Source organism: Sus scrofa, chromosome 8 (genome assembly GCF_000003025.6).
Source record: "Sus scrofa isolate TJ Tabasco breed Duroc chromosome 8, Sscrofa11.1, whole genome shotgun sequence".
Lineage (NCBI taxonomy): Eukaryota > Metazoa > Chordata > Mammalia > Artiodactyla > Suidae > Sus > Sus scrofa.
In genome coordinates, this window is record NC_010450.4 from 91,121,561 (window position 1) to 91,409,918 (window position 288,358).

The 288,358-nt window shown below is 33.9% G+C and overlaps 1 long non-coding RNA gene across 1 annotated transcript; it reads right to left on the reverse strand.

The window, feature by feature from the left end:
- LOC110262157 lies at nucleotides 33,918-153,338 on the reverse strand. The gene is made up of 3 exons (XR_002346789.1): nucleotides 153,215-153,338; nucleotides 150,225-150,309; nucleotides 33,918-34,242 (listed from the first exon to the last, which is right to left on the reverse strand). It is a non-coding gene; the product is annotated as an uncharacterized LOC110262157 (long non-coding RNA).

Genomic DNA, 288,358 nt, shown 5'->3' on the forward strand with positions numbered 1-288,358 from the left:
ATGCAAATAAAAATATAAGTTCAGGAGTTCCCGTCGTGGCACAGTGGTTAAGGAATCCAACTAGGAACCATGAGGTTGAGAGTTCGGTCCCTGCCCTTGCTCGGTGGGTTGATGATCCGGCGTTGCCATGAGCTGTGGTGTAGGTTGCAGACGCGGCTCGGATCCCGCGTTGCTGTGGCTCTGGCGTAGGCCAGTGGCTACAGCTCTGATTCGACCCCTAGCCTGGGAACCTCCATATGCCACGAGAGCGGCCCAAAGAAATGGCAAAAAGACCAAAAAATATATATATATATATATATAAAAAAGTTCATGATTGTTTACAAGGCTAACAAATGCATGACCCTATTTAATCTTAGACATCACTACTTAATGATCATATTCTCTTCTGCTAAACCTGAAAGAAGCTGTGTGCCCACAACTTTTCTTGTTGCAATTTTGTTGGCAACTATTATTGGAGGGGAGTTGGTGAGGATGGAGTTTGTCTTCTGAACCTCAAAGAAGGTTGAGAAAATTTCAAGTACTGCATAAATTTCATCTTTGCTCAATTCTTAGAATTTTAATTAATTTGTTTTGATTTGAATGATTAAGGGCAATTTAATGAGATTTAGATGAATCTTTCATTTTTTTTCCATTTTATTTAACAGAAAGAAGAACACCAAACTGATAAAGATCCTGATCTCATCTAACATTATGCAGTGTTGCAGCAGCAAAGGTAAGACTTGCACTCAGTTCTATTTGACATAGGAATGATTCTGTAATTTGCTTCTTACTTCAGCTACAGGAGGAGCAGAAGAGTAAGAGAACAACCACAGCAGTTCTGCAGTATGTCTTTTGGATGGTTCTTTACACCTAGTAACATTGCTTCATACCAGAAGTGTGTAGACCATGGACTTGGCAATATTCACCATAGTTCATCCCAAATAATGCAGAACTGATGCTAAGGGTAGTATATTCAAACAAAAACAGAAAGTTTGCTATGTTCTAATAAGACAAAGAATACCTATACTTCTCAGTTACAAATAATATGATTTCCCTTGCTTGCATTTTATTTAGAGTAATGGGCAGGTTAACTTTACTGCAAATTTTAATAGAATATAAGATAAATGAAATCTTAAACATTTAATGCCACTAAACTGCTCTTCAGTACTGCTTTTTTCATTTACTACTCTGTGAATATATTTCAGGTTAAAAAGAAATAGTTATTTTTCAGTTCACTTTTTTGTTAGTAATACCTTTCAGGGCTTGGCTTAGTTCCAAGAATCAAAATTAATTCTAAGAATCTTTAAATGTTTTCTACAACTAGATCAAGTTTATAGAGGTATCCATGACTAGTGCCTCATGTATGTTTAGTGAAACACAAGAGATTGTGTTTCCTTGTGTACCATTTACAAAAAAAATGAGTGTGAGACAGTAGGCCAATTGAAGATCAAAAAATTATTTCATAATGCTAGAATTATAAATCAATACTTAAAAAATTCTATTTCAGCACTCATAATCTAAATTTGCTTGTCTTCTTTCCCTTTCCCAAATGATTTTTAATTGCTGGTAAAAGGAAATTTGAGAGTTGCCACATTGCACTTCCTTTCATGTCTTTAAAATTGTGTTGTATATAGTTGCATTGTTGTTACCATTATTAGCATTATTACTCATGCATTGCAATAACTTGTTTGATGCAAGCACATACGCAATGACCAGTGACTTTTAATCTAGGAGAATAAGAAATACAAATGCAAATACTCAAAGCAATATAGTTCATATTTTGTATTCAAAAATAGTACTGCTGATGATGTTAGTGTGCATGTCCACATCAGTAAAATTAGGGGTAAAATTACATTGTGTGAACTATTCGCCTTTCCAAAGAACACTGTCCTTTATGAGAAAAAAAAAAAAAGAAGTCAGTATCAATAAAGAATGGCTGAGTGGGCAGTATTGAACAACAGAGGGGCTGTTTTCAGAGAGGGAATCTACCATGCGCAGAGAAACTCATTGATGAGACTGTATCAAAGATGAAAAAGTAATCAACTGCAGAGTATCACTACCTGGCCAGAATTGTCAACTGGAAAATTGTAGACCATTCTCTTTGTGTAAGTGGCAGGGGCAGAAGTGGAAAATGTGCTGGTTACCACAAGATTAAATGACTCCTATTCTCTTACTATAGTCCAAGAGGGTTTGAAATCCACTGGGAGACTGAGTTAACCAAAAAGGGACTAGTGGAGCTGAAAACTCAGAGAATCCAAATTCTTATATAGTTTAGTATTTTAAAGAAATAACTGATTGTCTCCCCACCTCATGTCACCATTAATTTTTAATTTTAATTAATTTTTTAATTTTATTAATTTTAATAATAATTAATAATAATTAATTAATTTTAATTAATTTTTAATTTTAATTAATTTGATGTGGCCTGTACTATTTCATATTATGTAACTCTGGGGGTAAAATTCATGGGCACAATAGAAATATAGAATGTACTGTTTTATCTTCGTCATCATTAATTCTTATAGGACTGGCCACCATTTTTCAAAGTTCACTCCCAACCCCATTTCTAATCTATACTCAGTGGTGTTGTAATGACATTCACAATCAGCCTTCTTAGACACTGAATGATAGTCACTCTTTTCCTTCTCTTCTGCTCTTGTAGCTTGAGGGGACCTAATGCCAAGGTCCACAGTGCTCACATAGATGGGTCTTATATGCTACAGCTGCTGCTGCTCCTAAAGAGAGGCTGTATAGCCAAATACTGACTTGAAGTTGAGCTAATTTGTTAAAACCAATCCCCAAATCTATGTCACTGTTAAACTGAGCTCTCTGTTAATAAACTCATACAGTATTGTGTACTTCTTCATACACCCAGCTTCTCAATGAAAGAATTGTAATCATTATGTTTCACTCACTCCTTTCACATCATTAGAATAAAATAAAAATACTTTAGCAATTCATAGAGTTCTTCAAGAATTTCTGCCTAGCTCTTCAGTCTAAGTTCTGGCTAATTGTATTTAACAGGATAAACATACTAAACAGCTTTTAAGTTCCCTTATATACCATTTTCTTTAAGTTTTTAAAGGCGGTTATTTTACTAAAAACATCTTCTCAACTGTTTTTGTGCTGTATCTTTCAACATATTTTATTTTTAGCATTGTTTTAGGTATATAGAAAAATTGGGAATATAGAGAGTTCCCATTATCCAATAGCATTTTTTTAAAAAATTAAAATGCTAAAAATACAAAAATGAAAGCCATAATCTTGTGAATCTTCACCATTCAGGATTAACCCATATTGATATTTTATTTTTTTCTTCAGACTTTTTAAAAAGAAAAGTAATTCTAGTTTCTGCTTTTTTCGTTAAGTAGGATACAACATCAACAATTATTTAAGCAATTTAGAAAATACAAATTCAAAAGTAAAACATAAAATAATACCCAAAATTGTAGTAAAAGTGACCAGCCTTAACATTAATTGGACTTCACTCTATGTTTTTACTTCCAATGTAGTAGATACTAGCCATGTATGACTATTGAGTACTTGAGTTGTGGCTAGATAAAGTGAAAAATTGAATATCTAATTTTATTTAATGTCAATTTTTTTTGAAGTGCAGTTGATAGTTGATTTACAATACTGTGTTAGTTTCAGGTGTACAGCAAAGTGATTCAGTTACACACACACACACACACACCACACACACACGTTCTTTTTCAGAGTCTTTTCACTTATAGGTTATTACAAAATATTGTGTATTACTCCCTGAGCTATACAGTAAGACCTTTTTGGTTATCTACTTTTATACTAGTATGTATATGTTGATTCTAAACTTCTGATTTTTTCTTCCTTCCTTCCTTTCCACTTTGATAACCAGAAGTTTTTGGGTTTTGTTTTTTGTTTTTTCTTTCAGGTCTGTGAATCTCTTTCTGTGTGAATAAGTTCATTTGTATCTTTTTTTTAAGATTCTATATATAAGTAATATACGATATTTGTCTTTCTAACTTACTTCACATAGTATGATAATCTCTAGATCTATCCATGTTGCTCCAAATAGCATTATTTCATTCTTTTTATGGTGAACGATTATATATTATCATACACACACACACACACACACACACACCTACACACCACCACATGTTCTTAATCCATTCATCTGTCAATGGGCATTTAGGTTCCTTTGATGTCTTGGCTATTGTAAATAGCGCTGCAATGAATATTGGAGTGCATGGATCTTTTCAAATTATAAGTTTCTCTGAATAAGCCCAGGAATGAGATTGCTGGCTCATATGGTAGTTCTATTTTTCAGTCTTTTAAGGAAACTCCACATTGTTCTCCATATTTGCTATATTTATATTCTAATTTATATTCCCACCAATAGTGTAGGAGGGTTCCCTGTTCTCCACAACCTCTTCAGAATTTATTGTAGAATTTTTGATGATGGCCATTCTGACTAAAGTGAGGTGATAAATCATTGTAGCTTTGATTTGCATTTCTTTAGTAATTAGCAAAGATGAACATTTTTTTCATATGCCTGTTGACCATCTGCATGTCTTCTTTGGAGAAATTTCTATTTACATATTCTTCTCACTTTTTGATTGGGTTGTTTGTTTTTGTTTTGTTTTTTGATATTGAGCTATATGAATTTTTTATATGTTTTGGAAATTAATTCCTTGTCCATAGCATTTTATATTTTGCAAAAATTTTCTCCCATTCTGCAGGTTTTTTATGTTTATGGTTTCCTTTGCTATGGAAAAAATTTTACATTTAATTAGGTCCCATTTGTTTATTTTTGTTTTTATTTTCATTGCTCTTAAAGACAGATTAAAAAAATATATTGCTATGATTTATATCAGAGAGTGTTCTGCCTGTGTTTTCCTTTAGGAATTTTATAATATCGGCTCTTACACCTAGGTTTTAGTCCATTTTGAGTTTATTTTTGTATATGGTGTTAGAGAATGTTTTATTTTCATTAATTGTAATTTTAATTTAATAGCTAAATGTGGCTATCCCTACAGACATAGACATTATTCAGTGTATAAACTCAGATGAAAGCAAGGAAACACTTCTAAAAAATGTTGTCAATGTTATTTCGAATATTATAGCATAAACTTTGTTTGATAAAATGAAAAGTAGAAAATTATTGGTATTAAAATAATGTTTGCTAAATAAAGAATACCGCTTTCTGACAGATCTCACTAAGGTTACTGACATTTGAAAGGCATTAAGGTGTTATAGTCATTACAGTTCTTGTAAGCATTGTGGTTTAATTGACTCTTTACTAAGAAAAATGATGATAAATAGCAATTGCCTAATTCCCCAACCTCCTCTGTCCTCACTATCCATTTTGCTTAGTTATGTTATTATTGTGACATTAACCAAGTTCATATAATTTAAATTCCATTTTATATCAGAAGTAAATTTTCAGTAGCATCATTATTTCTGAATAAATGTAATGCTTATAACTAGTAATTTTTATCACCATTTTTCTAAGTGTTTTAATTCAATCTTGATTGGATAATAGTTTTACCAAGAATGATTAACAGGTATTATGTTCCTTCATTTAAAAGACAATAGCTGAGAATGTCTGTTTGTCGCTCTCATTTTTAAATAACATTTAAGTAAACAGTTCTAAAGATCCATTACTTTATAAACAGCCCTAAAACTTAGTGGCTAAACAACCCTAAAACTTAGGGGCTGAAAACAGTAAACATTCTTTCCTTACCATTCTGCGGACCTGCAATATCTGGGGTTTCACTGAGATGATGGTAACTCCTGAGGCTGGAATACCTAAAATGATTATTCATTCACATATCTCTTGATTCACATATCACTTGATCTCTTTCTCTCTGAGGTAGCCTATACTCCTTCATTTCAGCAGAACACTTGAAGAGAGAACAAGTAGTAATGTCAACACTTCTTTAGGCTAAGTTTAAATCTGATACAGCATCACTTGCCTTCTTGCTCAAAAGAGTGATGGTAGACTCCACCTAGAGGAACTAGCATTTGTACACAGGGAAGGGATTGAGATATACTAATTTTACAGATGCTCTCATGTATACTCCTAATCTCCTGTCACATTTTTCTTCAAATGTCTAGGCCTTCTCATGTATTATTTCATTGTATGAGGTTACGAAAGTGTAAGTCAAACTGAATCCTTCTATCATTCCATGCCCCTCATACACATCCATTGCATTTCTTTTATTTTTTTTTTAGTATATGTATTTGACGAATTAGTCTTTGATCCTTAAAAATCAATAGGTCAATTAGTATAGCTAATTCTACTTATTCTGGAACTCTGAGTACTTCTGCTGTCTGCAAATTTGTTATTTCCTTACATATTGGAAAGTTTCCTGCATTATATCTTTGAATAGATTTCTATTCCATTCATTGATTCCCTAACTCAGGGCATCAACTATTAGTAAGACGATATCTCTAAATTCTTTATACTTTTTGTCTTTTTCATATGTATGTTATTATTATCTTAATCTGGTCCTATATGATTCAATTATAGGAATATTTTCTTTTTTTATTACTCAATGGATTTACTACATTTATAGTTGTACAATGATCATCACAATCCAGTTTTATAGGATTTCCATCCCACAACCCCAGCTCACGCCCCCACCCCTAGAACTGTCTTCTTTGGAAACCATAAGTTTTTCAAAGTCTGTGAGTCAGTATCTGTTCTGCAAAGAAGTTCATTCTGTCCTTTTTTCAGATTCCACATGTCAGTGAAAGTATTTGATGTTGGTGTCTCATTGTATGACTGACTTCACTTAGCATGATAATTTCTAGGTCCATTCAGGTCGCTAAAAATGCCAGTATTTCATTCCTTTTAATGGCTGAGTAATATCCCATTGTGGTGGTATTTTCAATTTATTCATTAATAGCACAATCATGCTCTTTTGGCCCTCTATTCTATTTGCAATCCCCTCCTTATTTCACTCTGCTGTTTTATCATTTCCTCTTATTGCTCTTCATATTAAGATTGTGTTCTAATTATGTCATTCTTTGTATCATGCATTGATGTAGAATTATCTTCTCTATATTGAAATGTATTTTCATCTAGTTTTCATTATTTATTTATTGTAGGCAGGGTAGTTTACTTTATTGCTGTGGAATGTGTGCATTACTGCCAAACTATTTATATTCATCACATTCAGGTTTACCTCTTCCCTTAAATATTTGAGAACATCTCTATTGTTTCTCAAGGTGTTATTTAAGAACACTTATTTCTATTCTATCAATTTTCTGTTGCCTGAAGGAATAGCAGAGGAGAAATTTGGGTCAAGTAGTGTGCTCTATTCTTCAGTTCTGCTTTCCCTTCTGATATTTTTGTTAAGGTTTTTATATAAGTGGTCATACTAATTATTTGGTAGATAGGTGAATAATTTCTTGCGGGAGAGTCTGGGCTTAAAATCATTGCATCATTTCATTCTGCAACTATGGAATCTCCTCCATTGTCCACATTCTCTGTTGTCTTCTTTCACTAGGTCTCCTTTGAGATTTTTCTACTTTTCCTATGTAAAGATAATATGAACACACTTTACTCCTTAGACTTTAGATTTATCAGCTATATAAGTAAGAATTCTGAGTGTTGTGTTGACTTACTAGTACAGGTTCTGATGTATGGAAACAGACTAGAGTTCTTCCTCTCTTCTGTATTCTCAGCTATACAATCTTCTATTTCTTTACTTGTTAAGCTGGAATAATATCCATTTTCTTGTACAGCTGCTATTAATTAGCTATTGGGGGAAGAGAAAGGCAATCCTATAGGAAATTTTAATTCATTATTTTAATCCAGAAAAATTTCTCCCTCTATTAGCTAAGGAACTTTGGACTAACTTTAAAAAATAGTGTTACATCAGATTCTGCTTAATCTGGATTGCAGAGCCCCTTTATCTTCCCACAGTACAGCCAACCACTGATTTCATATTTGTTTATCTATCTCACTCTGAATATCGTGTGGCCTATGTCCTATTTGTCTTTGCCAATGCCGACTATGTAATTAAAATTTAGAGTATGATAGTTTTTTTTTTCTCTCTCTCTCTCTCTTTCATTTGATCTCTTCCTACCTATCAAGGGGGTGAAAAAAAAAATGGGATGACTGATGGTATGGCGGTGTTTGACTCTGTCCCACCACTCTGCTTCTGAGGTCTTCCCTTGGAATTAAGTCATGTGCCTTACATTTTTGTTTTCCAAAGATGGTGGGACATTCCCATATGACTAATAAGCTTTCCTCACAAAAGCCTGGAGACATACCCTTTATACAAATTTTGGAGTTTATAAAAAATATTCAAATCTTAAATAAATATAGTTAACTTTCAAGCTGAGATCATTATATTATATACATATACATATCTTTTTCTGAATAAAGAATTTAAATTGAAGAGTCTTTATAAAGTAAGCTTCAAAGCATTGCTAGGAATTATAATAATCACCCATTATAATTACTTGTCATTATAATATTAAAATTATATTATATTATAATTAATCACCCATTAATATGGTTTTCATTGCCTCTAGTGCAAAGACCCTAGTGGTAGCAAACAGAAAGAAAGAGGTAACAAATAACATCAACTTCTCTATTCTTTTTTTTTGCCTTTTTGTCTTTTTAGGGCTGCACCTGCAGCATATGGAGGTTCCCAGGCTAGGGGTCTAATCAGAGCTGTAGCTGCCAACCACCTAGCCAGAGCCACAGCAATGCCAGATCCCAGCCGCGTCTGTGACCTACAACACAGCTCATGGCAACACTGGATCCTTAACCCACTGAGCGAGGCCAGGGATTGAACCCTGCAACATCATGGTTCCTAGTGGGATTCCTTACTGATGCACCACGATGGAAACTTCAACTTCTCTATTCTTTAAATTGGATTCCAAGTTTCCTGTCTGTGTACCAGTCCTGATATGAATCATGCCTCTGTTTGATTATTTTGACCTACTTTTTTCAGCATCACACCCTCAACTCCAGGCTAGATTCTCCCTTCCCCATGTGAAAACCACTCTAGATTTTTTTCACTCTTTCTACCTATCACATATATCTAAGCAAAAATCTATCAGCTGCAGCTGTTTCCAATCAGAATAGTTGCACATTTATTAAGAGAGAGGTTGCTTTCACACACGTAAATGTGTAGCAGTTAGATATAATCTTTGCTCTGCTGACTGGGGAAAAAAAAGACAAAAAGCTTTTTGCACAGTTTTAGTGCTTTGGCTATAACTATGCACATATAAGATGTCAGACAAAATCACCCTTGTAAGTAACAATAAATGGGTCTGAATCATTTTATTAACCTTTTTTTTCTCTTGCCGTTTATTGGAAAAGTGACCTTTCCAAAGCTGTTTAATTCATTTAAGTTATTATAACTTGGAACAATACTTGGGAAAGAGAGGCATTTTATTACTATTTATTACTATAAGATTTTCCTGTTAACAATCAAAGCACTTCTCAGGAGAAATTGTATATGGAAAAATGCTGTAACTGACAGTCTTCTTATTTCCTATCTCTGTTATACTAGTAAATAATACTTATATATTCCATGATCCTAATATCCTAATCTTTCAAAATCATAAAATCAGAAGTGACCTTAGAAATAATCTAATCTAAATGCCTTATTCTTTAATTAAATGAATTGATATCCAAATAATTAACTAGATCAAGTGATTTGGTCTTATAAGATCACAAAGCTGCTTAATAAAGTATTAAGACTAGAACATGAATTATCCAATTTTCCACTCCTGTTTTCTCTCCACTAAGTTAAGTCACCTTCTAAAACCCTCAGGTTAGAAAATGCTTAACTTTATTCCTATGGAATAATCATAAAGAACATAGACTCTGGCCTCTTACTTGGTGTGTGACTTTGGAGGAGGAGTTTGTCAACCACCCTGTGACATAATTTCCTCATTAGTGAAGGGGACAGAAATTAATCTTTTAACTTAAAAGATAAGAAAAATCAATTGTAGTGACAGTGTATTTTAATATGCTTTAATGAAACTTTTCCATATATCTCTAGATATATCAACCTCTTACTTAATTTTAGCCAATTTTAGCCATGATTTTATTTCACAATTAAAATATCAGTTAAACAACGAAAGCACTCTCATTCAGTTGTCATAAGACCTATAAAGTTATATTCACCTGGAATAATTTTATTTCATCTGTCCCTTTTCTTACATCCATCCATTTATTTATTTATTTATTTTGCTTTTTAGTGCCACACCCATGGCATATGGAGGTTCCCAGACTAGGGGTCTAATTGGAGCTATAGCTGCCGGCCTACGCCAGAGCCACAGCAACACCAGATCGGAGCTGTGTCTTCGACCCACACCACAGCTCATGGCAATGCCAGATCCTTAACCCACTGAGTGGAGCCAGGGATCGAACCCTCAGCCTCATGGTTCCTAGTTGGATTTGTTCCCGCTGCACCACAACAGTAATTCCCATTTATTATTTATTGAATTTACAGCCACATCTGTGGCATAGAAGTTCCCTGATGAAGGGTGGAATGAGAGCTGCACCTGAGGCCTACACTACAGCAACACCAGATCCAAGCTGAATCTGTGATCTATTATCACAGCTTGTGGCAATGCTGGATCCTTAACACATTATGCAAGGCAAGAGATAGAACCCATATTCTCACTCTCTCTCTCTTTTTTTTTTTTTTTTTTTTTTGTCTTTTTGTCTTTTTAGGGCCATGCCCATGACATAGGGAGGTTCCTGGGCTAAGGGTCTAATCAGAGCTGTAGCTGCTGGCCTATGCCACAGCCTCAGCAATGCCAGATCCAAGCCAGGTCTGTGAACTACACCACAGCTCAGGGCAACGTCAGATCCTTGACACACTGAGGGAGGCCAGGGATCAAACCCGAAACCCATGGTTCCTAGTCAGATTCATTTCTGCTGCATCATGATGGGAACTCCAGAACCCATATTCTCATAGAGATATCAATCAGGTCTTTAATCCAGTGAGCCACAATAGGTACTCCCCTTATCTTACACTTATTTATTTATTTTATGATTTTTATTTTTTTCCATTATAGTTGATTTCAGTTAATTTTCCATTATAGTTGAGTTCTGTTAATTTCTACCATACAGCAAAGTGACCCAGTCATATCATATATATATACACACTCACATTATCCTCCATCACGTTCCATCACAGGTGACTGGATAACATTGCCCATGCTATACAGAATGATCTTATTTCTTATCCATTCCAAATGCAATAGTTTGCATCTATTAACCTCAGACTCCCAGTACATCCCGCTCCTTCCCCTCCCCCTTGGCAACCACAAGTCTATTCTCCAAGTTCATGAATTTCTTTTCTGTGGAAAGTTTCATGTGTGCCATATATTAGATTCAAAAGCAATATCATATGGGATTTTTCTTTGTCTTTATGACTCACTTCACTTAGTATGAGAGTCTCTAGTTCATCCATGTTGCTGCAACATGGATTATTGTTATTTTATTTTATTTTTTTGTCATTTTGCCGTTTTCTGGGGCTGCTCCAATGGCATATTGAGGTTCCCAGACTAGGGGTCTAATCGGAGCTGTAGCTGCCAGCCTACTCCAGAGCCAGAGCAACACGGGATCCAAGCCACGTCTGCAACCTACACCACACTCACGGCAATGCCGGATCGTTAACCCACTGAGCAAGGCCAGGGATCGAACCCGCAATCTCATGGTTCCTAGTTGGATTCGTTAACCATTGTGCCATGACGGGAACTCCTATTTTGTTCTTTTTTATGACTGAATGGTATTCCCTTGTGTGTATATACCACATCTTCTTAATTCATTCATCTGTCAGTGGACATTTAGGTTGCTTCCATGTCTTGGCTATTGTGAATAGTGCTGCAATGAACATGTGGATGCATGTATTTTTTTCAAGGAATGTTTTATCTGGGTATATGCCCAAGAATGGGATTGCTGGGTCATATGATAGTTCTATATTTAGTTTTCTGAGGTACCTCCATAATGTTTTCCATAGTGGTTGTACCAATTTACATTCCCACCAGCAGTGTAGGAGTGATCCTTTTTCTCCACACCCTCTCCAGCATTTTTTATTTGTTGACTTGTTAATGATGGCCATTCTAACAGGTGTGAGGGTGAGGTGGTATCTCATAGTAGTTTTGATTTGCATTTCTCTAATTATAAGTGATGTTGAGCATTTTTTCATGTGTTTGTTGGCCATCTTCTTTGGATAAATGTCTATTCAGGTCTTTTGCCCATTTTTCCATTAGGTTGTTGGCTTTTTGCTGTTGAGTTGTATGAGTTGTTTACACATTTTAGAGAATAAGCCCTTGTCAGTGCATTGTTTGAAACATCTTGTCTGATTCTGTTGGTTTCTTTCTTTCTTTTTATTTATTTTTTTTTTTGTTTTGTGGTTTCATTTTTTGTGCAAAAGCTTGTCAGTTCGATTAGGACTCATTGGTTTATTTTTGCTTTTATTTTTATTGCCTTTGGAGACTGGCCTGAGAAAACATTTGTAAAGTTGATGTCAAAGAATATTTTGCCTATATTCTCTTATAGGAGTTAGATGGTGTCTTCTCTTATGTTTAAGTCTTTAAGGCACTTTGGGTTGATTTTTGTTCATGGTGTGAGGGTGTGTTCCAGTTTCGTTGATTTACATGTAGCTATCCAGTTTTCCCAGCACCACTTAATGAAAAGACCATCTTTTCCTCATTCTATATTCTTGCTTCCTTTGTTGAAGATTAATTGACCCTAGGTGTCTGAATTTATTTCTGGATTCTTTATTCTGTTGCATTTGGTTTTTGTATGTCTATTTTGGTACAAGTAGCACACTGTCGTGATTACCATAGCTTTGTAATACTGCCTGAAGTCTGGAAGTGTTTTGCCTCTGGCTTGTTTTTTGTTCCTCAGGATTGCTTTGACAATTCTGGATCTTGTATGGTTACATATACATTTTTGGATTGTTTGTTTTCGTTCTGTGGAAAATGTCATGAGTGATTTGATAGGGATTGCATTGAATCTGTAGATTGCGTTGGGTAGTCTGGTCATTTTTAAGATACTAAGTCTTCAAACAAGGAGTATGGAATGTATTTCCATTTCTTTGAATCCTCCTTAATTTCCTTAATTAATGTTTGATAGTTCTCAGCATATGTGTCTTTCATCTCCTTGGTCAGGTTTATTCCTAGGTATTTAATTTTGGGGGGTGCAATTTTAAAAGGTATTTTTGTATTGCTTTTCTAATATTTCATTGTTAGTGTGAATATATGCAACTGATTTCTTAAAGTGTCATGTATACTTCTGCTTTGCTGAATTCATTGATCAGTTTGAGTAATTTTCCTGTGGAGTCCTTAGGGTTTTCTATACATAGTATCATGTCATCTGCATAGAGTACCAGTTTTACCTCTTCTCTTCCAAATTTGGATACATTTTATTTCTTTTGTTTGTTGGTTTGCTGTAGCTAGTTGGAATATAATGTTGGATTTTAGTGGAATGGCTTTCAGCTTCTCTTCATTGAGTATTACATTTGCTGTTGGTTTGTCATAAATAGCTTTTATTATGTTCCTCTATACCCACTTTGGTAAGAGTTTTTATCATGAATGGATGTTGGACATTGTCAAATGCTTTTTCTGCATCTCTCGAGGTGATTATGTGGTTTTTTTCGACTTTTTTTTGTTAATGTGGGGTATGATGTTGATTAATTTGCATATGTGCACCATCCTTATGAACCTGGGATGAATCACACTTGGTCATAATGTATGATCTTTTTTATACATTGTTGGATTTAGTTGGATAAATTTTTTTGAGGATTTTTGAATTTATATTCATCAAAGATATTGGCCTATAATTTTCTTTTCTGGTAGTATCTTTGTCTGGTTTTGGTATTAGGGTAATGGTGGCTTCATAGAATGTCTTTGTGAGTGTTCCTTCTTCAATCTTTTGGAAAATTTTAAGAATGATAGGTATAAATTCTTCTGTGTATGTTTGGCAGAATTCATCTGTGAAGCCATCTTTTCCTGGACTTTTTTTTTTGTAGGGAGTTTTTTTTTTAATTATATATTCAATTTCATTTCTAGTGATTGGTCTGTTCAGCTGATCTATTTCTTGATTCAGTTTTGGTAGGCAGTAAGTCTCTAGAAAGTTGTCCATTTCTTGTAGATTGTCAAATTTGTTTACATATAATTGTTCATAATATTCTCTTTTATTTGTTTTATTTTGTATTTCTGCAGTATTCATTGAGATTTCCCCTTTTTCATTTCTTATTTGTTTACTTGGTTTTTTTCTCTCCTCTTCTTGGTGAGTCTGGCTAGAGGTTGTCTACCTTTTCAAAGAACCAGCTCTTGGTTTTATTGATTTTTTTCCTATTGTGTTTTTAATCTCTATTTTATTGATTTCCTCTCTGATCTTTATGATTCCCTTCCTTCTGTGACCTGAGGATTTGTTTTGTTCTTTTTTCCTTTCATTAAGGTGATGGGTTAAGTTGCCGATTTGTGATTTTTTTTCTTCTCTTTTGAGGAAGGCCTGTATCACATTGAATTTCCCTCTAAGCACTGCTTTTGAAGCATCCCATAGATTTTGAATGGTTGTGTTTTCATTACCATTTGTCTTGAGGTATTTTTTAATTTCCCTTTTGGTTTCTTCATTGACCTATTGGTTTTTTAGTAGCATGTTATTTAGTCTCCATGTAGTCATTTTTTTCTCATTTCTTTTCCTATGGTTGATTTCTGGTTTTGTGCCATGGTGGTCAGAGAAGAAACTTGAAATAACTTCTCTACTCTTAAATTTCTTCAGGTTAGTTTTGTGCCCCAGTATGTGGTCAATCCTTGAGAATGTTCCATGTGCACCTGAAAAGAATGTATATTCTAACTTTGGGAGATGTAATGTCTTGAAAATTCAATTAAGTATAACCTTTCTATTGTGTCATTCAGGATCTCTGTGGCCTTCTTAATTTCCTGTCTACAGGACCTATCCAGGGATGTGAGTGGAATGTTAAAATCTCCTCCTATTATTGTATTCCCATAAATTTTTCCTTTTATGTCTGTTACTATTTGTTATATGTATCTGGGTGCACCTATATTAAGGGCATATATATTGATGATTGTAATATCCTCTTCTTGAATGGATCCTTTTATCATTAAGTAATGTCCTTCTTTGTCTTTCTTTATGGCCTTCATTCTATAGTCTGTTTTGTCTGATATGAGCATTGCAATCTCTGCTTTCCTATCTTGCTCATTGGCATGAAATATCTTTTCCATTCCCTCACTTTCAATCTATTTTTCCTTTGCCCTAAGGTGAGTCTCTTGGAGACAGCATACTGTAAGCTCTTACTTTTTTATCCAATCTGCCACTCTATGTCTTTTGAATGGAGCATTCAGTCCATTGACATTTAAGGTAATTATTGATAAATATGTATTGACATTTTAAACCTTGTTTTCCAGTTGATTCTATGCTTCTCCTTTGTTCCTTTCATTTTTTGGTTGGATGATTTCCTTTTATTATATTCTTGTGCCCTTTTCTTTTTAGTTTTTGTGATTGTGATAGTTGGTTTTGATTTGTGGTCTCCCTGTTTTCCAGGTATTTTAACCCCTTCCTATATATTCTTGCTTTGGCCTGATAGACATGAAGACTCAAAAACATCTAAAAAAAATGAGTCTAGATTTTCTTACTTTCCTTTCCCACATTTTTTTTTTGAAGTCCTTTTTTTAACATCATCATGTTTGTCCTTTTGATGTTCCTTGTGTTTATCATCACTTTCACAATAGTTTTCTTTCTTTTTTTCCCTTTAGATCTGTATACTTGCTTATTTAAATAATTGCTTTCTAATTGTGATTTCCCCATCCTATTTCTTTTTATTTTTTATTTAGAGAATCATTTTCAGTACTTCCTATTGAATGGGTTTAGTATGGCTGTACTCTTTCAGCTTTTGTTTATTAGAGAAATTCTTTATTTCTCCTTCTATTTTAAATAATGTTCTTGCCAGGTGGGGTATTCTAGTCTGCAAATTTTTCCCTTTTAGAACTTTGGATATATCCTGCAGCTCTCTTTGGCCTGTAGTGTTTCTGTAGAGAAATCAACTGATAGCCTTATGGGGGTTCCCTTATAATTGATGATTTGTGTTTCTCTTGCTGCCTTTAGAATCCTCTCTTTATCATTAACTTTTGCCATTTTTATTACAATATGTCTTGGTATAGGCCTGTTTGGGTTTGGCTTGTTTGGGGCCCTCTGTGCTTCCTATATCTTGATATCTGTTTCCTTTAGATTTGGAAGTTTTCAGACATAATTTCTTCAAATATATTTTCAATCCTCCTTTCTTTTTCTTCTCCTTCTGGAATTCTTATTATGTATAGATTGGACCATTTTATATTGTCCCATAGATCTCTTATTTTGCTTTCATGTTTTTTTTTTTTTTAATTTGGTCTTCTGTCTGCTGTCCTGAATGGGTAATTTCCATTATTCTGTATTCCAAGTCATTAATTTGCTCTTCTGCATTATTCATTCTGCCCTTTATTGCCTTTTACTTGGTTTGTTTCTCTGCAAATGAATTTTATAATTTTTCTTGGTTCCTCCTTATATTTTATATTTCCTTTCTAAAGTAATCTGCATTTATATTTATATATGCTCTTAATTCCTTCAGTTGTTTCACTATCTCCCTCTTGAATTCAGTTGCCATTAGATTACAAAGGTCTGTGTCATTGTTTGTTGCTTCAGGTAAATTCTCCTGTTATTTAACTGGGAATGGTTCCTGAGCTTTATTTTGTTTATATTTTTCTTATTCTATGAGTTTAGGGAAACTAACTGCTATAGTTTTGGAGGGCAATTTCTATGCAAGAGTGGCCTTTCTTATTTTGTGGGGGGTACTGTTTAGTTTTGGTGTAGGAGTTTGGTTATTTGCTGCCTCTTTTTTTTTTTTTTTTTAGCGTGAGCAGGCTGCCATCCACTGAATATGTCTCCAGAGAGAAGGAGGCATTGGCCAGGGTTTGTAATCTTGGCCTGGTTGCTGGGCTCTTGAAAGTAGCAAGGACCTGCCAAAAGGTTGCAGGGCCCTGGAAAGTGGTGCTGAGCCTCAGGAAGATTTAGGCTGTGCTCAGAATATTTGGCAGTGGCAGTGGCAGGGTGTGTGAGTTCCCAAGGAAGTGAGAGCAACAATGGGTGGTGTTTGGTCACAATGCCCTTTTCTGTGATAACTTCTGAAGTGATTGTGGCCACAAATAGTGCCTGTTCATGGTCCCCTAGTGGTGGCGGGCCATGCACACATCTGGAGTCAAAGATAACTGTGGTGGATTGCCCCTACCACCTATACACCATGCAGAGGGCATCCTGTCCCACTTCACCTATGCAAGAGGTGCTACACAGACTACTCCTAATTGCAGGGTTCTGGAAAGTGACAGTGATCAGGCGTGTGTGGGAGCTCCCTAGAACATTTATCATTGGCACCAGCAGGGCGGGTATGTTCCCAAGGGAGTGAGAACTACAGCAGGTAGTGCTCATTTGCAGTGTCCTCTATTTTGCTGATTTCTGAGGTGACTGTGACTGCAGGTGGTGCCTGTCACAGATCCCTGGTGGTGGCAGGCCATGCCCCCCTCTAGTTTCTGAGATGACTGCTGTGGTTTGCCCCTGCTGCCAGTGGATTATGCAAAAGGCACTGTGTCATGCTTAGCCGCTCCCAACCCCTGCCCTTGGCTCACACAAGAGGTTCCTGGCCACACTTAGCCTGCACAAGATGTGCCCAGTCTCCCATAGCCTGAGTGATTGGCCTCTTGCCACCTGTAGCCTGTGCCAGAGGTGCCTCACCCCTGAGATTTTGAACATGCTCAGGGAAAGAGATTCCTATGGTGATCATCCTCTCTTCTTCTTGTCCTCCCCAACAATGGCACCTTACTTCTCCTGCAGGACCAGACCTCCTCCTGTGTTCCTTCAGCTGTGGTGTTCTCCTCCCCAGCCCATGGCACCACTCCCTAACCCCTCAGGCTGTCTCCACACACCCAACCCTAGTCCTCTCCCTGGAGCTTACCTCCAGAGCCTGAGTATAAGCACCCAGCCACCATCTGAACATCTCAGGCTGTGGTGTCCATGGCTGTGGTGCACATAATCTGTGGTGCACATAATCCTTAGTCCAGCTGCTGCACTTTTCTTGGCAATTTTGAGGTCCCTCTGTCTCAGCTGATCTCTCCATCTGTTAGGTGGCTTCCCTGGGTGTGGGTTCCTTTTCTATTTTACAGCTCCTTCTCAGGAGTGATAGTCCTGTCCTGATTCCTTTTCTCTCTTTCTCTCTTTTTTTTTTCTTCTTCTTTTGTTCTACCCGGCTATGTGGAGGGTTTCTTGCCCTTTTCGGACGTTTAAGTTCTTCCAGTGTTCGGATGATTCTGTATGAATTTTTCTACATGTACTTGCATTTTTTTTTTAATGTGTCTGTGGGAGAAGATGAGCACAGCATCTTACTCCACCATCTTGATCCTTCCCCTTCTCTTTTGCATAGTCTTGGCTCCTTTGTCAAATATTGATAGGCTGCAGGTATTTGGTTTTATTTCTGGACCCTATTCTGTTCCATTTGTCCATATGTCTATTTTTGTGCCAGTATCATGCCATTTTGATTACTGTAGCTCTGAAGAACTGTCTGAAGTCTGTTTGATTTAGTCCTCCTTCTTCATGTTTTATCAGGATAGCTTTGGCAATTCTGTTTTGTTTTGTTTTTAAGATCCCATAGAAACTTTAGGATTATTTGTTCTAGTTTCATGAAAAATATCACGGGAATTTTGATAGAGATTTCATTATATCTATAGATTGCTTTGGGTAGTATGGCCATTTTAACATATTAATTCTTCTAATCCAGGAGCATAGATATCGTTCATTTATTTGAATCATCTTTAGTTTTTTGACTATGTTTTATAGTTCTCTGCATATAAGTCTTTCACCTCCTTGGTCAGGTATATTCCTATATATATACATATATATATATATATATATATATATATATATATGTGTGTGTGTGTGTGTGTGTGATTTTCAAAGGCCTTTTTTACATTCTATTATTTCTATTATTTCTGATAGTTCATTGTTATTACAGAGAAATGCAATCAATTCCTGTGTTTTAAACTTGTATCCTGCTACCTTGCTGAGTTCATTTGGTAATTCTAGCAGTTTTGGGGTTGAGTCCTTAGAGTTTTCTAAATATAGTATCACGTTATCTTTATATGATGACAATTTTACCTCGTCCCTTCCAATTTGGATACGTTTATTTCTTTTTCTTGTCTAATAGCTGTAACTAAAACTTCCAGTACTGTGTTAAATAAAAGTGGTAAGAGTGGGCATCCTTGTCTTGTTCCAAATTTTAGCAGGAAGGCTTTAACTTTTCACTGTGGAGTATTATACTGACTGTGGGTTTGTCATAAATAGCTTTTATCATGTCAATAAATGTTCTCTCTATGCCCACTTTGTTAAGAGTTTTTATCATGTGGATGTTGAATTTTATCATGTGCTTATTCTGTATCTATTGAGGTAGTCATGTGGTTTTTTTACTTTACTTTTTTAATGTAGTGTGTGAAGATGATTGATTTGCATATGTTGAATCATCCTTGTAAACTTGGAGTGAATACCATTTGTTCATGGTTTAAGATTTCTTTCATATGCTGTTGGATTCTGTTCACTAATTTTTTTGTGAATTTTTGCATTGACATTTATCAAAACTATATAATCGTATTGGCTCAAACACATTTTGAAAAAAAAATCTATACTTTCTTATTCTCTTACCCCACATTTTTTGATTATAATGTCCTCTCTTTACATCTTCATGTTTATCCTTTTGCTGTTCATTGCTGTTATCATTTTCACATAATTTTTAAAAATTTACTTATTTATTTTTAATGTGTACCAGCTTATTTAAATGAGTTATTTTCCAATTGTGATTTTTCTCTTTTCTGTGTATTTTGCTTCTTTTCTATTCAGAAATAATCTTTCAACCTTTCAATATTTCCTTTAGAGTACATTTAATATTTCTGTATTCTTTTAGTTTTAGCTTTTCTGAGAAGTTTTTTTTTTTTTTCCTTAACCTCTCCTATTCTAAATGATAGTCTTGCTGGATAGATTATCATAGGTTGCAGATTTTTCCTTTTCTGGACTTCCAATATATTTTGCCACTCCCTTATGTCCTGCAATGTTTCTGTAGAGAAATCAGCAGATTAGCCTTATGGGGATTTCCTGTAATTAAGTTGTTTTTTTTTTTTTTTTCCTATTATTGCCTTTAGAATTTTCTCTGTCTTTTACTTTGCCATTTTAATTATAATATATCTTGGTGTAGGTTTGTTTGGGTTCATCTTGTTTGTTAATCTGTGTCCTTCCTGTCATATATACCTATTTCCTTCTTTAGGTTTGGGAAGTTTTCAGCCATAATTTCTTCAAATATATATTTGATGCCCTTTTCTTTTTCTTCTCCTTATGGAATCCCTATTATCATAGATTGGAATGTTTTATATTATCCCATAATTCTCTTATGTTTCTTTCTTTCTTCCTTTTTTAATTTGGCTTTCTTGTAGCTGTTCTGATATGTGATTTACATTATTTTACCTGCTGGATCATTTATTCATTCTTCTGCATTATTCATAATGCTATTCATTGCCTTTAGCTCAGCTTTCCTCTCAGCAAATGAGTTACCTGATTTTTTTTGTCTCTTCCTTATAGTTTCTATTTCCTTTTTAGTAATTTGCATTTCTGTGAATATCATTTCTTAATTCCTTCAGTATTTTCATTATCTCTTTTTGAACTTGGTGTCTATTAGAGTGAAGAGGTCAGTTTATTGTTTATTCTTCCAGTGGAATTCTCTTATTCTTTAACTGGGAATGGTTCTTCTGCTTCTTTCATTTTATTTTATTTATATCTCTCACTCTGTGAGTTGAGGAGAAATGATTATCTACTGTGGTCTTGGAGTGCCTAGACCAGCTCAGCAGGATGGGGCTGAAGAAAGGGTGCTATGGAACTTAAGGAAAGAAAGTTAACATAAAACAAGACACAGAGACATTTATCTTAAGTAAAGGTGGGAACTGGGGGGGACTCAAGGTCTCAGGGACCAAGAGCCCTGCCTCAAGAAACCACACTGCTGTTATTGTGCTCTTGAGGATTACGTCAAGTGAAAAAAGGGGTTGTAGGTGCAGGATATAGGTTTTTTTGTAATTATTTTATAAGTTTTTTTATTATTTTAAAAGTCACTTAGCTGGTAGATGGTTAAACTTTTTACTCTAAACTATAGGCATTTAAGAATCACTGGCATTTGAGTTAGCTATCTATGCATAGCATTTCAGAGAATCCTCAAGTCATTTACCGTCATGTGACCATTTCTCAAGCAGGAAGATGGGACAAAGTAAGGAAGGCCAAGATGGAGTTTTCAGCAGAGAGGCTAAGAAAATATTATAAAAACATGTCTCACAACATTGGAGGACTTTTTATGTGGGAGCATCTCTGTAGCTTGTATGGGATTAATATTTTTGGTTTGAGGACTGTTTTTAGTATACATGCTTGCTGCATCTTTCTCAGCCTGTATTGGCCTTTATCCTTTAGGGGGTTTGCAGACAGTGTCTGTTTTCTATTGCTCAAGCCTACGGTAGAGATGGGGATCTTGTTTTATTTTTTTGTTTGTTTGTTTGTTTTTTCCATCCATTCAGCCTCTCTACATCTTTTGAGTGGTGAATTCATTCAATTTGCATTCAAAATAATTACTGATAGGAATGGAGTTATTGTTGCCATTTTGTTAATTGTTTTCTGTCTTGTAGTTCTTTTGTTTCTCATTTCGTCTTTTAGATTTTTTTGTCTTTTGTTAGGTTTTTTTTAATGTATATTGACACATTTTGATTCTTTTCTCATTTTCTTTTGTGGATATTTTATAAATATTTTCTTTATGTTCACCATGAGGCTTACATAAAATGTTATAATAAAAGCAATATATTTTAAGATAATAACTTCATGTATAATTATATACAAAAACACCACACTATTACTTATCCCTCTCCATACTTAGTTATACATATCCCAAATTACATCATTTTATATGTGTATTCACTAACATATAATTATAGATTGTTTTCATTTTTGTCAATTAACATATCTGTATTAAAAGTGATTTGTGCAGTAACATTACAGTATTACAATATTTTATTTGTGTGTGTTTACTTTTTCATTGAGATTTATACTTTGAAATGTTTTCATATTGGTATTTAACTACACTTTCTTTCAACTTGCTTGACTTCTTTTAGCATTTCTTGTAAAAAATATCTAGTGGCAATAAACTCTCCCAATTTATATGTAACTGAAAAGTGATATCTCATATTCATTTTTGAAGAACAGTTTTCCTAGTTAAAGTATTCGTGCTTCACAGAGGCTTTTTGTTTGTTTAATTGTTTGTTTTTTTTGCTGTTATTTCCTTTCAGCACATTGAATTTCCCATTCTATTTACCTCTGGCCTGGTAGATTTTGTTCAGAAATTTGCTGATAGTCTTATAGGATGTCTTTATCTGCTTGATCTTTTGCATAGATTGAGTAGAGTATAAACAACAAAAATGCATTTTTCACATTGAGAGGTTGGAAAGACAGATAAAGGCAGAAGAAATGAAGGATGTCCCTGGGGTCTTTTTTATAAGGGCTCACATACCATCTGTGAGTGCTTTACCATCATTATCAACCACCTCCCAAAGGCATCACCTCTGAATATCATCACTTAGAGAATTAGGATTTCAACATATAAATTATGGGGTGACAAATAGTTAATTTAACACATGGGGGTTCCCTTATAACTGATAATGCTTTTTTACTACTTTCAAAATTCATTGTCTTTGATTTTTGAAAATTTGCCTATAATATGTACTGGTGGGGATTTCATTAGTATAATATTTTGATGTTATTACACAACTATCAATTTCCTTTGGTGATTGTTTTATTCTATTTTTTTAATTTAAATTTTTAATTTATTTTATTTTTTAAATTAAGCATAGTTGATTTACAATGTCATGTTAGTTTCAGTTGTGCAGCATAGAAATTAAGTTATAAATAAATTTGTATATTTATATATACATTTTATGTATTTTTTATGTAGGTCATTACAAGATATAGATATAATACCTTGTGCTCTACAGTAGATTTTTCTTGGTTATCCATAATATGTATGGTAGTATTTATATGTAAATCCCAATCTCCTAATTTATCTCCCTCTTCTCCTTCCCCTTTGGTAACCATAAATTTGTTTTCTATATCTGTGTGTCTCCTTCTTTTGGAAATGAATACATTTGTATCATTTTTTGAACCCACATTAAAGCAGTATTACACAATATTTATCTTTATTTTACTTCACTTAGTATGGTAATCTCTAGATCCATCCATGTTGCTACAAATGTCATGATTTCATTCTTTTATAAGGTTAAGTAATATACCATTGTATATATACCCCACCTTCTTTATACATTCTTCTGTCAATGGACATTTAGGTTGCTTCCATGCCTTGCTTATTGGAAATAGTCCTGCCATTAACTCTGGGGTGTATGTAGCTTTTTTAATTGTGGGTTGCCCTAGATATATGCCCAGGAGTGGGATTGCTTACTTATATATTAGTTCTATTATTAGTTTTTTAAGGAAACTCCATACTCTTTTCTGTATTGGCTGTACCAATTCACCTTCCCAGCAACAGTGTAAGAGGATTCCTTTTCTTCCAAATTCTCTTCAGAGTGTATTATTTGTAGATTTCTTTGATGATGGCTATTCTGATCAATGTGAGGTGATAGCTCATGGTAGATTTGATTTACATTTCACTAATAATTTATAATGTTGAGGATTTTTTTTTCATGTGCTTTTTGGCCACTTGTCTGTCTTCTTTGGAGAAATGTCTACTTAGCTCTTCTGACCATTTTTAAAAGTTTTTTAAAAGTTTTATTGAAGTACAGTTGATTTATAATGTTGTGATAATTTCTACTCTATAACAAATTGATTCAATTACACATATGCATGTGTATTCTTCTTCATATTCTTTTCCCACATGGATTATCACAGATTATTGGGTAGAGTTCCCTGTGCTATATGGCAGGTCTCCATTGGCCAATCATTCTATATACCACAGTGTACATATGCCAATCTCAAATCCCCAATCCATCTCTTCCACCTACCATTTCTCTAATAATTAGTGATGATGAATTTTTTTCTTGCTTTTTGGCTATCTATATGTTTTCTTTGGAGAAATGTCTATTTAAATCTTCTACACATTTTTTGATGGGTTGTTTGTTTTTTTGACTTTGAGCTTCACGAACTGTTTATTTATTTTGGAAGATTAATCCATTTTTGGTTGTTTAATTTGCAAATATTTTCTGTCATTCTGTTGGTTGTCTTTTCATTTTGTTTATGGCTTCCACTGCTGTGCAAAAACTTGTAAGTTTAATTAGGTCCCTTTTGTTTATTTTTGTTTTTATTTCCATTAATCTAGGAGGTGGATCTGAAAAGATAATTACTGAGGTTTATATCACAGAGTGTTCTGCCTATGTTTTCCTCTAAAAATGTTATAGTATCTGGTCTTATATTTAGGCCTTTAAACCATTTTGAGTTTATTTTTGTGTTTGGTGCTAGAGAGTGTTCTAATTTCATTTTTTACATGTAACTATCCAGTTTTACAAATGCCAGTTACTGAAGAGACTCTTTTCTCTATTGTATATTCTTGCAACCTTTGTCATAGATTACTTGAACATAGGTGTGTGTATTTATTTCTAGGATTTATATCCTATTATATTGATCCATATTTCAGCTTTTGAGCCAGTACCATACTGTTTTAATGACCGTAGCTTTGTAGTATGATCTGATGTGAGGAAATCTGATTTTTCCAGCTTTGTTTTTTTGTTTTGTTTTGTTTTGTTTTTTTTCTCAGGATGCTTTTGGCTCTTTGTTATCTTCTGTGTTTCCATGAAAATTAAAAAAAAAATTTTATAGTTGTGTGAAAAATGCCATTGATAATTTCATAAGAATTGAATTAAATCTGTAGATTGCCTTGGAAAGTATAGTTATTTTGACCATGTTGATTCTTCCAAACCAAGAGACTAGTATATCTTTCCATCTGTGTCATCTTCAATTTCTTTCAATGGCATCTTGTTTTCTGAGTATAAGTCTTTTGCTTCCTTAAGTAGGTTTATTTCTAGATATTTTATTCTTTTTTAATTCTTTTTGTCTTTTTATGTCTGCAACTGTGGCATATGGAATTTCCTGGGATAGGGGCCACAGCCACACTGGATCTCAGCCACATCTGCAACCTACTCCACAGATTGCAGCAATGCTACATCCTTAACCCATTAAGTGAGGCCAGGGATTGAACCCACATCCTCACAGAGACAGCATCAGGTCCTTAACCCACTGAGCTACAATGGGAACTCCAAAATTTTATTCTTTTGGGTGAGGTGGTAAATGGGCTTTCCCCCCTTAATTTCTATTTCTGATCTTTTGTTATTAGTGTATAGAAATGTAAGTGATTTCGGTATTAATTTTGTGTCCTGCAACACTACTGAATCCATTGATGAGCCCTGGTAGTTTTCTGGTAGTATCTTTAAGATCTTCTATGTATAGTATTATGTCATTTGCAACTAGAGACACTTTTACTTCTTTTCCAATTTGAATTCCTTTTATTTATTTTTCTTCTCTGATTGCCATAGCTAAGACTTAAAAAATATATTGAATAAAAGCAGTGAGAGTGGACATCCTTGTCTTGTTCCTGATCTTAGTGGAATTTCTTTAAGCTTTTCACCACTGTGATGTTAGCTGTGTGTTTGTCATATACGGCCTTTACTATGTTGAAATATGTTCCCTCTATGCCCACCTTCTGCAGTTTTTATGTTAGATGGGTATTGAATCTTATCAAGCACTTTTTATGCATCTACTGAGATGATCATATGTTTTTCTTCAGTTTGTTAATGTGGTATATTACATTGATTGAGGATATAAAAAATCCTTTTCATAACTGGGATAAATCCTACTTCATCATGACATATTCTTTTAATGTACTGTTGGTTTTGGTTTGCTGGTTTTTGTTAAGGATTTTTGCATCTATGTTTATCAGCGATATTGGCTTGTGATTTTATTTTTTGTGATATATTTTTAGGTTTTCATATCAGGGTTGTGGTGGCCTCAAAGAATAAATTTGAAAGTGTTCCTTCCTCCACAATTTTTGAAATAGTTTAAGGAGATAGCTGTTAATTCTTATCTAAATGTTTGATAGAATTTTTTGTGAAGACATCTTGTCTTGGATTTTTTTCTTGGGAATATTTAAATCACAGATTGAATTTCAGTAGTTGTAATTAGTCTGCTCATATTTTTTATTTCTTTCTGATTGAGTTTGAGAAATTGTTCCTTTATAAGAATTTGCACATTTCTTCTAGGACATCTATTTTATTGGCATATAATTGATTGCAATATTCAATTTTGGTCCTTTGTATTTCTGTGATATCAACTGTAACTTCCTTTCATTTCTAATTTTATTGATTTAAGAGCTCTCCTCTTTTTCTTGATGAGTCTGGCTAAAGATTTACCAATTTTGTTCACATTTTTAGAGAATGAGATTTTAGTTTCTTTGATCTTTTATTTTGTTTTCTTCATCTCAATTTCATTTATTTCTGCTCTAATTTCTTTCCTTTTATTGACTTTGGGTTTTGTTTTCTTTTCCTAGTTACTCTATATATAAAGTTAGGTTGCTTATTTGCTATTTTTCTTATTTGCTGAGGTAAGATTGTATTACTATAAACTTCCCTCTTAGAACTGCTATTGCTGCATCCCATGAGTTTTAGATTTTTGCCTTTCATTTTCATTTGTCTCTAGGGTTTTTTTTAAAAACTCCTCTTCAATTGCTCAGTTACTATTTGTTTAGTTGCATATTGTGTAGGCTCCATATTTTTGTTTTTGTTTGTTTTTATTGTGGTTGATTTCTAATCTCATAGCATTGTGGTCACAAACAGTACTTGATATGCTTTGAGTTTTCTTAAATTTAGGCTTGCTTTGTGGCCCAGCATCTGGTATATCCTAGAGAATGTTCCCTGTGTGCTTGAATAGAATGTGTATTTTGATGTTTTGGGATGGGATGCTTTATAAATATCAATTAAGCCCATCCGGCCTTCAGCATCATTTAGGTCCTGTGTTTCCTTATTGGTCTTCTGTTTGGATGATCTGTACATCGATGTAAGTGAAGTTTTAATGTGCCCCACAATTATTACTTTACTGTCAATTACTCCTTCTATGAATATCATCATTTGTCTTATATATTGAGTTGCTCCTATGTTGGGGGCATATATATTTATAATCATTATATTCTTCTTGGAGTCATCCCTTGATCTTATGCATTGTCCTTGTTTGTCTCTTTTAACAGTCTTTATTTTAAAATCTACATTGTCTGATATGAGTATTGCTAGGCCAGCTTTCTTTTGATTCCTATTTGCATGGAATCCTTTTTTTGTCCATCCCCATATTTTCAGTCTGTACATGTCCCTAGATTTGAAGTAGTTCTCTGGTTTATACCATATATAGGTCTTTTTTTTATTCTTTCAGCCAGTCTATGTCTTTTTGATAGAGTATTTAATCTGTTGATATTTAAGGTACTTATCAATATGTGGTTCCTACTACAATTTTATTAATTGTTGTAGATTTATTTCTGCAGGTCTTTTTTTCTTCCTTTCCTCTTCTCTTCTGTTGTGAGTGGATATCTTTAGTGAAGCATTTGGATTCCTTTTCCCTTTTTTTGGTAATATATATATAGGTTTTTATGCCCACATCCACAGCACATGGAGGTTCTCAGGCTAGTGGTCAAATTGGAGCTGTAGCTGCTGGCCTACACCACAGCCACAGCAACATCAGATCTGAGCCACATCTGCAACCTATACCACAGCCCACAACAATGGTGGAACCTTAATCCACTTAGAAAGGCCAGGGATTAAACCTGTGTCCTCATGGATACTAGTCAGGTTCATTAACTTCTGAGCCACAACAGTAACTCCTGTTCATATATTTATTATAGATTTTTCATTTACAGCTACCATGAGGGTTTGATATAGCAGTCTATATATGTACATGATTGTTTTAAGTTGCTGGTTTCTTAATTTCCATTGCATTTCAAATATCCTGCATTTGTATTCTCATGATAACTGGCTTTCATAAGATATTTTGTGTGAATAATTTCCTATCTATACTGTATTTTTGCCTTTACAGTTGTGTTTTCCTATTTTTTAAATTGTTTTTCTAGTTGTTGCCTTTTCTTTTCCACTTAGAGAATTTCCATTAGAATTTGCGTATAGCTAGTTTTGTGATTCTGAATTTTACCCTTTGCTTGCCTGCAAAACTTTTGATTTCTCTGTCAAATCTGAAGAGAGTCTTGCTGGGTGGAGTATTCTTTGTTGTAGATTTTCCCTTTTCATTACCATAAATATGTTGTAGCACTTCCTTCTGGCCTGCAGAGTTTCTGATGAAAAATCAGCTGATAAACTTATGGGGAATCTCTTGTACATTATTTGTTTCTTTTCACTTTTTGCTTTTAATAGTTTATTTTTGTCTTTAGACTTATCAATTTGAGTAATATGTGTCTCTGTGTGATCTTCCTTGGTATTATACTGTAAGGAAATCTCTGCTCTTCATGTTCTTGGATGAATGTTTCCTATTCCACGGTAGGTAAGTTTTCAGCTATAATCTCTTCAAATATTTTTCTCAGGCCTTCTCTCTCTCTTCCTCTTTCTGAAACCCCTATAATAAGAATGTTGATATGTTTAATGTTGTCCCAGGTGTTTCTTAAACAGTCATCATTTCTTTTCATTCTTTCTTATTCTTCTCTATGGAAATTCCACCACTATGTTTTCCTGCTCACAAATTTATTCTTCTGCCTCATTTCTTCTGCTATTAATTCCTTCTAGTTTATTTTTATTTTCAGTTCTGTAGTCTTCAACTCTGGGTGTTTTTTTATGTTTTCTGACTCCTTGTAACTTCTCACACCATACATCCATTCTTTTCCTGAGTTCTTGAATCATATTTATGATCATTACTCTGAACACTTTTTTGGGTAGATTGCCTGTCTTCACTTCACATAATTGTTCTTTTCTGGTTTTGTCTTGTTCCTTCATCTGGAACGTATTCCTTTGCCATGTCATTTTGTTTAAATTTCTCTTTGTATTTTTTTTTTGTAAATAGTAGCTTAATTACATTTCTCAACCTTGGAGAGGTTGCTCTATGTAGGGGATATTGTATATGTTCCGAGGTACACTACTCTCTCATCACCCAAAGGCTAAGGACCAGCTGGTCTCAAGGTAGGTTTTGAACTTGTTTGCAGACTGACTTCCACAGGTGGCATGATTGGAGTTTTCTTGCTTCTAATGTATTGCTCCTGGTGGGTGAGACTGGTCTAGAGGCTATTGCAGGCTTCCTAACAAGAGGGAACCAGTTCCACCCTATGGTAAGTGGAGCTGGGTCTTGGCCCTCTGATGGGCAAGTCCATGTCAAGGGGCATGTTTAGAGTTGGTTGTGAGACCAGAAAGTCTCTATCAAGCATGTCTGCTTATGGATGGGGCTGTGTTCCCATCCTGTTGGTTGTTTGGCCTGAGCCATCCCAACATTGTAGCCTACACAGTGTTGGTTGGGACCAGGACTTGGTATTAAGAACCTGAGATGTCTGCTTCCAGCCAGAGTTCATGTAGGTCACTTCTATTTCCACCATCAGGTTTTATTATCCCAGATAGAACCACAGCCATCCCTGTATCCTCAGGATACCCTTCAAGATGAGCAGATAGGTCTGGCCCAGGTTCCTATGGAGTCACTGCTTTCACCCTGGATCCCAGTGCATGTGAAAAATAGAAACTCCGTTTCCCCCAATCCTATGGAGCTCTTCTAATCAAACCCACTGGCCTTCAAATCCAGGTGCTCTGGAGGATTCTCCTGATGCCAGACCCCTAGGGTAGGAAGCCCATGGTGGGGCTCAGTGCTCTTACTTCTGTGGAAGAACTTCTATGAAATAATTATTCTCCAGTTTGTGGGTTTCTCATCCAGGTGGTATGGGATTTGATTTTATCAGGAGGGTATCCCCTTGTATTATCTCACGTTTTTTTTTTTTTTTTTTTATGTCTTTTGGATGTAGATTATCTTCTACTTTTTTGGTAGATTTCAGTCTTTTTTTAAAAAATTTATGGGTTTTTAGTGGTTAGTTGTAATTTCTGTGTGTTAGGGAAAGGAAGTGAGCACAAGGTCCTTCTGCTGTACACTTTTTCTTGATCCTTGTTTTCTAAATAGTCTTTTAAATAACCAGAAAAAGCGATGTATCTTAGACATACTCTGATTGAGGAATGAACATTGAGAGTTAAATATGTCTGGGCCTAGATCTTTCATAGAAGGTCTAATTATGCATATAAAATCCATTGCTAATAAAGGAATAATAATGATGAATATGGTTCTACTGTATAACTCCGCGAATTAGTATCCTCCTGCCAGCTGTTTGTTTCTAATTGATTTAGATAATTCTTATTTAGTCATAAAATAAAGGATCTATCCATCATTTACTTATCTACCACTTGGGAGAGTTACTTATTTTTTTCAAATTATCCAAGTTAGGAGATTCTGTTGTGGCTCAGCAGTTAATGAACCCAATTAGTATCCATAAGGACACAGGTTTGATCCCTGGCCTTACTAAGCGGTTTAAGGATCCTGAGTTGCCATGAGCTGTGGTGTAGGTCGCAGATGTGGCTTGGATCCAACGTTGCTGTGGCTGTGGCATAGGCCAGTGGATACAGCTCTGATTTGACCCCTAGCCTAGGAACTTCCATAAAAAGACAGACAAAAAAAAGAAAGTGTCCAAGTTATATTTGATCATAACCCTCTTAGTCCAAAGGCTTAGTCCAAACTACTGTCATGTATAAACTTAGTTAAAATGTAACATCTATCACGGAATTCACTGATTGAAATGTTTAGAGCACTAAGCCCAGGGAAAAATTCTTAGAATATACTCTGACTCCATGTTTAATTTTGAACCAATTACTATAAATGAAATGACCTTCACCTTTTTTTAAACACCACACCATGGAAACATGATTGAATTAGATTTTTATTAATGAGTGAACATATTTAGGACAAGTCTGGCTTTTTCTGATCATGGTTCCTTCTTAAAATTATCAGCTACTCTCAATGAAGTAAATATATTATCAAATTATGAAATGTTTGAAGGGCTTTTTTCTTTTCATGGTATCTATATAGCACTGGCTAATGGAAGTTTAAGAAATTGACTTTATACATGTTCAAGGAGCTGGCTGAAATTGCCTTTTCCTGGTTTAGGTCAGACTACTTCTCAAAATCTTTGCTTTTCTTGTTTTTCTCTATAAAAACAAGATTGTCCTTGGCTGGTAATACCATATGGTAAACAGAGAGCCTATTTAGAAATGTAATTTCTTTCTCAGAGGGAGAGTACAAACACAATGCCGTACACTTCCTTTTCACAAAATTGAGCACATTAAATTATTTTCCAGGAAGCCTAACATGTGAAAACATATATTCTGTAATTATTTTTCTCCCTACAATCGGGAAAAATATGTATAAAATAATCATTATAAACAAGATTTGGAATAGCTCTGAAGATAGATATTAATTTTAGCTATACATGTTGAAGTTTAATGAAATCTTACACAGAGTAACAGTTTTTGAAGCTCTTTAAAGAACACATGAAATCCTCTTAAAAACCTTTAACAGATTTGAATTTATTTATATCTAGTAAACTTTTATTTTCTTAATTTCCCTGCAATGTTTTTTTTCTTTTATTAGTACTGAATTTGTTTCCTTTTCTCCAATTTTCATTGAAAATATATAGAATTTTAGCCACTTTTTTGATAAATTGCCAAACTGGAAAAACTAGAAATCATATAATCTTGCTTCAATGTCAAAATGCATCTTGATATTCAATTACCCAATTTATGAGTACAGTTCAAAACATAAATCATGCTTTAATCATATGGTAAGATTTTTATTTCTCCATGACTTTATGTAAATTGAAATTAGTTTCCCTAGTCTACAGATGAAGAAATTGGACTTATAATTTTAGGTGCAATGTAATTGGTTGAGACCAAAACATTGTTCAGTCATGGCTTATTAAAACTGTGTGCTAATCGTATTCCTTAAATGGCCAGAACTTTGACCTCATAGATAAAATCAAAGATGACTACTAAGACACTTGAAGCCAGAGAAAGTAAACTCATTAAAATTAAATGGTAAATAAAATAAAGCTAGAAGTTTGCATGTATTTGAAATTGAGACAATATATCCACATAGCATAGCTTTCTCCATAAAAATATCAAGATAATTTTTCTGAAATTATGGTTCGTATAACAAATATTTTATGTTCTAATATATGGAAATGTTTCTCCAGTTGTTAACCTCAATTCTGCCTTTCAAAATATTAAATAATATTCTTCCTAAAGTTACTCTAAAATTTCCAGAAATGCTTGAACCCACTATCTTTTTGTCTGTGTAGTGTTTGAGAAAAAGATTTTCAAATTCCTAATAATGTTCAATTATCTGCAGAGACAACTCTAAATTAGTAGGTAAATGGAATCAATTGTAATCTGAGTTTCATAGATAGCCTTGCTATTTCTGGTTTTCTCTACCATGGACTGTTCCTGAGTATTATTTCTGAGTTTTTTTCATGAAACAGAGCATTTTCCAGACAGTTCTACCAATGCTCAGGTAGAGGAACATTCTTCCTTTCCACTTAAAGCAATGTAGAGACATTTACATATAATATGATTTTCCTCCCCATCTAGAGGAAGAAGCAAGCTTTTAGAATAAGAATAAACTTATACACTATACACATCAAAATTAAGCTCTGGGCAATATATCATTAATATAAAACATTAAGAAATATTTGTTTTGCCTCTGATGTGTTTTTTCTTTCTCAGAATCTTTGAAACAGACAGGAAAAAGTTATAATTAAAACTGCATTTATTGAACACCAACATATGCTAATTCTGAATTTATTCCCATTGCATCCTAATTAAAATACCTCTTTTATCTTCAAAGGGAGATGAAATCAGAGAAAAGGAAAGAGTAATAAAATATTGAATACATCATATTGGCATTCTATTGAATTATTTTTAATGCAAAGAGGAATAGTTAATGGTAATGAATGTTTAAGAAGGAAACATTAGGTCTTTCTGAATTTTTTCTTTAGGTTTTAGTTTCTGCCCTGTGAAATTCATTACTAGTTTATATTTTTTTGGATTATATCCTAGAAGGGTCTGGTGTAGGCTTATGTAATATTTTCAGCTGTCAGCCTTAACACAAGACATAATTTGTTACTGGCAGGAAATCTACAACCAGAATTTTAACTATATTCACAAAAGCATCAATGACAGCAGTCAAATGTTTCAGTAAAACTTCGCTAATAGCAGTTAATTTTCAGCAGTATTTAATTAAGCTGATAATAAGAAAGAAGCACAGAAGTTTACTGTAGGGTGAAGAATTTTAGTTTCAGAAGCAAAAGTGCTATGATACTGACTTCAACACTAGATTGATCGATAAACATCAGTGAAAAATTTAATATACATAAAATTCTTTTAATTTTCCTTTAGTCCAAAGTGAGTTTAGGCTAAATTCAAATGATATTTTTTTTCTTTTGCCAATTATTTTTCAATGTATAATATCAAGAGCAAGACAATTTTAAAATAGTGAAAACCAGGTTGTGATGAAGAGGCATGTGTAGCCAGTGCAGACATATTGCTGGGTTCTTGCCTTCACTGGGGTTTGTTCGTTTTTTTCAGTGACCACGTTCAAATTAAGAACTCACCTGATTTACTGAAGGTTTGGCATCATTTAATTGTGCCTTCCCCTATTCAGAAGATGTTCTCTACTAATCTCACTTTGCATAACACCCCCATTGACACTTTCTTTCTCATTATAACATCAACTAACTGATAATGTTCTTTATAGTCCCCCCCATCATTTATGCAGGCAGTACTATTCAACATTTACTCCATGATTTTAAATTTAATGAGTGTTAGTGAGAGATCTCATTATCAAAGAAAATTACACTGCAATGTCATGATACTTTATTAGTCCACATCTATTTCTCTTTCTTCATTTCCTTATCAAAGAGGGATCTGATGTCATTTTTCAATACAGATCATCTCTGAATGGCTAGGTGATTACATAATGGACTTGCTTTGGTTGTTTTTTCTTCTCAGTTAATTCCTTTGAAATATTGCTAATGTATTCTGCTTTTTCCTCACTCACAAATATATTCCATCAACAGGATTTAATGATTATGTATTCTGCAGAGCTTGTCCCTGTTGCTGTGGAAAAAAGGATGAGCAAAATCATTAAAACAAATACTCTCAGTTAGGAATCTAGTTTTCTTTTTTCTGATATGTAAAATTTTAGATGTTTTAATCTGATAATGTAAAACTTATGTAGGTTGATATGTTTAAAGTAGATTTTTTAAAATAAATATAGGCAATAGTAGGAGTTATAGAACAATTAGAATTTTTGGATATTTCATTTAATTATAGATAATGCTATATCTCAGAGACTAGGAGGACATATGTTATATCCTGGAAAAAAATCAACCCCCCTCCTTTTGATATTTCTTCTGGGAGACTTTTCTGCAACATATATGACAATAAAGCTCTATCTTTTTGAGTTAACTTGAGGTGTTTAATACATGCTTTTATATTTTCTATTACTTTATGAAATAAATAAAAGCACCAAAGGTATTGCAAAACACATTTTTACTTATCTCAGTTACATTTATTGTAAATGCTCAGAGATATTTTTTGAGAGTTGGGGTACTAGTCATGTGGCTAATATAATGTGTTCTATAAAAATCCCAGTGACAACTGGATAATGTTTAGCAATGTTGTACATCATTTCATGTGTCTGTAGGCCATCTGTATGTCTTCTTTAGGAAAATGTCTATTCCAGTTATTCTGCCTATTTTTAAACAGTTTTATAATATATTTTTTATATTAGAGTGTACTTGATTGACTATGCTGTGTTGGTTTCAGGTGTACCTCAAAGTGATTCAGTCATACATATACATCTATCTATTCTTTTTCAGATTCTTTTCCCATAAGTTATACACAATATTAAGTAGAGTTCCCTGCGCTATACAGTAGGTCCTTGGTGATTATTTTATATATAGTAGTGTGTGTAGGTTAATCCCAAACTTCTAATTTATCTCTTCCCCCTTGCCTTTGGTAGCTATAAATTTGTTTTTGAAGTCTGTGTGTCAGTTTCTGTTTCTTAAATAAGTTAATTTGATATCATTTTTATTAGATCCCACATAAAAGTGATAACATATGATGCTTGTATTTCTCTGTCTAATTTCATTTAGTATGATTATCTCTAAGTCTACCCATGTTGCTGCAAAGGCATTATTTCATTCTTTTTTATGGCTAAGTAATATTGCATTGTATATATACCACATCTTCTTTATCCATTTCTCTGTTGATGGACATTTGAGTTGCTTCCATGTCTTGGCTATTGTAAATAGTACTGTAATGAACATTGGAGTGCATATATATTTTCAAATTATGGTTTTATCCGGATAGACACCCAAAAGTGGGATTGTTGGATCTTATGGTAGTTCTATATTTAGTTTTTTGAGGAAGCTTCATACTGTTCTCCATAGTGGTTGTACTAATTTACATTCCCATTGACAGGGTAGGAAAGTTCCCTTTTTTTACACCCTCTCCAACTTTTATTGTTTGTAGATATTTTTGATGATGGTGATTCTGACTGGTGTGAGGTGGTACCTCATTGTAGTTTTGATTTGAATTTCTTTAATAATCAGTGATGTTAAGCATCTTTTCACATGCTTTTTGGTCATATGTTTTCTTTGGAGAAATTTCTATTTAGATATTCTACAATTTTTTGATGGGTAAGTTTTTCGATATAGAGCTGCAAGAGTTGTTTGCATATTTTGGCAATTAATCCCTTGTTTGTTTCTTTGTTTGCAAATATTTTCTCTCATTCTATGGATTGTCTTTGCATTTTGTTTACAGTTTCCTTTACTGTAAAAAAGATTTAAAGTTTAATTAGATCCTGGATTTTTTGTTTGCTTGTTTTTGTTTTGCTTTTACGTTTATTACTCTAGGAGGTGAACCAAACAAGATAGTGCTGTGATTTACATCACAGCATGTTCTGATTTACATCAAAGTGTGTTCTGCCTGTTTTCCTTTAGGGGTTTTATAGTATCTGGCCTTAAATTTAGCTTTTTAATCCATATTGAGTTTATTTTTGTGTATGATATTTAGAGAATGTTCTAATTTCATTCTTTTGCATGTAGCCATCCAGTTTTCCTAGCACCACATATTGAAGTGACAGTCTTTTCTCGATGTACATTCTTGCAACATTTGTCATTGATTAATTGATCATAGATGTGTGGGTTTATGTCTAGGCTTTTTATCTATCTGTTCCACTGTTCTATATTTCTTTTGTGTCAGTACCATTCTCTTTAGATGACTGTAGTTTTGTAGTATAGTCTGAAGTCAGGGAACCAAATCCTCCAGCTTTGTTTTTCTTTCTCAGAATTGCTTTGGCTATTAGGGGTCTTTTGTGTTTCCATACAAACTAAATTTTTTTTCTTTTAAGTCTGTGAACAATTGGTTATTTTTTGATATTAGTAATTTGATAGGGATTGCATTGAATCTGTAAATTACCTTGGGTAAAATAGTCATTTTGAGAATATTGATATTTCCAAATCAAGAACATGGTCTATTTTTCCATCTGTGTCATCTTCAATTCCTTTTATTAGTGTCATAATTTGTAGAGTATAGGTCTTTTGCTTCTTTAGGTAGGTTTATTTTTAGGTATTTTATTCTCTTTGATGTGATGGTAAATGGGATTAATTTCCCTAATTCCTCTTTCTGAACTTTCATTTTTAGTGTATAGAAATGAAGATATTTCTATGTATTCATTTTTATATTCCGCAACTTTACTAAATTCATTGATGAGCTCTAGTAGTTTTCTGGTAGCTGTTTTAGGATTTTACATGTATAATATATCACCTGTAAACTTTTTTTTTATACTGAGTTGTATGTGGTATTTATAGCTTTTAGATATTAACCCTATCAGTCATATCATTAAATTTTTTTTCTCCCATTCAGTAGGTTGCCTTTTCCACTTTTTCAGTGGTTTATTGTACTATGCAAAAGCTTTATATTTTAATTAGGTCTAATTTTCTTTATTTTTTGCTTTTATTATTTTACCTTAGGAGAGGTATCTCCCCCCCAACAACAAAAAAAATTGCCATGATGTGTCAAAGAGTCTTCTGCCTAATTTTTTCTGTAGGAGTTTTATGATTTCAAGTTATCACTAAGGCCTTTAATCCATTTTGGGTTTATTTTTATATATGGTGTGAGAAAATTTTCTAATCTCATTCTTTTGTGTGTAGCTATTCATCAGAGAAATGTAAATCAAACCACAGTGATGTATCACCTCATCCTGTTAGAATAGCTATCATGAAAAAATCTACATATAATAAATATTGGTGAGGATGTGGAGAAAAAGGAATCCTTGCACTCTTGGTGGGAAAGTAAATTAGTACAGCCACTATGAAAAAGAATATGTTGCTTCCTCAAGAAGCTAAAAATAGATGTAACATGTGAGTCAGCAGTTTTACACTGTATATATCCAGAAAAAATAAAATAATAATTTGTAAAGATACATGCACCCCAATATTCACAGCAGCCTTATTTATACCAGCCAATATGTGGATGCAACCTAAATGTTCATCCACAGACAAATGGATAAAGAACATGGCATATATAGGCATGTATACAACAGAATATTAATCATAAAAAGAATGAAATTCTACCATTGGAAGCAATGCAGAGTATTATGTTTTGTGAAATAAGTTATATAGAGAAAGATGAATACTCTGTTAATACTTGTATGTTGAATTCAAAATCTAATACAATGAAATATGTAACAATGAAAAATAGACTCGCAGATGTAGAAAACAAATTAATCATTACCAGGGGGTTACAAGTGGCAAGGGGTTAAAATAGGGGTATGGGTTTATTAGATACAAACTATTTATAAAATAGATAAGCAACAAGGATGTGTTATACAAAAGAGGGAAGAATAGCCTTTGTTTTTTAATACCTTTCAATGGAATATAATCTATAAAAATATTGAAATGCTGTTGTACACCTGAAACTAATATTTGTAAATCAACTATACTTGACATCTTTAAAAAAAAAGCCAAAAAATTATGTAATGATTGGAATTGAAAGTCTTGATATATTTCTAAAATACATTGAAATGTTTTTTATATTTATCCTATTTATATTATGGAGTTATTTATTAACATAATAAACAGGTACTGGAGTTCTTGTTGTGGTTCAGCAGGTTAAGAACCTAACATACTGTCCATGAGATATGGGTTCAATCCCTGGCCTCCCTCAGGGGGTTAAGGATTTGGCATTGCCTTAAGCTGTGGCACAGGTCACAGATGTGTCTTAGAACCCTTGTTGTTGCGGCTGTTGCACAGGCTGGTAGCTGCACTCCAATTCAGTCCCTAGCCCAGGAACTTGCATATGCTGCAGGTGTGGCCCTAAAAAGAAAAAGATAAAATAAACAGGTACTAAATAGGTAATATATCCTCACCTTGTACTGTATATCTTGGGCTAAATTTCTCTTCCCTTGGACATCTGAACTTATGTTTCTATTTATTAGCAATCAATGTCATAGAAAATAACTATTATAAAATACTGATTTTATTTTCATTGCAGGCAAAAGTTCTAACATATTTCATTTCTCTTCCCATTGTGAATATCTGTGTGTTTTATTTACCTAATAAATTTGAGGTTCAGAAAAATTTTCAATAGTACTAAGATCAGGTCTTTCTTTTCATTAGCACTGATTGGCACCCACCCTGACCTTTCACTATATTAAAGAAAGAAGTTTTTCTTCAAGAAAAAAAAAATATTTTTTTTTGGAATGCCAATTCAGATATTCTGGTAGGTGTTTTCTCTTAGCTCATTGTGATATAAGTAAGACTTATTTCTTCACTAAGTAATAGTAATAGTATATTTTATGGGCTTATATATCCATTTAGTTTCCCACAGAATTTTGTTGTAGACTAGCTCCTTTCCTTATTCTACATCCTTTTCCTGTGGTATTGTCATCATTGTTTCCAACATATCCTTTAAAGAAAATATTTTGTTTCCCATTTTGGGCACCTGCACATCAGTACAATACCTGGCACAGGGCCAGTTACATACAAAATTTAAATAACTGTATGTTGAGTTGAGCTTCCAAAATATGAAATGCATTAAAGGTATTGAGGTAGGTCACTTATTTAATCACTTTGGCAAAGAAAATTAGTGTGCTAATTATGAGATAAATAATAGTCAAGTAAATTTTTTAAGACAGAGAACACCTATGTTAAGAAATGAATTTAGCAGGCATTATTATTAAAGGAAATCAAATCCACTTAAAACCTAAGAAATCTAATCAATGCCATCCAAACTATTATGTCCAGGCTAATTGTTATTTGCCAGTTGGTGATTTTATTCACTACACAATATCTGAAATTTTATTAGGGCTTTAATATGTATTTACAAGTCCACATGATATCATGAAGTTTATTAAGATATTATTGATACTGTACCTTAAGTACAATTCTGAGTCCAATATTTTTTAAAAATAGTATGTCCAGTAAAGTAAGTCAAAGTAGAAAAATAAACATTATTTTTGATTAGAAACACAAAGGGGGAACAATGGGAAATTAAAATTGATACCATCTTCACACACAAAAAATCATTTTCTTAATGATTAATTTTCCCAGTGAATTATTGTAGTATTTATGTATCTAAATTATCTGCCTGCTATTCTCACTTCTGTCTCCCACTAATCAGCTATTGTGGTCATGCATAACAGTTGTGGGAAGTATAAACACTCACGCAAACAATTCTATAAATTTATCATTAATGAACACATATGTATTACTAATGACTGTTAATACTAAAATTACTTTATATATAATAATGAAGTGTGTAATAGTGTATATGTATATTTATTTATATATTTATTGTACATAATAGTATATTTTATTTGTATATAATATATATTAATGTATACAAATAGGAGTTCCCGTCATGGCTCAGTGGTTAACGAATCCTACTAGGAACCATGAGGTTGCAGGTTCAGTCCCTGGCCTTGCTCAGTGGGTTAAGGATCCAGCGTTGCCGTGAGCTGTGGTGTAGGTTGCAGACGCAGCTCGGATCCTGCGTTGCTGTGGCCCTGGTGTAGGCTGGTGGCTGCACCTCTGATTAGATCCCTAGCCTGCGAACTTCCATATACTGCTGGTGCAGCCCTAGAAAAAGACAAAAAAAAAAAGTATACAAATACCCATGTGCATACATATGCATAATTATATATGAAATACATAATCAACAAATACATGTATTTCAAAACAAGGAAGACTATAAGCAGTTCTCATTTCTTTGTCATGAATTTATCAAAATTTGGTATTATTTCTGTGTTCCATCACAGTTTCAGTTTCCCTTTGTACTCAGCCTGCCCTCAATCACTTTAAAATTATTTGACTTATCACATAAACAAAATGTTTACTGCTGAAGTATCTATGCATTAGTGGTCCTGTTTTGAGTTGTCATTTTCCACAACCTTTAATTACTGGCAATGGAAGTACTAAGAAGCAACTCACAGCATCTCCCTGCATTTCATACTTACTAATACTTAGTAAGAAGAACCATTTTATATATTGCCCTTTAATTTCTAGATCTGTGGCTGAATGGCATATATTATATGCACTATGTATGTATAAAATATCAGAATATAAAACATACTTCATAAAAGAGCCCACAAATTTCATACAGTATCATCACAGGAGGGCTGGCTTTGTAATTGATTCTTCCGCGGGCTATTCCAATGGTAAATGAAGCCAGCTGCTTCAGGATGACTGGAGTGTGGCAAGAGCAGTGAATTTCATGGGCATGAGAACACTGACATACTTTTTCTTTGTGAAATTAGTTACTTGGTCATAAATGATTCTATGTGATATCCTAGAAGATAAATGTCCCTTAAACTACAGATGCTATTGCTAGTAGAAGCATTTTAGGCAAGAAATGCTAACCAAACTAAAAATTTACTATTTATTCCAGTCAGGGCCAACTGCTGTTCCTTCCATGACGGAAGGGATGAAATATTTGGTGGCTGGCTTGTTCCTAAGTATAGCAATCATGTCAGGAGATCCGTGTTAATCTTTCTTTTTGGTACCTAAAAGCTCTTTTCATTCACTAACTTCATCCCTTACTTCTTAGGCTCATTGAAGAAGGGATAGAGAGAATAGTAAAAGAGGGTATACTAAATTATATAAGAGTGAATAGTAAAGAGGGTATTCATAATCAAAATGGGTTATCCTCTGCAGTGGTTGCCTTAGAGGAAACCGTGTGAACATTCACACATTCAGAAATATCCTCAATTTCCTAGCTTATTTTCAGAGATCTAAACATATATCATCCCCAGATCTCTTTATCAAATTTTTTTACATTATTTCTTCTTTGAACTCCTAGACAAACTTTTGGCTACTTTTATAAGTCCATTGTAGATCTTTACTTCTAGCCATCTTGCCATTTAGGAAAGGGGTACCGCTGAGGGAACTTTAAGAAAGTCTGTCAACTGATTAGGACTTCTTTTTGCTAAGGCTTTCTGAGCCATTCTTGAGTGAAGCTGTAATGCCACACAATTCACATTAAATTCATGACAACATAGTATTTTAAGTCACAGGTAAACTAAGCCTTCACTTTTTCTTCTTTCATCAATGAGTCCTAATAACCTCAAATTAAGGTTATAGGTGTGAGTTATAAAGGAAGTCAATTGTAGCTGGAGTTGTGTTATGAGATTATAAGAAGTGTCTCTTCGAACTTATTTGTGCGTTCAGAAACTGCTCAGTACCGATCTGATATATACTAATTTTATGTGATTTTTGTGTGTAGTGTACACAAAAGTTATGATTTGATTCATGAGACTTGTGTTTACAATACATAGGAAATTTTTTCTCACATACAAATCAAGTAAAGTTTAAGAATGTTGCCAATTTATTTCACTTTCAGGATCAGTTGGTAACTGCCAAAGATCTGTTTGTTTCAAATCATTCTGATTACTTCTTCAGGCTGCTTTCCATCATGGTAACCACTCATGTGTCTGGTGGTTATTTGCTATGTTATGACCCACGTTGCTCCAGAATCTCACCCTTGCCCACTTAATTCAGAAAACCTGTTTCAATAGCTGTGTCAGAGACATTTTAGATAGATGGTATGCCTACATAAAATATTAAGGCAAGAGATAATGTATTTAAGGAAGTAAAACTTTTCTACTTATACGTTAAATCATTATGTTAAAAGTACATAGAAAGAGTGAAGGGACATGATGCTAGACAGCAGACATGAACATATCTTGAAGAGCCTCATGTGCTAGATTGAATCCTGTTTCAGAGTTCTCAAATTTTAGAAACATATGTGTGCCCTTGATGCCAGATCCAGTAAGAAAAACTACGTTCTTGTTTTTCAGCACAGAATTAAAGGAATCTCATGAAATATATATTGCGGGGAAGAAACAAAATACTTTGTGAAATAATTTATGCTAATTTACATAAGAACAGTTATTTACCTAGGTCCAAGAATAGGAATATATACATTTCAATATTTTTGTGGTTTTTATTTGTTGGAGCAAAATGCATATTTCTTAGAATTTTAATAAATTTGTAGCTCTCCAAGGAAACAAAATCATAAACAAATATTGGCAGTATCAAGTATTTGATAAGTGGATATCTCAACATATTCAGTTCAAAACACTTTGTAAATTACTTCACTATTCATTGACTATACTTCAGTAACAAGAAAATTGAGCTTTTATTTTAACATTCCTGGCATATAGGGATTACATTTTACACATGTATCAAGAACAGCAATTATGCAACTGTCTCCATGCAAACAGTAATGGAAAAAAACAATAGTCAAATTCGCTAAACCATTGTTTATTTTGAAAATAGCCATTTGCTATTGCTTGACTGACAGCCATTTTCATGTAATTAGCTGCTCAATTAAGCACAATGTGTTTTTATTCAAATTGGTTCCAAGTAAAAGAACAGTAAAAACAATACATTTCAGGAAGACAGAAGACATAGTCTCTAACAGAACATAAGAACTATAATATAGGTTAATATTTAGTATTCATAATTTATACTGATGTAAGTGCCTTGTCTTATGATATTCTATATCCATAATGTTTTGTATATTAGAGAAATATTGAATAGTTTACTATCTCCTACGTTACTGCATTTTATGCATCTAGAAGCATATTTCAAGGAGTATTTTTACTAAAAGTCATTGATGATACCATTTGCCTCAGATTTATGTTTTGGTTAAATTCACTTTTGACCTAATATTTCCAACACTATTTGCTCAACTTTACTGACAAAAATGTTTAAATGCACTGCATTTTTTTGAAATACTACCATTTAAACAAAATTCTTATTTGATTAGTGGCTCCTAATATTTTTGAGATTATACTGGTGTGTATGTGCAAGCATCAGTGGTTTACTCCCTTCTTGATTACAAGTGCAACTATAAAATGGAATGAAATAAGTATGGAAGATTACCAATTGCTGTTGGCATCCAACTCTATGCTTAAAGATGTTTTCATTTATTATCAAATTATTACATCCTGCTAACATTTAAAATGAGAGGCAATGACAAATGAAATGGGAGAATTTATTACTAAGAAGTGGCAGGCTGCCCCTACTGGTTAGAAATCATGCTTGTACTTATTGGAAGTCCAAGATGATTATTGCACTTAATTTGCTACAAGTGGAAAAATTCGCATGCTATCATTGCTTCCACCCATGCTTCTTGATGGTGATTTTAAATCATAAAACAAGGTTTTCAAGTAATAGAACAGTTATAATAATTTGCTTGAATTTTTTTCAAGCTTGTGCACTGTGATTTGGTTTACCTTTACTGGGCAAGTTGTCCTTGTTTTTAGGTTTTGCAGCTATTGATACCATAGTCAACAAGTCAATTGTATATAATGTTATCTTGATTTTAGTGGAATATTCCATAAGTAAATATTTTTACCAAGAAAATTGTCCAATTTTCTCTTCATAATTCAAAATGTATTCTTTACACAAAACAACATTTACTAGAATTGTTTCAGTTAATGTTTGGCCAACAGGGACTTGCTGTATTGCACAGAGAACTCTACCCAATATTCTGTGATAATCTATGTGGGAAAAGATTCTGAAAGAGAAAGGATGTGTATACATGTATAACTGAATCACTTTGTTGAATAGCAGAAATTATCACAACATTGTAAATCAACTATACTTTAATAAAACTTCAAATACTACAAATAAATACTTCAAAACTGTCAAAATTTAAAAAGTGAATTAACGAGATTAATTCTAAAAAATTCTAGTTGAAGTTTGAGGTAGTTTTTTATAATAAGGGGTATTATCTGATTGTATATATTTTACCTCATGGATAGATTTTTATACAGAAGTTTCTATGCTTATATTTTCTTGCTTATACATAACTTTAGGAATAGTTTTTTTAATAATTTAATTTCCCATTAATTCTATTCATTGTTCTGGAATTATTTATCTAACAAATATGTATCTATCTCTTTATATGTACCAGTAACTGTTAAGTGCTTTACAAATATTAACAGATTTAATATTCCACCCATTTTCATTATCCTGCAAAATTTGGTCCCATTGATTATTTTCTAATTTGCAAATGTTTATTTATTTTCCTTCTATTTGGAATCTTTTTCTATTTTCATATCAAAAAACAAACAGTTGGTATATTCCACAGCTCAATTGTCTTGCACTGACCACTACTTCATGTGTTTTTTCACTTGAATATTTACAAAGATTTATGCTTAAAGAGTTGAGAATCCTAATAATTAGAATAATTTGTTTTATATGCCTAGAAAATTGCTGCTCTGGTTTAGTCAAGAAAATAAAACACTTTTATCTTTTTTAATTTTTATTGAAATATATTTGATTTATAAAGTTGTGTTAGTTTTAGGTATACAACAAAGTGATTCAGTTATACACACACACATATATTCTTTCTTGAATATTCTTTACTATAGGTTATTGTAAGATATTAGGTATAGTTCCTTGTGCTGTACAGTAGATCCTTCCTGATTATCGTTTTCTATATAGTAGTGTGTATAGGTTAATCCCATACTCCTAATTTATCCATCCCCATCTCCCCTTTGGTAATGACAAATTTGTTTTTGAAGTTTGTGAGTCTGTTTCTAATTTGGGATAAGTTCATTTGTATCATTTAGTTAGATTCCAAATATAAGTAATATCATATGATGTTTGTCTTTCTCTGGCTTACTTTAGTTAGCATGATAATCTCTAGGTCTGTCCGTGTTGCTGCAAATGACATTTTTTCATTCTATTTATGGCTGAGTAATATTCCATTGTGTATATATACATATTTCTTTTTTGTTGTTGTTGTTTTGAGAGTGCTAGTAAAATAAACTGATAACTAGGGAGTTCCCGTCAATGGTGCAGTGGAAATAAATCCAACTAGGAACCGTGAGGTTGCAGGTTGGATCCCTGGCCTCACTCTTTGGGCTGGGGATCTGGCATTGATGTTGGCTGTGGTTTAGGTTTCAGATCTGGCTCTGATCTGGCTTTGCTGTGGCTGTGGTGCAGGCTAGAGGCTGTAGCTCTGATTCAACCCCTCGCCTGATGTGGGTGAGGCCCCAAAAAGACAAATAAAATAAAATAAACTGATTACTAGAAAAATTAGTTAATAACAATTTAATTTCAAAAATAGCTAACCAGTCATAATTTGAATTTTTTCTTTACATGCAAGTATGCATATGTGCATATGCATACATGTACATATATGGATAATACATGTATGTTTTTTAAAGTTAGTGGATAATATATCAAAAATGTACATATTAAAATTACATATTTATACAGGATTAAGTTGTATTAGGCTAACCAACTCCACATCAAATAATTAAATATTATAATCATATATTACATGTATATTATTTTGTATTATAAGTATCTCACACACACACACACATACACACACACATGCACACACACACACAAAACAGGATTATAAATATAAGGCAAGTGTTACAGCATGTTTAAATAAGATTCCCTTCCATTTTTATTTTTTCTATAGGGAAACAAATTGTTTCTCTTAAGGGAGAATAAACAGATGTACCACCTAGTAAGATTACAGAAAGCACATTAGATGTTAGCTCATTAGTAAGACTTAATTAACTAAATGTATACAGGATGTTTATTATTACTAAGAAGTTCTTCTTATATACTAATTTCCAAACACAATGATAGATATCATTTTAATAATTTGAGTAATTTTAAAATAGTGTTCTATATTTTAGTCAATTTACTGGAAAAATACAAATTTCAACACTGTTCTGAAACAGCTTCATTCTGGTACATATGATAAGCAGTTTTTTGAAAAAAAGCTTTGCCAATCAGAGGTGGTATCCAAAAACACACACATGATATTCCAAGCTATTAGTAAATACATACTCTAAATATAACTTTAGTTATAAAATTATTTTAAAAGTTTCAAGATTTTAATTATTTAAAGTTTTTCTAACCAATGTCAAATGAGTAAAGAATGGGAATAAGACATAGGGGCAGTCTTTACTGATTTAAATGATTAAATGATGAAATGATCAATGATTTTTGATTCCTCAATATTCTTTGTCTTATTCCTAGGAATCAGTTATTTATAATATTTTTTTCTTTTAATATTTGAGTAAATTATTTTGACATAATTCAAACTAAACTGATATTGAATATTAGCACAATCTAAAGTAAAATAGTCCAAAATTCATTAGAACTAGTATATAACATATAATTTTAACAGCTTAGCAGCCTAAAGTACTGAGAATACTTAAAAATTTTTATCTAAAGAAGATTCCTCTACAATTTCCAGAAATAATACTAGTTTGTCACAAAAATATTTAATATTTTAAAGTGACATATATGTATACATATATAGATATACTTTCTTCTCTATCATTTTTAAACTCCCACATGCTTATTTTGATCAAAGCAAAACCATTAGATGCAGATGTTTAATAATCTCGTATACTGGGTTACCATAGAAGTTAAGGTGGAATAAAATATCTCACCTTCATTAACTCCATTGATCACTCTGAAGTACTTATTTCTAATAAATAAATACATACAAAAAAGTAGAAATATAAGATGGAATTCAAGATTGTCTCTATTGAAATCATGCCTAGATTTCTTTGCTATTTTATTAAAATTCTTAATTTTATCAAAAATGATTATTTTTGGCTATCAATAGCTGCTAACAAACCATCCCAAATTTTGAACTTTTAAATGATTTATTATTTCTCATGATTCTGGGGTTGGTGGGTAGTTTCTTTTTTGCTTTCAGCTAGGCTGGGGGCAACCTCAGCTGGAAGGATAGCCAATGTGATTGGGTCTCTTTATCCCTGTCTATTAGACCTTTTTCATCCTTGGTTCTTCATGGTAAGATGGACATAGGGTGGTGTTGCAAATGGGTACAAAGTGAAATTTTGAAACTTCTTGAGACCTAGGCTCTTAAACTCATGCAATGTCACATTATTGGCCAAAGCAAGTTACAATGATAGCTCAGATTCAAGGGACAGGGAAATAGATTTCACTTACTGTGGGTAGGTCTGCAAAGAAATTGTGGCCATATTTAATGTACTCCTGTAAAACTAGGTTTTATTGTGGTAATACTACCTCTTCACTTTTACTTCTCTTTATGTCTGAAGGTTGAAATCTGAGAGAGAGGCCCACTGCTGCCAAAATAACTGTGTGATATTGGTGAGTTAATAACCTTCTCCAATTCAATTTTCATATCTGCAGCACTATAGATATTAGCTATATACATCTCCTTGAGTTATTTTGTAAATGAATGAAGATAATGCACAGAGTGCCTATCTCAGCACCTAGCATACCTGCGCTAGATAATGGTCCTTAGCTATTTCTAATAGCCTTTCTTTCAGTTCTCAAGAAATTGTACTCATAAAACAAACATGTTATGAACTATATGTTTGTCTTTACCTGGCATGTAGAAGGCCTTCTAATAGAAGGAAAATATTTATAAATTAATGTTAATGTTTAAACATTAAGTGCGCTTTTCCAATTTGCTTAATAAAATCAACTAATATTTACTAAGTACAAATGCATTGTTTACTTACACATTTTAAATATGAACCTGCTTGAGTCTTACCCTCCATCAATATAATCTTCAGAGTAATGAACTCATCACCTGTAGGCTCATCTCTACCCTGTGCTGTATCTTTACCCCAAACCGTGTGATCAAGAATGTTGTGGCATTAAATTTAGGACCATCAAACCATTGCCTCTCTGGTTCTACTACTTAATGATTAATTCCATTACTGTGGATAAGTCTGACTAAATTCTATCATGTTCTTATAGACCCAACTCCCAAAGATTAAGCCTCTAGATTATTCAGATTGTCAGTAATTATATACTAGTATACTTTCTCATCTAAACCTACTTTAATTTTTTTTTTTTAAAAAGGACCACGAAGGTGTTCCCATCATGGCTCAGCTGTAATGAATCTGACCAGTATCCATCCGTGGCCTCATTCAGTGGGTTAAGGATCTGGCATTGCCATGAGCTATGGTGTGTAGGTCACAGAGGCAGCTTGGATCTCATGTTGCTGTGGTTATGGCATAGGCCAACAGCTACAGCTCCAATTTGACCCCTAGCCTGGGAAGATCCATATGTCATGGGTGCAAAGCTTAGGAAAAAAAGGAAAAAAAAAGGGATCACCAAATCTGCACGCCTACATACAGGTATAGTCTTTGACTGTCTGGTAAACTTCTATTTTTATTTTTTAAGAAAAAGCTTAGATATTAAGTTTTGGGATGCCTTCTTCAGATTTTTTTAGTTTCCCACTCCTAACACTTTCAACAAATACCACACAAGGAACTTGAGTATTTCAGAATCAATGCTATAGTAGTTGTTTTTCAACTGCCTATTTAGAGACTATATAACACCATTTAATAAATCTGCTTTCTTCACTGTGATAATTTGTTTATAGAAATATAATTTTATTTACCTTAAATCAACATTTCTTGGTCTAAAACTTTTTGCAAACTATAAGCTTAATGAAGGATTAAAGAAATAATGGTTCTATTAGCATTTCATTTATCATTTTAAATGTTGTTAGGTAAAACTTCTAGTTTAATCAATATCTACTAGAAATTAGACTTTTTTTGAGTAGGAAATACTTTATCATTCCCCAATTCCAATAATGGAATATTTGAGAAAACAAAATGAGAGTTAAACTAATTTGACTATCCTAAAGGAATCCAATTGCTTTGTTCTAACCATTGCTGAGTAATTAAGACATATTTATTGTTGCTAAGTAGTGAACTAAAGGTGCATTTTTATTTCAAAAATGTATTTTGAAATTTATAATATAAGCCATCAGTTCCAATTTAAAGTAAAACTATTGTATATATGCAAAAGTATAACTTTTGTGGTAGAAATCAGGAATTATTCATTCCCCCCCAAAATATATTAATTCATCTCCACTCACTCTGATGTGCTAGGAAATTGTTTTTTACAGAAGTATGAAATTCTAAATCACATGATACAGATAATGTGGTAGTGAATTAGAGTGCACAAAATAAAATACTCACATGTTTAATATTTCAGAATAAACAATCTAAATATGCTCATTATACTCAAGGATATTCAAATGTCCTAACTAGCATAAAACTAATCTATGCGAAGACTAAATGAAAAATAAAAAAATAAATCATATGCAAAATTGGAAGGGATTAATAATACTTAATTTTAACCATTTGGGTTCATTAATACATATATTTTTAACAAAATAAATTTGAAAAACAATGTTACATGCAACAATTTGGATAGATTTCACAAACATTATGCTGAGGGAAAGTAGTTGGACGTAAAAAGTACAGAATACATAATTCCATTACATGAATTTATATAGATGAAACTAATCAGTGATTAAAATTTAAAAAATTTTTTTTCTTTTTCTTATTTTTTGGGGTGGGGCACACCTAGAACATATGGAATTTGCCATGCTAAGGGTCTAGTTGGAGCTGCCATCCTATACCACAGCCACAGCAATGCCCAGATTCAAACCACATCTGCAACCTATGCTGCAGTTTGCAGCTACACTGGATCCTTAACCCAATAAGCCAACCCACATCCTCATGGATACCAGTTGGGTTCTTAACCCGCTGAGCCACAACAGGAACTCCATGAAAAAAATTTTAAACTATTTCACAGCCAAGAGGTATGAGGCATAAAGAAATGGCATGTAGGGGTGAATGAATTCACTGGTTAGAGGGAATATTATGGTTTAGCGCAAGAAAAATTATATATTAATAGGGATAGTATTCACATAAGTGAATCCATTTGTATAATTAAACAGATATGCATATTTTATCATACAGATATGTATATAAACAAAAAGCATATAAAATAACTTATGAAGGGTTAGAAGTAAGGTAAAATTATAGGAGGTACAAGAATGGAAAATACTGATAATTATAGATGGTTGATGGGTATGTGTGGGTTTTATTAAGTTATTTTTATATGTCCAAGTTTTTATATAAACTTGAAAATGTTTTTAAAATTAAATATTTAATTAAATATACACATGTTGACTTTTACTCCCCACTCTGAGACACTGCCCAAGCTTCGAGAAATGGTGTTGTCCCTCTTTGAGGTAGGTAATAGACTTTGTCTTATCAAAAGTTTGTGTTAGTAATGTTTGGGAGGCCAGTACTGACATGATGCATCATAGGTACATAGTGAGTACTGTTTTCTTCCCTGCAGGCAAATAATTATAATCTGACTGGGAATATGGTTTTAATTTTTTTTAATTGTTATAAATTAAAACCCAGTAACAGCCTTTAAGACTATTCACAAAATCCAGGATTTGAGTAAAAGGTATGTTGTTGGGAAATTAAAGCATTTTAAGTATCCCATCCTGAAGCACTGGAGGAAATGACATATTTAAAAAAAAAGTATATAAAATCTGAAAGTAAAATACTGGAATTGAACATTTAATTTTGTAAAAATAAACATCAAGAAGGAAAAATAATCTAAAAATTTACTATCCTCATAAAGGGAAGTTTTCCCAAAGATAACAATTATATAATTGTGATAATGTAATTATGCTATATAGTTATTGATAAAATAATTAGGAAATATGACAGTTTGAAAATACAAGCAGAAAATTAATAAATATAAGTCAATTATTATCAGAATAAAGAACAAGGAAAACAAAAACAGTAATGAACATGGTAGATTTTAATCTGATTATGACCATGATTGCAGTGAATATTGGTGGCCTAAATATACTAATTAAAAGACAAAGGTTGTCAGAGTATACATCACAAGGTATTGCCTAACTATATGTTGTCTACAGGAAACCTACTTTAAGTATAATGATACATATAGATTAAAAGTAAATAGAGAAAAATATACCAAGACCACACTAATCATAAGAAAGCAGGAATAACTCTATTACTTTCAAAAAGAGCAGATTTCAAATAAAGGTAATCAGGGGTGAGGAAGAATATTACATAATAATAAAGTGGCCAATTATCCAAGAAGATGTAATACTTTTTAAAAAAAATCAGTTTATGATTTTCATCTAGGTAAAAATTGATAGGCACTGACATACACAAATTTAAAATTTTCCTTTCAATGAGTTTTGAAAAGTGTATACACCCTTGTAATGCCAATCACATGGAGGTAACTGATAACTCTGTTTTTTCTTAACAAGACGTAATTATTAATGTGCATATGCCTAAAACAGAGTGCCATACTACATGAGGCAAAAACTAATAGACTACAAGGAGAAATTGATGAATCCACTATCACAATTGGAACGTCAGTACCCCTCTAGCAGACATGGACAGATCCAAGAGGCAGAAACTCAGCAATGATGTAGTTCAACTCAACAATCTCATCAATCAGTTGGATGGAATTGAATCTATAGACTACTTCACCCAATGACAGCAGAACACTTATTCTTCTCAACCTCATCCAAAACATTCACCAAGATAGACTATATAATATACCATAAAACACAGTAATCCTTTGAAAAGATTAGCAACATAGGCTATCTATGCTCAGACCACAATGTAAGCTAAAAATCAGAAAGATAACTGAAAGATTCTAGAATATGTGGGTAATAAACAACACACTATTAAAATGACACATGTATCCAAAAAATTTAAAGGGAAATTAAAAAAATATTTTAATTAAATGAAAATAAAAATATAAATTTATTAAAACTTGTGGGGTTCAATGAACAATTAAGCCAAGACTAATTAGACTCAAGAGTTAATAAATGTTTAGTACTATATACCACTTAGATTTTACAGTCCTTTACCATGCAGCTTTATTACAGTAGCAGATATCAGATACATACAGCACATTGCTAAGTCCTGCATTTAAGTGTTAAAAATCCTGGAAATCTCTAAAATCATGTATAAATAAATTGTCTTTAACACACTGCTTCTAAAGGACCACTTTTATCTGTCAGGCATATTTTTCTTCAGTCTGAAATCTCTCCATTTATTTTTATGTCTGCCTAACTTTCTTTCTACCCAATTTTTTATCTCTCTTACATACAAGAAGCCAATGCAGAATTTAAATCATTATTTTCTCTACAACTTGACTTTTCTTGCACTTTCTCTTTAAGAAATTTATGTGGAGATTTAGACATTTGAAAGTTTCTCTAAGAAAGTAAAACTATATATAAATATACATTTAGTGAAAGCTTTATGTTCTTTTCATTTCACAATACTATAAATAAAGAAAAAAACATATTTTACCCAGTTCTAAAATGAGTAAGATTTAGTATGGCAGAAGGCATTCTATTGCTTGTGGAGGTTATCTAAGCATTCGATATACTAGCTGTAACAGCTACAGCTTGATAATTGTGTATATAATACCTGTGTTTGCCCTAAACATTATTGTATATCATTCATTCTATCTGAAAATAGTTTTATAATATATTAAATTTTCATAATATATCTTCTCAGAAGTGTAATTAAGTAGTTTTAATTTGTGAAAATTAGGCCATAAACCTGCTATAATAAATATATTTAATAAAATTTAATACATACACTTTGTAGGGATAAGTATCATTTTCATTAATTTTAAATAACCTATCTAGTCTTATATCTAAAATGGCCTGGTGTTCTACCAGTTTAGGATCTTCATTGCCACTATAAATGTGTGACTGTATGGTATGTTAAGTATTACATTTCAGTAAAGCTGTTAAAAACATCTTGGGGTAGGGGGAACTGCTGTAGCTCTTGTCATTGCCATGGCACGGGTTCATTCCCTGGTCTAGGAACTTCTGCATGTGGCAGGTGTGGCCAAAAATAAAAATTAAATGCCCTTTATTATTTATCTTTTTGCTTTGTTATAGAAACAAATCCCTTCTCCTGCCTTAGTTTCTGTATATTGAAGGAAAAGAGTCACTTTTATAGCAAAATAATAGTGATTGTAATAGCATTCATTTATACCATTATGGACCATTGTGTTGGAGATCTGCACCTATTACATAACATTTTTATTGTACTTCATCTTATTTTGAATCAACAATTAAGATTCTGTATTAACTCTAAATAATTTCTATATAGCTTTTGAAGTGAATATAGTTTAAATATATTATGTAATGTATTATTTTAATCAATTTAAAACAAACGAAAAAGGTTAGTTTTAATATTCATTCAGAGCACTAACTCCTAAATCTTCAACTATAAGGATATAAAGAATTTCTGTAACTGCAATATTTCTATTTAACATTGAAGAATTAACCTTGTAAAAAAAAACTGTCAATTTTGCATCTTACATTTCCATATAGCCTCATATTTATTTTAAACAGAGAAATTGGCATGTAAAGAACATAAGTTGATAGTAGCATGCACCATGAAATAAATGCAATTGGAGAATACAATTTGCCTTTGGATTCTCTTGCCTAAGCTTTTCTAGTTATAGTGTTTCCACAACATCTGAATTTACTCTGATCTGCCCAATTGCATCTCTTACCTGTTGTAGGAAATTTTTGGATCTCAGCAAGTTCTCATCTATTGCAATGGAATTCAAAATATTGTGAAACATATTAAGAAAGATAAATGGTTTCAATAGGCCTTCTGTGCCAAAACCTGTACCATTTTGCTAATTTTCAGGACCAGAACTATGTATTTTGTATATTTTGACCATAAATGAGATAACTATTTATAGGTTATATATGCTATACAGAGATTCAATATACTTCTGATGTTTAGAAGAGAGATCCAGACTCACTTTTGGAACATGTGGAGAGTTTGTTATTTGCTATCACCTCTCACCCCAAAGATTTACCAGCTTTTTTTCTGATGTTCTTTTTACTCTGTCTTTTATTAAAATAACATATTTAACAAGAGATCAGATCTTTTAAAACAAAATTTACAGTAATTCAAATACTCTTAAAAGATACTTGCAAATATTTCCTAATTGTCCTGTTTTTCATGTTTTTCATGGGTTGGGACATATATCTAAGAAAATAAATTCATTGGTTGAAGCCATAACTCCTCTTACCTCAGAAAGTGATTGTATTTAGGAATAGGGACTTTAATAGTGATTCAGTTAAAAAGCACTTAAGTTAAATTAGGTCATTAGGGTGGACCGTATTTCAGTTTGACTGGTGCCTTTATAAGAAGAAGAAATTTAAACACAGATTCCAGGGGTACCCTTGCACAGAAGTGTGGCCAAGTCAGGACACAGCAAGTCAATAGGAGAGGGCTTAGGAAAAACCCCAAACTGCTAATACCCTGAATTTGGACTTCTAGTCTACAGAACTATGAGAAAACAAATTTCTATTTAAGCCACCCAGTCTGTGGTACTTTGTTATGGCAATCCTAGCACACTCAGACAGATATATATTTCTCCTTTAAATAAAACAACTTTGACTGCAACTTCATGGTAACTTATAATTCTAAGATTCTTCCACCTCTAAGAGGCTTTTATTAGAATTTTAACATGTAGGATTATATTTAATTAATTCTTGCACTCTCAAGATAATCAATTCTTCCATAGAGTGGGGGAATATTAGATCAGGTCCTAAAGATGAATATTTCTTTAGCATTGGTGAATATCCTATCCTTTTTATTAATACTTTTTTATATCTCACAAGAACATCACCGTTGTCATTGTTCCAGATATCATATTCAGGATATTGTATTTTTAAGCAAAATGATAAGGAATATTGCCAAACACAATAAAATATAAAGAGTACTTGAACTACATTATTAGTGATAAGATTAAAAACATGGCAAATATTTAGTTATAGGTGACCAACACTTAAAAAGGTAATTCAAATCCTAAATCCTTCATGTTATTCCCAGTAAGAATGCAAGATCTAAAAATTTGTTTCAGGTAAAATATAATTACATATTTCAAATCATTTATTTTAAGAAATACTGTCCCATATTAGTATTAAAATTTCAGAATAATATTAGTGGAGATTGTAATAATATTCTTTAGCAACTTCCATGACTTCTACAGAGTTTTGAAAAAACTCAGAAGGGTAAAGTAAGTGAAGCAGCATTATTCATCACTTCTGCTTAATCAGGACAAATTCGACACATTTTATTTCACATTTCTGTCTATTCCTAACAGCACAGGAATTGTGGTTATAAATTTTCTCACTTGATTGACAGTTTTAGTAGTTTTCATCTATGTAGTAAGTTGTCTGTCTTTTGTTGGAATTGATTCTGTGCAGAAAAAGAACCTTATTCATCTAGATTTGCAATGGTGGTAAATGACAAAACTATCATTTAGATTAATGCACTTTTAAATATTCTAACTTGAATTATAAAACACTTTACTCTAGAAGGTATTTTAGAAGTAGGCAGTTAAATTATTTATCCTCTGAATAATAGACCCTTTATTTATCCTCCAAATAATACACCCTATATGTTAGAAGCAGATGGATTTCTAACCTGTATTTATTTTTTCAATTTGTTTAACTTCTCCTTGAAATTAAACCAAAACAATTTACAATTTTAGATACTCAAATTTTTCCAGTCAAGGGTCATTCTTAGGTTTAACCTTTCCTAATGGACAAAAATTTCTTTTCATTTAGTTATATTTACTTGATGACAATTCTAATTTCAAATCGTAATCTGGACAAATCAATTTTTTTGCTTACATATCTTTGCTCAGTTTCTGCATCAAGTCTTCTTATAGGTCAGTCAATCAAACAATATCCAGATACTTACATAGGTTAGAATAATATGTTACTGCCAAACTTAAGACCATTGCTTGGCATCTAAACTGTGAAATATTTTGATGGCATCAAGGAGACTTGGTTTTTGTATGCTCTTGACGACCTAGATAGTGATTTCCATCTGAATGGCAAATTAGTTAGAGGTTTTAAATATAGAACAATTATTCTGTTGCACTATATTCAATAGTACAATATTCTATTTCAGCCAATTAGGATAGTCAGAAGAACAAAGCTCCCCTCTGGAGACAAAATTTAAATTATTTTTGCTATTCTCTTGTTGAGTAAAGCAGAGTTGCTCACACAAGAAAGTATTATGTTTAAAATAATTATATAGAGGAATATTTGCAGTAATATTTAGTAAATACAGATTAAGATTATAAATTCTCACTTGCTTCTAAGAAATTGTCAAAAAGAAAATGTTACAAAAATACAATCAATTTTAAATAGGTAATATTTTTAAATTAAAAATGAAATTTAGAAGAAAATATACTTTCTGAAAAAATAAGAGCCATGGCGTTAGTTAATGCTATGTTGCTAATAGTGTTACTATGTTTATAATATTCTCACTTATGAAAATCAATATTTACACACCTAAACTTTTATTTTCCTCCCCATAGAAACCTATTTTTTCTTTGAATATATCATTTAAAAGTCCCAATTCTATAAGCATAACTGAGCAATTTCAAACTTAATGTTTTTGTTTTATTTCAAATATGTGGCTGCAAACAAACTTTAGAATCTGAATGACCTTTCTCTTAAATAAATACCAACATATGACTATCTCTTTTACTACATTTGATTACTTTTAGAGGTAGTTCCCAAAACTCTTATACAAAACTGCCTAAAACAAATTAAAAATCTATATAGTTCTGCCACATTGCAAAAGATTAAATAAGACAAAATTATGTTGTGATACTGAGATTGTTTTAAAGGCAGCAATTTTAGTTACAACCTTGAATAAATGAATTCACCAGATGTACTGTGTGAGTGTGTAGTGAAAATGGATGATATTATAAAACAGTCTAGTCAGGTCAGTTTCTTGGTATATTTTTCATCTCTTTTAGACTCCCTCAGTTGCTAATCTGATTATGTAGCCTCTGAAATTGACAGATATGAATGTAGCGCAATTCAAACTTCATGTGCTCTTTCTTGTTAAGTGACATTGATGGATAAGTAAACAATAATACTTTTACTCACTACTTCATTTAAGCACCCTACATATACTTAAGTATCTTAGCCACTGGTTTTCCTTAATATATTCTGAACTCTTGGTGACTAAATATTTCAATTAACTTCTTTCACTGAGGAATATATTCTACCTCATATACTGTTATATTAGAATATTCTGACAAAACTAGTTTACTTTTTATTTTCACATGAACAAAATATCCATGTATTGTGGAATTTCAAGTTGAGATTTATGATGGCAAAGGAGTAGGACATGGAAATCTCCTCCCAAAAATAATAAAAAAAACTACATATAAAACAGTTTTCACAAAACATCTACTGAACACTGACAGACGACCTCAGACTTCTTCATAACTAGGTAGGAAGAAAGGAAAAAAAAAATGAAGATATAAAAAGTGAGTAGGACACCCTGGGAGGCTCCCTGACTGCGAGGCAGATCAGCTGGAGCACAGGGACCTTCAAAGCCTCTGTGAAAAGCATAGCACCCAGTCTAAGGAGAGCAAAGTAGAGAGAGAGCCACACAGATGATCAGTCCTTCTGTCCAGAAAACCCCAGGCTAAATCACTGCTCTGCTGGTGCTGAGGCTTAGGCTCTGGAGGTCAGGCCCAGGGAGAAAACTAGGATTGGCTTTGTGGAAACAGCCTCAGTAGGCCACGGTGTGGTGCACCAGAGCCAATGGAATGCTGGAGGAAGCCTGGGCCTGCCAGAGATACAAGGTACTATTGTTGGGAAGTGCAAGAGGAGGAATGCCTTAGGAACTTTTTTCTGTGCATGTAGGCTCTCAGTCAGCTGGATTCCACTTGCACAGGCTATGGGGGTGGGTGAAAGCCATAGCAGCCATCTCAGACTACAGAGGTAGATGTGGCCCTTGCCACCAAACATCCCATGAACAGGCACCACTGGTCTTCACCACCTCCCTGGTATTTGCCACTTCTGCCAAGAGTCCTGCAACTGGGTGCTACCTACTTCCCTCCAGGGACTGCCACCACCACCACCCCTGAAAAGGGTCTTGTGACTAGGTCCATTCCCCACCCTTACTTCTCTAAGGGTTGCTGCCACTACCAAGGGCCCTTCACCTGGGTGCTAACTGCCAACCCAACTTCCTTGGGAGCACACACAGACCTTTACCTGCACACCCTCATCAAGGGGATAACAGCCCATGTATACTGAGGTAAGAGACAGCAAGCAACCAAACCAAAAGCAGCCCTCACACTAAAAAAAAGAAAACCCACACAAGCTACTCCAGGATGCTCCTGCTTATAAATAGCCCTCCAAGGCTACAAGTAGATATTTTTTTTCCCCATAAACTCAAAGAGTAAGAGAAATATAAGTAAAACTAAGAAGTAAAGGACTCATTCCCAGTTAAAAGAATAGGAGAAATCCCCTGAAGGAGTAAACAATGAAACAGACCAATTTGATCTAATAGACACTGAGTTAGAAAAGAAGGTAAAGAAAATACTGAAGGAATTAAGAAATGCTAGACAAAAATGCAGATGACTGTGAAAGGAACTAGAAACTATAAGGGGAGCCAAGAAAAATTAGAAAACTCATTTGCTAATATGAAATCAGAGCTAAAGTCAATGAACAGCACAAGAATAATGCAGGGGAACAAATAAGTGACTTGGACTATAGGGTAATTAAAATCACCCAATCAGGACAGCAGATAGAAAGCCAAATGAAAAAAAAAATAATAAAAGCCATATAATAGATATATGGTATAATATAAAGCATGTCAATATATGCATAATAGGGATTTCAAAAGGAGAATAGAAAAGGGGATTGAAAATGTATTTGAAGAAATTATGGCTGAAAAATTCCCAAATCTAAAGAAAGAAACAGATATCCAGGCACAGGAAGCACAGATGATCCCAAACAAGATGAACCTAAACAGACCTACACTAAGACATATTAAAATAAAAATGGCAAATGCTAAAGGTAAAGATAGGATTCTAAAGGCAACAAGAGAAAAACAAAGATTAATTACAAGTGAAACACATAAGACTATCTGCTGATTTCTCTATAGAGACATTGCAGGCCAGAGGGTACAGCAAGATCTATTCAAATTTCTGAAAGTTAAAAATATGTAGCTTGGAATACTGTACCCAGAAAAATTATCTTTTTGAATAGGAGGAAAAATAATGAATTTCTTAAAGAATCAAAAACTAAAAAAATACAGCAATACTAAACCTATCCTAAAAGAAATATTGAAAGGTCTCCTCTAAAGAGAAAAGCAGCAAGAAGACATAGGAAAGAGGAAATCACATTTGGAAAGTATTCACTTAAATAAGCCAGTATACAGAGCAAAAAAGAAAAAAAAAAAACCTATTTGTGAAAGCAATGATAAACACAAGGAACAGAAAAAGGAAAAACATGAAGTTGTAAAAACATGACTTAAGTGTGGAGAAATATAGTAAGAAAATGTAAATAGATGCAGAATGTTGTCTTTGGGATGGATTAGCTGTGGGATCCTGCTGTGTAGCACTGGGAACTCTGTCTAGTCACTTAAAGTGTAACATGTAATGTGAGAAAAAAGAATGTACACATGTAAGTGTAACTGGGTCACCATACTGTACAGTAGAAAAAAAATGTATATATATATATATATAAATAAATGATAAAAAAAAGAAAATGTAGACTTTTTTAGAATGTTTTTGAGCCTATATGACTGTGAGTCTAAAAAAAGCAGATGTATGAAGGCATTAGCATACTTGAAAAACAGGGCAACCACATATCAAAAACATACAACAAATTCACAAAAAAACAAAAATAAGAACACATAAGGTGACATTTAGATACATCACTCCCATGAGTAGAATTTTCATACTGCAATGAATTATAACCTATGCCTTATTCCTGTAATAATAGCAATATTTCACATATATTTTATTATGGTTTTATTTGTATAATATATCTCTGTATTAGCAACTGAAGTGTGGAATCCTTTATCCTGATCACTCAGTAAATAATTTCATTTAGCTATAATCTGACAATTCCTAGCTATTAAGTAAAATACTATTCTTAGACATTAAATAAAATAGTATAATTAAGTACTTGAACACCAAGGAGCAGATTGCTAAACTATCAGTTTGCCCTGTTGAATATTATTCTTTGTATGCTATGTTCACATTTCAAAGGTGAGTAAATTGTAAAATATTCATAATATCTAATACTGATTTGACTACTGCTTTCACTGCTACAAAATATAGCAGGGTCCCCTCTGTCAGAAATCTGGTTAATTTTGACCAGAGACAGTTCTGATTCTTTTTTGGGTCCCAGCACAAAGCATACAAGAGCACCCACAACAAACAAGATCTTACAATGAGGATAGAATATCACTAACTTTTTTACTCTGTTCGTGTTTATGTCATTTATATAAAATTCCTTAATTTATCAAGGCCACTCTGATTCCTATCTGCCCCCCTCCTTCAGTTTTGAAGTTTACATTTGAATCTTTTAACATCATCCAGCTTACATTTTTGAATTTCCTCTGTTGCATATAAGGAATCCCATGACACTGGTTCTTTAATTAAATGTACTATCAATAAGGAAAGGGCATTTTCTCACCAGCCCCATTTTAAAACTTCTAGGGAGGAATTTGTATTAATATGGCTTAGATTATCTTTATATCCTTGGCCTAAAATATTGCAGAGACTGTACTAAACTGTGGATAGATTCTCTCACCCCTCGTGAGGGTGCTGTAATAAGCAGCTCCACCTGAAACTTCTGTAAGGAGTGGAGAAAGAAAAGTTGTTCAAAGAAAGGAAGCTATATTTAAGAAATGTAAGTTAAATGGAGTTGAATAGACCAAAACATATTTCTTTGCTACAGTATTCATCTATAATTTTATGTTAAAAAGTTATTAGAGATGATAAATGCCTTACTTTAAAGATGAGTGTCATTCTTAAATATATGTAATTCACATAATTTCTAAAATGTGGATTTAATTAAGGGAAGAAGCTACTATGCATTTGGTGATATTATTAGATGGTACTTTTTAAATATCATGTTTTCTTCTAAAATTGTATATAGTTTAGTTTCGTTTTTCTTTTTCTTTTTTTTTTTGGCTTTTTAGGGTGGAACCTGTGACATATGGAAGTTCCCAGGCTAGGGATTGAATTGGAGCTACAGCTACCATCCTACACTGCAGCCACAGCAGTGAGGGATCCTTAACCCACTGAGTGAGGCCAGGGATTGAACCCGTGTCCTCATGGATATTAGTCGATTTTGTTAACCGCTGAGCCACGACAGGAACTACCTAGTTTACTTTTTCATCAACTAAAATTTATATAGTTTAATCTTTTGCAGATGTTAATACCTCCTAAGATCCATGCTGTTCACTTTATATGTATTATATTATGTAACCATAACAGAAAATTATGAGCACATGAAATAGACGCTGACATTGATTTTTTAAATACATACAGTGAAATATAAACACCATATCAATTTGATGCCAATTATCATTCACTTAAAAATAATAAAATTTTTCATTAATAGTTGATTATTTTCATTTTCCCCTTAAATCATGTTTTTATTTTTCTCCACAGAATTTAATTCTACTCTTTGATATTTGATTGAAAGTCCTATCAACCACTATGTTGTAATTCTCTGAAACACACAAAAACATACCTAAGTTGCAATTCATGTTTAATTTTGCTACCAGATTTAACTTTATAGTAACTATGAATGTAATTATTCAAATATGTATGCATATACTGCCAATTTGTATAAATGATTATTTAATACAAGTATAAATGTTATTCTAAATGCATCTCTTAATGAGAATAAATGGTGACAGATATGGTACCTAAATTAAAAGAGGCATCAGTATTTACCACTCTGTCATTTAATGACCTGAAGTTTTTGCACCCAAGTTCAATACAAGGAAGTAAGATTTCTTCCTTATTAGTAAGGAATAGTAGTAAGAAGTTTGAATTTATCTTTTAAGGTGTAAGAAAGGTTATTGTAAAACAGAAGATAAGAAAGGAAAATAAATAGGTGAACTTAATCACAGGAACCCATTTTCTCAGCCAGACCAGTTTTCAGAAAGAGTACATCAAGGGATCAGCATTGGAAACTGCTTTCTTTGCAAAAATTCCTGGTTGAATTTCCCTTCAAATGACTTCATGTTTCCCTAGGGTTACCTGGCATGAGGACTGCTATTATAATCATCTCAATTTGTCAGATGAGGAAATAGGTAAAATTTAAGAAAATTTCCCAAAGATATTCGTTTGAGCATTTGAACATTTTAATTCAACATTTAAATTAGCATATCTGACCCTTATCCATTCATGTACCTAACCACTTAAATACATTAACTCCCACACAACTACTTGTAAAACTATTAATGTTTCTATAACACAGAATCATTATTAAGAGTTAAAGGAGGAGGAGGCAAGATGGCAGAAGAGTAGGGGGACACGCTCACCCTCTCCCACAAACACAACAACAAAAAAACACATCCATAGGATAAACGACTCGCACAGAACAGCAACCAATCGCTGGCAGAAGAACCTAAGCTCTGATAAGGGCAAGAATTCTGTGACATTACTAGGTAAAACAAGAGAAAAGAGGAGAGTGAGAGAAGGTGAATCCAAGCTGGATGGACACTCCTGAAAGGGAACTGCGGAGGAGAAAGGATCCCACACCCTGGAAAGTCACCTAGATCAACAGAAAGATCAACCCAACTGGAGGAATCTCCAGATGCAGAGAAGAGTGCAGCAGTAAGTTGGAGTTCTGAAAAGCAGAGCGAGAACCAAACAGATCATCTGAACTACAGGCACAGTCACCAAAAATTGAGACGCCTGGGTGGGGGCTGGGCACTGAGACCTTGGCTCCAGAGGTTAGTCCCCAGGAAAGGCCTGGGGGGCGGGGTGGAACGGAGACTGCTTGAGAGGTCTAGAAACTGGTTTGTCAAGTTTGAAGGGGCAGAGACTGCCTGGGAGACTAGAAAGCGGAGTGTTGCAGGGGGAGGGAGAAATACGCTAAGGGCAGGGAAGTGGAAAGTCACATCAGAGGGAACCTGGGAGAAGAGCTGGGTCTGTGACAGTGTTGCAGAGGGGAGAGAAGAAGGGGTGGGACCCCATAAAATTCTCCCCATGCCACAGCGAGCTTACCAGCCTGCTAGCTATCAGAAAGTTGTGCTTCCCAGTGCATTCTGCCCCCACCCCTGCCACCCCCACCCATTACGTACACGCCAGACCTGGGGCTGCCTGCCATCTGGGAGGGCTGGCCTCAACAATTGCCAGAAGCCTACCACTGCAGGGGCTGTACCTGCCCTGGCCTGCTTGCCCTTTGGAGGGGCCACACCCCCGCAGAGCAGCACCAAACACCAACAGCCCCCAGGAAAAGGCCTGCAGCCCAGAAAAGCTAGAACAAGCTTGGCCAGGCCGTGAAAAGATCTGCCAAATTCTTGGAAAGGCATTGAGTCTGGCTGCCCTGGGGAAGAGCCTCTGGGGTTTGCAGCGGCCCAGCTAGCTGCTCCCTCCCTTGGGGGGTGCTGCACTCCCGAGGAATAGCTGCTCAGCACCCCAGCCCACTGGAGGAGCCCCTGCAGCCCAGAAAAAGCTAGAACAAGCTTGGCCAGGCAGTGAAAAGATCTGCCAAATTCTTGGAAAGGCCTTGAGTCCAGTTGCCCTGGGGAAGAGCCTCTGGGGTTTGCAGTGGCCCAGCTAGCTTCTCCCTCCCTCAGGGGGTGCAGCACTCCTGCGGAACAGCTCCCCAGGATCGGCAGCACCCTGCAAGAGCCCCTGCAGCCCAGAAAAGCTAGAACAAGCTTGGCCAGGCTGTATGTAAAGATCTGCCTACATTCTCAGAGAGTACTTCTGAGTCAGGCTGCCCTGGGGAAGAGCCTCTTGGGTTCTCACTGACCCAGATAGCTGCTCCAACCCTGGCGGGGGCACTGCACTCCTGAAGAACAGCTGCCTGGCACTGCCAGCCCCCTGAAAGAGCCCCACAGGCAAAAAAACCAGAGCAAGCACTGCCTGGCCAAGTGAAAACTGCTTCCATCACAGTGGGGACCTCCCAGTCCTGTCTGCTCTCAGGAAGACCTCCTTTGCTTCAGAGAGACCCTGTTAACCCTGCCAACACTCCAGAAAAGCCACACTGCCTCAAAAAAAGACTGACCAACACCACCAGCCCTCAGGAAACATTCCACGGCAGTGACAAGGCAAACACTGCCTGGCCACGGAGAGTACAACTCCACTGGGAAAAAGAAAACAACAAGCAAGATGAAGAAGCTGAGAAACCACCCCCAGTTAAACCAACAGGAAAACTCACCTAAAGCTGTTAACAATGAAACAGATCTCTGTGGTCTGACAGACCTGGAGTTCAAAAGAGAAATAGTGAAAATACTGAAGGAATTAAGAGAAGATATGAACAGTAATGCAGATACCCTCAGAAAGGAAATAGAAAATATAAGGAGGAGCCAAGAAAAACTAGAACATTCATTTGCAGAGATACAAACTGAACTAAGGGTGGTAAAAACCAGAATGAATCATGCAGAAGAATGAATCAGTGATGTGGAAGATAGAATAATGGAAATCACCCAATCAGGTCAGCAGACAGAAAACCAAATGAAAAAACATGAAAGCAATATAAGAGACCTATGGCATAATATAAAGTGGGCCAATCTATGCATAATAGGAATTCCAGAAGGAGTAGAAAAAGATAAGGGGACGGAAAATATATCTGAAGAAATTATCACTGGAAACTTCCCAAATCTAAAGGATACTGAGTTCAAGATACAGGAAGCACAGAGGGCCCCAAACAAGTTGAACCCAAATAGACCCACACCAAGACACATTATAGTAAAAATGGCAAAAGTTAGTGATAAAGAGAGGATCCTAAAGGTAGCAAGAGAAAAGCAGAATGATACCTACAAGGGAACCCCCATAAGATTATCAGCTGATTTCTCTACAGAAACACTACAGGCCAGGAGGGAATGGCAAGAGATATTTAAAGTGCTAAAAGGAAAAAAATATGCAACCTAGAATACTCTATCCAGCAAGAATGTCATTGAAAATAAAAGGGGAAAAATTTTTTTTTCAACAAACAAAAGCTAAAAGAATATAATAATACAAAACCCAGGCTAAAAGAAATAATGAAAGGGATTCTCTAAACCAAAAAGAAAGGAAGGAAAGAAAGGGAGGAAAAAGGAAAAAAAAAAAAAGAAGAGGAAGAACTAGGATTGAGGAAACCACATCAGAGAGCAGTCACTCACATAAGCCAGAAACATATTTAATCATGAACATGTTTCAAACAAAATAAAATTAAAAAGAAAAAAAAAAGAGTCATCAAAATCATAAAATGTGGGCAAGGGATTTTTGGAAATAAATAGACACTTTTTTTTTGTTTCTCTTCTTAATTTTAATATAGTAATGAAGTGTTTGAACCTACAGGACCATCAGGCTAAAACACACAATTATAGGAAGGGGTTAGCATAATTAAGGGGTTAAAAACATACAGCCAAAAACAAACACTGAATTTACATAAAATGGAAAAAAAAAACACTAAAAAAAAGAAAACAGATAATAACTGGAGACCATCCAACCAAAAACAGAGAGGAAGAATGGAGAACCATAGAAACAACTGGAACATGAAGTTCAAAATGGAAATAAATAATCATCTATCAATTATCACCTTAAATGTCAATGGACTGAATTCTCCAATCAAAAGACACAGACTGGCTGAGTGGATAAAAAGGCAAAAACCTTCAATATGCTGCCTACAAGAAACTCACCTTAGGACAAAAGATACATATAGATTGAAAGTGAAAGGGTGGGGAAAAATACTTCATGCCAATAGACATGACAGGAAAGCAGGAGTTGCAATACTCAGACAAAACAGACTTTAACACAAAAGACATAAAGAAAGACAAAGAAGGACACTATTTAATGATTAAGGTATCCATCCAAGGAGAGGATGCTACTATCGTCAACATATATGCCCCAAATACAGGAGCACCCAGATACATACAACAAATATTAACAGACATAAAGGGAGAAATCAATGGGAATACAATCATAGTTGGAGACATTAATACCCCACTCACACCAATGGACAGATCCTCTAGACAGAAACTAATACAGCAACAGAGATCCTAAAGGAAACAATAGAAAAGTTAGACTTAATTGATATCTTCAGGACACTACATCCAAAAAAAGCGGAATACACATTCATCTAAAATGCACATGGAACATTCTCAACAATCAACCACATATTGGGACCCAAAGCTAACCTCAATAAATTTAGGAGCATAGAAATTATCTCAAGTATCTTCTCTGACCAAATGCCATGAAATTAGAAATCAACCATGGGAAAAGAAATGTGAAAAAACCTACTACATGGAGACTAAACAACATGCTACTAAAAAACCATGGGTCAATGAGGAAATCAAGAAGGAAATTTAAAAATACCTTGAAACAAATGATAATGAAGACACAACCTCTCAAAATCTATGGAATGCTGCGAAAGCAGTGCTCAGAGGGAAATTTATAGCAATACAGGCCTTTCTCAAAAAAGAAGAAAGATCCCAAATGGACAACTTAACCCTCCACCTAAACAAATTAGAAAAAGAAGAACAAAAAAGACCTAAAGTCAGCAGAAGGAAGGAAATTATAAAGATCAAAGAAGAAATCAATAAAATAGAGATTCAAAAAACAATAGAGAAAATTAATAAAACTCAGAGCTGGCTCTTTGAAAAGGTGAACAAAATTGACAAACCCCTGGCCAGACTCACTAAAAAGAGGAGAGAAAGAACTCAAATAACCAAAATTAGAAATGAAAATGGAGAAATCACAACGGATACAGCAGAAATACAAAAAACCCTAAGAGAATACTATGAACACCTATATGCCAACAAATTTGACAATCTGGAAGAAATGGACAATTTTCTAGATCTTACAGCCTGCCAAAACTGAATCAAGAAGAAACAGACCAAGTGAATGGACCGATCACTAGAAATGAAATTGAAGAGGTCATAAAATCACTCCCTACAAATAAACGTCCAGGACCAGATGGCTTCACAGGTGAATTTTATCAAACATATAAAGAGGAATTGGTGCCCATTCTCCTTAAACTCTTTCAAAAGTTTGAGGAAGAAGGAATACTCCCAAAGACATTCTATGATGCCACCATCACCCTTATTCCAAAACCAGACAAGATACACCAAAAAAGAAAACTATCGGCCAATGTCTTTGATGAATATAGACACAAAAATTCTCAACAAAATCTTAGCCAACCGAATCCAACAACACATCAAAAATATTATACACCATGACCAGGTAGGGTTCATCCCAGGTTCACAAGGATGGCTCAACATACGCAAATCAATCATACACCACATTAACAAAAAAAAAAAGTCAAAAATCATATGATCATCTCAATAGGCGCAGAAAAAGCATTTGACAAAGTCCAACATCCATTCATGATCAAGACCCTCGCCAAAGTGGGTACAGAGGGAACAATTGTGAACAAAATCAAAGCCATTTATGATAAACCCACAGCAAATATAATACTCAATGGAGAAAAACTGAAAGCCTTCTCACTCAAATTGGATCAAGACACGGATGCCTACTCTCACCAATGCTATTCAACAAAGTTTTGGAAGCCTAGCCACAGCAATTAGGCAAACAAAAGAAATAAAAGGCATCCATATAGGAAGAGAAGAGATACAACTGTCACTGTACACAGATGACATGATAGTAAACATAGAAAACCCTAAGGACTCAACCCCAAAACTACTTGAACTGATTAATAAATTCAGCAAAGTAGCAGGATATAAGAATAACATTCAGAAGTCAGTTGCATTTCTGTATGCTAGCAATGAAATATTAGAAAAGGAATACAAAAATACAATACCTTTTAAAATTGCACCTCAAAAAATTAAATACCTCGGAATACACCTAACCAAGGAGGAAAAAGATTTTATATGCCAAGAACTATAAAACTTTAACCAAAGAAATCAAAGAAGATGTAAAGAAATGGAAAGATATTCCATGTTCCTGGATTGGGAAAATCAATATTGTAAAAATGGCCATACTACCCAAAGCAATCTACAGATTCAATGCAATCCCTATCAAAGCACCCATGACATTTTTCACAGAACTACAACAAACAATCCAAACATTTATATGGAACAACAAAAGACCCAGAATTGCCAGAGCAATCCTGAGAAACAAAAACCAAGCAGGAGGCATAACTCTCCCAGACTTCAAGAAATATTACAAAGCAAAAGCCATCAAAACAGTGTGGTACTGGTATCAAAACAGACAGACAGACCAATGGAACAGAATAGAGAACCCAGAAATAAACCCTGACACCTATGGTCAATTAATCTTTGACAAGGGAGGCAAGAACATAAAATGGGAAAAAGAAAGTCTATTCAGCAGCATTGCTGGGAAACCTGGACAGCTGTATGCAAAGCAATGAAAGTAGAACACACCCTCACACCATGCACCAAAATAAACTCAAGTTCGCTGAAAGACAAATATAAGACAGGACACCATCAAACTCCTAGAAGAGAACATAAGCAAAACACTCTCTGACATCAACATCATGAATATTTTCTCAGGTCAGTCTCCCAAAGCAATAGAAATAAGAGCAAAAATAAACCCATAGGACCTAATCAAACTGAAAAGCTTTTGCACAGCAAAGGAAACCCAAAAGAACACAAAAAGACAACTTAAAGAATGGGCAAAATAGTTTCAAATGATGCAACGGACAAGGGCTTAATCTCTAGAATATATAAGCAACTTATACAACTCAACAGCAAAAAAGCCAATCAACCAATGGAAAATGGGCAAAAGACCTGAATAGACTGTTCTCCAAGGAAGATATACAGATGGCCAGCAAACACATGAAAAAATGCTCAACATCGCTGAATGTAAGAGAAATGCAAATCAAAACTACCATGAGATATCACCTCACACCAGTCAGAATGGCCATCATTAATAAGTCCACAAATAACAAGTGCTGGATGGGGTTGTGAAGAAAAGGGAACCCTCCTGCACTGTTGGTGGAATGTAAACTGGTATAGCCACTGTGGAGAACAGTTTGGAGATACCTTAGAAATCTATACATAGAACTTCCATATGACCCGCAATCCCACTCTTGGGCATATATCTGGACAAAGCTCTACTTAAAACAGACACATGCACCCGCATGTTCATTGCAGCACTATTCACAATAGCCAGGACATGGAAACAACCCAAATAAATGTCCATCAACAGATAACTGGCTTTGGAAGAGTGGTATATATACACAATGGAATACTACTCAGCCATGAAAAAAGAATGACATAATGCCATTTGCAGCAACATGGATGGAACTAGAGACTCTCATACTGAGTGAAATGAGTCAGAAAGACAAAGGCAAATACCATATGATATCACTTATAACTGGAATTGAATATGCAACACAAATGAACATCTCCTCAGAAAAGAAAATCATGGACTTGGAAAATAGACTTGTGGCTGCCCGATGGGAGAGGGAGGGAGTGGGAGGGATCAGGAGCTTGGGCTTATCAGACACAACTTAGAATAGATTTACAAGGAGATCCTGCTGAGTAGCATTGAGAACTATGTTTAGATACTCATTTTGCAACAGAACAAATGGTGGGGGGAGGAAAAATGTATACATGTAAGGATAAGTTGATCCCCTGCTGTACAGTGTGAAAAAAATTAATTAAAAATAAATAAATAAATAAAAAAGAGTTAAAGGACTTTTATTGCTACTATTATTCATCAATAATTTGATAAATAACACTTCACACCTTGCTCATAACAGAGAATAGTGGAATAATGGGAACTAAATTTCAGAGAGGTGAGAGGTGTGCCAATCAAAATGAGTCCTCACTCTTCATCAAGAATATTTCCTTTTGTCATTAAACAATAACAATGAAAAATGCACATGCACAAACACACATAACACTTGCATTCTTTATCCAAAATGCCATATAGGAAAGGGAGTGTGCCTATGTGTGTGAACATGCATAAGGTCCCGTATCTAAGGAGAAAGACGACAGGAAGATTTAGATGAGGAACTGTCTTTAAATGTTCACTTTAAGACTTTTTGCCTCAATATTTTTCTATAACAGAAACTATAGTATTCACAGTAGCCATTTTGATTTCTGGTCTGGGTAGCCAAGTTGTTTCATAAATCTGCATGAGTATACTAACTGAAAAGTGCAAGACCTTGTAGCTCTGTGGTCATTGAACACTCCCTGGAAGACCATTAATGTGAAGAGTGAGGTAATTAAAGCTGTGGTTCCATGGCCAAAGGTTAAATTCCCCAAAGCCCTGAGGATTATTAATGAGTAGCTGGGCAAAGTAAAAGTGTAACACTGAAACTGAGACAAGAGGCAAAGAGAACCAGAAATATGCCAGATTAATATTTCAGCATTACTATAGCCAGGAGATTTATCAAATGGTTGGAAAATGCAGGCTTTAGGCATGTGAGGTAACAAGGAACATGACAAAGACTGCAAGAACCTACAACATGAATACAGATATAAATGAATAGTAAGAATAGCACAATAGATGTATTTATTCAACAGAAACTTATTGAAGATTACTGTGGACAAAGCACCAAGGAGAGGCTCATACTGCAAAATCAGTCAAGATATTCAGTCATTCTAAGAGTGAATGAATCAGAGTGAAAAACGATCAGGCAGCTCCAGGACACTGGACAATATGGTTTAGCTAGGATTAAAATAAACTAACAACAACAACAACAAATTATGCACCTTTTGTGGGAAAAAAAACTAACAACAACAACAAATTATGCACCTTTTGTGGGAAGTATGTTTATTTTTGGTGACATTTCAGGAGTTTTAGGATGAGTTAAATTAGATATAAGAGAGCCAAATGGTCTTTCTCTGTGAGATCTGCATGCAAAACTCATTCATGACATGAATGAGAAATTTCAAGTAGTCTGATATGACTGGAGTAAAAATGCATTGTGTTGAAATGGTGGACTGGGTTAATTAAATTAGTTACTCAAATGGTAGATTTTATTATTCTATTAACCTATTATTGAGGATTAGACATCTGTTTTAGATGTGGGTCAATGATTAATACAGTTTTGTACACCATATCCAAAGTGTTAAGTTGTTTCTCCAATCACTCCTCATCCCCATAAAACTTACAGCTGTATACTGAACCAACATACTTCTTTTTTGTTTCCAAAATCCATATTTAAAATACGTGTGTGTGTGTGTGTTTGTGTGTGTGTGTGTGTGTGTGTAGTGATTACCTGGACTTGTGTCAATTACAGTAGATTTAATTCATTCATCTCTTATTTACCTGCTCTTTTTTTTTTTCCCTTTATCTAGTTAAGAAGACAAAATAGAAGAAAGCCAAATTCAGATTGCAAGTATAAATATTTTTCACATTCATTCTTTTGGACAAGAAAAAAAGTAGATAAAGAGAATAGTCGTGAAAGATAGCCTTGCAGTTCTTGCTTTGGGATGAGACAGAATAAAGCTGCCACGTCCAACCCCATGGTCTCTTTGAAATGGCAATAGAGATTTGCAAAGGGAATGCTTTCATAATAGCCAAGAATCTGAAAAAAGACCTAAGGTGAACAAAGCTCTTCCTGGGTCTCTGAAGTACTCAGCATTCCAGATCAGGACGAAAGATATGTATGGATATGAATGAATGTATGCATTTATATTTATATTCAAGAATAAGTCTAAGGAAGGCTACAGAACATGTAGAAGTTGGTCTTTCAGGCTGAGCCTATAGACTACTGTATGAAATACCTACATCAATTCTAAAAGAAAATGAAAGTGTATCATGGAATAAAATTGAAGGAATGTCTATGAAACAGCTGGACTGGTTACCTCCTCCCTTTTTGTCCTTTTCTGCCCTCCTTTATCTATAAAAGGAATATTTATCAGTGTGTATTCTTTTCTCCATGGTAAGCAGAACTGCTCAGACTCTGCAGAGGATTAGGCTTTCTGCAATGGATATTGTTTTCTTGGTGTAAAGCCCTTCTTATTTTTTACATGACTGCAAGCAGAGGCCATTACTTTTTCACTGTAAAATGATGCTTGCTAATCCACATACTCTGTGAACATACACAAATTATCACCTACTTTGACTACTCCATGGGAAAAATAGGCCTGCCCAACTGAGGAGGAAACTCACCACCTACTGTACAAAGATTTGAATACAAAAAAAAAAAAAAAAAAAATCAAGATTCATCAGCCTTTTGGGGGAAACTAATAGCTCAAAAAGTGACCAGAAAGAAGTGTTCCCTTTGTGGCTCAGCAGTTAACAAACCTGACTAGGATCCATAAGGACACAGGTTTGATCCCTGACCTCGCTCAGTGGGTCAAGGTTCTGGTGTTGCCATGAGAGCTGTGGTGTAGGTCCCAGATGTGGCTCAGATCCTGCATTGCTATGGCTGTGGTGTAGGCCAGCAGCTGTAGCTCTGATTTGACCCCTAGCTTGGGAATTTCCATATGTCGCAGATGAGGCAATAAAAAGGTAAAGGAAAAAAAAAAAGAGCAGAAGGAGAAAAAAAATCTAAGGAAAAGAACATTTAAATACAATTACATTTGATACCTCTGGTGAGATTAGACATTTTTCCCTGGGGGGGGGAGATTACCTCTATACTACATCAAAAAGAAAAACCATCTTTCAAAATAAAAATCTGATTATGGAAAAAAATAGAATAATCCTATTTCTCTGTCTTTATACTTGTGTCCATAAAATTCTCCAAAGTTACATAAATGGAGAATATTTTTAAAAACTCAAAACATATTCTAGTAAGTTTTGAAATTCATAAATTATTTTATATACTTCTAATTACTGTGAAAATAAATTATTATTCAATAAATTGTGCTATCAAAAAACTGTTTGGTATTTATCCCATACTATATATTTAAATAAATCTATATTATAATAATAATGATAATACATAAGTTAAAAGGAACGTAAAAATGAGGATAAACTATACTTTAATATTTATGTGATAGTGGAAGGAGAATTTCTTTTAAACTACAAATGTAGCCAGAATTGTAGAGTAATGAATAAAAATTTTTAAGTAAAAGTTTAAAATTTTCTTTAAAGTAATAAGGGAAGAAGCCAAATTTAGCTTAGAAAAACACTGCAATATTTTATGAAAAAATAGACATTTATAACAAGAAAATGATTAATATCATGATACATGGATTTTTTAAAATAAAATATCAATAAGAAAAAGGCTAATACTATAAAAGAAAAAATTTAAAAAGAAAAAGTCAGTCACCCCCCAGATCCCATGCCAATCTTACTTTACTAGCTAGCATATATTGCACTTTTTCTGGTAATGAAATATATTTTTCCTTGGGTACTTTCCCCTTGTCCTATTATCCTCTCATATGTTTTTAATCTTACTTATGATTCAGAAAAAAAGCTGTAATTATATACATCAGTTAGATGAAACCCTTTTCGAATGGTTATTTTCTATTGAAGAATATCAATCCAACAATGTAATTAAAAAGAAGTTTGACGTAATTTTTTTCTTATTTTTTCCCTTAAAGCTTTTCAAATTCCAAAATATGTTAGCCTTAAAAAAATTCTAAACTAACATCTCAGGTATTCAATTTTCATAAGTTTTTTTCCCCTTTCAACTTCCTTTTGGCAACTTTTATTTTTAGTCTTTTAAATCACCCTGCACATTTTAAAACGTGTAAGCAAAAGGATTTAGAGCTGTCATTCGGAAATGTCATGTCTGTTGTCAGTGGTTCATGAATAATTGACACTGAGATTACCTAGGGAAATTTACAATTAGCCTCCTCATTAACATAAGAACGAACACTAGGCTGCTCAGAGGATGCTAGATTTTAACTTAGGTATTTACTCAAGAGATAAAAAAGTTTATAATAGGATCTCTAATGAAAAATTCATTAGTTCAATTTGATATCCCAAGGGTTTCCAAGTTACTTCATGAATCAGTCATTGAGAAAACCAAGAGTACATATTCAGTTATTAATTTATATTTAACTAACTGTAAAAGTCCAAATAACAAGAGATCAATCTACAGGTAACTTATGAGAAAATGATTTCAACAGCAGTGATGCAAAATAAATACCATATAGATCATTGCTAATCTTGTTGATTACTCAGAGTTGAAAATTAAGTTCTAAGAAATGTACATAATATTAATAATATGATATCTAAATATTTATTTGTAATTGTTCTGGAATGAATTTTAAATATATAAAACTCATTCAGATAATAATAAACAGCTTTATGACTCTGTTCTCTTTAAGGCTGATGTTTAAATCTCAGAAGTTATCAACTATACTTCAATAAAAAGTTAAACAATTATTACAAGAGCATTAATAAAATTAAAAAAACACTGATTTTTGTCCAAATACAGTAATGAGAGGGAAAAAAAAACAAAACAAAATGGGTAATGTTCAATAATATGCACATAAAAGTACAAAAGTCTCTTCCCACTCATTTGTACATAGATATATTCATTAGGTAGACCACTTTGGAGGTGTCTTTAAAGATGCACACATTTTAGGTTCAGTTACAAGCAGCAAGGATTTTAAAGTATTATTTTTTAGTTCAATTTTGGAATTGAAATTATGGAGAGTGAAATAAGACACTAAAGATGTTAGAAAATATTACAATACAATTTTTAAAATTCTAAAGAAATGTCTGTATAGAGTATAGGGGGAGGCATTTCTGGAGACGTCCTACTCTATGTAACATGTGTTGTGGCAATATGTCATTCAGACAAAATCACACATACACATGAAGAAATTATCAAGAGGAAAAAAAAATTCATTTCACTTGAAGTGTTTTGTTTTAAAATTACAAGAAGTACTAGGAATCAAGAGATCCTTTTGGGACTGAATAAAGTGGCCAAAAAAAAAGGAAAAAAAAAAGCCAAAACAACAGGGATCAAGTAACTAAGTTTTAACCTGTCCATTGTTATCCATTTCTAACATTGTTTCACATGATATGTCATTTCCTGATTCCAAGAGAATATGGAGTAAAATTAATAAAAGTTCTCTAGAGAAACAGAACCAATAGTGTATGTGTATATCCATGTACTGTACATATATATGTAATACAAAAAAACATATTATAGAAGTTCTGTTGTGGGACAGTGGGTTAAGATTCTGCAGCCACTAGTGTTGCTGTGAAGGCATGGGTTTGATCCCTGGGTTAAAGGATCCAGTGACATAGCAGCTGTGTCACAGTTTGCAGCTATGGCTCAGATTCATCCTGGCCTAGGAAACTCCATTCGCTGTGGGTGTTGGCATGAAAAAATATTATATATGTACATATACTTATGTATATTTATATATACTTTTTTATTTTTTAGGGTGGCACCTGTGGTATAAAGAAGTTCCTAGGCTAGGGGTCAAATTGGAGCTATAGCTGCTGGCCTACACCACAGCCACAGCAACACCAGATCTGAGCATCATGTGCAACCTATACCACAGCTCACAGCAATGCCAGATCCTTAACCCACTGATCAGGGCCAGTAATCAAAACCTGCATCCTCACGGGTTGAGGATGGGTTCATTTCTGCTGAACCACAACGGGAACTCCAAAAATATATGTTTTAATGAGACTTCTTAGAAGTCTTATTAGGATGCACTATAAAACACAAATATTTTGTAAATTAGTTTTGTGAAAGGTAAAATATTGTCTTTTGTTAAAGGTAAAATGTTATATAATTTAGAAATTTCAAGAGTCCTGTATTTGAACTCTGTTCATAGCTTTTTTTTTTAACAGTTTATACAAACTGCTAGAAATTGGAACAACTTCCTACATTAAGCTGAGATAAGTATGACTATAGCCCTTTCCCTTCCATTTATGTGTATTTATGACAGTAGGTATAAATAGCCTGGAAGTACATATATACCATAACAGCCAGATTATGGACATTCAATAACTATTATATGGAATGTAGATAAAAATTAAAAGGGATTAATTTCCTAGAAAAAAAATTAAAACAGGTATTCAAAAAATACCCCCCCACAAGATGGCAGAGGAGTTGGAAATAAAATACACTTTCTCCAACTAATACATCAAAAAATATCTACATGTGGAACAATTCTCACAAAACAGCTACTGAACACTGTCAGAAGATCTCAGATTTCCAAAAGGCAGGAAAACCTCCACTAACTGGGTAGGACAAAAGAAAAAACAAAAAAAAAAAAGAGAGAGAGAAAGGAATTAGGACCTGTGCCCCCAGGAGGGAGCTGTGAAAGTGGAAATGTTTCTACACACTGGGAAGGCACTTCACTGGCAGGGAGACCTGCCTGGACAGAAGGGAAGTTTCAGAGCCTCAGAGGAGATTGCAGCACCAGTTTGCAGAGGCAAAACCAGAGAAAGATCTGCACAGTCAGTTGGTGGCACTACCCAGCACACCCGAGACTGAGTCACTTGTCCACTGAAGCAGGCAGGGGTTGGATGTTGAGGCTAAGGTTTCAGAGGTAAAACCAGAAAAGGGATGGGGGGTTGGCTGCCTGGTGACAGCCTAATGGGCTAGGGTGTGGTACACCATAACCAAGGAAATGCAGGAAGAAGCCTGGGCGCACCAGACAGGCAGGGCACCATTACTTGGGGGCACAAGTGGGGAGGGGTGGGACCACCAGAGGTGCTTCTTCCTCCAAGTTTGTGTTCTCAGGCTGCAAGACACTACTTGCATATACTCCTGGTGGGGGTGCAAGCCGTCTCTGTTATCTCAGACTCCAACTGCCTCCACCTAGGGTCTAATAAGCATGTGACAGTCATGGCCCTACCTTCCCAGGAATCCACTGACAGTCATGGCTGAGCACCTCTGCACCTCTGGGAACATACTTGAGGCCTGCTGCCACTGCTGTCACCAGTGAGGTTCCCATTAATGGGCACTGATCTCTGCCTTCACTTTCCCTGGAGCATGCATAGCTAACAGCTACCCCCAAAGGCCCTGTGACTGGTATCGGCTGCTGGCCTCTATTAGGGTCCAGAAGAAGTTACACAAGCCATTGCCACCTCTCTTGTGGACTACATTCCTATCCTCTGCCCAGCTCTGGGTACATGCATGAGCTGCTACCAATACCAAGAACTCTAAGACTGGACAGTAGTTGCCGCATCTGGATACCTACTATCATGGAGATAGCATCCAGCATAGGTTGAGGAAAGAGATCACAGGCACCCATGCTAAAAACAGTCCTGGAACTAAGGAGGAAGAGCTGAAATTTCTCCTCCTAGCTGTGGTAACTGTAGATTTACACTTCTACTGCCAGCCTTATAAATTCAGAGCTGGTGGAATATCCAAATGGATGAGTGCTTCCACACCTGAGATGAATCTGGTTTTTGCTGCTGTGGGCTTTATGGGCACATACATGTTTGGGTTGGGCCAGAAGAGAGTCTGAACTGCCTCCATATTTCCCACAGTGGGTCCAGGAGCACAAAACTGTCTCTCAGCTTTATCCAGTAGTGTACCATAAGAGAATACTGTAATTCATAATTCAGCATCATCAGCTGGAAATCTCACTTAGGTGGCAGAGTATATGCTATATGTCTATCACTCTATCTATATCTACCTTTTCTCAATTCTCCTTTTACTTCTTTACTAATCCATTATTCCTAAATTAAAGCACTGAGGCCTTTCTAGACTCTTTGCCCTCAAAAAGACATAAAGCAGAGAAAAAAAAATGTACTCTGAGATTTTATTTCTATAAGCTTTGATTCTCAATGTAAACTGAGAAGACATGAGGTTTAAAAATTGGGGCATTTTCAGCTATTATAGCTTCTATCATCCCTGGCACTGTAATGACCTCAAAACTATAATGGCTTCAAAGATCAAGTTCAATCTATTTCTTTTTTGTTGTTGTTATTGTCTTTTTAAAGCCACACCCACAGCATATGGAAATGCTCAGGCTAAGGGTCAAATCAGAGCTGCAGCTGCCAGACTACACCACAGCCAGATCCAAGCTGCTTCTTCAAACTTCACCATAGCTCACAGCAATGCTGGATTCTTAACCTGCTGAGTGAGGTCAGGAATTGAACCTGCATCCTCATGTATACTAGTTGAGTTCATTACTGCTGAGCCACAGTAGAAACTCCAAGCAAAACCTTCACAAATATGGCAAAGGAAACACTTGCTTAAGTCAAGGAAGCTTAGAATCCCATACACAAGGAGAAGCACACCAATGTAAATATGAATTAAGCGAACAAAAATTAAATGCAAAAAAAATATTAAAAAGAAACAAGGGAAAAGCAAAAAACATACATAGGAACCCCCATAAGGTTGTCAGCTGATTTTTCAAAAGAAACTCTGCAAGCTAGAAGGGAGTGGCATTATATAATTAAAGTGATGAAAGGGAAAATTCTGCAATACTCTACCAGCAAGGCTCTTATCGAGATTTCATGGAGAAATCAAAACTTCATATCCAAGAAAAAACTAAAAGAATTCAGCACCACCAAACCAGCTTTATGACAAATTCTAAAGAAACCTCTCTAGTCTGAAAAAAAGTAGGAAATCATCCACAGATAAATATGGTATCACAACTAGCAATTATGAGGAGAGTACAAATGAAGAATATTGGAAAGGCATTTGAAATTAAGTAACCAGCAACTTAGAACAATTTTTTATAAATATAGAATGCTATATCAAAACCTTATAGAAATAACAAACCAAAGAACTACAATAGACACACTTATAAAAAAGAAAAATCAGCTTAAATACAACACTAAAAATAGTCATCAAATCACAAGAGAAGAGAACAAAAGAGGAAGGGAAGAAAAGTCCAACAAAAACAATACCAAAACAGTTAAGAAAATGGCAATAGGAGTTTTTCTGTCATGGCTCAGTGGTTAGGGAACCTGACTAGCATCCACGAGGATGTGGGTTCAATCCCTGGCCTTGCTCAGTGGATTAAGGACTTGGCATTGCCATGAGCAGTTATATAGGTTGCAGACAGGGCTTGGATTCCACGTTGCTGTGGCTGTGGTGAAGGCCAGCAGCTGCAGCTCCTTTTCGACCCCTAGCCTGGGAACATCCATATGCCATGGCTGCAGTCCTACAAGAGACAATATATATATATAGAAAAAATAAAAGGCAATAGATGCATACCTAATTATAATTACCTTGAATGAAAAGGGATTAAATGCTCCAACAAAAAGATATAGACTAGTTGATGGATACAAAAACAAGACCTTTATATATGCTATCTATAAGAGACCCACTTCAGACTTAGGGGGGAACTACAGACTGAAAGTGAGAGGATGGAAGAAGGTATTGCGTGCAAATGGAAATCAAAACAAAGCTGGAGTAGTGATACTCCTATCAGACAAAATAGACTTAAAAATAGTCACAAGAGAAAAGAAGGACACTACATAATGATCGTGGGAAAAATCAAAGAAGAAGATATAACAATTACAAATATATATGTACCCAACATAGGAGCACAACAATATAAAAGGCAAATACTAACAGCCATAAAAGGAGAACTCAACTATAACACAATAATAGTGTGTGAACTTTAACCCTTTTGGTAGCAGACAGATAAACAAACAGAAAGTCAATTAAAAAAAAAAAACCCACAGGCCTTAAATGACATATTAGATCAGGTTGACTTAATTAGTATTTATAGAACATTTCATCTGAAAGCAAAATATACTTTCTTCTCAAGTACACATGGAACATTCTCCATGATAGATCACATCTTGGGCCACAAAAATCCTCATAAATTTAAGAAAATTCAACTCACATCAAGCATTTTTTCTGGCCACAATGTCACCACTGTAAGACTGGAAATCAACCACAATAAAAAACTGCAAAAAATACAAACACATGGAGACTAAACAATATGCTACTAAGCAACCAATGGATCACTGAGGAAATCAAAGAAGAAATAAGAAAATACATAGAGACAAATGACAGCGATGATACAATGATCTAAAACCTATGGGATGCAGCAAAAGCAATTCTGAACTTCAAACTTATAGCAATAAAATCTCACCTCAGGAAACAAGAAAATTCTCATATAAAAACCCAACTTTATACTTAAAGCAAGTAGAGAAGAAGAACAAACAAAACCCAAAGTTAGTAGAATGAAAGAAATCATAGAGATCAGAACAGAAATACATGAGATAGAGACAGAACAATAGAAAAGATCAATGAAATTAAAGTTGGTTTTTCTAAAAGATAAATACTTATTAAAAAATAGGGCACAAATCAATAAAATTAGAAATGAAAAAGGATGAATTACAATGGACAACAGAGTAATCCTAATCATAAGAGACTACTCCAAGCAACTATATGCCAGTAATATATACCATATAGAAAGATACAGTGTTATAAGTCTGAACCAGAAAGAAATAGAAAATATAAATAGAACAATCACAAGTTCTTAAATTGAAACCGTGATTTTAAAACTTTCAGCAAACAAAAGTCCAAGACTAGACAGCTTTACAGGTGAATTCCATCAAACATTAAAAGAAGAGTTAACACCTGTTCTTCTGAAACTCTTCCAAAAATTGCAGAGGAAGGATCACTCCCAAACTCATTTTATGAGGCCACCATATCCCTGACACCAAAACTAAAGACACGGAGTTCCCGTCGTGGCGCAGTGGTTAACGAATCCGACTAGGAACCATGAGGTTGCGGGTTCGGTCCCTGCCCTTGCTCAGTGGGTTAACAATCCGGCGTTGCCTTGAGCTGTGGTGTAGGTTGCAGACGCGGCTCGGATCCCGCGTTGCTGTGGCTCTGGCATAGGCCGGTGGCTACAGCTCTGATTCAACCCCTAGCCTGGGAACCTCCATATGCGGGGGAGTGGCCCAAGAAATAGCAACAACAACAACAACAACAAAAGACAAAAAAAAACCAAAAAACTAAAGACACCACACACACACACAAAACTACATACCAGTATCATTGATGAATACACACGCAAAAATCCTCAACAAAATATTAGCCAATCAAATACAACAATACATTAAAAGGATCACACACCCTAAGTAGGATTTATCCCAGGGATGCAAAGATTCTTAAATATGCAAATCGATCAATGTGCTATACCACATTAACAAACTGAAGAACAGAAACCCTATGTTCCTCTTAATAGATTCAGAAAAAAATCTTTTAACAAAATTCAACATAAATTTTTGATAAAAACCTCTCTAGAAAGTGGGCATAGAGGAAGCCTACCTCAACATAATAAAGGCCATATATCACAAACTCACTGCCAGCATCATTCTTAATGGTGAAAAACTGAAAGCATTTCTGCTAAGATCAGGAACAAGACAAGGGTGTCTACTTTCACAAATTTTATTCAACATAATATTGGAAGTCCTAGGCATAGCAATCAGAGCACTTTCTTAAAAAAAAAAAAAGCAACCCAAATTGATTGGAAAATAAGTAAAACTGTCAAGCTGTCATTGTTTGCAGACAACATGATACTGTAAACAGAAAAACCTAAGAATACTACCAGAGAACTACTAGGTCTCATCAATGAATTTGGTAAAGTTGCCGGATACAAAACCAAAACACATAAATCTCTTGTATTCTTATACACTAACAATGTAGGACTGGGCAGAAAAATAAAGGAAACAATCCCATTTACTAGTGCATCAAAGAAATTAAAAAAACCTAGAAATAAAGATATCTAATGAATAAAAGATCTGTACTCCCAAAACTATAAGACACAGTTGAAAGAAAGTGAAGATAACACAAACAAATGGAAAGATGTACCATGCTCTTGGATTGGAAGAATCAACACTGTCAAAATGGCTATACTACCCAAGGCCATCTACAGATTCAGTACAATCCCTATCAAACTACCAATGGCATTGTTCACTGAACTAAAAAGAAGAAAATAAAATTTGTGTGGAAACACAAAAGACCCTGAATCTTGGGAAAGAAAAACAGCTGGAGAAATCAGCCTCCCTAACTTGAGACCACAAAGCTACAGTCATCAAAATAATATGGTAATAGCACAAAAACTACAATATAGATCAGTGAAACAGCATATAAAGCCGACAAATAAACCCATGCATCTCTGGTCAATTAATCTGCAACAAAGGAGGCAAGATTTACAAGGGGGAAAAGATGGCTTCTTCAATAAATGGATTTTGGGAAAACTGGGCAGCTACAGGTAAAGCATGAAATTAGAACATTCTCTTACACTATGAACAAAATAAACACAAAGTGGATTAAAAACCTAAATATAAGGCCATATATTATAAAATTCTTAGAGGAAAATATAGGCAGAACACTCTTTGACATAATTTGCAGCAATGCTTTTTGGATCCACCTCCCACTACAATGAAAATAAAATCAAAATAAACAAATGGGACCTAACTAAAATGCTTTTTCAATGCAAAGGAAACCACAAATAAAATGAAAAGAAAATTCACAGAATGGAAGAAAATCTTTGTAAACAAAGGAAACAAGGGGTTAAAAGATCTAAATAGACATATTTTTCTAGGATGACAGAGAAATGAGTGAAGAACACATGAAAAAATGCTCAACATCACAAATTATTATAGAAATGCAAATCAAAACGACAGTAAGATATCACCTCACAGAGATCAGAATGGCCATCATCAAAAATTCTACAAACAATAAATGCTGGAGATGGTGTAGAAAAAAGAGACCCCTCCTACACTACTGGTGGGAAGTAGGTTGGTGCAGCCACTGCGGAGAGCAGTGTTGAGGTTCCTTAATAAACTAAAGATAGAACCATATGATCCAGTGCATATACTTGGAGAAAACCCTAATTAAAAATGATACATGCAGTCAATGTTCATTGCCACATTATTTACAGTGGCCAAAACATCAAAGCAACCTAAATGTCCATCAACAAAAGAATGGATAAAGAAGATGTCAGACTTAGATACAATGAAATATTACCTGGCCATAAAAATGAAATAATGCCATTTGAAGCAACAGAGATGGATCTGGAAATTATCATACTAAATGAAGTATGTCAGACAGAGAAAGACAAATATCATACGAGATCATTAATGTATTAATTCTAACAAAAATGATAAAAAAATAACTAATTCAAAAAAATATAAACAGACACAAAAGATTTTGAAACCAAGCTTATGGTTACCAAAGGGGAAGCATGGGGTGAGGAATGGATTGGGAGGTTGGGCATAGCATACGCATACTACTATGTACAAAATTGATCAGTGACAAGTAACTACCATACAGCTTGGGGAAATTTACCCAATACTCTGTGATAGCCTACTGGGGGAAAGAATCTGAAAAAGAATGGTATATATGTATATGTATGGCTGACACACTTTGCTATGCACCTGAAACTAATACAGCATTGTATATTGCCTATACGCCAATACAATTTATTAAAAAATTATTACGGACACAGATTTTTAAAAAACATTATTAGATCACAAAAGTGTATATATATATATATATACACATATAAAATATATACACATTATATAAAATATGTTGTCTATATATTTTAGATACATATGCATACATGTGTATCTAGAGAGCCAAGCAGTCATATAAAATTAACAATCACATTTAATATAGAAATATCTGTAGACCTCTTTTCAGTTTATTCCTCACCTCCTTATCTAATTCTGCATTTCATTTTATATGGCACCATAAGTTGACAAACTTCAAAAGGAATTTTAGTTGGTATTTAATATTATTGTTGTCCTTTAAGACTGGAAATAAAATCTTAAGTTCAGTCACAGAAAGGAAATTTCCATAGATGAAGACATTGCTAGTTACTATTAAGAGCCATCATGGATCTTTCTATTCAAAGTTCTCACAAGATGTATTTTTCCAAATAAAAAATGTATTTTAAAAATTAAAAGTACTGAAATTTGAAGAAATAACTGTAAACTTCAAATTAGGCACAACTGTGTTGAGACAACAACACTGTATTCACCCAGTTGTCAAAATTTGTAATTTTTTCTAAGCAAATCATGCCACTTATGATACCTCACTTATTCCTTGGTTATAAATTTGTTCAGTGTGATTGTTGGAGCATTTAAATGTGGTGACATGGGGGCTATGTATTTGAACACTTTCTTTCAATCTTGAGAATGTGATAGATTTAAAATCCTCCTGTTCTTACCCTTTATTAGACAAAAGCTGTGTTTTAGGTTACTCAAGTAACAAGTCACATCATTTTTTCCCTATATGAGATAATTTGTATCTGAAATACAAATCATACAAATTCTGCTTTGAGAGCCCCACTCCTCTACTAGAGCTTCTCAATTGAGAATGTAAACACTTGCTTTATAATTTGGAACTAATTAAATCAGCCTAAACCAGAAAGTCTGATTATTTACCATAATTTTGTTCTATTAACTAAATAGGAGCTATAGTCACCATAATTTTGTTCTGTTAACTAAATAGGAGCTATAGATCAACACATTTACTTTCAACCAGTATTTATCTCTTTAGGTCTAAATCCAGAGGCAAAAATATCCCTTAAGATCTGCATTATAAATGTACCCTTAAGTGGTGTTACTTTTACTCTTTATTTTTTCCTTTGGATAGATAAAGAAGCTTAAAAAACATACCAGTAACTTTATTTAAAATTTTTTTTAAGTATAGATGTTCCTGTATTTATCCAACTACATTTTGCCAGTAATTCTTGAATAAATTGAAGTTTTATTTGGAGTTTCCTGATACAGATAAAATCCAAGGGATTACATTTAGCAGCATTATTCTGTTGATTACTACCACCTTCCAATATTAATTATCAGTTGTATATTAAGTGTCATATTCATTAACTTGAGGTTTATTAACTAAAATTTCCTGATAATTGTTTTGGACTTCACTGAATAAGTTTTTGCATTATTATCATTTTTTTAAGTTGGCTGGGGTTATTTTAAAATACATATGCAGAATTAATTACCATAAACTATTTTAAAACTTTAACTTTAGATTAAAATAAATATGTAATTTAGTAGTTTTATTTAGTGTTATTTATACTATTACTTACTCTAGGTTACATTTTATGATCTAAAATTTTCTTCTGCCATCAACATTGTTCAAACTGTCACCAGTCCTCACCTGGGTGATTGCAGAAGTTTCTTACTCTGAGCCAATAATTTTCCCCCATAATAGATAATTATATTAAGAAACCATAAATAGATCATGTAATGTCCTTAAATTTCGTTAATGCTTTTTATGCATTTAGTGGAACTATACTTATAATTAAACCGTAATCCTTAGCAGGGCTTACATGCCTCAACCCCTGTTTATTTTTCTAACCCTACATCAAACAATAGTCCCTTGATTAATACACAAGTGTATAGGTCTCCTTTTTGTTACTGGAGCAATCCATGGTTATTTTTAGCTTAAATATTTCTTGTTGTTACTTCTGCTTCAGAAGTATAAACTCTTTGCCAAGTCCTTCTTTTCCCTTTACCCAAGTTTACCACCTTCTGCCCTATTATGATTCCCATATCTATTCCAGACACTCACATTTTCTAGCAGGTTCATTCTTTGAAAATATCACATAATCAGGAGTTTCCATCATGGCTCAGGAGAAATGAGTCTGACTAGCATCCGTGAGGACACAGATTTGATCCCTGGCCTAACTCAGTGGGTTAAGTATTCAGTGTTGCCATGAGCTCTTGTGTAGTTTGCAGACATGGCTCAGATCTAACATTGCTGTAGCTGTGGCATAGGACAGAGGCTACAGCTTCAATTCGACCCCTAGCCTGAGAGCCTCCATATGCTGCAGGTGCAGCCCTAAAAAGACAGACAGAAAGAAAGAAAGGAAGGAAGAAAGAAATACCACATTATCATTTAATTGCATACAAGATTATTTTTCATTCTGCCTTAAAGACAGTAAGTTCTATGACTTTGCTACCCTCATTTCTGTATATTTAGAGCCTAGCACAGTGCTTCAGATACAGTGTAAGTCCTTAGAAGTATTTCTTAGAAAAATAAAATTAAATTGCTGAAATGATATTTCATAAATTTCAATAATTCTAGATTTTGATTTATTTCTAAGTATATTTGGTAGAACAATTTATTTCATGTAGTTAAAAGAAATGATGGTAATTAAAATAATGCTTTTTATGCATTTAGTGGAACTTGAGTTACCATTATTGAGCATTAAATTGGACTCATATTTGTGGAAGCCAAAACAAACTAGAGAAATGTTATGTTTTTTGTCTCTTATTAGTGGACAAAAGCATGCCAATTCATCATAAGAAGTACTTGTCTTACTTCAAGTAAAATTTGATAGAAATTGCCATGTCAGTGATTACCAAAGTAGCACAATAAACAAAATGTTCAACAATGTTTTCCAGAAAAAGCAGACAGCTTTCATATCACTAATACAGATAATAAAAGCATGGCATGGAAGATTAAAAATAACTTACTAAACAATTCTAGGGGGATAGGAAACTAAGAAGGTTGAAAAATAATTCAATAAATACTTATGTTTATTAAATGCTTAAGTACTGCAGTAAACAAAAGTTGACAGGAGTTCCCGTCCTGGCGCAGTGGTTAACGAATCCAACTAGGAACCATGAGTTGCGGGTTCGATCCCTGCCCTTGCTCAGTGGGTTAACGATCCGGCGTTGCCATGAGCTGTGGTGTAGGTTGCAGACGCGGCTCGGATCCCGTGTTGCTGTGGCTCTGGCGTAGGCCGGTGGCTATAGCTCTGATTTGACCCCTAGCCTGGGAACCTCCATATGCCGCTGGAGCGGCCCAAGAAATGGCAAAAAGACCAAAAAAAAAAAAAAAAAAAAAGTTGACAAAGTTATTCTTCTCCCGACACCTCAGTGGAAAATCAAGATCAAATTATTGGGGCAGAGGGTATTAATTCACTTACCGCTTTTCCACCTTCAGTGAAAAATCAGTGTCATCATCATTTTGTTAAGTTTATTTTTTAACCCTATGAAGTTTGGGGCTAATAGAAAATAAAGCTTTAATAAGCATGGAAAAAAATAAAGAATACCAAGATCTGTACTTACATTATCAGTTTCAACTCGAAAACGCAGATATTTGATAATTATGAGTTATGGTATAAGCTTCTATACCACAATTCTGTTTTACCTAGGCCATAATCTCAGTAAGAGTATCTTGAAATCTATTCTCATTAATTATTTGCTCTGTATTAGTCAACTCTAGCCACAATAAGCCTACATAGAAAACCTCTCTAAAAGAAGTGGCATGCAAATCAAGCTTTGATTTCTCACTCTCGTGCATGTGGTTTGGCTGGAGTTAAGGTCATCTAAGGCTATGATTAATTCTTGACCATGAGTTTGGTTCAGGTCTGTTCCTTTTATTTCTCATTCTTCTGGGAGCAGTAGGTTTCCTGGGGCATGGTCTCTCACAGCAAAGGCGGAAATTGAACAGGGCAAGCCCAAACACATATATACACTTCAAGCCTCGCCTTCCATTTCTTCTATCAATCCATTTGACAAAGCAAGTCATGTGGCCAAAGTTCATTAAGGCAAGAGTAAGGGAAAAAACATTTGTGGCAAAATGATCTAATTTACCACAAAACCTAATAGCCCAGCTAATGGACTGTTGCAAATATTTCATGTACCTTACAATCTATATTGCCCTGTTCATATAGTTCCTATTACTTCAATAAGCTAACAAGTTTATGAGTATCTGGGCAGCCTAAAATGTGTAACATTTCCTAAGTCATAAATAAGCCTTCAGAGAATTCATTTTTGCTTCTAATACATCTTTAAGATGTATTATTTAAAAATTTTATTTTGAGATGTTCAGATAAACACACAGTTTAATATTGTAAAAATGGCCTACTACCCAAAGCGATCTACAGATTCAATGCAATCCCTATCAAATTACCCATGACATTTTTCACAGAACTACAACAAATAATCCAAAAATTTATGTGGAACCACAAAACACCCAGAATTGCCAAAGCAATTCTGAGGAACAAAAACCAAGCAGGAGGCATAACTCTCCCAGACTTCAAGAAATATTACAAAGCCACAGTCATCAAGACAGTGTAGTACTGGTACCAAAACAGACATACAGACCAATGGAACATAATAGAGAACCCAGAAATAAACCCAGACACCTATGGTCAATTAATCTTTGACAAAGGGGGCAAGAACATACAATGGGAACAAGACAGTCTATTCAGCAAGAATTGCTGAGAAACCTGGGCAGCTGCCTGCAAATCAATGAAACTAGAACACACCCTCACACCATGCACAAAAATAAACTCAAAATGGCTGAAAAATGTAAATATAAGACAAGACACCATCAAACTCCTGGAAGAGAACATAGGCAAAACATTTTCTGACATCAACCTATGAATATTTTCTCAGTTCAGTCTCCCAAAGCAACAGAAATAAAAAGCAAAAATAAACCAATGGGACCTAATCAAATTGACAAGCTTTTTCAAGCAAAGGAAACCAAAAAGACAACTTAACAGAATGGGAGAAAATAGTTTCAAATGTTGCAAGTGACAAGGGCTTAATCTCTAAAATATACAAACAATTTATTCAACTCAACAGCAAAAAGGCCAACAACCTAATGGAAAGATGGGCAAAAGACCTGAATAGACATTTCTCTGAGAAAGAGATACAGATGGCCAACAAGTACTTGAAACAATGCTCAACATCCCTGATTATTAGAGAAATGCAAATCAAAATGACCATGAGATACTACCTCACACCAGTCAAAATGGCCATCATTAATAAGTCCACAAATGTCAAATGCTGGAAGGGGTGTGGAGAAAAGGGAACCCTCCTGCACTGTTGGTGGGAGTGTAAGTTGGTACAACCACTATGGAGAACAGTATGGAGGTACCTTAGTAAACTACATAGAACTACCATGTGACCCAGCAATCCCACTCTTTGGCATATATCCAGACAAAACATTTTTTCAAAAAGACACATGCACCCTCATGTTCATCGCAACACTATTCAAAATAGCCAAGACATGGAAACAACCCAAATGTCCATCAACAGATGATTGGATTAGGAAGATGTGGTTTATATACACAGTGGAATACTACTCAGCCATAAAAATGAACAAAATAATGCCATTTGCAGCAACATGGATGGAACTAGAGACTCTCATACTGAGTAAAGTAAGTCAGAAAGAGAAAGACAAATACCATGTGATATCACTTATATCTGGAATCTAATATACATCACAAATGATCCTTTCCACAGAAAAGAAAATCATGGACTTGGAGAATAGACTTGTGGTTGCCAAGGGGAGGGGGAGGAGTGGGATGGATGGGGTGCTTGAGGTTAATAGATGCAGACTATTGCCTTTGGAATGGATTAGCAATGAGATTCTGCTGTGTAGCACTGGGAACTATGTCTGGTCACTTATGATGGATCATGATAATGTGAGAAAAAAGTAGGTATACATGTATGTGTAACTGGGTCACCTTGCTGTACAGTAGAAAACTGACAGAACACTGTAAACCAGCTATATTGGGAAAAAATAAAAATCATTATATAAAAAGAAACAATCAAAAAGATATTCTTAAAAATTTCAATATAACATTGTAATGCAAAACAATGGAAATAAATGCAATGTTTGTTAGTAGGGAATTGTTTACATGTAAGTCATAAGCTAAATAATGAAATATAGTGCAACAAATGTAAAGCTATATTATGGAACAGATATGCAACATATTATTAAGCTAAAAATAAAAATCTGCTTGTAAAATAGAAAAAAAATAAAAAATAAAAAATAATCTAAAAATTTTAAAGAAAACCAAAGTTGTAGGAAACAATAAAGATTTCACATAACTTCACCTATTTTCTCCCAATGGTATCATCTTGCAAAACTACAGCACAATATCACAAATGACACTGATACTACCCAACATTATTCAGATTCCACTAGTTTTATGTGCATTCATGTGTATTATGTGTCTATGTGTGTTCATGCAATTTTATGTGTAGATTCATATAAACACACAGCAAGATACAGAATAGTTTCATCACAGCAATCTATTGTGATACATTTGTATAGTCACAGCCAACTTGTTCCTTACCAACTCCTGGCAACTATTAATTGGATCTCCATTTCTATAATTTTATTTAAGAATGCTTTATATATTTATAAATGGACTTATGTAGTATACAGCCTTTATAATTGGCATTTTTCCACTTGGAATAATTCCCTTGAGATCTATCCAAGTTGTTATATGTATCAATAATTTGTTCCTTTTTATTGCTGGATAGCATTCCATGGATTATATGTCAGTCTGTTTAACCATTCACCTGTAAAAGGACAAAAGTGTCTACAGTTTTGACTATTGTAAATCTACTATTAACATCAATTATACAGGTTTTATGTTAACATACTTTTTTGTTTCTCTAGGATAAATGCTCAATAGAACAACTCCTGGGTCAAATGGAAAACACTTATTTAGTTTTGTCAGAAATTTCCAGATTATTTTTCCAGAATAGCTATACCATTTCATATTATTATCAGGAATGTGTGAGTGATCCAGATTCTTTAACAACCCAATATTTTAAAATGTGCTGAGATCATGAGCCATTATTATCCAAAATATGGGTAAAGTTTCAGTTTAACACTCATTTTATAGAAATTGAAATATTATGCCTTTTTTTGGAAAATATCTCAAACAGGGCTTTAACAGTGTTCAGGTAGTAGGAAATTTCGCACAAAACTCAAGAACACTGCACTTTAATTCTATCCTCTTAAAACTATAATGTTGCCTTTTAATGTAAGGAATTATATGTTTAATTATATGTTTCATTGCATAAAATAATGAGATTAAGTGGTTTCACATGGTTATACACACAGAACCTGATAATTTGAGGTAACTGGGATATAATAGGTTTAACTAATCCATGTGCATTTTGAGAAACTATATCTCCAAAAGGCATGGCTCTATAGTTGATATTAAGTAAAGAAAACACAAACTAGGCTATATATTTAATGTTAAAACCCTTAAATCAATCTGTTCTCTCAGTTGAATGATTGTTGTAGTATGGGCATCTAGCTTTGATATAACAATCAAAGAATCATGTTTTGTCACTTCTCTCATATAGCAAAATACAAGTTTGTATAGTCTTCATGTATTGGATAGAAAAGTAACATAATTGCTTTTAAAAAGTATAGAATACACCATTGCCTCAGGCTGAGCAAAACCTATTTCTCATCTTCAGACCTTAATTTTGTTCAGCAAACCAAATCTTGACTCCTGGATTTGTTTTCTAACACCAGTTTACCTCATTTGGTTTTTATCTGATGGCAACCTATAGTCTCTATGATGCAGTCTAAATTTCTAGCCAATTCTGTTTTCAAAAATTTTTTATTCTGTATTAAGATAGCTAGAATACCTCATTTTTCTTTTGCCCTTCATGTATTAACGAAGTCCTCACAGGGAACAATATTCAATATCCTGTAAACCATAATGGAAAAGAATATGAAAAGTAATGTGTGTGTGTGTGTGTGTGTGTGTGTGTGTGTATGTGTATGTGTACAGACACAAATATATATATATACACACACACATTTATTTATTTATGTATAATCTGAATCACTTTGCTGTACAGCAGAAGCTAACACAACATTGTAAATCAATTATATTCAATAAAACTTAAAAAAAAAAAACACAAAAAGTCCTCAAATCTCAATTCCATTAAAAAGGGATTTTAGAATCTATAGTAAGGAAGTTTAATTCCTCCCTAAATTTAGTTGTGACCTAGGATTGGGTACAGTATGCTTACAGAAGTGAGCTTTTTACATGTAATTGACTAATTGTCAATTCATTGCTTAGTTCATCATTTTATCAGTGTAAGGTTTTATTGAATGTTTCACCACTTTCAAGTGAAAAATGCAGATTGGCAGATCAGAAGACTTTTGGACATTTTCCTATTCTGAACCAATGGTTCAGGCTACAGTCTCCTAAATTATTCATAAGGGAGATTAGAAGATATGACTTTTAGTAGCCATTAATCAACAGCCTTCCTGGAGTAACTTGCCAGCAGTAGCATTATAATGTTTACTATCAGATATATTCCTAGGTTGGTAACCTGGGCCTTATCAAAGGAAATGAAAAATTCCAAGGAACAGTAAATTTGACCTTTAAAGCAGAATGTTTTCCTCAAGAGAATTACACAAACTAATCAACCAATATTACCCTTACTTTTTTAAAAAGAGGCTTTTTTTCCATATGTATGTTTCTCCTTCCTTGGCCCTGTCCCTGGGTCAGTGGCACACTTTCAGTTGCCTTAAAACAATAACGAGGCAAACACACAAGGATCTTTTAGTTTAGCAAAAATAAGCTCATAATAAAAATTAAATGTGACAGTAAAATATATGGCTTAGAAAAATAAGCATCCAAGTCCCCTTTTTACTACCGAAATTCTGATAATGACATTTTGGCTGTGCCATTAATAGCTTCAGCATAGCTAAAAGAATAATATTATTAATATGTAAACATAACTGTAACATAATTAGAGGTAAGGATTGTTACATCAGACCATGATTATAAAGAAATTGACATAATTCTAGTATTTGTACATCATGTTTATCTGAACAGCATACATATATGCCAAGAAAAAGAAAATCTATTTATAAGAATGCTTTAGCAAATTGCAAATTTGGCAAACTATGGAAGAGGTAGATTTATTCTCCTTTATTTTAGTAATTTTCTGTATGTGTGTGTAATTCATTATGTCACATCCCCTTCCATCTTTTACTAGTTTTTTTCTCTGAATATTACTTGTCTGGGGCTAGGTTAAAGGTTAATCTGAAGACATAGTCTAGTCCCTGAAATCTTTCCAAGACATAGTTATCTGCTCCCATCATCATGTATCCTTTGTTCATTGTTGAAACTGAAGATATGCCTTCAGAATCAAATTCAAAAGACGAAAATGGCTTTACACAGCAGGTATACTAGTAAAGTTGTTTAAAAATTGTTCCTTAAGAGGATAATGGAGATAAGGTGAGTGAAACTGTTAACCTAGCAATCAGAAGAAGGTATAATTCCCACTTTATAGTTTGTAAAAGGAAAATAACTTTTTAAAAAACCTGATTTTTAAAGTGATGTTTTTAGAAGACTAATCAACATTCTCATACTGACCTCAATCTGTAAGAAGGTGACAGGTTTTTATTGGGAAAGGAGATTTCTCCCACTATTAAAAAAAAAAGGTGCCAATGATATTAACTAATTGTTATATAGAGGAACTTAGATGGCAAGGGATGAAGAAAGAAATTCATCACAAGCATTGGGATAAGGGCCTAGGGAAAATTGGTGTTATCTAGAATTAAAATATCTAATCCACAAAGATAATTTGTATTGGTCATTTAAATTGACCCAAAGTTATAACAACACTTTTTGAATGGGTCCAATCTATCCAGACAGGAGGTCTTGTAAAACGTCTTGTACAAATCCTTGACCTGCCCCTGTATTATGTTATCCTTGAATGCAAAAAAAAAGAGGGAGGGGAGAAGTAAGCCTGTATTCACTTGATACTATTAACTTAGGATAAATTTCTAAAAAGAGATGTGCCAAAGGGAATTAATACATCTAAGGATTTTGCCAACAGTATTCTCAAAAAAGTACCTTAATTTGTGATCCCCTTTCAATATAGAAACATTACTGGGGAGAGTTTCCTGCTCCACTGAGTAAGTTAAGTTCTAAGGTAATTAGTCATCAAAGAACGATAAAAGATAGTTTTGATTTGCTTATCATAAGAATCTTGGTAGTGCTCCAGGATAGACAATTGCCAACTGTTTATGTCTCTGCTACTCCACTTTTTTTTTTTTTTTAGGAGAACAGATAGCATTTCTCACTTCTGTTTATAAAGCTGGGTGAATGGCAAAAGCTGAACCAATCAGAATATCCAATTTTTCAAAATTTATGAACAAGGAAAATACAACCCAGTCCGATCATACACCTTCACCAGATTCCTTCACCCTTTCACCAAAGCTAGAAGAAATACTTATTCCTCTCCCATTATGAAAGACTGAAAGAGATTCAACCACAGAACTGCTCGTAGTCTCATTTTTCAGTAAAATATAGAAATCTCAGTTTCAGCAGAACAGATGGAAGCTATGAAGTAGACATATGCCAACATGAAATACAGAGATGGAAAGTGAGAACAAGAACAAGAGCAAAAGGGAGGGAGAGGGAAACATGGTTTCAGTGAATGGATGCAGTCATTTCAAGGCCAACATGTTTCCTAATTTTTCCAGTCTGGTAGCAGGAAAGGGTGCGTACCAGTGTTTTTTGTTTTTGTTTTTATTTTAAACTTTCTGTATTGGTCTGTTGATGGGTTCCTCCAAAAATAATTCTAAAAATCATTCTTTTCTTTAATGAGTATGATTTCCTACATAATTATTACTTGCTATTTAGGTTTGGAAAATACACATATACATGTTAGGAGTTTAGGTTTGTAGCACCAATTTTATATTTTAATGTAAGTTTTCTCCTTTCTTTTTGAAATAATGCAAAAGTTCTGTTTTCAAGTTTTATTTCTTAGCATAAACAAAATTCTAGATTAATTCACATTTTCTTCAACATTTTAAATCATGGTACATTTTAATAAAAATCTTGGAAACGCTATCAATGAAGTATGTGCATTATGTCACTAAAATATGAAAAATATAAAAGTGTTTTTGTTTTGTCGTATTGCATTTTTGGTTTGAAGCAGGTTGGCTATCTGGAGCACCAGAAATGGGTTTCACCTGGAAAACATGTAGGAACTTCAATGTCATCTCAATGAAATCAGGACATCCATGAAGCTTGAGAAACAGTGACACTACACCATATTGTTAACTAGATATTACACTTGATCTTTAGATGTTCATTATAGAATTATATCAGATTTAACTATAAGAATATGTCTTGGCTTCCAAAAATTTCCCCATGACAAAATTTAGATATACAGATCTGAACTGGTGTTATATGGCAGAGTAAACAATATATTTCCTTTGAAGCATAATTTTTTAAAGGGATAGGAATAATTTTGAACTTATGTGAACTTAAAAGATTCTATTTTTGACTCAGATATATGAGTCTTGATGGTTTGGCTGAAAGTCTACAGGGACTATTTTGATAATTATGTCTTTTTATTGAATATCTTCAGTTTATATAACTTTTGATTTTGCAAATGTCTATTAGTTTATATACATGTGATTATGCATTGCTGCCTTCCCATTCCAGTAAATTTTTTGTTAACATATGATTTTTGGAGAAAAACTGGCTTTGTTATTATTTTTAATTTATATTTTGATGTATATTTAAATTAAATTTTTTAAGGTAAAATATACTTAAGAATATTTGAAATATTAAAATATACTTAAAAGAAGAAGTTTCAATGTATATCAACAATAAAGTGTTTAAGGAAAATGTAAAATATCCTGAAATATTTGTGAGGTTTGACAGACATACTCTGTTTTCCATACCACCCTGACAATGAAGATTATTATTGTATGACTTCAATTACAGTTATTAAATGAGCAGTAAGTAATAAACACTATAATAGTATAAAAGGTTTTCGCATTCTTTCGAATGATTTTTTTTTTTAATTGGCAGACACAAATGATCTAATCTTGGTATGTGTTCCGAGTAAGAGACAGCTTAGAAAAAGAAAGTTCTGAAAATATTATTCTTACAGTAATATTTTACAGTGATTGCTAGCATTTCCTTTCAACTGAAGGGAGGACAGTGAGTTAAGCAACACAGGAACATCAAAATCACCGGATCCAACAAAAATTGTTTAAAGCTTCCTTGAAGATTAATCTAACTGCCTTGAATAGTGAGTCTAAGATCATGACACTTTTGATGGAATTTTCTATGCAGAGATGTCAGATCTTTGGGTCAGTACAGTAACCAAGTCAATATCAAGAAACATCATTAAAATATGTAACTAAAGGCAATAAAATCTATTTTATTAATTCTTGGGTAAAGTGAAAACAGTGTTATTTTTAAAACAGAAGGCTCAGATAAGTATTTAGCCATATTACTTTTTGCTGTATACTTTGAAGAAGATATTTCTGAAGGATACATCTAAAAATCATGTTAATTTTTCAAGTGCTAATAATCAAAACTTATAAGTAATTTTTATTTTAATGAATTCAGCAGAACTCTTTTGTCTCTTTGCTATTTCATCTTTCTGGGATCCCTTTATCATCTATTTGCTGTTTTATCTTTCTAGGACCCCCTTTCATCTGTTTTTGTAGTCCCTGAATTCCTTTTGGGAAATACCTTTCTTCTCTTCCAGGGTATGTAGAAAGTTTTTCCAATGAGGATGTCTTACAACTTCCTGGCTTAAATAAGCTATTCAGATATATTCTCCTGTAAACTTAAGTAAAATTCTGTTTGTTTCCTGTGGAAGTGGTACCAAATTAGAACAAACTGGTGGCTTAAAACAACAACTAATTCTCTCAAAGTTATGGGTCATCAGTCCAAAATCAAGGTGTCACCGGAGTTGTACTCTCTTCAAAAGCTCTTAAAAAAAAATCAAATTCTACTAAACCTATGTGCTACAGGTTATAGAGTACAAAGAACAATAAAGTTGCAGCAAATGCAGCAATTTAAATTTTCTAAGCCAAGCAATGACAAAAACAAAAATTGACCCTGTTTGGGCTGACTGTGACAGGAAAGTACTCAGAGTGAAAATAATGGCACATTTTTCACCAGAATAGGGTTGGTTGGATATTGACAGTGTAGAAGGGAGTGGAGTTATACACCAGTTGTTCTATCCTTCCAGGTGTGCTTGGGAGGCAAGGAGATGAATGAAATCTTAAATTAGCGCACCCAGAGTGCCAGTGCTCTTTTTTTTTTTTTTTTTTGATATAGACAGAAGTATTCCTGCTGCTAATATAGACTTCCCCACTAAACATCATAATTCTTTTTCAGCCCGTACTATTTCCTTTGCATAGAAAAAATTACCTATACACGAAGGTAACTTAGGCATTATACTGTCATGATTTAACTTTTTATCAATCACACATGTGCTAATTAGACACACAAGTATTGTAGTAAGTGTATAAAAATCTATATAAAAAAAAAAACCTTCATTTTTTTCCTTCCCCATGTCTAATTGTTTAGCTTTTTGTTAGAAATTCTCCATATATTTCTAATATTTATGCAATTTTGCTTTCCTCCTTGGAACCAAAGAACACTAGCTTAAACTAAAAATAAATATATATATATGAGAGAAAGGAGGAGGGAAGGAAAGGATTGTTCTCAATGCTCCACCAGATCTCTGAGCATGTTTTGCACCAAAATTTTCTCTATTGATTCTTGTTTGCTTGTTCAAAAGGGTAATGAATGTGAATAATGCATTTATTAAAATTAAGTACATATATTTTTAATCAACAATTCCCTTTATAGAATATAACCATTAAATAATATGAATGTTCATTAATAGGGAACACTTTAACAAGTTGTATTATATTAACTATGGAATGGTGAACAGGAATAAAAAGAATGAATCATATTTTATGCACTGAATAATTTGCATAAGCATGGAGAAAGGATGTTTAAAGATACATAGACTGTTCATAGTGTTTAGCTTTGAAGTGAAATGACAAGATGTAGGTTTGGAAATGACTTAAAAACCATCAACCATAAGTAGTGTACATTTTTAATTGGTTACAGTAAGACACATTTTGATAAAATTAAAACAATCCATTATAAAGCATCTAAAAGGCGAATATTTGTAGTAGATCTATTTTATGTGAATGCCTTCCAGATTTATATTAGAAATTTATTGAGAATACTAAAAATATATATCCAATTAATAACAAGTTTTGATTGTATGTTTGTCATTCATTTATAAGATTATCTGGAGGAAATGACTTTTTGAATTGGTAACAATTTTCATATTTGTATGTCAATAAAGAGAGGAGGCTACATAATTATGTAGGCAGAATAATGGTTTCCAAAGATGTCTGAATCCCAATCCCAAGAAGCTATGAGTACAGTTGCCCTTATAAGGCAAAAGGGGCTTTAAAAATTTGAGTAAGCCAAGTATCTCAAGATGGGAGATTATTCTAGATTACCAAAATGGGGCCAATATAATCACATGAGTTATTAAAATTGTAGCCTAAGAGCCAAGGGGTGCAGTCTATAGAAACTGAAATAGGCAGAGAAATGAGTTCTCTCCTACAGTCTCCAAAAAGAAACCGTGACCTTCGAAAGTCTTGATTTTCAGCCTGAGACCTACGCCAGACTCCTAACATACAGAACTCCAACACAGTATATTTGTGCTGCCTTTTTTTTTTTTTTGTATAATGATTTTTATTTTTTTCCATTATAGCTGGTTTACAGTGTTCTCTGTCATTTTTCTACTGTATAGCATGGTGACCCAGTTTACACATACATGTATACATTATTTTTTCTCACATTATCATGCTCCATCATAGGTGACCAGACACAATTCCCAGTGCTTTAAATCATTCAATTTATGATAATTCATTGTGGTAGCTATAGAAAACAAATGCAATTTCTAAATCGCTTTCAAAAATATTTTAGTAGAAAAATCCTTGCCTTTTTCCAGCTTAAAATTGTCTTTTCTGGAGGAGAGGACAAGATGGCGGAGGAGTAGGGGGACACGCTCGCCCTCTCCCACAAACACAACAAAAAAAGCACATCTACAGAATAAATGACTCACACAGAACAGCAACCAATTGCTGGCAGAGGAACCTAAACTCCAATAATGGCAAGACGTTCGTGACATTACTGGGCAGAACGGGAGAAAAGAGGAGAGTGAGAGAAGGTGAATCCGAGCGGGACAGGCGCTCCCGAAAGGGAACTGCGGAGGAGAAAGGGATCCCGCACCCTGCAAAGTCACCTACACAGGGGAAAGATCAAACGAACAGGAGGAATCTCCAGATGCAGAGAAGAGTGTAGCAGTAAGTTGGAGTACGGAAAAGCCGTTCAAGAACTGAACGGACCATCTGAACTACGGGCACAGTCACCAAAAATTGAGATGCCTGGGTGGGGGCTGGGCACCGAATCCTCGGCTCCAGAGGTTAGTCCCTGAGAAAGGGCTGGGGGACGCCTGGGTGGGGGCTGGGCACCAAGACCTCAGCTCCAGAGGTTAGTCCCCGGGCTGGGGGGGGCGGGACGGAGCGGAAACTGCTTTGGAGGTCTAGAAACCATTTGACGGGGCAGAGACTGCCTGGGAGACTAGAAAACAAAGCTGTCGCAGAGGAAGGGAGCAATACTCTAGGGGCGGGGAAGTGGAAAGCTGCATCAGAGGGAACCTGGGAGAAGAGCCTGGTCTGCACCCATGCTGGGGAGGGGAGAGAAGAAGGGGTGGGTCCCCATAGAATACCCCCCACGCCACAGCAAGCTTACAGGCCCGCTAGCTAGCTAAAAGCTGTGCTTCCCAGTGCATCCACTCCCCCCACCCCCACAACCCCCTACACTCTCGCTGAACCTGGGGCTGCCTGCCATCCAGGAGGGCTGGCCTCAACAATTGCCTGAAGCCTACCACCGCAGGGGCTGTCCCTGCACAAGCCAGCTTGCCCTTTGGAGGGGCTACACTTCCGCAGAGCAGCACCAAACACCACCAGCCCCCGAGAAAAGGCCTGCAGCCCAGAAAAGCTAGAACAAGACTAGCCAGGCCGTGAATAGACCTGCCTAATTCTCGGATGGTTTTTCTGAGTCGGGCTGCCCTGGGGAGGAGCTCTTGGATTTCCAGCGGCCCTGCTACCCGCCCAAGCCCCCAGGGGGTGCCCCACTCCCACAGAATAGCTGCTCAGCAACACCAGCCCCCTGGAAGAGCCCCTGCAGCCCAGAAAAGCTGCAACAAGCTCGGCCAGACTGTGAAAAGATCTGCCTACATTCTCAGGCCGTCCTTCTGAGTTGGGCTGCCTAGGGAAGAGCCTCTTAGGTTCTCAGTGACCCAGATAGCTTCTCCAGCCCCCAGGGGGTGCTGCACTCCTGAGGAACAGCTGCCCAACACCGCCAACCCCCTGCAAGAACCCCACAGCCTAAAAACACCAGAGCAAGCTCTGCATGACCAAGTGAAATCTGCTACCATCGTGGTGCGGACCTCCCAGTCCTGTCTGCCCTCAGGAAGCCCTCCTTTGCTTCAAAGAAACACTGTTAGCCCCATCAACACTCCAGAAAAGCCACACTGCCTCAAAAAAGACTGACCAACAACACCAGCCCTCAGAAAATATTCCACGGCAGTGACAAGGCAAACACTGCCCGATAATGGAGAGTATAACATACTCAGAAGAAAGAAAACAACAAGCAAGATGAAGAAGCTGAGAAACCACCCCCAGTCAAACCAACGGGAGAACTCACCTAAAACAGTCAACAATGAAACAGATCTTGGCAGTCAGACAGATCTGGAGTTCAAAAGAGAAATAGTGAAAATACTGAAGGAATTAAGAGAAGATATGAACAGTAATGCAGATACCCTCAGAAAGGAAATAGAAAATATAAGGAGGAGCCAAGAAAAACTAGAACATTCATTTGCAGAGATGCAAACTGAACTAGGGCAGTAAAAACCAGAATGAATAATGCAGAAGAACGAATCAGTGATATGGAAGATAGAATAATGGAAATCACTCAATCTGGTCACAGACAGAAAACCGAATCAAAAACTGAAAGCAATATAAGAGACCTATGGATAATATAAAGCAGGCCAATCTACGCATAATAGGAATTCCAGAAGGAGTAGAAAAAGATAAGGGAATGGAAAATATATTTGAAGAAATTGTCGATGGAAACTTCCCAAATCTAAAGGATACTGGGTTCAAGATACAAGAAACACAGAGGGCCCCAAACAAACTGAACCCAAACAGACCCACACCAAGACACATCATAATAAAAATGGCAAAAGTTAGTGATAAAGAGAGGATCCTAAAGGCAGCAAGGGAAAAGCAGAATGATACCTACAAGGGAACCCCCATAAGGTTATCAGCTAATTTCTCTACAAAAAACACTGCAGGCCAGGAGGGAATGGCAAGAGATATTTAAAGTGCTCAAAGGAAAAAATATGCAACCTAGAATACTCTATCCAGCAAGAATATCATTTAAAATAGAAGGGGAAATAAAAATTTTTTCCAACAAACAAAAACTTAAAGAATACAGCAACACAAAACCCAGGTTAAAGGAAATATTTAAACCAATAAGAAAGGAAGGAAAGGGAAGAAAAAAGAAAAGGAAAAAAAAAGAAGAAGAGGAAGAACTAGGACTGAGGAAACCGCAATCAGAGAGCAGTCAATCAAATAAGCCTTATAACAAATTTAATAATGAACATGCTTCAAACAAAATAAAATTAAAAAGAAAAAAATAAAAAAGAGTCATCAAAACCATAAAATGTGGGCAAGGGATGTTAGGAAGTAAATAATCCTTTTTGTTTGTTTGTATATTTCTCTTCTTAATTTTAATATAGTAATGAAGTGTTTGAACTTAAAGGACCATCAGGCTAAAACACACAATTATAGGAAGGGGTTAGCATACTTAAAAAACAGGGCAACCACAAGCCAAAACCAAACACTGCATTTGCAAAAAATGGAAAAAAAAATACACTCAAGCAGATAATAACAGGAGACCATCCAACCAAAAAAAAAAAAAAAAAAAAAAAAGAAAGGAAGAATGGAGAACCATAGAATCAACTGGAACACGAGGTTCAAATGGCAATAAATAACCATCTATCAATTATCACCTTAAATATCAATGGACTGAACGCCCCAATCAAAAGACACAGAGTGGCTGAGTGGATAAAAAGGCAAAAACCTTCAATATGCTGCCTACAAGAAACTCACCTCAGACAAAGATACATATAGATTGAAAGTGAAAGGGTGGGGAAAAATATTTCACGCCAATAGACATGACAGAAAGCAGGAATCGCAATGCTCATATCAGACAAAATAGATTTTAAAACAAAAGACATAAAGAAAGACAAAGAAGGACACAACTTAATGATTAAGGTATCCATCCAAGGAGAGGATGCTACTATCATCAACATATATGCCCCAAATACAGGAGCACCCAGATACATACAACAAATATTAACAGACATAAAGGGAGATATTGATGAGAATACAATCATAGTTGGAGACATTAATACCCCACTCACACCAATGGACAGATCCTCTAGACAGAAAACCAATACAGCAACAGAGATCCTAAAGGAAACAATAGAAAAGTTAGACTTAATTGATATCTTCAGGACACTACATCCAAAAAAAGCAGAATACACATTCTTCTCAAATGCTCATGGAACATTCTCAAGAATCGACCACATATTGGGACACAAAGCGAATCTCAATAAATTTAGGAGCATAGAAATTATCTCAAGTATCTTCTCTGACCACAATGCCATGAAATTAGAAATCAACCATGGGAAAAGGAAAGAGAAAAAACCTACTACATGGAGACTAAACAACATGCTACTAAAAAACCAATGGGTCAATGAGGAAATCAAGAAGGAAATTTAAAAATACCTTGAAACAAATGATAATGAAGACACAACCTCTCAAAATCTATGGATGCTGCGAAAGCAGTGCTCAGAGGGGAATTCATAGCAATACAGGCCTTTCTCAAAAAAGAAGAAAGATCCCAAATGGACAACTTCACCCTCCACCTAAACGAATTAGAAAAAGAAGAACAAAAAAGACCTAAAGTCAGCAGAAGGAAGGAAATTATAAAGGTCAAAGAAGAAATCAGTAAAATAGAGATTCAAAAAACAATAGAGAAAATTAATAAAACTCAGAGCTGGCTCTTTGAAAAGGTGAACAAAATTGACAAACCCCTGGCCAGACTCACTAAAAAGAGGAGAGAAAGAACCAAATAACCAAAATTAGAAATGAAAAAGGAGAAATCACAACGGATACAGCAGAAATACAAAAAACCCTAAGAGAATACTATGAACACCTATATGGCAACAAGTTTGACAATCTGGAAGAAATGGACAATTTTCTAGAATCTTACAGCCTGCCAAAACTGAACCAAGTAGAAACAGACCAACTGAACAGACCGATCACTAGAAATGAAATTGAAGAGGTCATAAAATCACTCCCTACAAATAAAAGTCCAGGACCAGATGGCTTCACAGGTGAATTTTATCAAACATATAAAGAGGAATTGGTGCCCATCCTCCTTAAACTCTTTCAAAAGGTTGAAGAAGAAGGAATACTCCCAAAGACATTCTATGATGCCAACATTACCCTCATTCCAAACCAGACAAAGATACCACCAAAAAAGAAAACTATCGGCCAATGTCTTTGATGAATATAGATTTAAAAATTCTAAACAAAATCTTAGCCAACCGAATCCAACAACATACCAAAAAAATTATACACCATGACCAGGTTTGGTTCATCCCAGGTTCACAAGGATGGTTCAACATACGCAAATCAATCAGCATCATACACCACATTAACAAAAAAAAAGGTCAAAAATCATATGATCATCTCAATAGACGCAGAAAAAGCATTTGACAAAGTCCAACATCCATTCATGATCAAGACCCTCGCCAAAGTGGGTATAGAGGGAACAATTGTGAACAAAATCAAAGCCATTTATGACAAACCCACAGCAAATATAATACTCAATGGGGAAGAACTGAAAGCCTTCTCACTCAAATCTGGAGCAAGACAGGATGCCTACTCTCACCAACGCTATTCAACATAGTTTTGGAAGTCCTAGCCACAGCAATTAGGCAAACAAAAGAAATAAAAGGCATCCATATAGGAAGAGAAGAGATAAAACTGTCACTGTACACAGATGACATGATAGTAAACATAGAAAACCTAAGGACTCAACCCCAAAACAACTTGAACTGATTAATAAATTCAGCAAAGTAGCAGGATATAAGAATAACATTCAGAAGTCAGTTGCATTTCTGTATACCAGCAATGAAATATTAGAAAAGGAATACAAAAATACAATACCTTTTAAAATTGTACCTCACAAAATCAAATACCTCGGAATACACCTGACCAAGGAGGTAAAGGACCTATATGCCGAGAACTATAAAACTTTAATCAAAGAAATCAAAGAAGATGTAAAGAAATGGAAAGATATTCCATGTTCCTGAATTGGGAAAATGAATATTGTAAAAATGGCCATACCACCCAAAGCAATCTACAGATTCAATGCAATCCCTATCAAATTACCCATGACATTGTTCACAGAACTAGAACAAACAATCCAAACATTTATATGGAACACAAAAGACCCAGAATGCCAAGCAATCCTGAGAAACAAAAACCAAGCAGGAGGCATAACTCTCCCAGACTTCAGAAATACTACAAAGCCACAGTCATCAAAACAGTGTGGTACTGGTACAAAACAGACAGACAGACCAATGGAACAGAATAGAGAATCTGGAAATAAACCCTGACACCTATGGTCAATTAATCTTTGATAAGGGAGGCAAGAACATAAAATGGGAAAAAGAAAGTCTATTCAGCAAGCATTGCTGGGAAACCTGGACAGCAACATGCAAATCAATGAAACTAGAACACACCCTCACACCATGCACAAAAATAAACTCCAAATGGCTGAAAGACTTAAATATACGACAGGACACCATCAAACTCCTAGAAGAAAACATAGGCAAAACACTCTCTGACATCAACATCATGAATATTTTCTCAGGTCAGTCTCCCAAAGCAATAGAAACTAGAGCACAAATAAACCCATGGGACCTCATCAAACTGAAAAGCTTTTGCACAGCAAAGGAAACCAAAAGAAAACAAAAAGACAACTTACAGAATGGGAGAAAATAGTGTCAAATGATGCAACTGACAAGGGCTTAATCTCTAGAATATATAAACAACTTATACAACTCAACAGCAAAAAAACCAACCAATCAATGGAAAAATGGGCAAAAGACCTGAATAGACATTTCTCCAAAGAAGATATACAGATGGCCAACAAACAATGAAAAAATGCTCAACATCTCTGATTATAAAAGAGAAATGTAAATCAAAACTACCATGAGATATCACCTCACACCAGTCAGAATGGCCATCATTAATAAATCCACAAATAGCAAATGCTGGAGGGGCTGTGGAGAAAAGGGAACCCTCCTGCACTGTTGGTGGGAATGTCAACTGGTACAGCCACTGTGGAGAACAGTTTGGAGATACCTTAGAAATCTATACATGGAACTTCCATATGACCCTGCAATCCCACTCTTGGGCATCTATCCGGACAAAGCTCTACTTAAAAGAGACACATGCACCCGCATGTTCATTGCAGCACTATTCACAATAGCCAGGACATGGAAACAACCCAAATGTCCATTGTGACAGATGATTGGATTCGGAAGAGGTGGTATATATACACAATGGAATACTACTCAGCCATAAAAAAGAATGACATAATGCCATTTTAGCAACATGGATGGAACTAGAGACTCTCATCCTGAGTGAAATGAGCCAGAAAGACAAAGACAAATACCATATGATATCACTTATAACTGGAATCTAATATCCAGCACTGTTGCAAGACATGTTTCCTTGAAAACTCCATCTTGTCCTTCTTTACTTTATCCCATCTTCTTGTCTTACTTTATCCCATCTTCCTTCTTGGAGAAACAGTCACAGTGCTGGTAAATGACTTAAGCTTAAGAGCAAAGACCTAAAGGCATAAGTGACTTAAGCTTAAGAACTGTTATGTGCCTAGAGGTCAGAGTAAGAGCTTAACCCTTTACCACCTAAGTGGCTTTTTAAATAGTAAAAGACCTTATATAATAGTAAACAAACCCTGTATCATCCACCCATAGCCACTCCTCACTTGATCTTACAATAAAAGCAGTGTGGTTTCTTGAGGCAGGGCGCTCTTGGTCCCTGAGACCAAGAGCTCCCACCTTTACTTAAGATAAATGTCTCTGTGTCTTGTTTTATGTTAACTATTTTTCCTTAAGTTCCACAGCACCCGTTCTTCAGCCCCATCCTGCTGAGCTGGCCCCGGCACAGCAGAAATGAACATCTCCTCAGAAAAGAAAATCATGGACTTGGAGAAGAGACTTGTGGCTGCCTGATGGGAGGGGGAGGGACTGGGAGGGATCGGGAGCTTGGGCTTATCAGACACAACTTAGAATAGATTTACAAGGAGATCCTGCTGAATAGCACTGAGAACTTTGTCTAGATACTCCTGTTGCAACAGAAGAAAGGGTGGGGGAAAAAATGTAATTGTAATGTATACATGTAAGGATAACCTGACCCCCTTGCTATACAGTGGGAAAATAAAAAAAATTATTAAAAAAAATTGTCTTTTCTACTTTCTTTCTACTTCTATTTGCAGCAAACTTTATGGGATATAACATGTATATTTTTCTTTACTGACCTCAAATTGTACAAATAAAATGCAAATACAATGTATCTTTAAGAATACTGATTCAGACTATTGCCTTTGGAATGGATCACCAATGAGATCCTGCTATGTAGCACTGGAAACTGTGTCTGGTCACTTATGATGGAGCATGATAATGTGAGAAAAAAGGATGTATACATGTATGTGTAACTGGGTCACCATGCCATATAGTAGAAAATTGACAGAGAACACTGTAAACCAGCTATAATGGAAAAAAATAAAAGTCATTATAGAAAAGTATTGATTAACCCATTTATAAGCAAAGCTAATTTTTTAAATTTGTGTAAACATAAATTCCTGTATGGAGAGTTTTAAATCTTGGATTCTTTTATAACAAGGTAAATTATCCTGAGAAGTTAATATACCACTCCAGTGTCCTCATTAACATATAAAATGAACAGTACATTTTGCCAGCTTTGTTGTATACTGCGGACAGTGAATTTGACTTTTAAGTAGTTTGTATTTTTGATATAGTTTAAGCACATGAATGCAAACTTCAAAAATGCAGGTAGTTCATTTATCTTTATTCCTGGTTGCTAGGACAATACCTGGCATGAGTTAGGTAATCAGTAATTAATATGAATAGTTCACTTATTATAATGATCATTATCTGTATAGCTATATACTTATAAGTAGATGCATATAATCTGGAATTTGCAAGAAATACAATAAATACTTGATTATTTTATAATAATTTAATATTTGATATATTTTTTCTATATCTTTATGAAAAATTGGATGATGAGTATTACAACACTAATAGTATTGACTATGCACAAAATTTTAGTCAAGGTTGTATAGAAAGGATAAATGAAAGAATTACTTTAATTTTAGCTTTTTTTTCTAAAGGTCTAGTCATTTAAATTTCCCCCTTTTAAAGAAAATCTTTGTGAAAAAATGTTTCATATATTCAAATACGAAATCATTGTATTAAGAGAAATTTACTATTGTTGCAAAAACTTTTTTAATTTAAATTTTATCTCCATTAAGCTGTCAGAACTATGCTAATATGTTTATTCTAAGGTGGATTTAATTTGATTTTTTTGCTTATCAGTCAATCAAGCAATTATTACCGTACAAAGAAAAGTATGCTTTCAAGTCCTTTCTATATTTATTTTCTTTGTTAGTTATCATAAATTGGGTTACAGGTTAAAACAAGTGTCAAATAAAAAGGAACCTGCCAGGCAATCTTTCATGTTCTTTCCCATCTTCTTATATTGTTGTTTTACTTTCCTTTTCCAGCAATGGGCAGATAGGTGAACTAAAATTGAACATAGAGAAGAAGCTCTGGAAGAATAGCTAGAGGGATGAGGAGCTGAAGAAGGGGATCCCTTCCCTTCCTGCAGGCACTGCTCTAGGTCATCAAGATGCTCGTGCATCTTTGTTTTGCTCCTTTTTAAGTTTGATGAATTGCCCTCAACTGAGGGCACCTATTGAAACCAAGTAAAAATAATTTTCTTATTAGTGGCTAAAGGCAACTGGTATACTTTACAACTGTCTCCATTATCGGTGCAGTGGTTTTGAAATTCTTTAAGGTTTTATAAGCCTTCTGCATTATACATTAGTACTTGTGCAACAGAAGACTATTTAAAGATCTCATGGAGCACAAAATTTAAAGTTCAACCATTCTGAAGCACTGCAGGGAGTATGGAGAAGAAGGGAAAATGATAAAAGAGAAATGTACAAATTTCAGGTAGAGATAACTTTTAAAATAAGCAGAAAATTTACATTTTACAGTATTTTTAAGTCTCTAAAGCACTTTCTTATTTTATTGTATTACAAATTTGTAAAGTAAGAAAGGGCTTGGGTCATAATACTCATTTAAAATTTATATTTGAATATTGATCATTCACACTGGGAAAGTAAATAACACTGATTCAAATACTGTATCTATTTCAAAGAGTAAATATGTATGAAGAGCAAAAAGTTCCACTCAGACCTTCATAAAGACCTCTATATAGAAGTTTATGTAGAATCTTTCTTTACAGTGAGTTAAAAACAACTCTGCATGGTGTTTTGCAAATATTTAAATGTTTTTCTCAAAAAATTAAATAAATTTCAAAATTCCATTGACATAATTTCTTAGGGTTTTGCACACATTGGAAGAGTGTCCAATAAACTTATTTCATCAATTTGTTTATAGAAAAAAAGATACCTTAAATCATCCTGAGGAGAAAATGGTCTACTGCATTTAAAACTGAATATTTCGATTCTGACATATTAAAATTTTAAATAAGGAGAGAACATTAGGTTGATAGTACATGAGCTTGGAACAGTTATTTTGTTTCCTCATCAAATAACAATTTCTTCTCTATTGGATTTAAGAAACTTACTTCTTTACAGAGACAATGGGCAACTTTCAGGTTACCTAATTACAGAAAATAGAGGGAGTAAGACATATGGTAATGGGTCTTTAAGGTAGAGAGTCTCAAAATAATTAATTCTATGATTACCTTATAGATAATTATAAAATGATCATTCATAGAATTAATTATAAAAGCATTTATTTTCGTAGCTATTATTTACTTTCAAATCTGCCAATATTTTTCAAAGAAAAAAATCCATGGAGTTATAAAATAACCATCATTTTGATTGTGTACATAATTCAATTTTTTTCAAGTATTCCATTGTGTCTAACTCAGCTCTATCTTAACAAACCTCAAAAATGGGGACAAGTTTTTCATAATCCTTTTCCAAAACATTTTTTCCATATTACATGGTATGTAATGAAAAGAAATAGAGCACAATTTTGAAGACCTATTTTTCTTCTCAATTGTTGATTAAAATCTCTTAGTATTGGTATAGTTTATTAACACTAAGTAATTTATTTTGCATTGTTATTGTAAACATTCTCTGAAGTGAAACAATTATTAAAGAAATTTTAAAGACAAATAGAAAACTTATTGGATGGACTAATGGAGTCAAAAAAGATGGATAAATCCCTACATTTTATATATTTTATTGGCCATATCTCCAGGTCACTTTAATCTTTGCCTGAACTTATCACTATTCTATCTCCAGGAAAACACCTTACTCATCATCCATTTGTATTCTTTTAATTCAATTTAGAGAATTTAGGAATAAATGGTAAAGCTAGATATGATAGTTATGGACTACAAGGGTAGTTTAAAAGTAGATGGCTATGTCAGTTCCTCTCTGTAGGCCCTGCCATTAATATCTAAAAAAAACAATCACCCAAACTACATTGAAAACTCTTTTCTCTGTCTGGGAATACATAATGATGGTATTTCAGTTCTGAAAAATTTTTACCCAGATAATGCCATTTAAGAATCAATGTTGATATTGGTGTATCTTATATGACATGAGTTTTTTTTTTTTTTTTTGGTCCTGTTGTTCATGGTCATAAACTCTTATGTTGTATTTTGAATATCCAAAGAACTATATTCCATTTTATTACTAGGGATTAAGCTGTAGAAGTATTCTATACATCAGAGTTTCAATTTATATTGCATTCTACCATGCAAGTTCTGGAGCTGATGGGACATATAACATCATGCAGACTCCATAAGGAGTATCCAGCACTTCCTGGTACATAGCAGACACTAGCTCTTACTTATGCAATGTGTAAAACTATAGATACCATTCAAGATTTGTATTTCTGACATTGTATCTGACATCTACCTTTTGCTGTAGGTTTTATAAGGTTGCCTTATTAACACCAGATAATGAGAGACATCCCTTACCTGCTTAAATGGAGTGACTTGAAAATTCAAATTAACTTAATATTATCTATGCTCATTTGTGAAGTAGACATCAAGAAAAATGGGTATTGACCACCCATATAAGTCATCTCTGAGGAATAATTATAAAGATATGTTTATTCTAGATATGTTAAATGAGGGGAAAAAAGCTATATAAATATATTTCAATTCAATTTCCAAGCATGTTTAGCAAGTCTGCTAGTAAAAAAAATATATACATATATCAAACTGTAGGAATGAGATCAAAACAGAACTAATAATTTAATAGTAAAAAGTTAAATACCAGTATATATGAAATAATAGAAATTAACAGAATAAAACATTTTCATTTGTGCAAATACGTGAAGAAAGAAAACCAAAAAGTAACTGAATACCTTTATATTTCTTCCCAAGTCCTAAATCACCATTATAGAAGTTAGGTATTTTCCTTAATAAAAATATTTTATTTGAAAATGTGGATTCTAATTTCCCTTTCTCACCATCTGTTCCATGGCAAGCTGCCTGGATTACATAGAATTGTGTCTTTCACAGAGCAGAAATCATGCCATGACCTAATTAGCTTTTACAAATTGAGAAACAATAAGCTATATTGCTGCTTTGATGAAAAATATTTTTTTAAAATCCTATATACTTGATGATTATATTTAGCAATTAAATACTACCTTATTTTATTTTATTTTTATAGACTATTTTTACTGTCATCACTGGTGAACAAGACTAAAGAGGGACATGGGAAAGCAAAGATTAAAGAGAGCTTGAAAGAAAAGGGAAGTACAGACAAATAAGAGTTGGAAGGAAAAGTCTAATCCTATTTTAAAAATCACATTTTTTTTTAGAAGTACCATTTTCACTCTCATATAACAAAAAAAAAAAAAGAGCTATGAGAAGGACCATTTAGAAGACAGGTTTAGAACACATGACCAATAAAAACAACGTTTTCTCGTTATGTGAACAAAATTGCATTGACTCTAACTGTAGAAGAGTATTTTAGTTTTTATAGTAATTTCCTAAACTCAACAATAATGAAAAACATACTTTTGAATAGCCCATAAAATAAGGTATATTTTCTTTAATAATCCACTATAAATTTCTTCACAATTTGGAGGCAAGCACAAATCTGTTGTTTCTCATTCTATATTTGATTTGACATTGTATATATGCTTTTTCAGGAACATTATAAAAAAAAAGTGAATAAGAATAAGATCCAAAACATAGAGTGTACCAGAAGAAGAGTTTTGTGAATAAAGGACTAGATTGTTTCTGGGTTGAAAAAGCATATATCATCCTCTTGTAAATCTATTCATTATGTTGACTGTTTTATAACAACTTTTCTGCAATTTATTTGACCATGGATGTCTTTTTTGAATTATAATGCATTGATAGAAAACCCACAGGAGCTCACATGATATAATGCTTTTTTCTAATAAAGTAGGTGGCCTAATGTCATCTTACAGATGGATTATAATTACTGCAAGAAATTATCTCAGTTGGAATTTATCAGTTAAACATTGTGGACCACAATCTATCCTAGATCTATACTCCACCTGCTCCCTGTAGCTCTTAGTGTTGAATTGTATGAACTATAACAATGGACTGTATTGCTCTCTGTGATTCTTCTGACTCATCTCTTTTAAGAACAACCACACATATGAGATAATATGAATAAACCTATTAACTACAAATTACTATGTAATATTGTATTAAGTAATCACATTTGAACTACAATGTTGTTAACCTGTTTCACAAATGCTTGTTGCCCTCCCTCCTCCCACCAATTTGTGATTTGCTCAAGAAATTAGTTTTTGCATTTCCCTAATATTCATAGTGCTTGATCTTTGACAGTGGTATTTATAAATCTAGAAATATTATCTTTATGGGTATGCTTGACTGAAAAATACAACTCAGGTTGAATTTTGGGTAATATCTCTTCACATGTAATATTTTAAAATTGTGGTTGCAGTTGTAATAAAAGGTAAATCCAGTGTTGAAATAATTTCAACATACATGTTAAATTATACATATGTATATATATATATATACCTATACACACACATATATATATATATAAAACATTTACACTCACTGTAAGAAAGTCATTTTAATAATAGTAATTGATCTTTTGGATTAGCAGTTAGGATTTCCACATTATTCTTCTATGATAACTCTGAATTCTTTATCCTTCTCCTGGCTGCATTCCAAGGTGAGGAATCCTATTCCCTTAAATCTTTAATGTAGTTTCAATTAGATGTCACATGCTTTTTTTACTTTCAGTCATGTACAGTTGTGTAGTGTTGAGCATTTTATTTCTGAGTATGTCACAGTAATCCCTTTGTTTGGTTTGTCTTTCAGGATATGCCTAAAAAAATATTATAAATCTTGTTAGAAGCTTCCAGATGAGAGATTATGAAACCATGAATGTCAATGTCAGAATCCATTATCAAGTGACTTAAAAGGATTATGTTTATTGTTGATGGGTTTAGCATTTATTGAACCATAGAGGAATTACAGTTTATATAAAATCCCCACTTCATCATCAGTTTGTCAATAAGCAAATGTACTTTTGTTGTCATCAGACTGTATACAATTTTCATTTCTGCTTATATTTTTCATGGTCAGATTAATGATAACATTTCTCCCTACAAGGATTTAGTATTTATGTATAAATTATACGGATGTTTGAGTCAGCAAATCCTTATTCAGATGTTTCAGATGCTGCCCACTGAAGCCTACAGGAAGTACCTTAACTAGTAGTGGAAATTACTCTCAAAGGAGGGGTTTCCTATGCACTACCAGAGTTTACTTGCTAGAAAGTGAAGGTGAGATTTCTCCAGGTTAAAATTAATTCTTCACAGCATTTTTTCACCTGTACAAGACACTTCCATCAGAGCTGCAAATTAAACCTCAATACTAGGAATCTGCCCTGAAGAATCACTTCCATATAAATTAAATGATATATTTACAGTTTTTTTTTTAAATTATGGGATCATTTGAAATAGCTAGCCACTGGAAATCCCTTAAATAATCATCTGTTGGTGGCTTGAAGAAAAATATATTTAAGCTACGTGTGAATAAATATAAATAAGAACATATTTAAAAGGAGGTATAATGCAGGCATAAAAATGAAGGTCTTTGCCAACTCATATGCAGTGATTTCCAAGATTTATTTTATATTTATGTATTTTGTTAAGTACAAAAGTAACATGTAATATGTTTATTATGCTGCTTTTTGTGAAATTAAAGAGTGATAGAAGCCTATATACACAATATACCCCCACCTTTAAATCTGGTCCAAATCCTATCTCTAGCACATGGTTCTTATATAATCCTCAGTAAGTTTCTGTCATTCTTTTTCCATAAATTAAAGTGGCTTAAGTAAAAATAATTTAAAAATGATTTTTGTTTTAAAATTCTGGAATATAATGATATTTTGAGGAGAATCTTGGCTAGTAAGAGGCAACCTAGAACTAAGAAAAAGTACAGACAGGATTTTATCCTCAGTATTCTTAGGAGAGCACCAAGGTTACAGAAAAATAAATTTCTTTTAATTGTATGCAAAATAAATTATTCCAAAAATATTATATATGTCAAATAAATATTAAAATTGATTTTCTATTGTTGAATATTGGAAATCATCATAAGACCTAGCATTTTATTTTCATTTTTTTCCTCCCAAAACATCATATAAGAATGACTAGAATAGGAGTTCCCTTCGTGGCTCAGTGGTTAACGAATCCGACTAGGAACCATGAGGTTGTGGGTTCAATCGCTGGCCTCGCTCAGTGGATTAAAGATCCGGTGTTGCCGTGAGCTGTGGTGTAGGTTGCAGATGCGTCTCGGATCTGGCATTGTTGTGGCTGTGGTGTAGGCTGACAGGAACAGACCCCTAGCCTGGGAATCTCCATATGCTGCAGGTGCAGCCCTGGAAAAAGACAAAAAAAAAAAAAAAAAAAAAAGAATGACCAAAATAATCAGAATTCTGCAAATTGAGGTAAAGTTTCACATCATAATACATTTTAAAAGTCATATATTCCTCTTTTATAAGATAATAGAAAACCCACAGAATATAGAGGAGAAAAATCAAATTTTGAGTTTTGAAAGAATTCTTTGGTGATTAAAACTGTTATGCAAACTTCACTCCAGTTTAAGAGAAGCTTAAGATCTATCAGGAATAAGACAAGTCTATAGCTTCAAAGCACGCCATGCAAACCTGAATACCAAGTGGAATGCACAATTGGAAGGAATGACTTGGCAGAATAAAGGAGTACCTGATTTACCTGTCAATGTGGGTCAAGCCAAGAAACACAAGACACTCTTTTCAATTCCCAGAAGGTTTACTTCTCAAATAATTATTATCACACATCAAAATATGTTTTGCTATAATTGCTGCAAACTAAAATGTGAGTAATAACTTTAGCATAAATGTGCATCTAATCAATATTTTTAAATGAGAAGATTTTCATGTGTAGAGCCATGATTAAAAATCTATTCCTTATTCGTTACTTGTAGCAGACCATTTTTTAAGTGATACAAAGTCATCTTATTCAAATATTACATATTAATTATGTAATATTATCCTTAGTTCACAGATGAGTAAATTAAGTTTTAGGGAATTTAAATAATTCCCAAGGTCAGACAGGCAGTAAATAGAGCCAAAATTCAAATAGTTCATGACTCCAAAACCCAAGTACTTTAAAAAGATTTACTATGCTGAACACATTTATAGCATAGTACATCATGGTCTAGCACAAAGGGATAGCCATTTTCTAAAGAACATTAGGAGAAAATTAGTGTTTCCTATTTAAGATTAAAAATTTTATTTTTAATTATAAAGTGTATCTCACACCCCTCCCCTCAGCTGTCTGGGCATATATCAGGAAATTTGTTAACTATTTTTTCTAAAATAAACAAAAATAATTTATTGATAATAATTAAAAATTACCTTAGCAAAATTATACAGATGCAAATTATACATTAACCTAAACGCCTACTCTACATAGAAACTCAAAGATGTAATAAATTTACCTATTTTTCTATAAACTTCCCATTAAGTGTCAGATAATAATGGATAATATATAACGATTTATATAAATTCCTCTTCATTTGGTTCTTTATAAATTCAAGTTCATGTCCTATGTGCTATATAGAATCTTCTATAGCTATCCAGCTCTTCCCCCAAGTACTAATGTCTTTTAGAGTCCTTTGATAAAGGTATGAATAGTCTCTAATCTTTAACTTTATAAAGGTCCACATTTGTCTTTTAATCATAACATCACTCTCTTGAAATAGACTTTATAAAGTCTAGCTTAGAATAAATTTTATTTGTCCAGCTATTCTGTGACTTAAATGTTTGTTTCTTTTCTATTTTTCTTCTGTGATCTGCATTTTTGTCATCCTTCATCAAAGAGAATGGTATTATCCCATTTCATCCAAAAGAAAGGTCATTTGTGTTTTAGGATATGAGCTAAAAATAAAATTCATTTTGTCATGATCCTCTGAGAAAAATCTGTACACCTCCTTACACCTTCCTCAAGTCCAGAGGAGCTTCAGGTGTTGGCTGCTGCCCCTCATTATTAAAGAACTAATATACCATGAGCCTCCCCAAATGACCATCCTCAGTAAAGTCAGAATGTGAATTAACACTAGAGGTGGTGCTTATAAGGGAGTATAAGGAAAGGACTCTCAAATAATAGGCATATATGAGTAACTAATTTGTTAGAAATTATTTAAAGAATCAATACTCAAATAAATTCATGAAATCTTTAGACTCTATGGAAGTACTGCCCCATAAAAACTATCTTTTTTTTTTTAATCTTTTTAGGGCTGTGTCTTTGGCATATGGAAATTCCCAAGTTAGGGGATTAATTGGAGCTACAGCTGCTGGCCTACTCCACAGCCACAATGTCTGTGATCTACACCACAGCTCACAGCAACACCAGATCCTTAACCCACTGAACAAGCCAAGGATCAAATCTGCATCCTCATGGATACTAGTTGGGTTTGTTTTTGCTGAGCCACAACAGGAACTATAAAGCTTTCTGTGGTGATGAGTTGTCCTATAGTATACTCTGTTCATTTGGTAGATACTAACCATGTGTGGTTTCATACATGACTAGAGTGACAGGAATTTCTAATATTATTTAATTATTATTAATTTAAATTTAAATAAAGCATATATGGCTATTGGATATGTTATTGGACAGTGACAACACTAGAGGTTCTTATAAATTACTTCACTAACTCTCAATTTACAGAGGTTATATATTTGTAAGTATTCTGAAAGACTCTGAATTATAGATATATATGGGGTATTAAAAATCTTTATTAAATATGATATTTATTTATTCATTTTCTTACAATGGCTACCTCTGTGGCCATGTATTCTTTAAATAAACATAAGGGGAAATTTCCTTCTAAAACACGTTATAATTTTTACATGAAAAAACACTTTTTTGTGTTTTTATGTATTGCATATGGAAACAAAAATAACAAAAAGTTACCAACAAAATCAGTTTGAAATAATAAACCTGATGTAGGCACTAACACATCTATTAACCATGCTATAATTGTATGCAATTGCAATCACTGAAATTTAATGTCTCTTGTCTTATACTCTCAGGATTTATGCTTCTGATAATAATCAAATATATTGTATATAGATCATGTGTAGCATGCAGACTAATTTTTCATGAATCAAATAAAGAAAGGTTGCCAAAGTGAGAGACAAACATTTGGACCTTAACTCACATTTTCAAAGAAAATGTCAGGATATATTAAACTTACGTGCCTGATCAATAGTAACATTTTTCTCTGTAGATATGTGATACTAATTGATAGCAGACACACATCAGACATAGAGGAGCCAAAAACAACAATTATTATCATAAAAATTCTTTAGAGACAATGGCTTAGGGGGAGCTAATGGAGCAGTTAATGTATTTGCTTGTCACTCCCTCCCTGAGCCAATTTGTAAGATCCCATCTGCTGGGCAGTTGGGATTTGCAGTGTCTTTCTACTAGCCTAAAGGTTAAGGAGAAGAAATAAAAAAAATAAATAAAATCATAAGAATTATGGCTTTTAAGTATGTCAGATCCATGGGTCCAGGAAAACATGAACACAAGTCTATTGCTACTAAGCAGGTATCTCATTCCTCCTTTTGGGGGGAAAATTACTAAAGAATATGCACCAGATCAGGGACAATTACACTAAAAACATCCTTATACATGGAAATAAGGGATATTATGGGTTCAATTGTGCCCCCTGTGTCAATGATGACATCCTAATTCCCAGTACCTCAAAATATAGCCCTATTTGGAAGTAGAGTCTTTAGAGTGTGGCCATTAGAATGGGCCCTAATCCAATATGATTGGGTCCTGATAAAAATGGGGAATTTGGACACAGAAATAGACACAAAGAGAGAAGACAACCTGAATGACAGAGCAAGTGCAAAATGAAGATTCATGTTATGCTGCCATAAATCAAGGTATATCTGAGGCTGCAAGAAGCTGCACAGGGCAAGGAAGTACCCTTTCCCAGCACATTCAGAAGGCACATGTCACTGCCTACACCTTAATAGTGGATTTTAGCCTCCAGAATTCTGAGACAGTAAGTCTTTTGTTATACAGAAGCCCTCAGATACTAATAAAGAAGTCAAGCCCAACTTCCCTATGGCCAAAGAAAAATGTTATACTTTTTGAATAGTAAACAAAACATAAACTAGGTTGTTCAAGATGCAAACATTAAATACTTTTGGAAGCAACTTTATCAAAAGCATATTTCAAACAATTTTCACTAGGAGTTACTTTGATTCTTCTCTTTGCTGTCATGTTTTTATGAAGCTTGCAAAAGGTATAATGGTTGTAGCCTGGTCTCTTGCTTACCCATGAATTAACCACCATGATTACATCTTTACCCTTGGAAATGCTAAAAAGAGTTAGCCTACCAGAATGATAGAGTGTAACTCATTTGTTTGGAGTATTTCAGGTAGAGTTGAATTATGCTGCTCTAGCCTATGGGTGCTTTCTAAAGATGGCAGAACAAGTGGTCCCTACTTAATGACGTCTCATCCAATCAGAGAAACAAGATGGTAAAAATGGAAGGAATAAGAGGAATTATGGCAATTTTAGCAGTCTTTAAGTTTTGAATATTCTCTAATGTCTCACATTCTAAATTATATCCCCTTGACCCCATGTAACTTTCTAGTTCTTGAACCATTTCTCTAGTGCTCTTCATAGTTAAACTAAAAAGACTATTTGCCAGCACATGCTGTCCCCACTTTCAAAATTCCAATTACTATATAATTGAATGCAATCAGGCCTGTGCCATGACAACTATTGAAACTATTTGTCAAAATCACAGTATTGTCAAGTAATCTTTCCTTATGATGGACAATAAAATATGGTAAGATTTAGTTCCCAATTAAATTAACAATCTCATTTCATCCCATTGTATTTCTCATTCCTTCAAATCAAATACACTGGACTCCTATTTGTTTTATCTAACATAAAAAAATTTCTCTTCTGTTTCTAAAATGGACTTCACATGGAGGCTCTTTCTCAGCTTTCAGATTTGGCTCATATGTCAGTCACTGCAGTGAGTCCTTACTAATCAATAGAAAATTGAAGGCCTTTTCTTTCTTCCTTTTCGTCATTGTTCTTTAATCATTTCCTTCCCTTTTACTACAACTTGCAGTTATATATTTGTTTTCTTATTAATATTTTATGACTCCTATTATATTGTAAACCACACAGGTTCAGAATGTACATTCTTTCAAAAAACAATATAACCCTAGTTCTTATCCCATTGGATGGTATATGATATAGTAATATTTATTTATTAAATAGGTATATGCTCTTTTCTTCTAGCTGCCATTAACTTATGTTAGTTCTATCAACTGCCATCTCTGTGTTGCTAAATTACAAATTTCACATTTGGAGGGAAGACAGTTCTATGTAATCTATTATCAAGCTGTGTGGTCAAAGGGTACAGTTCACGTAAAGGGGATGTGACCTACATGTTAGGTTCTTCTGGAGAAAAGAGAAATGTTGCTAGCCAGAAAGTGTCCAAAATGAGTGATAACAAATACAGTTTGGAAATTTTCTACAAGAAAAGATTAAATGTAGGTAAGGACCTACCCCTACCTTTAAAAATGACTATCTGGGAGTTCCCGTTGTGGCGCAGTGGTTAACGAATCCGACTAGGAACCACGAGGTTGCAGGTTCGGTCCCTGCCCTTGCTCAGTGGGTTAACGATCCGGTGTTGCCGTGAGCTCTGGTGTAGGTTGCAGATGTGGCTCGGATCTCGAGTTGCTGTGGCTCTGGCGTAGGCCGGTGGCTAAAGTTCCGATTCGACCCCTAGCCTGGGAACCTCCATATGCCGCTGGAACAGCCCAAGAAATTGCAAAAAGATAAAAAAAAAAAAAAAAAAAGAGTATCTGATGGAATATTTTTCTGAATATTAAGAATTACATGGTGAATAGAAATAACACTGCCCAAAATATACTGTGCTCATGTTTCAATTAGAAGTGCAAAAAAAGTAACTTTCTTCGCTCTCTAAAGATTTGTATCCTGTTATTGGTGTACAGGTGGAATTCATGAGGGAAGGAGAGGAATAGAACATTTACTTTCACTAATGAAAGGTCATAAAGGATGGAAATGTATCTAAGAGCAAACAGGCTCAGAACACTGCTTGATAGGGAGCAGAACCACCCTTTCTGTTTGCAGTTTCCCTGTAACTAAAGGTTTTTGTTTGTTTGTTTTGTTTGTTTCATGGTCCTTCCACCACCAACATACACAAACTTATATCTAAGTTTATGAGCAAACTCGTGGGACCCAGAGAGCATCCTACTTCTGTTCTTTTCTCTCTCAATCACTCCCTCTACTCACTCACTGGCTGGAAGGATTTTTCTGGCTTTCTCTAAGTTGGTGGATATTCTATTACACATCATAACCTGTACAATAATGATACATAGATAACATAAATATATATATAGTTACAGACACAGTATGAAACCAGAAATGGTTTCATTTCAAATTCCTATTTTTGAAATTAAAAGCTTAATATTCAATGTTTTTATTGTTATTTCCCCAATATAATTATTTTCTACTGTACAGCATAGTGACCCAGTTACACATACATGTATACATTCTTTTTTTCTCCCATTATATGCTCCGTCATAAGTGACTAGACAAAGTTCTCAGTGCTAAATAGCAGGATCTCATTGTTAATCCATTCCAAAAGCAATAGTTTGCATCCATTAATCCCAAACTCCCAATCGATCCCACTCCCTCCCACTCCCCTTTCCCAGCAACTACAAGTCTATTTGGCAAGTCCATGACTTTCTTTTCTGTGGAAATGTTCATATGTGCTATGTATTAGATTCCAGATATGTGATATCATGTGGTATCTGTCTTCCTCTTTCTGACTTACTTCACTCAGTATGAGACTCTCTAGATCAATCCATGTTGCTGCAAATGGCATTATTTGGTTCTTTTTTATGGCTGAGTAGTATTCCATTGTGTACATATATACCACATCTTCCTAATCCAATCGTCTGTTGGGGTTGTTTCCATGTCTTGGCTATTGTGAATAGTACTGCAATGAACATGAGGGTGCATGTGTTTTATGAAGGAAAGTTTTGTCCATATATATAATGAAGAGTGGGATTGCTGGATCATACAGTAGTTCTATGTATATTTTTCTAATGTACCTCTATCCTATTCTCCATAGTGGTCGTACCAACTTACATTCCTACCAACAGTGCAGGAGGGTTCCCTTTTCTCCACACCTCCTCTAGAAATTGTTATTTGTGGACTCATTAATGATGGTCAATGTGACTAGTGTGGGGTGATACCTCATAGTAGTTTTGGTTTGCATTTCTCTAATAATCAGGGATGTGCATTTTTTCATGTGCTTGTTGGCCATCTGTATCTCTTCCTTGGAGAAATTTCTTTTCAGGTCTTTTGCCCATTTTTCCATTAGGTTGTTGGCTTTTTTGCTGTTGAGTTGTATAAGTTGTTTGTACATTTTAAAGATAAAGCCCTTGTCACTTGCATCATTTGAAACTCTCTTCTCCCATTCTGTAAGTTGTCTTTTGGGTTTCCTTTGCTGTGCAAAAGCTTGTCAGTTTGATTAAGTCCCATTGGTTTATTTTTTCTTAATACTCAATGTTTTTGTCTCTGCATTCCAATTCTCCCTAAACCAGAGGGTATTTCTAATTGAATGTGAGTACAACATAAAAATATGTAAACCATACATTAATATATTTAAAAGATTTTACCTTTTAGTAAATATGTGCATTGTAGTTTTTAAAAAATTATAAAATTCAAGTTGATTTTTATCTTAATTTTTTCTTTAATATAAAATAGCTTTTTAAAATGTGTTCTATTGCAAGGTAAATAAAAAACATGAATCATTTACTCATTTTCTGTGTTACAATGAACACATCTGTTAGACTATGTTTTGACTACTTACATAGATCCATTCCTTATTGTAACTTGTTTATCCTGAGGGTATATCACTGACACATTTTGTTTTTAAAAGTGTATTTTGTTCAAACATTTTTTGAAAATCTTGCCGTAAAGTAAGACTAGAGATATAACAAAATCTAATCAACTTTCTCGACTCTATAGCTTTATCCTCCATTTCCCTACATCTTGAAGGACCTATCCAGTAAGATCAGCTCTAACTGACACTTAACATAATCTAATAACCATTCATGGATCCTTCTGGACAGAAGTTCCCTCTTCTTTCATTGAATTCTTTACTATGCTTTACATTATTCATATGCTTCTTCATCAGCATGGCTTTGCAATATATTTAAATTCTACTCCCATTATTTTAGTAATAACATCTGCATGGAGCAAATGGTTTCATATCCTTCCATAGTGCCTAGCAAATACCACGTACTAAATACATGTTATACTTAATGGATTATATGCTTATTAAGCTACATATTTTAAATCTGTAACATTTTCCATTACATATTAATATGAATAGGAATTGTTTCAAATATGACACCTTTAATTTCTATTTAACTGCAAATTATTATTTCTAAACCTACAGTTATGAAATAGAGTTTTATAATTAAACTTTTACAGTTATCAAATTACTAAAAAAAGATATCAAGTAAATGCAATTGTTGGGATAATTGAGTTTTCAATAAGTAATTGCTAAACATTAAATAAATAAACACTAAATAAATACACTAATATTTAATTATATTTTAGAATGCATTCATTAAACTAGGTTCTAACTTACACTTAAAAATTAAAATAAGTGACAAATAACAGGTTACTTTATCTTCAAAACATCTTTAAGTGTATTATATTTATCTGAAATATGAAAATATGCCACCTGCCTTTGCTTTGTTGGAAACATTATGTATTAAAGAGAGTGAAATAGAAAAATATAATCCAAAATTTTATATTGAATACCTGTGTTGAAAATCTTATATAAGAGAAATTTAACAGGAGTAAAAGCAAAAGGCAAATTCATAAATAAAAGGCACTTCTAGACCTAGAAGTTATAGTTGGCTTTTAAGATCAGTAATGCAAGGATTTAACCTTGCCACAACTGCATTTCAAGTTACATAATTACATTGTTCGAGTCCACATTTTCACCTTGGTAAGCATAATAAGGCCATGCAGATGCAGGCCAAAACCGGTAATTTCTGCATTCTGCTCTCTCTCACATTGATGATAATAAGATACGGCAGTGGAGCATGCATGCCTCCATTTAATTATCAGTACAGTCTTTCATTTAAACTACAAAATAGTAGTGAACTTACAGATGTGGAAAGCATGCAAAATAGAAACGGTAAGTCTACTACCTTTAAAAACACCTCACGTAGAAAAGGTCACGCATTTAAAATCTGTTTCTAATACCCTCTCAAGAAGTCAAAACCAATAGAAAATACATGACTGGAAAAGATAACTGGACCTTTCTTTAACGAGAATGAAAACAGTTTGCAAAACCATCTTTAAATGAATAAATTTTAAAATTTTGAATATGTAGTATAGAATAATGTGAGAAGTCATTTTAACTTGAAATCAACTTGTACTACTTTATGCAGATTGCCTGTTAGATTCATAAATGTGTGTTAAATAGAACTGGGCTTCATTTTTAGTACAACACTACCAGTAAAACAAGTCTTAAAAGATAAGCTCTTGTTAAAATTAAGAATATAATAATGGCTCTAAATATTTTTTTCTTTAATGGATAATGTATTTCTCTTTCAAAATTCAAGAAGAATAAAAAAGGTTTCCACTTAGAAGTCTTGCACCATTTCTCCCTACTTCCCAAAACATAGAGATAACCTTTTGTTTAAAAAAAATTAATTTCTCATTTAAACTTCAAGAAAATACAAGAGCAAATTTGTCCTTAAAATATCATTAAATACTTTATATATTCTAAACCATTTTATGAAATTATATGGAAATCTGCATACCAACACACATAATATGTCTAGAATGTTACTTAAAAATAAATTAAAGCATTAGGAATAAGGATTAATCTGGTAATACTGGCTTAAGAGCAGGATTTAATAAGTTTCTTTTACTGCCTCCATCCTCTTTATATCCTCAATCTCTAAATACTGGAAAACTCAAGGTTCAGTCTGGGGGCCACTTCTCTTTCTATCTTACTTCTTATGTGATCTCATTTAAATTCTGCTAAGTTACACATTTAGATTGTCTGACAAGGTTTTCCTCATGAAACTTTACATTGGAATAGTTATCAGCATCTTTGAAATGTCCATATTACAAATTTTGGCCTGCACTCAACTAAGCTATATTCTCCTCCCAACCAACACCACCTCTAGCCTCACCCATTTCCATTTGTGCCAGTTCAATTCTTCTTGTTACTTAGGCTCTCATACTTTGCTGTTATCTTGATGCCTTTCTTTCTCTCTTGCACCATACCCTTTCTTGCTTTACTTGGCCCCTGTTATTTCTCTGACTTCATCTCTTCCTAGGCTCCCAATATTCAGCCATGCACTTGGCTTCCTGCAGCTCTTGGACTGTAAGCTCATCCCCACCTCAAGGAACTGAATGCAGACATGCCCTCTGCTTGGAATACACCTTCCCTAGACATCTACATAGCAAGCTGTTTCATCTTGGTATGTCTTCATTTAAATTCTGCAGGCTATCTTTATATACATATCCAGAATTTCACTATCTGTCACTATCTTGGCCAAAACCACATTTTCACACATTCGGTGTTATATAATACTCTAGTTAGAATACCATTTCTAACCCTGACTGTCAATTCTTGTATTTTCGACATAGCAATTTCAGTGATTTTTGTTAAGTTATAAATTAGATTAGAATATCAGAATAGAGGTCAACGCTCTTTCTGTGAATTACATAATCTGGCCCTTATTGTTTGTCATTCTGTGACTATGTCAGTCTTGTTTCTCAAACACTCCAGGTATGATTCCTTTCACTTTAGAGTATTTATGATTGCCGTTCACTCTGTCTGAAATTTCTTTCCTCAGTGACATTGGGTGTTTATATATTTTTAATACACACACACATATATATATATATATATATACATTTTCTGTTTTGAACACTGGAGATTCTCATTATGGCATAACTTTGTCTCTTCTTCCTCAGTGCACAATATTTCCAGTGCCAAGAACAGTGTCTATTAGTTGACAGTCGATAACAATTTTTTGAATCGGGATTTTACATAGAACCTGTGCTTATATGTATATAAGATAAAATATATTTTATTTTTTTCCTTCTTCATGTGTCAGTTTAATAGCCTTATGAGGAGTTATACAACCACAATATATGGAACAGTTACATGTTGTTAAAACTGGTACTTTTAGCATTTCCTAACTGCCATAGTATGGGTAAAATATATTTTATAGTTAATCTGTAAAACTGACAAAACATTTTGCTTTTTTATAAATTTCCATAAATATTATTCACTTGCATTTTGCTAAACCAGTAGGAAAAAGTACAAAAGTCTATTCTGAAAAATCTAGTACTCACATCAAAAAAGAAAAGGCAGATTTCTTTTAACAAGCAAACCCATCAAAGGTTTGTTATCCTAGTGGCTGATTCAAAGGGCTTTAGAACTGAGCCATTGTTATTCTGTATATTTAATTAGCCTTACACTCTATACAAAATTTCCAAAAAAAAGTTTAACTAAAAAATAATATTTGTAAAATATTGCAAAACTGCAGAACTAAGATTCTTCTTCCTTTAATCATTTATGAAAAATAGACTAAAACAATGACCTTTTGTTGTTTATTTTTTTATGTCTTTACAGAAATGCTTTATGGAACATTGACAGAAAAAGAATTTTGAAAAGGTCAGTGACGTATACCAACACTTTTGCTGCATAATTAACAGAACTTTCTTTTTACATCTTGATGGGATATCTTTGCTGCTATTTGGTAATAACAACATGCTAAAATTAAGGAACAGTCTAAATGAAATTATGTTCTGAGACACTATTGATCCTTTTGATCTGTCAACTTGATAACTGAGTTCATTAGAGTCTTACAACTATTTCAATGCTAAATCTTAGCAGCTATTGAAGTAATAATGGTATTAGTATTAATTGAATAAAAATGAGGAAATAAAAGTTTGCAAATTTTTAGAACTATGTTGCGCAGATGTTTATCACTGAGCAGCATAGCCTTTCTCTTCAATTTGTTTTCTCTTCAGATTAGGCAATATCCATGTAAGAAAACTATGACAAGATAAATACATGCAAACACTGATGCATGAACATCCAAGTCACAGTCTGGAGGCCTTAGAATAAATTCAGTGGAAAGAATAATTATGTAGCAGATAAATTCAATAAATGAACATTTAAAGATTAGAACACAGAGCCTAAAAATCTAGACTTTTGGTTACTATTGAGAAAAGAAAAGGCTTGAAAACTGACCCTTTTTCTTTTATGGTGACAAGTGGGTAGAGCTCTGTCTAATTTGGAGTCTCACTGCTCAGTTCACAATAAGCCCTCGCCACACCCCACTAATCTTGCAACAGTGAAAATGTCCATTATTTATCATCTCACCTGCTTTGCTATATTTCTGGAGGTAGATTAAAAAATACATTTTATTCATATATACGTGTATTTTTTGTTTGTTTGTTTTTGTTTTTGTTTTAGGGCCGCACCCATGGCATATGGAGGCTCCCAAGCTAGGGGTCAAATCGGGGCTATACTTGCTGGCTTACACCACAGCCACAGCAATTCCAGATCTAAGCCCCATCTGTTACCTACACCACAGCTCATGGCAATGCCGGATCCCTGATCCACTGAGTGAGGCCAAGGATTGAACTTGCATTCTAGTCAGATCTGTTTCCACTGCACCACAATGGGGACTCCATTTTGCTATATATTTATTGAAAGAGAATTAGTTAAACAAATGAGACAAAGATAGATATATTAATTAAGCCACAAGTTAAAAAAATTTTTAAATAGAGTTGAGAACTTTTGAGTTTTTATTTGCAAATGTGAATTGTAACAGCTTATCACAATATGCAAACAAAAGTGTGCTGTACCAAACAATATAATTTATTTATAAATAAAACAATCATTGTGAGAAACATTATACTATCTAGAAAATAAGTATAATTGAAATTTGTTTCACCAAATAAAGGAGAGAAATTTCAATTAAGATGTTTATAGACATATCTACTTTGAATTTAACATTGTAGTAATTTTTGATATATGTTCAGTATATTTACTCCCTCTTTTCCTGGCCTTCAGTACCAGCAAGTTTACTCCCTGATACTTCTCCCTCAGATAGTAGTGTATGTCTCACTCTGCTATAAGTCCAGGTTTATGGGATTGAGCCTTATGTAATTGAATAGCATTATTTAAAGGATAGTAATAAGCACCATGGCTACAAAGTAAGAAACAAAATAAATAATATGAAAAAATAACCCAAAATATTAAGCTCCAAAAATTTGATAATTCCATGGGCAACAATAAAATCTAGAAAATATTTGTATTACCTGCCCATTACCTCTGCAATACTTTTTTCTGCCCTCCTTCCTTTCTTTCTTTCTTCCCCTCTCTTTCTTCTTTTCTTTTTTTTTAAGGGCTACATATTCAGCATATGGAAGTTCCCAGGCTAACAGCTGAATCAGAGCTGCAGCTGCCAGCCTATGCCACAGCCATAACCATACTGGATCCAAGCCACCTCTGAGACCTACACCACAACTCAAAGCAACCTTGAATCCTTAACTGACTGAATGAGGCTAGGGATTGAACCCATATCCTCATGGATACTAGTAGGGTTCATTACTGCTGAGCCACAATGGGACTCCATTCACAATTTGTTCCTAATAGTGAATTATTTTAAAATCAGGAAGTAAAGTCTATAATTTAAAAAAATGAAATAACCTTAGACTCATTTTCTACATGTCCAAGTTCTAAAGAATGTATTCTCAAAAATAGAAAACAAATAAAAGAACTTATTTTATAATTAAATGATGTATCTCTACAATAGCCCTTTCATTCTAACTCAAGTAGTATAGAGAGGAGTAATTGAGAGAATGTACAGGAGTCTCTTGTGTTGAGAAGATAGAGGGTACAATTTTGAAAGAGGAAATCTTGCATTTTTAGGGCAGAGTGCCATAGTGGAGGGAACGACATAAAGAAGAGCTCCAGAATAATATTACAGAACATAGATTTGTGCACATCAGCATAAAATTCTAACAAACTTAGAAAAAGAATTATCAGGAAGTAATAAGCTAAATAATTTCCAGAGTTTACAAAGGGCTAGAAGATATTCATGTTTTGACCATACAGACTAGAGAGGTTTTGCTGGATGATGGCAGGATTCAGTAGAAACTGCTGAAGATATGCTGCAGTAATTGGACTAAATTGTCCTTAGTGTAAACTCTGCTTTGGATATACTCTAACCAAACTTAAAAAAAAAGTCTCCAATGGTTAAAGCTTAAGGGAAAAACACTCAACTGCCTGCAAAAGTAAACTGGCTCTCCTTAAAGAAAAAGTCCATGCACACACAAATATAATTATTCACAATGTCAGAATCTAATTATATATTACTACACATACAAAGAAACAAGACAATGATAGACAAGCTTTCAAAAACAGCTATAACAAATATGCTCAAGGATATAAAGGAAAACATGAGCATAATGAGGAGAAAAATGAAACATATGCAAAAGAAGCAAATGGATTTTTAGAGTCAAAAATTACACTGTCACATACGTAACATACATTAAATAAGATTAACGTCGGGTCAGTAAATTTGAAGACATAGCTAAGAAAATTCAAAATGGAAACACTAAAGGGAAAAAATATACTAAAAAATAAACATAAGCTCAGTGGTTTAAATATCAATAGAACATGCCTAACATAAGGGAAATTAGAGCCTTTGAGGAACAGAGTTGGGGGAATAAAGAATACATATATTCTTTATACATATAAAAATAATATATAAATAATTATATATAACATATATAAATATATTTGTAAGAAATATATTTATATACATGAATTATATATCATATAATTATATATAAAGTATTTTTAAATATATATATATACTTTTAAATGATGGACTATATTTCCAAATTTATGCAATCTCATACTTCCTAATATGGTCAAAAAATCTCAAGTTACATGAAGAAAAAAAAATGAAATTATATCCTAATCAAATTACAGTTAAGACATGAATAAGAGAAAAATCTTAAAGAAGTTAGATAGGAAAAAAGACATTAAATACTAAGAAACAAAGATTAATATGATCAAAGTCTTCTTGTTGCAATGAATATAAGACACAAACAACCCCCCTCTAAGAACAACAACAAAAAAACTTTAAAATATTAGGGAAAGGGAGAAGGGACAAACCTTTAATTTAGAATTACAAAGCTGGCAAAAATATTTTGGAAAAAAATCAAGAAAAATAAATACCATTTAAAATAAAACAATTAGAAAGGCAAATTTAAAGTACATATCACTTACTTACTAAAAAATATAAAACAACATTTTTCAGAATGAAATTAAATGATGCTAGGCGGAAATTTAGTACTTTACATAGCAACGAAGTCTAACAGGATTCATAAACGTGAATAAGTATGATTTTTTTTCCCTCTAAATATTTCTTTGATTCTAAAGAAGAAAAAACAACAATGTATTGTATTACTTAAAACACTTCATAGGTAAAATGATTAAACAATAATGAAAAGGACAAGAGGGAAGAATCAAAGAATACTTGTATTAAGGAAGGTATATTAAAGATAAATATTGTAGAGGGAGATCAAGATGGTGGAGTAGGAAGAAACTGAATTTACTTTCACTCATGAACACATCAAAAACACATCCATACGTCGAGCATTTCTCAAAGAAAACATGGTATTAAATTAAATTAAGAAGGTACAGAGATGTGGGGGACAAGAAGAAGTGGAACAAATAGAAACCAAATACCAAAATGGTAGACTTAAAATCAACCATATCAATAACTGCATTAAATATAAAAAGTTTAAACATAGTTAAATGGTAATGATTGTTGATTGAATAAAAGAAGGAGAAAGAACAGGAATGAAGGGGAGGAGGTAGAGGGGAAGGAGGAGGAAGAAGGAAAAGGAAGAAAGTGGAGTTCCCATTGTGGTTCAATGGTAAGGAACCTGACTAGTATCCATGAAGATATGGGCTCAATCCCTGGATGTGGCTCAGATTTGCCATTATGTGGCTGCGGCTTAGGCTGACAGCTGCAATCTGATTAGATGCCTAGCCTGGGAAACTCCATACACTGCAGGTATGGCCCTAGAAGGGAAAAAAAGGAAAAAGAAAAAAAGGAAGTAGAGAGAAGATAGAAAACCGAATTGTCAACCAGATATGTAAGGTTATAGATATGATATGTTTAAAGAAAGAAGATGAAAAAATGCATACCATGCAAATACTTGTCAAAATAAATTATATCATAATTAGTGGGCACAAATAAAACAATCTAATTATTTGTAGTAATTATGTTCCACAAAGCTACCACCAACACTGAACTGCTGAATGCACCAATGTCGTAAAGCAAAATTTAATACATAAAAACATACATACAAAAACATGTCACATAGATTATAATCTAAATTCTAAAAATCAACATTTGATTTTTATTTTCTTCATTTTATAAAATAGAAAATGTTCAGAACTGTTAAGAAACCTGACTGAGGCTGTCTAATAAAGTGTCTAGGTTGGGACTCAAAAACCCTATCCAACTATCCTCAGAAATGTTCTTGAGCTACTGCCCTACTCCCTTCTATCTCCATCCTCTGGTCATCTCCATATGAAAGACGAAACAAGAAAACAGGTCAGTTATAACTGGTAATGCGGGTATCAGGCAACTCAATTCTTATGAAACCCTGCACATATCTGCCAATGATAAAGAAAACTCTTAAGTATTTATTTTGGGATTTAAAAAAATATTTGAGTATTTTGTAAATACAGAATACACAAATAATTTGGATCAATTGTATTAATAGTTACAAAATGTATTAACAGTTACAAAATTTCTCTTTTTAAAATAATAAAAACGCAATTCATTAAGAAGCTATGACATCATTTCAAACTCTTTTCTCCCATTTTGTAGGTTGTCTTTTTAACTATTTTTTTTATGGTTTCCTTTGCTCTGCAAAAGCTTCTCATTTTGATTAGGTCCCATTGGCTTATTTTTGCTTTTATTTCTGTTGCTTTGGGAGACTGACCTAAGAAAACATTTGTAAAGTTAATGTCAGAGAATGTTTTGTCTATGTTCTCTTATACGACTTTGATGGTGTCTTATCTTAGGTTTAAGTCTTTAAGCCATTTTGAGTTTATTTTTTATCATGGTGGGAGGGTGTGTTCCAGCTTTCCCATCATAACTTTCTGAAAGACTGTCTTTTTCCCATTTTGTATTCTTGTTTCCTATGTCGAAGATTAATTCACTGTAGGTGTCTGGGTTTATTTGTGGGTTCTTTATTCTATTCCATTGGTCTGTATGTCTATTTTGGTACCAGTACCACACTGTCTTGATTACTGTGGCTTTGTAGTATTGCTTGAAGTCTGCAAGAGTTATGCCTCCTGCTTGGTTTTTGTTCCTCAGGATTGCTGTGGCAATTCTGGGTCTTTTATGGATCCATATACATTTTTGGATTGTTTGTTCTAGTTCTGTGAAAAATGTCATGAGTAATTTGATAAAGAATGCATTGAATCTGTAAATTACTTTGGGTATTATGTCCATTTTTATGTCATTAATTTTTCTAACCCAGAAGCATGGACTATCTTTCCATTTGTTTGACTCCTCTTTAATTTATTTGATTAATGTTTTATAGTTCTCAGCATAAAAGTCTTTCACCACCTTGATCAGGTTTATTCTAGATATTTAATTTTTTTAGGTGCAATTTTAAAAGGTATTATATTTTTATATTCCTTTTCTAATATTTCATTGTTAGTATACAGAAATGCAACCGATTTCTAAAGGTTAATCTTGTACCCTGTGACTTTGCTCAATTTGTTGATCAGTTCCAGTAGTTTTCCTGTGGAGTCCTTAGGGCTTTCTATATATAGCATCATGTCATCAAGTGACAATTTTACCTCTTCTCTTTCAATTTGAATACCTTTTATTTCTTTTCTTTGTCTGATTGTGGCTACGAGTTCCATACTACGTTGAATAAAAATGGTGAGAGTTGGCGCTCCCATTGTGGCTCAGCCAAATAGGAACCATGGGGTTGTGGGTTGACCCTGGCCTTGCTCAGTGGGTTAAGGATCTGGCATTGCCATGAGCTGTGGTGTAGGTCAGAGACATGGCTCAGATCCTGTGTTGCTGTGGCTGTGGCGTAGGTGGCTATAGCTCCGATTAGACCCCCTAGCCTGGGAAACTCCATATGCTGTGGGTGCGACCCTAGAAAAGACAAAAAGACAAAAATAATAATAATAATAATAATAAAAAGTTATAAGAGTGGGCATTCATTCCAAATTTTAGGGGGAAGGCTTTCAATTTTTCTCCTTTGAGTATTATATTTGCTGTAGGTTTGTCATAAGTGACTTTAAGTTATGTTCCCTCTATACCCACTTTGGTAAGAGTTTTTATCATGAATGGATGTGGGACTTTGTCAAATACTTTTTCTGCATCTCTTGAGATGATCATGTGGTTTTTGACTTTTATTTGTTAGTGTGGTGTATGACATTGATTGATTTGCATATGTTGAACCATCTTTGTGAAACTGAGATGAATCCCACTTGGTCATGGCATATGATCTTTTTTATATGTTGTTGGATTCGGCTGCCTAAAATTTTATTGAGAATTTTTGCATCTATATTCATCAAATATATTGGTGTATAATTTTTTTGGTGGTATCCTGGTCTGGTTTTAGTATTAGGGTGATTGTGGCTTCACGGAATGTCTTTGGAAGTGTTCCTTCCTTCTCAACCTTTTGAGAAAGTTTAAGGAGGATGGGTATAAGTTCCTCTTTGTATGTTTGGTAGAATTCTCCTGTGAAGCCATCTGGTCCTGGAATTTTGTTTGTAGGGATTGTTTTTATTACATATTCAATTACATTTCTAATGATCGGTCTGTTCAGTTGATTTATTTCATCTTGATTCAGTTTTGGCAGGCTATAAATCCCCAGAAAATCATCCATTTCTTCTAGGTTTTCAACTGACAAGGGCTTAATCTCTAAAATATACAAACAATTTATATATATACAACTCAAGAGCAAAAAAAAAAAACAAAAACAAAAAAAACAACTACCCATTTGAAAAATGGGCAAAAGATCTGAATAGACATTTCTCCAAATAATATATACAGATGGCCAATAAGCATATAAAAAAAAGGCTCAAAATGACTGATCATTAGAGAAATGCAAATCAAAACTACTATGAGGTACCATCTCACACCCTCACATCTGTCAGAATGGCCATCATTAACAGGTCAACAAATAACAAATGCTGGAGTGGGTGTGGAGAAAAAGGATCATTCCTACACTTTTGATGGGAATGTAAATTGGTACAACTACTGTGGAAAACAGTATGGAGGTACCTCAGAAAACTAAATATAGAACTATCATATAACCCAGCAATCCCACTCTTGGGCATATACCCAGACAAAACTTTCCTTGAAAAAGACACATGCACCTATATGTTCATTGCATCTCTCTTCACAATAGCTAAAACATGGAAACAACCTAAATGTCCATTGACAGATGATTGGATTAAGAAGATGTGGTATATATACACGATGGAATACTACTCAGCCAAAAAAAGAACAAAATAATGCCATTTGCAGCAACATGGACGGAACTAGAGACTCTCATAATAAGTGAAGTAAGTCAGAAAGAGAAACAAATAAATACATGATATCTCTTATATGTGGAACCTAATATACAGCATAAATGAATCTTTCCACAGAAGAGAAACTCATGGATCTGGATAACAGACTTGTGGTTACCAAGGGAGAGGGGGAGGGAGTGTGATGGACTGGGAATCTGGGGTTAATAGATGCAAACTATTGCATTTGGAGTGGATAAGCAATGAGATCCTGCTGTGTAGCACTGGGAACTATGTCTAATCACTTGTGATGGAGGATAATGTGAGAAAAATAATGTACATATATGTGTGTGTGATAGGGTCACTTTGCTATACAGTAGAAAATTGACAGAACACTGTAAACCAACTATAATAGAAAAAATAAAAATCATAAAAAACAGACTAAAGTGATAATTCAAAAAAGAAAATAAAAAAAAGAAGCTATGACAATTCTCAGTGTGCATGCACCTGATAAAGATTCAAATCACATAAAACAAAAATGGAGAGAACCCTTAGGAGAAATATAGCCAATATTATAAATGATAGTTTAAAGACTCTCCTCTTAGTAAGTTATAGAATAATTAAATGGGAATAAATATGAAGATAAAAATCTTGAATAAACCTAGAGCTCAATATGACCTAATCACTGCTTTTTGAACAACTTAATAACAATATGATTATTGTATTGATGCTTATCTCAACTACTTCTTTGATAATAATTAATGGAACTTAATTTTCCTGGAACTGAAAGGCAGTGGAACCCCAGTGGAAATTGGAAAATGATGTTTATTATAAAGTGATGTTTGTTGTTTGTAGACTCAGAGATACCTTCCTCAAATTCATTACTCAGGATATTGATATAAACTTCATGCACAGGAATGGATACATAGGACGCAACAGTCATACAGTACTCTTTTCATGATAAATAACTTATAGAGTTATTTTCTAAACTGAGGTATTCATCTATAAATGTAGGTTATCTTTCTTGGGATTAAAAAAAAAAAAGAAATGAAACATGAAAGAATGAAAGATCTGCTCGCCCCCCACACCCGTAAACTAACAAAACAAATTCATCAAAATTGTGGTCTGCCTATTTATCTCAGCAGCAAACTAATTAAAAGAGTTGGAGTTCCCGTCGTGGTACAGTAGTGAAAGAATCTGACTAGGAGCCATGAGGTTGAGGGTTCGATCCCTGGCCTTGCTCAGTGGGTTAAGGATCTGGCATTGCTCTGAGCTGTTGTGTAGGTCGCAGATGCGACTCAGATCTGGTGTTGTGGCTGTGGTGTAGGCTGGTGGCTACAGCTCTGATTAGACCCCTAGCCTGGGAACCTCCACATGCTGTGGGAGTGGCTCAAGAAAAGGCAAAAAGACAAAATAAAATAAAATAGTTGAGAAATAAGAGTGCAAAGCAGTAACTAGGGAGAAAGAAGAAGGAGCTAATTTTTAGGTACATTTTATCTGCTTTACTGAAGTCTACTTTGACAGGTATTCTAATTGTATTTTCTTGTTTGTCTGCTAATTTAACATACTTGTTACAGTACCAGTAGTATAATTGTTTCTCTTGTGTGATATGAAATGTGTTAAAAAAAAAAAAAAAAAAACTTTGGAAGACTACATTATCTTTAATACCTTTCTACTATATATATATTTTTTTCCTGGTAAATCCCAGAAAAGTACCTGGGTACCTGAAACCACAGCTAGGTGGTACATTTTTCAGCCTCTCCTACAGCTATGTTAAGACTAATCCCTATGACTACACTCAAATAATGGGATGTGAAAAAAAAAATCCATGTAATTTCCTTGGTGCCTTTAATAGGAAAGAATATACATTCCTCTTCTTCCATATTCCCCATTTCCCTTTGACTGAAGACATCACTGGCCATGTGAATCTGAGCAGCACTTGAAGGAAAGTAGAACCACACATCAGGAACAGTCTGAGTACATTATGAATATCCCCCCAGCACCATGGCCTCCTTATTCTGTCCTTGTGTTCAGGAAGGAGAAGAAAATGAATTTTCTATCATTTTTTGGGGTAATTTTTGTCATTATGGCAACAGGGCTAAATCTTTATTATAACAAATGATAAACTACATATTTTTTGCTGGATTCAAATTTTTCCTATAAAAATGCTTATGTTATTAAGCAGTTCAATTTCAGATGAAACCTTATTAGTATGCCTACTATAATTTGTTTTAAATCACATGGTTATTTGTTAAGAACCACAGACTCGTTTTGGAAAGTTATTTAAAACAAATTGGGTGTCTGCACAACTTGTATTGCCTCAACAAATGAGTTTTACCCTTGTAATAACATCGCCTTACTATTTCCAGTGGCATTTTATGATACTTTCTAATATGTTGATCTAATTTTACATTGGTGTTTATAAGAACAAAACCATTTAAAAATATTAAAAATATACTCTTTATGAAGTTTGGTTTTTTATTTGATAATAAATTTGATCCAAAATTATACAGGCTTTTAAAATTCTCTTTAGAAATCCATGCTAACATTTTAACATTTACACTAGATGAAAACAAAAAATATTGGCAAGTATAAAAGACAAACAGGAAGGACAAAATATTTCACTAAGTTCTCAAACTCAAGTATTACTATAACGGCACAGTAATGCTTTTACTTGTTACTTACCGCACAAATGATATTTTTATATGATGACAGCATATCCTAAGAGTTATTCCTGAGTCATGTCCAGCATTTAATTGCTCATCTTGTCCATTTGGACAGTCATGAGCTTTCTTATCAAATTTAGCTTAAGCTTGTATATTCATGCCAGTAGTTTTTAAATAAAGATCAACTTCTTTATCATTAGGATATTTAAAAGCATAAGGTTGCATGAGATTTTTCACTAGATGTATTTAGAAAACTTTTCTGGAATATTTTTGCAATTTAAATTATTCGCATTAGCCTATAGGTTTTGACTTTAAAAAAATTGATTCTTAGTTATAAAATTAATTCTCATTTTAAAATTTAAAATGTGAGTAGAAAAATTTTTAAATTATGGGTTAAAGATTATTTTACTCTCTACCTACATTAAGCTATATACTATTTAAATTTCATATACCATAATTTTAAGGAATTTAAGTATTTATAAATATAGTTTAAATAGAAAAAAGTTAAAAATGTGCATCTATAATTTCCTGTAAGTAGTGTATACTCACTTCAAATAGGTTTTAGAAAAAAATTTGTTTAAATTCTTATTATTTTTAGATTTTCAAATGGATAAAAATGCTTTAAATCTTTATGATGGATGCTTATATTTTTACTGTTTATTGGGTACCACAATGAATATTTTGTACTTATTATCTTTGGAACAAGTACAAGTATTATTATAGAAAATATTCCTAGAAATTCAATGTTGATGGATATTACCAAAAAATAATGGATAAAAATGTTAAATGAATAATTGCATTTATTTAAAATTTCATCAAACATATAAAAGTGTCCATCCCTGTACCATCATACCTGTACTATCTGGTCAAAATTTTATATTATCATTCCACCTTTTTAGTGTCTTTTTTTGACATAATTACTTTTTCATGTGTTTGTTCATTTGTTCGTTTTTTTTGACACACCCACATGATGTAGAAGTTCCTGGACCAGGGATTGAACCCATGTCACAGTTGCAGCTTGCACCACAACTGTGGCAGTTCCAAATCCTTAATCTGATGACAACAAGGGAACTTCCTGATATAATTACCTTTTAGTTTTTCCCACTTCAATTTCACATTCCGTATGTTACCCTAGCTTTCTAGAATAAATAATTTTTAATGAGTCTAAATCAAATAAAATTTTAACTAACTCTTATAGAATAGGTTCTGCCTAAGTATTTATTTTCCTTTTGATACCAGAAAAACTCAAGCATTAAATATCTTTAAATTAAAAATCTTTAAATATCTTAAATGTTTTTATTTTATTCAAAGATGCTTCTCAAGGCCGAGAAGAGCACCTGGCCTATAGTAGGCATGCTAAAAAACATTTGCTGAGTGAATAAATCGTTTTGTTGAATAATTAGATTATTTTCTGGTTCACTGATGTAAATTTCACCAAAAATGCTTAATTGTGGTTGTTAGTAACTTGCTAGTAACAGTTCATTTATTCTGATTGTTTATTAAAATTATTGAAGGCATTTAAATATTTGTATTTCATCTAGGAACAGACTTAGTATTCTCCCTTAGGTTTTCTTAAGAGATGTTTTCCATTGTACTTTCTGCACAATTAGACATTTTAGTTCTGATTTCCCCTTTGGTAATACTTCCTAATTCCTATGAAGTAACTTATAATTTATTTCTGTTAAGTGGTTACTTAGGAAAAACTTTGGCTTTCATGAAAATGATTTCTGTGACAAGTATTATTATTTTTTTTTCTAGAATAATTTTATCACCATCAGAATATACAGCCTCTAAATTGCTTTTTTGGTTTTTTTTGTTTTTTTTTTTTTGTTTTTTTGTCTTTTTAGGACCATACCCATGGCATATGGAGGTTCCCAGGCTAGGGGTCTAATCAAAGCTGTAGCTGCCAGCCTTGACAAAACACAGCAGTGCTAGATCCAAGCTGTGTCTGCGACCTACACCACAGCTCATGGCAACGCCGGATCCTTAACTCACTGAGCGAGGCCAGGGATTGAACCCACAACCTCATGGATGCTAGTCGCATTCGTTACCACTGCACCATGATGGGAACTGTAAATTGTTATTTGGAGTAATTTATTAACAATTTATTCTCGGCACATATATGATTATTTTTTATAAGTGGTCCATAAACACACAAAAAATATATTCCTGGGATTGTTAAAAAGGTTGTGCATATATATGACTATGTTTATTGCCTATTTTTACTTTGTTTGGTCACACAGTCCAAAAGATATATAAACATTTTTTTTAATATAACTGCCTGATTATGTTAATGTTGCTTGAAGTTGAAAAAAATAAAATGCTGGATTTCTAGGATTTGGCTATACAAATTTAGGGGCCATTTTTCTTTGTCCATAGACACTACGTGTGTTCCATCTTCTTCCTTAATAATTTTTTAAACTCCATATATTTTCCTGCTTTTTGTCTATGAAATTTTTTGTGACTCCAATTTTATTTTTGCTAAATATTCTCAAGATTTATTTGTTTGTTTTTAATATAACCCCTCATCTAAATCTTTTTCCCTCACTTTTCTTCTTATAAATATAGAGCATGGTTTGCATTTTCAACAATTTGGGGATCTCATTCTCTCTGTAGAGGACAGATGTAGAAGAGTGCTGCCTGGTCACTTTATGAAATAACTGACATACAGAGTTTATTACTTTTGTTTTAATATGTTTTACCTATTTTTTATTTTTTTATAGTTATCCTTTACTTTTCTCACTATACTGGTTATATTCTCAAAATAGAATTCTCAAACATAGTTTGGTTTATATGTTCAAAGAATACTGGGCTGTTTTACTTTCCAGGAAGGAAATGGGCATTAATTATCTATCTATTGTAACATCAGAGTTATCCAAATTATCAACAGTAGTGGTGGGAGTTGCCATTGTGGTGCAATGGAAACAAATCTGACTAATATCCATGAGGATGGGGGTTTCATCCTAGATTTGCTCAGTGGGTTAAGGATAAGGCTTTTCCGTAAGCTGTGATATAGTTTGCTGATTTGGCTCAGATCCTGTATTGCTGTGGCTGTGGTGGCAGCTGTAGCTCAGATTGAACCCCTAGCCCCTATATGCTGCAAGTACAGCACTAAAACAAAGGAAAAATTAAAAAAAAGGAAAGAAACCCAAATCCAAACACAACAGTAGGGGCATGGGGATAAAGTATAGACGGAGGAAAATGACTTTGGTGGTCAAGGATCTTTGGTAGTTAGTTCTTATGGGGAAAATATAAATTATACTGATTATACTGTCAGATGACTTCTTTTGATTATAACCATGAATGCATGTGAAGAAAAGAATTTCAGGCTATGAATTTCTGACTCCAAAACTCAGATGAAAAATGAGAAGCCATCTGTGACATATTTTGAGGAGTTTTTTGCCTTCTATATTCAAAGGATCAAATCCAGGGTTTAGCTTAACTATTGTGAAGTTAAAATAATAACATTTCCAGGTCTTTTACTCTAAGGTGAATGTCCTAGTGATAAAGGAATATTAGAATTACATATATTAAGATAAGAACTCTGAACACCTTTTAACCTGCCTTACCAGTGGAGGTGTTAGGTAGGATAGGATAGGAAAATGGACCCTGCTGAGTCAGAACGGGACATTAATCATCACCAAAAACAAGATGCCTGCAATTAAACACACACAGGCACAATGTCAGGTACTCTCATGGGAACTTCCCTCTTACCCTCCCCCATGCATATAAGATACCCTGCCCAAGATCAATCAGAAGATCAAATTTGTCTCATGCAGGGACCAGTCAACACTCAGCCCTCACGCAGGCACAGTGGACTGGGGTGGGCAGAATCAAGTCTTCAGTCTGGTCAACAGCATGAGGCTATAAAGGGAAACCCAATTGTAAAGCAGGGCCAGTCCTACTGGCAGGGTGGTCTGCTCTCCCTCTGAGTATACTTTCACTTTAATAAACTTGTAACACTTTCACCTTGGCCAACTTGCTTGTGCTTCCTAAAGCCTCCAACTGAGCTGTAAGGCTTTCAAGCTGCAACATTTTCGTTTTAAAGAGCTGGCTTACACTTTCTAACGTGGCTGCCCCTTCAATTCTTTGCGCGCGCAGAGGTAATGTTCACAGACAACGCAGAACATAGATATAGACAATGTATGAACGGAGGCAGTTTGTAGTGCCTCTTTTGAACATGTTAACTTTCTCCATATAAAAAGCTCTTTATTGCTTTACCAAGTGTATTTCCCTCTTAAGGGGATTCAGATATTCATAGAGATCCAAATCTACCATTGATCCTGTTTCCAAGAGTCCCAACACGCAGCAGAAGGTCCCGTCACAAAACAGACATGAAGTCGACTCTGGAGGTGGTTAGCCTCAACATAGAAATACATATGGAACTTACTGAAATGTGTCAACAGGAGTCTAGGGAGCTTGTATTCAAATGATTTCTAAGAGTATTGGGTAAAGAAGATGAAAATAAAATCTTGATTTGGGCTACAGATATTGGCATGGGATTCAGGGTTTGATGTACTGGCTAATAAACAAGAGAATAGTAGCTCTGCTAGGTAAACTATTATAATCTGGATTTAAAAGTTACCTCGAATAAATGGCTATTTTGGTATAATCTATATGAAAGAATCTGAAGCCTCAAGAATGCAGGAAGTCTTGACATAACTGTTGTACTCAGTCTCATTAGCCACTCCTAACTGTATCCTTTGGGAGGACGTGGAAAAGACACATTTTGCCTAGTCATTAACATATTAATTGTTGAGTGCATGAATGAACATCTGCATTTTGAAAAGCTGTGAAGAGAGTTTACAATTTAGGAAAGATATCATGGTGGCAGAGATTAAAATGAGATTCATTCCATGATATCAGCAGGAATATTGCAACCCAAAGTAGAGGACAGGTGGAAATATCAAGTCAGAGAGAAAAGTGGGCATAGCAACCTCAGTAAAATGGAATTTAAGCAAAGTATTTGACCAGCAGAGATTTGTGATGAGACTGAAAAATAATTTCATTCAGCTGACAGCTAAACTAACAGTTATATTCTCTGTTGAACAGAAAAAAATAATTTGAACATATCAATAATATCAGACAAGATTACCCCATGACCATGATAAAGCAAGACAAAATAATATCTGAACATGAACAAATGCAACTATATTACACAGCTACAAAATAACCAAACATCTCCTGCTTTCATCTAACATGATTGGATACTGCTTCTTTTCTAGTAAAAACTTATTCTGCTTTGGTTCTTACTACTAGACAAAATTTATTAAGACAACCAGTCAATCAGTTGTCTTATCCTCAACTCATTTTTACAAAGATGCTCCATATTTCCTCCAGTATGCTCTCCTTTGCTACAGTGAGGTAATGAATCAAATTTATTACAGGCATGTTTCTAGCAGTCTTTAGTCATGGGGCTTTATCAGATAGAGTTCCAATAAACTTCAGCTGGAATATTTAACACAACTGACAAGGTCCCTAAACCTGAAATATTAAAAAAAAAAAAAAAAAAAAAGGACAACAGCTGGAGATAATTAAGTAAATTTTACTGAATTAATATGTTTCAGAGTATATTAAGTAGAATAACTTTAAGGAACTGTATTGCATTTTTTTTTCCGTTAAATATAGATTGACAGGACTTCCTGTTATGGTCAGCGGAAACAAATCTAAGAACCATGAGGTTGCGGGTTTGATCCCTGGTCTCACTCAGTGGGTTAAGGATCCAGCCTTGCTGTTAGTGTGGTGTAGGTCGCAGACATGGCTCAGATCTGGCATTGCTGTGGCTCTGGCACAGGCCAGCAGCAACAGCTCCGATAAACCCTAGCCTGGGAACCTCCATGTGCCATGGGGGCGGTCCTCAAAAGACCAAAAAAAAAAAAAGATTGACATTAATCCAGTTCTGCAAATAGCAAAAGGGTAAATCCATAGAATTAATTATAACCATGAGACAGTCTTTAGAGATAGCCTGTGATGCTGATTTTTTTTCGTGGCCCTTTCCACCTTTTGGTTGATAGCTTACTAATAGAAAAGTTCTGGTATATAAAAAAATAATTGGCTGGCAGATTGCTTCAGTACATGAATTTTGGCATTTGCCTGAACAGTATTAAGAGACTTTATAAAACCTTTTCTAAATACAGCTCAAAATAAATAATAGCTACAATAAAGTAGCTTAATGGATCTGCTTTTGTATCTGCTCCCATAAGGGGCAACAAACAACTAAAATAACAACATTCTTTTTACAGGAAAACTTGCTGACATTAATAAAATGGTCAAAGGGAAATTAATTTACTCATTCCAGATCAGTAAGAAAAAGTAATAGAAATTCATAATCCTCAAGGAATATGAACACACTCTTTTTTTTTTTTTTTTTTTGCTATTTCTTTGGGCCGCTCCTGTGGCATATGGAGGTTCCCAGGCTAGGGGTCGGAATTGGAGCTGTAGCGCCAGAGCCACAGAAACGCGGGATCCAGCGTGTCTGCGACCTACACCACAGCTCACGGCAACGCCAGATGTTAACCCACTGAGCAAGGGCAGGGACTGAACCGCAACCTCATGGTTCCTAGTCGGATTCGTTAACCACTGCGCCACGACGGGAACTCCCAAACACATTCTAAGTGAACTCTAGTACCTAAGGCCCACTGATTCTATTACAACAACGAATCATTTTCCAAAAATTCTTTTTATCACTTCCTCTGAGTCATAAGATTGAAGTGACCTAAAACTATCACCTCAAAAAAACCTGTAATTGTAACTCTTGGCCTCTCACTTGCCTACCTAAGTTCCTTCTCTGTGATACCACTCCAGAAAATTTAATCAGCAGAAACTTAAGTGGAAATATGTCAGTGAAATCAAAGGTCTTCACAGACTCTTTCTAGAAATTCATGAGGACTCTTCCATACATGAATCATTAGGACATCAACTGGCTCCAAACAGAAAGGATTGAGCTGATTGTGGAATATTTCATTAAAAAGTGGGACTTGTGGTTGCCAAGGGGGAGAGAGAGGGAGTGGGGTGGTTGGGGATCTTGGGGTTAATAGATACAAGCTATTGCCTTTGGAATGGATTACAATGAGATCCTGCTGTGTAGCATGGGAACTTTGTCACTTATGATGGAACATGATAATGTGTGAAAATAGGATGTATACATGTATGTGTAACTGAGTCACCACGCTGTACAGTAGAAAAAAAATTGTATTTGGGAAATAACTATTAAAAAATAATAATAACTCCTAAAAGAAAATTAAAAAAAAAAAAGGGTACTTAGAATGCTTTCCATTAGAACTCTAACACTCCTATGTGGCCTGTCAAAAAAGTTTCAACAAGGTATAAACAAGATTGAACTCTTTCATTTTTGGTGCATTCTAACCCAGATGGTCTGTCTTTGGTAGTTCCCATGGCCACGCCATTCACTTTTTTTGCACTGGTACATTTTTTTACTCTCTAGTTTTCACTTCGATCCATGCAATCAGTATTTGTTTATCTCCTGATAGGAGATCAGCAATATTCTTGAACTGAAACACCTCTAGAGTTTACTGAAACTCTATTCCAGTCAGTCCTTAATCAATATCTAAGAATTTAACATTCTCTTATGACTCTAATATAATGCATAAAAGACCTATCCCTAACCTCAAAAAACAATTTCTATTACTCTTTTTGTTAAATACCTTATATCAGAAAGAAAGACTCAAAAGAGAAATTGAAATTCTGCTGAGGAAAAATTCATTATTTGAAACATAGTATATCCTGCAAAGAAATGTAACATCTACTCTTAGAGATTATAAGCTTTTCAAAATTTTCCTAGGTCAATGATCAAAAATTAACTTTGTAAATGACAAAGACTAGCTAAGCATTGCAGATTTTGAGTGCCAAATTTGTCTGAAGACACAACGTCTTTAAATAATCTAGTTAATTTTTGTTAAAGAACCACAACTCTATGAAAATAAACAAGAAAAAGACTTGTTGCCTAAAGAAGGCCCTACAACTGATGGCATAAATGGCATATTTGTTTCCTAAAATGATAGAAATATAACCTCTGAAACAAAATTCTATTTAACAATAATTATGGAGTGATAATTACAACAATGTATAGAAAAGAAATACAGATAATGATAATCTTCTTTTGCATAAGTTTATGTATATATAATAATGCCAGTAAAATATGAAAACATAAATATAAACAAAATAAAAATTATTATTTCAAAAAGTAATAATTATTCTTTATTGCAAAGGGTAGAAGTCATCTAAAATTTGGTCTATTAAAGTAATACACAGAAATATTAATTTTTTTACAACTTCTACAAATTTATAAATGGCATTTTCAAAATTAATTTTATTTGCACAAGCATGTTTAATAGACAATATAGCCAGAGTAGTCAATCTGTCTTCTCTCATGATTGATGGAAATATGTTCTATAAATTTTATTTCTCAAAGATTTCTTTCATATAAAGCAACAGGTACACAAATAGGAATAATCTCAAACATGGAAATAAGTTTGTTGGTGTCTCTAAGAATTTTATTCAACAATAAATTCCTAAAGTTGCAATATTCTCCATGTTTATGTTTCTTTAAAGTAAGAGAAGTTTTCAAATATATTTATAATTGAATTTTTCTATTAAAGTAGATTCACAAGAAATGATAATAAATTTATATTTGATTAAAAATTCTAAAATTTCCTTATTCTTCAAAAGTAAGATAAAATGGCTCTGTAATAGTGAACTTTGGCATTCAATTTATTAACTGCTTTAGAACAAGTGTTCAGTGCTTTATGTGAATAATTGAAGCATCCAAATACTAATATTTGAATTTTTTTTTCTGAAACTAAGTCCATTTGGTTCTAAAGTAAATTTTCCTTTCATTATACGCTGTTTTTGTATTGCTAATGATATTCTGAACATTTCTGCACATCATTTCAAGAAACCATGTAAAACTTGTTTCACTCTGTTATCTAAGATTGTCTGGTTATTGAAAAATATTTTGAGACTATTTATCTTCATCTAAACTTTCCCACCGGAGAAAAAAAATCTCAGAAACAAAAAAAAAATTACAATAATACAGAATAAAATTTGAGCTGATCCTCTTGTAGCTACATTTTAAAATATATCAGAAATTGACAGAACATTGTAAATCAGCTATAATTAAGAAATAAAAAAAAATATATCAGATGGTACTTTAAACACTGAGATGTTCAGAACATACCTTTATTTGAACATAGCCCTATAATGATCACTACTGCTAGTCTGACAAAATATATTCATAGGTATTCCCTACATTTTGCATCAACATTTCTCATTGATTAGGTAAAAACTGAAAATTGATTTTCTTTTCCTTGCAAAGTTAAGCAAGGTCACAAAGGAAGAAATATTTTAAAAGAGAGCGAACTCCACAAAGAAATAAATGTACTATCATTCTGATTTTGAATCTATTACATAAAAATGGGATACGTAATATTACATAGTTGTAATTATTTGTAATCCATGAAGAATACAACTTGATGAACAGAAAAGTACTAAGATGAACTAATTTGAACTTTTTGCATATAATATATATTTTCATAAATACATATCTTTGTTAGGATATCCATCTATATTTATATTTAAACACACATGTATATTTAAATTTATATTGTATTATATATATATTATATTAATATATGTGTGTGTAATATCACTACCAAACTACTTAGAGCAAAAAAAAAAAAGAAAAAAAATTTTTTTTTTCCCTAGGAGGGATTTTTATCACTCATATTGTTTATAATTACTAGTTTCTCCCTCTGGAACTTGAAGGCTATAAATTTTTTAGTTACAGGATACACTATGCATTTGTGAGCTTCAACTGTGATGCTTGTTCTTTCCCCTTCAAAAGGTAATGTGACTAAATACTGAAAATGACACTCAGTCCCATTACCAAGTATTAGTTTTCCCAAATTGTCTACCTAAGTAGTCTCTACATGTCCTGAACCATGGAAGCTTATTTTCTGATACAGACAAAAAGGAAAAACCTTCTTTAATCATCTGTGGTCATGACCATTTAATGTACTGTTAAGAACAAGTATAACTGTACATTTTAACATACTAATCCTTAAATTTATACATTCTTATTTTTAAAAAATATCACTGCTTTGTACTTCAGTTTCTTTGGAATACTTAAAGTTGAGAATTCTTAGGAAACCCTCTGGGTAGATTAAATTCAGAGGACAGCCGACTCAAGATACTAGATTACGAAAATTATCTTGAAACAAACACAATTTAAAACAACATATCAAAACTTTGGGGATACAATAAAAGCAGTTATAAAAGGGTTGTTTATAGTGATAAAGGCCTATATTAAGAAAAAATAAATTTCTATCACCAACATAACTTCACACCTTAAGGAATTAGGAGAAAGAAAAACAAAAATTAAGAACAAATGTTAACAGAAAAAAGATTGCAAAGATCACAGCAGAAATGAATTAAATAGAGAATAGAAAATAGAAAAGATAACTAAAACTATGAATTGTTTTTTGAAAGATAAACAAAATTGATAAACAATTGCCTGGACTTACCAAGAAAAAAAAAAGAGGACATAAATAACTAAAATTATAAATGAAAAATATAACAACTGACACCACAGAAACACCAAGGATCTAAGAGAATATCATGAACAATTATACATCAACAAATTGGGCAATATAAATATAAATTCCTAGAATCATATAATCCACTAGGATTGAATTATGAAGAAATAAAAAATATGAGCAGAATAATGAATAAGGAGAGTGAATCAGTAGTCAAAAACCCCTTAAAAAGAAAAGCCCAGGACTGAAGAGCTTCACAGGTAAATTCTACCAGACATTTTTAAAAAGAGAATTGATACCAGTCATTCTCAAACTCTTCCAAAAAACTGAATTTTACAAGGTCGCACTTATTTTTTAAGATCATCACTATGTTGACACCAAAGCCATACAAAAGACATTACAAGAAAACTATCAGCCAATATCCCTGATGAATACACATGCTAATTCTAAACCAAATACTAGCAAATCAAATTTAATAGCATATTTACAGCATATACACCAAATTCAAAAGCATATTATTGTAATTCAACATTATATCACAATCAAGTGCTATTTATCCCTGACATGAAAGGATAGTTCAATATATGGAAATCAATAAATGTGATACATTACTTTAACAAGATGAATGATAAAAATCATATGATCATCTCAATAAATAGAAAAAAAAATTGACAAAATTCAACATCCATTAATGACAAAACTCTCAACAAAGTGGGATACCTCATCATAAGAAAGGCCATCTATAACGAACCCATATATATCTATACTCAAGGGCAAAAGCTAAAGGAACAAGACAAGGGAACCCATTTTTACGACTCTTAATCAGCACAGTATTGTGCTCTGTGTTTCTTGACAGAGCAATCAGACAAGAAAAAGAAATAAAAGGCATCCAGATCATAAAGGAAGAAGTGAAAAATGTCTAGATACTCATGTTGCAACAGAAGAAAGAGTGGGGGAAAAACTGTAGTTGCAATGTATACATGTAAGGATAACCTGACCCCCTTGCTGTACAGTGGGAAAATAAAAAAAAAAAAAAAAAAAAAAAAAAGTTTTAAAATGATAATGTCTAAATAAATATCTTTAAAAAGAAATAAAATACAAAGCAACAACAACAAAAAAGTCTCTATTGGTAGATTACATTATCTTATTTATAGAAAATAATAAAAAAGACTCTACCCCCAACACCAAGAAAAAGTGTTATAACAATCAAGTTCAATAAAGTTTAAGGATACAAAAACTAATATATCAAGATCAATTAGTTTGGAAAAATAAGTAAAGGAAACAATCATTTACAATGGCATCAAAAATGATAAATACATAGGAATAAATTTAATCAAGGCAGTCAAAATCCATACACTGAAACCTCTAAGACATTGATAAAGAAGTTAATTAAAACACAAATAAATGGGAAGATAGTTATGCCCATGGGTCAGAATAGTTAATATTATTAAAATTTCTATGCTAACCAAAGCCATCTATAGATTCAAATACAATTCCTATCAAAATTTCAGGAGAATTTTTGCACAGAAGTAGAAAATAAAATCCTAAAATTAGTATGAAATAACAGAAGGTCATGAATAACTAAAGAAATTGAGACAGAACAACACAGCTGGAGGCATCACACTTCCTGATTTCAAACTATGTTACAAAGTTATAGTAAATAAAATGGTGTGACACTGACATACAGTCCAATGGAACAGAATTGAGAGCTCAGAGATCAACATGTGTGTGTGTGTGTATTTATTTATATATAATCAAGTAATATTTAACAAACGTTCAAAGAATACTCAACTGAGAAAGGATCATCTATTCAATACACAATGTTTAGAAAACTTGATATTCACAGACAAAAGAGTAAAATTTCAACTCTATTTTATACTATTCACAAAAATTAACTTGAAGTGGATCAGGTACTTAATGCTAAGACATGAAACAGTAAAAGTCCTAAGAAAACATAAGGGAAAATGCTCCTTGATTTGGCAATGATTTTTTTTTGATGTAACATCAAAAACATAAGCAACAAAATCAAAAATAAAAAGTTGAACTGCATCAAAATAAAAAGCTCTGCATAGCAAAATAAACCTTGAACAAATGAAAAGGTAATTACAGAATATAAGAAAATATTTTCAAATCATATGTTTGATAAGGGGTTAATATCCAAAATACATAAGAAACTCATACAGTTAGCAAATAAAACAATCTGATTTAAAAAGGGGCAAAAGACCTGAATAGACATTTTCCCAAAGGAACAGCAATTATATGAAAAGGTGCTCAACATCACTAATCAGAGAAATACAACTCAAAACCAAAATAAGATATAATCTCATAACTATTAGAATGGCCTTAACAAAAAGACAAAAAATAACAAATGATGATAAGGATGTGGCAAAAAGTGAACTCTTGTATACCAGTGATCTATTTCTACTATGGAAATATTCTGGGGGGGGTCCCTCAAAAATTAAAAATAAAACTACCATATAATTCAAAAATCTCCCTTCTGGGCATTTATTGGACAAATGAAATCACCTTCTTGCAATGATATCTGCACCTCCACATTTATTACAGAATTATTCATAAAGACATGGAAACAACCTAAATGTCCATTGGTGGATCTATGGATAAAGAAAATTCAGTGTGTGTGTGTGTGTGTGTGTGTGTGTGTGTGTGGTATAAATGGAATACACATGCTTGAATATTATTCATCCATAAAAAGAAGGAAATCCTGCCATCTTCCACTATGTGGATTAACCTTGATGACATTATGCCAGGTACAATAAGGCCAGACTGAGGAAGAGAAATACTGTACAATCTCATTCATATGTAAAGTCCAAAGAACTGAACCATAGTAACAGATAGTAGATTCATCATTGTTTAGAGCTAGTGGGAGGTGGGGAAAGTGGGAGATATTGGTCAAAGACACAAACTTATATAAGAAATAAGATATGTAATGTACATCATGGTGATTATAGTTAATGATACTGAATTTTATACTTGAAAGTTGCTAAACATGTAAATCTTAAATGTTCTCACTATTAACAATGAAAGGTAATTTGTGTGAGGTGAAGGATGTGTTAAATAATCATATATATTTATTATTCATTAAATATTTCACTATATATACATGTATGAAATCTTCACATTGTCCATCTTCTACTTACATAATATGTTAATTATATAGAAATAAAGTCAGTAAAAAAGTTTTTGTATCAAGCATATGATGGGACAAGGCAGATAGCTTTCATGCAAAATGATAACACAATTTTCTGTCGATTTGCTTATTTCCTTTCATTTGCCACTTATTATAGTTATTATTGTATTTCAGTACCTCTTTGTGATCACTTGGCCTCTGACAGTTGTTTTTACATAACTTTGCCATATTATTCTTCATCTCATCTGGCTTTCTCTGTCACCTAAGGAAAAGAAAGAAAAGCAGTACTTGTTCAGTTTTTCTCAGATTATAGTTTATGCTCTAAACCTTATTGATGCCCAAATTCTTCATCTTCCATGTGATTCTTATGACACAAAATTAATAGTTATTTCTTTCACCACTCATAAAATGTATTTTCTTTGTAGTTTCCTTGTGATATATAAATTATCCTATCATTATTCACCACCTCAACTTTCACTCTCATAAAAATTGGGTTTCACCTCCACCCACAGTCAAGAAAATACTTTCACTGAAATCATATTATAATTGTCAACAGAACACAGCTCACCAGAGGAAACAAATATTAGGGTTATCCTTGCTGTTGTATTCCCTTTGTTCTCTTCAGAGACTTTCTAGCCTTATTGGTAGATGCTATTTATATCCATTCAGAAAATCAGCCTGTGTTCCCATACCATTAATTGACTTGCTCTCACAGTAATGAGCAATACCTATAGTCCTAATTATTTTCTGTGCCTACCAGGATACTACATCTTATGTGAAAATGAGGCACAACTTGCCTACTGAATACACATCCATCCTGTGTATTTGGGCAATTTTAAAGCTTTTCATATATCTAAAAACAATTTAATATATTTTCCTGAAAAAGGTATCTCCAGATATTCAAAGTGTGACAACTGTAGTCAGCTCATCTACCCACGGGGTCTGCACCTGAGTTGGTGAAATCCCCAGCTGCAGAATCCTTCTGCAGAAGGTTGATATAGGAGGCTGACTCTACTACACCACTTATAAAAGGGACTTTAGTATCTGTTGATTTTAGTATGTGGGGCTGGGTCCTGGAACCAATCTCGTATGGATACTTAAGGACAACTCTACCATCTATTCAGGAAAGTTCACAATTTCACTTTTCATAATGTATGCTGAATTTTCAATGATGTAGTAATGCAACTGGAAAAAATAGTCTAAATTTTGTCACTGATCTTAGAAAAAATCATCAATAATGGTATTTGTTTTGGAGATCCCCCAAATTAATTTACATTGATTAACTGGGTTGTGATAAACTAGCATGTACCCTCTGATTTCTCTTAAAGGAAAAATGTATGCTATATAACATTCTTACTGAATTTTGTAAAATGTGACTTCTCTAAAATAGAAGACCAACAAACGATAAAAGATTCAGCTGGGAGTCTGAAGATATTTCCACGACTGAGATTTGTAGTCTAGGTCCTGGCTTCATAGCTCCTTAAGTGGCCAAATAAAGTTTTCTTTTTTTAACTGCATGTAATGTAGCTGGCCAATGCAGCCTGTTCAAAGCAGCAATAATAGTGGGACACCACTGTCATATCAGATAATTTAACATACCATAGAATAAATAGGAAAGACAAATTCTTATCCAAGTGAAGACAACAACCTTTTGATCAACCAAATCTTGAAAAGTGTGTGGATCTGGGCTGAACAGATTAATACTCATTAGTTTGACTTCACCTGCCATTGGCCAAATGAGTGACCGGAAAAGAAAGAAAAAAAGCCCTCAGAGGATCTATTTGGCAACAGGATATCAAGTAATTCCCTTCTACTTGCATTCCTTCCAATGGGGATAAATACACACACACACACACACACACACATCCCTACACATCTCTACTGGGGTATGTGGACATTGCTCACATTTTATATACTATATATAATACCATAATGAGATGGCCTCAGACCCATGAAAACATCATACTAGAGTCCCAGTGTGTCTCACCAGAAATGTTACTGCCCTAGGACCTGTGGTTTCTTGGAAGGCCATAGCTTTGTCTCTTGGGCGTGCAGAGTTCACCATCTCATTTTGGCTTTCAGAGGTCCCTCTCCCATTCAGCCTTTGGGGCAGAGGTTCCCTCCCAACCAGGCCAGGCACCATGGGAGAGACACAGAGGTCCTGTGACTCCAAGTTGGGGCAAGGGTCGAGGAGGATTGCAGTTTTCTTGATAGGTAGCATGAGCTAGTCTCCCTAGGGCAAGACTGAGATGAGGTGCTTCAAGCACCTGAGTACCCAGGTGTTCTCATTCCAGGACCACCCTGTCTAGACTTCATAGAATTATTGAGAAATGCATTATCTGGCATCTTCTAGGGAGAGAGTGGCCACAACAGAACCTCATTGGATTTTGCTAATCTCTTGGCTGCCCCTGACAATTAAGACATTCCAGCCCATGGTCTTCTGCCCCATTAGCAGTTCGTGTAGTTACTACCCTTGCACACCTGAAGCCACATAGTGCACCCTGTGGATGCAATTTTGCCTTGTTTGCCTTCCTGGGAAGCTCCATACTCCACCCAGCCAGATCAGGCCTTGCCCTGGCCCACATGTGTCTCCTGCTAAAAAAGTTGTCTGTCCCCCTCTATCCCTGTTAGATCACAACCTATAATTTCCTATCCTTAAAAAACATTTCATGATTCCTTCAATTTTTTTTAATTACCTCAGCAACACAATAAACTTACCTCTCATTGACAACAGTTGTGTTTTTTTTAATCTTTGGCTCCTGCATTTATCAATGTTAATGACTAATTGAGATAATATCCCCGAAAATGTAGTGGATGAATATCCCTGTAAAGTGGTGTTAAACATACATGGGGGAAAATATCCAAGTTTGCAGAAACCTAACAACTCATACTCACTGCTCAGACCTAAGCCAGTTTACTGACAAGAATATACTCAAATGGACCTAGGTCTCTGAAATAGAGGCCTAAGATGTAAGCATAATTACATATATTACATTTTTCTAGGAAAATCTGTGGCTGTTTTCCTGGATGTCTATTCAATAGGAAAGAAATAGCTGTTAGCCTGCACACAGACCTGCAAACTTTGTAAATGCCCAGTCTAGAAACCAAAGAAAGAGCCCAAAGACAGTGAAAGAGATACCAATGGTTCATTGGGTAAAGGATCTTACATGACTAGAAGAAAAGGGTCCTGGAGAAACATCCCACTGTGTTTGGCAAATGACAAGAAGGACGTATCAATAATCTTGACTACTCGAGGGGAGAGGGAAGCTACAATTTATAGGGGGAATTGACGTCAGGCTGGCTCATCAGTTACCAGGGAAACCAGTGGCTGGGGCAAGGGGTAAGCATACAGGTAGTTACTGATTAAGCCCTATAATTAACACAATTGGATAGTCATGTGAGTGACATAGGGCGTTGTCAGGGAGGGAATGAACAGAGAGCAAGAGAACAGCCATCTTGGATAGTCTGAACATACACTGTCATTTTTACATAGGACGCTCTCTGTTATGGGTAATGCAATGATTTTTTTTTCCTCCCTTAAGAGAAAGATATTTGATGCAGAGGTTATTTTAAATCCTGCTGAGAGGGCTTTTGCCAGAAGTTCTTATCCACTGCCATGATTTCTCATTAAACATCATCTTTGGTGAAGGGATAGATTGTTTGATAAAGAGAGCCTGGTCAAAGAATCACACCCACAGAATATTTTTACCATGTGCTATGTAATCCAAAAGCAGCAGGTTTGACAGAATTATATTATAACCCACAGGATGCTCACTTATAATGCCGGCTGGCACAAAACTGCTTACAAGATTGAATGCTTGCCTAAATTATTAAGTTTATAACATAACCAGTAGCTATCTTTTCCATAGTCAAAAATACAGATCCACAGACCAAGGGATGTGGGTGGAAATGACCCTTCTTAATCAAATAAAATAATTGATTTCACATGTTTGAAGGTTCTACTGTATAGGGAAAAAAAATGCTTTTACCATGGAACAGGTAATGATCTCATTCACTGGGAAGTTGAGACAAACACTCTGGCCATTTCATGTTGCTTATGCCACCAAACCAATAAGTAAATAAGACGATTGTTATATTGGGTGGCAGCTGGCTAGTCATAATTCCTAAGCAGAAAATGAGCTACCCTGCTCTGTAATGGTACCAAGATGACCATGAATGGAACCCAGAGGATTCATTAGGGCACCCCTCACAGTCTCTTGCCCAGAATCTTTTTCAATGGAATCGTACTGAGACTACATAAAAACAATGTAAATAAGGACACAGATCTTAAGTTGAGGTATTTAGCTAGATAAAGACTCAGGTCCATTTGTTAATGGCAGAGGGTAAAGGAAACAGAATGTGTGGTAGAAAAAGCAGCTATGAATATCAATTTAAGCTTTATAATCAGTTACAGAAGGTTTTTTAAAATGTTTTTTTCATTCATTTCTTCTCTTTTTATTTATTACTTTATATGATTGAATGATATTTTTGGTTTCCTTTGACAATGCAACTCAGCCACCAACACCCCACAGAATAAGGTAGCTCAAGAGAATTTGTGTATACTCTGTTTTAGGGATACAAATTTTCACCCAAATAATGTGACCAAAAACGAGACTGAAGAGAATTACTTGAGAGTCATCCTTTGCTCTCTGCACCCTGTTCTGTAACTGAGAAGCTGACTGTTATTAGCCACACCAATAGATGCCCTTACTTCTCAGCTTATGATTTAGTTTTAACAAAAAAGACATGCTGACTGGAGATCCACAGAACAAAAAGAATGTTAGAAATATTTGGTTCTCTAATTCCTATAAAGTCAGATCTCTTTGCTTTGGTTGTGTCTATCAAAGGGAGAGAGTGCCTGCTTGGTGGCACTCTTCATCTCTCTGCCTCTTTTTTTCTCTTTCTCATCCTCGCCCTTTCCCACTTCCTCTTTCTGGTTTTTCTCCCCTAGTCCTTTAAGTATCAGAGCCAAAATTAACTACTTGTTATTATTATACCCTGGTATTGCATTAGCTTTTGCTTCTTTAAAAAAAAAAATTACCCATACCTTTGTAAATGCTTTATTTCCCCTTAAATTATTATACTTCTCTCTTTACCTTCGAACTATTTCAAAATTTCTGAGACTTTCCAGTATAGTTTATAATCCTTTGTTCTAGTTCTTCATTTGGTTTTGCATTTGACACTATCAGTTCTCTTTCAAGAATATTGAACATATACTCAAATTTGCATTTGTATAGTCGACAAATATTTACTAGGCACTTATTACAGGAAAGAAATTGCTTTAGGCACAACAAATACAAAAGTAATCAAAACAGGAGTTCCCGTGGTAGCTCAGTGGTTAATGAACCTGAATAACATCCATGAGGACGCAGCTTTGATCCTTCGCCTTGCTCAGCGTGTTAAGGATCCAGTGTTGCTCTGTCTGTGGTGTAGGCCAGTGGTTGTAGGTCCAATTCAACCCCTAGCCTGGGAAACTCCATATGCCATGGGTGCAGCCCTAAAAAGACAAAAAAAAAAACAAAAAAAAAAATCAAAACATAAAGAATCTAATCCTAAAACATGTATCGGTTCTTTTGACCAGGATCTCTGGATAAAAGGACAAGAAACTAATGCAGGAATCAGTTCAAAATCCATGTCACAGTAAGGAGATAACATTTTTAGAGTGTTACATTAAAGCTGCATGGGATAATAATTTCTAAGTGATTTTTAAGGAATAAAAATCGGTTCTATGATTTGTATCTCCTTTATCTTCTCTTAATTTAAGTTTTTATTGTTATAATAATTTAATATACTAGTTAAGAATTTTATCCAACAATGAATAACAAAATATAGTGTCTTCAGATAGAAATATATTCCTGGAATTCCCATTGTGGTTCAGTGTGTTGAGGACCTGACATAGCCTCCAAGAGGATGTGGGTTCAATCCCTGCCCTCGCTCAGTGTGTGAAAGATCTGGTTTTGCCACAAGCTATGGTAGAGGTCACAGATGCAGCTCAGAACTGTGGCTGTGACTTAGGACCCAGTTGGAGTTGTGGTTGTGACGTAGGACCCAGTTGGAGTTCTGATTTGACCTCTAGCCTGGGAACTTCTATATGCAGCAGGTGCAGCTTAAAAAAAAAAAAAAAAAGAAGAAGAAGAAGGAATATATCCTTGTGTTAGGAAGGAAAAAATTCTGAACTGAGTAACCCTGTGTGATAAAATGAACTTGATGATTATTGGGGACCTACTCTTCCTTCACTATCCTAGCATGTGGTTTCTTTTATCAAGGCCAGCTATGTCCAATATGACTGTGAAGCTTAGTCGTGAACCCATGCTACTCTGTGAAATTAAGGAGAGGAGAAAAATAGCAACAGCAACAAAAGCCTTCATTCTACCTGCATCAACTCTCTTTGGGCAGCCTCCTCAGATGCTCTACAGACACTTTTATTTATACATCATTTTCAAGACCTTAGTCATAGGGTCATGTGGCTTTAGGAAGTCTAGGAAATTTACACAGTTTTTTAGTTGGATGTGTGTTAACTCAGAATAAAATTGTGGACCTCCTAAACTGAACACGTACCATGATTTTTTATGTGTCTTAGACCTGAAGATATGACAATGAACCAAGTAGACAGGATGAATCTGCTTCAATTTTAGGTGAGCTCACCCTGTGGGGGAAAAATAAATTTAAACATTGTATGGAATAAAATTGTGTATGGAAGATTTTATATATGTGTGTTTGTGTATTTGTTTCAGAATATTTGTCCACATACATAAAAGTATACTTTTAAATATATATACATAAATGTATATGTACATGTATATAAACACATGTACATTTTTATAAATATGTTTATTCATGTTCATCTATAATAAGAATTTTATATGATAAATGTGTGTGGCAATTATAAAATGATTGTAGTAACTATTAAGAGCAATGGAGAAAGTAAGAGGAAATGATTAGAAAGTGACTGAAGGGCTGATTTTGTTCAGGCAAGCATGGAGGCCTTTCTGAGGAAATTACATTGAGTTCAGTTATAAATACCAAGAAGGTGGGAATCATGCACAGATTTTGGAGAGGATTTTAAGCCAAAAGTTTAGTGAGTATAGAGGAACTGAATTTGTCCCACTGAAAAGAAATAAAGGCCAGACTGGCTGGAGTTTAGGGAACAGGGATGTGAGAGGAGTGAGATGACATCACAGCAAGGTGGGATAGGCAGACCATGAAGGGGGCTTGTGGAAAATGATAAATATTGGGCATGATGCTGTAGGAAGGTTTCGAGCAGAGGCGTCATTATCTGAGTTATCCTTAAGAAAACCCGAAAGCTTGTACTAACTACTCTGGGTCTATGACAGAAGAACAAGCATGAACAGAGACCATAAGGAGGCAATTGCAGTAGCCCACATCAAGGACACATCAGTAAAAAGAGTTAGGAAACATATATTATCACCTCTAGGACTTTTTCCAGAAATAGGTAGTATACACTTTATTTTCCCCTACATCTTCAAAATGAATATTATTTTACTTAATATTAAAAAACAGTAAGATAAATATTTTCAAGTTTATTTTTTAAGAAATCAAACATACCATTGGGGACCCAGGTTCTTTCTTAAGTTTATATTATTATAAAATATTTTAAAAACACAATGCAAGGAATAATACAGTGTGCACTCAGGTATCCACTGCTCATCTTAATAACTAAAATTTTAAAAATATATTTGAAGACTTTTTAAACATATTTTAATGATATTCTTTAAAAATCAACTGAACAAAAACTATCAAGAATTGTAGTCATGTATATATACAATACATATGCATATGTTAATCATGTATATGTAGTTTATAATATGTGCATTAATTACATATATTTCTAACAAAAATAATGTAGGTGTATATATATATATATATAATGCTTTAGGTTATTTTATGCAGACAAGAAGAAGCTTCCAGAAAATGGAAGTGGTTACCACCAGTGAGCCAACCAAAGTTTATATTCCCCTTCTCTTGACAAGAAAGTCTCTGCTATTTCAAATAACTAGAACTTGCTATTGAATAGTGACTGAGACATTGTATATATTCTTCCTTTCACCAGTAATAATTTTGTGTAGTTCATACATGAAAATGCATGAGCTATAGCCTTTTTATCCCAACTAATGGCCAGTGATGTTCTAGCAATTTTTAAGAACCAGCTATCCTGATAGATGATAGGTAGATAGATAGATAGATAGATGGGTCACGGGCAGATAACAAGTGTCTTGATATTAAAGATGCATAGCACATGATTCACAAATAATGATAAAATATGAATATATTTTATTGAACATATTAAATAGTAGATTTTTACAAAATATTGCTGTTGATTTCAGCCAAACTCTCATAGCCACAAAGTTTGCACCTAATAAACTGGTGTAGCATTGACATGAAAATTGTTATTTTCCTTATGTTAACAAGAGAAAGTGAAATAATTAAGTATACATTAGAACTTCCTTAGTTTGTTAGCCACATGTGGATTTCTTTGCTGAAAAAGATTATAGTTTGCAAATATTGGAAATATATCCCCTCAAAATTTGTTGTGCCACTCATAATGGAATGGTCACGGACATGAAAGAGCTTTAAAATGAATTATATTAATGCATTATTCATGTCAAATTCAGGTTTCCAAACTAATATCTTCAGCAACCAGGATGGGACATCCATGAAAAGCATGGAAATAATTCTCTCCAGTGATGGCTCAGATGGGGCCACAGAGAAAAATGTACAAGAAGAAGCTTCCAGAAAATGGAAGTGGTTACCACCAGTGAGCCAACCAAAGTTTATATTCCCCTTCTCTCGACAAGAAAGTCTCTGCTATTTCAAATAACTAGAATTTGCTATTGAATAGTGACTGAGACATTTTATTATTTCCATTTCTAAATGGATGTTTTCTGTGGCTACAGAATTGTGTGTGTAGCATACTGCAAGGAGATAATCTGAAGTTCACACATGACCTAAGATCCTGAACTTTGAGCTGTATGCAGCAAATAAAGAAGGTTCTGTATTTTTTCATACAGGAAGTGGGAAGTTTTATATTCTTTAAAAAGAAGAGATGAGTATGCAGAAATAATTGAGAATGGAATGGGTTGGACTATGGAGGTTTCTAGTTGCAACAAAAAACACATTTCATTTTTCTTTGGCAATTAAGCTCTCAAATGTTTTGTAAAGCATATGTTCACACACACACACACACCACACACACACACACTCCCCAGACTCTCTCCCATTATGCTGCTTGGAACCAGTTTAGAATGGAAGTATCATAGACCATATGGATAAGGGCAACATCCTAGAGTTGGTTCAACTCTTAAGCACTTAGAGAGAACCTGCCTAATGGGAGGAAGCTGACTCCACAGTGTATATTCCAAAAGTCTTGCCACCTTATTTCAGAAGCAGTGACAGTGAATGCCTGAGGGCAACTGGTCATTAAATGCTGTCTTCAACTTGTCAACCAATCACAGATTTTGTGCTACACTGATATTACCTGGAGGAAACCAGCAAGCTTGTCAAAGGGAACATGGAGAGAAGAAAAACATATTAAAGTTTTTCTCCAATCTGCTACATATACCTCTAAAATCTCTTATCTGTGTTATAGCAACTCAATTCTTCCAAATATACTAACTCAAAACAGCCTTTAATATCCCCAGAGATTTTTCAAGTTTTTGGATTCTGCTGGAGTTCCTGGAATTCATGTTTATTTTCTACTTCTATATTACATTCAGTAATGATTTTGAGGGAAGGAGCTAGCAGCCTGCCAGAGATTGTCACTACCTTAACAGGAACCAGAATAGACAGGTGTACATATTTTCTCTTTCTTAAACAAACAAAAAGGAATTTGCTTAAGAATTCAAAGAAAGGAGATGAGTCTGCCATACTGACACTTCAACTTGAGATTACTTTCATCATAAGGTTTTGAGAGTGTTTCAAATACTGAAATGATCCAACTTGCAGAGGTACATGATTATCAGTTTGATCAAATAATCCAAATTTCTGTGAGTCTGCTTAGGCCTGAGAATATTATAAATCTGTATGAAAAACAGGACTTTAGATAATATACTATTAAGTGAGTCATAAAAACCAATAAATATTAAGGCATTTAATAAAGACATTCATATAGTATCACCTGAATTCTGTTATGGTTAATTGAAAAACTATAAGTGCTATGGTTTTTCTGGTTAGTACTTGCGGCTTGTAAAAGACTAATCACTTCAGATATTAAGGTTTCCTAAAAGTTATCTGGACTTTATGAAAACTGAAATATGTGATTTCATTTATTCATGTTTATTTAATATAACTAAAAGCTTAACTCAAATATTAAAATATAATTTAAAAATTAGTTCTTAGTTATATACAATTGTCAAAATTTTATATTTACTAGTTTTCCATTTTATAAATCCAAAAAGTAGTTTATTACTTCCAAGTTATTATGGTGCCATATATGCCCAGAAAGAAAGTCTCCCATCTAAGTTAAATATGATCTTTAATAAATGTCTCTAAGTGTTTCTGATGCCTTTGGATTTACCTCACTTGCTCATGGAGAATAAGTATTTCTTCTAATACATGCGAAAAGTAATGGAGTTTTTCTATCATAAGTCTATGAGAGAAATAAAAACTAAATCATCTTGTGATTGGGTTTTAAATTTGGTAGTCAACAGGTTTTTTTAACATTATTGGGTCAGGATATTTTATTAGATGTTTCCGCCCTTATGTACATGCTTAAAACAAATTCGTCACTACCCTTTCCATCTGAAGAAGTTTTACTGACTTATTTTAGTGTATATAGCAAGATCCGGTAGGGCCCGAACATTTTTTGTTCGTGAGTTAGTTAACAATACAGTTTTATTCATATTTCTTTTAGCTTCAAATGCATGCTCAATTTCACTGAAATGAATAATTAAGTAAGTAAACTATTTGGCTTCCTGAATTACAAAAGAAAAAATACTATAATGTCTGTTTGTATTTATAACCACTCCAGCAGTCAAGTATTGTACAAGTGTTAAAAAAAAGTCGTGAATAAATAAAAGTGCATGAATAAATGAGTGTGTTTCAACATGTTTAAAGAGTAGAGAGAATAACTCTTCTATTTCGGATACTGAAAATAATGATGAAGAAGTAGAATAAACAGTTCAATTTTTTAGTTGTAACTTTTAATTATTGTTGCTTTTGTTGTTTTTCTTCCTGTGCTCAGCATCAATAGTGAATATTTAACAGTTGCCAGTCTTGCATCTGGCAGGCTCAATTTTTAAAGAAACTAAAGCTGTCAACTTAATTTTTCATAAAGTGTGGTTATTCTAATAAAGACATCTTAATAACCTTTTTACAGAGAAACTATTTAGTTTAATCCCACTGAATTCTGCTGCATTTCTATACAAGCATGGAACTCACTAGCTCACTCTTTCATCTGTTAAACAGGAGGGCTGACTGCAAAAAGCTGGGGAAACACCAAGGAGGTGAAGGTGAATGAAAAAGGATTACTGTTCTTGAGGTTTATCAAGGAGGGCCTTTATTGCGGTTGAAAGGACTTTTGAAACATCATACCCAAATCTTTACTTCTCTTTAAGATTTTCGGTGCATTTTTTCCATTAATAATGTTCTTATTAATCTCATGTTCCATTTTATTAATCTCATGTTCCATTACTTGTTTCCAAATCTATACAAAGCTGTATTCAATTGTATGGATTATAAATAAGTTATATTTCTTTCAATCTTATAACAGTGTTACTCTCTTTTTCCACCTGCCTCTCTTCATGGCCTATGAGTTTTCTGTTTTTATTGTTGCTGATGTTTCAAAGATATATATATATATGTGTGTGTGTGTGTGTGTGTGTGTGTGTAAATATATATATTTACACTCAAGATAAGTGAAAGTGAAAAATTACTGGCTAGGAAATTTTCCAAAACTTGTAAGTTTTTGCCTACTGCTAGGCTTATGGTTAAATTTAGATTCATAAGATTTATTCTTAGGACACATGACCAAAGAGGGGGGCAATGGTCCACCTTTAAGTAAAGGCAGAAATCTGAAATCCTAGAGGCAATTATTATTATTTTGAACACTATTAATTTCTTATGCCTTCAAGATACATGCATCAGGTTTTCCCAAATGTATTCAATTATTTGTGTTACTTTCGGTGTTTAGAAAAAAATAAACTTTACTGAATGCCTCTAATACTGCTTAGTTTATTTATGCAAAATTGAACTTAATTGACTCTTTACAAGAGATTTGTGGTAAGATTCCCCATTTCAACAAATGAAGTAACTGACACACAGAGAAATAAATTAGACAGCTTCTCCGGCTGGAAAAAAAGCTGAACAGAGGATCAAAACCCTTGTGGTGGTAGAGTGAGTCAATGAGAACTACAACTGCCTACGTGCCTTCTAGGCATCAGGAAATGTGATAGCAGGTTTGACATACAGTGCAGTCAACTGGTAATTCCAGTGAGACTGAATTAAAACTCTGGTAAATGTGTTAAATTTATTCACAAATAGAAAAATCTGTCTCAAGAAAATAAAACAGTGCAGCATAGTGTAACTGATAAAAAAAAATATAAATGTTCCAGGTCAGGTGCCCGAGTTCCAATCCTGTCTCTGCTTCTCATTTACTGTGTGATTTCCATTTAATTTACCCTCCCAAATTTAGCCTTTTTATCTTATACTTATTAAATGTTGTACCTATATAAGTTGGTTTATAGAACTAAATGAAAAAGCATATAGCATGGAGTTTATGGCATGTACATGTTCAATAAATATTAATTGCTGCTTTCCTTTATGTTAACTATATTGCAATAAATTAAATGTCTTTTTTAATAAATTTTGTAAAATTAAGTCAAAGAACGAAATGTTAAAAAATACAGTTCTATCAATGTGTAAAAATGACTTGATATACAGGCTCCTAAAATTTTCCTTCAATAGATAAATGATTTATCGAAGTCAGTTCAAAAGAATTTAATGGATCCCTACGTTGTGCCAGGCAGTAAAGCCAAGTAAGAGTATGAGATGGAAAATGTATCATCCTGAATCTCTAAGCAATAATGGATATGTGTGGGAATCAGAAACATCTGAAAACTATTACATCCTATCCTAATAAAAAGACAGGTGCAGCATGAAAAAGCAGCAGGAAGGAGCTATGAAGGGGTGTGTGTGTGTGTGTGTGTGTGTGTGTGTGTGTGTGTGAGAAAGAGAGACAGTTAAGTGAGGGATTCAGACGACATGTAATGCCAAAGAAATAGCCCAAAGAAATATAAGGGGATGAGTAAGGAGAGATTGTGTTTAGATAATCCATAAGCATAAAAAGAGGCTTAGGTAACTAACAAGTCCAAGGATCTTTGTTCAGACCACTCATCTCTGAGCTCATCTTTTCCCTGCATGGCCTCATTTTCATGCAGGATTGATAAGATGTGCGAAAATGGTACTAGAAAATCTAGGCTTATATAACTCAAGTTCAAGAAAGAAGAATTATTTATTTCCTAATCATTGGTCACATTACTGAACCAATAAATGTGACATGCCAAATGAAACTTGGAGATTTTCCAAACTTAAATGAGAACCTTATACCTAGTTCTGCAGTATGGCCCAATCAAATTACTTGCATTTAGGGAGAGGAGATGAGTGGTACTCCAAACACAATTGATGATATTGCAAAAAATTTAAATATATGCATGATTGTTTAAAAACCAATGAACCAAAAAATTAAAACAAAATTAAGTCAGGGAGAGTCATTGCTCTTCAATATGCCTAATAGATGAACTTAAAATGGACTGGACCAGAGAGTATTACAAATCTTGAAATAATAGATACCAGTGATCTGTGAATTCAGACACAATAATGAAGAAGAGAGAAGCTTAAAATTATAGTGAATGGATAAAGATATTTATGAATAAGAAGATGCAGTCAAAGACCTGGAGTTCAAAAGAGAAATAGTGAAAATACTGAAGGAATTAAGAGAAGATATGAACAGTAATGCAGACACCCTCAGAAAGGAACTAGAAAATATAAGGAGGAGCCAAGAAAAACTAGAACATTCATTTGCAGAGATACAAACTGAACTAAGGGCAGTAAAAACCAGAATGAATCATGCAGAAGAACGAATCAGTGATATGGAAGATAGAATAATGGAAATCACCCAATCAGGTCAGCAGACAGAAAACCAAATCAGAAAACAGGAAAGCAATATAAGAGACCTATGGGATAATATAAAGCAGGCCAATCTACGCATAATAGGAATTCCAGAAGGAGTAGAAAAAGATAAGGGGACGGAAAATATATCTGAAGAAATTATCACTGGAAACTTCCCAAATCTAAAGGATACTGAGTTCAAGATACAGGAAGCACAGAGGGCCCCAAATAAGTTGAACACAAATAGACCCACACCAAGACACATTATAGTAAAAATGGCAAAAGTTAGTGATAAAGAGAGGATCCTAAAGGTAGCAAGAGAAAAGCAGAATGTTACCTACAAGGGAACCCCCATAAGATTATCAGCTGATTTCTCTACAGAAACTCTAGAGGCCAGGAGGGAATGGCAAGAGATATTTAAAGTGCTAAAAGGAAAAAATATGCAACCTAGAATACTCTATCCAGCAAGAATATCATTTAAAATAGAAGGGGAAATAAAAATTCTTTCCAACAAACAAAGGCTAAAAAAATACAGCAATACAAAACCCAGGCTAAAAGAAATACTGACAGGGCTTCTCTAAACCAAAAAGAAAGAGACGAAAAAGAAAAAAAAAAAAAAAAAGAAGAGGAAGAACTGGGATTGAGGAAACCACAGTCAGAGAGCAGTCATTCAAATAAGCCAGCATACATATTTAATCATGAACATGTTTCAAACAAAATAAAATTAAAAAGAAAAAAAAAAGAGTCATCAAAATCATAAAATGCAGGCAAGGGATGTTAGGAATCAAATAGACCCTTTTTTGTTGTTTGCTTGTTTCTCTTCTTAATTTTAATATAGTAATAAAGTGTTTGAACTTACAGGACCATCAGGCTAAAACACACAATTATGGGAAGGGGTTAGCATACTTAAAAAACAGGGCAACCACAAGCCAAAACCAAACACTGCATTTGCAAAAAATGGAAAAAAAAAACCAACTCAAACAGATAATAACTGGAGACCATCCAACCAAAAGAAGAAAGGAAGAATGGAGAACCATAGAATCAACTGGAACATGAAGTTCAAAATGGAAATAAATAATCATCTATCAATTATCACCTTAAACATCAATGGACTGAATTCTCCAATCAAAAGACACAGACTGGCTGAGTGGATAAAAAGGCAAAAACCTTCAATATGCTGCCTACAAGAAACTCACTTCAGGACAAAGGATACATATAGATTGAAAGTGAAGGGGTGGGAAAAAATATTTCATGCCAATAGACATGACAGGAAAGCAGGAGTTGCAGTACTCATATCAGACAAAATAGACTTTAACACAAAAGACATAAAGAAAGACAAAGAAGGACACTATTTAATGATTAAGGGATCCATCCAAGGAGAGGATGTTACTATCGTCAACATATATGCCCCAAATACAGGAGCACCCAGATACATACAACAAATATTAACAGACGTAAAGGGAGAAATCAATGGGAATACATCATAGTTGGAGACATTAATACCCCACTCACACCAATGGACAGATCCTCTAGACAGAAACTAATACAGCAACAGAGATCCTAAAGGAAACAATAGAAAAGTTAGACTTAATTGACATCTTCAGGACACTACATCCAAAAAAAATCAGAATACACATTCTTCTCAAATGCACATGGAACATTCTCAAGAATCGACCACATATTGGGACACAAAGCGAACCTCAACAAATTTAGGAGCATACAAATTATCTCAAGTGTCTTCTCTGACCACAACGCCATGAAATTAAAAATCAACCACGGGAAAAGAAATGAGAAAAAACCTACTACATGGAGACTAAACAACATGCTACTAAAAAACCAGTGGGTCAATGAGGAAATCAAGAAGGAAATTTAAAAATACCTGGAAACAAATGATAATGAAGACACAATCTCTCAAAATCTATGGGATGCTGCGAAAGCAGTGCTCAGAGGGAAATTTATAGCAATACAGGCCTTTCTCAAAAAAGAAGAAAGATCCCAAATTGACAACTTCACCCTCCACCTAAACGAATTAGAAAAAGAAGAACAAAAAAGTCCTAAAGTCAGCAGAAGGAAGGAAATTATAAAGATCAAAGAAGAAATCAATAAAATAGAGATTCAAAAAACAATAGAGAAAATTAATAAATATAAGATCTGGTTCTTTGAAAAGGTGAACAAAATTGACAAACCCCTGGCCAGACTCACTAAAAAGAGGAGAGAAAGAACCAAATAACAAAATTAAAATGAAAAGGAGAAATCACAACGGATACAGCAGAAATACAAAAAACCCTAAGAGAATACTATGAACAACTGTATGGCAACAAGTTTGACAATCTGGAAGAAATGGACAATTTTCTAGAATCTTACAGCCTGCCAAAACTGAATCAAGAAGAAACAGACCAACTGAACAGACTGATCACTAGAAATGAAATTGAAGAAGTCATAAAAACACTCCCTTCAAATAAAAGCCCAGGACCAGATGGCTTCACAGGTGAATTCTATCAAACATATAAAGAGAATCTGGTGCCCATCTTCCTTAAACTCTTTCAAAAGGTTGAAGAAGAAGGAATACTCCCAAAGACATTCTATGATGCCACCATCACCCTAATTCCAAAACCAGACAAAGATACCACCAAAAAAGAAAACTATCGGCCAATGTCTTTGATGAATGTAGATGCAAAAATTCTCAACAAAATCTTAGCCAACCGAATCCAACAACACATCAAAAATATTATACACCATGACCAGGTTGGGTTCATCCCAGGTTCACAAGGATGATTCAACATATGCAAATGAATCAACGTCATATACCACATTAACAAAAAAAAGTCAAAAATCATATGATCATCTCAATAGACGCAGAAAAAGCATTTGACAAAGTCCAACATCCATTCATGATCAAGACCCTCGCCAAAGTGGGTATAGAGGGAACAATTTGAACAAAATCAAAGCCATTTATGACAAACCCACAGCAAATATAATACTTAATGGAGAAAAACTGAAAGCCTTCTCACTCAATCTGGAACAAGACACGGATGCCTACTCTCACACTGCTATTCAACATAGTTTTGAAAGGCCTAGCCACAGCAATTAGACAAACAAAAGAAATAAAAGACATCCATATAGGACAGAAGAGATGAAATTGTCACTGTATGCAGATGACATGATAGTAAACATAGAAAACCCTAAGGACTCAACCCAAAAACTGCTTGAATTGATTAATAAATTCAGCAAATAGCAGGATATAAGATAACATTCAGAAGTCAGTTGCATTTCTGTATACCAGCAATGAAATATTAGAAAAGGAAAACAAAAATATAATACCTTTTAAAATTGCACCTCAAAAGTCAAATACTTGGAATACACCTGACCAAGGAGGTAAAGGACTTATATCCCAAGAACTATAAAACTTTAATCAAAGAAATCAAAGAAGATGTAAAGAAACGGAAAGATATTCCATGTTCATGGATTGGAAAAATCAATATTGTAAAAATGGCCATACCACCCAAAGCAATCTACAGATTCAATGCAATCCCTATCAAAGCACCCATGACATTTTTTGCAGAACTAGAACAAACAATCCAAACATTTATATGGAACAACGAAAGACCCAGAATTGCCAGAGCAATCCTGAGAAACAGTAATCAAGCAGGGGGAATAATTCTCTCAGATTTCAAAAAAAAATTACAAAGCAAAAGCCATCAAAACAGTGTGGTACTGGTATCAAAACAGACAGACAGACCAATGGAACAGAATAGAGAACCCAGAAATAAACCCTGACACCTATGGTCAATTAATCTTTGACAAGGGAGGCAAGAACATAAAATGGGAAAAAGAAAGTCTATTCAGCAGGCATTGCTGGGAAACCTGGACAGCTGCATGCAAAGCAATGAAATTAGAACACACCCTCACACCATGCACAAAAATAAACTCAAGATGGCTGAAAGTCTTAAATATAAGACAGGATCCACCATCAAACTCCTAGAAGAGAACACAGGCAAAACACTCTCTGACATCAACATCATGAATATTTTCTCAGGTCAGTCTCCCAAAGCAATAGAAATTAGAGCAAAATAAACCCATGGGACCTCATCAAACTGAAAAGCTTTTGCACAGCAAAGGAAACCCAAAAAAAACAAAAAGACAACTTAACAGAATGGGAGAAAATAGTGTCAAATGATGCAATGGACAAGGGCTTAATCTCTAGAATATATAAACAACTTGTACAACTCAACAGCAAAAAAGCCAATCAACCAATGGAAAAATGGGCAAAAGACCTGAATAGACTGTTCTCCAAGGAAGATATACAGATGCCAGCAAACACATGAAAAAATGTTCAACATTGCTGATTGTAAGAGAAATGCAAATCAAAACTACCATGAGATACCACCTCACACCAGTCAGAATGGCCATCATTAATAAGTCCACAAATAACAAGTGCTGGATGGGGTTGTGGAGAAAGGGAACCCTCCTGCACTGTTGGTGGGAATGTAAACTGGTACAGCCACTGTGGAGAACAGTTTGGAGATACCTTAGAAATCTATACATAGAACTTCCCTATGACCCCGCAATCCCACTCTTGGGCATCTATCCGGACAAAACTCTACTTAAAAGAGACACATGCACCCGCATGTTCATTGCAGCACTATTCACAATAGCCAGGACATGGAAACAACCCAAATGTCCATCGACAGATGATTGGATTTGGAAGAAGTGATCTACATACACAATGGAATACTACTCAGCCATGAAAAAGAATGACATAATGCCATTTGCGGCAACATGGATGGAACTAGAGACTCTCATACTGAGTGAAATGAGCCAGAAAGACAAAGACAAATACCATATGATATCACTTATAAGTGGAATCTAATATCCAGCACAAATGAACATCTCCTCAGAAAAGAAAATCATGGACTTGGAAAATAGACTTGTGGCTGCCTGATGGGAGAGGGAGCGAGTGGGAGGGATCAGGAGCTTGGGCTTATCAGACACAAGTTAGAATAGATTTACAAGGAGATCCTGCTGAGTAGCATTGAGAACTATGTTTAGATACTCATATTGCAACAGAACTAAGGGTGGGGGAAAAATATATACATGTAAGAATAACTTGATCCCCAGGCTGTGTAGCAGGAAAAAAATTTTAAAAAATTAAAAAAATAAAATAAAAAAAAAGAAGATGAAGTCAAGAATAATTCATAGGAATTCCTATTTTGGCTCAGCAGGTTAAGAACCAGACCAATATCCATGAGGATGTGTGTTTGATCCCTGGCCTTGCTCAGTGGGTTATGGATCCAGCATTGCCTTAAGCTGCACCTTTAAGCTGCAGATGTGGCTTGCATCTGGTGTGACTGTGGCAGCTTCAGCTCTGATTCAGCCCTTAGCCTGGAAAATTTCATATGCATGGCTGTGGCCCTAAAATGACCAAAAAAAAAAAAATGTTCCTAGATTTCTAGATGGGCCTGATCTGGACTAAGGAACAAAGAAATGGAGTAGTTGTAGGAAATGAGAGCTTGATATCTCAGAAATTATGCTAAGTGCTTTGTTACATAAATTATTTATATAATATGATGAAAACAGTAGTGAAATAGAGTATTTGGCCTATATGACAGAAAAGTATACTATGCTTTATAAATTTAAAGAATTTTTATAAGGTCCCTCAGTAAGATTGGAGCTAAAACTCACTTCTAGCCCTCTTTCTCTGATAATATAAGAAATATACCTATACTTCCAATGAATATATTTAATATACACAATGAGTAACAGAGGTATATTTAAATTACCCTGCACAGCACAGAATATTTTGGAAAATTATGTTGAGAGAAGAAAAATAAAATATTGAAACAGCATTTAATGCATAGTAACTTTATTAACAATACCATTTCTTCAATTCAAAAAGGCCATGTTTCTCAATATTGGAAACTTAAAAAAATCTTTGTCTATATATCAACATATATATTCATCAAATTTGCTAGTTTTTGCTTCTTCCACATGTGTGTGTGGATAACTGATGTGTAAAACACTGGTGCATATTTTAATTAAATCAATCTTAACTGAAAATATGTATTTTGGTCATTCTCAACACCCCGCATTGTTTACAAGGATGTGAAATCATAGTTATCATTCCATAATCTTTTCTGAAAAAAAATTTGTGACTAATTCATCGGCAATTCTTACATGGTTCTTCTGACTCTTAAAAATGGAACACCTTGATATTAGTTTTATACTCCTTCTCTTCTCTTCATATTTTAGCTGAAATTGCTTTTAATCAGATGGTCAAACTCCTGACAGATTCATTCTTTCTGGGCCATGTGAGAAGTGTCCAATCCCTGCCAAGCTCCCAAACCAAATCATTTCTTCACCATGATCCACCTAGCCAACACTTCATTTTCTTCAATGGGAAAATGAGATAAAAACACCATCTGTGTCCCCCTGTAAATTAATTCAATTTACTAGATAAGACTGCAGGTTTATTTTAGCAAGATCACTTATTCCTGGACCAGTCAGAAGGGAGTAGGGGTTGACAGGTTTGATAAATTTTGGCATGCTGTCTGTCATTTCTTGGTAAAACATTTCTGAAAATTGAGACATTTCCAGATTAGCATCATACAGTTGTTGTCTCCTAAAATTCTGACCTTACTTATTGGAAACTGTCACTAAATCTCCCAAAGAGTTAGGAGATTATGCTATGATTTACACTAAATTAGTGATTTCATTGTTATTGTTGTTTCTTCTGTTGTTGCTGTTTTTATTCTTTGCCTCTGAATGTCCTAAGAACCACAAAGATAAGGAAGCGTCTTAACTATTTGATAGGCTATTAACTTCTGCTCTTTTAAGCCAAGTAATATCAATTCCTTGTCAAAAATAAGGAAGGTTTTTCAACACTGTTTTTAAATCACTATTATTCCTTAAAAATCACTTAGAAATTATTATCCCATGCAGCTTTAATGTAACACTCTAAAAATGTTATCTCCTTACTGTGACATGGATGTTGAACTGGATTCCTGCATTAGTTTCTTGTCCTTTTATCCAGAGATCCTGGTCAAAAGAACCTCAGTAAAGTTTCTGAATCCCAGTTTTCTTATATCTAAAATAGGTGTATTTTGTATATGCCAATGACTCTTTAGAAAATTAAAATAAAATATGTAAATAAATTATGTGAGGAAATCCATAGTATGGATTTATTTTTATTTAAAACTAGTAGGAAGAGGAATTAGAGTGCTACATTTCTGTATAATGTGTTATATTTTTGACAAATTTTTGTCTGAAGAGGGGACTACTTGTAAAACAATGTATTAGCCACTTTTAATATTTAAAAACAGATGATGATGTTATTGAATAATATATAAGGATATAAAAAAGATTTATTCATGACAAGGTGGTTTGTGAATGTCCTGGATATTTCCATTGAAAAAATGTGAGTCACTGAAATTATTGAACAATAAATAATGGCAGCAAGATGATATTTACACAAAGAAAAAAATGTTTACACTCTCCTTTTTAAAATAAGGTATTTGGAAATCTTCCCATAGGAATAATTACATATGGTCAGACCATACTTTTTTCATACATTGATAAGCACAATGATAAATTCATTCAATTAATGACAAGATAGGCAGAAATGAGTATTTTTCAATTAAAAAGACTGAACTATAAGTTAACAAAAGGAAGATGGTTGTCTAGCTCTCCTGCTGATTGCAGATACACCTGAAAAGATTCAGTTGATCATTAGGAGGAAGGACATCCATAGATTAAAATCATAGAAGACTGTTTTACATATTCAACAGCAGTTACCGATCTCCATGAAGTATAGATCGACAACTTGTTGGCTCTTTTTTTTTCTTTTCTTTCTTAAAACATATTTTATTAAAGCATAGTTGATTTACAATGTTCTGTCAATTTCTGACTCTTAATCCTTGGAGACATCAGTTTGTTTAGAAAGGGATAACCTCTCTGCAACATTTCTCCAACATATTTCATACTGAGAGAGGTAAGTGTAAGAAAGGTATTATGGCATAAAGGTCACGTTCCTTTGTCCTGGCCTCCTGTCCATATTAAATTTGTTCTAGATTTTAAATTTGCAACTGGATATTTTTATTAGTGGTTATATTAAGTAAGCCAGCATGAATTTAGTAGACTTGTAATCCTTGCAAGGTTATGAGTAGTAATATCAGAGAGGTATTTGTAGTGAATTGATTTCTCATTCTGATATGAATTTACTTTGAAAAAATAATCAGTGATAATCCTTTGATTTTGGCTATAATGTAACTAATAGTATTCCATTCATTGTACTCACTGATAAAATAAACATGGACTGCTAAGGAGAACTGGCAGAGTTAATGCTATTGCCCCTGCTAGCTCTTTGATATAGCAGCCAATTTTTCTGTGGCCTGCATTATGGTTTGTGGGATGTGCAAAGCCTGAGTAATCTAGTGGAAGAACCAAGGAGAACATTTGGAATAATAGTTTAGGGTGAATGTGAAATATATGCAGGAAACAGAAGTGAAGAAAGGTAAGAAAGTCTAAATTCATGTGCCATGTTTTATGTTTGTAATAAATTTTTCTATGGATAAATCAAGATTTTTATTTATTTCTTTGATTGACAGCACTATTTTGTTTTGAAATAAACCATTTGAGTGGCACTAAATTAGAATAAAGGGAAGTACATATTTAATTATTAAACTTTTGTTTTTAAGAAAATTGATTTTGAGGGGGACCAACTAACATGGATGTTGAACAGGATTCCTGCATTAGTTTCTAGTCCTTTTACCCAGAGATCCAGGATGTGGTACCCAGGCAGAGTACCAGGACATGAGATGCACCTACTCCCACAAAAACATTGAAAATACCCCTACATGTGGAATTATTCATTCAGAAAATTGGCTAAAAACTGACAAAAGACCTCAGGATTATGAAAGAGCAAGAAAAACTTCACAAAACCAGATAGGACAAAAGAAAGAAGAAAGAAGAAAAAGAAGTGAAAGGAAATGAGATGGGACCTGCACTCCCAGGAGGGAGATGAAAAGAGGACTAGTTCCAGTACCCTGGGAAGTTCCCCCACCAGTGAGGAGATCAGCCAAAAATTGAGGAGGAACTCTAGACAAATAGAGTGAAGCAGTTAAAATGGAAACTATCCTCTACAGGCAACAGTAGGCAAGTGTGAGCAAGTGCTGGGAACTAAAACTCTGGCCTTAGAGATAAGACCGCAAAAGGGACTGGGACTAGCTACGTGAGAAAAAAGCAGGGTTGGCTATGCAGAAACAGTCTGGAAAGACCAGAGTATAGGGAAATCACAATTGAGAGCATCTAAGTGGAGGCTACCCAGTCAGGCTTAGAAGCTATACACCACTGTTTGGGCGTCTAGAAGGAAGGGGTGGGATCCACTACTACAGCCTTGTTCCCTGTGTATGCTGTCTCAAGCTTCAGGACATTGTCTGCTTCAGCTCAGGGAACCACTTGGCAGGTGTGGCTGCCTAGCAACAGATGGGAAGCAGCCCCACCCTTGGGGCTACAGACTTCTTGGAGCAGATAGAATAACCACCTTGGGGGGGATAATATATGCTCCCAGCTCCTGCTGGTGGCCCCCATGCTAGTGGTGTCCAAACTTCCAGAAGACCTGTCTGTGGTGGCACCTATTCCCTGAGAAAGTAGTAATATTTTCAACCAGGGAAAACACAGGTGCTGAGGCTCTGCCCAGGGGCTTTGCAGGGCCCTCACTAGCCATGCCTGATCTGGGCCAAAAAGAACCAAGAGAGGGATGCCAGTGCCCGCTTCCTGCTGGAGCTGTGGGCTGCCCAACTGAGAAAAGCACAAGCTACAGGGCCCCTGCCAATGGCCCTGCAATGGCCCACATCACTGGCATTCGTTCCATACCAAGAGAGCCATAGGCAGCCCATTAACCCACATTCTGATCCACAGAGGCTACAGAGAGCACTCCTACCAACAGCCAGGCAGGGGGAGGGACTGCTGGAAATACACATCCTACAGCTACAGAGAGAGCCTTTGGCAGGTAGAGAAAATCCCCCACACCTGGGGCTTTATAGAGAAATCACTAGAGTGGCCAAGAAAGAGGAGTGATGGCAGAATGGTAGCACCTGCTCTTACAGCAACAGAGAGCAGTAGAGCGTTGCCAGAAAAGGGAGTGGTGGCAGGATAAACCGCTGACATTGCAAGCTATAGGTAATAGTCCTGGAAGCTACTTGGTAGCAGGAAGTTTTGCAAGAGATACTGCTACCCCTGCATGCTACAAAAGCAATCCTGTGAATGGTGAATCACTGCCACATAACTCACAGGCCTCATCCCAGGTAGCCAATCAGCTCCAGGAGAAGAAATGTGATACAGCTGCTCATAACATATGCTCTGGGTATACCTGAACCACTACCATCCCTGAGAACACCAAGATGGGGCACCTGCTCTGGCATCTACACACCAACTGTCAAAGGGATGATAAACAGAAAGGTAGACACTGTGACATGACAAAAAAGCAGCTTTTCAGACAAAGGAACAAAACAAAAACATACAAAAACCACCAAATGATGAGATAGGCAATCTACCTGAAAAGGAATTAAGAGTAATGATAGTAAAGATGACCCAAGATCTTGGGAAAAGAAGGGAGATGAGGATCGATAACTTAAAAGAAATATTTAACAAAGAGCTAGAGGATTTGAAGAGCAAAATGAATAGACCAAGAGCCAAAATGAAAAATACTCTAGAAGAAAACAATAGCAAGTTAATGGAGGCAGAAGAATGAATAAGTGAGGTGGGAAACAAGAGTGGTGGAAATTAATGCTACAAGAATAAAGAAAAAATAATTTAAGAAATTGAGGAGAGCCTAAGAGGTCTCTGGGACAATATTAAACATAACAACGTTTGCATTATAGGGGTTCAAGAAGGAGAACAGAGAGAGAAAGGGCCAGAGAAAATATTCGAAGAGATTACAGCTGAAAATTTCCCAAATATGGGAAAGAAAACACTCACTCAAGTGGAGGAAGCACAGAGAATTCCATATGAAGTAAACTCAAGAAGAAACACAGCAAAACACAAACTAATCAAACTGACAAAAATTAAGTACAAAGAAAAAGTATTAAAAGCCACAAGGGAAAGCAACAAACCACACATAAGGGAACCTCCATAAGGATATAATTACATTAAATGTAAATGGATTAAATGCTCCAACTAAAAGATAAGACTGGCTGAATGGATTCAAAAACAAGACGTCTACAAGAGATGCACTTCAGATCTAAGGACACATACAGACTTAAAGTAAAGGGATGGAAGAAAATATTACATGCAAATGGAAATTATAGAAAAGCAGGAGTAGCAATACTCATATCAGACAAAATAAATTTTAAAAAAGAGTCTCAAGAGTCAAAGGATATTACATAATGATCAAAGGATCAATCCAAGAAGAAGAAATAATAATTGTAAATATATATACACCCAACATAGGAGCAAAGCAATATATAAGGCATTTACTAACAGCCATAAAAGGACAAACTGACATTAATACAATAATAGTGGGGGACTTTAACACTTCACTTATGGCAATGGACAGATCTATCCATCCAGAAAAAACAAGGAAACACAAGCATTAAATGATACATTAGACCAAACAGATTTAACTGATATCTATAGAACTTTTCACCCCAAAGCAGCAGAACATACTTTCTTCTCAAGTGCATATGGAATATTATCCAGGATAGATCACATCTGGGCAACAGATCAAGCCTTGGTAAATTAAAAAAAAAAAAATTGAAATTATTTCAAGCATTTTCTCTGACCACAATGCTATGAGACTAGAAATCAACTGCAAGAGAAAACAAACAACCAACCAAAAAAAAAAAAAAATACAGCAAAAAACACAAACTCATGGAAGCTAAACAATATGCGACTAAACAATCAATGGATCATTAAGAGGGTATTAAAATTTACTTAAAGGCAAATGACAATGAAGATTCCACACTCCAGAAACCTATGGGATACAGCAAAAGCAGTTCTTAGAGGGAAGTTTATAGCCATACAATCTAATTTAAGAAAGAAGAAAACATCCAATAAACAACCTAAACTTACATCTTAAACATCTAGAGAAAAACAAAGCCCAAAATTAGTAGAAGAAAAGGAGGCATAAAGACCAGAGCAGAAATTAATAACATAGTGACAAAGGAAACAATTGAGAAGATCAATGAAACCAAAAGGTGGTTCTTTAAAAAGACCAGCAAAATTGATAAACCATTAGCCAGACTCATCAAGAAAAAAAGGGAGAGGGTTCAAAGCAATAAAATTAGAAATGAAAACAGAGACGTTATAACTGACACCACAGAAATACAAAGGATCATGAGACTAATCCAAGCAATGATATGCCAATAGAATAGACAATCTAGAAGAAATGGACAAATGCTTACAAAGGTACATCTACCAAGACTGAACAAGGAATAATAGAAAATATGAATAGACCAATCACGAGTGCTAAAATTATAAATGTGATTAAATTTTTTTTTTTTTTTTTGTCTTTTTTGCCATTTCTTGGGCTGCTCCCATGGCAAATGGAGGTTCCCAGACTAGGAGTTTATCGGAGCTGTAGCTGCCGGCCTACACCAGAGCCATAGCAACACGGGATCGAGCCACATCTGCAACCTACACCACAGCTCACGGCAACCCCAGATCCTTAACCCACTGAATAAGGCCAGGGATCAAACCCGCAACCTCATCGTTCATAGTTGGATTCGTTAACCACTGAGCCACCACAGGAACTCCAAGAAACGTGATTACAAAAATTTGAAAAGGGAGTTCCCACTGTGGCACAGTGGTTAACGAATCCGACTAGGAACCATGAGGTTGCAGGTTCGATCCCTGGCCTTGCTCAGTGGGTTAAAGACCCAGCGTTGCTGTGAGCTGTGGTGTAGGTCGCAGACATGGCTCGTATCCTGCATTGCTATGGCTCTGGTATACGCAGGGGTCTACAGCTCTGATTAGACCCGTAGCCTGGGAACCTCCATATGCCGCAGGAGCGGCCCAAGAAAAAGGAAGAAAAAAAAAAAAAAAAAAAAACTTTGAAAAAACAAAGTCAAGGATCTGATGGCTTCTCAGCTAAATTATACCAAACATGTAGAGAAGAGTTAACACCTCTTCTTCTGAAAGTTGTTCAAAAAATTGCGGAGGAAGGAACACTCCCAAACACATTCTTTGAAGCCACAATCACCCTGACAATAAAACCAGATGAATCCACCAAAAAAATAAAAAAAAAAAAAAATTACAAGCCAGTATTACTGATGGGCATAGATGCAAAATCCTCAACAAAATATTGGCAAATGCATACAACTATATATATTTATAAGATTATACACCATGATGAAGAATGATTTATCCCAGAGATGCAAAGATTCTTCAATATCCACAGATCTATTAATATGATAGACCACATCAACAGACTGAAAAATAAAACCGTATGATCATCTCAATATATGCAGAAAAAGCTTTAGACAAAATTCAACACCCATTCCTGATAAAATTTCTCCAGAGAGTGGGCATAGAGGGGAACTAACTCAGTGTAATAAAAGTAGTAATGACAAACACATAGCGAACATCATTCTCAATGGTGAAAAGCTGAAAGCATTTCCACTAAGATGAAGAATAAGACAAGATGTCCACTTTTGCCAATATTATTCAACATAGTTTTGGAAATCCTAGCCATTGTAATCAGAAAAGGAAAAGAAATAAAAGCAATCCAAACTGTAAAAAAAAAGTAAAACTATCACTGTTTGCAAATGACATGATACTACACCTAGAAAATCCTAAAGACACTACCAGAAATCTATTTGAGCTCATCAATGAATTTGATATAAAGTCCCAGGATACAAAATTAATACACAGAAATCAATTGCATTTTTACAGCCTAACAATGAAGGATCGGAAAGAGAAATCAGGGAAGCCATCCCATTTATCATCACATCAAAGAGAATAAATTACCTGGGAATAAATCTAACTAAAGAGACAAAAGACTTGTACTCTGAATACTATGACATTTTGATGAAAAAATCAAAGACACAAATAGATGGAAATATATACCATGTTATTGGATTGGAAGAATCAATATTGTCAAAATGACAATACTACCTAATACAATCTATAGATTTAATTCAATCCCCATCAATTTATCAATGACATTCTTCACAGAAGTATAACAAAATATTTTAACATTTTTATGTAAACACAAAAGACCTTGGAGAGCAAAAGCAATATTGAAAAGAAAAAATGAAATTGGAAGAATCAGGCTTGCTCACTTCAGATATATTACAAAGCTATAATCATCAAAACAGTATGGTATTGGCACTAAAACAGAAATATGGATCAATGGAACATGATAGAGAGCCCAGAAACAAACCCAAGCACTTGTGGTCAACTAATCTATGACAAAGGAGGAAAGAACATACAGTGGAGAAAATATAGTCTTTTCAATAAATTATGCTGGGGAAATAGGACAATCATATGTAAGAGAATGAAATTAGAACATTTTCTAATACCATACACAAAAATAAACAAAATGGATTAAAGACCTAAATGTAAGGCCAGATACTATAAACTCCTAGATGAAAACACAGGCAGGACACTCTTTGACATAAATCACAGCAACATATTTTTTGACCCACCTCTTAGAATAAAGACAATAAAGACACTAGTAAACCGAAGGACCTAATTAAACTCAAAAGCTACTGCACAGCAAAGGAAATCATTAAAAAAAAAAAAAAGAAAAGACAACATAAAGAATGGGAGAAAATTTTTGCAAATACTCGACCAACAAAGTTATCTCCAAAATATACAAACAACTCATACAACTGAACAGCAACAAAAAAAACTAACTCAATTGAAAAATTGGCAAAAGACCTAAATAGACATTTCTCCAGAGAAGACATACAGATTGCCAACAGGCACATGAAAAAAAGTTCAGCATCACTAATAATTAGGAAATGCAAATCAAAACAACAATTAGTTATCACCTCACAACAGTTAGAGTAGCCATCATTAACAAGTCAACAAACAACAAATGCTGGAGGTGGTGTGGAGAAAAGGGAACCATCCTTCACTATTCATAGGAATGTAAATTGGTACAATCAATATGGAAAACAGCATTGAAATACCTCAGAAAACTAAATATAGAAACACCATTTAACCCAGTAATCCCACTCCTGGGCGTATGTCCAGACAAAACTTCCATTGAAAAAGCTACATGCACCTGTATGTTCATTGCAGCACTATTGATGATAGTCGGGACATGGAAGCAACCTAAATGCCCATCAACAGATGAATGAATTAAGAAGCTTAAGCCACTGAGCTTGGTAATTTGTTATAGAAGCAATATATATAATGAAATATGACTCATCCATAATAAAGGACAAAATAATGCCATTTGCAGCAACATGGATGTAACTAGAGAGTCTAGTACTGAGTGAAGTAAGTCAGAAAGAGAGAGACAGACACCTTACAATATCACTGATATGGTGGAGTCTAGACTCTGGCACAAATGATCTATCTATAAAGCAGAACCAGATCATGGAAATGGAAGACAGGCTTTTGTTTGCCGAGGGGTGGGGGGAACAGGAGGACTGACAGGGAGTTTGGGTTTGGTGGATGCAGACTGTTACATTTGTAACAGATGGGTGATAGGCTACTGCTGTACAGCACAGGAAATTTTATTCAGTCTCTTGGGTAAAAATCTGACAGAAAAAAAAAAAAAAAAACAGGTGTTTTGGGTTGCTGGGTCACATTGCTATACAGCAAAAACTGAAAGAACGTTATAAATCAACTACACTGTAATAAAATTTAAAAAAGAAAATTGATTTTAACATATAACTAATATATAATTTTTATTAGCATTTGTAATCTACAACAGAGGCTCCAATGATATTGATTTTATAAATGTTTAAAGATGCATCAGTGTCTATTCAAAAGTTCCTACTCTTTTATCTTTTATTTTTATTTTTTATTTTTTGTCTTTTTCAGGCCGCACCTGCAGCACATGGAGAGTTCCTAGGCTAGGGGTCCAATCAGCTACAGCTACCCGCCTACACCAGAGCCACAGCAACGCCAGATCCCAGGTTGTCTGCGACCTATACCATAGCTCACGGCAACGCCGGATCCCCAACCCACTGAACGAACCCACAACCTCATGGTTCCCAGTTGGATTCATTTCCACTGCACCATCATGGGAACTCCAAAAAAGTTCCTACTATTTTAGTGATTGTCTAGAGATCACTGTGTAAAGTGTAAAACTGCTGAAGTGGCACTGAAATATGATTCTGTAAAACATAATTTTTTCCATTTAAATAAAATATAGTTTTAATATGTGTCTGTTTAGCCCTGACACAGGAAGAGGAGTAGAAATATTTTATTTGGGGACTGGAGACACAATGCTTATGCAGTTAGCAGAAAAATACTACCTCCAAATGGTCATGTGCTAATGCTAATTCTTGGAATTTTTGAATATTTTGAGTATGTTACTTTATTTGGCAAAAGGAATTTTGCAAATATGATTAAATATCTTAGATCCTTATTGATAACAAAAGGGAGGCAGAAAGATCAGAGTAGAGAGATTTTAAAACACTGTGCTTTTTGTTTCAAAGAGGAAGCAAAGGGCCACAAGCAAAAGAATGCAAACAGCCTGTAGTGAATGGAAGAGACAAAGACATGGATTCTCTGCTAGAGCCCCCAGAAAAAAATGCAATCCCCACAACATCTTGGTTTTTAGCCTAGTCAAGACAATCTTGTATTTCTAACCTCCAAAATTGTAAAATAAAAGGTTGAAATTTTCTTAAGCCACTGTTTGGTAATTTGTCACAGAAGCAATAGGATACTAACAGGTTTGTGAAAGATCAACAAGGAGAAAGTAGGTTTGGGTAGAGAAATACTTCAAACTGCAATGTAGGTAATACCTCTGGAAAAAAGGTAGTATGTTAGTTTACTCAAGCCGCCATTATAAAATACCCAGGCTTGGTGACTTAAACATTAAAAGTTTTTTCGTTTTTCCTCACAATCCTGGAGGCTGTAAATCTAAGGTCAAGGTGCCCATCTGGCCTCTGCGGGCCCTCTCCTCGACTTGCAGATGGCTACCGTCTTGCTTTCTCTTCATGTGGTCATCACTCTTGCACATGTAACCCTTGTATCTCTCTCTCTACTTATAAGGACAATAATCATAAGGATTAGGACCCCACTGTAATGGCTTCGTCTAACTTAATCAACTCCTTAAAGGCTCTGTCTCCAAATACAGTCACCCTCTGATGTATGGAAATGTAGACTTTGACATAGAGATTTGAGGGACATGTTATTAATTCCATAACAGGAAAGAAAGAGAATTGGCAGAGGGTGACACAGATTGCAATGTAAATCTGATGAAGTCCCAGTAAAACCAGTTGTCCAGAATAAAGATTGCCCAATAAATGAGTCTCAGGTTGTTCACAAGTTGTCAGGCCCTAGTATTGCCATTGTATTCAATTACTTGTGGCTTTCCAGACAGAGCAGGGCCTCAGCTCAAATGCTGTAGGAGGTCCCAGATGACACATCTGGAGACTTTTCTCTAACTACATTCCTCCCAGAAAGAGAGGCACTTTTTTTTTTTTTTTTTGAAGGCGAATCAAAATGGTACATCTTCATTATTACAGCAATTAATTTTGCTCTTTTTTTCTTCCAGACTTTTCTTGTGCACATTTGAAAAGTGAAACAATAGATCTTAACATCTTGGCATCATTAGCAGAGTAACTGAATGTTGCCAGTTTTATAACATATTATATGACAGATGCTTCAAATACAAAATCAGTTAACTTAATTTCAATAATGGTTTATATTGTTAAGGAATGCTCATAAGGCTTTTGATAGTTCATTCTTCAAAGGTGAAGCTTTTGTTATTATTGTAAATAGATATGTTTATGTAAGCACAGCTAAAACGTTTAACATTGAAGAATAAATTACTTGTCTTTGAGATGATAATTAGAAAACAAATATTAATAGAGCACAGAATCATGATTAAAAAAAAAAATCAAACAACTGTTGGAGTTCCCTTCATGGCTCAGTGGTTAATGAACCTGACTAGTATCCATGAGGATACAGGTTCAACCCCTGGCATTGCTCAGTTGGTCAGGGATTCAGTGTTGCCATGATCTGTGGCATAGGTCACGTAGCAGTTCAGATCCTGCATTGCTGTGGCTGTGGTGAAGGCTAGCAGCGGCAGCTCTGATTGCACCCCTAGCCTGGGAATCTCCATAAGCCATGGGTGTGGCCCTAAAAAGACAAAAAACAAACAACAAAGAAAAAACCCTGTTACTAAATTAAGACACCTATTGAACATAAATACACTTGGATTTTTTTTTTTTTTTGATCTTTTGTCTTTTAGGGCTACACCCACCACTGTATATGGAGGTTTCTAGACTAGGGGTCTAATCAGAGCTGTTGCTGCCGGCCTAGCCAGAGCCACATACAACGCCAGATCCATGCCAAGTCTGCTACCTACACCACAGCTCATGGCAATGCTGAATCCTTAACCCACTGAGCTAGGCCAGGGATCGAACTGGCAATCTCATGGTTCCTATTTGGATTTGTTTCTGCTGCACCAAGATGGGGACTCTGGAATTTTTTTGTCATATACACAAATGTGCAACTCTATAAAATATAACATTCTAACAATCAGTGTAGAAGCTACAGTTGTAAAATAAAGACATAGTTTATAAGTAGACATGGTAACTGTACCATAAAATTTGGGGATGAAGCTGAAGTTTTATATAAAAATGTATTTTCTCTTTGCTGCCATCATCAATTGGACTTAAGATATGTTTAAACTTTTGAATAACTATTGTTTAATTAACATGTACATATTACATGATACTGATTTTTAACATTTTCTAGATTTATAAATTTTATTCAAAATGAATTGGAAAATGTTAAAGAAATACTTAATGTATACAGCACCAAAAATATTTTTTTTAGCTTTTTAGTTTTAGAGAATTGCTATTGTTGGAAACAAAGTTTTCAAACAAGATATTAACATTTATTTACAAAAAAATCAATGATAAAATCTGCAACCATAAGCAAGATTTCCTGTTTAAATTTTACATATATATATATTTAAATTTGGCAAACATTCAAAATCTCATAAATATAGACAATAATTTTGATGAGTTTTTCATTGTAAAAATTTGTCTTAGAAGTTTTGCTGAATGAAATTAAAGACAATACCTGTGAAAATATCTGGGCTAAAATATTTCTATATTCTATTATTGAAAAAAGGTTTATAACATCTAACAAAATTTATCAGAATTTGCTCTGAGTTCATCTCAATGCCTATGAAGAAGTGGTTTCCTCAATTAAAAGTATTAAAAAAGTCAGGTGTCAAGTGTCAACTGAAGATTGTAGTCAAACTAACCATACGATGTAACTTTGAAGAATATTTCAACTTTTTAAAAGCTTATAAAAATATGGTCTTCCAAAAAATGCCAATTATAATGTACTATAGATAAATATAGAGACTAATTAGACTATAAGATAATATGTGAACATAATAATTCTGCTTATATTTTGTCTCAATATTCAGAAAATTGCTATAAACTAGGTTTTTAATTTTGATTTTGCTTCAGCATATAATACATCCATATGAATGAGATAATTCTAACTTTGAAAATAGTTCACACATAGATACATATTTTCTAAGTCAGAGAATACAAATCAACAAATTTGTTTATCAATAATATTTCAAATATTGTATGTTTTAAATTTAATTGCTCCATTTTGTTCTTAAATGTAGCTCACTATAAGCAATAATGTATATGGGTTTGTCAGGTATAATGGTTCTAAAAGATTTTTTGTGATTATCATGCTTGCAAAATGAAAAAAGGGTCTTAGTAGTCAATTTTATATATAATTAAAAAGAATTTAATGGGAAAAAACATTTTCTCTTTACCAAACAGTAACAATTGACTGCAGTGACTTAAACATGGTTTCACTGAGTAAGGTAAAGTAGCTAAGACAATAAAAAAAATATGTACGGTTCTAACAAGCAAGGCTTAAAGCAAAAAATGGCAATGGAAAAATAATGTCCCCATTCTTATTTATAAAATGTAAGATAAGGTATTGGTGATCCAGGGCCACTTCAGAAGATTTTAAAATTTGAAAGAAGGTATGTATAGTAATTGTATAGAGTTTGGAGAAGCTTGTTAGCAGGGTCCAACTTTGACAAATGGACTCATTCATGGGCTTCTCACTTTAAAAAATCAACTGAGAATCACTGTCAGCAGTAGTCACGTTCCGATCTGAGAGGCGTCACTTCAACTAATGTCTCTGTCACCAGCTACGTCCACCACGTAAGACATCAGGAAATGAAGTGTATCCTTCATTGGGACCAAGTTTAGGGGAATGACTATTTAGTGACTTTATCTACTTGTTCATATGCTTTCAATCATAGCTCTATTTTCTTATGAACAAAAAATAAAACTTAAAGTCAAGAACATTCAATTAAATTGTCCTATGATAGTGGGTTAGCTAAAATTGGAAATGAGTGTGTTTTTTTCTCCCTAAAATTTAATTCTTCTCACCAATTCAGACCTTGAAAATTCTTCTCTGAAGAAAAGAAAGCAAGTAGAAAGAAGACCGGCAATAACAGCAAATAATGTTTAGGCCTTGTTGAAATTAACTCCAGGCTGGATATAACACAGGTACAGAGATGTGTACACTTGGGAGCTGATGCTGCCTGGAAGGGTCATCCTCATAGTGATTACTAAGGAAAAAACAATTATCCAGAGAGTCAGAGTTCTCTGCTGTATTTTTCTACACATCTAGTTACTTTATTAGGCCTAAGCTGCTAGTCCCTGGACTGATAATGTAATTGCATTGCATACATAAACTAGATCATGTTACTTGGTTCATGCATCAGTGTTTCGTGCCATAGAGGGAAAAAGACAGCTTTGTTAGAAAATACACTTTGTTGCATGATCCTTTTACTCAAGATAGGGCAAATTGTGACCATAATAATCAACAAATAATAAATTACAAAAGCCAGAAAGAGTATGTTTTCTGACTTCATGGAGAATTAAGCCAGAATTCAATAACAAAGATAAAGATCTTCACATGTTTTAAAACTAAATGCTGCATATTTTATTAATTCACAAACTTATAAAAGGCCTTAGAAAATATTTTGAACCAAATAATAATGAAAACATGACATATCAAAATTTGTGGGATGTGGTTAAAGTTTTTCTCAAAGAGAAATATTGAACCTTCATTTCATATAATAGAAAGAGAATAAAAATTGTGTACCACTATAGAAATCACAAAATACCATCAAATTGTACTCAAGAATAATAAAGATAAAAGCATAAATGAGTGATAGAGAAAATAGTACAATAGAATTGATTTTAAGAAGCAAATTTGGAATTTGAGGAGTCTGATAAAATTGAAATACACCTGGAAAAACTGATAAAGAGTGCAAAGATGAAGTCAGAGTAATCAATACCAGAAAAAAAAAAATAAGGCAAAGTCACTCTCGATCCTGCAGACATTAAAAGGTAATAAATGGTTCAGGAAAAGCTTATGACAATAAAATTTATATTAAAACAAAATTTCTAGACAAACATAGGTTACCAAACTGACAAAAGAACTGAAAAATCTGCTTTATCCTATATGTATTACAGATATGTGATCCATAAAGATCAGGTCCATCCATGGTACATGAAGCAAATGCCAGATTTTTTCACAAATGAGAGCTTCCAAACATTTAAGGAATCAATATCACCAATCCTACTCAACTCATTTTGAAAATATAATATCGTATATTTTCCAACTTTTTATAAAGACTACATAAACCTTGATATTAAAACCTGACAAATGGAGTTCCCATCGTGGCGCAGTGGTTAACGAATCAGACTAGGAAACATGAGGTTGCGGGTTCGGACCCTGCGCTTGCTCAGTGGGTTAACGATCCAGCGTTGCCATGAGCTGTGGTGTAGGTTGAAGACGCGGCTCGGGTCCCACGTTGCTGTGGCTCTGGCGTAGGCCAGTGGCTGCAGCTCCGATTGGACCCCTAGCCTGGGAACCTCCATATGCCGCGGGAGCGGCCCAAGAAATAGCAAAAAGACAAAAAAAAAAAAAGACAAAAAAAAAAAAAAAAAAAAAAAAAAACCTGACAAAGATTTTATAAATGGAACTGGAAAGGGATTTTTCTCAAGAATATAAATTCAGGAGTTCCTGTCATGGCACAGCAGAAACGAACCAGACTAGGAACCATGAGGTTGCGGGTTGGATCCCTGGCCTTGCTCAGTGGGTTGAGGATCCAGCATTGCCGTGAGCTATGGAGGAGGCCACAGACATGGCTTTGATCTGGAGTTGCTGTAGTTCTGGCATAGGCTGGCAGCAACAGCTCCAATTAGACCCTAGCCTGGGAACCTCCATATGCCGCGGGTACAGCCTTCGAAAGACAAAAAAAGAATATAAATTCATACCATCCACAAAATATTAGCACACTGAATTAAGCAGTGCATATAAAAGTATACTGTAATCAGACAATTTTATATTTATTTTAGGAAAGCAAAGATGAAATGGAATTTGAAGAAAAGAAACAATTTAATAACAGGCTATAATAACAGGTGATGATAATAAAATGAATAAAATGAAATGGGAGGATGTGATCAGATGTGAGGATGTGAGCAGAGCTGCAGTGGGATAGGACAAAATATTAAGTGTGAAATTTAGAAAAAGCCTCTCTGAAAGGTAATGTTAAAGCTAAGGTTGCACTGAGGAAAAGCCCTGGCTACAGGGACATATGGTGGAAGGACATTCTGTGTAAAATACACAGTTCTTGCACAGACCCTTGGAAGAAGAGAAAAAAGTCCATGAGTGTTTTTTTTTCTTCTATTTTCATTTAAACAGATGCAAGCACTAAAAATTATTTCTTTCACTCTCCTCTATCTTCAATTTTCATTAACCTAATGCAATGCGGCTTCCTTACCAGTAATTCCACAAAAAAAAAAAAAATACTCAGGGTTCATTTCCATATCCTCATTTATTACCAACGTATTCTATCTCCCTAGATGATCCCTTTTCTATACATAAGGCCAGTGAAGTGAAGATTCCCATAATCTAAAATTCCTAGATTATCTCCTCAGAGTCAGATTCATCTCTATGACTTCCTACTAAACACCTCAATGATTCATATGCAACTAAAACTCAGAATGTCCTTTACCGAATGTCAATTTTTAAATTGCATTGTGGATGATATATAATATAGTTTATTAAATAAAATAGTTTCAGGTACAGCAAAAATGATCAAATTGTATATTTTTCAGATTATTTTCCACCATGGGTTATTACAATATTAAATATAGTCCCTTGTGCTATACAGTACATCCTTGTTGATTATCTGCTTTATATATAGGAGTGTATATTTGTTAATCTCATACTCCTAATTTAACCTTCCCTTCCTTTCCCCTTGGTAACCATAGTTTTCTATGTCTGTGGGCCTATTTCTAAGTTCATTTGCATCTTTTTTTTTCCAGATTCCACATGTAAGTGATATGATATTTCTCTCTCTGACTTGCTTCAGTAAGGATCTTTAGGTCCTTCCATGTTGCTACAAATGGCATTATTTCATTCTATTTTTATGGCTAACATTCCATTGTGTGTATACCATTTCTTCTTAAACTAATTAACTGTCAATGAACCCTAGGGTTGTTTCCAAGTCTTGGCTGTTGTAAATAGTGCTGCATGAACATTCAGCTGAATGTATCTTTTCTAATGAGAGTTTTAAACACTATTCATTTGCCATTTCCTATCTTTTTATAAGGCACCACTAATCATTCAGTTTTCCAATTTGTAAGTGTAGACATCATTAATATCTCAGTCTCCAAAACCACATTATTTAATTATGTTATTTCAATAATTATTCAAGTTAGTAATAATAATACTACTTCGTGGAATAATTATTTTCTCATTCTTTCTGACTCTTTCTGTCCTAGTTGAGACCAATATACATTATTTCCTGGCCAATAGACAATCTACCTATTCCAAATAGATCTTTCTTCCATATTAATTATTCACATACTACTCTTTAAAAAATAAAGTCTAATAATGTAACCTCTTCCTTTAGAAGCTGCACAGTGGATCCTTACCACTCTTAGACCATCTAAGTTCTCTAAAACGGCTGATCTGATCTTATCTGATCTTATCTGATTGGTCTGTTCAATTTTCTTTCTAGGTCATTCTTTAAGTACCAGCTTAAAATTCTCCTCCCCTAGAAGGGACATCTGCCATCCTTACATTTCATTGCACCCAGTTCTTCCCTTAGAACAGTCATTTCTCTTCACTGTGCTTTTGCAATTACCTACCTGCTTTCTCTGCTTGGTAGATAAATTTATGACAAAAAGGATTCACTTTGTTTTTACTTACTACTACAAATCAAAGCTTAGTACAGTGCCTGGCACTGGAGTAGGTTCTCAGTGAATAAAGCAATGAGTTAGTGAATAATATAACTAAAACTAATGACTCTACAGTTGATATATTCAACAAAGCAGAAAAAGTATGTTGCAAATGTATTTTGAAATTTTATTCTTCTCTTAAACATTTCTGAAAGGTTTTGAAATATTTTAAACTTAGAGATGAGTGTAGAAAATAATAAAATGCTCATATCCTATTTAGATTTAACTCTGCCTTACTTAAGATTTAAAATCAATAAAAATTCTATTATATACTTCAAGTCCTACTGCGACCCATTCACCTCTTTTCCTTTCCACAAGCAGTATATTCGAATTGATGAGTTCCTAACATATCCATACTTTTATGAGTTAATGATATATATTTCTAGCTATAAATTATATAATTCCTTATAAATTGAGCTTTTTAATGTCAGGTGTAATTAAATATATTTCTAAAAGCTTAGCTTAACCCTTTCATGTTTTTGAGATTCTGATTTTAAGAATCAGAACTTAAAATGTCAAACTAATTCATTTTAAATTCTGTATGTTTTCCATTAAGTCCATATATTATAATTACCTCCTGGTCTTTTATTTAAGGATAGTGTTTTATAACTTTAAACAATGAATTAACAACTTGTGTTTCACTAATACATGCTCAAAGTTTTGTCTAGTTATATGGGTTAAATAAGAATCAATTTATACCTATGCAAATTTTTAACATTCATAAATTGCCATTATAGCCATTTTCTTAATTGTATAGCTCATATACTCCTTGTATTAATGTTTTGCTTTATTTTTCTGCAAAAGTGCTATTAAAAAGTTGAACCAAGATTCAAATTTATGGACTTGACTTTGTAATTCTGTTATAGGCTTTTTTTTTTTTTAATCAATTTGAGAATGTACTTCTAAGTGTATAGAGATTCAGGCTTGGTATATTTTCTCTGGAATTTTTCTTTGCGTGAATAATCATATTGTTTTAAATATTTTCTGTATAAAATCTATTTTGACTGAAAGAAATATTTTTACTTCAGTTTTTTTTGGTTAATTTTGTCTTACATAAAATTTTCTAAAGCTTAGTTTTCAAATTTACATCTTTATACTTTGGTTGTGTCCAAGGGAGCTTTCTTCAACAAATGTTGTAAAAATTAAACTGGGACCAAATGGTCACGTTATGGCTGCATTGTCTTCTTGGTTCTCATCCATGCACAGCAGAAAATTGAAGCAGTGAACATGTTAGAAATGTCAGAAAGTGTAAGCAAGTTTATTACAGGGAAAGTTCACTCTCAGAGGGAGACTGGGAGCCTGAGAGTAGGAACTGGCCTCCCTGTAAAGTGGGTTTCCTTTTATATCCCCATGCTGTGGAAAAGAGTGAATACTTGATTTTTCTTGCCCAGGCCCATTGCATGTGCTTGAGGGCTCAGTGGTTAATTGGTCTCAAGTATATGCCTCATCTGCATGGGGCGTATTCCACCATCTGATTGGTCTCAGAAAAGAAACCTCATCTATACAGGGAATGGGTCAAGTTTCCTGCAAAGAAAGTTCCCTGGGAAGTCTCTTGACATTACGTCTGTGTGTGTTCTTATTGTTTAACTGCAGGCATCCTGTTTCCTGCAGTGATTAATAACCTGTTCTGACTCACCTAGTTCTGGTTCCCTCTTCTATCCTGCTTAAACGAAAGACTTTTTGTGTGTGTGTGAAAGTCCTATAGCACATGTATGTGGAGTCTCCCTATGGGGAAATTTCGCATATACCTGAGTTTCAGGGATTCTGAGACTTTTGTTAATTTTCCAGCTAAAGGTTTCCACACAATTTGAATGGTGTGAATTCAGATCACTCACTGTAGATCACTATCCTGTGGTTCCAAATTATTCTTAGTGACTCTTTTCCTGTCATGGCCCAAGGAGGTCAGCCCACTCCAGCTGGAAGTCCCTCAGCCCTTTGGAACACATGTTTTTTTGCAGAAAGCTCATTTTCACCCTCACACTAGCATAGTAATTGGTGTAAGAATCTCGGTTTTTAGAAATGATTTTAGTACCTGTCTGCACTGTTTGAATTTAATAACTGCTAAATACTCTATATCTGAGTTTCTTCTTCATCTGTGGTCACTGGGGATTTTCCTTTCTTAGTTGTAAACTTGTATACATACTGTAAAATATTTTGTTACTTTTACATATTATTTGATTGTCTCATTTGTTTTTGATTTTTAGGGTGACACCTGTGATATATGGAAGTTTCCAGGCTAGGGGTTGAATCAGAGCTGTAGCTGCCAGCCTATACCACAGCTCACAGCAACACCTGATACTCAACTCTGGTGCTTAACCTACTGAGCAAGGCCAGGGATCTAACCCACATCCTCATGGATACCAGCTGGGTTTGTTACTGCTAATCCACAATGGGAACTACTTTGATTGGGTTTTAAAGATGGCAGAGGTTTGGAAACACATGGCAATAAGGAAGAAAAATAAATTAGTAAGTTATTATTAAAAATTAAATCTGAAAATGGCTTAAAATAGCTAAATATCACAGGATTCTACCTTATAATTGGCATTCCATACATGTGAAAATATTGGAGAAATTATAGAAAAATTCAAGGTGTGAACCATTAGCAATGTGCATTTTGATGTAAACTAATTTGTAATAATGTCAAACTTAGGGAAAGAAAGGAAGCATATCATTTTTTAGGGGATAGAATGTTAGAAAGTCATTTCAAAACTGACTTGGTAGATATAAAATCTAATACAAATATAAGAATAGTAGAAATAATTAATAATTGGTTAAAATATCTACAACATGCTATTAGGGTATGAGGTCAGAGACGTGAAATATCCAAAAAAAAAAAAAAAGCTGTTTTCCTTACCCTGAAAAAGTACAGAATGCAAAGCATCATAGAACAGGTGTAAACAAAATGAAATAAGTTATGTGTGTGTGGCTATTAAAAAGGGAGTGGTTAAAGTTAACTGGAAGTCATATAGCAGTTTTCATGAAGTAGAAAGCATTATGCCAGTCCTTTACATTTATTCAGGATTTCTAAATATAGACCCTGATGCTGTCAAAAATGTGTGTTCAATGCATAGGTCATAGGTAATATGATTTCCTATTCAGTCATATTTTCATTTGTCTTTCAAGAGCGATTTGCCTCTGGATTTCATGATGACTAGGATCTTAATGTTCATATGGAAAATTTAAACCTCAAGGAAATCTTACGGACAAAGTTATTTATAAACTATTTTCTCAATGAAGTAAACAATTGGCCTGAAAATATCTAATTAAGGGAAACATGATATTATGCCACAGCTATAAGCTATCTCATTTGCTGTCTTTTTTTTGAGATAGGACTTCCTGAATACAGAGCTAACCATACAGAGTGATGATAATCATTTCTTTTTCTTTAATTGTATTTGTCTTTTTACATTACACTTTAAAAAAATAAAGTTAATAGCATTCTTTTTTACCTCGGTTGTGACATCTTTTTTGATCACAGATAAAATTATTTTTCAGAGATGAATTCACTTACAGATTTCTTTAGACTAATAAGAGTATACTTTGGCAGTTGAGTTCCATAAGGAGGAGGCAAACAGAATTACCTTGTTCTAAGGGATATTATACTACTATTCTCAATGATTTAGCAACTCAACTAACAACCTCTGTGAGAAACAAAACATTTTCTCAAGCACTTTAAATCACACTATTCCAAAATTAATGTGTAAATATTATACTTTCTCAAAAGACATTATTGGCTAATTACAAATCTGGAAAGTTTGCCCCATATAAGTGGATATGTAGAGATGTATATGTTAAATATAACACATTTTAAAGCTGTGTTTTGGGATCAAATTTAAAATAAGCATACTTTTTATTGTTCATTATTTTCTTAAATTTCCTTGCAAACAGTTAAAAACCCCATTAAGCTCAAAGGTACTATTGTGTAGGTACTATTCAGAGGATAATAAGGTAATTTACATGATATTTATTCTAAGCATTGTTACAAATTAAGTTCTGAGGATCACTTCTTTTTTTCAGCTTTATTGAGTATAATTGGTAAACAAAATTTAAGATGTTTAATATGTACAAAATTATGATTGGATAGACATATATATTGTGAAAGTGTTTCCCCATCAAGTTAATAAATCCATCACCTTGCATAGCTATAGGTTTTTTGGTTTGTTTTTGTTTAAATGAAATTTTAATTATACTCTCTTAGCAAATTTTAGTTATAAAGTACAGCATTATCTACTGCGGTCATCATTGTTATACATTAGATCCTCAGATCTTATTCAAGAGGATAACTTTTTGACAAAACCACGGAGAATGTCATCAGTAAAGGGAGTCTCAGCATCTTTGAGATGCCCTATGAATGGCTATCTTCTGTGGGCAGAGGATATGAGTGGAAGATGTTTCTGTTGACATTAATTTCCTGTTCAGTGGTAATTACAGAATTATCATGATTGCTAAAGGCATAAACACAACACTTAACATTTAACAATATAGGCAGTGATTATTTAACCAGGCAGCAGTAGAAAAATGGTATAGAGTGGCCCTCCCTACCCATGGATGCAGAACCCTTGGATACAGAAGGCCAACTGTCCTTATATAAAAAGGGACTTGAGCATCTACAGGTTTTAGAGTCAGGGGTCTTGGAACAAATGCCCTGCAAATAATGAGGGAGGACTGTAATCAGAATCATCTCACTGACAGAGATTTTGTCAGTAGCTAGTAGATCACATGCTCCCTAAGAAAATGGATTAGCCCATCAATATTGTACTTTATCTATTTAATCAAAAATTCTTTTATGTCCAGTGAAGAGAGAGTTCTGAATTGAGTCATCAGATGGAGTTTTATTCTATTTGAAAATAGAATAAAATTTTATTTATTATAAATAAATATATTTTAAATTCCCATATATTAATTACTCTTATAAACAGAGTACTTTGAAGGAAGAGATAACTGCATATTTGGTTAAAGGACTTTACAAAGACCTCTTAAGTATATATAGCATATCTACTTCCCAGTCATTCCCTAAGAGATCTATTTTGATTTCCTGGAGCAAATTGCACTGGAGAGAAAACCAAATAAATATATGTACATTCTTTCTGGAGTAATTCAACACTGGCTCTAAACCAACTCTGTTCTCTTGGATCTAGAATGCCATAGCAATTCATTGATCAGAGTGAGGGCTTATGAGGTCAGATGATAAATAGAATTTACTCTGTTTATGAACTCACACTGTGTTTATTTCCCCAGTTTCTGAATGTGTGGTTAGAATATAAATACTCAGATACTGATAAAAATCTTCACTCCTGTAGAGAGAGGGTTATTGGTTGACAGGCTAATTGGAAGCTAATGAATCCCTGAAGGTTTTATAAATGTAGGGTCATTAACAATAGCATCAAAGAAGAAGTAGAAATGGCTGTTATACCCCCATTTATTTCACCTTTTTGACTTGCACAAAAAAGTCTTAGAAAATAAAAAAGGAGAATTTCAAAATTAAGTAGGTGATGATCATATGTACTTTTTAATAAACTTTTATTATTTTATTGCAACAAATTAACATGGCCCCTGGTAGAAATTATGTAGCTTTTGCTCTGTTAAAGATTGTTTTTTTCGTCTTTTTTAATACTCAGAAACAGAGGAGGTAGTATGCTTTCCTTCAACGGGTACAACAGTAAATTCTTCACTGTTCTGCTTAAGACTATGTGACTCTGCTTCTTGGTCATAATTTAGCCTGCAGATAACTTAGTTAACTATCTTAGCACACCTTACTTGCCGATAGTACCTACCGATTAGGAAGTAGCATTTAGTGGATGCCAGGATATGGGAATAGTATCTTGTAACAATAAAGGCATCTAATAGTTTCCGGCATCTATAGATACAGATGTCGTTTCTGAAGAAAGGACAAGATGCTTCAATTGACTTTCTCTACCGCTGAGTAAGAGACATAATGTTTGGTGTGCTTCCTTGAATTCTAGAGAGAACTGATAGTCTATTTAATTATATTGCTCTGAGACATTTACTAAGTGGCCCCGTTTTCTGTTGCATTGAGAGCAAAAAAAAGACTCTCCAGCTGTCTTGAACTTGATATTTTCAAAGGCTGCTTCCATCTAATCCTTCTGAGTGTGATGTACTTAAATACCTGCTTGATCAGGATGATTCATGAAGCATACCATTGGTGTGGATAGGGAAATCAGAGTGGAAGGTGCTTAAGATTTGGAGCAAATCCTGGCTCTCTTTGCAGTGAACAGCTATAATTCTTAGCTTGTTATTGTGCTGTGGTAGATACGGAACACCTGATGATGAAACAAGTGACTTTAAGTTCTGAATTTCCCAACATAACCTTGGTGTTACTTGATCCAAAATCCATAAAGCCAGTTACACTGAGAGCACTTTCTTACAATTGAATGTATTATATTCAAGACAGATCAGCAGATCTTAACTGTCCTGTGTTTTCACCCCTGCTGCTTCTCTCTGAACCCACTTTTATGGTCCTACTAGGATTTCCCTATAACAATTAACTGAGGAGAAAAATTTTGACCCAGAAGTAGAATGCTGTGAATTTTAGATAGGATAGCTGTGATGAGAATGGGAAAAGAAAATCTTGGCAAATTAAAACTTGAAGTTATGTATTATTTTCCATTTGGCCTGGAATTAGAATACTGGAAATACAAATAGGTGGTCATTCATGGGTGGTATCTATTTGTTCAAAATGATGAGGAATTGGTAAAGAACAAGATTGGAGGACTGGTTACAAAGCAGCTTATGAAGGAGGAATGTGGATAGAGCTTACTAAATGAAAGTGAAAATATTTATGGCCAACGTGAATATTCTATAGAGGAGGTTGTCAATAACTGGAGGAACTAGGAGTTCCCTATCTTAAGGCTATTTATTGATCAGCTTCTTTCCACATCTGTCCCAGCTTTTGTCCAATGAATATAAATTATGGTATCATGGATAGAGGTTGTGCATGGGCTCAACAGCTTGGATTTCCTTAAAATAAGGCATAGCTAATATTTCCATTGATGAGTCCTATTCGCAAAATGCAGAGAACTGTTATTATGGTACCATATCCTGGGTGAGTCAGCCAGCCATCTAGTAGCACAAAGATTGTATTGGAAATATGTTTTTCAGGGAGAGTTCATTAATTTTTCCTGACTATAATAAATTTTTGTTTAAAAACAATTATTTCTTTTCTGTCCATCAACCTGCAAAAGACACCTATAGTTGATTTACCAAGTATCTTACTTATCATCAAGTTTTCACTTACAATACTTATTCTTCTCAAATAATTCATTTTACCACAAAACAAATAAGGCAGCTACATTGTACAGGATTTACTGATACACTGGAAGCAGCTGATCTTAGAGGATGGGAAAACTGCTGAAGAATCAGCTAGTCTCACATAAGTGGGGTGAGGAAACCTGGTACTCGGGGGGTTTTGTTTTACAGGGTGATAGTCTCTATGTCCAGAGTGTATGTTCTGGTACTAAGGGCTGTAATTAATATAATTCTTAAAATTACATAATTTTTATAATTACATAAATATATATAATTATATAAATTTTAAACCATATAAAATAATAATTAAATTAAAAAGTTTACTTCCTGTCTCTTCAACTTTAGCAAATTTTAATAATTTGATACCCAAGGATTTCACGTTTCCACAGGGAATTAAAAATGAGATCACTATTGGCTATACCAGTTTACATTCCCACCAGCAGTGCAGGAGGGTTTGCTTTTCTCCACAACCCCATCCAGCACTTATTTATGGATTTATTAATGATGGCCATTCTGACTGGTGTGAGGTGGTATCTCATGGTAGTTTTTATTTACATTCCTCTTATAATCAACGATGTTGAGCATTTTTTCATGTGCTTGCTGGCCATCTGTATATCTTCCTTGGAGAACAGTCTATTCAGGTCTTTTGCCCATTTTTCCATTGATTGATTGGCTTTTTTGCTGTTGGGTTGTATAAGTTGCTTATATATTCTAGATATTAAGCCCTTGTCGGTTGCATCATTTGAAACTATTTTCTCCCATTCTGAAAGTTGTCTTTTTGTTATGGAGAATATTTGGAGATACCTTAGAAATCTATACATAGAACTTCCATATGACCCCGCAATCCCACTCTTGGGCATATATCTGGACAAAACTCTACTTAAAAGAGACACATGCACTAATAGCCAGGACATGGAAACAACCCAAATGTCCATCACAGATGATTGGATTCGGAAGATGTGGTATATATACACAATGGAATACTACTCAACCATACAAGAATGACATAATGCCATTTGCGGCAACAGGGATGGAACCAGAGACTCTCATACTGAGTGAAATGAGCCAGAAAGACAAAGACAAATGCCATATGATATCACTTATAACTGGAATCTAATATCCAGCACAAATGAACATCTCCTCAGAAAAGAAAATCATGGACTTGGAGAAAGACTTGTGGCTGCCTGATGGGAGGGGGAGGGAGTGGGAGGGATCGGGAGCTTGGGCTTATCAGACACAAGTTAGAATAGATTTACAAGGAGATCCTGCTGAATAGCATTGAGAACTTTGTCTAGATACTCATGTTGCAATAGAACAAAGGGTGGGGGAAAAAATGTAATTGTAATTTATACATGTAAGGATAAGTTGATCCCCTTGCTGTACAGTGGGAAAATAAAATAAAATAAAATAAAATAAAATAAAATAAAATAAAATAAAATAAAAAAATGAGATCACCAGACTGAAAACTGAAACTTCCACCAGGCAGTTTTGGAAACCTCATGCCACAGGAACAGTAACTGAAAAGATGGCATTATTCTGTTATTCTGGTGTTTGGTCTTCTAAATCAAAGTTTTTTATGTTTGCTGCAACAAAATAGGGAGAGGGAGTTGTCTTTCTCAAACTCAGTGGATCATCTTAATCACATCTTGGTCCTGCCTTTTGCTTTAGTAGATGAGAATGATTAAAACCGGCATGACAACCAGGAGATCTGAACTATCAGGTATAAAATTTTAAGGAACTCCCCCTCCACCTTTAAATAAAGAACACTGACAAGGTGCAGCACTCAGAAAGGATTAAGGAACATGGGATTGGTAATGACAAATGAACATTGTGAATGCCAACCAAGTCTTAAGTGTACTTAAAGGAATGAGAATATCTGTAGTTATCTGTATTTTCTCTTCTCATTTATAAAAATATAAGTATATAATATATATATATATAAATAAAACATGTGTATATGTACTATATATGTGTGTATATATATATATATATATATATATATATATAGACTGTTTAGACTAATAGAATAAGCCAGAAGTGATAACATGATTTCTGAAATTATAGCATAAAAAAATTATGGAGCATCTTTCTTGTACACTAGAGCATTCATGCTTTGCATCCTGATTTCCTATCCTGTGGCAAGCCTGGACCACATGAACAGGGCACTTTATGGATTTTATTCTACAACAGCTGTCCCACATGCCTGCCATGTGAATGGGGCATCCCGGATATTCAGCCCAGCAGAGTATTGCAACTCTACCTAATATCTGAATACAACTGCATAGAGACCTAAAAAGAACTATGAGAAAAATAAGATGGTGTGTAAAGCCACTAAGCTGTGAGGTACTTTGTTTCTCTACCACAGTAACTGTAACTGGATCTTTACTGGTCCTGTGTTACCACCTGGAGGCAGGGCCCTTCAGTGGGAAGAGTTGACCAATATTTCAATTGGTCACTCCAACACCCTTTAAGCATATGGCGTGTGGACTCACATTTGCTATATTACCTTGCAGCTAAGGCACCAGATATAATTTTGGATTCTGTAATTAGGTTCAATCACGATGCGCTTATTTAAGAATTGAATAACAGAATCAAGGCAGTATAGTTCTAGACTATGATTATAGTGATAACTTCTTAATTTTTCAGAAGACTTTCCAGTTTAGTGGTTTGGGGTTTGTCACAGAAAGGAATTCATTCTGGGGTTTTCAGTATTATTCCCTCCTGAGTTTGCAGGTTCCCAGCAATGGCTCTTATGGGGGCCTATTTTTATAAGCCTAGAGTCTCAATTTGGTGAGCTATTGCTGCCACTTCTAATTAAACAAGCTATTGGATTCTGTTGCATAAAATAAATACATTGAGCTCTTCTTTGGCTTCTTGGGAAGACCAAAAACAAAACAAAACAAAACAAAAGCAAAACAAAAAACAAGTAAATTATCTGGAATACACTAGCCAAAGAAATATTAATTTCCTCCTTTTCCATTACACTCTTGAAGATATTAGTGGCTTCCTTTAATATTTAGTTTATTTCTGAATACATATTCATTTTTTAACATTTCCTCTATAGAAAAATAGAATTTATGCAACACGTTTTACAAGACAAAAAGCAGAGTTATAATGCACTAGGTTTGTAAAAATTCTGCTCTTCACAAAGTATAATATATAAGAGCAGGATTTATGAATAAATATGCCTATTTCCTGTACTTCTAATAATGTTCTAATAATGCTGGTAACTATAAGATTAGAATCAAAAGAAGTTGCCTTTTCTGTTTAATAAGAATGTCATAACCTCTTTTCATCTTTTATTACTAAGGTTTATCTTTCATAATCATGTTCAATCCTATGGGTACAGGATAAAAAGATTTGAAGTAGCTAGCACAGAGAAAAGTTCATTATGAAAGGGAACTGATTGTCAATATTGGAAAAATAATCTAACAATAGATTATCATCTTGCATTTTAATTTAACTTGGCTAAGTAGACAAACAGGTCTAAGGATCTGCAAATACCTTTAATATTTGAGGAGGAAAAAGAATTTGAAGCTAAAATAATGTTGGCTTTTTGAAGCTGTACACATCCTTTGTGTGTTAAAAATTTATTGATAAAAATCTCTTTTATAATGGAATTTACCTCCAACTACTTAAAAAAAAGGCAGGTTTTCCTCATTCTCCAGTGAGAATCAAATCTTTCTTTCAATATTCTAAATTTTACTCTCATTTCTGAGAATTTAGGCCATCTGCTATGTATACCATAAAACATAAATATATACAAAACTATTAAAATATTCACATTACCATTTTCTTTGTAGTTTGAAATAATTTTAGTCTCAGATTTGTGATAAGACAGTTGATTGTGCTTTAGTTGTTCACTGAGTGTAATTCTGTAATTACATTTTTCTTTTCAAAGAGTAATTTTTTCTTTTTTAATGAGAAGATATACTATTGCATCTAATCATATATCTTAATAAATCAGCTTATCTCTAAAGAAAAAAATATATCTGAGCTCTTTTTATTTACAAAGTGTGTATGTACAATCACATAGGTAGCCTCTCTATGTAAAGCCCTAAATTTGTCAGCACAGCAGAACTAAGTGAAAAAAGACAACGGCTGACATCAGAAGGGAGCTATTACTGGAAGAGGAAAGAATAGATTCTGCATGAAAATTAATATTGTACCTAAATATTCAATGTGAACAAGCCAATATTCAGTGATAGAAGTAGAAAATATCATTCATTTTTACTCCTGAAATTGAATCCTTTTAACTTTGTTTAGATTTAACTTTGCTGAGAGAAGGTTGGCTTTTTGAACAGAAGCACTAATAATCGCCTGAAAAATTTTTCAATTATAAATTTTGCCATCACATTGAAAATGTTCCACGCCCTGATAATGCTCAATAAATTCATAGATGCTGTCAAGGTGACGCTAAAAATGGCAGATGAAGACAAGCCAGTGTGGCTGGGCTGGAGTACACACATGTAGTAAACCAGGTTGGACAGATTGTACTCAGTACATTTTACTAAATGAATCATATGGATCATTGTATTTCAAAATATTTGAAATATTTTACTAGATTGTTTATCAAATTAATATGCATTGACAGCTATTAGGTATAACTTTTCTTTGAAGAGGCATGAAAATGTCTTACATGTATACTAAATTGTATTTATTAATTCATTTGTAATAAGCTAGCCTATCAATCTTGTCTTTGCTATTGTTGAGCAGGAAATATATAAAATAGGAAGACCCTGGAGGCAACTCCATTAAAATGGGTACTAAAAAAACAATGCACTCTGTAATAGTTTTGGTTTGTTTGTTTGTTTTTAATTGGAGCTATAGCCACTGGCCTATGCTAGAGCCACAGCAACGCCAGATCCGAGCTGCGTCTGTGACCTCAGCTCATGGCAACACTGGATCCTTAACCCACTGAGTGAGACCAGGGATCGAACCTGCAACCTCATGACTATAATAGTTTTAAAACATGTCAACAATGTATTTGATGCTTCTTCCATTAAAAACTAGAGTCTAATATCTTTCCCCTTGAATATGGGCAGCCTTAGTCATGCTTTTTGCTGAATAGAGAGGGACAAAAGTGGCATTGCTTGTCTTCCCTGACAAGATGATAAAAACCAATACATCTTTAACCTGTCTCTCTCTTCTCCACAGTGTGATGATTTTACTGGAACTCATCTATCACAGTGCAAGGAAGCCAAGAAAACACATGGAATAGTGAGATGTAGGTGCCGTGCCCCAATCCAATCTGATGTTCAGGCTGACAGTCAGCATGAACTTCCAGAGATGGGAGGTGAGCGTTTGGACTGTTCCAGCCTTCAGGCTTCAAGCTCTCTCAGGTGATACCAGTTGAAGCAGTGATAACCCTGCTGGGTCCTGCCCAAGTTCTAAATGTGTAATGCTGCTTTAAACCAATAGGCATTTTTTTTTTTTTTTTTTTTTTTTTTTGTCTTTTTGCCATTTCTTGGGCCGCTCCTGCGGCATATGGAGGTTCCCAGGCTAGGGGTTGAATCGGAGCTATAGCCGCTGGCCTACGCCAGAGCCACAGCAACACAGGATCCGAGACACGTCTGCAACCTACACCACAGCTCATGGCAAAGCCAGATCCTTAACCCACTAAGCAAGGCCAGGGATCGAACCCGCAACCCCATGGTTCCTAGTCGGATTCGTTAACCACTGAGCCACGATGGGAACTCCAGGCTTTTGTTATGTAGCCCTTCAGAACTGAAACACAAGCTATTACTAGTATTACTTAATACTGTTCGTTTTTTTTTTTTTCCACCTCGTTCATGCATTAGTTTGAAATATATTCAACAGATATTTATTGCATACCTACCAGATGCTGAGTGCAGTTTGGGTCCTACAGGTGGCATATCAGTGAAGAACAACAACAACAAAAAAAACCCTGCCCTCTTTGAAGTTATGTATTAGAGGCAGAGACAGAAAAGTTATAAATTCAGCAACCATGAGTGTTGGAAGGAAAAAATTAACATAAGTAGAGAGAGTGTGACAGGGTGATGTCATTTTAGATAAGGTGTTGAAAGGAGTCATCTCTGGGGGTGACATTTCAGAAGTGGCAAGGAAAAAAGCAGGGAGCAAGTGACTTTAATTTGGAATAAAACAGTACAGGCAGAGGAAAGAGAGAATATTTAAGAACAAAGAAGGATATCAGTATGACTGGAGCAGAGCAAACAAGAGGAAGAATAGGTAGAAAAAAGGTTTTGACCATATAATATAGGGATTCCTTGACCATTTTAGCAGACACCTATATCCAATTAATACATACATTTAGACTTATTCTAAATATAATGGGAAGACTTTATAAGGTTTTAAGCAAGCAACTGGCATAATATTATATAATTTTAAATATTTATGTAAATTTGAGAAAGCAACGGACATAAACATTAAAACTCTGGTTTCTGTGGGAAAAATAGACTCAAGGATGCAATAAATGCAGTTCAGGCCTCAAAGTAGATCACTGTGATACCCTTGGAAAGATGGAGTAGTAAAGTGGGGGAAGGGAGCTGACAGGCAAGTGAAAGCTGTCAGTGGAAAGTGGATTTTGAATCAAGGGAAAGAGAACAAAAATCACCAGTGGCTGGATGAACCAGTGCAACAATCAGTAAAAATATTAATTGATATTAATGCTAGAATAAAAATTCAATTGTAATTATTTGAACATGATGTAATTGCTTATATAAAAATTCTAAAAGTTAATAACCACCTAAATTGAATGAGATATAAAATTTATTATCCAATTTTGTAGGTGTAGGAATTGAGGCTTAGAAAACTGAGTAATTTGATATAAAGTCACACAAAAGTGGTAGATAAGTTCAGACTAATACAAGTCTTTGGAATCTAGAGGATATAATTTTTCCCTATAACTTCTCATTTCCAAAAACTACAAAGAATATTTCAGTACTACCTCCTCTTAGTCAATTAACTGTAAACAAAAAATACAATCCTAAAAAAAAAAAAAAGACAAACTTTAATCACAACATCTCTGGATGTTGATTTTGCCAGAACATTCAAAAGCCTTAATTTTTTTTTAAATCATTGGATATTCTTTAATGAGTCTTCTTCTGAAAAATCAACCAGTTAAATGGTACCACCAGCCTCTCCACCTGTTCGGACAACAGGCACAAGGGATTTCTTTTTTTAAATGAGAAACCATTGACATGACCACTGTCACTAATTTTGTATGAAAACCTGTCCATATCTAATGTCTCTCTTCCTTTCCCTCACCCCCACCACACCTCGGTGATAATGCTTATGCATGAGCCCATCCATCTCTCTGTCCACCTCTTTCACCATCCACACAGAGGTCACAGAGCACCTGTGCAGATTGACACTTCACCTTTCCAGGAGCAACGGTGCTTTCTGTTCCTGGTGGAGGATATTCCCATTTTTTGAGCATTAGTTTTTTTGCATTAACCACAACTTTTTCAAGAACTAACATGGAGTGTGTCTTTCTCTTCTTTCTACCATGACAAATAAAGGCCACACCATAGATCGCTGCGTACATGGTGATAGGATTTCAGTGGATATCATTCTTCTTATAAAATTCAGTTACTAATGCCCTGGGCAAAGATGCAAAGATTCTTTACTTCACTGCCTTAATACCAAGAGGAGGGCAGGTGTATCTTTATTTTATTTTTTTAATTTATTTTTTTATTACTCAAATGAATTTATCACATCTGTAGTTGTATAATGATCATTACAATCTGATTTCATAGGATTTCCATCCCACAGCCCAACACATCCCCCCACCCCCCAATCAAAAGCCTTAAAATTTTTTTATTTCCCATCAAGTCTACTGTCTATAGCTATGGAATTCTATGAGCTATAGCATAAAGTCTAAACTCAGTAAATTATCAGAAATATATAAGGATTTATATATGTAAACATTTAACACAACACTATTAATTATATTGAAAATAAGCATTTATTAACACTGAGGAGAGTGTTAAACAAATACTAAAAATTAAGCGAAGAAATATTGTGGGCCTACTGGCAGTTCTTGATGTTAAACTTACCGGAAAATTATTGCTTCAGTGTCATTTAAAATCTGACCATAGCCACCATCTCCTCAAATAAAAATATATTCTAAAGTCTACTCATTGAAAATGTCCAAATCTCTTAAAATAGGTAATAATTAGCTGTTGTGAAAATTCTAAAATTGGTATAAATTTTCCCTAAAGATGACTGCTCTTGTGAGGGCTATTTTCTGTACAGACTAATATCAGCACAACCTCCCTACATAAGCCTGGAAAAATTAAAGGTTCTTCTTTTCTAGAAATAAGAACTTAAATAATTATGTCCACCAATAAAGAGATTTGTTAAGTGTGTCAGTCACCCAAACAGCCTAAAATTTCTTTCCTAACTAGCCTGAGATTACAAGTTCCTATCACTCATCTGGATTTGAAAAAACAACATAAATAATTTTATTCCATAAAGCAATTATAATTTGCATAGTAGCTACATTTGAGTTGCAAGGAACAAACAATAAAAATTTTTTTTTTCTTGTAGTCCTCTCTTACTGTGACTGTTTTAATATTAAATTAACTTCTGGAAGCAGGTTAGAGTTTGTGTAAACACAACAGCAAACGTTTTGTAGCTTATGAGAAGCTTTGTGTCGAGCCCTAGGAGGTAGACAGAAGGTCATGGGTGTGGGACTAGTACTTCGAAAAGTAAGCAGTAAAAAGAAAGTAGTCTGGAGTTCCCCTTGTAGCTCTGCAGTAAAGAACCCAACTAGTATTCCTGAGTTTGCAGGTTACATCCCTGGCTTCACTCAGTGAGTTAAGGATCCAGCCTTGCCATGAGTTGCCCTGAGGTGTGCAGATGAGTCTCAGATCTGGTGTTGCTGTGGCAGCTGCAACAGATTAGAATCCTAGGTTCAGAACTAACATATGCTGCACTAGCCAATATAAACAAAGAGAATACAGTACAAATAGTTTGAAAAATTTTAAACTTATGAAGCCACAAGCATTTACAAACTCCTTATGTAGTATTTTCTGGGTTCCTATTATACCAATAAAGAATTAAAAAAAAAAAAGTTTTCTCTTCTCCTCACCATCCTTCATTTTGTTAGTATACAATGAACACTTGAGTAGTTGTGCTAAGGCCTCTGCACAATTCTACTAAGAGAAATGTTAAAATCCTGTCTCCATTATGACCTTTAACAAGTATCATCTAGTTTTTGCAATTAATTATTTATAGCAAAGAAAGGTGGGATTCCCAAAGAAATAAAACATTTATTTGTGACCTGGGTGGCATGCAAACATTAACCTTTAACTATATCCCATCTACTCCCATCCCTTGGTTGGCAAACTGACAGAACTTATTACAGAAAGTTTAACACTTTGTGCTTAAGTCTTGTAAATTAAAAAGTTCCATGTAATGACACAATCTTTCAAAACTTATGCTACTTTCTGGGAATATTCTGGATATTTTTAGAATCTGCTGCCATCTTTCTATCTTCTGGTCTGGTAATTAACAACTATATTGTCATGGAATTTTTATTGTCCACACAAGTGAGAGAAAGCCATAGCGTTAATCAATAAAAATATAATTTCAGGAAAGAGTTGAAAAATGTCTACAGAAATTGTTTGCAAGGTCTTAATACCTTAGAAACAGATTTTATCTGGAAATGTGGCCACTTAGAATTGGTTTCTGCATGACAGACAGAAAAACATGAACATAAGGGAAACATGCCCTATCTTTATGTCAAAGAAGGAGGTAGAAACTGAGGAAAATTAAGATGTAACACACATTGTAAGTGGCACAATATGCATCTCTTTACAAAGTATATGGATTTGGTTAAACTCAGTTTTACCTTGGGCAAAAAAAGTAGTGATGAATTCACAGAAAAGATCAAAAGGAGAAAGAAAACATTTAATAGTGTACAATAGGGAAAAATACCTGGAGAGTTCAGAAAGTTTCAAATATTGGACAACGACAAAAAAAAGAGAAGAAATCAGAAGCATTAGATAAAAGATCTTGAGCTTGATTACTTTTGCCCATAAAAGCGTTTGTGAGTTTGAAAAAAATGTTGTTATATTTGGAGCATTGTTTCAGTATTATACCGTTCTACAAAAATCTAATAACTTCTTATTAATCTTGCAAACATCTGCCTGGTCCTCTATTTAAGAGCTAATTTTTAATATTCTTTTGAATTTATTATTTTATTTGTGGCCTTTGGTACTTGACAGCTATGAATAAAAATTAAATTACAACTCTACCTTTTTGAAAGTTCAGTATATATGCCTTGGTTATTAAACTGTTTCATAGTCTTTGATATGCTGTATCTGCTTGTCTGATGTAGAATCAAATTCAGGCTGCATCCAACATTTTACTGTGAAAAAAAGAAGTCTTATAATAGTAGGCTTATTCAGAATTTCATGGATTTGAAATTGCTCCTTGTTTACATAAATATTTTGAAGATGAAGGAATATATATATATGTATATTACAATTTTCTAAATATACATAACTAATTGCAAGGGTATTTAGATATAAAATTAAAGAATAGAAAATATATGATAAAGATAAATGTACCTGACTGTGAATAAGGACTAAATAACAAATTAATTTAGATTGCATAAGCAGAGCTAGACTTCCAATTTACTAACTCTGTGACTTTGTGCAAGTTAGATAATATTCTCTGGCCACAGTTTTCTCATCTATAAAATGAGGATAATATTGTGTGGAGTTATTAATGGCAAAGTGCTTTGGACAATACCTAGCACATGTTAAGAAACTGACAGACATTAATTGAAAATCATCAACATTTTGGACAAGTTTTATTGTTATTTAACTGTAATATTTATAGCACATAATATATAATAAAATTTATATGGCATAGTATGTAAATAATCTTAATATATTCACATATGCAATTATTTGAAGTGGATAACTTACTAAGCTCCCCTGATATTTCATATTTCCCTGTCTTTACCATTTCTAGTGAATTCTATTTCATCACTCAAATTCTAATAATTCCATAATATTTACTTCGAGTGATACTTTATAATTCTCTGATTTATTCTTTGTACTTGCTTTTAGACATGCTACATTTATATTTAATGAGTTGTATCACAGTTTATTTATTAGCTGATTTATATTTTCCTATACATCATGACCCCTTTGAAAGTATGGATATCTTAATATACAGCTTTAAAATTCTAGTGTTCAATAAATATCCTCCCTTACATATTATACATTCTTAAAGTTCTAAAAATGATTAATACACAATATTTATTCCTTCACTGCCTCCAACTTAAGCCCTGAGGCCAGAGTAGTGTTTCATAAATACATACTGTATTGAGGAAAAAAGCAAAACCATATTTCATCCCAGCTAGTTTCCAGTGTATTCCCAAGGGAATAATTATTGCTGGTAAAATGACTGAATCTCTACAGCTATATACTCCTCAGCACACTAAGTGGAGCTCCTGTTGAAGCAGCAGCAGGAAGGCAGGTCGAGCCTGCCTTTTCAAAACACCCAAAACTTTCAGTTTGGGTACAAATTAACAAGGATTTGTTTCCTCCATCATTGGCTTGTAACACCTACACACAGACCCTGGTTATAGGCAAACATGGCACTTGTTAATACTCCACTTTCTGCTACTCTAAAGTAGAGATTTTCAAACTTTTTTCACCATAACCCACAGGGGGGAAAAAAACTATTATTTTAGCTGTGAAAAACATACACAAATGAAGCAAAAGTTCAAGAAATATAATTAACTTTGCTATCTCTGATGCACTTTAATTTTTTTCTTTTTTATTATACAAGTTATCATTTCTGTAGTACTCTATACACTTTTCTTTTTTATATTTTTATTTTTGAAATTGTTGGTTCTGAATCATTAAAAACCATCACTCATGGATAGGATGTGCCTGGTATTTTGTAAAACTTTGCTGTGGAAGATGTCATCCTAACTCTGGGATATCACAAAGCCTCCCAACTCCAAATGAAAACCGAGTATGCTATATAGCCTGTATTACCTACATACTAAGTCAAATCAGCACTACCATAACTTCAAATTTTGAGGACAATTTCTCCAACAAGTTTTGCATAATTCATATATTCTCAAAAAGACATGAGGTTAATTTGAAATTCTTTAGAGATTTTTTTAAGAGTTTCCTTTTAACTTGTGAAGCTTGACTTCAGAATTCTGTGTTTGCATAATGCATATTCTAGCATCTTTAGTATTTAATATATTGTTTTTCACTTACATGTTCTGTAGAAACTTTGAAATAAATTATTTTCCTAAATTTTACTATATAGGAAATTTCCTTTTTCATCCTAAAAAGGGTGCTTCAATTGTCCTTTGCACAAAAGTGAAGGGGATTGAACTGCCCTACCTCTCCCTTCTCTCCAGTCTCCAGCCAGGCTGTTATGTCAAACAAAGTCTTTCTTATTATGGTGACTGCATAAAGCCTGGCTGTCCCTGACTGAGAAGCTGCCAATGGAGGGTGAATAGCTAAAGCTCTTTTTTAAGAAAAGATAATTTCTCCCCAGGAGAGCAATGGGTCAGAGAAGTTGCTGGGCAGCAGCAGTGGCTCTGCCCCCAATTTGTCCCAGGCTGTGCTCGCTTTGACTCACTGCCTCCCTCGGAGGGCCCAGATTCACAGGCAAGCTTGCAGTGTCCCAGTAACATCTATTGTGGACAGAGGGAACTGGCTTTTCCCCCACAAATGAGCATGTAGCATTCAGCATATATCTAATTAATCTCACACAGATCTGCCTTTCCTGTGCTAAGAAAGAGGTGTAAAAAATGAAACAAATGATTTAAATAACATGCATATAAATTAAAATTGTATGCACCCAAGTCACCATTATTATGGAAACTATATTTTACCTATTTTCCTAAAATTTATCAAGTTGCTATGGTAAATGAAACACTAAAAAAAACATGCATATATGAAATCACTGCAAAATGTGTTCCTTTTTCATAATATACTAATTGCCCATAATGAAACATCTAAACTGTTATACTGATTCTTTATTTGTAATGTACTTTAATATAAAATGACATTTATAATAAATTGCAGGAAAATCTCTTCAAACAGGAAGAATTAGGCCAACAATTGTGACATATTTTACTAATGAAGTCAGCATTTTATACATTTGTCAGTTTAATTATTCTAAGTTTTATTAAGGGGACAATTAAATGAAAATGGAAAACTATCCCAAAAAACCCTTTTTATGTTTTATAGTTAAGATTTTAGCAAACACTAGGTTCAAAATTACCAAGTCTTCTTATTTAGAAGTTTATCTGTGATAATGGTGCACTTGTGAAAAAGGCTGTTACATGTGTTCACAACTACGTCAGCCTCCTAACTTAAGAAATTCCTAAATTAAAATGCTGATTATCCAAATGAGAGCCCTTTGTTACCAATGAGCCGGAAGTAGCTAAATTCAATTTTACTTTAGTAAAGTTGTATCATTTTTATGTGAGACTCTTTCTTGTATTGCTTAATAATTACTGTTAGTAGTATTTGATACTATGTTTACAATGAATGGCATAAGTCCTGGCTCATAATATATCTCTTTGTAATCAGCGAAAGTAAATATAACTCTTGGGATAAACCAGGTAAGTACCGCCCTGTTATCTGAGCAAAGCAAAGAGGCAGTGACCTACTTTCCTTTCACATTTTGCCTACCAGCAGTATTAAATCAAATGGAACACATTAAAACCATCACGAAAGGCAGACAATAGTTTCTCTCTGATTGCCTGCCTCAGCCTGGTAGCAGTGTGAAAGTTACAAAAGTCATTTGTATCAACTCATTACCATGTCACCTCATTTCATGCCCCTGCTGGATAAGTGGCAATAAGCCCTGTGTTAGCGAATTCCACATTGTCACCATTAGAACAAATCCTAATAGCACCCAGCTGTCGAAGATTACCCTAGACAGTTATTGAGATTTAGGAGGGGCAGCTCGCTACTGATTTAGGACATATTCTTTAGAATGTTCTATCATTTATTCTGGAATGGAGAAATAAAGCTAATTTTATGAAGAGTCCTCATGAATTATTTTTTTCATGTAGGATACTATAATGCTCCCAGTAGAGTGTTCTTCTTGCACTTTAATCCAAGGTAATGATGTTGTTGCATCTTATGTAGGCACTTAAAATACAGCTTAATGCCAAGTCACTGCCAAAACCCCTGTGTGAATTCTGAGGACGTTAAATTAACTGAAAAATTTAATAGTAAAATGAATTCTTTGATGTATTAAAAGTTTTCTCTCTTCTTTCAGTATGACAATGAACAAAGAATTGGTCTTGCTAAATTCTAAGGAAACCGGTTTACAATACATCTAAGAGCTGATCTAAAGGAAGACTTGCACACTGCAATCTGCCCAGTGGGCAGACAGTTTACAGCAAACATAACTATTGTTAGTTTAAGATGTATTTTTACAGCACAGTACCCATTTTGCTGTGTTAATGACTAAAGATCTTATAACTTACCCTGATTTCTACATAGTGGATTTACATCATTTATTAAGTTAGCGAGAGAAAACTAAAGAAAACAAACTTCGTAGATAATTAAACGCATCTTCAGGTTTATTTTCTGCTAAGCCTGTACTCATCTAATATGGAAGCACACAAATGCTACATGTTTGTGCAGTGTGTGGAATACTCCAAATGAGGGGAGTCTTTAAGTTAGATCGAATTTGTACTGTGGCTTTCCGTCAGGATCACCAGAGTGTTGCCTATAATGGCCAGGTAGGATCTGTCTTTTCCAGGTGTTTAAGAAGCTGAGAGAAAGGAAAGAGAGAGAAAGAATTTAGCCACATGTACTTATGTTTGGGTAGTGGTGTGTATGTGCCTGTGTGCTCATGTGTTTGCATTTGTGTAAAAAAAGGAAGGAATTGAGAAAGAGAATGACTAGATTCTACAATCTGCTGAATATGTTCTTATCTGTTAATGTTAACAACTGTAAGAGGTCCTGGCCTTTTGGAAATATCTTCCAATGAGTTCACTCTGCTATTATGATCATTTTCTACATGTGAAAATTTGAAATAATAATAAAAGTTACCTCACAGAGTTTCTTTGATGATTACATTACATAATAAAAACTTAATAAAATTATCTCATATAAGAGTATTATATACAAGTTTTTTTATAATATTAATTCTGGAAAAAAGTCTACATTTATTTATTTACTTTTTTTTTTTTTTGGTTTTTAGAGCCTCACCCACGGCACATGGAAGTTCCCAGGCTAGGGATCCAGTGGGAATCTGCAGATGCCAGCCTACACCACAGCCACAGCAACACAGGATCTGAGCCGTGTCTGTGACCTACACAACTCATGGCAATGCTGGATCCTTAACCTAGTAAGTCAGACCAGGGATGGAACCTGCATCCTCATGGATACTAGTTGGGCTTGTTATCACTGAGCCACAATGGGAATGCCAAAAGTCTACATTTAATTGTGAGTGATTTCTGATTATATTACTTCTCATTACTATTTGTGCTTATACATTTGCAAATCAACCTGCATTTGATTAATTATAATGGAGTTCCCATTCATGGCTTAGCAGAAACAAATCTGACTAGGAAATATGAGGTTTTGGGTTCCATCCCTGGCCTCACTCAGTGGGTTAAGGATCTGGTATTGCCATGAGCTATGGTGTAGGTCGCAGACGTGGCTCAGATCTGATGTTACTGTGGCTGTGGTGTAAGCCAGCAGCTGCAGGTGGGATTCAACCCCTAGCCTGGGAATCTCCATATGCCAAGGGTACAACCCTAAAAAGCAAAAAAAAACAAAAACAAAAAAATTAATTATGATATCCAATTGTACAAAATACCCAGTTTGGGTGCTTTTGTCTTAGGGAACTGAATGCTTGCATAGCATTGGAATGACTGATGACCTTAAATTCCTATATACGCCCATGCTTTTTGTAAAAAAAAAAAAAAAGCAAAAAACAAAAGTAAATCTGGTAAATAAATCTATGGATCAAATTTAAGGTAGAAAATTTTGGGCAGGTACATTTTAGTAATCAAATTAGAGACCTATGACACTAAGAATTTTGTCTGAAAAATAGATAGATAAGAAAACCACTGTCTATTCAATCCTTTAATATAAAATATAATGCATACCAATTATGTATGAGGTGTAGAAAATGAGGAGGCAGGATTACTATAACTTCATGGAGGCCCTTTTCCTCACCATGAATTTAAACATGATCCTATCTATTGAAAAACTATGAAAATCAACAACCAGATTAGATCAGATTATAATAACTCAAAATATTCTCAAAAATGGTGTAAGTCCAGAATAAGTTTTGTGGCAGAGATAAAATTTCCATATCGCAAGTCCATTTTATAAACTATTATAATTTGATTTCCTCTTATTAAAATTTACCTATAGAGAAATCATCCATTTTCCAGATAATCTGTCTTTGAATTTTGTTAGTGTTATAGTACATACTTAAAAATAATAAAGTGTTACATATATATCTTAGCAAGCATAACTATGTGTCTCTATTTCAAAAAGAAAAACCTAACATTTATGGGTTGATTCATTAGAATTTTGAGACTGGAGACATTTATACTACTGGTTTATTAAACAACTAAATTCTAACCTGTCAAAATTCCTCAAAAACAGGCTACCGGTCTCTGAGATGAGACTCAGATTTTACAAGTGTGAATGTGTGCATGAATCTAGGGATATCATTTTCCATCTAAATTCTATACTATACATTATCAAGTTTCTGACTTTGTAGAAATTTGACTTACATTGTATATTTTTTTCTTCATCTTTTCCTTTAGTTGTTTCAACACAAATTTATTATCATGGCACTTTGTAAACAGCATTAACAAATTTGTCATATGGGGAAATGCCCATATATACACTTTTATAAAAGTGGCATATGTATATATGCACAAAGATTATGTATCAGAATATTTATTTTGAGAAAAATAGAAAAATAGTTTTTCAAAGTCTTAAAAAACCTTCTTTTTTTTTTTTTTTTTTTGGCTTTTTAGGGCGAGGCCTGTGGCATATGGAAGTTCCCAGGATAAGGGTTGAATTGTAGCTACACCTGCCAGCCTGTACCACAGCCACAGCAATGCCAGATCTGAGCTGCGTCTGTGAACTATATCACAGCTCATGGCAATGGCAGATTCTTAACTCACTGAGTGAGGCTAGGGATCAAAACCCTCATCCATCCTCGTGGATACTATTTGGGTTCATTACCACTGAGACACAACAGTAACTCCTAAAACCTTAATAATGGCAAACAGTGGACAGGTAGAGTTAGCACTCTTAAAAAGTCTTTAAAAATATTGCTACCTCTACTAAACATTTTCAAAAAATTTTAAAACCTTGTTGTCTTGAACTATGAAACGTTACAAATATGAGAATATTTCTAGAGTCAATTATTCCTCTTTATATTGCATAATAAATATACAATTGCATTCTATGCAGAGTTGCTAAGTCATTTAAGTGTCATCTGTAGTCTGATAGTATCCTACCATAAGAGGAGTCTTTCTTTGAAAAAAATATTTTTTTTTAGCAGTTAACTTTTTTTCTATTTCTATAGTAATTTCTAATAAGTATGTATTACTTATGGTTCATCTTAAAGAATACACATTATTAAGAACTCTGATCTTTTTCTATCTTTATTTTTGTGTTGCTGCTAACATATGAAACAGAAACTGGGGCTCAACCGTAATCCCATATTTTCTTCATATGATGAAAAGTGAAATATATATTAATCATGGTCTGATAAGTATGTCAAGAATAGGCATGTCAGTTTTTATGTAGTTTAGAGTTCTACAGCTAGAGCAGACATTTACTGTCACAGTCTTTTTTTTTTTTTTTTTTTTTAAAGTATACCTGGCTATATTTATATCCAAAGGAACAGGTTTTCTTGTAGACCTCACTAAATACATGGCATTAACAAAAGGTTTCCTCATGCATGCATTGCCATAAATATTACAAACAAATTTAATAAGAATTCACAGAGCTGCCAAGCTTAGGAAAGGATAATTTTAAAACCATACTTTGCGATTGGTATCTTTGACTACTTGCAGAAATAGAAGACCAAATAATTCTATGTCAACAATGAATTGCTCTGTGATCAGAGAGTTTAAAAGTTATTCTAAGGCTAGAAACACACATAGTTCTAATAAAGGAAGTCATGCAAGGAGAGGAATAGACGTTGTGAATATACAAACTCCTACTGTGGCTATAAGAAGAGTATCAGTTATTTTGGAAGCCTGTTTTGTTTTGTTTTTTACTTTGTTTACAGATAGGTTGTCAATAATGCATGCTCATATAAAAAGGGAAAGACTTTCTTCCTTTTTCCGAATTCTCAGTTTTTGAGGAAATTGCTTCTACCACTTCAGAAAATAACCAAAGGTTATTTGGCATCGATCTATTATTAGATATATTATTAGCAACTTTATCACATGGTAGGCATAAATGAAAAGATGAAGAAGTGATAGACATCTGATTTCCTAGAGAATGAGACTCAGAGTGGGCAATCTGTCACTTGCCAAGCTAAAATATACGCTACACTCTAAAATACTTGTTAATATTAGAAACTCATTTTTATCTTATCCCGAGGGGGTCAAACATCATAACCCAATATCAGAAGCACACATTTCATCACTTAATTCATCACTTTGAATTGTAAATGCCTAACCTTAATTTTATGTAAGGTTTAATTTTTTCTTAGATCAAGAAAAATTGGTACAAGTGAGCAGCAGTAGTATACCAAATATTAATTGAAAATAATTATATACACACACATAGACATCACTCTGAGTTGTGGTTATGGATAACATAGATGGTTTAAAAATTATTTAAGAAGTAAAATCAAAAGGTATGCAGGCTTATTTGATATGAAGTTTAAGATGTGAAGCAACAATTTCAGTCTGCATAATTGGGTGAATGGTGGTATTTTTCATTGAAATAATATTCAAAAAATTTATACTCCTGTTTTTTTTCCCCCCTCCTGTACATCAGTTCATCTGTTTTCAGATATTTTCAGATAGGCTCACTCAATTTTTTATGTCTTGTTTTTTTGGTGATATTACAAAGTAATTGCATTTAAATAGAAAACACTAGAAGACATGAAAGCCATTTAAGTACAAGTGGTAAACTAACCATCAGGTAAGAAAGTAGATCCTAGGCAATAAGACAAAAAGGAAAAGATGGGCGGACCCAGGATGGATCCTTGCAGAAAATTTATCACAATTTCAGGATAAGGTAGGATACACTTTTAAAGAAACTCTCAAATCTGCCAGAGAGAAAAATCAAGAAACATGAAGGAAGGCAAAAGAAGGAACTGTTTCAAGGAGGGATTTTGTAAAAGAGTTTAGTGCTTTTGAGAGATCATTTAAAAGTAGAAAAGAAATACAACTTAGTAGAAGAGAGCCACTGATTCTTTTGCAGCAGAGCTGTGTTCTTGGATGGATGGGACAGTAGACACATCTATGTAGAGTGAAGATTGAATTGCAAAATTCAGAGAATAAGTGATAAAATTTCTGAAAATTTTTCTTTATGATAAAGTGTGTTATGATAATTAGAAAAAGATATGAGATCATTAGGTCTCATGTCTATACATGCTTTTCTGTTATATTTTCCATTTTTTTAAGAGGAAATATTTTAGCATATTTGCTTTAGTTATTTATTATTGTATAATCAGCCACCTCAAAATGAAGTAGTTTAAGACAGCAATAATCTATTTTTTTATGTTTTTGTTGTGGATCTTAAGTTGGGCAGGACCTGGCTGAGTGCTTTATGTGTTCCTCATGAGAAATGAACAGGGTCATTCACAAGTATACACAACTGGTGACTGAGCTGGCTTGAAGGTCCAAGAATGATTTACCTTAGGGCTTAAATCCTATGATCCTCCTCATGACCTCTATCTCATCATAGGGTTTAATTTAGGTTCTCCTACAGCTTAGCAGCTAGATCCCAAGAGGGAGTTTTCTAAAAAAAGAAGCTCTGATGTACAAGTGCTTATCAAGCTTCTGCTTGTCTCGTATTTGCTAATGTACCATTGATCAAAGTAAATCACATGCCCATCCCAAGGTTGATGAGAAAGACAGGGGGCATGGTATCTGGTGACACAAAATTCACTTTGAAGACACCAACTTAATAGTCAGCCTCAGTGTTTCAAAGCCAATACACATGAAACCAGAGAGAGGAGGGAGGGAGAGAGGGAGAAAGAAAAAGGGAGGCAGGGAGGGAGAGTGATGTTCATTTTTCAACATTTAAGAAAATGTGGGAAGGTTTGGGTGGATTGGGATCAGGTGGGAAGGAAGGAAAGCTTCTCTGCCATATCAGGAAGGAAGGAAATGAAAATGGATGGAGATATAGATAGGCTCATATCTTTAAACCTGGAAGACATTGTCATTAGATGGTTTCAATTTTCTCTCCAAAGCAGGAGACACAATTGTCAGCTATATGTCAGGGGGGAAAAAAAAGAGGTTGGACATTTCTGAAAAGAAAGGGCTTACAAGGCCATGAAAATTAAGGGAGTAAGCTGGAGTAAGAAACTTAGTTGGGTCAGAGTTCCCCTTGTGACTCAGCAGAGATGAATATGACTAGCATCCATGAGGATGCGGTTTCAATCCCTGGTCTTGTTCAGTGGGTTAAGGATCTGCTGTTGCCATGAGCTGCGGTGTAGGTCAAAGACACAGCTCAGATCCCACATTACTATGGCTTGTGGTATAGGCCAGCAGCTGTGGGTTGTCAGGCAATGTTGAAGAACCATGAGAGGGTGGTGATTATATATTTTAGCAGATGTCAGCCTTCTTGTATTGGTCAGTGTATTTTGCTATAAAATTTTACTAATGATGACCTAAAGAAATAAGATAAAAATGAAGCAATAACTGGGAAAATAAATGATGAAGTATTTGAAGAAATTATCATTTGAATATATAAATACACCTTAACATTTGTTTTAGGAGTTATAGTTTACAACTCTTTACTATTAGACTCTTACATTGTTCGGTTTCATTAACAACTCAATTGAAATGCTTATGAATTTACCAAAAGCCATATTGCCAAAAGTTTCAAGAAGCAAAAGTCACTCAATGATCTTTACATCACAGCTATCTCCCAGGAATTCAGATAAAAATTCACCCAAACTCCTACTTGCTTTATGGAAAGAGACAATGTAGCTTAATAGATGAGAGTAGAATTCCCAGTAGTGATTGTGAGAGTTGCGTAGTACTGATTGGGTTTTATGCCAGCCTGACAATCATTGATTATTTAACTTTGGGAAAGCTATTTAATCTCCATTTGTCTTTGTTCCTTTATATTTGAATCAGGATTATTATAGTACACAATGTAAGAATTTAATTTAATGAGAGAATATTATAAGGTGCTTAGCTTAGTGCCTGAACATGTAATAATCACACAGTAAATAGTAGATAGATTGTGGTGATTAGTATTAGTAGTGTGCTTAAAACTAAAATTAAAAATCATGGAAAAGAAAATTCATTCATTTATAATATCTTGTTCTATTTCTCTTTTCTCTTATTTTTTCTCCTCATTGCTGTATTAAAAAAAATGCCACATTTGTGCACAGAGAAGGTGCAATTTTATTTGGGACTTGACTGGGGAGAGAGATGTGAGAGAGTTGGCTCACAAATTGAGAAGAACAGCAAGCACAATGGTTACAAGAGATGAAAGGATTGAATTTATTTAAATAGTAAGCCTTTAGGCATACATAACAGTGTCTTAAAGTCATTAATTCTATCTTTTGTCTTTTTTTTGTTGTTGTTGTTGTTATTGTTGCTATTTCTTAGGCCGCTCCCGGCATATGGAGGTTCCCAGGCTAGGGGTCTAATCAGAGCTGTAGCTGCCAGCCTACGCCAGAGCCACAGCAACGCGGGATCCGAGCCGCGTCTGCAACCTACACCACAGCTCACGGCAACGCCGGATCGTTAACCCACTGAGCAAGGGCAGGGACCGAACCCGCAACCTCATGGTTCCTAGTCGGATTCGTTAACCACTGCGCCACGACGGGAACTCCCAAATCATTAATTCTAAATAAGAATTTAGAGGTTAGTAGTATCTGCATTTTTATATCTTAACTTCTTTCACTTAGGTATGTGCCATACATTCTTATGGATCAGGGTTTGTAATCCAGAATCTAATAAGGGGCATTTACAATTAATTTTTAAAGGCAATCATTACTGATTAGTCATAATTTCCTGTGGCAAAATTTTGACTTGTTCAGACGTACACTAGGGAACTGTAAACTGTATAACCACTGAATTATATTCACATGGAATTTCATATTAATATTCACTTATATAGTTTCTGAAGCTAAAAAAATATATAATGATCATACCAATGATAAATATGGGGGAAAATGACCCTGCTTCATAAATTGCTTCTCATGTTTTCCAAAAATACCAAGGAAACTATCAAAACTGATATAACGTATTGCTTATGAGGCAATAAACAAGAATGTATTTTGGAAGATACTCTTAGGTGCCAGAGTAACTATCATGTAACACATTGCTGGAAACCATCGCTGCCTCATACCCCAGGCACCTGCAAGCTTTTGAGAAGGAGTACATGCTACAGTGACTATAAGCCAATTTTCTTTGAATCTAAGCTCTACCACATACCAGCTGTTCAACTTTGGGCAAGTTACTTGCTTTTTGGAGGTCCAAATTTTGTTCTTTACAGATTAAAAAAATAATATATGTGTTCAGGGGGTTATCATAAATGTTTCATAATAAAAAATAATTACCATTAAATTTATTAATACAAATTTGGGAGTCAGGCACAACGTCAAATGCCTCCCATTTTTAATCTGATGAAGAATCATATAGTGAGTTAGGTGTCATTATTACCACCATTTCAAAGATGACCAGCTGGAGCCTAAAAAGCCTAAGTAATTTGCCCAACACATGACACATGGGAAGCATTTCCTAGAGCACCTGGTGCCCTACCCTTTGACAGCAGCCTGTTATTTCCCTTTGTACATTTTTAGTGTCTGCTACATTCCTTTAGGACCAATCATTGGTAATGGTCATCAAAATAGTTTCCATATTAATGGATAACTTTAAACTTTTCCCCTTTGCAGAAAATCTCAAGCCCTTCATCCCAACATGTAAATGAAGTGAGTCAGTTGAAAGGAACTAGATGATATGAACTACAGCCTTAGTTACAGATCATTGAGAAATGCATGCAACAACTGTTTATTGAGCTCTGACTGTATGACAATTAAATGTTAAAACCATTTAAACATCAGAATGCTTAATTTTTGAAAATCAGGATCACAAAAACTTTAAGGCAGTTACCACCATTAAAATCTCCTGTTTCATGTCTACCATTCTGAGTAGGAAGAAAATTGGCCAGGAGTAGAGAGAACTTAATGATGTGTGTGTGTTTCATAACACCAAGTATGTAGATAAAATCAAACATTTTCACATTATTTGATATTTTTTCTGCATCACTTTTAGATAGATAAATGGGGTTGGTTGCTTCTAGGTTTGAAATCAGAGATCATTGATTTTAAATCTCTGTCCTGCTTCAAACACATCACACCCACCTCTAACTCTGGGCTTTTTAACTCAAGAAACAGTAGAGACCTGTAAAGAATTATCTCCAAATAGGTATCAATAAGTATCAAGAAAGTTTCTTTATTTGATATCAAGGTCAATACCATTGGAAGTCAGCACTTAAGTTAAAAATTATGAACGACTTCAGAGGCTGGCAAAGTTGCAAAAACCATACACCAACCTGAATATTATATAACAGAATAGTTATTTATATTTAAAAAGTTAAGTAGTACTGTGTGTTGTATACCTCTTAGCTCAATTCTGTATAACTCTAGGAAAGAAGAATTATTGTCATGCTCTCTATCTAACAGAAAAAGAAAGTGAAGCCTAGAATAGCACATAACTTGTACAAGGCCACATACCTAATAAGGAGGAAAGCCAGGTTCCGAACCCAGGAAGCCGGGTTCCATCTTCATTAGTCTTAACTGCAATCCTCCTCTGTCTATGAAGCAGGGACTGTGACAACTTAGTGAATACGTGCCTGCTTAAAATCATTCCCCTCTCCTCTCTCCTTTTTTTCTTAACTGCACTTGGAAAACAAAAAGTTTGTATTCTTCTGAGCTGTCTCATTTCAATTCCTGATTTAATTAAATTTATGTTTTGATGGTGAAAATAATACATAAAATCAGAAACTGTCTTCTTTTATCTTGAAGGAAAATAACACCTGTTTTGAGTCATTTTTGTCTGGTGTATTTGCAGAAAAGAGACATTACCAATAAGGGAATTTTTCAGGTTTTATGCAAGTTGAATTTTCTGAAAACATAAAACAAAACATTTTGTCTTCAGAGCCTCCAAGATAAGGCAGAATGCTCTTGTTTGAATCAAGCATTTCAATGGAATTTTTTTTTCTGTAACAAATGTGAAATACAGCAGCAAAAGCAATTAATACTCAGTCATATTTCTTTTAATTCATTGGTGAAGTATAGAGAAAGAAGGAAGAAATATAGCAAGAAAGGTTTTCAATCTCAACCAAATTTGTGTGGCCTCCATACACCTCATAAGATCTGCTCCTAGCCAAGCAAATGATCTAATATTAATATCTGTCATACAGAAAGGCAATCTTGTCTTTTAACGATGCCCTTTCTAGCTCTAGAGTTCAATTCTTCCTTCACACATTAAGACGGTGTCAAAAAATTATAATGACTAATGCAAGGTTGAATTTTAGCACTTCTTGTTAAATCCAAGTCTCCGAAGCATGTAGTTTCATTCTCATTTTATAGCAGTTCCCTTTCAGTCACAGAGAAAAAAAGGAACCAGGTTTTACTGGTTTAAAAAATTAAACTTATCTGATAGTCTCCTTGGAAACATATATTCAATTATATAAAATGTTATTCTTAATATATTACATCAGTTTCTAATAAAAAATCAAACATGTCATTTGGTCTGAATGATGTATTACAAAAATTAACTTTTCTTTGCTATTTGCCAAACAAAAATCAATTTCATAAGATTGGCTGCTGGAGACAGAAAAATAAAGACATTATCTCATCCATAAAGTGTTCTCTTTTCCCCCTTTAGAGACCCCAAAGAGAACACTGGTTAAGCATGATGTCTGAGTAAGACATAACTCAGGTTTAGTTTTTAGATTTCTTAAGCTAAATTATTTGCCCCATCTCTACCTACCATATTGTAGGGCACCTTCATGCTCTCTCTTCTGTTACTAAAATTAATGATTAGGGATATTGTCATTAAATTAGGTTTATAGATGAAACGAGACTCGTGAATTACTCTCCTTTCCTAATACCAGCCTTACAATTTTATAGGAACTGAAATAATATACAAGACTAGAGGGACAAACATGTTTGCCCCAACTTATCACCAATGTAATCTTCTCTAGAACACGTCATATATGGAGAACTTAGCTGGATTTATAGTACTTAAACTTTTCTGTATATTTTGTTATAAAATAAATGTTTCTTTTACAGAAATAATAATTATGAGGAAATAGAAATGGGGCTTTCTTGGAGAGTGGAATGCAGGGTTTTAAGGGATTCTAAATTACAAGATAGGCTTTCAGTCTCTTTCAACTATGAATAAATAGCAAGGCACGTGGATATCACTGCTTGGAGTCCATTGGTCTCAATAGACATACCTTGAAAAATGGCATATATTCAAAATACCTAGCAAAGTGCAGATTCTGCAAGGTTGAGGGTACACAGACCATGGTTGTCCTGTCTTTGATAGAGCTATGGGCTGATGGAGTGCAAAGCTAGGACTTACTTCTGGCACATGTACATTAATACATATATTTATAAAAGGAAAATTTTAGCTATGCTTTAAATAAGTTATTCTGAGTTTTTTTGTTAATTAAATATCAGACCAGGCCATGGCTTTCCATATTGTATCTTTAAAAGGGTGAAAAACCTAAGAGAAATTGAAAAAGACATATATTTTAAAAAATAGAAGAGAATATATTTCTTGTAGAAATAAAAAATAATTTTGATATGATTAATATTCAAGATATATCTCTATGAATACTAAAGTAGAAAACAACAATTGTTTTTAAAAACTGCAGTGATAAATAGAAAGTGGGCATCATAAAAATATGAAACTATAATTTTCAATTTTAAAATTCCAAGAGGATTTGTTTTATAGTGTTAATGAAGTGATATAATTGTGAAAAGCACTAAAGTACTAATTGAAAAAACTACTTATGTTGAGCTAATAAACACTGAGTTTGAAAGCTTTCAACTCCCTCACTTTTGTTGGAATCAACATGATCCTTTACCTGCAAGTATCTATGCCACACCTATGCAAGGAAATTTAACAACAGGAAAGTCAGGAAGGACAGGCAGATTCAGGAGGGACTGATGAGAAAGGTGTTTTCAAAATAATGAAAATTAATTATGGGGAGTAGAGTTATCTGCTAAATAAATTTGAATTTTAACATCCATAATAAGAAGGTTTTTTTAAAAAATATGTCTTGTAAGTATCCAATTTCACCAACTTCAAGTCTTCCTTTCAGCCTCCCAAGAAGATAGCATCAGTTACTTGGGCATAAGAGTCCCTGATGGGGGGAATATATAAGACTATAAAATAATGTGTGAGACATTCCATAAAAAATAGGGGGAAAAGAGACCTGTTAAAATTAGTCACTGGGAATCTAAAATAATACTTTCTTCCTGTTCATGACACCAGGTTTTGTTGTGTGTTGCTGCTGCAGTAGACCTATTAGGAGATTCTCATAATGAGACCTCTGCAGGCCTCTCTCCCCCATAGATTCATCGTGTGACAGCTTGTGGAGTTAAATATAACTCCACTGCTTTCTCACTGCAGGGGATTCTTACAGTCAGAGACCTCCCTAGATCCTCCTTCTATAGTGCAGGGAACCTTCCATAGGATAAAACATATAAGGACTTCTTTCGCATACTGTGTAAGGCTATCTTTGGATCTCTTGCTAGCAGGGGAAGAGACATTTTGAGACATCTTGCTGAATCTGCTTGGATTTTTCAAGAGCAATCCTTTGGAGATGTGGCTCGGCTAGTTGACAAATATAGTGTAAGTATCCCAAAGTAAAGCATGTCATACTGTTTTCTGCTACAGAATGGGGCAAATACGCCATTATTCTTTACATGGCATACATGCCCTTGACATTTGAAAGCTGTTACTGGTGAATATATATATTCTTTAAATGCAATCTTCCCAGGAAATTATATCTTTCGTTTGCAGCCACTAAACTTTTTTTAATTGGTGACTAATGAACACACAAACACTTTTTCTGTGTCCAGTTACTAAATGAATGTGTTAGGAAATCACTAAAAGCTAAAGACTGACTTTACAGTATGTGCATTTCTGACATAAAGGGAGAGAAAGGAAAATACAGGTCATATCCATGAGAATAAAGATCCATCTTCTATAACCAGAGAGTAAAAGTGAATACATGCAGAATAACTGACCTGCCTGAAAAAGTAAGCAATTTTCTTCAACGATAAAGAGAAATATTGCATACCTCTTGTCTTTATACTTTTAAAAATTATTAAACGTTCTATATGCAAATGTCTATAGTTATTAAACACGAGGTAAAATATATCTAAATAGTGCTACTGAATTTACTTTGAAATAATTCATTCCATTAGTTTATCCTACCATGTCATCACATTTCAACACAAATATGTATTATTATTTTAGCAAAATTGTTTGATGGGTCCAGGATCACTAATATGTACAGTGAAGCACTTTAGCTGGTCTAGAATATATTTCACAGAATATTTTTAAGTTTTTCATTTCCGTTTATAATCTATACATGATCACAAATGCATTATCCTAAAATAGTTCCTCCCTCTTTTAGGCATTTCTATGCATTTGGTGAAGTTCTAAGTATTCAGATGTTAAAATAATTCACTTGCCAGATAGAGCAAAGCGGCCCAGAAATTCATGACCCATACTCACACATATCCCTGACAGAGGGTCTATGAGTAACAACTAATAATGATATGAAACAGAATTTTTACATCTTTTATTATCATCTATCATTGCTAAATACAAAATCTGGCTTCTATTAAGCCAGCTACTGAAGCTTTTATCTCTGCTCACCAACTCATTATAATAGCAGATGCTGCTGTGATATTCTATAGCGTCTTTATATGGTTGTCCACACCACAGAGCATTGTACATGATTTTATTAGAGGGAGTGGATCAAGAGCCAAGTGAGACAAATTAAAGTTTCAACAAATACATGAAATACCTCAGTTTTATAACTTGCCCTGTTGTTATAGCAATACACATCTTTAGGACACCTACTCACTTAGAAAAAACATGACAGGCAAGGGCTAGTTTCCCTATTTAAAAATTGCAGAAGGTTATGTATTACTACCCTATGAGTTTACAATATGGCAATGTGAGTAGGGAATTCATAAAGAAAGGGTGATCCTCAATTTATAAATTTAGAGATGTTCAAATTTCCTTATTATTATGTTGCCTGGTAATACTAAAACTAGGATTTGGTTGCTCTTTTAACTTTACTAAATATGTTAAAAATAGTTTACTCGCTTGGAGTCTTTTTCTAGGAAATTAGAAAAGATGATTATTTTCATTTTACAAAATCAAACACTGATTTCCAGAGAGATTGTATATTTAAGTCCAGAAATTGAGCACAGCCTTTTTGATTCTCTGTACAACCTTCCAAATTTTACAAGAAACCTAAAACTAATTTTAAGATGTATCTTCCAGGAACTACTATGTTTGTTTTATACTCTATAATATTACAGTAAGCTAAAAAGCAATGTCATATAATCTCTGAATAAACTACAGATTTTTCTCTTATTCTGAAAACAAAGATTCCAAACTTGTATATTACATTTCAGTTCATCTTAGTTACTCATAAAATAAAAGAATTCCATGTTATTAATTATTGGAAAGTAACTGATAAAATATATAATCCAAATTTAAATATTCTTTTCCTACCTATAAATGTATGCATGTGCACATACAATTCCTTTTAAGAACCAAATACAATGTACAAATACAATCTTATATTCACAATTGTCTAGCAATAATACTTGAACAGAATAAATTTGTGATTTGGTATTTCTTTTTCAAGCTTCTTTTAAGTTATAGGTTAAGAATCACACAGATGATTCAGACTAATTTACTTCCCTTTGCACTGATATATGCTGGTTTTGGTATCAAGTTTCCCAAACAAGTTTTCATTTTTTAAATTGCATTGATAATGATAACAGTTGTTAGAAATGAAAATCATATGGATCATTTATGAATTTTCATTTTTATGTCAATATGTTATATGTCTGAGCTTATTTAATCATCAAAAAACCATCCTAAGTAGGTATTATTTATATTTCCCTAAAACAAATAAACAAATAGAGACAAAGAGTGTTAGATAAAATCTCCCTGCATAGCTAGTTAGTAAAAAGGCAGAAGGTGAGCAAATCCAGATTAATTGGTGAGAAGCCCATATCTTAAACAACATGATATTCTGCATCCAGATTTTCAATTCAATAAATTATACAATCTCCTAAAATAGTTTAATATTTACATGTGACAATCAATAGATTATGTTTGTCTTCTCCATTCTCAGGAGAGAATTGAACACAATTTAAGAATACTTGTGTGCTGATCACTGTAAGGAAGGCTAAGAGCACCAAACTTCATTAAACTCATTTAATCATATGGTATTTACATACTTTTAAAAACTGATTCAATAGATTTCCAAAATAGGTCTGGAAAGAAGGCAAAATATTCAGTAGCTACATTACACAGATGATAATATGAGGAGCAAAAAATTAGATGCTATTCCCAAGGTATAAAAGCAAAATTAACAGCAGGTCATTTTTAACACCAACTTCCTCCATGGATAAAACTGTTTTTGTTATAATAAAATTATGTGAGCAATATTTATTATGGTCTGAAAAGAAGAGCAAACATTGCAAATTTTCCTTTTTGAAACTTGTATTTGCAATAGAGCAACCAAATTTAAGTAAAAATAAAATAAATTTGATGATACAAAAGGAAAAAGTAATCAAAATACCTTCAATCACATTAGTGTATTTCTTAAGAAGAATATAGCTTATTTTGTATCTTTACTATTTTAAACATTAAACATTGATAAAAATCCCAATTTTTCAAAAAAAAACACATAAAATATGCTCAACATCACTAATTATTAGAGAAATTCAATTCAAAACTACAATGACAATCCAAAAATTTATATGGAACCGCAAAAGACCCAGAATTGCCAAAGCAATTCTGAGGAACAAAAACAGAGCAAGAGGCATAACTCTCCCAGACTTCAGGTAAAATTACAGAGCCACAGTCATCAAGACAGTGTGGTACTGGTACCAAAACAGACAGACAGACCAATGGAACAGATTAGCAAGCCCAGAAATAAACCCCGACACCTATGGTCAATTAATGTTTGACAAAGGAGGCAAGAATATAAAATGGGAAAAAGTCAGTCTTTCAGCAAGTGGTGCTAGGAAACCTGGACAGCCACATGTGAATCAATGAAACTGGAACACACCTTCACAACATGCACAAAAATAAACTCAAAATAAAAACCTAAATGTAAGACAAGATACCATCAAACTCCCAGAAGAGAACATAGGCAAAACATTCTCTGGCATCAACCATACAAAGATTTTCTTAGGTCAGACTCCCAAGGCTACAGAAATAAAAGCAAAAATAAACCAATGGGATATAATCAAACTGAGAATCTTTTGCACAGCAAAGGAGACCATAAAAAAAAAAAAAAAAAGACAAGTTACAGAATGGGAAAAATAGTTTCAAGTGATGCAACTGACAAGGGCTTAATCTCTAAAATATACAAACAACTTATATAACTCAACAGCAAAAATGCCAACAACCAAAACATTAGAAAAGGAATACAAAAATACGATACCTTTTAAAATTGTACCTCACAAAATCAAATACCTCGGAATACACCTGACCAAGGAGGTAAAGGACCTATATGCCGAGAACTATAAAACCTTAATCAAAGAAATCAAAGAAGATGTAAAGAAATGGAAAGATATTCCATGTTCCTGGATGGAAAATCAATATTGTAAAATGGCCATCCTACCCAAAGCAATCTACAGATTCAATGCAATCCCTATCAAATTACCCATGACATTGTTCACAGAACTAGAACAAACAATCCAAACATTTATATGGAACACAAAAGACCCAGAATCGCCAAAGCAATCCTGAGAAACAAAAACCAAGCAGGAGGCATAACTCTCCCAGACTTCAAGAAATACTACAAAGCCACAGTCATCAAAACAGTGTGGTCCTGGTATCAAAACAGACAGACAGACCAATGGAACAGAATAGAGAACCCAGAAATAAACCCTGACACCTATGGTCAATTAATCTTTGACAAAGGAGGAAAGAACATAAAATGGGAAAAAGAAAGTCTATTCAGCAAGCATTGCTGGGAAACCTGGACAGCTGCATGCAAAGCAATGAAACTAGAACACACCCTCACACCATGCACAAAAATAAACTCCAAATGGCTGAAAGACTTAAATATACGACAGGACACCATCAAACTCCTAGAAGAAAACATAGGCAAAACACTCTCTGACATCAACATTATGAATATTTTCTCAGGTCAGTCTCCCAAAGCAATAGAAATAAGAGCAAAAATAAACCCATGGGACCTCATCAAACTGAAAAGCTTTTGCACAGCAAAGGAAACCCAAAAGAAAACAAAAAGACAACTTACAGAATGGGAGAAAATAGTTTCAAATGATGCAACTGACAAGGGCTTAATCTCTAGAATATATAAGCAACTTATACAACCCAACAGCAAAAAAACCAATCAATCAATGGAAAAATGGGCAAAAGACCTGAATAGACATTTCTCCAAAGAAGATATACAGATGGCCAACAAACACATGAAAAAATGCTCAACATCGCTGATTATAAGAGAAATGCAAGTCAAAACTACCATGAGATACCACCTCACACCAGTCAGAATGGCCATCATTAATAAATCCACAAATAACAAGTGCTGGAGGGGCTGTGAAGAAAAGGGAACCCTCCTGCACTGTTGGTGGGAATGTAAACTGGTACGGCCATTATGGAGAACAGTTTGGAGATACCTTAGAAATCTATACATAGAACTTCCCTATGACCTCGCAATCCCACTCTTGGGCATCTATCCGGACAAAGCTCTACTTAAAAGAGACACATGCACCCGCATGTTCATTGCAGCACTATTCACAATAGCCAGGACATGGAAACAACCCAAATGTCCATCGACAGATGATTGGATTCGGAAGAGGTGGTATATATACACAATGGAATACTACTCAACCATACAAAAGAATGACATAATGCCATTTGCAGCAACATGGATGGAACTAGAGACTCTCATCCTGAGTGAAATGAGTCAGAAAGACAAAGACAAATACCATATGATATCACTTATAAGTGGAATCTAATATCCAGCACAAATGAACATCTCCTCAGAAAAGAAAATCATGGACTTGGAGAAGAGACTTGTGGCTGCCTGATGGGAGGGGGAGGGAGTGGGAGGGATCGGGAGCTTGGGCTTATCAGACACAAGTTAGAATAGATTTACAAGGAGATCCTGCTGAATAGCATTGAGAACTATGTCTAGATACTCATGTAGCAACAGAACAAAGGGTGGGGGAAAAATGTAATTGTAATGTATACATGTAAGGATAAGTTGATCCCCTTGCTGTACAGTGGGAAAATAAAAACAAAAAAAAAATGCCAACAACCCAATGAAAAAATAGGCAAAAGACCTGAAGAGACATTTCTCCAAAGAAAATATACAAATGTCCAACAAGCACATGAAAAATGCTCAACATCACTGATTATTAGAGAAACACAAATCAAAACTACTATGACGTACCACCTTACACCAATCAGAATAGCCATAATTAATAAGTCCACAAATAATAAATGCTGGAGAGGGTGTGGAGAAAAGGGAACCCTCCTACACTGCTGGTATGAATGTAAATTGGTACAACCACTATGGAAAACAGTATGGAGGTACCTTATAAAACTAAATATAGAACTACTATATGATTCAGCAATCCCACTCTTGGACATATATGTGGACAAAGCTTTCCTTGAAGAAGACACATGCACCTGCATGTTCATTGCAGCACTATTCACTATGGCCAAAACATGGAAACAACCTAAATGTCCATCAAAAGATGAATAGATTAAGAATATGTGGTATATATACACAATGGAATACTACTCAGCCATAAAAAAGAAAAAAATAATGCCATTTGCAGCAACAAGGATGGAACTAAAGGCTCTCATACTAAATGAAGTCAGAAAGAGAAAAACAAATACCATATGGTATCACTTATATATGCAATCTAATATATAGCACAAATGAACCTTTCCACAGAAAAGAAACTCATGGACTTGGAGAATAGACTTCTGGTTTCCAAAGAGGAGGGGGGTTAAGAGATGCAAACTATTGCCTTTGGAATGGATAAGCAATGAGATCCTGCTGTATAGCACTGGGAATTATATCTAGTCACTTATGATGGAGCATGATCATGTGAGAAAATAATGCATATATGTATGTGTGACTGGGTCACCTTTCTGTACAGTATAAAATTGACAGAACACTGTAAACCAGCTATGATGGAAAAAATAAAAATCATTAAAAAAAAAAACTACCATGAGATATCACCCCACATCAATCAGAAGGTCTACAAACAATAAATATAGGAAAGTTTATGGAGAAAAGAGAACCCTCTTATACTGTTGGTGGGAATATAAATTGGTATAACCACTATGGATAACAGTATGGAAGTTCCTCAAAAAAGTAAAAATGGAACCCTCATATGATCTGGGAAATTCTTCCTGGGCATATATCAGGAGAAAACCATGTTTTGAAAAGATATATCCACCCTAGTGTTCACTGCAGTGTTAAATACAATCGCCAGGACATGGAGGCTACCAAAATATCCACTGAAGGAGGAATGGGTAAAGATGTGTACTTATATAAATGGAATATTATTCAGCTCTAAAAAAAGAATGGAATAATGCCATTTGCAGCAAATCATGGATGGATCTAGAGATTATCATATTAAGTGAAGTAAATTAGAAAAAGACAAATATCATATGATATCACTTATATATGGAATTTTAAAAAAATGATATAAATGAACCTATTTACAAAACTGAAACAAATTCACAGACTTTGAAAAAAAAATTTATGGTTACCAACTGGAAACATGGGAGGGTGGGATAGACTGGAGGTTTCAGATTGGCATATATACACTACTATATATAAAATAGATAAGTAAAAAGGATCTAACATAAAACGCAGGGAATTCTACTCAATATTCTGTAATAATCTATATGAGAAAAGATTCCAAAAAAGAATGGATATATATGTATATGTATTACTGATTCACTTTGCTGTACATCTGAAATTAACACAACATTGCAAATTAACTATACTCCAATAGAATTTAATTTAAAAAGCCCAATTGTCACATAGAATAAGAGAGCTGAAATGTCTTATGTCCAATTAATTTATGCATACAATGTTTATGTTTATTTCAAGACTACTAAAGTACCATAGAGGTTGGAGACATGATATATCCTCAAAGTGAATTTAAATGTTCTAAATTATTGTATATTTACTCTTGAAATAAATGTCTGTAGCTGATATTGGTATGTTGGAATGGCTATATAAATGGGAATTCTAGAAATTAACTTTCTTCTAGAATGCAAAGTTTATTTGAGTAATAAACACTACTAATTTGAGATTACATGCACATTATTAAAATTCAACAGTAACCACAGCAGTTACTTACAACTTATATCATTAGAAAAATTTCCCATGGAGAATTCTATTCTCAGAGTTGCTTAGAGTTGTTTACATAATGTGATTACAAATACAGATAGATATTTAGTTGGTGTTATTATTGTTTTTAAATTATCTGCAGATTCTGAACCCACTTACTGTTTGCACCTGGGGTGATAGCTCCTAGCACCCTACTCTTGAGAAGAAAGTGCTTGCATCTAAAAGTAATTATTTGAAAGTATTTAATAAATAACTATGTGCCAGGCAATAATATGAAATGTGAGGAAATGATGATAGACATAGATCTTGAAAGGGACTTTCTGGGGAAGTGTTTTTCTACCTCCCAGAGGGACAATATCTCAACTACATATCTCCAAGGTGACTATGGTCAAAGTAGCTAAGTTTATTGTGTAGCTGCTACATTTAGACATTGAGTTGGGTGTTATCTGCTTTTTGTCATCAAAGGCTCCCAACAATCAATCAACAGGAGGCAGGCTGATCAAAGTAGACAGTCAACAGATGATACTGAATGAATTACTGCTGCACAGACTTTCTATTTAGTGTCACCAACAATTCATTCTTTAGTAAATCTAAAACTATAAAATTAAAAATGAGTGTCAGTAAATATAATAAAATATGATCTAGTTAACATTTATTGAGTACTAACAGGAGAATTTACCCTGAAATACTGAAGCTTAAGCCTCAGCACCCCTCACTCACACAGGCCTTTTCCAAAGCTCTAGGAAGGACCCCAAAAATGTATCAAACAAGCATCTTTCATATTTAATATTAGACACTGCACAAAAAACCTTATAATGCACTGAAACCTTATAGTTCATATATTGAAAGAAAGTTGAAAAAGGTTTCCCAAGTTTTACAATAATCCTAAAAATTTACATGACATTACCAACAATCTGTCAAGAAGCTAAATTTTTTTATAAACTATTAATAATAAAAAAATTGCAATCAATCATGCTAAAGGAATGGGTGAATTATCTTGCTATTTCTAGACAGAAAGTGGTATTCCAAAATCATTGTTATATAAAAAAAGATCAAAGAATACACAACCCCAAAAATTTAGGAAGAAAAGCAATACAGACATAGGTTAAACAGCTGACTGATAATAATGTTATTTTGTTTTGATTTTGTGATGTTTGGGATGTCAGCTTTATAATCACACTTATTTGTGTTCTCTTTCATTTGAAATAAATGCTCACCCTTAAAAATAAATTTAGATATAAATGATGGAAACTTATTTTGGAAAGAGAAGAAAAAGTTAGAAATAGAATAGAGCACATGTGAAAAGCTCTGAGCTTGGAGTATCTAGAACTTTTTTTTTTTAAAGGCTATGATAAACTATATTTCATATTAAAGTGCAAGTGGAAATTATTAAAATATGTTTTATTTTAAAAAGTGGAAGACTGATATTATTTAAATTTGTAGCTTACTGGGAGAAAGAAATTGTCTGTATGCTTTCAATACAATATTATAACTGAACACCAGACTTAGTTGAGTCATATAGTTATTTAATATTCTTAAATTTATTTATAATGTGTTTTTATGAAGTAAAAATAAAAGTAAAAGAACATAAATATTTTTATAGCCAAAAATAAATGGAGAAAGACCTTTGAGTTATAAGACTAACTTTCCAAGCAGAGGAGTCTATCTATGTCACCTTCTTCCAGGGCATTAGACATTTACTCAGAACTATATGGGAGTTCCCATCGTGGTGCAGTGGTTAACGTATCCATGAGGTTGCGGGTTCGGTCCCTGGCCTTGCTCAGTGGGTTGAGGATCTGGCATTGCTGTGAGCTGTGGTGTAGGTTGCAAACGTGGCTCAGATCCCCCTTGCTGCGGCTCTGGCGTAGGCCGGCGGCTACAGCTCCGATTTGACCCCTAGCCTGGGAGCCTCCATAGGCTGCAGGAGTGGCCCTAGAAAAGGCAAAAAAAAGACAAAAAAAAAAAGGAACTATATGCACTTTATCCTATCTGATAGGCTGAGTTTGCAAATATAAGTGAAAAGCAATAGGAAGATTTAAGAAAATAATGACCTTTAAGGGCATGGAAATAAATATTTTAAGAATCATAAAATTGTTTCTTTAATTGAGGCCATGGAAATTCCTGAAATCATCCAGAAATAGTATGCTGAGAAAGACAGAAAATTCTGGATGGGGAGGCAGTCATAAACATGAAAACCCCCAAAATTTAATTCTCTGGCAATTGTGTATCCAGAAGCTGTAGTCAATGTAGCCTTGAGCTGGTTTACTTCGGTGACATGGTCTCAAATAAAATTTACTTCTCCTCAAATAAATGCCAGTTTTTAGGAAATGACTTTGAGGTTCATAAGGACAAGATGCATCTATTCTTTGTCATACTTCATAGGTGAGTCCTATGGAGAAAGAGATAGAGATAGAAACTAAAGTGACTATCATCTATGATATGGGATAAGGCAAGTTCTACACATTTCAAAAGAACAAATATGACAGAGATCATGGGAAATAAGAACTTATCTCAATTTTTTAATAAAGAGTAACCTCAGCTCAGTGAACACTGCAGCATTATTTTAGAATCATAAGTGCGTGCAGCATTAGGAGAATTCTGAAACTAATTCAGTATAGGTGCAGCATTGTGTGATATCAACAGAAAAAGTTGTTGGGAAGCATTGCTCTCAAATGCTACTTTGTAAAGACATGGTTTGTATGGAACTTCTATCTTTTCTGGCTGGAATCCTAAACCATTCTGTCTAGAAACAAAATATATATTTTCCTTCTAGGAAAACACTTCCCCGCTTCACTCCATCCTTCCTTGAATGACAAGTCATTCAAAGAGCCCTAGCTTTCCCATATCAGAAATAGTGACTAGATAAGGAGAGTGCCTTTTCCTGAAACAGCTGTTGATACAGGACAAATTATGGGAACTGATATATATCCTGAGACAGATCTCTTTCCTTTGAGAGTTACCCCTGGCACTCCCCTAAGAGTTTTCTTTCTCTACACTTAAATCTTTCCTATAGAACTTAACATCAACTGAAAGAGTGCATACATTTTATCCATTTATTTATTGTTTGTTATTTTCCTTAGCTAGAACTTAAGATTTTCTCTAGATATTATATCTGACACCTGACACTCCTTAAGAGAGTTCACTTCTCTACAGATAATACCCCCCATTTTATCACTATATGAGATAGCGCATATCTTACATAATCATTCATTTAGTGTTTGTCTTACTTTCCCAGAATTTAAGTTCATTTGGGGGAATGGGTTTTATCTTTCTGATCTCTACCTAATCCCCAGTGCCTAATCAGAGTTCTGCCACTTCACACAGCCCAAGCTCCAACATTCCCTTCTTATGTTCTGTCTGAAAGTGTCTGGCACAGAACGATTGCTCATCTTAGTTACCAGGTGCTGAAAAGCTACCTGAAAATAAAGCAAACATATTCATTGTAAAATTGAGTTATGAGAAACAGAATAAATGAAATGTTCCCAGAAACACTGGGAAGAGCTGAACACAGGCAACTTCATATTGTCCAATTAAAGATACAAGTACAATTGATTTTTTTTTTTGACTAAAGTTAGTTAGTCATGAGTTTTGGTCACTTGCACCTAAAGGAATCATCATCATTACAAGAATTATGAAGCATTGGAAGTATTGTGAGTCAAATTTCTAAAGTGTTATACTGATTGAATCAAGGTAGGAATATATGTAGGGATATCCAATCCTTAGTTTGGAGCCTGACAACCTCTATTTTTAGGTAGCAAAGCATCTTGTTAAAATAGGTACTTTTCTGTCTAGAGACTTAGACAATGAGCATACTGAAATTGGAATTAAAAGTGAATTAATAGAACTTTTAAGGATGTCGGATTTTGTTGGCTCCCTCTTGTGGCCATCCTTTAAATATGTAAATCTCAATACAAAAAGTGCAGCCTTCCCAGGCTAGGCCCTTTACTGGTGGAAACAGCACATATGTAAGTCATCAGATAATCATGTACTTTGAAAATTTTTCAAAGCCACATTCTCTGCTCCCCACAGTCTTAGTAGAAGCACAGTCAGAAAGGCAGGAGATCTAGCTGGAGAAAAAACTAGACCACAAAGAACCTTCCTGAAAAAGTAGTGGCAGGATATTATACACCATCACAGCCTATACTAGTCTTCCCCTAAGCAGAAGATAAACAAAGAATACTATGTCCTGAATACTGCTTCCCAGACCCAGAATCTTCAAATGCAAGGTGTAATTTCAAGAGCCAAATATGAAAATAAACATTTGGAGCATGTAACTCAAAGAAATGCTAGTCTACCACAGCTCAGCTTGAAGAAGATGCATTATTAGCCTAAGCTAATGAATTAAGGTCAAATTTTGCAACTATCTGAGGCAATTCACAGGTTAAAGAAACCCTCTTCAAGAGTGATCACGCACAGTTGGCACTGGACAAAAATCATCTCCCAGAAACAAAGCTGAAAGCAGACTGTCTAACCAATTAACTCATTGCACTATTGTATTTAGGATTCTTGGTTTTTGTTTGTTTGTTCATTTTTGCGATGTGGTATATTGATTTCATTTCTCCATTTATGAAAATGGGTTTGGTAATTTTCAATTAATTATATTCCTTATACCAATCTAGGATGTTGTGATGGTCATATAATTTACCACATAGGATAAGCAGCAAAATGGCAAGGAGGTATATCCAGGCCTGATAAAAAGGAATGCATAACATAGAAAGAAAGCCTCTGATTGGAGCTTGGTGCAATAATTAGGTCTTTTGTTTTAACTCATAGTAAAATAAAAGCACCTATTTGGTTTCATCTTAGAGGTCTCTCTCAAACTCTCTTTCTAATTTTTTTAAAAAATAATTGATATGGGAGTTCCCTTCATGACACAGTGGTTAACGAATCTGACTAGGAACCATGAGGTTGCGGGTTCGGTCCCTGGCCTTGCTCCGTGGGTTAAAGATCTGGCATTGCTGTGAGCTGTAGTGTAGGTTGCAGACGTGCTTCGGATCCTGCATTGCTGTGGCTCTGGCATAGGTCGGCAGCTACAGCTCCGATTGGACCCCTAGACTGGGAACCTCCATATGCCGCGGGAGCGGCCCTAGAAAAGGCAAAAAAAAAAAAAAAAAAAAAAAAATTTGGTATGAATGCAGGAAATTATAGACTCTATAGAAGCTTAGTACTACCTATAGCCATCTTCCCATAAAGGGGAACATGCTGAGAATAAAGATAACATGCGAGAAAGAAGAAATTAAAAGATAAACAGAAATAGAATATTAATGACAATATCCTGATGGCATTTGAATAGATCCAACTGAATTTGTCTCCAGCGTCATAGTCAGGCTTTTTATTCCTATATGCTAATTTACCCCTTTACTCTTTGCATGAGTTTAAATTGAGTCTCTTAACTGATCAATATAGTCTGTAAGCCAGTAATGTGCACATCTCACTGTCACTGGATTTCATTTTACCTACATACTACCGTGGTCTAGTAGTACTTGCGAACATTAGAAATATGAAGAGATAGAGAAGCCCACACAGAAAGGAGTTATCAATGTTTCTAAATGGTGCTGCTGAGGCTCTAATAGGACTTAAAAACATATGTAAATGGGATTTCTTAGTTTGTTGAGAGAACGTTTTTCATGGAATCAGCATATTAACTCTATCTAGATTAAGTTATATGCTTATTTCACACATGCTCCATAATTTTTTCAGGAATTTCTAACTGTTGCAAACCGAATGATCAGTGAATTCAATTCATTTCAGCTACACTATTTCATCTACCTATTTCTCAGGCTGAGAATTATCACATTGATAGTGGAGTTGACAGTAAGGGATTACTCTCAGATAGTGTCTATGTTGATGCCTTTAGAAGGTCAAGGAGCTTAGATATATGAACTGTAGCCTATCAATTAATATATGTATAATATTTGTTTCATAAACATATAAATTACATGAAGATTTGATTAATACTTAAAAGTAATATGTTTATATTTTTTCAATTTACAGGATTTAAGGGAGTAAATTTACATGAACATGAAATTGAATAACTGTTCAATTTTCCAATTCATGTTTCAGGATGGATGTTTACTGACATTTCCTTAAATTACAGCAATGAATAGATGATCAGTACTTTATAACTGACAAATAATGACTGATATATATAAATTAAATTTTCTTTCATGTTTTACCTAAGTAGATATTTCAAAATTATAAGTAAATATGAGAATTTTATTTCTGGTGCTCAATATGCTTTCTCTGAAACACTCTTTTGTCATTGGTGAAAATGCAATCTTCTACTATTTAACTTTGTCCAGCATTCTTTTTCATAAATCAGCTAAAGGGAAGAAAATGTTGGATATAAAATGACTCTAGTTGATTTGTAACTCTGGGAAAAAAATAAATGAACTGATTTTAAGGCCCACAATTTCCCATATTAGTTTTTGATAGATGAGGTACTGTGTAAGATTTCCAAAGCATGTGTGCCAAGCGAACTCATTCCTGGCCTATAACACATTCTGCCAAGGCCCAGACTGCCAATCATAGTAGACTGCTACAAATAAATTGTTTTCTTTCCCTTGTATTATAATTATTTTAAATGTTGTCTCCATATATTATTCTATATTTTTATTATTTGCTATTTTAACATCAGTGGATATAATAGGCACTTGAAGAGTAAATACAATCCAATATAAATTTATATTTTCTCCCTGGAAAGGTGAAATTGTTAAAATATTAATTTCCTATCAGATGCCCATTCTATCTATTTTCAGAAACACAATTTAAATTCTATCACAGTCAAGCATTTAGTGGACTGGATGCAAGAGTCAAAATATCATGGCCTCCCACTACTCCACTATTCTTCAAATGCTATTTTCACTCACTCTCACAGGGGCTTCTTGGTTCTGTCACTGTGCAAATTATGGCTCACAGTATTTGGACAGTTTATTTTCCTGAAGATGCATTTGCCATTAGTTGAGCCTTTATGAGAGAATAAATTGATGTCATATTTGTGACAGGAAAAAAGTGACTGGTCATTGTTATGGATTACTCAATAATCATTGGTAAGTAGAAAACAAATACAAGTGATAGAAATTGTAATTTGTGTCCACACATGACATATAAATGTTCCTTGAGGTAATCTTATGAATCTCTTGTGAAAAACATTAATCATATTTTGTTATTGCTCATTTGTAAGTCTCCAATGTGATTTAAAAAATAAAGTGGGGCTTGTGATGCTTTTGAGTCAAGATTAATATTTTATTATTTCTCCTTTATGAGAAAAGAAAATAATTAAACAATATTTCCTCAGTAAAATTACAATAGTTCTGTGATATGAAGCACACTAGATTGCAATGATATTTCTACATTAAATGGATGTCCAAAAAGTCAAACAAAAATACACAGTATTTTATCAAAAGCAATTAATCTTTTTTCATCCAGAGTATGACATTTCACTATGTAATTGCACAGGAAATTAAAACTCTTTTCATAGATTTAATAATGGATGAGATATGGGTTTTGAAATAATTGTTTTTATTGAGCTTTGTCATTCGAAGGCACAATATGCAAGCTGTGACTTGTAACTTGCACCTCTGTCAGCTCCAAGATGAATTACAGAAAAACAATAAGGGGCTCCATTTGGAGCCCACCAGGACACAAGCAGGTGCCAAAAATTCAAGCAAATATCTAACATTTTTATTTTTACTTTCAAATCAATTTCTCTGCCTACCATATTGTGTTATGCTGCTCTAACACTACACATAACAAGTTCCACAATGACATTCCTTTATAAACATGTATATCATGCATGATGGTTATCACTTTCTACAAACATTTCTATGCATTGTTTGATGTTTAAATGTATCTAAAAACTTGGAGTGCAATGTTAATCTGATGAAATATCAAAATTCTAACAAATTGTAAAGTAGTGCTTTTATAAATGAGTATAAATGCCAAAGATTTACACATTACATATTCCAAAGGCTAAGGTAGATAGGTAGATCAGTAGATAGATAGATAGATAGGTAGGTAGGTAGGTAGATAGATAGATAGATAGATAGATAGATAGATAGATAGATAGATAATGTTGTGTGTGTGTACATAATCTGTATTTCTTATTCATTTTGAAATATCTGTTCTCTTTCCCACCCTAAATACTTTTTATTTATAGAAAAAGAAATATTTATGAACTAATATGGGGGAGAAAGAGTTGCAGTTCCATTTTGAGAAGAAAATAAAAATTTAGCAAAATGGTGAGAGAGAAGATAGCAATATTCAGTTTTAAAGCTGAATATTCAGCCTAAACTCACATATCTCCTAATAAGGAAATAAAGATTGCTTGCAAGTTCAATTTGGTAGAAATAAGGTAGTGTTTAAAATCAAATAATCTTAAAATCATGAATTCCAACTATAACAATTATTTTGTATGTTGTATGTGTTCAATTAATATTTCTGAATCAAATCCAAATCAGAATGATTTCCCCTTCAAAAATTAGTTTGTATATTTTCTTCAAAACACATTGGAATATATACTTAATTTAGAAACGTCTCAAGTGCATGGCAGAAGCAGATAAAAGAAATTGTCTCTAGAGTATATCTCGAAAGAAAAATATATTTATTTACTACAGAAAAAATGTTCTCATGTTGCCCATTCATGAGATAAAAGAGCCAAAATGTTAATTTTTATGCTTCCAATAAATGATGCAGCTGCAGTCTACAGCATGCTTTTAAAATTCTTAATATTTCTACACATAAGTGGTGATTAGAAAATGCATTATGCAGAAACTTCTGCAGCTACTGATTGCAATAGAGATGGACAGAATCCCAATCTTGGGAAAGAAGAGAAGGGAGAGATAGTAGAAGGAGGAGAATAACATAATAAAATGGAGATTCAGAAGTTGAGATGAAAAGTGAGGGCAAAAAGGAGAAGGAAGCGGGAAGAACAAGAAAAATAAGAGGGAAAATGAGGAAAGGAAGGAAAATGAAAGGACAGAAAGAGGGGAAGAGAGAGAGTTGCAAAGATAGATGATGGCCAGTAATTTTTTAAATAACACATTTTTTATTAACTTCAAAGCCAATGGAAACTATCAATGACCTACTTAAAATTCCCCTGTAAATAAAATAATTTATACAAGAAGAGGCAACACAACATCATCACTGAAAACAAGGGCTTTTAAGCTTAGTTCCTACTGGTTCTGTCTGGGCAGGTTCCTTATATTTATTGTAATTCAGTTTCTCTAACTTAATAATTGGTTTGATAACATTTGCTCCAACATTACTGCGAAAGAAAGTGACAAAATTCACCATTTAGTGTGATAATCAGTACATAGTAAGTGCCTAGATAAAAAGAGGATAAAATCAGCAAGAAAATATCTATAAATACACTGCATTAAAATGAGGCACAGCATAGTAGAGATAAACAGCAACTGGAGTTGAAAAAGTATTAATTTTAGCACCCACTCTGGTACAACCTCAGGGGTTTTCCTTAGGTTATTCAATGAGTCATTTGAGTTTCCATGTCTGTAAATGGATGGGAGATTGTTTTATAAACTAAAACAATTATTTTAATTCTTATCTCATAATTAAATGGGATATTTAACACCAATGTACAAAAAATGTGTTATTAATATTCTAGGTATTATTCCTTCTAATTTAAAATTAATATTTTTATCTATTTTATATTCTACTTGTTTTATGAGTCTCAATTTATGTTTGTATTCCATTTTATTGAAGTAGATGTACTCCAAATCCAGGTTATTAAAATCTGTTTTTGAACTTATTGATTATGCATTCTAGGGCAAATTATTTAATTTATGCATTTAAATTGTGCATCAATTTCTTCATTTCTAAAATGATGATAAAGTGATATCTACCTCATAATATAAAAATTATATGCACTGGAATTAGAAAAGTGGCTGGAATACAGTGACCACTTGGTAAATATCTGCTTTTATACTTAGCTGTTAATTGCTATTGCTGAAGTCAGTACTGTTGCTCATTGGCGAAGATGATGGAAATAGTCATTGAGTGGAGTCAGAGAAGCTGATAACTTTCAACTGTGCTTAAAATTCAAGCAAGATTATTTTGTGGTTCTGAGGCAGTATTCAGAACACAGAGTGCCAAAGAGGTAGGAGCTGCAATAATAAAAAGCACACAGATTTTGAAATTGGTCACATCTGGATTCTGATTCTGAACCTACCACTTCTAAACATGATACTTGGATTTTACTTAGCTTTTCTAAATCTCATACTCCATTCATGTAAAATGAACACAGTCTTCTCTCATATATCTAAACATTAAATGAACTATATGATATCTAGGACACACTGATATTAGAAAATATTAATCACATTTCTGGATAAAATAGAAAACATAATGTATTTAAAGCATACTATTTGAATGTGAGAGCCAAGGCTTATTCAATTTACTATCAGTAGTTTAATAAAAAGTACTAATAATGGTGATAAAATCATCTTTGTTATTATTATCTTATTTATCTAAAGCCAATGGAACATCTGTATCCTTGGTTTTGCTGATTAAATCTGGATGTTTCTAGCAGCCTTCATTACTTTATAAATTACAATGTGTAAGAAAAAGGTACCTGTACACACTAGCAAAATGCTTCTTTAATATAGAACTTTTCATCAAACTTTTCCTTTATAAGTCTTATACAATATCTTTATTTTAGGAAGTATGATGAAGATTTATAAATGTTCAAAATATATAAATATAGGTGTCGAAATAATTTTTAAATTTATACATATGCTCCATATTCTAGTTTTATTTTTATAGCAAATTTGAATCATATTTCTGATTTGATTCAAAAATAAATTAGTCTAGTGTTGTTATCTTCTAAAATTTAGTCTAATAAGTAATAACATTTTTCACTCTAAGAGATAAATTAAAGCTTTTATTTATAAGTATGCTCACGCTTTCCTATGAAATTAAATTGACAAATGTCAACAATGTTTAATAGCCAAGTTTTAATCAACATTAATCTTTGGAGCTTTGAATCTTTTTACCAGTTCAAAGTTTGATGTGAGTGTATTTTTCTTTGCTAGTAGCTAATCATAAAATAAAGGATATTATGGGAAAATTTGTTTAACAAACAAAGTAATGATAGAAGAAATTCAAGTAGTTACTCTATATCTTTATTGACCGTGATTTTTGTAACCAAGTCATAAAATATAGATTTTAAAACAATTATGAAACTGAGCTTCTAACTGTGAAATAGATTCTGTGTTTTCAGTGGTAATCCAATTGATGGCTGTGGCTTATTTTCATTCATAAAATGTAAATGTTTATATTAATTTAGATGAATTACAATACAGAAATATTAAAAGTTAAAACAGTTCACAAACCAAAATAGAAAACTACCAAGATATGTGTGCACAACTAAGTATAATATGAGATGCATAAAATCCTACAAAATCCAGGTTGACTATGATTCATTTTAAATTTGTATGATGAAACATACTTAATCATAAGTTTAGCATGCTACAGAACTGCCACATATCCTAAAGAATGAGTGATCAGTAAAATAATGCCATAGTGTCTTCTAAGTGGTTTTACAAAAATGTTTCCCCTTAGGATATAATTTGATTCTAAAAATCTTAATAGAAATACAGAAACTGAAATTAGGAGTTCCCGTCCTGGCTCCGTGGTTAACGAATCTGACTAGGAACAATGAGGTTGCAGGTTTGATCCCTGGCCTTGCTCAGTGGGTTGAAGATCTGCGTTGCAGTAGGCTGTGAAGTAGGTCACAGAAGTGGCTCGGATCGCACGTTTCTGTGGCTCTGGTGTAGGCCTGTGGCTGCAGCTCTGATTAGACCCCTAGCCTGGGAACCTCCATATGCCGTGCGTGCGGCCCTAGAAAAAATAAAAACAAAAACACAAAAAAAAGAAACTATAGACTTTACTGCTAGAGAAGTGATTGAAGAAAAAAAAGTGTATTCTTAAAACTTGTATATGCCTTAGTTATTCACTTAAAGTATATCACTTTTATTAATAAATTGGATTTTGAATGCTACCTCATATAATTTTGTAGCAATTTCAGAAATACATGTTGTTAAGTGGTTTTGTTTCACTTACTTTTCAAGCAAAGTGACTTCACAATCATAAACACATGTCATTATAATTCTTAAGAAGCTACCTTTCAGCTTTATAGCTATAAATTTGAGAGCATTCAGATTTATTTTACTCTTTTGGACCATGAGGATGTTGGGCTAAATAAAATCAAATTTAAATGTTAATAAAGGCAAGAATATTTGTCTTCATATTCTCTCAAGCTTTAAGAAATATTTCTATGTTCAAAGTAAAATTAAATATGAACATAAAAATTTCCTAGAATCTAATAAATTTGGCAAAAAAAATGAAAAGTATGTTTTAGACTTAATAGGTGTGTTATGGAGAGCAAAGTATTTCACCCACTTCATGAAAGTGTGACAGAAAGCCTTAATAACTAATAAATTAGAAAAAGAAGTAAAATATCATTTTCAAATAAATCCAAAATTTCCATTTCCTAGCCCATGTTTAACGTATTTAGTTATTTAACCTGATAATAAGGAAGTTTTCGTTTAACAGGAGATTTTTTTTTTTTAAGGGCCACACCCATGGCATATGGAAGTTCCCAGACTAAGAGTTAAATCAGAGCTACAGCTGCTGGACTACACAATATCCACAGCATCTTCAACCTACACCATATCTTGCAGCAGTGTCAGTTCCTTAACCCACTGAACAAAGCCAGGTATCAAACCTGCATCCTCACAGAGACAACCTCAGGTCCCTAACTCATTCAGTCACACAAGAACTCCTTGGAAGATTCTTTTCTTAACAGGAGGACAGAGATTTCTGGTATTTATAAATCAAAATAATTTTAACTCTTGATAGCAGAGAAAGAAAGAGATGGAACATTCAGCAATATGAGAATTAAGTTGCAGCATAATTGCAGTTTACATAAGGAACTATACAGGTAATTTGTTTTACTTGATTAGCAGTGACTATAAAGGTCAAACTTCTTCCCAGTTTATTACAGAGAATTAATCTAGGATGGAGTAAAACTGTCTGTGGTATTAAATATGCAGAAAGTTAAGAACTGAGATTTCCTAGTTACTGAAGTTTAGTCAAGTAATATTATTTATTTAAGCAAGTATCAAAACAAAATATCTTGGACTGTAAGACTGGTTGAGATTCCATAAGTACATATGAAAATAAAAAAGGTTAAAAGAAAGGGGGCTTTTGTTCTTTTCACACCAGAACAATACACTGATTTTAAAAGGACAGAGTACATGAAGAGGGGAACTCTAGTTTAAAGAACTGTTGACAGAGAAAATGGTTGTGTTAAAGGTTCTAAATGACTTCCTATTTTATAAAACAGACGTGGATAGAGCTGTAAGTGTCATACATTTAAAATAAAATAAGAATCATTTTGTGAGCATCTGATAATAATAGATTATGCCATCTGCTCAGAATAAATATTTTTAAATGAAAATTCTCAAATTGGTGAAAGGGCAACAGAACTGTGACCACGCCAAAAAATAAAAGGAACTGAAAAAAGTATACACAGACTGGAAACTTCTTGTGAGACAAGTGGAGAGAGAAATATATGATGGGTGGATATGTAATAATATTGAGAATTTATAAGAAATTATATTAATAACTCTATCAATCAGAAGAATCAAGAAACATATACTAGAATGATAATGTATTTAATTAAAGAAATCTATGAAATTTATAAGTATTGTACTAATGTCTGAGTGTCAAGCAGGAGATGAGCTGACCTAAGATTTATCTCTCAAAAGAAGACTTCACAATTAAAGATCATAAAGTAAGTGAACTTGTGCTAACTATTTGTCTCATGGAATCTTTATTTATCAATAGGAGTCATTAGGGAGGTGAAAACACCATGGAATATTTTGATCAACAATGGTAACTACACCATCTTACCTAAAAACTGAACATGGAAGAATTTTATAAAACATTCTTAGCTGTAAATATTTTTGGTGTTACTTAAGCAATGACTTTTAAGGATTGTGAAAACTTAATGGTAGGACTTGCAGGGTTTTATTAATGTAAACATTGAGGTAAGTGATACTTATTAAGATGTAATTCAGCAAAGCATTTCTGCAACAATTTTTTTTTTTTTATCTTGAGACTCATGGGACAAACTTTAGGCAGTCTACAATATTCTGAAATTTCTTGAGGAAAAAAATGAGTGAATAGGTGAATGGTGAGGAGTCACATTCTTCAGTTATCGCTAGATACTCAACAGGGTGTAAAAACTAAAATAGTTAAGATTCCCTGTAAAATAGTAGCTATCAGTAGCCAAAGATTCCTTAGAGAATATCAAGTCTTACAATAACACTATTATAATTCCTATGGGATCCATGTAGTCTCACTCAGACTTGACAAAAGTCCTCTTGAATTTCAAGGCTAGAAGTATACAGAGTATAGGGTGATGATCCAATAATGTAGTAAAAATAGCTCTTATTTGAGAACAATCTCTACTTAAACCAGGTGTCTGGTGCACTGAAGTTTCTAAACATATGTTTATTAATATCTGCCTTTTCTCCCTGGCCAGTATAATCTTTTCTATACAATGATATGTGTGAGTATTTTATAGAATTTTATATTGATGACATGCAGAGTTTAGTAGTTATTCTTTTCGACAGGCTAGATAAATCAACTAATACAGAATAACACAAACAAATACCTGATTTTAAAGAACTTTTTGATCATGTGGATAATTTTCCAAGATTTGTTCATTCAAAAGTTTAGTTTAATAGATGAAGAATGGCATCTGAATCATGGTTCAAATCTAGAGTTATGAAGTGGGGTTTTAAAAAACAAAAACTTGACATGTTCTGACTAATGAAATAAGCCACTATGGATATAGAGAATACAGGAGTGTGGAAAAACAAAGGGTCAGAGGTGAGCTGACTCCAAATCATTAGTGTTTTTCAGGCCAAAATACACTTATATTTTTCTACTTGCCATGGAAAATTATTGGTAGGTTTTAAACAGAATAATGCAATCTTTATGCCATTCTTTGCTCTATTACACAGTAAGAGTACATTACTTTACATTAAAAAGGTATTCTGGCTACCTTAAGAAGAGTGAACTATATGGGACAGAAAAGAAAGCACAGAGATTGGCTAGATTGATCTAATAGTTCATACAAATTGTGCAGATAATTTGAGCAAGGCAACAGTGCGAATAAACAATGGACACATTTGAAATGTATTTAGAAATAGAGCCAACATATATAGCAGATGAACTGAGGGTATAGGTATAGGGTATTTATATATGATTCGTATATGATGATGTCAATTTACTCAGATGGAGACGATTAAAGAATTCCTTGTTTGGTGAAAATCAGGCATTATCTTTGGATTTGTTAAGTTTTCAAAGTTTTTTTAAATGTCTAGATAAAGATATTAAGTACTCCATTAAGTACATGAGTCTAGAAATCAGTGGAGAGAAGAGTGTTAGAAAATCTTTCAGTATTTTTGTTGGGTGGAGTTTTGGAGAGAAATCCATTTTTGCAGAGAAAAAGTTTCCAAAGACAAGATAGAAGTTTGAATTTCATCTTTTTAAAATGAAGAAGTCAATCAATAACTAAAAGAGTTGGAAATTATTTGAAAGAATGTGTGTATATATGTATATGTATAAAATAGAGACACGAGCAAGAGGTGATAATTATTATAAATATATACAAAATATATACAAAAGAATAAGAATTTTAAAATAATATCTTCATGATCTTCCCAACCTTCGAATTTCTCTACATAAGCACAGGGTTTAAATTCAATTTAAAACAACAATACATATTTATATATTATGTAATAAATAGATTTATAGAGAACTTTTTATTTTTACAATTGCACCTGTAGCATGTGGAAGTTCCCAGGCTAGGGGTCAAATTGGAGCAGCAGCTGAAGGCCTATGCCACAGCCACAGCAACACCAGATCCAAGCTGCATCTGCAACCTACATTGCAGCTTGCTTGTGGCAACACCAGATACTTAAGCCACTGAGTGAGGCCAGGGATTGAACCTGCATCCTCATGGACACTATGTTGGGTTCTTAACCCACTGAGCCACAACAGGAACCCTGACAAAGAGAACATTTTAAATGCATATTAATTTTATGGTCTCTATTAATGGTTTGCCATATCAATATCTAACAGAGATAGATATCATATTTCACTGTCTCTTTATTACTATTTTGATGTAAAGTGTTAATCCTAAAATAAGTTATATATTTACGTAAAAAATGCATTTTTCTTTTTCTTAATCTAAACTATATTCTGGCTACTAGCAATAAAGCTTTAAAATATAATTATTCTTCATCACATTAATACCTAAGTATCTAACATGTATAAGGTAAATAATAGTTTCAGTGGCATTAGCAAACAATTTAGACATTCACATCCTTTTTCCATGATCCCTTCTAAATCACAATTAGCACACGTCTAGAAAAAAGATAAAAAGGTTATCCTCAAAGAAAGGTCCAAACTATAGTCAGAAACTTCCACCTACCACACCATGGCAGCTTCATGAGCTGAGTTAGTGAGCCACAAAATGAGAAGGCTTCAAATAACTACAAAAGGCTGGGGTACAAAAAAGGGTTTATAGATGAGAAAGGAAAAACAGCATGAGGGACTCCAGAGGTGAAACTCACATCAGCTGTAGACTATGCCACAGAAAGAGCATTTAATCGATCGAGGCAGACAGTAGAATTGGAACAATACAAAGAAAATACCTGCTGACTAAGAAAACTAGAGAGAAAAGCAAAATGAAAGGCTCTGCTGCTATTAGTGGACAAAGTGAAGTAAGGTTGAGAGTGCTTTTTCATACTGCTTGTGATCATAATGCAAAGAAAAAGAAAAGTAGCATAATTGGCAAGGTTAACAGCCATCTTGTCCAAGAAGAGAATATTACACAAACATAAAGGTAAAATGATTTAGTTCTCTTTTTTCCTGCCTTTATTTTTTAATTTTATTTTTTTTTAATTTTTAAATTTGAGTTCTGCCTTTTTGGAGATAAGTACAATGGTAGAGGACATCAATTTTATGGTGGAGTTGATTAGAAAGAATAATGAACGAAGTCAATTTTCAACAGAAGTTAAAGAATACTGTTAAGTCTCAAAAAAAGAAAAATTACCTGTTAAATTTTGATAACAAAGATCAAATGCCACTTACATGTAGTGAAATAAAAGCAGGGAAAATAAGATGAAAAGTAAGGAACCCTAATAAAGTGAGAACTCTGCTTAGGGGAATAAATCATGACTAGATTGGCACAATTTCCAAAAAAATGGTAGACTAGATACAGTGAAATATCATGTAAAACAACACATTTTAAATATCTTTAAAGTGCAAACATCTTAATATATTACATAAAGATTGTGATAGTGAGATTCCTAGGTATATTTGTTCTTTGATTTAGTTATTGATGATCCACTAAATATATATTTTGGATCAGTGTTTTATGGCTGCCTGTGGTTATTATCTAGGATTATTTATAATCCTAGAAAATACTGATAATACTGTCAGTGAATCACATTTGAGAAGAGTGTTGACCAGGAAATAGATGCCAAGGTAATAAATTTGAGCTTCATAATTTGTATTAATTTGCATACCCAACATTTAGCAAAATTCTGGCTCAATGAAGACATTACATAAATATTTTGAATAAATTAATGAATGGAATATATTACATCACTGTTTCCACATATGAATCCTAAAGATAGAGTCACAGATATAAAATAATATATATAACAAAATGAATTTTGCTCCTATATGCTATCAATAATTAAGAGAACTTGAATTCACAGATGTATGTTTTGTGCTAAAAAGTTTCACCTTGTAATCACCACCACTTAGCTTGGTCTAATTTTCTTGTGAAATTAATTAGACATGAAGTAAATGCATATAAAATTAACCCCAATAAATAACAATGAATTTGAAAGATTTTTTGGTAGTACTGGTAATTTGAGAATAAAATGTCAATGAACTGATTACAATTTTGGGGTACATTTGCAAAAAATTAAAAAGAAAAATTCTAGATTCTGTTTGTTTTTTCTCATTCTAATCTCTTTGTATGATATCTTTAATTTTGTGAAGTTTTTTCACTCCAGTGTGACTTCAATGACTACAAACTGAAATGTGTTTTTTGGATAATGAATTCCATGGGCATAATAAGTACACCTCTATCATTTTGCTATGAAATTTGTTCATTGGGAACATGTACAGAGTATCACAACAATGAAAAATGCATTCAGTAAGGACTCTTAAGATGATGCTGGCAGAATTATTGCCATTAGGGCATGAAATGTTTACTAGAGCAGATGTCAGTACTAGTGAGGACAAATTATTGCTTCTTGCATCATAGAAGACACCCAGTGGAAAGAGTTCAACATAATCGATTTGCACCAGGTGAGTGAATGGTCACATTGGAGAATTTTGCCATAGTAGAGTACAGACTTCTGCTTTTTGCAAGTTTGGCATTCAGCCATGGCAGTATACCAGATCTCAATGAGGGCAAATCTTGTTGAGCTCATACCTAACCTCAAACTGCTACTGTGGTCACTTTGTACATGGATTCCTAGTGTAAGCACAAGAAAAGCTGATAGTAAAGGCAGGCTAATATGCAAAAGATGAATCATATTGCCAGCCTGATGACTGATGGATCCCTCTGCAGTAGAGAACTTTCACAAGGACCACAAATGTCTGCACATTTGGTGTCCATCCTGAGAAACCCAACCACATATCCTTTCATTTTATTCTCTTGTCAAATCTTACAACCACCTTCTTTCTAGTCCCTTATCAATTTGCCAAACCAATAGGCCTGGCACATTATTTAGTATAAATTTTCAACTCTAGTTATTTCTCCTTCCACATAAAATGCGCAACTCGATGATCTGCTAAAATTCTGCCTACCCAAGTATTTCCCTTTACCATTATCCTTCAGGGCCAGCCAGGAGAGGGGAATTAGCAGCCCATTTCTGCCCAATGGAAGGATTTCATACTGACCCATGAAGTATTTCACTTCTTCTTTCAATTGTTTATAGTTAATAGTTCATGGGGCAGTGGTATGGGAGAGGGAAAGGAGGAAGTGTTGTAAGTGTCTGAGTCATCTGCTCAAAACTTGTTTAATCCCTGTTTGTAAACCTTACTTCCAGTTCATAATGTGAGAATGATATTCACACTCAGCTTTGTGGAAGAAAAAGAAATCAGTTCATAATAGGCTTCTTTGATTAAATACCATTTGGGGCCCCCAAGTAAATCACAAAATCACTAACAAGGCACAGGAATGAGACCCAAAGAAATTATTTATCAGCAAAGGAACAAATTATATGTAAACTCCTGGGTTGTGTGGTATGATTCTCCTCTTAAGGATTGTTGATTGGTACTTTGTACTCACCAGAGACAGGTGGCCCACCACTGGATATGCTGCATTTAAGGTCTAAGTAACAGGAAGCTTACACTACAGCTTGCACTTGCTACAAAACTTCTTTGGTTTTTGACACCCCTAGAAATTAGAAACCTCTCAAATTACTGGGTGGTGATTTGAAGAAACCCACCCAGATATGATAGTTTTGCTTTCAAAATCTTGAGAGGCATGCTTAATTAATATCTTATCTTTTTCTAATTGGTAGTGGTAAAAGATGCAGCAAGTTATTTTCAAATTTAGAAGCTATCCCTTTTCACCTTAAAGACTGACTCACCAAATGCAACACCAGCATTTCTAGAAGTTTGTGAATAATGCACTATTCAAGCCCTACTGCAGACCTACTGCATCACAATATGCATGCTAACAAAATCCTTAGATGATGTGTATACATGTACATCAGTATTTGAGAAGTACTGCATTTGACCACTAAATGGAATTGCACTATTGTAGAAAACCCCTAAATTTTTAGGTTTTAATTTTCACCCTTAAGCATATATGTGTTTTGCTAATATATCTCAGTTATTTACTACCCCTACTCACCACATCAAAATACAATGGCATTGTTAATGGAGTTGGAAAGAGTGATGTTTAATGGATTGTCCAGATAATCAATAACTCCATGTACCATATTTTGATGGACTAGCATAAGTTGACATAGTTCTAAATTAATATCATAAATATCTCCTTTCCAGTGAATATAAGCTACTTCTGGAACATTTTCAGAGAGTGATGGGATTGCCAAATCAATAGCCCATTCTCACTTGCTCCAAGGTACCAAAACTGGAATATTAGCTGTATCTGGATTTTTTTCATCTCATTAACTCTAAGATGCTCCATAGCTATTTTCCAGCTAACCAGCAATGTAGCAGCTATCATTACTATCAAATACTGAATATAATACTGCTTTTGCTTTACTCTGCTGATAGGAAAGGTTAGGGCAAGATGTTTTCAAATGATTCTCCCTAACAACAATTAAAATAAAACACTCATGGTACTGGGGATTATACCCATTGTAGTGTATAATCCCTCTTAGGAAGTAGGGAAAGAGCAGAGGGTTGATGTGGGCCTATTCTTAACATAAGAACTCTAAAACTTCATGGATCACCAGATGTTCACTGGACCATATGCAAAGGTATGAACCATTCAGTATCAACCCAGAGAACCAATGTCTAATAATCACCCACAGCAAGGATATTTACATTTCCCCAGTACAAAGTCAACTGGTATCTGCTAAGTTCCTCTGAGAAAGTCTAAAATAAGGATATATAGTATATATTTAGATCAATAGAGCCAGATCCTTCTTTAATTGAAACTAGGCTATCCTTTAAAAGAGCTTTTGGTTTATGAATTCATCTGGATTTGGAATATTTTGCAAGGCCTTCATTTTGAATTACAATCATCCAATGTGATGCCTACTCATCCACTCTGGAAAGAAAAAAAATCCAATACTATAGACCAAGTTCTGTTTTATTATATTGCACAACTCTTCCTCTATATACTTGCAAGATATAAATTGTTAAGAACATGTTTATTTTATTCACTATTTCTCCCTGGGAAGATCTCGTAATTCGTCTCTTACTTCCAGTCACATAAGTATCTAACCTCTAGTTATAATCCTGGAGGCAATGAGAGGATGAAATGAATAATGAGGAGAATGAGTGATCCATTGGAAGGCAATTGCCTCAGAAGACATCTCCAGAGTTTTCAAGCAGGGAAAGTCTAGTTTCCTTAAAAGTGGATAATGGGGCCAGAAAGAAGAAAAGGAGCAAAAACCCCAATACTGGGAAGGTATTGAGTTATAAACTTAGACTAATTTATTCATGCTTAAATGATTTTGTGGAATGAATAAGGATGTATCAGAGAAATGCGTTTGTTTTTTTCTCCTTGGAAAAAGATATTCAGAAATATAGAAATATTTTTTAAAAGATTAATATATCTGCAGAAATAATAGACTTGAATATGATATGCTATATTAGTTATACTTCCAAACAAAGTAAGGGAATATCTATATACTGAAATATTTCTCTTCCAAATGTGCTCACTGCATTTTCAAGAATAATAAGATGCTAATTTTCTTTATCAAATAAATAAATTATAATTGGCCATTACCTGAAACAACCATAAGATTACACTTACATATGCTAAAATAATTATTTTTCAACAAGATGGCTCTATATAAAAAAGTTGAAAATAATTTGAAATCTTACATTGATATTTACACAAATTTATGAATAGGGTTAACATTTAACATGACAGAGTTCTATAAAATAATTGCAGCGTCTTACATATGTATTTTACACACCTTTTCCAGCAATTACGCAGATAAGTTAAAAAAAAAAAAAAGGCAAATAAAACTATATAATACCCATGGCTACAACATAAGAAGAAATGAGACAAGGTTCAAAAGTTTTAATTGTCTCAAATGTCTCAAATGCTTCAATTGACATATAAGGTTTGTAAATAAATACCTGAAACAAACAAGGTCCACTGGAAGCTGGTGGATACTGTGAAAAACAGGAGAGGGCAGATGGTCCAAGCAAAGTTAGGAAAAGCAAAATCATCCCCAGAAAGCAAATCATCTGATGGAAGAAATTCTCATTCAAGCACCGGCTTCTAGGGAATTCAAGTGAAAGAAGTTTTTAAATTCACAGAAGCAGAGGAAGAACCTTGGGAAAGCACTGTTTCTAAGACAGGAGGGAAGAGGGCAGGAGACAACCATTAAGAACAGGACACAACAAAAACTGGTTAGGGGAGTTCCCGTTGTGGCGCAGTGGTTAACGAATCCGACTAGGAACCATGAGGTTGCGGGTTCGATCCCTGCCCTTGCTCAGTGGGTTAACGATCCGGCGTTGCTGTGAGCTGTGGTGTAGGTTGCAGACACGGCTTGGATCCCGTGTTGCTGTGGCTCTGGCGTAGGCCTGTGGCTACAGCTCCGATTCAACCCCTAGCCTGGGAACCTCCATATGCCGCGGGAGCGGCCCAAGAAATAGCAACAATAACAACAACAACAACAACAAAAAAAGACAAAAGACAAAAAAAAAAAAAAAAAAAAAAAAAAAAAAAAACTGGTTAGAACCCAGTAGGTCCAAGATGGCTGAAGATTTAACTCCCAGCTGACCTTGAGCCTCATTATGCACTCATTTTAAAACAGTAGCATGCTAAGTGACACACCCACATGACAGTTCTGTGGCCAACCATAAAAGGCCAAAAAGTGGACAGGGACCCAATTCCTGGAAATCCCAGCCCTTGCCCCCTCCCAAAGAGTTGGAATAATCCTCCCATTTTTTAGCCTATGAAATTACCCAGTGCATAAAAACTGACCAATTCCACACACCCAGGCCTCTTGCTCACTGAATTGGCCCTCACTCTATGTACCTTTCAGAATAAGGCTGCTTTCCCTCTATTCTGGCTTGCTCTTGAAGTCTTTCCTGAGCAAAGCCAAGGGCCCTCACTTGGCCAGCTATCCCAGGGACTCACTAGAGACTTAGACCACGATCAACCTCTTGTACTCCATTTTCCTGCTACACTTCTACTTTGAGGAAGCAGTTTGGAAAAAGGTGCACCCTATCAAGTCTTGGTATTGATATAAATAAAAGAAAACATGCAAATGATCATTAAAGCAGAAAAGGAGGAAAAGGAAATCTAAAAGACAAGAAGTACAACAGTGCCTTTATACTTTGCACATAATATCTTTTCTATAAATTAAAAAAAAAAAGTTCATTGCATTATCAAGACAAAGTACTTTGAAACTCTGAAATCTAGAAATCTTTCTAACCCCTCAAGTTTTCTATAGAGACAGGAGTTATTGATGACCCAAGAAAACTCCAGTTATTTCAAAATAAAGAAAAAAAACCCAGTCATTGCACATAAAATTCTACTTCTTAATGAAAATTTGAATGAAAATAGTTCATTTAATGAAAGTAATCCTCCCTAAGCAACTATTAATTAGATAATAACGTTAACATAATACTGAACATGGTTACATATTATTTAAAAATATTAGCATTTTTAGGAGGGAATCATTCTAATTTGAAATTTAAATTTACAAAAGAAATGAACAAAAACTTGGAATAGAAACAATATTTGATTAAACAGAAAAAATTGGAGAAAAAATCTCAAAAATTAAGACTAAATACAAGAAATTCAAGAGAATTCAATTTAACTGAGTATAAACTGCAAAAAGAGAATTTTTAAAAATTGTGAAAGCAATGTAAATAGGTAAAATTATTAATTGAAAAGTCATTGAGAAGACAGATATTCATCACATATATAGTTAGTATGCCTGAAAAATAAAACTAAATAATGGTTGAAAACTCTCTGCCTGTCTTATGTGTCTCTCTCTTTTTTTTGGTCTTTTGTCTTTATAGGGTTGCACCTCTGGCATATGGAGGTTCCCAGGCTGGGGGGGTCTAATCGGAGCTGTAGCCACTGGCCTACACCAGAGCCACAGCAACACTAGATCCGAGCCACGTCTGCAACCACAGCTCACAGCAACGCCGGATCCTTAACCCACCGAGCAAGGCCAGGGATAGAACCGCAACCTAATGGTCCCATTTCCGCTGTACCATGATGGGAATTCTTTATGTGTCTATCTTTTTTTTCTCCCCCCCCTCAATATATATTGGGGGGGGGAGATAAAGAGACAGAGGGAGATATCTTTTCAGTATAAATAGCTATATATTTTTTTCTAAACACCCAGGCTAATTAGTAGTCACAAAATGGAAACATTAGTTTGAAATAAAAATTTCACAAACAATGTACAGCAGCAACAGTGGAGCAATATTTTCAAGAAAATGAGGAAAAGAATGTGTGATCCATATTTTCTATTCAGTCAAGCTGCTTTTCAAGTGTCAATGCTTAAAAAAATCATATTTAATTATAGAACTTAAGTTACAAGCCAGCAATTCCTGGGGAGTCTACAAGAGGATGAGCTTTATTCAAACAAGATATAAATGAAGAATTTTTGGCAAATAATTTGTGATGGACTCTGAATATATATTCTTGTAGATCTAATAGTAAAGCAAAACTTAGGACAGGTAATATAATGTAAACCATATATGTTCTAAGTATTAAATAAATATTTTAAATGAGAAAAAAATCTTATGTTGAAGTAAATTCATATGTGGATGCCAAACAGGCTTTCTTCCTGCGGGGAGAGGTGTCAACTGAAGCTCCACTGGATAGATTCATTTGTATGTGCATGAATGAGAATGATTTTGTATTGTTATTGGTCACTTACAATTCAGAGTTGTAAAATACCTCAAAGGCAACTGATTAATCTGATAACCCCAGAAAGATGAGTTCTATCAATACATTCTTTTTTTTTTTTTTCATTTGAGATGCCCAGGAATCTTTTTTGTTTATTCTAACTTTCTTAACAGTATTTCCTCCTTTTTATCAAAATAATTCTAAACAAATATTATTTCTGATTGCAAAATAAGGAGGGCTTTCTTATGCATGAATTGCATTTTAAATAGGTGCATCAAGAGCACTAATTTACTCATTATTGGCTCAGTGGTTAACAAATCCAACTAGGAACCATGAGGTTGTGGGTTCGATCCCTGGCCTTGCTCAGTGGGTTAAAGTCCGGCATTGCCAAGAGCTGTGATGTAAGTTGCAGATATGGTTGGGATCTGGCGTTGCTGTTGCTGTGGCTGTGACGTAGGCTGGCGGCTACAAGCTCCTATTGGAACCCCAGCCTAGAAACCTGCATAAGCTGTGGGTGAGGCCCTAGGAAAGACAAAAAAAAAAAAAAAAAAAAAAGGCACTAATTTACCTATATGCATGCCTTCCTGTATTTGCCATGCTGAATGTTTTCATAAGGACTTTCAGGGTTGACTTTTAAAAACTTTTATTACTTTCTATCACAAAACTAGGAAGTCAAGTTCAATAAACTCCAGATTTCACCTGCAGTGTTTAAAATTTGTGTCAATCTCTCGCTTCTTGAGATCTCTAAAATGTCCTAAAGATCCTTAATTTGCCAAGAGTGATCTCTCTTATTGTCTGCAAGGCTGAGAATCCTGTAGGCCAGGTAACAGACCAGTTTTCTTGTTGGGGCTTTGTAAGCTTTCATTCCATTAAGTCCTTATTAAAAAAAAAATTATCATACCTGATTAAATAATTAGTATTGTCAAATGACATTGAAGGCGAAGCTTTAGTTGCTTTTTCTTTCTAATTTATTCTAATAAACTGAGGACAAACTATTACTGAACACTGCTGCTATTGTATCATTATTACTATAAAAACAGGAAAATTCAATAAGAATTTTCTGAATTGTGGAAGGAATTTTTTTTCAAGCAATTTAGAAGTACAATAAGTCTAAAAGTGTGGAACAGAGATGTTTCACATAACCCTTGCCCCAAACATATGCATAGCTTCCCCCCAAATCAACATCATTTATAGGAGTGTACTTTTTTTTTCAAAGAATAAATTTATCCTGACACATCATAATTGCCCAAAGTCCAGAATTTACCTTAGCGTTCTCTCTTGGTACTGTACATTCTGTGGGTTTGAACAAATATTTACCCATTATTATAATATCATATGCAGTATTTTCACTGCCATCTCAGTCCTCTGTGCCCTATCCACTTTCCTCATTATACCCCAGCCTTGGCAGCCACTGATATTTTTTGTTGTCTTCATAGTTTTGCCTTTTCCAGAATCCCACATGGTTGGAATCATAGAGCATGTAGCCTTTTCAGATTGGCCTCTATCATTTAGTAATATGCAGTTAAGTTTCTCCATAATTTTTTATTGCTTGGTAGCTCATTTCTTTCTTTTTTTCTTTTTCTTTTTAAGGCCGCACCTGTAGCATATAGAAGTTCCCAGGCTAGGAGTCGTATGGGAACAGAAACTCTCAGCCTATGCCACAGGTCACAGCAATGCCAGGTTCTTAACCAAATGAGGAAGGCCAGGGATCAAACCCACATCGTCGTGGACACTATGTTGGGACTTAACCCTGTGAGCCACAATGTGAACTCCATGATCATTTCTTTTTCAGTTCCAAATAATATTCCATTGCCTGGATACAGAGTTTCTCTATCCATTCATCTACCAAAGGGCACCATAATTTCTTACAAGTATTGGCAATTATGAATAAAGCTCCTATAAATATCTGTGTGCAGGTTTTCATATGGACATAATTTTTCAGTCCTTTTAGGAAAGTACCAAGGAGTGCAGGAGTGCAACTGCTGGATCATACTGTAAGTATATATTTAGCTTTGTAAGAAACTGCCAAACTGTCTTCCAAAGTGGCCATACAATTTGCATTCCCACCAGCAATGTATGAAAGTTTCTTTTGCTCCAGGTCCTGACTAGCATTTGATGTTGAAAATGTTTCAGATTTTGATCATTCTAGGAAGTGTGTAGTAGTAACTCACCATTGCTTTAATTTGAATTTCCCTGATGAGATATAATGCCGAACACCTCTTCATTTGTTTATTTACCATCTATACATCTTCTTTGGTGAGATGTGTGTTACACGGTCTTTGGCCCATTTTTTAATTGGGTTGTTTGTTCTCTTTTCCTTGAGTTTTAAGAATTTCTTTTTATTTTGAACAACAGTCCTTTATCAGATACGTCTTTTGTAAATATTTTTTCCCACTGCAGCTTGTCTTCTCATGCTCCTGACAATATTTCTTGCAGAAAAGAGTTTTTAATTTTAATAGTGTCCAGTTTATCAATTATTTATGTTATGATAAAACTGAAGATGAGGGACCAAAAACATCCTCTCAGTTTATTTACTGGAGAGAGATTGTTGCCCCTCTATAATCCCAAAAGGAGATTTTTTTAAAAAAAGAACTTTTACAGTTTTGAGGCTTGAAGGAAAGGACTTTCACCCTCATGTTTTCAGATAATGTAAATAAATCTTTCTAAGATCCAGATGAACAGGAGTATCACCAGCTCTTGCTCGCCATCAATGTCTCCTTAATTCTGGGCTTCCTTTCTTCTGACATGTAAATATCTATGGGGTAGTGTCTCAATCCTTTTTGGGCCTTAACTTAGGACCTAGTTCAGGCTGTAATCACAGGGCTCTCTAGAAGTTTATTATCCTTTCCTATCAGGGCATAGACAGAGCATAAATGACAAATCAGAAATAGATGATTAAGATCTAATCTCTCACAGTATATGAACATTAAAATATTTCCGGAAAAAGCGAAATGAGCATTCTCTAGCTTCATATCATACACATTCCCAGGTGTCAAGAGCCAAGGGCACTTGCTGGAGCACTGAGACATACAGGGGAATAGTATTCTCCTCATCCTCATAAAAAAGACAATTTAGGAAATATTTACATAATAACATTTTATCTCTACAAATTTAACCTGGAGAAGGCTGAGCATCTCTTCTAATCTGACAAAAGTGTTCATGCTACTCATGAATAATAACATGTCAAATAAACATTATTTTTAGCACCTCTAGTGAACACAGTATATTTTCCTCTGTCACTGTTGCTCCTAGTATAGTCTCAACCATGTGGACTATAAATCTCAGCTAAAGTTACTAATTTCTATTTCAAAGAAAAAAACTGAAGGTAGTGTTGTGATGGATAACTAAGTGTCTGTCATGTGCCAGATTTTAGCTTATAAACAGAAGTCCTGAATGCATGTAACATAATTTTCTATAGACACAAATATTCCTATACAAATTCTTAAAGTGGCAAAAGTTAATTTTTTAATTAACAAAATAAAGGCATAGCCATTTTTTTTGGCATATAAAAATAAGAGGCAAATTATGCAAACTGAAAACTACCCAGTAGTCAGTGCTCTACCTTAGAAATTATCTGGCTAGTCAAGGAATATCCATTACATAACTCAATTAAATCCGTCCAAGGTTTTAATTTACCTAAAGGGCTTGAGAATCATTTTTGAGTTAACATACTAAAAATTATTGTTGAGTTTGTCATGATGGTTGTTAAATTTAATATACATTTGCTTGTTTCATAATCTTAAACATTTGTAAGAGTAATATTGCTTATTTAATCCATAAACTCATATACATTTACTAAAATCACAGGCAGGCAAAATAATCATACTACAAAGACTAAAATGCCATTTACTTAAAAAATCAATCAGAGAAGGCAAAACTATTTTTATTAAACCAGAGTTCCCATCGTGGCTCAGTGGTTAACGAATCCGACTAGGAATCATGAGATTGCAGGTTCGATCCCTGGCCTTGCTCAGTGGGTTAAGGATCTGGCGTTGTCGTGAGCTGTGGTGTAGGTCGCAGATGTGGCTCGGATCCCGCGTTGCTGTGGCTGTGGTGTAGGCTGGCGGCTACAGCTCCGATTGGACCCCTAGCCTGGGAACCTCCATATGCCGCGGAAGCAGCCCTAGAAAAGACCAAAAAAAAAAAAAAAAACTACTTTTATTACACCAAAAATAGAAAATTATTTTTACCAAAGTTTTACCTAATTTATGTGAATTTGATTCTTCAAAATTTCTAGGTTTGTATAAAAATACTATTTTAATCTTTTAATTGTAACATTTAAATTGCTGAGTACAATTTCCATATTATCTATGAATTTTAGAAATTTAATGTTTATATAAATGTCTATTTTTCACTGTAAGTCCATTAGAACAGTATCCCTTTATTTTAAGATATTATATGGTCCAATTTCTTAATTTTCTCCACTAGTAAGAAAAATACTACATATTTACACTATGAGATGTAAAAGCCCTTCTGAATTACAGACTCACAGACAGAAAGATAACCTACAGATACAATTTTATACATTCAGTGAGTGAGTTAACCGCAAGCACAAAAACACAAATGTTCCCTAATTAAGATATGAAAGAGTTGTTCTTAACAGTGGTCAAAATTTCTGATAGATTTGAGCTCAAATAGGCAGACAGACAAAACAGGTGAATGAACTGGATTCTCTATCACTTCTATCCTTTAAAACATTTACAGAGATCATAAAATGAGTCACTGTCTGTGATTTATTGACCATAAAGTAAGAAAATACATTAAAAAATGAAGTTAGAAAAACAGCAAAATTTGGATTCACCTCAAGAAGTCACGGTGCCTGGGCTTGAGTAGCCCATAGAAGAGGCATTTTCAGCCAACAGTGTTGATCCAGTTCTAGTAGGAGGATGAATCTTTTGGCAATCCTAGTGGGACACTTCCAAAATTGTTAAAAAATAAATTTCCAAAATAAGTAAAATTATGATTCTCATACATACATAAGATGAACTCTTATTAAAGATTTATTTAACTCAATATTAATGAAGGAGCCATGGAGATTTTACTGCCAATTCAAGGGAATTGAAAGAAACACAAATTTATTTTGAGTAAAGTATATTGAAATGAATTTACAAATGAACTAAAAACTTGCTTTTTTCAAGAGTGGGTAGGGAAGGAAGAGAAGAAAATCAATTGACTCTCCACTGAACAGAATTCATGTGCATTTTCAAACCTACAGTTTACAACATTGTAAATCAGTTTAAAGGCAATCAAAATCTAGAATCAGTTAATCTGAAAGAATGACCTCAAATCAGTGTATAGTAGTCCACTGAAGACACTGAGCAAACTTTTTCTGCTAATTCAAAAATATTTTTACAAGGTATACATAAATAAATAGAAACTGTTCTTGCATGTATCTGACTGATGCTATTGAACAGCCTAGTGTCAATTTAATTCTTAAAACTTTTAAATAGATCTCCGTACAGTGGGTCCAGTTATATGGTTTTGCTTCTTTCACAGAGTTGTCACTGAGGTATTTCGATATGTGATTTTTATTTATATTGTCTTCATTTTTGTTTAAATCCTTTTTTTGTTATTCCCTCTATAGTATCATGCTTTAAAGGTGTTCATTATTTGATTCCTAGTTGTTATATCTTTTAACTTTTTCACTTACTATTTCTTTTTCTGTCTTGTGAAAATTTTGGTAGATTTCTTACTCCTCTCACTCACTGATTTATTCAGCTATATCCATTTAGTGATTTATTCCATTCATTTACCCCATTATTTATTTCAGTTATTACACTTTGCATACCAAGTATTTCCTCTTGGTTCCTTTCTTAGCGATTTTGTGATTTTTCTTCAAACTGCTAATATGTTTATTTATTTCCTTAAATTTATTTTAAACCTTGGACCATCTGATAGAATTGCACTGTTTCCTTGGTTCTTCCCCCCACCCCCACCCCCCGCCCCCCACCGCAACAAAGCAATGAAATGAAGGGCATGTTGCAAGTTCATTAAAGTGAAAGTGCATCTTCAGAGAGAGTGTGGGGGTGGCCAGAGATTAAAAAAAGAGAGCCCAGGTGCTACAATTGTTTTTATATCCCCAGGCTGTGGACCTGAATGGGGACCTGATTCTTCCAACCCCAGCCCACTCTGCATATGTAAGGACTGAGTGTTGACTAGTCTTTCCATTAGGGCACGTTTGGATCCTCCAATTGGTTTTGGGCAGGATGCCTCATCTGGGTGGGGAACAGGTGATATAGAGTCTGGGTAAGGAGTCCACACACCTTTCCTAGTAGGGAATAGGGAGAAGCTGGCCAGGTTGCTCAAGATGAGGGAGGGGCATTACAAGGAGACATGGCCAGAGGCTATTGGGTTTAATCTCCTTGAAGGGGACTTGAAGCTATAACACATCTATGTCTCTTGATCTCCTCCAATAATACTTCAGACCATATGAACTTGCCTTAACAATCATCTTTCCCTTTTTTAAACCCACCAGTTTCAGCCTTCTGTTTCCAAAGACAATAACAGTGTAGTTGTCCTTGTCTTAAGTCACCCATTTGTATTTTTTCAGGAAATTCAATTAGATCTTTCTTCAAAAATATCCAGAATTTTTGGATTCTATTGTTTTCTCTGAAACAAGATGCTATCGTTTATCCTCAAGATTATTGCAGTAGCTTCCTAACTGGTCCTTGTTTTTTACCATATCTTCCATCAATCTCTTATCAATATAACAACTTACCAGATTCTGTGAAAAAACAGAAATTAGACTATTTTAGTCCTCTTCTTGAATTCAGGTATAATCAGCCAGTGGGGCTGGAAGAGTGGTGGTTTCTCAGCCTGCCCTTACTAACAGTTAAGAGGACTTTTGTGCTGACCTAATATTATCCCTGCTTTGGAAATAGACTAGCGCTGTTGCTACTGGATTTTTGTGATGGGGGCAGAAAATGATTTTCCCAAGATTACAGGGGGAAGGCTGGAGCAGCACTTAAACACTTTACTGCCATGTGAAAGAGAAATGCCTCTAAAACCCAGGAGCTGGCCTTGCTCTTCTCTTATTGAACATAAATCATTTCATAAAACACTATCATTAAATAAGGCCAGTCAACCCTGATGGATCAAGACAAAAAGACCATAATCACATCTGAACACAGACACAATAAGAACATTGCCCGCACACAAAATATCAAACCTTCACCTCTCCCAGGTAGCAGTAGTGACTTCTACTTTACCAAATTCAGCTTTAGCCTCAATCAAATTTTCTCTCCTTTTAAAATATGACTTACCAAGGCACTCAATCAAATAACCTCATCTGATCCAGAGTAAAGCATCTCTTCCCATATCTGACCCCAAATCATCTAACAGAGAACCAGATCTTTTACTAACTCCTTCCTAATACTCCCGTACTGAGTTGCCCTCTGGTTCCCCATGGTACAGTCTTTTTCACAGAGGTTGTCTGACTCGAACTATAGTTTGCTCTTAATGATCTTTGGCTGGAAGGCATTGACACCCACTTCTTTTCATCCTGAAGCTTTAAGACAGTTTTCTAGTCAATAAAGTGCTAGAAAATATTTTAAAATGAGCTCTCAAAAAAAGAAAAAAGAAAAAACCTGATTTACAGTGCTTACTGATTTCCATGGTGTGATTATTTCTACCACAGATAATTTAAAGCTATCAGAGATGTATTTGGCTCTTAAAATCCTTGAAATGCGATTGCTGCCTGACATAAATGGCTACAAGACAGTACTGCACTTAGTCATCGTGTACTCACAGACTGTTTTTTTACATCCCTACCAGTTCTATAGTTTTCCCCAGGGTGAACTGAGGGTCAAGGAAGCAGCATCCTTTGGCTGTTCACCTTTTCCAAGTTAACTACCAAGCCTGAAATTTCATTATTCAAGTGGCCCTGCATGCAGGAGTTTGCAAAATAAAAATCAGCTTAAAAGATACATTGACAATTACTTAAAGAAAAGGAAAGTCTTTTGAACTTAATAGAAAATAACTTCCACAGATAGATCTCATTTTCCGTTCAAGCTTCATAATACCAAATGGCACAGATCATTATGTATGATATTGAAGGCAAATATTTTAAATCTATTTTGGCATTGACTTTCATTAATACTACTTGAGGGCTGTCTTTAAAGGAAGTAATTTTCTCTTAAGGCTCAGACATAATGATGCTTAAATGTCACATGTAAAAGAAAAAGTTAATATTACCTGAATCATTTATAATTTTAATATTCAAACACACCATAAACTGCAAGATACGAGCTGAAATATAAAACGTGTCATCACAAATTGTCTTCCTCTAATGTTCTTAAATCATCTATATTGTAAGATTTTGAAGGCAGACTATTTTTAAACTTAGAACACGTACTGATTGTGTGAACTTAGTTATATAAACTCTCTGTTCCTCAGTTCATTATAAAATACATAATAGGTCTACTCCATAAAGTGATGATGAGGGTTAAAATAATTCATATACGCAAATTGTTTTAAAAAGCCTAGCACATAATAGGAGGTATAAACACGTGACTATGTATGCTTATTATTCTAGGACTTGAGCACACAATTATGCATTCACATATGCAAATTTTATATAATTAGGCATTGTATAACAACAATTTTTTAGAGGAAAATTTATTAGTATTGAAAATTTGCTCTGAGATGTGTACATTTCCAGCACAGAAAATCTTAGAAATAAAGAGTTACAAAATAATGCCATTCACAGAAATGTAAGGGTGTTAGTTATTTGGGAGGAGAGAGTTATATTATTCAATATACTTTAAAATAGAAGTCATAAAAAAGAATAAAATAGTCATTATAACTGTGTTTCAATATTGGTATATTTTGTTTTAGTTGAAATAAAAGCTATTTAAAACTTTAAAAGTATGAAATTACCCTTGCCCTTTGAAGTGGTAGTTTAATGTAAATGTAAGAATTAAAAGGTGACTAACCATGTATTACTTTTTCATATTTGTCAGCTTAATCCAGTTGGGTAGGTTTAGAAATTCTGTCACAGATGTCTGAAATTGTTAAAATTAGCATGTTTTATCTGCAGAATGCAGAGTGTTCATTTACATAAAATTGGTTCATTTCTAACACAATGTAGCTATAAAAATATGTTTTTATAAAATATATTTAAAGTAGTCGAAACACTTTCTGGGAAAATTATTTGAGGGTAAAACTCTTAGCATTTTTGATACATTCACCATGATTTATCCCAGCAGGGCCAAATCCACACTCTTACCAGTTGATGATAGTTATTGAACCCTGTTTTAAAGGAAAAGATTATCATTACTATGAAAACAGAGTGAAGCATTGAGATTTATCAGCAATGTAAGTAATTGGGTTAGGCTGCTTTCAGTGAACACATCTCTATCCATTTTCTATAATATTCATTTCCAAAGTTACCATGGGTTCTTATTATGGGAAACACTACTAATTATTTTGAGCAATGGGGCATTCTGTCATCTGAAAAATAAGTAATTATGTAAACGTCTATTTTTTAGTAAAATATTTTAAAAATAAAAGTGATAAAGAAGCAAACATATGTAATAGATTGATACAGATAAAAGAAACAGAGAAGGAGAGAATAGAAGGGAGGGATTGAAGAAAAACTGGAAAAGAGCAAAGGAAAAGTGAGATTAATTTCAGTTTAAACAATTTATAAGTGGAAATATAATTTTAACAACTAATAGAGAATTAACTCTATGCAGGAGTTCTTTCAAAACCTTCAGATATTATGTTCACAAATGGTTTGATTTTACTTTTTAAAACAAAAAATTAGAGTAAGATGTATATGTAAATTTATTCCTATATGAAAGTCTGGGTTATATTCCAAATATAAGATTTTCTGCTTTCAATGCATTTTCTTTTAAGACTCTATTTGATTATCACCTTGCCTTATAGGTCCCTTTGAAGTAAGCCTCCTTGCCTACGAGCCCTGTTGAGGCACAGCCTTACTACCAATAAATTGTGCATATGCTATAGCTACAGTTGATCAACTCATGAATGGACACTTGACCCAAGGCTGGCCATCATACTTTCATACTTTCAATAAAGCATGAAATTGTTACTGAAGAGAGACCAGATTTGAATAGCTTTGCTGGAACAATAACCTCCAAGGCTATTTTGAGCATTACTCTTAAAAATGTGAATGGGTAAATATGGGTACTATTGCAGATTTAACAGGAAGATTAAACTGCAAAAGTCTTGAGGTAGAAAATGGCATGAGGAACACCCAATAGCTAAAAAATTAACAGATTTGAAGAAGCAGAAGCAAATATACAAAGGAAATACACAGCAAAGGGTGGCCACTTTAGTAGTCAGAAAATAAGTGTACTAAGAGAGATAAGCTCTATATGAGAGGGAGCAATGTTATGTTAATGTTAGAGATTACTGTGGAAAAATCACAAATTTCTGGACTGTAGCCCCTGCCCACTCCTTAATCTCCAGTCCTTGGTTTTCCTTCACTCCACTTAATCGTCATTAAAATGTGATGCATTTTACCAATATGTATGCTGTTTGTCTTCTGGCACCTCCATATAAATCCCATGAGGGCAATTTTGTTGTTTGTTTTTACAAAATCCAGAGTAATGTCTCAAATATAGCAAATTCTCAATAAATATGATAAGACTATGAAGCAGATGAATGAATACCATTCTGATATTAATGGCCCTAAACCTACCTTTGTTTGCATTTATTTGTTTATTTTTACAGAGTCTATTTTTAAGAAGGACCTTAAATTACATAAATAATTTTATATGGCTTCTTCATTACACACACATCATACATAGCAGTATCTGGATTATTTCCACTTCCCAGAGGAAACCATTTCAAATGTTTTCTTTTTCTTTCTTTCCTTTTTTTTTTAATCAGATTGGTCTGTTGTTTATACTCACCTACTTAAATATACTGAAAAACAGTTTCATATTCTTCCTTTATTTGTTTGGCAGTTCTAGGTATTATTTATTGACTTCCAATCACGGATACTCTTTTTACCAGAACATATTTATTTACTTATCTGCTTTCTATGGAGTAAATATATATTTCAATTCTATTGAACTTTTAGTAAATTTCTAAATTTTGTTCCCAAGAGTTGTTTCTGTTTTCCCAATATTTCTTTAAAAACCACATTGTTAAAAACATGGAGAAATAGTCAGTTTACAAATAAAAATTAAATAAGTGCAAATGGTGGTTTTCAAGATGTATTCTGGTTGGAATGGATGCAGAGATCTGGAGCTGTCATTGCTCAGTATTCCCCTTACTTCCATCAGTGCCTCATGAAGCATTTGATGTCCCTAGGTAACATTACTTGGGTTGGGAAATGAAGATTCTGAATAAATAATGATATAAACCTACCCAAATAATTTTTTGTAGAATATTTAAAGAAAAAAATCTTTCTTGTGAAATACACATACTCTTCTTTTGGACAGTTAAAACAGTATCAAAACAATTCAGATTTAATAATTTGAGATATCTTTTGAAAACATACAATTAAAAGAAATGTTTGACAATCATACTGTAATTAAAATTAATTTTGTAAGAATGATAGTAAAATTGTAATAACATTACAAAGCTTTTAGATTTGTCACCAAACAGGATGTCAGGCTTCTGTGATTTTTAATAATATCTCAATCCATATACAACACTTTTCATACTCAGGACTTTTTAATATTATCTCTAAATTATAAAATTCTAGACTTTAAGTCCTGATCTTCTATGGTAGAAAAACTGTGAAGAAAGATTTAAATTTATATGTGTGGAGATGATAACAGAGCAGTCCATGTAAGAGGAAAGAAGTCAGTTCTAAGCCCTATAAACTCACCCGACTTAACCAAACTTATTATCTTTCATTCATAATTTGAGAAAGACAGTGTGTATATGATATGTGTTTTACACATCATTTTCTTATATGTGAAACTATTAATTGGTATATATAAATAATGATGCAATGAGATAGTAATAGGTATTCCAATGAACAATTCTATATTATTTAAGGTATTCTAAGTATATGTATTCAGGAACCCTATACTAAGTCCTAAAATATGACATTGAAAATAAAGGATATTTATAAGGGTTTGCAAGCTAGCATCCTTCTTTATGAACCCATATGATTATGAAACACAAATAAGGTCTCCTTGGTCCTTTGTCTCAGAAAAAGGACCTGGGCCATACTTGCATTAGCAAAAGTTTTGCAGAGGTTTAGCAACAGAAGAGACCACATTTTGGGTAGGATACAGCATCCCCTGATATTCTTTTTATCAGTGTCCATCCTCCTTCGAAGACAATTGATGTTTTAAGTTATATTTCTTATTTCCTCCTTATAATGTTCTGGTTTAGTTATTTTAGAAAGTAGGGAGTTACTAAAGCAATGTTACATAACTAATGGAGAAAGCAGTCAAATACGAATTTTATTTTTCTAAATATAGTCCAACTAAGAACATTTGGAATATATTACCTTTAAAAAGTTTTTGGATTTTTAGTTCCCTTTGGGGCACAGCAGAAACAAATCCGACTAGGAACAATGAGGTTGTGGGTTTGATCCCTGGCTTCACTAAGTGGGTTAAGGATCTGGCATTGCCATGAGCTGTGGTGTGGGTTGCATATGTGGCTCAAATCTGGCATTGCTGTGGCGGTGGTGTAGGCCAGCAGCTGTAGCTTCGATTGGACCCCTAGCCTGCGAACCTCCATAAACCAAGGATGTGGGCCTAAAAAGGAAAAAAATAATAAAAAAAAGTTTTGTATTTTTACTTAATCTATTAGTCTAGATTTATTTAAATTATAACATTTACTATCTGAATAGAATTGTGAAGCTAATTCAGTGGCTATAATGTTAAGCAGGACAGACAATGAGTGTGTATCACTCTGAAAAAGATTTTAGAGATTCGAGTATGTTTTAAACAAACTCAACAAATATTATATCGAATATTTTAAATAAAAATTGGAAAATATTCTGTGAAAGTTTTATCATTGCCTTGAAACATATTTTTTCATTCCAAATTGTAAGTACTTACTCACAGTTATTGAACTGAAAACAATAAAAACTGTTGCTTATCTTGTTTTCAATCAAGTTACTTGAATTTAAACAGTAGCTCTTTTTTGGTTGTCTTTCTATTTGAGCATATTGAGGCCTGGATTAGCTTTAAGAAGAGAGAAAGCATTACTGCCATTAGCATCTCATTAAGATACTCCTGCCAAGAAAACTCAGTGCAGTGATAATGGAGGTAAAATACTCTTGATTACCATTAGAATAAATTATAAAATGGCTTTAGAGATTTCTCTATAAGGGTACACTTAATTTTTTAAGGCTTACTGAAAAAAAGAAAATTTAGAAATTTCAACATGTTATAAAAGTCATGCATAAAGGCTTTTGTGTAATTTGACCTTCATATGAAGAAAACAATTCATGTAAAAATATATCTGCTAACTTTTTCTTAGTTTTGAATAAAAATCTCACTATACTACCACATTGATATAATAGAACAAGAAAAAGAAATCCCTTTTATGTAACTCTCTTTGTAATATTCTCAAATAGTGAATGAAAATACTTATACTGGTTCATATCTACCACTGAAAATGAAAGGACAAAAAATTGTATACAAAATTGTATACAAATATGTAGAAATCTGTAGGACTTGAATGTACAGAGAAATCATTTCAGTCAGGAAAGAGAAACCTGACCACAAGAAGAAAGGTTAAAATCCAAGCTATGTCAGATGCCTATAGGCATCGCTAGGAGGTGTTTACAGTGAAGCCACCACTGGGAGACATATCATATGCACAAGTGTTGTTAGTGATGGGAACAGTGCAGCTCACGCCTTTTCCTGGGATAAAGGAGGAAACTGTCACTCAAGTGCAGATAGTCACTCACTTATGAATATGAATATCTAAGTACTCAAAATCTCCAATTTTACAAGACCACCTAGAAATCTCAATTAAGCATAATGCCCAAATTATTAAATGTTATTTCAAAAAACAAATGAGAACCAAACAAATAAAAGAAAAGGGCCTACTGGGAAACCAATTAAAAACCTCTGCACAAGAATGTCTTTTAAAAGAGAATAAGAGGTGCATCTGCCAGGTGGTATTCTAAGGCAGGGTAGATACAATAGCGAACAAAATAAACAAAAATCCCTGATCTGTGGGGTTAAGAGTCTAATGATGAAATAAAAATAATGATAAATAAGAAATAAGATGCATAAATATCAAATATATTAAATGGTGACACATGTAAAGATAAAGGTAAAATAGGGAGGGGGATAAGAAGGACCAGGGGTGTATGAGATTGTGATCTTATAAAGAGTAGTCCAGAAAGAGTGACAGGAATAAAGTTCTGAAGAAATGTGAGGGAGTGAACAATGAACTCCAAGAAGGTGGGGGAGAGAAGATGTATGATAACAATTCAAAGTAGTAATGGGAATGGTTAAATGGACAGACATCCAGGGGGGTGATGGAACTAAAGCAAGGGCATAAGAGTCAGAAACTAGAGAGGACTTGGGCTTTTTTTTTTTTTTTCTTTTAATAAGATGTGAAATCTATTGGAGTGTGGTAAGCAGAGGGATGACATGCTTGGATGAGTTTAAAAGAATTTTTCAGGCTACTGGCCTCAGATTAGATTGAAGAGGAGAAAGGACCAGTTTTGGGGGGATCAGTTAGGAAGCTACAGTAACTATTTAGGTAAGACATGTCAGTGCTTTTGCTTACAAAGGTACCAGTGCAAGTGGTGAGGAGTGAATGAAAGGAGCGACGAAGGAAAGGATTTGTTGCCAGACTGAATATTTAAAATATTAATTCACATATATAAAACACTGAAGTATATTTTCTATTGTGTGATACACTGATTTAGCAAAACATTACAACTTGAAATCTGGGGTTGCCTTACTGATTAACGCTGTCAGCTAGTTTCATTCTTTAATTTACCTAATAAATAATTCCTGAATATTTAGTATATTTCAGATATTTTAGTTGCAGAAAACTCCATAACCTAAATAAAGTAAATTTACAAAGAAAGTGTTCACATGTTTTTATTCTACTGGAAGAGAAAATAATGGAAAATTCAGTGGACTTACAACTGAGTTGGAGACTGGCAAATATAACCACAAACTTAGAAAGATTGGTAGAATCCTCATAAATTTACTTAAAAATTACAGAGAAAGTATGATGTGTTGATGGGTGTAAATCATTTTCAGCTTCACTTATTCCTCTTAAAATGAGCTATACCAAAAGAGTAGAAAATGGATTATAACTTAAAGATGTCCCAAGTCTGACTTAAAAGAAAGCCACAAAAAAAAAAAAAGAAAGAAAGAAAAAAAGAAAGCCGCAGACAATTAAACATGATCCAGTTAAAAATACTATGGAAAACTTCTGACAAAATGACTTTATTTCTACCCGAAAGCTTTACAATCCTTTCAAACTTGTGAGTTCATTGATCTCAGCGTCCTTTTTTCAATGGGGAAAGATTGCAGTACACTTGTCCAGAGTGAATCTAAAAACTTGTAAATCCTTGAGAAAGTATAAAGTCTGCTTTTCTTTTTTCCCTACAGTTTTAGGTTCTGAATGTTTTGATGTTCCTGAATCAAGTTTATGGCTTTGTGAGTTATGAGAACTCTGAGTTGGTTTTCTTAGTGTATTTAGATACAAATACAATCTAGCTATCCATCCATCCATTCAATATTTGTATGCCAACTTTATACCAGGCACTGACTATACACGATTAAGACTCAAGAAAATTTTTTAAATTTATTCCATAGTCTGGACATCAGACTGCATTAAAATCAACTATATTACATATGCTGATACCAATTTTTCCAAACCTATACAAGTCACAAACTGAATGTCAGCAAAGATATTCCAGGGGCGTATTGTCACACCTCTCCATCAGTTTCCCTCTGGCCAAAGAAACACACAGCACTTTTTATATGTAGAAATATCAAAGTAAGACTTTTAAAATACTTTTCCAATATAAAACTATTACTGATAATACAAACTCATGTAAATTTTCAGAGAACAATTTGACTTTATATAATAAAACGTGTGAAATCTATGATAATCAAGTGACTCAAAAAATCACTTGAAAGAATACAAGTATTATTTTGCTAGAGCTACCATAATAAAGATGCTATGGAGAGGCTTCAAAACCAGAAGCGTATTGTCTCAGAGTTCTAGGGACTAAAAGTTTAAGACACCTAAAAGCAGGATTGGTGCAAATGTCAGTGTATAAATGCAGAGATTATTGCGCATAAACATCAAAATGGCTAAAACAGATGAGAATCAGTTTATCTTACATTCATAAAATCTGCTTTTTTATAAAAAGAATATAGGATCACTCAAATGGAAGAGGTATTAGAGGATCGCAGAAGAAGCAGCAGGGTACTTGAGGGGGTTTCAGCAGTTTTGAAAATATATTCAAACTTTCAAATCTTATTCTAAATCTTTGATTTAAAATATTTGTAAGTTGAGATCTAGGAGAACAGATTATTTTCTGCCTATTTTACAAAGTTAGACAGTGAGTTAGGAATTATAGTTCTTGAACCCCAAACTTTCCTATTTATTGGCTAGAATTTTATCTTATTGAAATATAAGAATAGTACTTTATTAAAATTATTACTTTATTTGAATCTTTACATGAGGTTATTTTTTTTAATATGCCTATATATTAACTCAAAGTACACTGGCAGATAATGCACTTTTGTGGAAGTAGTATCACCTCTCAAAATTCTTTTCTTTAGACCAGTAAATGGAACTCACTAATTTCCGTATATACAATAAAACTCTACTAAATATTGTAAATTTTTCTGCTATATTTAGAGTAATCTAGAACAAAAAAAATAAGATTATTTTGTGCCTATTTTACAAAGTTAGTAAAATAAGACGTACATGTATGTTGGGTATGAATTAAGTCCAAAAATAAACTTTAAAATCAATAATATATTAATCATGAGAGAAAAATATCAATGAAAATATAACTTTTTAAAAATTTAAAACTTTACTCAAATTCAATTATATACTGAATAAGATAACTTTGATTCTTCTAATTTTCTTTCCATCAAGTTTGCCACTATTTTTCAATAGGAAAATCTATGTCTCTTTAAAATCATGTTTATTCCACTACATTCTCTGCAACCTTTTCATCTATTTCCTTACAAATTTCATTAAAGTACATGAGATGAGCCCAAAATCAGTAAAAGAATGATGTAGATTTTAAAACAATATTAATTTAACATAATTAAAAATAGCTGTGGTTTATTCTAGATCTGTGCAAGTGAACATAGGACAGATAATGTATATTTTAAAGAAAAAGTGTTAGACAAAACTTTATGAAGTGTTGTTTATAAATATCTTTTAATAGTGACTTTAAGCATACAAAGTTTTCCAAAGATTTTTATAGTTTATTCAAATAATTTGTGCACTAAGTCAGTTTTCTTCATACAGTTTATATAGTACTGATTGTTTTAATGCTTTTAAGAGGCGTTAGGTAGGATAAACATTAACTGATGAACCAGTTTCAAAAAAATCTGTCAATAGAAACATGATTGATATTAGTAGAATATTTTGCAATTGTCATTGTAAGAGATTGCTGGCAAATATGCTTGACATCTTTCCCACATTTTAGTTTTTTAAAAATTATACTACAAAACTCTCATATAGCCAAAGATAGTTAATAGTCCATACTGAAGAAAGACATAAAATTGCACCTGATGGATATAAACTAAAACATTACTCTGTATTTCATTGTGAACAATTTTTGAAATGAAGACGTTTGCATTTTTAGTTTTCAAACACACTTTATCTTTTAAAATATACTGAATAACTGGATTTTATTAGCATGCAATAAGAAGATATTTTAAGAAGGCATAGAAGTAATTGACTTGTATTTTAGTAACATCAGATTTAAAAGATTGCATTTTGCTTCTATACTAAAAGCACAATTTCATACAAATAGTAAAGAATCAAAGAGATTTTCCTAACAATCATACTGAATTGTTTGAAAACATTATTGTTATGAAAATTAGTTGTACATTGTGTATAAAGCATTTGAATCTCTATTTTCATAAATGTATACTTTTCTGGATGTTGGATAGCATCTACAAAAGCCAAACAAAAAACAAGAAAAAATTCTGTGTATTTGGGCATCAATATATATATACATTCAACAAATTATAGAGAATTAGTTTGGTAACACTCATAGTTTTGTGTTTTGCATCCAAAACTTCAACCAAGATAGTTCCTTAATGCTAGTTATTGTTGAAATGTCCCTAGAATTGTGTGATGACTTTGGATAATTTCATTATATAAAACTCATAGCATAAATAGGATGCAGTTGCTGACGTTATCTCTAAGTATCATACAATTTTCTACATTATGGAGTCTATTTTGGGGAGAGGATAGCCCATGAGTAATAATATATATATTTTTATGTGATATCCTTTGTGCTAAATGGATCAGAGTTCAACTTTCAGTAAAGTTACTTGCTAGTTTTGGAACTGTCCTCTAGAATCGCTGAAAATCATTTCTTTCACTTGTAAAACTGGAATAATAATAATATCTGCTTCTAAATTTACTTGAGGATTACTTAACCAGTGTTTTTAATAAAATATTAAAATGGAATGGATAGATAACAATATCGTTAACATAGGGAGTAATTTTCACATTCTTCCCAGATGTGAAATAACATGATCCCTGCCTTCTAAAAAAAAATCATTTTAAGGAGTTCAGTGTGTTAAGAACATAACTAGTATTCATGAGGATGCTGGTTCAATCCCTCCCTGGCCTCACTCAGAGGGTTAAGAATCTGGCATAGCCACAAGCTGCTGCATAGACAGCAGATGCAGCTTGGATCTTGTGTTCCTGTGGCTATGGAGTAAGCCAGCAACTATAGCTCTGATAGGACCCCTAGCCTGGAAACTTCCATATGCTGCAGGTGCAGCCCTAAAAAGAAAAAAAAAAATCATCTTAACTAGTTCATTACAGAGATAAGCCATATATATATCCAGACAGCCAGAATCCAGATAGCCAGAAATGCCCCAGCTCCAGAGTGAGTGTCTAGAAAACCAAGGATGTGTCATCTGCCCTAGCCTGGCTCAATTCCTCCTTGCAAATAGACATGGAGGAGCTGTAGAAGCTGCTTCAGTGAATGGTTCTTGGGCAGCTAGTGACCCTGCTTATTTTCACTAGCTGTTATTCTTATTCTATACTTCCATTTGCCTTTTCTTTTTCATCTGCCTTCTCCCTCCTTCATAATATATACATGTATAGCCAAAAGTTTACTTTTGAATCCATGTACTTGTTCTGTAGTGTTTTTAAAATAGGTATTACATCTCAATTGTAAATAAGGTTTTAGATAATTAATTTTACTTGGCATAAAAATTTCTTCCTAAATGTATGATATATAATGAAGGCATTTAACATTAGGCCACTTTTTCTATCCGTTGGTACCACATTTTGCATTTTTAAAGACTTATATTGACTTTCATATATTATTTATTTTCTGAAATCTGAGTAAATACAGTATGATTATTTTTAATTTGGAGTAGTGAAACTAAAAAGGGGAAGAATTTTTCATTATTTAAGATAGAAATTAATAAAGTATGTACATATTGAAGAATTTGGACTTGATTTTCTTTTTCAAAACCTATATAATATACCAAATTCAACTGAGAATGGACACATATACTGTATAATCATCATCAAAGATTGCTCTTGAGCAGTTCCACTAGAGGACATTTTCAAGGCAGCAAACTGATCAAAGAGGTTATTTTCCCTAGATTCTAACACAAAGCAACATCAAATAACTTTGCTTTGCTGGTTTGGTTTTCTTGCATGCTTTGAACTAGAAGTATAATATACTGACTAAGGCTTTGTGTCCTCAAGTAAAATTATGAATCTTTCCTCCAAAATCCACTTGAAGAAACTCATGAATAGTTGAAGGAAACATAGATGAAAATGTTTTTCTTGCTTCTAAGTGACATTTTTGTAATGCTGAATTTTTATAGCTCCAGCCAAGTAATCAAAATACCTCTGGCCTATCTGTATGGATAGGCTATTATTTATATATTATTCAAACAATGTGAGTTTCACATAAAATAAGTGCTTTCCAGTTCTGTAGTCCATTATAGAAAAAAGCTCAACAATAAAGAGCATGTAGAAATATTCCAGAGATCATCTTAATTTTTCACTTAACTGTTCACATATGGAGACATATTTTCTTAGGATTTGATTTTTCTCTATGCAAAATATTGTTGTTTATCTGATTTAAGAAATGTTGTGACTATGAACTATTATTACTAAATTTATTTATGCTAATGAACTTGTGATCATTACAAATGGTTATATTATTATTTATATTTATACTATTTAATTCATTATTTTTAGTGTTAATGTTATCATTACTTATAGTATTAAAACTAGCCATTTTTATGAAAGAGGGAAAAGAATTTTACTTCTCTAATAATAATAACTTGGGAGAGTGTTACAGACATTAGATTGAGAATTATTATTTTCTATGCTAATTTTAAGCACTGGTCTAACAAAAATCAGCAATTAAATTTGCTTCTTTATTTATGCTTCTTTTGAAATAGCCTGAATTTCTATCTTCTTACACAGGGTGTAGAAATTTCATGTGCTAATTTTTAGGCAACACGTTGTGTGGGAATAATAAAAGAAACAGGAATATGTGCATTTCCTACCTTAATTCCCAAATGCAGTTACTTTTTAGGGGTCACTGAGGTTATAATAGGAAAAGCCAAAATAATGTGTTGGAAGGGCATTGCCTTGGCAGTGTCAGGAGCTCTTCTTCATGCGTGGAGTTGTGTAAAGCATAGTTTTTCTTTGCTATAACATATGCTCAGCCATCTTGTGCCCCTAAAAATATTTCTTCAAATTTATTTAGAGCCTTCAAAAAAAAAAAAAACCTTAATATATCTCATGAATATATAATATCATCCTTTACATACTATATTTTGGTGCATAATCTGATAATGACTAGACAAAATAAAATGATCAGGAACTCTCAATAAGTCTGTAATTGAACAAAAATATGAATTAATTTTCAAACCAATTATCTATAGCATTAAAGAGCACTGACCATGGTCCTGTAACTCAAATGAAAAGCACAGCTTTCAATGAATTTGTTATCAGATTCTATTAAATTTCTATGTATTTTTCACTTATAGGAAATATCCTTAACACTATTTTACTTTGCACACAAAATCTTTATCTATGTTTCTAAATAATTTACTAATGCTTAAAAACAGCCAGTAAAATCTTTAATTATTACAGTGACATGATTTTTCAGTTCTTTTTTAAAAATATACCATTGGAAATTTTTAGTTTATTTATTCTTCATTACTCATTCCACAGTGAAATGATTGTTTTAAGTTTCTGGAATGAGCAATGAACAGAACAGACAAAAATTCATCCTAATTTAAAACTTACATTCTAGAATAAGGAAACAGACAATAAAAAGGAAAGTAATTATACATTAAGTAAATGAAAATAACAGCTTTGGAAGTAAAGGGTTTGGAGACTGTCTGGAAAGGGCATAAGTTATTAAATTTTTTTTCCTAATGACCATTGAAAGCAGTGAGGGAGTTATCCAAGAAGGTAGCCAGAGTAAAGATATTACAGAAGATAAAAGCAAATTCGAACACATAGGCTGAAAGCAGTAAAAGAATAAAGAAGCCAGTGTCGAGAGCAGAGTAACCTTAGGCAATAACGGTAGGAGAGAGAAATGATGGGCAGATCTTTTGGGGTTTAATTGCCATTGTAAGGACAATGTTTTTCAGTTTAAGAAGTGTGTGAGGCCAGTAGTGAATTTTAAGCTGTTGAGGAGTAGATTTTGTTATATTTTTATTTTTATTTTTATTTTTTTTGTGTGTTTAAGTCTTTATTCTTTTTTTTTTTTTTTTATTTTCCCATTGTACAGCATTACCTGGTCTGCTGTACTGTAAACAGACTGGCAAGGCAGGTTAGAAGAAGGACATGCAGTTGGACAGCTCTTTTGAAATTCTATGCAAGATATAATAGTAAGTAGGAGTGTGAAATAGGTGGATGATGGCTGTGTTTGCCAGGTTAGATGTACATTAGAATGTGGAGAAGTGTGAGAAACACTGAAGTCAAGGATGACTCCAAGATTTGGGCAGAGCAACCAAAAAAAGAAGGGTAACTGATTCCAGATTTGAAAGAAGACAGATCAGGTGTTTGGAATTGGACATGTTAAGTGTGAGATGCCTGTGTACTTTTTGCAAGTTAAGTGCCAAGCCTACACTTAGAATACAGTTAAAGCTCAGGAAGTACAAGCTGAGAATATCATTCAGCTTTCATCAATGCTTAATTGCTATTCAAAACTTGTGGCTCAATGAAATCATTCGGACAATTTGGAATTACATAAGAAAAGGGATCCAAGGACTCCTTTGAGATCAGGGAGATGAAAATTATTGGCCATATAACTGTAACTGCAGCAAATATAGAGACAGAGAATTACTAGGGAGCTGGTAGGACAAACAGTGAATCTGGGTAGCTGAGCCTCATTTTTCCATTAATGGGAAGATTAAATCTCCCTGTGATCTTTGCACATCAGAGTAGTTCACCCTAAAACATGGTCTGAAAGAATACTGAGAAAACCAATATTTCCATTAAAATGAGGATTTTTTTTTAAAAAAGTGTATTATGATATAGATTGTTCTATTTTAAATAATTACTTTTTTGAGGAAGATTCTCTAAATATCTTAAGTAGTAAAGTAATTTTTAAGAAGTAAATTTACTCAAAAAAAAAAAACAAACAAAAGCTGTAACTGGGGATACTTAGCAACTCACAGGGTATAAAGGCTTAAAAACTGAAATACATAAAAACAAGAGAAATATTTATTTTTCCTTGAATCATGCACCTAACCCATGGTGGAGGGGTATGTCATCATGATTAATAGTCACACTAGACTCTAGCAAAGGAAATCAGGATACCATGACCAAAAAAATATGAATTGGGCAGTGAGATTATTCTTAATTATATCCTTGATAATTTCCTCCCTTTCACTGTCTTATCCCTCTACTTCTAGCACTGCAATACAATGAAAATTAGTACCTCTTCAATTAGAACCAAATTTTTCTCAAATAGTTTCCATCTCACTGATTTTTTTGCTCTACAATAAAAAGTAGTCAGTTTTATCTTCCTATAAAATCTTGTCTATAGCTAATTCCAGTTGTTAATGTAACATTCTAAATTTTCAATAAAAATGTTAAATTTTATTATTTCATTGTCATAGAAAATTTGTTCTGTATTTAGAACAGAAAACTCCACTGTGAACTCTCTGAGTATAACAACAGAATGTTTCTATACTGCCAGTTTTTTTTTTTTTTTTTTTTGCTCATTGGTTTTTCTCTTTAATTGCATTGTCTCTAATACTCTTACCCTCAAATAGCTCATGATTTATAGTTGTTTGATCATGACTAAATCTAAGACTAGTTGGAAGCATTTGTTGAATGTTTTCATCTGAATTTGTGTCATTTTCATCACACCCTTTTCTTTAATGTAGAGATCTGAGTATATTTACATATTAATTTCCATTAATATGCAGGTATGATGGGCAGGAGCAAAGGGCAGAGTAGGAAGGACTCAAATAGCCCAGCCACTTATAAATGTCTGGTTCTAAACTTTCTCTGCTATAGATCTATCAATCATTTCCACTCACATTTATATAAATATTATATTAGCTAAATATTAAATTCATATAAAACTAAAAAGTGTCTGTATAATGCTTTTAATATATAAATAAGATGCACGCCTATGTACTGAAATTAACCCCTTATGAAAGGAGAATTTTCAATGCTGTTAACACTTCTGGGTGCACTTCTAAATACAACCGCTTCTCTTCTTCAGAGGTAAGCTGTGCTTAAATTTTGTTTATCATTAATATACCTTCTTAAAAGAGATATATTATTTATGAAATCCTAGGCAATATTTTGTTTAGTTTTACTGATTTATGAACTTAAAATATAATAATATTAGACAATACAATATTTATAAAATGTATTCAATATATCTAGTGTATTACAATATTTATTCTGACATCACTTGCTTGCATTTTTGTTCTCTCAGATACATTTGTGAGATTCACTTTTGTATCTTCAGTTTAGGGCTCAGCAAACTATGGACAATGGAAAAAAAAAATCCAGAACCTGCTTTTTATTGTTTCCTCATTTTTTTTTTTTAGCCCATGAAAAAAAAAAAAAAACAAAAAACTTTTTTATGGCCACACTTGCAGCATATGGAAGTTCCTGGGCCAGCTACTGAATCTGAGCCATAGCCTGACCTACACTGCAGCTGTGGCAACACTGGATCCTTTAATCCACTGGGCTGAGCCAAGGATTAAACCCATGCCTCCACAGCAACCCAAACCACTGCAGTTGGATTCTTAACCCTCAGTGCCATAGTAGGAACTCCAAAACTTTTTTGTTTTTTAATATATTTGAAAGGTTTTTTTTCTCTTTTAAAGAATTATATACAACAGAGAACATATATGTCTCAAAACCTCAAATATTTACACTTTGGCCCTTTACAGAAAAAGTTTGCTACCACCTGCTGTAGTTCATTAATTTTTCATAGTTGTGTAATAATCCATTTTATCAAACAACATAATTTATGTATTCTATGATCTTAGGGGCCTTTAATTATTTACAGGTTTTTTTCTAAATTTTGCTTTTGTTGCTGTTTTACTATTGTGACATCTTATATATTTCTTAGTGTACATGTAAATGATATTTTAAGATAAAATACAGGGTATTTAACAAGTATTTCCATTTTTACTAGATTCCAACATGATCAAACAAATTATACTCTACTACTAATGTATAAATGTTTTCATTCTTACATATCCCCACCAATACTTGGAAATGAACTGCTATAAACATACCTCTTTATGGTTTTTCTTTGCACTTTGCAAATTAATAATGAGATAAAATATGTTTTCACATATCTATTGGGCTGTCATGTGCTCATGTCTCTGAAATGCCTGTTCATTTCTCTTACTCATGATTCTATTAGGTTGTTTGTCTTGAATTATTGTTCTTTCTTTTTTTTTTTTGATTTTTTTCTTTTTTTTTGATTTTTAGGGCAGCACTTGTGGTATATGGAAGTTCCCAGGCTAAGGGTCAAATCAGAGCCACAGCTGCCAACATACACCACAGTTAACTGTGGCATTGGAGTCACTTCTGTGACCTATACCACAGCTCACAGCAACACTGGATCCCTGACCCACTGAGTGAGGCCAGAGATCAAACTCACATCCTCATGGATACCAGTCAAATTTGTTTCCACTGCTCCATAATGTGAACTCCCTTATTGTTCTTTATACATATTGACTATTTATCCTTTATGAACTATTTTTATTTCAAATATTCTTTTTCTTTTGTGAGTTGTGTTATAAATTTATTATATTTTCTTGATAAACATATATTTTCAATTTGAATATAGTGGAATTCACCAATTATTTCCTTGTGGTTTCATATTTTTTTGCATCTTAGTTAAAAAAGCATTTCCTAACCTAAGAGATATTTATCTATTTTGATTTTCTCAATAAATTTTAATTGAATTTTACATCTAGTATGAAGTAGAAGTCCGGATAATTCTACCTCAGGACCTTTGCTTATACAAGTCTCTCTCTCCCTTGGATGTTCTTACTTTACAATCTCCTATTCTTACTGATATTTTATCTTATTTGCATCAAAGCTTATATAGTAACAATGACAAAAATAATAGCAGCTAACATTTATAGAACACTTACTTGGTGGAGGCAGTGTCTAAAACAACTTACATATATTGTTTTCTATCATATACTTTTAAAACCAAATTCGTATCTTTTTTTTTTCTCCGCAAATGAAGAACCTCAAGCTTAAAGAGTTTAAATGGATTACCCAGGGCTGCCCAGCTAGTAAACAGAAGAACTAGATATTGAAACTAAGTTTTTCTGTTGATTATGACCATTACATAGGTTGGTCTTTCATGTAAGGACTCAACCATTAAGAAAAGAAAAAATAATAGGAATGAAATACCATAAATCTAAAAATAATATAATACTGTACAAGAAAACAAAAAGTCTAGAAATGACCAAGATTGTAACATTTTCTTATTCTTATCATACTGATGGTTTTACCAATACCTCAATGAGAGGAATTGGATTTAATAATAGAACTCCAGAGTTTTGCTAAAAAAAATCTTTAGAAAACCGCAGTTAATAATATGGGCTTAGTCATAATTTGCTTTTACAAACAACTTTTACAAGCAACTTTCTCTAGTATTTTAATTATATTCTAAACATATTTGTAGTCAAGATTGCACAGGTTAGAAGAGAAGCAGCTTTCAGTGCATTACTCTGGAAAGAGTCAAACTTAACTCTGCTAGGTCATATTAAATTATTTAGATAGAACAAAAAGAGAACACTGGACTAATCCAAAACTGCCAGTTTTCATTAAAATCAGGTTTGCTTAATGGCTCATAAGTTGTATTATAAATAACATTATATTAATGTTATATAGGTTAATATAAATTTTTAAATATTTTAATTTATGAATATAAAAGTTATAAGACTAGTATAAAACTAGTATATGATTTTATTCCATTTGTAGCATTTTATGGTAATAGCTGGGGGTAAATAGTTAGAGGGTGGGGAATGGGTAGATGTGATTCACATCTAAGAAGTAGAAGCCAGTATGCTACTCAATAGGGTACAATGTGCATAAAATATAGCCTCCAACATCAAAGAATTTTCTGGCCCCAAATTTCAATAGTTCTGATGTTGAGAACCCTAGCCCAGATGTAAAACAATGTTTCTGTTGAAATATGATTTATCTAGGCTAAATGAAACATATATATTTGAATATTTATAAAATATACATCTGATGTTGAAATTTTGTAATCATATTGTCTCTTACAGAGAATATTTCCATTTCAAGAACTGTAGAAGAATCATGAAGGGCTCAAATGTCTAAAATACTATGCTTAAATAGTAAAAGAAATGTATGGTCAAGATAAAATCATTTTATGATATAGACAATAAAATAATTTAAAACTGAAAAATATGTGCTTTAAAAAATTAACTTAAAAATTGGCATACATAAAGAGCAAATAATCTAATAAGAGGAGTTGCCATAAATCATTAGCATCATAATTTTGATGGAAAATTCCTGCACAAAAGTTTTCAACTTCTATACTCTTAGAAATAAAGCATATTTCATATAAATATCTCATGTTTCATAAAACATATATCACATGTTTTCAACATTTTAAACATGGTTTTTGTCTCATAAATTGTTCAGCTGTTTTAAAGCATGGCCAGACAATTTCAGTCTTTTACTGCCAGCAACAGAAAGTATTGTATCAGAAAATTAGCATTACTATACTAAAAGCACATGGTTACAAAAGTTTTATTAAGAAATACTAGGTACTAACATATATTGCTCCATTGCCACATTCTGTAATAGGATATTCACTAATTCAAGGACGAAAGAGGCTTTAGGTATCATTGTAGCAAGCAACTATACACTGACATTTCCCTTGTTATAAACATTCTTCCATAGAGATTGTATTTCACATGAAAATTATTTTGAAAAATATATATGTGTAATGACCCATCTATCAAATCGTGATGTGTTCAGAGTTCACTGGGTCACAATAATGAAGAAGTGAAGGGGGACTGAGTAGTAGGTCAGGGTACTCCAAACCTGCTCCCCTAGGGATGGATTTCTTTTTATTTGTTGAGATACAACTCTAAAAATTGGAAAATTATTATTTCTGAACATTTTATAACTGTTGGGAATGGACTCAAATGATTAAGAATTTTATCCCTGGCATTCCTTGTCCTTAGCAATTCATTAAACCTATCATTAATTAAACTGACTCCATCATTATGAATCTTTAAAAACAGAATGCAAAAAATTGTTGATTTATTAATTTTCCATGTTTTAGAGGGACTTGTTCTGGATGCAAGGACATAAATGGCTTTGTATCTGCATATGCCTTATTGAAATTTGAGAGATAAGACATAGGACACTAAATTTAAGACTAAGGAAAAATAAGAAATGTCATGAAGTAAAAGGAAAAAAATACATTCTAGGTGGACATAATATGAGGCTGGAGAATATCAGCATTATTTAGTTAAAGTTGATAAAAGGAAAGGTAATAGTTGAACAAATTTTGTTTTCTTTTTAGGTCTATACGCATGGAAGTTTCCAGGCTAGAAATTCCTGGGCTAGGAGTTGAGTCAGAGCTCAGCTGACAGTCTATGCCACAGCCACAGCAATGGGGGATCCAAGCTGTGTTTATGACCTATACCGCAGCTCACAGCAACACCAGATCCTTAATTCACTGAGTGAAACCAGGGATCGAACCTGCAACCTCATGGATACTAGTCAGTTTCATTACAGCTGAGCCACAATGGCAACTCCCTTGAACCAAATTTTGATGATGATTAATATTTGGTATTGATGGGAGAAAGAGATGCCTCCTTATAAAATTGAGAAATACAAAATGTATTTAAAGTACAATGAGTAGATAAATTCTGCTGAAACTAAGTAATACTTTGAAAGTTTGATAGTACAGATTTAAAAAGGAGGAAATAAGGACTTGAAATCCATAATTATTGATTATGAGTAATTAAATTATAAATATATTAGAACACCTACAGTTACCTGCATTGAAATTCAATATTTTATGAAGCATACTCACTCTAATGATTACCTAGGACAACATTGTTATGAAAGTCTCCTGTAATGTTATATCAAAAAAAAAAAAAACCCAATCATAGAATGGTCAAATATCTAAATAGACCTTTCTCCAAAGAAGACAGACATATAGCTAAAAAGCACATGAAAATATGCCCAACATCACCAATTATTAGAGAAATGCAGTCAAAGCTATGATGACATATCACTTCACACCAGTTAGAATGGCCATCATCAAAAAGTCTACAAACAATATATGCTGGAGAGCATGTGGAGAAAAGGGAACTCTCTTACACTGTTGGTGGGAATGTACATTAGTGCAAACACTATGGAGAACAATATGGAGTTTCCTTTAAAAAACTAAATCTAGAACTACCATATGATCTAGCAATCCCACTCCTGGGCATCTATCTGAAGAAAACCATAATTCAAAAAGATACATACACATCATTGTCCATGACAGCACAATTTACCATAGCCAAGACATGGGAGCAACCTAAATGTCCATTAACAGAGGAATGGATATAAAGATGTTGCTGCACATATATACAATGGACTATTGCTCAGCCATAAACAAGAACACAATTATGACATTTGCAGCAACACGGATGGACCTAGAGATTATCATGCTAAGTAAAGTAAGTCAGATAGAGAGATAAATATCACATAAGATCACTAATATGTGGAATCTAATAAAAAATGACACAAAATTGTTTACAAAGTAGAAACTGACTCAAAGATTTTTGAAATTAAACTTATGATTACTATAGGGGAAATGTGGAGGGGGAAGAATAGATTAGGTTGAAATTGATATATATAATTAAAATAGATAAGTAATAAGGACCTACTGTATAGGGAAATATATTCAATACTGTGTTATAATCTATATGGGATAAGAATCTGAAAAAGAATGGATATATATGTATATGTATGGCTGATTCACATTTCCGTAAAACTGAAACTTACACAGTATTGTAAGTCAACTACACTACACTCTAATAAAATTTAAAAAAAGAAACTTGAGATATAGGATTTATAGATTACTGAATTATATGGTATTCCCTATCTTATAAATTTTCTAAAGGTATGAGATGCTTAACAATGACAATAGCATCAGTTAGAGAGCACTAATCTTTTGCTTTAAAATTTTCATGGATAAAGAGGACAGACAAAACCAGGGGAGCTACTGCTAAATTCAGCATCAAAGATTATATTCTAAATAAAACACATGCACATTTTTAATATTATTTTTCTATATATGAGAATTTATGATTTTAACTAGACTTTGGAGATAAGGAGTTAACCTTCAGTATCTTTTATTGACCTTAGAAGGTGATGTTATTGTTTTTTGTTCCTCCCAGAACATATTACTTCCTTCCATTTGTCCAGACTCCATACTTTAAGCCAGAGGCACAGTGAAAGGAAGCCTTCACTCTGTATGTACTAAAAGGTGAAAAAAAATTGGAAACAAAAAGTTACAATCATTCTCTTTTAAAGTCGTTTTTAGAAAGAAAAATTTTCCCTCTGTTTGTTAAGCATGCAAATGAGTGATGATGTTAGTACATTGAGAAGAAAATTGGTGAAGGTTAAAGAAGCTGCCCGTACAGTCAAAAGAAAGACCAGAAATGAAGAGAGATTCCTAAGCAGTACTAGTTTCCAGGAAACTCTGCCATTCTCGATGCTTTGATTTCCATTGTTCTTTTGAGGCTATTAAATACTCAGTTCACAGTTTATAAATCTACGTTTTTTGGATGAAGGTTTTACAAGTGCTATTTTTCATCTCATTGTGATTCTCTCCGTTAACTCAAAAATGACATTTTTGACTTATAGATATGTGTACCTCCCTTATAGCCGCATGAATTACATATGTAGAAAAACATGTAGCTAGCAAAGAAGGGAAAATCACCAATTGAGAAAAGAAGAATTTTGTCTTTTTTCTGTTATTTTTAATTTGAACGTGTGTGCATTTTTTTTGTAATGTAATGAAAATAAACAGATTATAGATCACAGAATCAAAGAATATTTAAATCAAAGGCAAGATATTAGGGAGCATTTAGTCTAATTGAATTCTACTCTTCTTCCCCTATATCCTGTTACTATTTACCTTTGAGAGTCCAAAAATAGGTGTTTCATATATGTTGTATAGATTTAAGCTCTCAGTATATTTTGTTTATTTTTGCATATGAAGTCAAATTGTCCAGCACTAGTTGTTGAAAAAATATTATTTCTCCACTTAAATTGCCTTTGCTTCCTTGTCAAAGATCAGTTGACTATAACTGTATGAATCTATTTCTGTTCCACAGTGTGGACTCTCTACTCTGCTCCATTGATCTATGTGTCTGTTCTTTTGCCAACACCACTCTGTCTTGTTTACTGTAGCTTTATAGTAAGTGTTGTACTTTAGTAGTGTCAATCCTCCAAATCCATTCTTTTTCAATATTGCATTTGCTATTCTGAATCTTCCACTTTTTCACATAAACTTATGAATCTATTTGTTGATATCTACAAAATAGCTTACTGGGATTTTGATCAGTTGTGTTAAAATGTATAGATAGAGTAGGAAAGTATCTCTATCCATATATACAAAATACATCTCCATTTATTTAGATCATCTTTGATTTATTTAATCAGAGTTTTATAGTTTTCTACATATCAATCCTATGTGGGTTTGATTATAGTTATACAGAAAGATCTAATTTGTTAGTACTGTTATAAATGATATTGTGTTTTTAACTTCATATTGTGATTTTGGAATGTTAGCAAAAATGGTTAATAATAATTTAAAATAATAACTTATTACAAGTGGAAAAATGCAAACAATATGAATAACATAAGGACGAATGATTTTTAGGCAGGTGATGAAAAATATCCCTGATAAAGTAATATTTGTCTCAGTTGGTATATCAATAGGCACTCTGGAATGTCCTAGATGCACAACTGTGAATTCTTACTCTTGGTGGCATGTAAATATGGAACCAGAGTTTCTGGTGTTTCACAATCTTGAAGAGGGTGGGGGTAAGACTGTATGTGGGTGGATAGAGAAGTGGTGTGCATTATGTACAGGGAGGTACAAACCACTGAAGAAACTAGCAATGGCAAGATTCTATTACTGCAAGCCCAAATTATCACTGAAAGGCAAACTCACATTTTTATGTGGCTCTAAAATATCAGAAACTTGGAGAAGCTGTACCTCTAAGAGTAGGCTGTGTTGTTTCCCATTTTGGTTGTGCTAACAATTTTTTGTACCCTTGTTATTGCTCACTCTTTAAATTCAGTACTGGTATACATTATCGTCTTTATGTTGATAACATCACAGTTCCATTTGTGAAACATTTTATAGAGATATATGTCATTAAATGTGAATTGAAAACATTGCAAAGGTAAAAACACACTAAGAATTGTTAGACATTGGGAGCATTTTTGAATGAGGAAAGAGAGTGACTTTCAAATATTATTTAATATTCTTGCTTAACACTTTTGTTCTTTACAAGAATATAGTGCAAATGGTTTGAACGATCCAAAAAATAATGTGATAAAATTAATGATTTGTATGTTGTTAAGTAAAATAAGATTATATAATAAATTGTAATATGTTATATATTGTATACCTCTTTTCCTTTTTAAAAGTATTGGTCATTTTGAATGGAAGAATCTTATTATGGCTTTAATTTGCTACTTCCTGTTGACTAACAAGATGAGATCTTTTCATGTGTTTGTGCTCATTGCCCATTTCTATAGCCTCTTGTGAAGTGCCTGCTTAAGTCTGTTACACATTTTTTTCTATCAAATTGCCTATCTTTCTCTTACTGACTTACAGGAAGTTTTTATAAAATAAGATATATTTTGCAAATATCCTATCCTACTCTCTGGACTTGTCTTTAACTATCACTTGATATCCTTCAGTGAACACGTATTCTTGATTACAAGAGTCCACTTTAATAGCATATTTTACGATTTGCATTGTTTGGACCATATTTAGGAAAACATCTCCAAAAATCTACATCTAATACCATACTTAATGGTAATAAACTAGATGCCTTTTCTCAAAATGCCTTTTCATTTGTTAATTACAGACATCAAAAGTTTTAAATTAATAGTCTGAAAACAAGTCTTTGTGAGACAACTGTTCCATGTAACAACCTATAGGAACATTTATATACATATCTCATGTTGGAAAAACAAAGACCTAATCAAAAAAATATTCTTAAGTTTATTGGGAAAGGCAAAAGAACTAGAGTAGCCAGCACAAGAAAGGAGAACAAAATTGAAGGACTCAATCCAATTACAAAATTTACTATAAAGTTACAGTAATCATAACACCAAGGTATTGAA